The sequence below is a fragment of the Lemur catta genome, chromosome 17 (assembly GCF_020740605.2).
Source record: "Lemur catta isolate mLemCat1 chromosome 17, mLemCat1.pri, whole genome shotgun sequence".
Lineage (NCBI taxonomy): Eukaryota > Metazoa > Chordata > Mammalia > Primates > Lemuridae > Lemur > Lemur catta.
Window position 1 is genome coordinate 48,848,935 of NC_059144.1, and position 288,358 is coordinate 49,137,292.

Below are 288,358 nucleotides of genomic sequence, written 5' to 3' on the forward strand. Positions count from 1 at the left end.
GATCCAAGCAACAAGGACATTTATGATGCGATGTAACGAGAAGCACAGAAGCAGAGTGTGATCCGGGCATGAATGTCAGGCTCTGTAGCCTTTATCTGCATCTTTTCTGGGCTCCTGTCCCTCCAAGGGTTGGCTCCATCCTTTTGGGCATGGCAAGGTGGCCGAAGCTAATTCAGACATCATCAGACTCAACAGTGTCCAGAAGAAGAGCGATCTTTTCTTCCTCTGTCCTTTTCTTAGGAGCGTGGACACCTTTCACATAAGTACCACCAGTAGACATTTCCGTTCCAGCCAGCACTGGGTCTGTGCTCACCCCTCTGTCAGTCATCGGAAGGGGACGGGGACCTGATTGTCTGCTGACCAGAACTGGCTGTTGGGCAGTGAGCCGCAGGAACTACCTGATCATAAGCCCAAGCTTCAGGGCATCAATTGAAAGCACATTGATTTAAAGTACATGGCAGGTCAGGAAAATTGGTCCAGGGCATGGTATTAATAGATTGTCACTGTCTGCCCCCTCACTCCCACCCCATTTGTTCCTGCCTCTCTGCACTGACTCAGAGGTTGGCCATAGGATTTGTTTTGGCCAATGATAAAATAGCAAATGTGACACAGGGGCTTGTCCTCTGGTGGCTCCTGGGAACTCTTGTGGACTAACAGTACCCTCCTGAAATTCACAGGTTGAAGCCCTAACTCCCAAGGTGACTGTATTTGGAGACAGCGCCTTTACAGAAGTAATTAAGGTTAAATGAGGTCATAAGGGTGGGGCCCTAATCTGATAGGAGGGGTGTCCTCTTCACACCATCACAGAGAAAAGGCCATGTGAGGACACAGGGAGAAGGTGGCCGTCGCCAAGCCAGGAAGAGAGGCCTCACCAGAAACCAACCCTGGTGGCACCTTGATCTTGGATTTCCAGCCTCCAGGACTGTGAGAAAATAAGTTTCTGTTGTCTGAGCCACCCAGTCTGTGGTATTAATGTTCTGCCACGGCAGACCTAGTGAACCACTATGGGAAGTCCACACCCACTAGCACAAGAACAGGCCTGAGCAGGCCCTGCAAGATGAAGACATGGAGCCCCGTCACCTCCATGGCCTCAGCCGACAACCAGCCTTTGGGCTTATACGTTAGGCCACTGACCACCCGCTGGCCACAGACCCAGTGAGGCCAGTAGAACCTACTAGAGTCCAGCTCAACTTGCTGACCCATAGAATAAAAAGCCACAGAGTTTTGGGGGGGTTGTTATTCAGCTGTAGGTAACTGACACATGTCAGTTATGGGGGTTGTCAGCCATGTGCTTTTATGCTCCCTGGAAACACTTGAGTTGCACGTGCTTCTATTGGTCTGATGCAGAACAAAATCTGTCTACACCATGAGTCAGAGCATAGCTGCAGGGGTCATGCAGTCAGGTCAACAGGCAAGGCAGGCTTCATATAAAAACAGTCACAAAGCCCTTTTGGTTTGAATTTTATTTTCTGTCTTTGGAGAAAAACATAGGTACAGAAATACTCTCCCACCATGAGAAAGCAACTGTATAAGTGAGTGCTTGTTGACAACTGGCACACACAGTCCCAATGATGGGGCACAATAAGGAGTGGTGAGGACTGGGGACCTGGGTTTAGCTCGCCTGCTAACGCATGCCACTGCTATTCAGCTCCGGCCGGTGTGGCCACGTAGGCACGTGGCCCAGTGTTCTGTCACTAGAGTTTCCAATTTTTCAACAGAAACCAGAAATCTGGATTTTTATATAAAGTCTCCTAACTCTAAATCACTGATTCAACTGAACATAAAACACTACACAGGCTAAATAAAATTAATTTTAAGCTAAGCTGCCACTTTATAATGTCTGGTCAATGGGAACTGGCCAATAGGAAAGTTAGAAACCAGGAAATACACTGATGTCCAATGACCGGTTTGGCTGAGCTCTTGCTTCCTACGTGTTTGGGATTTGCATATTTATAGTACCCAGATGCAAACGGAGGACTTTGCAGGAAAGTGGGTCCTGAACCCAAAACATATAGACAGGAAATAAAAAAATGAAAAAATTACAGGCTTTAATTGCAGGTCTTTCTGCCTCGAAGCTCAGAGAAAACAAACAAATAAAACACAAAAACCAAATATGGGTAAACCCAGTACAAAAGTTCTTCACATTCAGAAAACAATTTCAAAATGATTCTCAGCTGGATGGTGAATTTCTTACAATAAGGAAGGGACCTGATTTTATTTATCTTTGTATCCCCAGCAGCTGGCAGCACCTCACCAAGGTTAAGTGAGTGAATGAATGAATATTTCGAATGGATTCACAGTCGACGAGCACATGGCTTGCGTGTTGGGAGGTGGCCTAGGATGCGCTTCCAGAAGCCCTTTGTGGATAGTGGACACGGCTTGTTTTCCAACAGCTCTTCCATTCTGGACGTGGTGGTTACCTGATTTCTGTGCCGCCATCCCTCATGCGTAAAATGAGGATAATCACAACAACCTGCCTGGTGTTGTGGAGACGCAATGAAAACACGCCCCTGATTGCGCCACACATCTGACGTGCTGCCCTTCCCTGGGTGCTGTCACGGAGGGGGTGGCCGGGTGGCTTTAAACAAATGGTTACCAGGGCAGTTGACAGGAGGGGGTGGAGCATGTTTGACTCCTCTCTTCAGGGGCGCAGCGTTTGAATCAGGCAGCATGAATTTGGACTAGATTCTAGGAAGCTTTCTTCCTGTGCATTCTGTGAGAGTCAGCTCAGGTCAGCTCTCGGGCAGAGGTCCGAGCCGTCCCGAAGGAAACCCAGCGCTGTTTCCAAAGCATTTTCAGCAGCAACGAGGCAGATGCGTCCCCTGGGCGTGATTCTCTGCTATAGAATTGGCCATTTTCAGCAACACGCAGTGATGTTGTGATGAGGAGATAAAACACGCGGTCCACAGCCAGCCATTACGGCGTCGTCCGAGTATCCTGGCTGTTCTTGAACAAGCAAAGAGAAATTGCGTCCTCTATGCCAGTAAATGCTGTGACTTTTCCTTTTCTGCCTCTTTTGCGGTATTGTTGCTTGCCTTTTCACTTTGCCCTAATAAGGAGTGTTGTCTCTAGAGCAAAATAAATGTCAATCTTAAGCATTTCTGAAGGAAGAGCTATCGCAGCTTGAAACTACTGAATAATTCTCAGGGTATTACTTTGTCATTATTCCTCTACTTTTGCTATTGTTTCTGATGCTGGCTGGGACCTCCTAGTCCCCTGAGATGTAGGCGTAGGCAAGGTCAACACCAGCTCCCAGCACAACCTGGGAAGGTGAAACCCCGCGCTGAGGTTCCTCCTCCACTCTAGGGGCAGGGTGGGGGGCACAGCCCGGGGTCGGGGGGCACAGCCCGGGGACGGGGGGCTCATTCTTCTGGCTCCTTTGCGTCCTGGAGGACAGCTGCCTTGCCTGTGGCTGTTTTGCCCCGTGTTGATGCAGATGGAAAAAACTTAATTCTTCATCAGTCATAGATTGATCCTATTCACACACTATGTATGTGAACATAGAACCCACACTTTTTTTTAAGACTAGAGATGAGAATGATGATAAAGCAGGAAAAACTTGCCTTGGAATAACAAGAAAATGAGAAAAAAATTTCACGTAGAATAGCAGGTAACACCATTTTAAAAATACCATTTGCCCACCTGCCCCTTCGCCAGGGAGTTTCTCTGATTCACTCCACGTTTCTTGCTCCTCCCTTAGGTTTTTCCTGGAAACCCAAACTCTGAGAGCATTTGCATTCTCCTTAAGGCTCACTTTGCAACCCAACCATGCGGCCATCAAGGGCCCAGCAGGCAGAAGGGCACCTGCAACCGGGCATGGGCACCTTAAAAGGCAGTTGAAATTACAAGAGGAATCTTTTATTTCTGTTATGTTTTCAATAATTGAATTTGCTGGTTTGTTAGTGAGGTGAGCACATGCCTGGTTTATACCTGGTGTTTGCGTGTAGTTACTCCAAGCGTCCTCTGTATGGTCAAGATCCTCCCAGTTGGGCTCACAAATCATGCAGTCTCCCTATATGCTGGCTTTCCTCATTGTTTATCTGAAGCAGCACTACACAATAGAAATATATCAGGAGCAGTGTACATAATTTAAATGTTTTGAATAGTCCAATCAAAACACAAAAAGAAAAAGTGAAATTACTTTTAATAATATATTTGTATTAACACAATAGATCCAAAATACTATCACTTTAACATGCAATCAATATAAAAAAATTTAAAGAGATATTTGCCTTTTTTGTATTAAATCTCTGAAATCCAGCAAAGTGTATATTTTAATGGCAGTACATAACAGTTTGCACTAACCACACATCAAGTGCTCAATAGCAAATTGTGACAGATGGCTACTGAATTAGACACTCTGATCCAGGTTTTTATCACACTACTTATTTTTTTTATAAATGTTGTAATGTTATAATGCCTCGAATAATCACAAAAGGTAGATTCTATAAAATTGTACTTTTAGAGTGGAGAGGGGTACAAAGGAACTCCTTTCCAAAAGCTAAATATTTTATGGAACATTAATATGTAAAACCAGTACAAATGGCATTTTATTAGAATAATTATTACTTACAAATTGAAAATTTCAATGTATACTTGAAACAATATGTATCTAATAAGATAATTTTCTAAAAAACCTATGCAAAATTGTAAAATAACCAGCCCCACGTGTCTGTCCGCTGCAACATTCCCCATCCTTTGACAACTTGTGCCATTCGTACCCCTGGCAACTCGCCCACTAAGATTTTTAAGTTTTACACGTATCTCTAAGAGATAAAGATTCTTATCTTTACACATAGCCACAATAGTGTTATCAAACCTTAAAAAATTAATAGTTCCTTAATTTTACCTAATGCCTCATCAGTGTTCAGGTTCCCCCAGTGACCTTATAGATTTAGTTTGCTCCTGTCAGAACCTACATAAGGTGCACACATTGCAATTAGCTGATACATTTCTTCTTATTTTTTTAATCTGTAATTTCCCCTCATGTTATAATTTACTGATTTATTTGTGCTGTAGATTTTTCCACAGTCTCGTTTTGCTGCCTGACTTCCTGGCATGTTATGTAACCTAAACACGTTTCTCTGTTCTCTGTGTCTTTGTGAACCGGCAGAACTTGAGGCTTGATAAAACTCAGGGTAGAAACTTTAGCAAGATTATTTCATAGATGCCACGGAGAGGTGCATAACATTCTTTTTGTGTGTACGTGACAGACAGAGAGAGAAAGAGAGAACAGAGAGGGAGATTAGACCAACGCCTGTTGATCATTCCTGGGAAGTTAGTTCAGCAAGTGTGACAGAATTAGAACGCACTTGTCCTGTGTTCCCTCCTTACGTGTCTACCCCCTCCGGCTCGAGTCTTCGGTTACTCTGAGGCACCGTTTGTACAGGAAGGTCAGGATGAAAGCCTAATCTTTCCCCTTCACCTCCTCATTTTCAAAATAAGTTAGTTTCTGGGCTTTCTTCAAAGGGGACCCGTGAGTTTTCCTCTTCTTCCTTTCCTTTTGTTTTCAAGGCAGAGGGGAGTGTCGTGACACACTCATGGATTTAGACGTCGCTGATGCATTTTGCTGGCTGTGATTGTCTTCGACCAGTGGAAGCAGCATCAGGTCGATGTCTGCGGCCATGTCTGCATCTGGTGTGACGAGATGTTAGGTTCGTCTTGTACATTTCTTGACTCACAACCTGGAATCAGCTATTTCCCAATGGCGCAATTGAACCGAAAAAGAACATAAACGTTAAAACTCAGGTTGCATTAGTTACAGCTCTTTTGTTTACAAGTGGCCAGAATTCCAACCCCAGCTGCATAAGCACGGGGATTCGCTGGCTCCATGGTGTGAGGGGTGAGGACTGGATTGGGGCCAGCTGATATGGGCTCAAACCCTCCAGGGAACTGGCGTCCCTCCCTCCATTTCCCTGCTACAGTCCTCTCTGTGGCTCCAGGTGAGGGTTCTAAACTATTTAAGAAGCATGTACCAAGGAATCAGAAGGATCACATGCCCAAGTGCGGGGTAGCTCCTGGAGGAGGCTGCTATGCCAGCACTGGCTCTCAGCTGCTGCATCCTGGGAAGATGCAGGAGGTCCTGGGAGGCCTGGGGCCACGAGCTGGTAGAGGAGGCACTTGGGGGGCCTGAGGGTATTGAGATGTTTCAGTAGTTCAACAACCAACTCAGTCTCACCAGGGCTCCCTGGACTAGTTGGTTCCATTCTGTGACCTGCTCTTGCTCATGGTGGCCAGGTGGCTACACTCCTCACACCCAGCCATAAAGCAAGGGCAAACCCAAGTCCTGAGAGTCTCTTGGAGGGGCTGAGCCAGATCACATGCCCGGGAATGAGATGCATCGATTGGCTTGTCCCACACCCCATCCCAGATCCGGGGCCAGGGCTGCCCATATCCCAGCCCTGAGAGTGGGAGGCCTGGACCACACAAACAAAAACTGGACTATGGCCGGGGGAAGGGGTACAAGATGTGGCAGGACAACACCCACCACCTGCCCACCACAAAAGCTGTAGAGGGCATTTGCATCTTATGTCAGCCTCAAGGTCAAATTTATTTTGCACTTTGCTTTGGTTGTAGAATATTAAGAATATTCTGATTCCCACAGGTACACAGGTGCAAATTGTAAACATTTTCAATAGCTCACCTTTTTATCTCTTTGATTAAACCAATCAATGAGATTGAAAGAGAATCAGTAGGAAATGTTTTCAAACGTGAATCACCAACAATCAGGATGGGTATGTAATTTGCAGGATGAAACGCAAAATGGCAAAATAAAAAGGTGAGTCCCTTGTTCAAAAGTGACTAAGAATGTCAAGACAGCAACAGCGGAGCCGTAAATTAACTGGGGGCCCGGCGTGACCGTGTGCAGGTTGCCCTGGGTGAAGCCAGCCTTGCCGACAATACCTAGTAACAGCTCACGTTTCTTTTCCAAAATAAAAAGGTCACACAAGAAGCACTCTAAAACGGCAAGTGCTAACCTATCTACGCAGAGGATGAAGCTCGATGTGGGGGCTGGTTTTGGGACGATTCAAGTGCATTACATTTATTGTGCACTTTATTTGTGTTAGTATTACATTGTAATATATAATGAAGTAATTCTACAACTCACCATAATGCAGAATCAGTGGGAGCCCCGAGCTTGTTTCTCTGCAACTAGAAGGTCCTATCTGGGGGCGATGGGAGACAGTGACTGATCTGTCAGGGCTGGTCTCACAGTCACGTATGGTCACTTACAGGGGCACATTTTCGTGTCAGGACAACACTTTCCTCCATGTACAACATTGTAGCTGGGGATGGGTTCCTGTATGCCCAGCTAACAAGGTCCTCTTGCATTCCGTTTGAAATCTTTTGCTGTGTAGAATCTGTAAACTTGCCACTTTGAGGCACATCTCCTGTCCGTTAGCCTGGGCTGCAGCCTTTGATTAGTGGTGCATGTGTGTGTGAAGGGGACAGTTGTCACTGGAATTACAGACAGCTGAATGGTGATTTGAATTTCATAAGCATTAAGGCCTTCTTTATGGGAGATATGCAAAAGTCACGGTTAGAATGATTTTATTCAAGTATCAGGGAATACCGTATTGGTAACTCTCCCTCGTATCCACACAGCAGGGGACATTCTAAGAACCTAATTTAATGAATATACATTTCGGCTTTTCAGCTGCAAGGGAATTAGGGCAGAAGATTTGTTTAGATCTTCCTAATTAATAGCCCAGGTTGACTATGCTTTTTAGTTTTATATATCTGATTTCATCTCAGTAAGAGGGAGGTGGAAATTGGTTTCGTTTTCCACTCCCTGGGAAGAATATTCTCTCATTATAAGCTGGGCATAAAAACGTCCTGGTGCCCTGGGTGGAGCCATGCTTCAGAGGGTGCTCCTCTGCAATGAAATGGGATGTCTTCTGTACTTAGTTCGTAATCTTTGGGCAGCGTTTGCTCATTTGGAGGGAGTCGCTCCGTTCATTATTGGGAGGTGTCCGCAGGGAATGCCGGGAGCAGGTTGGGCCTGTGGGAATCCTGTTGGCCCTGGAGCAGTCTTTGCCGGGTGGTGCAGGTGTCTCCACCAGGAGGAAGACTCCTGGATGTGGTCAAAGATCACTGGTCAATGGGGATCCCACCGAGCTCTCTGCTGACCAATGGGAGAGCATGTTTAGTACTTAAGAGATATTAGGTTGAACCTGATGAAATTGAGATTCTTATAGGTCAAAAAAGGGCTGGCTATTAACACTCCCATCAGATCCAGCTAGCACTTTGTAGGGCGCATGAGGTTCCCACATTTATTGCCAGTTACCCTCACTCTGTCCCTTGGCACTCTGTGTTGCAGCCTCAGCCACTCTGGGCTACGGCTTCCCTCTCTGCAGCACACGATCTCTCTCTCTCTCTCTCTCTCTCCCTCTCTCTCTCATTCTGTTGCTGCTGCTGTTGCCTTAGGGTGAGAGAGGATCTGAATCCACAAACTTAGGAATATGAGAAATGTCTTATTTCTTTATTTTTAAAAAGACAATTAAATATGACTCTGAGACAATATTCCTGCAGGCTGGTGGGAAACTCAATCTCAGACATTTTGCAGCTCGCTGTACCATCCTTTGGGGGTACAAACATTTTTGGAGGTGCCGGTGAATCAGAAGCAGCCGTGCTCCTCCTCCGTCTTGGGTGCTCACAGCCGATGCCTTGTGCCTGCCTGCACGGCACCTGTGGCAAATAACGTCAGACAGCCCAGGCTTCCGGCAGCTAATATTATCTCAAAAGATTATTTCATCACAAGTGTCTTGAATAAACGTTTCCCGCTGTGCTCCAAGAGCCTCCCAGGTAAGCTGATGAGTGATAATTTCCAGGTGTGAATCCTCACTGAGGTTTAAGCCCTTGAGAGCACAGGTCATGCTTGTCTTATTAATTGCTGCATCCACAGAGCCTAGAACAGTGCCTGGCTTGTGGTGGGTGTTCAGTAATTACTGGGTGAATGATTGAGATGGAAAAGCCTGCCCCAGAAAGTCTGGGGTTTCGGGAATAACCTGGATACAATTCCTCCGGGACTGGCTGGCGGCCAACGTTGGTGGAGAACGGATTGCTGAGACACACCCTTTTCAGCAGAAAGAGACCTCTGGGATAACAAAACACTAGAAAGAAATCCAATACAGAATCATCAGTGCACTTGCTTCAAGCAGTAAATTTGTATATTTTATTACTGAATATATAAGAATATGCTCTCTTTAAAAATGTATTTATTACCATGTAACATACACATATAAAAATGTACATAAATAATACCGTGCACAGTTAATGAGTCTTTATCTACCGAAAGTAAGAAAGAGAAGTTACCAGCATCTCAGAAGCAGCCTCCTGCCCCTCCAAGCTACTGCCTCCTCAGAAGGCATCCTCATCAGAAGTCCTTGCATTAGGGATTAATTCTGATTGTTGAACTTTATATACGATGGAATCACACAGTATGCTTTCTTTTGTGTCCAACTTCTTTCACTCATCCCCATGTTGGGGAGATGCACCATGTTGTATGTGGTTGTGTATTCTCTTTCATTGCAGCGTAATTGTTCTGTAAGGAAGAAATTGTGACTTGTGGGTGATATTGTTGATGGGCCCTCGGGATGCCTGTGATAAATACTGGTGCTACGACACCCTTGGTGGACACACGTAGACATTTATGTTGCGTGGAATTCCACTTAGGAGTGGCATTGCTGGGTGTCTCAGATCATATTCCCCGGAAACGGAGGCTGCGCTGGGTCTTACTGTGCCAGTGATTTACAGAAATGGTTTGTAGGAGGACCCTGTGGGGAAGCAACGGAAGGGGGAGGGGACAAGCCAGCGTGCGGGTGTCAGAGTCCACGGCAGCCGGGAACCAAGGGGAGCTCTGGAGGAGGAATGGTGCCCTTGACCCCAAGAGTTGACCCCTTGAAGGCTTTGGTACCTTCTAATCAGCCAGGCATCCGCTGTGAGTTATCCCCCCGAGGGTGGGCGTCATGCTGCGGGGCATTTCTGCATGAGACGGCTCCCATCAACAGAGACATTCTCTGGAAAAGCTGTGGGACTTCAGCAGCAAACACTCTTGCAAGCTGGGGAACTGGTGACACACCCCCAATGATCCAGGTGTGTCACCCAGAGCATCTATGGCCTTAGAACTTGGGGAAGTCCACGGTCAGCTTTAGCAGGCGTTGCCAAAGCGCCGGTACCGGTATGAACTCCATGCGCATCATGGGAGTGCTTCAGTTGTTCCAAATCCTTCCCAATGCTAGGTGTTGTCTGACTTTTCCATTTTAGGCATTTTCTTCCATTTGTATCTCATTTGGCTAATCAGATAGAGTGATGTCTCTTCGTGATTTTAGTTATCATTTCCCCAATGACTGAGGCTGAGCCCTGTTCCGTATGTTTATTGCCACCTGGTTATTTTCTTTTGAGAAGTGTCTCCAATCTTTTGCCAGTTTTTTTTTATTGGGTTTTCTGCCTTTTCCATATTGTGTGAATGAGTTAATTATCTATTCTGGACAGCAGTCCTTGTCAGATATTTGTATTAGAAATATCTTCTCTAATGTTGTGGTTTTCCTTTTTACTCTCGTAATGTGTCATTTGCTGAAAAGAAGTTCTTAATTTTGATAAATCCAATAACCTATTTTCCCCTTTATGGTGTGTGCTATTACGCATGCTATTTAAGGAATCTTTGTCTGCCCTGAGGCCATGAAGATATTCTCTTATATTGTCATCTAGAAACTTTGTTTGAATTTTTACCTTTCACATTTAGATCTACAAGACACTTGGAATTGATCTCTGCCTACAGCGTGAAGCTGTGGTACCTTTGTCATAAATCAGGGAACCATATACACAGTTGTTTCTCATTTACCATTTTATTGGCTCTCTTAGTCTATCCCAGTAGTTCTCAACCGGGAGTAATTTCTTCTCCATGAGGGGACATTTCGTAATTTCTGGAGACTTTTTTTTGTTGTCAGGGTGTGTGAGTAGGGGCTGTTCCTGGCATCTCGTGGGTAGAAACCAAGGATGCTACTAAACGACCCTCATGACACAGGACAGCTGCCTAATCAGGAATCATCCACCCCACATGTCACTGGTGCTGTGGTCTGTTGGGAAACCTTGTCTAGGCCGCCACCAATGCCACACTGTGTCAGCTGCTGTGACTTCACCATGCGCCTCTGCTTTTGGTCCTGTGACCTCCAACTTTGTGAGTCTTTCCAGATCTACCGGGACACTTCCTTTCCTTTCATTTTTCCATGTAAATTTTTGAATCATCTTGTCACTGTCTTTTAAAAAAAATCTGCCAATATTTTAATGGGATTGCATAGAATCTATATGTAGATAGATTCTTGGGGAAAATTGACACCTTTCCAATAACAAATCTTATAATCCATGAACATGATGTATCCTCCCATTTATCTAGCTCTTTAAATTTTATGTCTATGGTTTTTTGCATTTTTCTCTGTAGAAGTCTTGCATGTCTTTTGTTAGACTTAGATATTATGTATTTATTTCTACTGATATTGTAAATATCAGTTCTTTACATTTCAATTTCTAGTTGCTTGCTATTGGCATTAAAATGCAATTAACACTGTATATTGATATGTATGTAGCACAGTGATGCTGAATTTTCTCAGTACAAGTGGACTTCAAAAAGCTTGTGAAAAATGGAAATAAAAGGTGAAAATAGACCAGGCACAGTGGCTCACCCTTGTAATCCTAGCACTCTGGGAGGCCAACACGGGAGGATCGCTTGAGTTCAGGAATTGGAGACCCCGTCTCTAAAATAAATAAATAAATAAGATAAAAATAAAAAATGTAAACTTCATTTCTCAGCATAAGCTCCATTGAATTCAAGACACTCTTGTAAGCAGTCATACCAGCCAGTTGGTCCATCCCTAAAGAACGGAGGGCCCTGGGGATTTAACCCTGTCAATGCACCCTTTTCTGCATCATTAACTGAAGACAATGGGTGCCTTTTAAAGATTTTTTAAGATTAGGAAACCAAAAGAAGTCAGAAGGAGCCAAATCAGGACTGTAAGGTGGATGCCTAATGATTTTCCACAGAAACACTCACAAAATTGCCCTTGTCTGATGAGAGGCAGGAGAGGAGGACTGTCGTGGTGGGGAAGGGCTCTCTGGGGAAGGTTTCCCGGGTGTGTTTCTGCTGAAGCTTCGGCTGACTTTCTCAGAACACCCGTAAGAAGCAGATGCTATTGTTCTTCGTTCCTGCAGAAATTTAACAAGCAAAATGCCATGAGCATCCCACAAAACTGTTGCTGTGGCCTTCGCTCCTGACGGGGTCACTTTTGCTTCGCCAGGACCACATCTACCTCGCGGTGGCCATTGCTTTGATTGTGTTAGTCTTCAGGGTTACCCTGGCAAAGCCATGTTCCGTCTCCCGCGGTGCAAGGGTTTCAGCACCCACCGCGAGGGAAGTTTGCTCAGCTTTAATCTGTCAGTCAGAACTGTGTGAGGGGAACCAGCTGAGGTGTCTTGCTCTTGGCTGTTGTTTTGCTAGTAATTTTTACTCCTCTTCAATTAGAGCACGAACAAGGTGAATCTTTTTCTCACAAGTTGGTGTGGCTGCTCTGCTGCAGGCTTCATCTTCAACACTCTCTCGTCCCTTCTTCCAGCAAGTTATCCATTTGTAAATTGCTGATTTCTTTGGGCCATTGTCCCCATATACTTCGGTAAAGTATCAGTGATTTCACCATTCTTCCACCCAAGCTTCAGGATAAACTTGATGTTTGTTCTCGCTGCAATTTTAGCAGATTCACATTGCTCTGATAGGGGCTCTTTGCAAAGTGATGTCTTATCCCTTGTGGTGCCTCACGCTAGATCCTGTTCAGACGTGTTATCGTGAGTTACTAAGAGGTAATTTTGGTGCAATTTTTTTTTAAATCCATCTAAATTTTTTTCAAAATGCACATTTTCATGAACTTTTTGAAGACCACTTATAATTCTATTAGTGTGTAGATTATTTTCAATTTTCTACATACCAGTATTAGATGCAAGAGTTTTATTTTTTTCTTTGTTGTTATTATATTTTTTATTGCTTTTTGCCCTGGTTAGGACCTCCAGTACGATTTTGAATAATGACTGCCATCATCTTGTTCCCCGTCTTGGGTGAAAGCTTGGTGTAATGTGTGCAAGTTTTTTGTTTTTTGTAGATGGTACTTATCAGATTAAGTTTTCTTTTATTCCAATTGGCTAAGATTTCTTTTTAAAATAATGAATGTTTTTCAATTTTAGCAAGCATATATTGAGATGATTATGTAATTGTTCCCCTTCATTCTGCTACTGGGGTTGTGTAGTAAAGAATTAACTTTGCCCAAAGAGAGGTCTGGTCTGTGCCTTCAGCTACTGAAAGTGATCTCTTGGTCCCCGGAATATTGTGCCCCATAAGAATGTCCTTGTTTGCTGGGGCTTTTGGATGCTCTAACGATGTGATTTATGTTGAGGGCTTTTGGGACACGCCACATCTGTCCCTTCCTCTGGGGGAATCAGAGAATACAGGAGGGGCTGGAGACTCTGGGCCAGCCCATGGGCAGTGGTGACCGAGCCCCCACCAAAAGTCTGGGCACAAGACTCCAGTGAGCATCCCTGGTTGCAACACGCCGGAGCATCTTCATGCACCGTGGAAGGGAGGTAACACCGTCCAACTTCATGGATATTAAGATGACCTGACGTTTCCCAGCAGGACCCCTGCCGGACCTGCCCTATGCTTCCCTCCTTTCAGCTGATTCTAATTTATATCCTTTCACTAAAATAAAACTTTAGTTGTAAATATAGCACTTTACGGAGTCCCATGAGTCACTCCCGTGAATTATCAAAACTGAGAGGTTGAGAAAACCCCTGAATTTGTAGCCAGCTGGTTGGGAGTGAGGGCAGGCCTGGCACGCTGGCACACACAGCCTGCAGTGGGGGCAGTCTCATGGCAGACGCTGCTCTGGTGGCATTTGGCCCAACTCTGGGTAGCTGGTACCAGAAGTCATTGCAAGACGAAGCATGTTGAAATTTTCAAACATTAAACCAGCTTTTCGTTTCTAGGATAAATACACCTTGGCCACACTGTATGTTTTTAATTCCACTTATGCACCACTGAAAAGATCGGTAATACTGTGATAAGGGGTTTGCTCTGTGTTCATCAGGGAAATTGGTCTGCACTTTCCCTCTCGGATGTTCTTGTCAGGTCTGGGTGTTGAGGTTGTTCTGGCCTCATTAAAAAATGCTGGGAAATGCTCTTTTCCCATTCTCTGAAAAAGGTTATGTAAGATTGGCATTATTTCTTTCTTAACTGTTTGGAAGATTTTTACCAGTAAAACTTTCTGGACCTAAAAATTTCTTTAATAGATATATGGACTATTTGGATGTTTTATTTCTTGTTCTGTCAACTTTGGAAAGTCATGGTTTTTTGGAAAATTATCAATTCCATGTAAATTTTTATACCTAAAGGGTAATGTTATTTATAATACTCTATGAAAACTTTTTTTATAGCATCTGCAGGTTCTCTAACGATGTCATCTCTTACATTATTGATACTGGAAATTTGTTTCCTCTGTTTTTCTAGATCAACCTTGGTGAGAATTTACCAATTTTATTAGTCTCCTCAAGATGTCAACCTTTGGCTTTGTTGATATTATGTCTTGTACATTTGTTTTCTGTTTGATTATATTTAGCTTTTGCCTTTATATTCCTTTCCCTCTACTTGGAATTTTTTGGTTTTCCAAATATAATTTCTTGAAATTGATGATCATACCATTGGTTTTTCAGCTTTGTTCTTTGTTACGTGTACATTTAAGACCATAAATGTTCTGAGCGTGACTTAGCTGCACACCACACATCCTGATACGTTGATGCATCATCAATATGTTGCCATATATGTGTATGCATGTGTGTCAAATGTTTTACATATATTTTTAAAGTATAAAAATTCCTCAGTTGTTGAGTGCAGTGTTCTACACAGGTAAATTAGGGCAAGATTATTAACCAGGGCACACGACTCTTCTGTATCCTTCCTGGCATTTTGTCTGTTCACTTTATTATTTCCTCAGAGAGATGTTAAAACCTATCATAGTAATTGTAGATTTTTCTGTTTCCTCTTTTATTCCTATCAAGTTTTGCTTTATATATTTTAAATATATGTTAATGAGGTACATGCAAATTTAAATCATTGCATCTTCCTGATAGATTCTTTCACCACTGTGAGAAGTTCCTCTTTATTTCTAATAATGCCTCTTTCTTTGATTTTGCCTGTTACTGTGTAAACCATTATTCTTTTGATTACTGTGTGCATGTACATTTTTTCCGTGCTTGAATGCTCAACTTGTCTGTATATTTATGTAGAAAGTGTGTCTCTTTTACATCATAGATTTTTAAAAACTCTAATCAGGCATTCTTTGTTTTTTAATTGGACTGTTTAGTCCTTTCTATTTTATGCAAGTACTAATATATTGGAGTGTATATCTATGATTTTACTATTTGTTTTTTCCTTCTGTGTTTTACCCTTTTATGTCCCTTATTCTTACCTTTCTTGCTTTCTTTTATATGAATTGATATTTTTGTTATTTTATATTCTTCCCTTTCTAGCTTGTTATGCGTTCTTTTGCTATTATTTTAATAGCTCAATGAGAAATTATAGCATGTATCCTTGAGTCATTACAGTGTATCTAATATAATTAGCACTTTTACCATTTCCCAGATAACTCAGTGACCTTAGAACACTTCAACTCCATTTAACCTGTCTCATCTTTTGTGTAATTGGTATATTTTACTTTTATACATGTTTCGAACCCCACAAGACAGCATTATTGTTATTATTCAGTACTCTCAATAATTCTTGAGATTGACCGATGTATTTATACACTTTTTTGTTTCTCATTTTTGTGCTTCTATGTGGGATCATTTTTATCATACCTATAGATATATCTTTAATATTTTAGTTAGGTCTGCTGTTTGTTTTTTTGTTTTGTTTTTTGTCTGGAAATGTTTTTGTTTCGTCTTTACTTTTGAGATATTTTTGCTGGGCATAGAATTCTGGTTCTCAACCACTTTAATGATGTCATCTCTTTCTCTACTGGCTCCAGCATTTCTGAGGAGAAGTTGGCTGTCATTCTTACCTTTACATCCCTGGAAGCCTTTCTCCTTGTATTAGGAAACTAATAAGAGTGGCTTTATTTTTATTTATCCTGTTTGTCAGTCTTATTGTTACTTCTTTGTCATAATGTGTTTTATTTTTTTCTGGTTGCTTGTGTTTCTCTTTATCCCAGAGTCTCAGTGATTTAATCAAGAGGTCCCTAAGTATGGTTTTCTTTTTGTTTAACCCACTTAGGGTTCATAACACGTTTGAATGTGTGGTCTTATATTTTGTATTAGCTTTGTAATATTCTTGGCCATTCCCTCATCAAACAGGCCTGCTTCCCACATTCATTACTTCAGCTTTTTTGGGATTCTAGTTACATGTATGCTCAACCTTGCAACCATGTATGTATTTTCTATCCTTTCTTCACCTTTTGTACTTGGTCTGGGTATGTTCCATTCTATCATCCAGTCTACTAATCCTCTTCTCAGCTGTGTCTATCTGCTGTTCCACTCATGTATTGAGTATGCAAGTTCAGTTGTTGCATTTTGAGTTCTAGAACGTCCAATTTCAGTTTTATAGATTCTAATTCTCCACTAAAGTCCCCCATTTTGTTATTTATTTTCTTGAATATGTTAATCACAGTTATTTAAAAATCCATACCTTATGACTCTAATGTATGGATTATCTATGGATCTGTTTCTATTGTCTTTTTCTCTGTGTCTTATTTCATTGTATGCATGCTGATTTTTGAATTTTTTTGATTGAATGATGGTGTGGAGCTTCAATATGATATTATATTCCTTCAGGGAGGAATTTTACTTTATTTTAGCTTATATCAGGGAGCTATATTAGGAGAAGAGCACTTAAGCCAATCAGAATTTGTTTTATCACCTTAAGACTGGGTTTCTGCTATGTAAGACGGGTCTTTTTCCTCCTATCTGCCCCCGTGCCTAGGTGTACCGCCGACCTCCAGTTCTAACAGTTTAGCACTGTGAGACTGCGAAAAACAATGCTTAGTTTATCTGACATCTAGAACAGTTTTCTGCTTAGCCTTTCACTATTCCACATTTACAAATTAGCGAATATCTCTGGGGGAAAGCCTGGGCAGAAGGCTGGGCTCATGTCACTGTCCTTGTCTTCTGTCCAGAGTCTTGGGTCCACGTGTGCTGGTAGCCAGGCTGTCCTTAAATACGACTGTTATCCCCCAGCCCTCTAACTCCGCCACCAGCTCTGCTCGGCGCCCACTTCACACAGGCTTTCTGCTCAGGTTCTCAGCCTTTCCCCATATTACTCGCAAGCTAGATAAACCTCAAGGTGGAAGGCAGTGCAGAATACTGGCTTCATCTAGGTGTGTTTTCCTTTCCCCTGGGATCTTGTGCTCTCTGTCTTTGTTTGGTAGTCCTTTCCCTACCCTTGAACAAAACATACTCATGTAAAATTCAGCTTTTTTGTATATGTATTTTATCCAGTTTTTTCTGTGTTTTTAGTAAAAGATTAGTCCTGCTGCAAACGAGTCCCTTACATTGTTAGCCAGATGACAACGTATATCATCTTAGTCTGCTGATGTCCTATGATAAAATAATATCGTATGTATTAGTCACATTTTTTAAATTTATTGTTGTAAACAACAAAAACTGACTCTAATTAACTTAAACAAATCGAACTAAAGAAGATAAAGCTACCTTTTGGGATGGGCACTACAGTTACCCTCATGGTTTATCTGAGGGTCTGCAGCTCTGCACAGGTAACGGGCCCAGGGTCACAGAGGTGGCAGGCAGTGGTGTGCAAGTCCAAACCGATGCTCTCTGGCTCGTAGACACTACTGTGTGCTGCCCGCAACAAGGCTGATTCACATGCGGTTGTAAGAAATAACACAGAGAAATCCTGTGTACCCTTCATTCAACTTTTCCCAGTAGTAGCATCGTGCAAAACCACAGTACAACATCAAGACAAAGACATTGACATTGATACAGTCAACCAATTTTATTCATAAGCTACCAATGTAATGTGTACCCTGTTGTGGACTGAATGCTTGTGTCCCCTCCAAATTCGTCTCTTGAAATCCTAACCCCCAAGGTGATGGGATTAGGAAGTGGGGCATTTGGAGGTAATTAGTTCATAAGGGTGGAGCCCTCACGAATGGGATTAGTGCCCTTAATAAGGGACTCCAGGCCAGGAGTCGTGGCTCATGCCCGTAATCCTAGCACTCTGGGAGGCTGGGGCAGGAGGATCACTTGAGCCCAGAAGTTTGAGGCTGCAGTGAGTTGTGATGATACCACTGCACTCTAGCCAGGGTGACAGCAAGACTCTATCTGCAAAAAAGAAAAAAGAAAAAAAGAAAAAGAAATAAAAGGGACTCCAGAGAGCTCTCTTTCTCTCTTTCCTTCATGTGAGGGGCAGTCTGCAACCTGGAAGAAAGCCCTCACCAGAACCCGGCCATGCTGGCACCTTGATCGTGGACTTCCAGCCTCCAAAACTGGGAGAAATAAATGCCACCCAGCCTATGATATTTTGTGTAGCAGTCCTAACTCACTCAGATATGCCCATGTATATATATGTGAGGGTGTGTGTGTTCTGGGGCTCAGAATGTGATCCCCAAGTGTGACACCTTGGCGTGCTGAATATTTTTGAGCTAAAGGAGACAGGAGGGCCTCAGAGGCAAGAAAGTCTCTGATCTTGTCCTGTCCTTTTGTCTCCTGCCCCACCTTCCTCCCCTGAGGCAGCTCTTAGAACCTAGAATTCCTCTCCCCCAAAGCAAGACAGACAACTTAAAAAGTCGATCTCTGACCTCCTCCCTTCTCCCCTGAAGCTCCTCTGTGGCAGGTGTCCTGCCCGCTACCCAGGGGAAGGTATGATGTACCAGGTGTCCTGCCCACTACCCAGGGGAAGGTATGATGTACCAGGTATCCTGCCCCCTACCCAGGGGAAGGTATGATGTACCAGGTGTCCTGCCCGCTACCCAGGGGAAGGTATGATGTGGCAGGTGTCCTGCCCCCTACCCAGGGGAAGGTATGACATGGCAGGTGTCCTGCCCCCTACCCAGGGGAAGGTATGATGTACCAGGTGTCCTGCCCCCTCCCCAGGGGAAGGTATGATGTACCAGGTGTCCTGCCCGCTACCCAGGGGAAGGTATGACGTGGCAGGTGTCCTGCCCCCTACCCAGGGGAAGGTATGACGTGGCAGGTGTCCTGCCCCCTACCCAGGGGAAGGTATGACGTGGCAGGTGTCCTGCCCCCTACCCAGGGGAAGGTATGATGTACCAGGTGTCCTGCCCCCTACCCAGGGGAAGGGTTTTTTACAGAGACCCAGAGAAGAATCTGAACCAAGAGGCCTTTCGGACTCCACCCCCTACCCTGTTTATTGCTATTAGATCTGAAGCCTTCTTGTTCAATTATGTTTTTCCACAACTATCTACTTCCTTCTTCAGATTTAGCATAAAAATACACAGTTTTGATTGAGTCTTCGGATGTTCACTGCCGACGCCTCCCGTGGCGTGTAAAACCTAGGTCAAATAGATTTGTTGTGTCTTCCTCTTGGCAGCCTGTGTCTCACTGCAGGGGTGTCGGCCGCGGCCCTTGCAGGCGGGGAGGCGCTACTTTTCTCACGTGTGTGTCTGGTCCGTGCCTTCCTGTGAGCATCACCTCCGTCCAGACGGAGAGCAGATCTGTCACAGGGACCCCCGTGCCACTCTGTCACGCCACAGACGCCGCCCTGTCCCCCACCAACCCCTGACAACCACTATCTGCTTTTGTCCCTATGATTTTGTATTCCAAGGATTTTATATAAATAGAATCTACGCCATGCAACCTGCTGGAATTGGCTTTTTTCACTCAGATAATTCCCTTGAAATCCATCCAGGTTTTTGCAGCGTCCATAGTTTGCCGCTTTCTGTAGACGGGTAACATTCCACAGGGTTTACTCTCAGGGTCGAGTGACGTGTGCGGCGTGAAGCACTTGCGCGGGGACATTGTGTGCAGCTCCCACACATGGGGCCTCATACATGGGAGCCGGTGCTGTTCCTCTGCGCAGAAATGTGTATTTTTTAAAAACTGAGTTTGATTATACGTAATGCTTTAGAACACGAGGAGATGCAGGTTACCCGGCACTGAGCGTTCAGGCCCCAAGAGGACCCGGGGGCTGAGCTGCAGGGCCTCCCCTCCCGCACACGTAGTGACACGGGGACTGGCCTCCACCATGGGGCAGCGCTGGGTTCCCCAGAAGGCAAAGGCAGAGCTGGCTGGGGGGAGGCCGGAGTCTGGCTCTTCTGGGCCTCGTTGACCCTATTAGCATGACCAAGGTGCGGCTGTGCCATTTGAATAAGGTTTGCTCTGCTCGGGATGTTCAGCTGGGGAGAAATCTCTCTGGCAAATCCTGGAAGTTTCATTCAGAGCCTCTCCGAGGAGCAGAGAGAGCTTCCGCCAGTGGAGCATTCTGGCTGGAGGGGCAGAGCCCGCCAGGGGAGGCTGCTGCGAGCTCTGCTTAACCCGGTGACATTAAACATCCGGAACCTCCGACTCCTTCTGCGTCTGTGTGGCTCAGGCTATGTGCCGACTATTTGTGAAATCCTGTATTGCCCCGTCTACGGGGACCTATTGCAGGAATCATAGCAACTCCACGCGCTCTGTTCTCAGTATGAGTTATTTTTCTTTCTAAAACCAAACAAATCATATTCTGGATGCAAGTGGGCTTCTCAAGTCCGCGGTGACAGTATGGCTTGGTCACACTGGGCAAATTTTCCAATCACCATGATAATGGCAGGACATTTTGCTGCCACTTACTGAACACTCACTGTGTGCCAGGCTCCCTGTGGAGCCCTCCGCGTGTGTCATTTTGTGTTAATCCCCCACTTCAGCTCATTCAGGGAGGGGACGTCACTCACTTCCCTCCACGGCGTGCGAGTGGCAGGGCTGGGGTTCGAAACCAGCGCAGTTTGGCCCCAGAGTCTGGGCTCTTGACCTCAGAGCCCCAGAGCTGAGTCACCCTGAGTTGGGAGGTGGCATCTGGCTCTTCCCCTCCAGCTGCACACTCATGGCTTGTGTGAGTCTGTCGCTGACGAGGACGGGCTCTGGGTGGGGGCAGGTCAGCATCCCGTCTGCAGAGTCAGAGGCCACAGCCCAAAGCAGGGTGTTTGCAGGCTGAGGGACGGCAGGAGCAATGATGATGTTAAATAAGAACCCCCGCGGCCACTGTTTTCGGCAGAGTTCCTGCACTAGGCCCAGCAGAACAGACCAAACCAGAATGATTCTCTCTTGCTGGGGGCCGCATAGTCAAACTGAACTTTAAAACGGGCCACTTTTCCAAAAAAACAGGAGTTTTACAGCAGCTAATCAGAAGGGATGCAGTTTGCCTGAGCCATCGTGGTAAGGAAGTTTCCTTTGTTTTAATCTTATAAGGAAAGTAACTGTGTAACATCATTACACTTTTTGTTCATTTCTTCAGCCTTTTCTTGCCTGGAAAGCCCACCTCGCGTGCTCAGCCCACGGGAGCGCCTTGCTAAAGCTTTAAATGGGGTGTTGCTTGATTCATGACTTACCAACAGAAGTCAATTATGTCCTTAAACTATGCTGGTCGAAGTGTTATTTTTTAATAATAGTAATAACAATAGTAATAAACATAACAGTAAAATAGCTAACACTTCTTGAGGGAATGTTGGGGCCAAGTACTGTCCCATGCACTTTCCATGCGTAAACTCATCAATCTTCAAAACAAGCCCTGATGCTACAATCATAGCATTAGCTGCATGTCACAGAGGAGGAAGTTGAGGCCTGGCGTCAGGAGGTAACTCGCCCCAGGTCATCGTGGTGGGGAACACAGTTGGGATTCAAACTGGACAGCCTCGCTCTGGAGCGCACACCCTCACCTGGAGTTGTGCCGTCCTTCCCTGGCAAAGGGCCACCACTGGAGGACCTCTGGCCCACCCTGGGCTGGGGGCCGGCCTGAGCATCTCTCCAGGGGCACCAGCAGCCTCTTTGTACAGAGGAGGAAGACGAGATGCCCTACGTGTCTGGGAGGATGTCCAGCTGCCACTTCTCAGGTGGGAAGGGATCATTTGATCTGGTGAAATGAGTTTGGAGTTAATGAGGCCACAGACCCTGGTTAAGCAGGAGAGGATCCAGTTAGAGCGTGGTCCACAGGCTGGAATGCCTGGTGCGGAGGCTGGAGAACCAGGCCTGGGGATGGAGCTGGGCTCTGGGTGCCAGGTAGCAGGAGCTCACATCAGCTCAGTGATCCTGGTGTGAATCAGGTTAGCTCTTTTCCTCATCGTGTGTCATTTGGGTTAATAGTCAAAATATCTGTGGTGGGGAGAGAAAGGGAGAGAAAAGGAGAGAGAGGACCCACAGAGACTGTCCCAGCTTGAGTTCCTTCCCGGTGACCCACCCTCACCTGGCTAAGCAATGGCATCTTGACTTACAGCCAACCCCAGACTGTACACAGCAGAGAGGGGTAACACCCCCAGAGGAAGGTGGGCAGTGTGCAAAGACAGGGGGAGTAGGTGTTGGGGGACGCACAACCCAAACAACTCCCCTAAAGAAGCACGTGGTCCGCAGCCACCACATCGGATGAAAGAGAGTGGGGGAAGCGCTTCGGGAGTCGCTGCAGAAGACAAGAAACAGTCCACATGCTGCTGCCATGTTATCTGATGCAAGTCCCGTGTCTCTCGGTGAGTCCTCACAGTCCCTAGGAAAACTCAATTTTCCATAAGCGGTATTGAAACAATAAAAGAATTTTTATCAAACTTTGGGCATATTAAATTTGGCTGTCTTTATAAAGTAGGGGAAAAAATATAGAATCATCCATCTTCCCTTCCATTACTTTTAATTTCCATGCCATCATTTGTGTTCAGATCAAGTAAAATCCCTGAAAAGTCAACGAAAATGAATGAGTCTTTATTGGACGTGTCAGACAAAGTCCCTTTATGCAGAAATTGCCCAAGAATTTACCCCCCAAATTGGGATGTCTCTGAAAGTTTAAGAAAGTACCAGTTTGTCAAAAAGAAAGCTAAAAGGAGATGAAACAAGTTCAAAGACATTTCAAAAGCAAAGAACTTCAAATGAGAAGTTTCTAAATGATTCCTTTGGTCCTCAGGAAAAGACATTTGTGCGGAGCAGTCGGCTGGAGGTGCGTGTCCCTGACACCACGGTGTCAAGGTGAGGCATGTGAGAGCTTGAGGAGCGAGAATGCCGGGTGCATATTTATATCCAACAAAGACAGCAGCCCAGATATTTTACTGGGAGCAGCTGCCTTTAATTTTTGTAAGGCTTTGAAATTACCAAAAATAGGATGATTTTGCTCACCATAAAATACCCTAATCTGGGGGGAAGTTGTTCTCAAAGCAAAATTCCCACAGGGAATGAGAGGGGAGCAGCCCCTCCTGCCACAGACCCCACCCCTCCAGGAATTCCAGCCAGGCCTGGTGGGGACACGGGGACAGTGACTGCCTTCGAGCTGTGGCACAGACTTCAGGAGCAAATGCCATGTAAAAAGAACTTTTAGTACATTGGTCCCTGGAAAAGCACAGTCCTGCATAATATTCTATAGTTGGAAAAAGAATTTTTCCACGGTCAGATCGGAAACCCATCTGACCCCCTTAGAGTTGAACGCATTAGCATATCCAGTTCTCTTGGAAACCCCGCACAAAACCAACTTAGCAACACCCAGCGTTCCTCAAACCTATTGGACAATATGCCCTTTGTTCCAAGGAATATATTTTTTGGAAATGCTCTTTGTCTAGGGTTTTAGTTGCCAGTTGGGCCTTTTCCACACCATTAAGAAAAAGAACTGGGCGTTGATGCCAATAGAAGATTTTCTAGAGCAGATTTTCCTTCTATAACTTGCCGTTCTCAAGGCCAGGAAAGCTGGGACCTCGCTCCCTTGCAGAAAGGAACTGGGTCTCGGACACATCACCAGACTTGGCAGATGAAGGGATCGGTGAGTGCAAGGAGCTCCAAGCCAGAGGCTGCAACGTGGGCAGTGAGGGTCACTGCACCCTCAAACAGCACATTTACCAGGACTCCTTTGGTTAAAATAATCCAGCTCAAACTGGACTAGAAAAGGAAGAGGGGAAATAATTGGCTGCAGGAGCAGCAGATCCAGGGCTCCAGACGGCATGAGGCCACCCCCACCTGCCGTTCTGTCTCTCGCTGGCTGTGCTGGCTTCATTTCCGAGACACCTTACACTCAGCAGCCTCTCTCCAGGTAATGGCAAACAAAAGGTGGCTGCCGGTGGCTCCAGGCTCACGTCCTGGCAGCCTCAGCAGGAAAAGAGCACACACCTGGCGAACACTTAGAGGGTGGCATCGTCGGATCACATTGGGTTAAGTGTCCACCTCTGCACTCATTCCCATGGCGGGAGCTGGGACGTGGGACCTGCTCCCAGAACTGCCGTGTGGGTCAGCTCCATCCTGACCACGTGGTCAGAGAGTGGGGACTAGCTTGGGGTCCCAAAGCAAAATGAGGACGGCACATCCAGAGTGAACAGAGGGGCCAGCACATTAAGGCTGAGAATTCTTCCCACAGTCTACCAATGGGAATCCCTCTGAGGTTGATGCCCGATAAAACTTTGTTAATAAATACATTAAATGAAAAGATGACTCGAGAACACAGGGGATGGTAAACCTCATCTACGTGGCAAGATTGTGAACTCCTGGAGACAGGCGCCCCTGCTGACTGCCCTCCACCTCACCGGTTTGAAATCAAGTGTTTTGCTAGTTGTCTCCTTGGAGAGAGGAGGTGCCGCAGAGCCAGGGAAGAACTGGGTGAAGTTCCTGCAAGATCTGCGTGGTCCAAGCCTGAAAGCCCAGACGGACCCAGCCCTCCTGTCCTGCGTGTCTGTGCGCGCTGCTGGGCAGAGGGAGGGCTCCCGTGTTAGAGGCAGCTCCCCGGGGTCCCCTGGGTTGTCCTGACAAAGGTAGGGACAGGCTCACGCAAGCTGCTGCCGATGCTCATGGTTGTTCTGGGCAGATAAGCCCGTCCTGACAAGCCGGGCTGCCCCGGAGCCTCTGCAGAGCCAGGGCAGTGGCTGCAGCAAGGACACGGTTGCTCTGGACACGCTCAGGGCATTTCCTTAAGTGACCTGCAGACAAGAAGTTTCTGTCCTCTAAACTCCCTTACCTGTGGACCACTGTCCCCTGCCCGCAGGCTCCTCTTGCCACTGTGTTCCCCTTCGATGCGTCTGTAGACTGAAAGTCCCGCTGGGAGAGTTGCATCCCCCAGCTTGTCCTCTTCCGGCTTTGCTTGTCCTCTTCCGGCCTGTAGTTGTCTTAAATAATAGCGCCAGATGCAGCCCGGAATGGGTGGGCCACGGGCTCCAGGTCACCGAGCGGTGGGTCCAAACCACGGCTTCGTCGTATGCCAGCCGTGTGTCTTTGGGAGGGAGATTTTTTTTCCATCTCTTTTTGTTTTCTGATAAGCTCTTAATTTTAGAACAGTATACATTTACAGAAAAACTGCTAAGACAGGACAGAAACCTCCTATGCACCCCAAACCCAGTTTCCCCTGCTGTTAACAGCCTACATCAGTAGGATACATTTGCTACAATCAATAAATCAACAATGATACATCACCATTAACTAAAGTCCAAACTATATTCAGATTTCCTTATTTTCCCCCTAATTTCTCTGTTCCAGGACACTGTTAGTCATCCTGTCTCCTGAGGCTCCTCCAGGCTGTGACAGTTTCTTGGACTGTCCTTGTTGTTGGTGACCTTGAAAGTTTTGAGCAGAACCGGTCAGGGCTTTTGTAGAATGTCCTTCCGTTGAGATCCATGCGATCTCTTTCCCATGATCAGACAGGGGTTATGGGGAGATTTAAACGTTTAAACTCCAATTTCTTTTCTAATGGCTGATATTTAGTGAGCATTTGCCATGAGCCAACACAGTGCTAAATATTTCACCTGGATTGTCTCATTTAATCCTCACAAAAACAAACACGAGGTGACATCGTTATTAAACTCATTTTTCAGATGTGGAAAGTGAGGCACAGAAAGGACCCCGCAGCCCAGCTAAGGCCCAACGGCTGGGAAGGTGGGTGGCTGGGTGGTGTCCCTGGACCTGGAGCGAACCAGACACCAGGGATGCGAGTTCTCCTGCTGTCCTGGAGAAATTCCCCTCTACGTCTGGAAGGTTTGCGTTGTGTTAACGTCCAGTGGCTCGTGCAGGCTGGCTTACTCCAGGCCTGGGGCTTTGCTTGGTGGCTTGGCAACCTGGAGCAAGAAGAAGGCCCCCCCCAAGGCAAGGGAGCCCAGCGTTCTGTGGGCAAGATGGTGTGGACACAGCAAGCCCGGGGCAGGGAGGAACTAGCGGGCCCAGCTCCATGTACTAAAGGAGCCCACGGAAGAGCTGGAAGGACAGAGTGGGGATTTAGGTGGGAGTGAGGCTCTGGTGTGGGTAGGCCTGGCAGGGGGGAGAAGTGGGGCCATTGCATTCAGAGCAGGGTGTGCCCCTCCAGACAGTGTGCACGGTGTTCAGCTATGGTCTTTGCTCCCAGCCCACCCTTCTCCACGTGGATTTGCCGTGCGGTGGGGCCCTGCAAGCTACACTTCTCCTTCGGGTCCTGGCCACAAGTAGGGGACTGTCGGGCTGGAGGGAGAGGAGGGCCCTTCCTGTTTGGGTGCTGTTCCTGCCCAACCTCTAGGCCCTGAGTCTTTGCTCCAACCTCTCCTTCCAACCCGCCAGCACCAGCCTCACAGGGCCCGGTGCAGGTCCCACACCTGCAGGGCAGCACCCCCTTGCCTGTCCTCCCAGTGTCTAGGTGCTGATGGCAAATGAGGAACACTCTGTAGTTTAGTGTTGGCCACAGTTCAGCCATTTCTGTACCGCCCCGTGGACTATTTCTAAATCCTATTCTGCAGTCGATTATTTCTTTCTTTCCTTGAATATAAACATGTTTAACATTTAAATATATTTCTTTTTAAAGGACATTTTGTGTACTTATCATCTGTGGAAAATCAATGTCACTTGTCATAATTAATTTTTAAAAATGCACGACAATTAAACAAGTGTCCTTGTACCATCCAAAATCCCTCTCCCACCATCAGTGATGGGGGAATAGCCTTTGCAAAACCCTGGAGTATTCATTCAAATGGTATTTATTGAGAACCTGTTGATGCAAATGGTTTTGTAATTGCTCTGAGGAGGTTTTACAAAGGTGACCCAGACCCTGAGCCGCAGCAAATCAGGCTTTCAAGCCTTCCTCCCCCACCTCCTCTCTACGCAGAATGATCACTAAAACACACAGGTTTGGAATTCTTTGAAACATCCCTGGTGGAACTGGCTTCTGTCCCTAATGAGCAGCTGGTATCAAGAACTGGAGACACCCGGGGAGACCAGAGAGCTGAACGTGAATTACTCACATCACATGTTAGCTGAAAACCCCCCAGAAGTTAACAGGACATTATTTATTGTAATTTATGGAAATATATTAGAGAATTTCCCGATGTAACTGAAAAAGGTCTAAATTATATTCAAAGGAGAATATTTAATGACATGTTAGAAGGTACTATATTTGAGAGCTATTTGTTAAAGTGCTCCCAATTTTGACAAACATTTGTAGAAGTGATTTTTTTTTTTAATCTTGAGGGAACAGAAGTAATATACGGGTAAAAACTTTAAGTCATATTCACAAAGGAGATTGGGAAAAATAAGAATCCAGCATCTGACGTATGTTTTGTTGCTTGCATAATGAACCCGGCGTCGCTGGCTTATGCACATAATTATCAGAGCTCATTTTTGTAAAACCAATAAAGAATCTTAAATCAGGAATTTTGTTAGGATGTTAAGTTAAACAGATGGTAAAAGACTTACCCGCGCTGATTCATCTAATAAAAAAATCTCAGGACAAATTCACCTAATTTCATAAAATCAAGGCAAACAGAATAACTGATTTACCATTTCCTTTGGAGAATACATAAATATATATAAAATATATATTTCATTAAGTACATTCACAGTGTTGTGCAAGCAGAACCACTATCCATTTCCAGAATGTTTTCATTACCCCAAGCAGAACTTCTGCACCCACTAAACAATAACACCATTTCCTCCCTCCCCCCAGCCTCTGGTAACCCCTGTTCTAGTTTCTGTCCCTGTGACTGTCTGTTCTAGGTGCCGCACGTAAGAAGAATCATACAGTATTTGTCTTTTCGTGTCTGTCTTATTTCACTGGGCATAATGTCTTCAAGGTTCATCCCTGCTGCAGCATATATCTGAATTTCATTCACTTTTAGGGCTGAATAATATTCCACTACATAGATACAACTTTTGTTTATCCATTCACCTACTGACGGGCATTTGGGGTTTTTGCACCTTGGACCACTGTGCACAGCGCAGCTGTGAATATTCTGTGCAGGCGTCTGTTTGAATCCCTGCCCTCAATTCTTATGGTTACGTACCTGGGGAAGGAATTGTTGCATCATGTGCTAACTCCATGTCTAACTTTCTGAGGAATGCTTTTGCCATATTTTTATGCTAAATGGTTTATTTGGAAGTTACATTTGCCTAACAGTTAGGAGAGGGTCCCTTTTTTATTTTTCCTTAAAAATCACAGAAGGATGCGCATATTCACTGGTATTCATCGAGCCCCCGTCACTGCCAGCCTGGGTCCTAGACGCGGGGCCTGTAGGTGAGAACACAGCACAGGCCTGTTCTCAGGGAACTCACTTGCTAGTGGGAGACAACATGCGAAAACACGTCTGCAGTGTCAGAGAGTGGAGAGTCCCGTGAGGACACACACAGCAGGAAAGGTAGATGGAGTCCTTGGGCCTTCCTGTGACCTCGGGGTGGCTGGGGAGGGTCCCACAAGGGAGGCAGGGGCGTGCAGACCCTGGGAGTGGAGAAGCCGTGCTGTGTGAAGCTGGAGGAAAAGTATTCCAAGCCGAAGGCACAGTTCGCACAAAGGCTTGGCAGGGCTCACACGAGCGTGTCCAGGGCAGCAGAAGGCAGCCCAGAGTGGGGAACTGGGGGGAGCCGCCCAGGTCTCGGGGGGGCCTCCTCAGCCTGGGGTAACTTTGGATCTGAGGGTAAGGGCAAGGACGAGAAGCAGCCGTGGGTGTTGGGCCAGGCAGGAGGGGATCCAGTTCAGTTTGAGCGGGTCCCACTGCTTGTCGGTGAGCACAGCCCAGGGGACCCAGCGTGCAACCAGGGAGACAGGCTTGATTTGCTGTCGGTGTGGGACAGCACCCCGAGAAGGCGTCTCTCCCAGGCTCAGGTCCCAAGGGCATGAACAGCACCTTGGAACTGGCGTTTCAATTTGACATCCAGGTCTCTTTCAAGGAAATGATACACTTTCAGCATCTTCGCTAGAAGGGCGGTGTGGACCGTTCACCTTGTATTTTCAACGGCTCGTCAAGACGATTGTCCAGTGTCCTGCTGGGATTAGGCACAAACGACCAGATAAAGAGTAAACGGCATCAGCATCTTCGTTTCCATCTCAACAGCTGACGTCCGCCCCACGCACAGAGATGCTGAAGAAGAAGCCTAGGTCAGGACGACCCAGGAAAAACATTCTGTGAAATTAAAGGCTTGCTTCCTCTCTGTGAGCTTCCCTGTGCTATTTGAACGGCACTGAATGTGAAAGCAGATTAAATGAGCCGTCCGGAAGACCTCCCGCGCAGAGCTCTGTAGGACGGCAGCCAAAGCCAACTTTCAGCTTCAACACGGAAGATATTTTGGGTAGTAATAACAAAAAGGAAAACAAAACAAAACAAAAAAAACCCCTAGGTTTTTAAGTACTTTGTTTATTCAGGAAAGTTTTATAAACTTAGGAACCAGATGTTCCTAATTAAGATTTATTGGTGGAGAAGAGGAAGAGAAAAAATATAATAATTCATCCATTTGGAGTATATCTTTCTTTTGACAAGTGAAGAGTTATTGCTAAATTTGATATAAAACAAGGTGCTGGTGACCTGACATTTAACATTTCAATTTACTTAGGGTAATTTATTTCCTCAAATTCAATGATATCAAGAAGCATGATTTCGCTGAGTAACGCCACGGGAAGGGCCGTATTTGCCCTTTGTTGCATCCATCTGGGGGATGCTGACCCCCCACGCACACACTGCAGTCCATGCTGATGGCTTCATACGGGTCCTGGCCGTCCCTACATCGGGGAAGCTATTGGACCACCGGAATATTATTAATATTTATTTTTCTTACATGTTAAATCCCATCCCAATTCACATGGAAAGACCAAAATAGTTTTTAAAAAATAATCCAAACAAGATCAAGCAACAACAGAGGGCCAGAAAGTCTTGAAAGTTAGAAAGCAAATAGAATCGGCCCTTCAGAGAAATGAAACTAGAGCCAGCACAGGCGGAGGGAGCTGAGAAGGTAAAAAACGAGTCCAGAGTTTAAGGTCACAGAGCCAGGAGGGTGGAGGTGGAGGTTTTAGGGATCAATTAAGGGTCTTAATCAGGTGAGGAGAGTCTTCCCTGCTTTCCTGTTGTGTCAAAAAGGAATAGCATCTGCCTGGGGCCAAAGTGGTCAGTGGGAGCTCTGAGGCCACAAGCCCAGAGAGTTGGTGACCTCAGATGGACAATGGGCAGGGGCTCCCACACCCAGAAAACTAGATCTGTCACCCTCAGCAGCCAGCCCTGCCCATCTGTCAGTCACAGGAGGTGACCAGGCAGGAAACCAGGGTGTTTAACACATAAAGATCAGCAAATAATCACACGTCAGCAGACATTTGAGAAAATCAACCGCAGGCACATGTAACTCCAAATGCATCAAATTGAAGAACTAAAACTTGACGGAACAGGCACAAACCAGGAAACCAAAAAAAAAAAGAGCAACTATAACCAGGCACGCCAGAGAGGGTCGAGTAGAGACGGCAGATACAGCATCTAGGATATACACACATCAACCAGAGGGGTAATAAGTTAAAAATGGGATTTTGAAAATATTGTATTGAGCTCAACGCCTGGGCTGAGTAGCAGAATGGACATGGCTAAAGCTTAAGGAATTCTTTCAGAATGCAGCATAAATGTACAAGGTAGATAGGAGAAAAGTTAAGAGACATAGAGAATGAACTGTCAAGATTGACGTCTGGGTAAAGAATTCTGGGAGGGGAGAAAAGAGGGAAAGTAGAGAAGGGAATGAAAAAAAAGGAAATCTGAAAATTCCGCTGCATTGCAAAAACATGAGTCATCGTGTTGAAAGGACCCAGTGCACTGGAGCAGGAGAAATGAAGACAGACCCACCCTGGACACTTTGTGCTGAAATTTCAGAAAATCAAGGATGAGCAGGGTGTCCAAAAGCTCCCAGAAAGAGAAATGAGGTTTCGTAGGAAGGCGCAAACTTCAGGCTGGCTTTGGACTTCTCATTGCCAATGTCAGCTGCTAGGAGACAATAGAAGCTTCTCTGCGCCGTTCTGAGGGAAGCTGATTTGCACACAGAATCTTGCGCTCAGCCAAAATAGCGTTCAAGTGCAGGAGGAAAATGGAGACACTTTCAGACGTGCAACGACTCGAAAAATTCACCTTTCAGAGATACTCTGAGGATTACTTGAGTATGTCCTCAAGCAACACGTATGATAAATCCAGAATTAGTCCATGTGTACAAAACAATTCAAATAATACATACATGTGCAAAATAGAAAGTAAATTCCCTCATTTCCCCCCCAGCCCCAAGATCATCACTGTTTGGAATATATTATTCCAGAAGAAGAAGAATATATTCTTCCAGATATTGCGTGTGTGTGTGTGTGTGTGTGTGTGCTAACAGTGCAGTTTTAAGTGTTATACTTTATACAAACATATATCTTTACAAAAAGACAGCATTCTACATAACTACATAACGTTGGCAAAGTTGCTTTTGTAACTTAAAATTTTATTGTGGAATATTGTGTGGCTTCCTTCCTTGCTCAACTCCCTGGTTCTTGGTAAAGTCTGCTTGGGCTTCCCTGCCATGGAGGGCCCTGATTTATTTCAACAGTCCCTGCTGATACGTGTTTAGATTGCTCTTATCTTTCACTGCTAAATGAACACTGTAGTGAATACCTCTTGGACTTTTATTCCTGCATACGAGCTAATATTTACACAGGATAAACCCCTGGCATCGGAATAATCACTAGATTAAAGGGAATGGACAACAGAAAACCTGATAGATCTCGCTGAAACTTCCTCCAACGTAATCGTGACCATTTATTCTTCAGATGACTGCGTAGTGCATCTGATGCTTCCAGGGAGGGATGTGTGAGTGCTGGGGTGTCATCCCTGGGCCCCCGAACCCCAAATGTCCTGGACTGGGCTGAGCCGCAGGGTTGCCGGGTCCTGCCTGCGCTGCACAGTGTCTCCCACAGATGGCGCTGTTGCCTCGCTCTCCTGTCTCTCGCGCCTGGGGAAAGAGGAGTATTAATAATTATTAAAAAAAAAAAAAAAAGAAATTAAGCTGCACACACAAGCAGGTTGGGCATGTTTATGTTTATGCCGAGAACACCCAAACCTACATTTCCCCACCTTCCTGGCTGTAAAACTCAGATAACTTTGTGATCCACGATTCCTCGGAAGAAAGAAAAGATTATATTTGACCATCTTTTTTGAAATCTTTAGAAATCCACCCTTTGAAAATAAGTCTTTGAGAGCTTCCAACAATGTGCATCCAGTGAGTGTATTTCAGGAGACAAGAAAAGAAATAATTTAGGTTTTAGCTGAGTATTTTTTTTCTTTCATTCTCTTTTTCCTCCTGAGAAAGCAAAACCCAAAACCTCTTGATCCAGAGGGAGCACGTGGAGAAATGGAGACGTGTGTGACAATCGTGCCGATGGCATTTTGCCTCTGTGGTCCCGTGCACACCAGCGCTTGATTTCCAGGGTTGGTGCCCGGGGTGGCACGTGGGGACAGCCATGCGTGTCTCCTGGGAGGGACAGCTTCGTCCCTTAGGAACCCACTCTGGGGGCTTCTAGGTCGCATCCCTGAGTGTTTGGTGTGTTTGGTGACAGATCCATGTTGGTGAGGAACCAGGTGCCTCTCCACCCAGGCGGAAATCAGGGAATAAAGTGAGAGCTGTCGGCCGTTGGGCTGCCTGGACTTTGTCTTCCAGGATGGGAACAGTTCAGAGCATGCTTGGAGTCAGGGTTTAAACGTAAGCGGCAAACATAAGCAAAGGCAAGCGTAGCGCACAGTCGGCCACGTGTGCGGCCACCTCCTTCTTCCCTCCTCACACAAGAGCTCCAGGCCTGTTGCAGGTTCCTGACTCAGAGCGGGGAGGGCCCCCCCCCCCCGGCTCGCTCGGCAGGGGATGCCAGCACATGGCAGTCAGAGGTTTTGTCTCGTGCATCCTTTTGGGCGTGGAGGACACCTGCATGGTCCTCTCAGCACAAGAGGTGGCCGGTTGGGACGACCCCAATGAATCCCAGGCAGGATTATGAATAATTTAGGAGTAATAAAGCCCAGGCAAGAATGCTCCCCAGATAGGCCACCGCTTTTCCAGGTGTCTCTAAAAGAGAAGACTGCCGGGGGCACAGCGGTGGACGTGAATTACTGACGTTATTAAAAGTTCGCACGTTTCCTTGTGTGTGGCTTGGTCGCTGAGGCAGAGCCGGCAGCTGTTACTGCAGCTCTGGTGTGCGCGTACGCAAAGCAGCTCCTGGGACGGTAAAAACATGATGGTGGACATCTCTGTGTCTTTAACACAAATCGTAAGAGAATGGGACACATGTTAAAGGGTGGGGGAGGGAGTTGATGTGGCTGCAAGGTGCCGGGCAGGCATTGCCATGTGTCCCTGGGTGGGGCTGCGTCTCAGACCAGGTTCAGTGCCAAGTGGTGATGGTGATGCTGGGGGCTTGGAGACTTGACCTGGCTCCTCTTGTCCTGCTAGCAGCTGAGCGTCTGCCATCCTGGGCTCTGCAGGGGAGCTGGCTCTATTGGAGGTCCCTGGGCAGGGGTCAAAGAGCAAAGGCCTTAGGTCATTCCCCCTCCTGGCCAGAGCTCAAGAGCTAAGTGGCATTGGGAGCCAAGGGGTCAAGGCACAGGACCACTGGCCAGTGTTTAATCTCAGCCAGAAGGAAACTCACAGCTTGGGAGGCCAGTCAGCAAAGCAGGAAGCCTTGGGCCTGGTACCCAGGTCTCGACCTTGGAGGAAGCCTGGTGACAACGCAGGAGGAGTGGAAGGAGGGGAAATGACGCAGACCCTCCGCGGGGCCTCCCGTGGGTTTTCTCATCCACTGCTGGCAGCCATGGCCCCTCCTGTGCCCCACCCTGGGGACTATGGACAGCTTTGAGGGGGTCACAGAGCCAGAACAGTGTCTGAACCCAGGCGCTGACTTCAAGCCTGGGTGCACACACAGCCGATCCCACTCCTGCTTCCTGCACCCTGCATGTGGGTGCCAGGCTCCGGGCAGCGCAGATGGGAATCGGTGGGGCTGGGTCTGCACCCAGGCCTGTCAGACGCCCACAGCTGGGCTCCCAGACCGGCCCCACTGCTCGGCCTCCGACGCTGGGATCCAGGCCAGGAAACAGAGGTTCTAAGCCTGCTCCGGGTTCCCTGCCTTGGGTACAGGCTTTCCTGTCATCTGAGCCTCCTGCCTTCACCCACCCAGGTGGGATCCTTCCCTCTGCACCAGTGAAATGTCTCCTGGTCCAGCCTCCGCCCCTGTGGTGTCCCTTCCTTACAGCTGTCATGGGGTGTCCAGCTCCTAGGAACTGCTCTCTGCCTGCTCTCCCGGCTCCACCTTGCTCCATCACCCCCCTCCCCATCTGCTCTCCCCATTGGTACCAGAGAGGGTGTCCAAAGCAGCGAGGAAGCTGAGTGCTCCCGCCTAGACAGCAGCCGTGGCTCCTGGCGCCCTCATCCCCAGGCCTGGCTTTGCTTCCTCTCCTGGTCTCTTGGCCCTGCTCTGTGGTGGTGGCTGCCTGGAGCCCTGCCCCACTGCCCCCGGAGCAGGGTTCCGAGGTCCAAGGGCCATGATTGATCCATCAGTAATGCCTGCCAGGGGCCCAGGAGCAGTGATTGATCAGTAATGCCTGCCAGGGGCCCAGGAGCAGTGATTGATCAGTAATGCCTGCCAAGGGCCTAGGAGCGGTGACTGGGCGTGTTCACCTGTTTGTCTCTCTGGCCACCTGTGGTCGCTTGAGCATGCCATGTGGTTTGGGGAGTCTGGGTTCTGCAGATGCTCCTTTGATTTCATGGGATGTTTCCCTGTGTCGGGTCACTTGGCAAACTCCTAATTGCCCTTCAAGACTCTCCTCTGCGGCTTTACGGCACCCAGTTACGGCATCACCTGGGCATCTCTGCCCTTACGTTACTGCGCCGTGAGCCTCCGAGTGGGTCTCCGCTCCTTCACTGTCGTTTGCTGCGAGTCCCCGAGAGCACGGAGGGTTTTAGAGATTGCATATTCCCAGCACTGGGCACATAATCAATATTCAAAAATGAGCACTGAGTTTTGGAAATCTACAACTTTTATATCTGCCTTTAAAATCAGCAGAGGAGCGCACGATTAAATGGAGTTCTTATTTAACTATATAAATGGATTCTTTCACCTGCTCAACTTTCACGAATGAGTAAGAGGAAAGAATTTAAAATACCAAGATACCAGGATTCAGTTAGGGAAATGAAATTATCTTCCAGGTGGCTTCTGAAAGGAGCTTTGCTTCAGTTTGCGTGTGGCTGCCAAGCCCCTGGTATGCGCTGGACACGGTGGGTGATAGATTGTCTTGCGTATCTCAGCTCAGCGTCTTGGACGACAAGTGGCGCCTGCCTTCTCCTGGTCTCAGGGGCCAGTGGGAGCCGGTGTGAGCAGGGTGCTGCCAGGGGCAGGGATGGGCCAGACCTCAGCTGACGAAGGTTTGAGAGCTGGACAAATGCACACACAGGTGGAGGAACTTCGGCCCCCTTCAAGCCTCAGCTTGCTCGTGTGCGAAGTGCAGGAGACCAACACAGCCGCAGCTAATATTTGCTTAACACTCACTACTTCTCCCCTTCTGTTAAGCACTTGCTGTGGATTAGCCTAGTTAATCCTTACAGCAACCCCAGGAGGGAGGTGCTGAGATCATCCACCTTTCACAGACGCAGAGACGGCGGCGCAGGTTGTGGGCAGAGCTGTTGTGTCTACTTTGGGTAAGGCGGTCGGGAGATCTAGTGACACTCAGCACGTAAAGTCGCTTTGGCAACCGCCACCCAGTCATCGTCCTTCACGCACTGGGCATGTTGTCACCAGCCAGCTGTCCTCGGTCAGGGCTCAGGTGCTGGCCCCGGGACAGAGCAGTGAGAAGCATGGGCCAGCCCGGGCTTTGAGGGGACCCGAAGTCTCGTGGGTCCAGTGGGAGATGGATGCTCCTCAGACTCCTCCTGGTCCGTGCTGTCACGTGTCCCCTGCACGTCTGCTATGGTGCTTACCGCGTTCTGCCATCGCGTACTAAACGGCGTGCACATCCATCTCCCTCACGAGGGCCACATGCTCGTCATCTGCCCTGTGCCTGGTGTGGTGCTTTGCAGAGCAGACCAAATGCAGTTTAAGTCTATCATTGCAGCTGTGGTTTTGAGGTGCATTTGAAGGAATAATAACCTCTCTAGGAATTAAATCAGTATCAGTCCGTGAGTACCTACCCTGTACTGGACTCTAGGGCATACAGGGAGGTGAGTGTCACACCGTCTTTGCCCTGGAAGAGAAAACGAGTGCTGCCTTTTCATAGATTCAGAAGCATTGCTCTTTCTGAGCTGTTGGATGAATCTTCATCCTGGCATCCACGCAAAAGCCTCTGCTGACTTTGCACGTTAGCACACCGTCAGCTGGGCCCTGGTTGCCAACTTTTGTAGGGAGGTGGCGGATGGTGCAGGGAGAGAAGGGTGGAGCTGCACGCGGCTCTCCCCGGCCCCGTCACCCGCACGCCAGTTTCCTGGTACCTTATTCTCCACGGCACACTCAGATGCAGGTGCCTAGCTCCACGGCGAACCCTGGGACGGCCAGGCCAGGCGGCACACCACACTGAGCAATGTGAAGATGTGATTCCGAGTCCAAGCTCCTGGCGGGAATCCTTGTCTGCGACAATATTGCTGTGTGGCTTTGGGTAAGTGACTTAATCTCCTTGTGCCGCAGTGTCTCATCTGTAAAATGAGGTTGAAGAATAATCCCTCCTTCTGGGGTTATGGGGAGGGTCCCATGAGTGAATGTGTGTCGAAGGCTTGGTGCAGGGCTGGCATGTGTCCCCAGCTCACACAGACGGCTACCAGGGTCTGCCCGACCCACTGGCAGTGCCAGCCGCCCCGTCGGTCCCACCTGGCTGATCCTCAGTTACCTGGGGAGCGTTTACAAGAGACAGAGTCTCTACTATGCAGCCACAAAAAAGAAGGAAGTGAATCTCCGTGAGCTGATGTGGGATAATTTTCTAGATATGTAATTAAGTGCTGACGCCAAGTGCAGTGAGAGTACGTCAGCTTCCCTTCGTGTACCATATGGAGAGGTACACACCCACAGGCTTGTGCATGTGCAGACTGTTTCTAGAAGGATCCACAGGGAACTGGTTATAAAGGAGCCCACAGAAAGGAAATAAGGGTTTGGGGGACAACTTTCCATATTGTTTGAATTTTATCATATTTTACTTTATTTTTTAAAAAATATGACAGAAGAGTCCATCAAAGTACAGATGCCTGGGCCCTGTTTCCAGAGTTCGGATCTCATAGCTTCCAGCTGGGATCTGGGAACAGGTGTTTCTGCGAAGCTCCCTAAGTGAAGTGCAGGATCTGCTGGGGTCTGGAACCCCTGCTGCCTAGCGAGAAGGACAGCCCGCAGGGGTCCTGGGTCAGCACCACCCTAGCACGGAGCAGGCCATCGTTCTGTTTGCCCACCTGACTTGAGTTGTGGAAGGGGAACTGAGGCAGGTGGTTCAGGTTGGCTAATCTTACATCTATTCCTAACCTCGTTCTCCCTTTCTCTTTCCTCGTTGGAGGCCAGAAAGTGAAACACCTGCTTTCTGAGATCCCCAAACATGTAGGAGTGGCCATTTATAAGTACAAGTGCTCTGCGAGTTGCCGGGAAAGCCCTGGCTTTGGGGAGAGAGACATGGATTTGTCCTTTGGTCCCCACAGGGGGTGGTCCCAGGACCCCATAAAGATCTTCAAATCTGTGCAGGCTCAAGCCCCTGATGTAAAATGGTACAGTATTTGCATATAACCTGTGCACATCCTCCTGTGTACTTAAAATCATCTCTAGATTACTTTTAATACCTGATGCAATGTAAATGCTATATAAATGGTTCTTATATTGTGTTGTTTAGGTAATAATGACAAGAAAAAAAAATCTGTACCTGTTCATTACAGACACAATTCTTTTAAAAAATATTTTCTATATACAGTTGGTTGAATCCAGGGATGCAAAAGCCATGGATACAGAATGCCGAGGCTATTTAGATGCTTTCCTTTCTGTATCCTTCTCATCCTGAGCATCTATGGTATCTGGAGTTGTGGCAGCCACTTTGCGTTCATGAAGCCAAAACCACGGGAAATTGTGGAGACCTTGCCCTGATATCATTAGAGCTTTCAAGTGATTCCAGCAATCACTGTCCCAGAATTCTTGTCGTGTAGGTAAAAGGAATCCCTTTTTATTAAGGTTGGTTGGATTTTCTGGTATTTCTGGGCATAAGAGCCTAAGATATGGGCACTGCACTAGGGACACAAGACTTACAGAGGACAGTGTGATGTTCAGATACCTGTATACGAATAATTAAATCAGGGTATGTAGCATAACCGTCTCCTCATATGTTTTTCGTTTCGTTGTGGTGAGAACATTCACAGTCCTCTCTTCCAGCTGTTTTGAAACATACAACACGATATTGCTAACCATGGTCATCCCACCGTGCGACAGAGCACCAGAACTTACTCCTATTTCGTTGTAACTTTGTGTCCCTTGACCAATCTCACTCCCCCACCCCACCCCAGGCTCGTAACCACGATCCTACTCCCCACTTCCGTGACGTTGACTTCTTTATATTCCACGTTTACGTGAGGTCATCGGCATTTGTCTTTCTGTGCCCGGCTCGTTTCATCTATATCATGTCCTGCAGGTTCACCCGTGTTGCAGCAGATGATAGGAGTTCATTCTTTTTTGTGCCTGGATAGGATTCCATTGTGTATATTACCACGTTTTCTTTATCCGTTCGTCTGCTGTGAATAGTGCTTCAGTAAACGTGGGAGTGCAGACATCTTTCTGACATACTGATTTTTTTTAATCTTTTTTACATATAATTTATTTAATCATAAGTATATATGGTTTAATTTTTTTGCAATACAAATAATAATTTGTTTCCTCTCCAGCTTTATTGAGGTATAATTGACAAGTAAAATTATATAAATTTAAGGTATACCATGTGAGGATTTGATGTACGTATATATTGTGAAATGATTACCCATTTCAAGTTAGTTAACACATCCATGACCTCACATAGCTACTATTTCTTTGTGTGTAGTGAGAACATTTAAGGTCTATACTCTCAGCAAATTCCAAGTATACAATACAGTATTGTTCACTGTTGTTCTCATGCTGTACATTAGATCCCCAGAACTTGCTCATCTTATAACTGAAAGTTTGATTTAGTTCTTGATAATGACTGTTTAACAGCCTGACATACTGATTTTATTTCCTTTGGATTTATACCCCATAGTGGGATTGCTGGATCATATGATCTTTCCATTGTTTAGTATTTTGAGGAAACTCCATACTGTTTTCCACAGTGACTGCACTAATTTACCTTCCCACCAACAGTGTTCCAGGGTCCCCTTTCTCACATCCACGCCAGCATTTGTTACTTTTTGTCTTTTTGGCAATAGCCATTCTAACTGGGGTGAGGTGATATCTCATTGTGGTTTTGATTTGCATCTCCCTGATGATTCATTGAGCATTTCTTCATATAGCAGGTGGCCATTTGTATGTCTTCTTCTGAGAAATGTCTATTCAGATTTTTTTTCACCAATTCTTAAATTAGACTTTTTTTTTCCTGTTGATGCGTTTGAGTTTCTTGTGCATTCTGGGCGTTAATTCCTTGTCAGGTGCACAGTTTGCAAACATTTTCTCCTGTCCTTCAGGTTGTCTCTTCACTCTGCTGAGCGTGTTCTTTGCTGTGCAGAAGCTTCCGGTCTGATGTAATCCCATGTGCCTCTTTTTTTGTTTGTTGGTTTCCAGTGCTTTGACGTCTTATCCAAAAATTCCTTGCCCAGACGAGCGTCATGAAGCATTTATTCTATGTTTTTGTCCAGTAGTTTTATTGTTCTGGGTCTTACATTTAACGCTTTAATCCATTTGAGTTGATTTTCGTATATGGTGGGGGAGAGGGATCTAGCTTCATGGTTCTGCATGTGGATATCCAGTTTTTCCAGCACCGTGTATCACAGAGACTGTCCTTTCCACAGTGTGTGTTCTTGGTGCCTTTGTGGGAAAGCAGTTTGCTGCAAATGCATGTATTTATTTCTGTGTTCTCTATTCTGTTGCGTTGGTCCATGCATCTTAAAGGTTGCGAGGGCAGGGAGCCCAGGTGCACTTCTTTGTATCTCACTGCCTCGCCCCTGAGCCCAGCGCCCACACACTGCCTCCCACAAACGAGGAGCTGAGCCAGTAGTTTGGGTTTGGTGCATTTAGCATTGGGAGGATTCTGTATACATTTAAATGCTGATGTTTCAAGCTGGGAAGGCAGAAGTCTGGGGAAAACAATAGGTTGGAACTTCATTGCAACCCAGGACATGTCTGGCTGGCATATGAATCCATCTGCCGTGACTGCTTGGATAAAAATAGTCCATATTGGAAGCTTCGCTCCATTTGAATGTACAGATTAACCAATACTACAACTCCTATTTTCAGGGAGCTTCTTGCTGAAATTTTGTAATGATATGTTTAGGCTTCACAGCTACAAAACATGATCTTCCAGGTGAAAGAAGATAAATAGCTTTAAAGAAAGGTGTCCCCCCCCTCTGTGTCGCCCCTGGAAAACATAACCAGATGATGAAGAAAAATGACTCTGGACCCGTCTACACTGTCAGTGGAAACGTTCCACTTCCTGAGCATTTTATCCCACCCGTGTCAGCCTGGCATGGTGCGTTAACACCTCGAGCTTCCTGGGATGTTTTCTGGCTGGTCATGTTTTCCTCACAAGTTCTCTATAAAATCTAAAGCCATAACGACAAAACAGGGCATTTCTTTGCTCTTGAAAATGTGTCATTGTCTGATTTCTTAGTTGGGTGGGATTTCCTGACTTCACATGACCTCCCAGGGGAGAGGAGGGGCTGCAGCATTTTAAAGTTCATCATTTGGACATTTTGAATCTGAAAATCGGGTCCAGGTTCCGGGGCCATCCACGAGCCAAGGCAGCAGGAGGACCAGGGGCTGAGAGTCAGGGACCCTGGCTCGCGTGCAGTGGCCGCTCCTCGGCCGTGGGTCTCAGACGTTGATCTCTCGCCAGTTTCCCCATCAGTGAGATGAGATGCTTTCCCAGCCTCAGCACTGCCGACCACTGGGGGAGGATGACTTACGTGCAGAGGCTGTGCCGTGCAAATTAACATGCTTCCCCATAGCCCTGACCCCTACCGCCAGGTGCCAGCAGCACCCCCAGTGGCGACAGCCACAGACATCTTTAATATTGTCAAATGGCCCTGGGGGAGTGGGAGAAATTGCCCCCCCGCTGATGACCTTGCTGTGGTTGAGAAGCTTCGGTGACCTGTGTAGAGGAGATGGTTCAAAATGCATCACCCCGGTGGCTTTCTGTTTCTCACCGCTCCTAACTATTCCCTGTGGCACTGGCTCTTCCCCTCTCTGCATCTGCCTTCCGAAAGACAGCCCGGGACGAGCCTGTCTTCACTCAGCTTTACGGTTTTAAAGTTTTTATGAGTGTGTCACTCACATACAGAAAATGCACACGTCAGAAGTTCTCAGCTCAATGAATTTTCACAAAGTGAACAACCCATGTGTCACCAGCGCCCAAGTTAAACAGCAGAACAGGAGCAGCACCTTCCTCCTTCCTCTCCCCTCCGGCACCTGTGCCCTCTCCCTCACCCCGAATTAACCGCTATCCTGACTCGAAATCATGGGTTAGTTTTGCCTGGTTTGTTGCACTTTACACAGTGGAGTCCTACAGAATGTGCTATTTTATTGCCTGGCGTCTTTCGCCCTCACTATGTCTGTGAGATTGATCCATGTTATATGCACCTGTAGTTCATTCATTCTCATCACTGCACAGCACGTGGTTATGTGAGTATAGGCGGCTGGATTACCCGCACTGCTGGTGACGCGCCGTGGGGGGTGGGGGGGTCTCCAGGCTGGAGATCATCAGCTGCTGCTGAGAACATTTTTGCACCGTCTTTCGTGAATATGTGCATGCATTTCTGGTGGACATATGCCCAAGAGTGGGGTCTGTGGTCAGAGGGCATGCACACGTTCCGTTTTAGGAGGTGACGCTGAACAGAAACTCTTGCAAATTAATGAGAAAGAGATTAAGAATCCCATGGGAAAGTCAACAAAAGACTTGAACAGCCACATCATAGAAGAAGATGTTCGATTCTCAATCGAACGTAGAATGAAGGTGCTCAAGCACCCTAGTCATCTAGGAAACGCACGTCAAGACCACAGTGGCATCCTCCTGCGTCTCCACCAACAGCGACAACAAGGACAAACAAGCTGGACGAGCTGATGAGGATGCGGGGCAACTGCAACCTCCACATGTGGTGACGGGAGTGGAGATCAGTGTGACCGCCTTGGAATCTGCGTGGTGCTCTCTTTGAGGTTTGTGAGCCCATAGAAAAGCGACAGGCAGATGCGTTTTGTTTGTAAAAACTAGGTTTTATGTGAGTGAGGAAAACAAAGTAAAGGATCTGTGCTTTGCACAAAGCTCAGTGCACAGGCCCCGAGCAGAGAGTTAAGGTGAACTTGAGCGTTTCCCCCGGCTGGGGGGCAGGTGTGGAGAGAGGCGAAGGGAGGACACTAGGGTTAGGTACACGCTCAGGTGGGTGAAGGGGATTCTGGAGGGGGGGCTGGCTCCCTGCTTCTGGTGTGGAACTCCAGGACCTCAGGGGCTGGCTGGTCCCACAGAGAACTGAGGCTCCCAGGTCCCTGTGACCAGCACAAGGCTTAAGGGACCTTCCAGAGTTTCTCCAAGCCTTGAAGGTGGGGTGAGCAGTGAAAGGCTGAGAGGGCCAGGACCTCTTTGGGGCTGGTGAGGAGGGTGAAGGGCGGCTGTGGCAGGGACCACAGGCATCTGGAGCCAGTGCCACACCAGAGAGTGCCCAGCAGACAGAGATGGGGTCTGGCGCCTACAGACACTGGGGGGGCTTGAGGGGCAGATGGCCATGGACCATGACCTCCCGCTAGCCCATATACCCCTCCATGGAAGAGGGGACAGTGAAGCAACACAAGGCTCTTTGCCCAAATAGGACTAGTGGGTGACATAAAAATACCCACATTTGATTGAAGAATGGGTGGATTAAACTCAGTGGATCCACAGGCAATAGATCAAGTGTTATGTAAGGGATCAAACTGCCACATGTATCCACCACAGAACTGGGATGGGGATGAGTCATTGTGCTTTGAGCCACTGATGCTGGTGGAGCCGGAATCTCCCCCGGTCTGATGGGGCTGGGGAGAGGTCCTGTCCTGTCACGAGCCCGGAGGGTCACCCTCCTTAGCCTGGTGACTGCCCCTGCAAAGCTGGAACCCACTTGTGCTTCCCACTGCCTCTGCTATGAACTTGCCAATATTTCTATTGGTTTGAATGCACTTCTCTTATTATTTTATAGGACTATATATTCCAGAGATAAGATTTCCTTGCCAGTTATATGCACTGCAAAGACATATTTTCTTTTAGACTATAACTTACCATTCAATGGTGTCTTTTGTCAAAGAAAAATGTTAATGTTTAAAATAGTCAGATTTATCAATCTTTCTTTTCCGTGGTTTGTGCTGTGGGTGTTTTAGGAGCTCGCCTGTTGCAAAGCTGCGGAGTTACTCCCGTGTATCATAGCATAGCCATCTGTTGTGAACGGGAGGGCTGGTGGCCCTGTGACTTGGGAAGGGTCTCCCTGGATTGGGGTTTCTCGTTTATAAAATGGGGATAACAATTGTATCCGCTTGGTTGAATTGTTTTGAAGATTTAACAGAATTAAGCCATGTAATGTCCTCAAAAGAGAGCCTGGCAACTGGTGATCACTCAGGAAATGCTAGATTATTATTCTGGTCCTCAAAGTTCTAGTTCCCCTTCTAGTCTTTTCCCCTGAAATCCACTGGGGTCTGTTTGTGCAAGAGGTAGGAACGTAATTCAATGTCTCTCCCGGGCTGGCTTGGTGTCTCAGCTCATTACTGAACGATCCGTCTGGTCACTTGCAGTTTTCAGTTCTGTTAATACTTCCCTTCCTTCCCCGTCAGGGTCCCAGATACGTCCTGTGCTGCCCTGTTCCAAGGATCTATTTTTCCATCCCCAGGCCGAGAGTGTGTATTTAATTTAACGCAGACTCCCTCGCTGATGACTGAGGGGCCGGCGCCCCTGCATGTTCTTCCCGCACTTGAATCGGTTACCCTCACCTGTTCATCCGTGTGGATTGCAGGAGCAGCTCGTCAGCTCCCACGAAAACCCTGGGACCGCCAGACGACCACCAGACTCTCCTGGTGACACCACATGTCCCATCGGGACATTTATTTTCCTGGCATCTTGTTTGTTTGTTTCATAAGGTTTTATTTTTGCAAATGTTTGGCATGATTTATGCGTCTTCACCAGCAGCTGGGCTGGATCTCCCCTGTTTGGGGTGCAGGTAACTTGGGCTTTGTTTTGAAACCAGCTTGATTTGTCCTTTTTAAGCAGACCCTGGAGTTCACCAGGGACTTTCAAACTCAGCTTCTCAGAGAGTGTTGCTGGGAGTCTGAGCATGTCGGGACTCCCTTGCAGGACTGGCTGGCTGTGGCTTTGCTGACAAGACCAGGTTGTGGGGTCCTTCTGGCTCTGCCCCAATTTGTTTGCATCTTGGGTCAAATTTCTGGCATCTTTCTGCTTCTCATCTTCACCTTTTTTGTATTATTATAGCTCTTTTAGCCAGCATACAGGTGGATAAACCCTATCTCAACATTTCTGTCTTCTAACTGCGTATTTTACCCATTTATATTTACTGTGATTACTGATGAATTTGGGTTTAGTTCTACGATGTTGTTTTATGTTTTCATTTGTTGTCTCTTAAAAAATATTTTTTCTCTTCTTTTCAGTCTTCTATTGCAGACTGAATAATTGATCAAAGTTTATTCCCTTTACTTCCCTGCATTGGTGTGAAAGGTCCACATTCCATCACAATTCTTTTCATGACCAACCTCAGTTTCCAACATGCACACTTGATTAGATGAACTCTAAAGTTAATTCACATTTTTACTCTCCCCACCAAAAAACCATGAAGGCATTTGAATCATCAAATTTGATCACCCATCCTATTTTTTAAACTACATTGCTTTTAGTACTTCATTTTTACCTTATTTTTTAACCTCCCTAAAGTAGCAGTCATGACTATTATTTTTGTAATCAATGAATATTTAATTCACCACATCTTTGCTGATAGTTTGATTACAGCTGTCTCATAACTCTCAATCTCTGCTACTTGTGTCTTATTAGTCAAGAATTTCTTTTAATGATACTTTCACTCTGGATCTGTGAGTGGTAATTTTTTCAATCTTTATCTGAAAATGTCTTAATTTTGTCTTCACTCTTGAACAATAGTTTATTTTAATATAGAATTTTAGATTTTTTTCTCACAGCCTATAAAGGTGTATTCCATTCTTATGTGTTCTTAATTACTGCTGAGAAGTTGTTCACTATTCTCATTATTGTTCCTTTGAAGAGAATTACTTGTCCCCGTGGCTGCTTTTCAGGTTTTTTCTTTGTCATTTGTAATCTTCATTTCACTGTGATGCATGTAAGAATAGATATATCTCAGATGTTTCCAACTGAGAATTCTTTCTATCCTCAGTTTTGGAAGATTCCCAATGGTTTCACTGTATCGGGTCGCTGCTCTTCCACCTCTGCTGTCTTCTCTTCTACTTGTTTTGAACACACTGGACCTTCTTGTTCCATTGTCTATACCTCTTAATTTCTTGTCATATTTTCCATTTTCTAACTTTCTCTGTTGCACTGCTAGTGATTTACTCAGCTCCACCATCCAGTTATGTCTAATTTCTGTTGAGTTTTAGATATTATTGATTGTGTTTTTTTCATTTTTAGATGTTCTATTTGGTTCTTTTTATTAAGCCCACCATTCCTTTCTTTCATAGTATGTTGTTCTTTCATAATAGCTTATTTTAGTTCTTTAATTCCTATTGGATTCTTCCATTTCTCCAAGTTCTTGGAAAGATCACTTCTCCTTGTTGTGTATATCTGCTCTTTCTAATTGTGCCACTTTTCCTCATGTGGTTTATAATTTTTAATTTTGATTTTATCTTCAGCTGATGTGTCTGTGTACCGTGACCGTTTTGTATAACTTTGCTCATGAAAGTGTCCCTACAGACCAATTTTCCCAGGCCCAAATTTGAATGTTATATTCCTGTTAGTTTGGAATTCCCACCCTATAAGTAAAGTGCATATCGAACTCTGTATCTGGATGGTGCAGACATGGGTTAGCATTTCTAGCAAGGCTGGCTTCTGCATTCAAAGCCAAGCAGTGCCAAGATCCCTTGGGGTTTCCCTGGGCTAGTGGACGTTCAGTTGCTGGAGTGATATGTCTGAAGCAGTTCAAGGCTTTATTTCACAGTGCCCTTCAATTAACTTACCACTCCCACAAATAGCTCCTAAGTACAATTTTCCAGTTTTCTTGATAACCCTAGACTAGGATAACCCTAGTGATCCTGCTATAGTGCCTGTCCACTGTCTACAGTAGGGGCTATGAAGATTAATTGTATTGATTAAGAAAATACTCATTGATAAAACATTGGGCAAATAAAGACATTATTATCATTTTGTACTTCCAGGGCAGCCCCTGACCTTAGGAAAAGGGTGAAGGAGCTGTGTATAGGTTGCTCACTGTGCAAGAGGGGCAAGCAGAGCCTCCTGTCTCTGTTTACATCAGCTACTCAAGTGTGAAATCACAGCGGCTCTTGACACTTTCCCAAATACTTTCATATATGTATTTTCGTTCAGTCCTTACAATAACCCTGTAAGAAGAGGTGCTCAGAGGTGCTATTGTTGGCAGTGTGGATCTGAGCTGGTTGTGCCTCAGAGACACTGGCGATCTTAGAGGGTAAATGGGTTCTCATACCTGGACGCTGCATCTGTTCACCTGCCCTGGGGCTCTTCCCAGGCCTGGCATTAGAGGAGTCACCAATGGGACCTCTTCTGAATGAGCTTCCTTTTAGTACCCAGAGCTTAAGCTTGACATGGAATGACAGGATGGCATTTGTGAAAAGAGATGACTTTTATTCCCAAAGATGTCAAGTTCACAAAAACGTAAGCTGACCCTGGGAACTACCATGGCTCTCTCTTTGTCACGGTCTTCCACGAGGCACAGCCCAGCAAAGCAAGAGTTAACCACATGTGCACGGCTCCTGGCCCTTTGGGAGTGATGGCCCCTAAGGATCTGATGAAAACTGTGGACCAGGAAAATATACCTGATTTCAGGGACTTTAGGGTCCCTGGGATCTGTTCAGGACCCTCTGGGCTCCATGAATCCTTAGTTAAAAGCTCCAACCTTGTGCTAAATTGGGTTTTCATGTCATGTCAAGGGACACCGGAAATCGATATAAGATTACCCAGGTGGCCAGAGCGCCTGCTGATCCCAGGTTCTGTGCTCGTCCTCCTCTGCCTCTCTGCACATGCCGTGCCTTTCAAGGAAATGCGCCTGCCTCCTTGAACACTCCTCTCGACAGCTCAGATGTCACTGTCTCCTGCACGATCCCCCGGGGCAGGGCTGAGCGTTGCCTTCCACATCCCCACAGCCCCTCCTTCACGTCTTCTTCACTGTGCTCACAGAGTTCTAGTTATTTCCTTATACATTTGTTTTTCCAAGTAAACTGTGGGATGCCTAAGAGCGGGAATCATGTCTTAGTTTTCTTGACTTGTGTGTGTCAGTCTCTCCTGGTATAGTGCCTGGGATGTGGTCATGCAGTAGGGGTTCCAAAACGGCACAGTGCTTTGTTGATGGGATTTTCACGAATTAAAAAGCGTAGGAGATTCATGTGTGTGACTCTCTTATGTCTACCTATCGGAGCAAATTAACACGTACGTCCTGGGCAGGTGTCCAATGTCTAGTCTGCACAGATGATTTGTGACTCCAACTCCAGTTCGAGAAGCGCCAGGCGATCTGTTCGTCCATCGTGGGTGTAGCCTGAGCTTGGGGGATGTCGGCTTCTGTGGACCCCCACGAAGGACAAATTGCCTGTGTTAGGAGGAGTCCTCAGCATCTGTCGCTGCTCTGAAGATCCATCTCAATGTCCCTGAACTGCCAGGGAGGAAACAGCAATGGTGTAAGTTGTCTGGTATGAATTACTGCTACAAATAAATCTGACAAGCCAACAGCCACCCAGAAACGAATTGTCTCAGAAACACACCATCGGCCTGCTGGGTTGCCACTGTCATTAAGCTGGAAAAAAAGAAAGCAAAACCATCTCTAAGAAGAGAAGAAGGAATCCTTCACTTGAGGTTTCTGTTCGAGCACCAAGACTCAATGCTTCTGTCCTGATGCGGTCCGTTTCCCGTAAGAGAGGAAAAGGACTGAGCTCCACCTCTCCTCCCCGGCCAGCTCCTTCTCTTCCGTACCGGGGTCCTGCCCCTGCCTGGCAGTGTAGCCCTCTTTGCCATCTGTTTTCTTCCCATGCCATTAACTATTCTCTAAAAATACCTGTTCACACTGAGTAGCATTCTGTAGAATGGAGGGGCCCTATTTTGGATTACCTTCCCTTTGTTCTTGGGCACTTAAGTTTTTTCTCATCATATCTCACCATCATAACTGCCACATCTCTGACATCTCCTTCTTATTTTGTCCTCCTCTGATATTATTTCTTGGGATATTTTCCTGCAAGTGTGCTAGCACCAAACCACCCTCCACAGTGGTCTCAACTAATTCACACTCCCCAGCAGCCCTGCGTGTTTTCCATTTCACCCTTACTCGACCACCAGATGCCATCATAGCTCTTGAAATACTCCCCAAGCTTCTGCGTGAGTCGTGATGTGTTGCTATTGAATTCGCTTCGCTTCTGGTGACTTCGAACATTTGTATTTTCTTTGGTGACTTATGTAGTCACATCTTTTAACCATCTTTTTATTGGGGTGGTTCTCATTTTCTTATTTAGGAGTTTTTTAATGTGTTAAGAATATTATACATGTGTAATGCAAATATCATCTCTAACATGTTACTTCTCCTTTGACTCTGTGATCATTCGTGCATGTGGAATTGTTTTGGTGCAAGTCATGAGCAGACATCCAACTTTGTTTCATCTTAAATGATCTCACATCTATTGACTTATGTGTTTTTGTAGCATTGGTTTTTAAAATAATTTATTATTAATATTATTTTAATTGACAACTTACAATGATATACATTTGTGGAGTACAATGTGACGTTTTGATATGTGTATACAATGTGGAATGATTATATCAAGTTGATTGACATGTCTACACCCTGTACCATTGGATTTTAAATGTCACTTTTGTCACACACTCTACCTGGATCGGTTTTTAAGTTTCGATATCATCCTGGTGATCTTTCTGGGCAACAAGAGACGATCTTAGCTCAGTGCTCCAGTTTTGTCGAGAGCAGCCACCCCCACGCTCCCTCACTCTCCTTTCACCCTTCCTCCCTCCCTCTGTCTCGCTCCTGCTCTCTCTCTCTCTTTCGCTGGTCTTTTACATTTATTCTTCTTGAAAAACTTTAAAATCATATTTTTAAGATTCAGAGAACCTCATGGTTGGATTTTCATTGGAATTGTATTAAATTTACAGTCTAATTTAGAAAGGCTTGATATTTTTACTACCTTGTACCTTCTCATTTAAGAATACGATGCGTCTCTCTGTTTTTCCATCTTCTTTTGTATCTCAGTAAGGTTTTATAATATTTTTCCCGCACCCCTGTGCATTTCTTGTTGAGAGTGTCCTGAAGTATATTTTTGTGGCTGTTACCCATGGAATCTTTGTTATATTTTTCCAACTGATTACTATGGCTAAGGAAACTCATTGGTTTGTTTTTATTAACATGTCATTTGCTGAACTGTCTTCAGTCTCTCAAGAGCTTTTAGCTGATGCTCTTCTGTCTCCCAGGGAGAGATTTTTATTTTGACTTGAAAAACAATCACCTTTGTCTTTATTTTTCCAACACATCGTTTCAGAATGTTTAATTACTTTTGATCGAACGATGATAAATACAAAGTTTGTGGGGATTCTAACCTTTTTATAGACATTAATGAAATGCTTCCAGTGGTGTTACATGAAGATAGTTGTTCTTAACTGTGACAGAAAATGTTCTTTTAATTTGATTTTACTCAGAAATTAATATTGAATGCCATCAATGCCTTTCTATGCCTACATCCACGTAGAAGGTAGCGATAGGATAGGATTTTCCCATTTAACCTCTTATAAAATGCATTATTCTAGTTATGCAAGTGCTTTTGTCAATGGCTATTTTACCATGAACTTTTCTTTATCTCTTTATGCTGATGTGTCTTTCACAGACACATAGTTGATATGTGTGTACCAACAGGAGATATTTTGTCATTTAATAGAAAGTTTAACCCATTTACATCTTTGTCACAACGGACATGATCATCTTGTCATCCTGTTTTCTGTGTTCTGTATTTATGGTTAATTTTTTTTCTTTTATGTATGGATCATATTGTCTTTGATCATTTTTATAGTAATCTTGAAGGCATATGTCCTGATTGTAATTTCCATTAATAATTACCTTTAAGTGTGGAAAAAAACCGCTAAAATACTATTTCTCTAATTATCAATGTCAAGAAGAGTAAGTATCCATTGTTTCCCCTTCACGTAGCACAAGGGATGCACTGGGTAAGAATGTTTTTTGCTAAAACAAACAAACAAACAATAACAACAAAAATAACCCAAATATAGAATCTGCTCCATGTGGCTTAAATAATTATAGAGTTTCTTTTTCTAAAATGACAAGAAATCTGGATATAGGCAGCTCTCGGCATTGGTTTAGGAGATTGACAATATTAGAGCCAACATCTTTGCAGATGTCTTCCGCATGGTAATAAAATGGCTGCCTCAGCTCCAGGCATCATATTGACATTCGAGACAGTAAGAACAAGAGAAAGTCTGTGTCAGCTGTTTCTCTCTCAGGAGTATTAACACCTAGAAAACTTCAATGAACATCTCGTTGGCCAACACTCTAGCACGTGTCCCTCCCCCACAAACACAGAGAACGCTCAAAAAGTGGGCATCTCTCCTGTCCAGGTGGTAGAAGTGGAAAGGAAAAAGGAGACCTGGCCTCAGAGGAATTAGCACATTTTTGTTCCTCCTGCTGCAATGCCCTCTGCAGGTACTATGCTGCAAAATGAATACTTTCTTTTACAAATTATAGCATTGCATTATCAGTTAAAATGAAGTTAACATGAAAGATGATTTAGCAGTTTCCCACTACATAGTAGGTGGTTAAAAAGCATTAGTTGAACCATCTTTTTCAGCTTATTCGTGAATCACCTATGTTTGAGTAGCTCTGCTTAAATTGTCAAATTCCATATCCTTTATTATATGATCTCATTTTTTATCTGCATTTCATTCCAACATGATTGCCTTTTTTATTCCAAGTAATAACAAAATACATTTTCTTTCAAATAATTTGCATTGAGTTATCTATGAAAAAAGCTTCTTCAATAAAAAACACATAAATACTGTCGCAGCATCAGGAATAAACAAACAGATATCTGTCTTTATGGGCATTGCTCTCTGATGCTATAACGCCTTTGTATTTAGATACTCGGTCTGTCTTTTGGTTAACTCATTTATGGCTTTAGACATTTCTGATTTAACAGTGAGATTTCAAGGGAGCTGTAGTTCAGTGTGGACTGAGATAGTCTTTTTACTTTCCTCCGACCGCTGGCATTATGGCTACTTACATAATGAAATGAACTTTGTTTAAGGCCAGATGTTTCTCTGCAAAGTCTGGTGTGTTTAAATGTATTTATGTTGTGAAGCTTATGCACAGTTATATACACAGTTGCAACTTAAATAGACACTAATGCATTGAAAGTTAGTTAACAAAACTATCAGAAATTTATGCACCTCTGTGGTGCTTTCAAAAGAACTTGGAAGTCAGACTATCCGAGTTCAAATCCAGGGTCTTCCACCGTAAGCTCCATGGCTTAGGCTGCTTAGTCATTCTCCTTGTGCCTTAGTTTATAAATGTTTATAAATTCATTTATAAAATCAGGTTGGTCCATTATAGGGTCATTGTGAAGATTAGGAATTATATGAAAAGGCTCAAAATCCTAAGTGAAAATAGTCATTTTAGCCTTGGTAAGTGTCTTCTTTCTTGGCAATTCTTCAACTGAATTCTGGTTGAACAACAAAAGTAGAAACTTTCCCTATGGAGAAATTCCATCATGCTCAGCTCTGCTCATTCAAGGGCCGCGGCACGGACCCTGTGTCTTTTCAGTACGCTCTGTCCGGGTGCATTTGTACCACGCAGAATGGTCGCGGTGCCCCTTGTACTCATTGTCTTGTCGTTGAGAGAGCCCCTCCTGAGACAGGCTGCCTGGGGAGCAGTGCTGGGTATCTCGTGCGTGGGCAGGGACACCTGTAAGGTTCGGCATGGACGCCTGACTGAGGACAGTCAACGTGGGTGGTCTGGTGTGATGGGTTCTGCCCAACAGGGCGTGGAAACCCTAAATATCAGATGGGGTCACCATGCCTCTTGAGTTCTTGGTGAAATTATCTCAAGAAAAACTGAAAACTCTAATGCCCTCTCAATATCTCCACCGATTCCCAGGGGGCTGCCAGGTCTTGGCTCCAGCTTCCAGCTTCTGCCCTGGTCACTCAGTTTTTGAATTTGCGGCAGCATCCCTGCGTGTGCTGGTCAGGTTTTGTGCCCCTCGGCCCCAGGTGTGGAATCCAGTCTCTGTCCTCAGTTACCAATGCACAACTCACCCAATGCTGTCATGAATGTAACATCTTCACCTCCTAGCTATCTGTTGTTGAGTACGAATCACACAAAACTTAGGGGTTTAAAACATCAACAGTAATTTATTTTGCTCACAAATCTCTGAGCCGGTTCACTCATGGCTGGGAGGTCAGCCGGGGCCCTTGGCAGCTGGGCTCTGAGGATGAGGAGTCCAAGAAGCAGAGAGTGATAGCGCAAGTGTCTTCGGCCCCGGGTCTGGACCCAGAAACTGGCAGGGCAAGCCCCTCCCTGCTCTCTATTCTGCTGGTCACGCGGCCGTAGAGCCTGCACGGGTCCAGGGAGGACCCCAGCTCCCAGTGGATGAAGTGGGTGAGAAGCCATCTCTGGTTTACTGTGCCCAGCAAGTCAGGGGGAGATGTCATAGCAAGTCAGCAACAGCTGACAACTGAGCACGGAGCATTCCAGGGCTCAGGAGTCCCGCAGACCCCAGCCTCTTGGTGCGGCCATCCCTCACCCTCTGCCCTTTTGTCTTCAGCCTCATCTCTTCTCTGTCCCTCTCACCTCCGTGTTCTGTTTGCTTCTACTGCAGAGCCACTTGATGACCTTTGTCACTCCTTGATCCTGTTCACCAAATCTCAGGGTCCCAACTGCCCATGTGGCTTTTTAAGGTGTTTTTCTAAACAAAGACATATCCCTCCTTAAGTAAAGATGGTTACCATCTCTCAGAATAACTTTTTTTTACCACCCTGCTACCAAGAACATGCAATTCACTGAGTTAAACCAAATCTTGACCTGTCCCCTGTCCGCCAGGCCCTGAGCTATGGTCTGAATGTCTGTGTGCCCCTAAACACCTATGTGGACATCTAACCCTCAATATTATGGTATTTCGAGGTGGGGCCGTGGGAGGTGATTTAGGGATTAGTGTCCTTATAACCGATTAGTGTCCCAGAGAGCTCCCTTGTGCCTTCTGCCGTGTGCAGTGGCAGAGAGGAGGTGAGGACCATGAGTGGGAAAGGGGGGCTCACCAGGCACAGGGCCTGCTGGAGCCCTGATGCCGGACTGCAGCCTCCAGAGTCCTGAGAAATGAATTTCTGTCGTTTACAGACCCCCCCAGTCCATGGTGTTTTGTTGCAGTGGCCTGAACGGACTACAGCACTGTCCTCTGCTCTGCCCTCCTCGCCCCCGCCCCCACCCACTCTGCTCCGGACGCGCCTGCCCCCTCCCTTCTTTCTCCAAGCTCCTGCCACTTCCAGGCCTTTCCATCCCCTGCTCCTTGTGCTGGGAACACTCTGACTCCACATGTCCGTGAGGCTCCACCCGCCCTTTCTTCTCCTTTCTGTTTAAATGCAGCTCACTGGTGGTGCCTTCGCTGGCCATTTCAGGTCGTTTGTCCCTCCCCCACCCACCCAGTGTCATCTCAGCCCCGGCGTTTGTTACCATACAGCACACTCAGCATGGATCGACCTGTGGCCTGTTTTCTGTCTCCCGGATGAGCAGGGGCTTGTCTATTGCATCTGCACCTTCAGCACCTGGAACAGCGCCTGGCAGGGGCTCGCTGAATATCTGTGGACTGATTCTTAAAGGACCGAATACAAATATGGTGGGATTGGCCAATGAGGACTGTGGGGACAAATAGGGTGGCCAATGCCCCAGTTTTCCTGGGACTGTGGAGTTCCTAAGGATGCTGAAGCTGGGAATGTCCCAGGCAAGTCCAGATGAGTAGGCCAACCTAACGACAACCCCCTAAATGTCCTCAGAGAAACCAAGGTGCTGTGGGAAGGAGACCAAGAGGGTCCGGGGACAAGTTAGGGCAGTTGTCCCCAGTCTTCTGTTCATCGGGATGGATTCCAGGATTCAGTTCTCAGCCATCTGTGTCCTTGCTATAGATCTCCCATTGCTTGGGGCTGATCACATGGCCCAACATCACAGTCTAACAGTGGAGGATGTGGGAGGTTGCTGTCTTAGTGGAGGAAGAACATGGTTTCCAATTTATCTGAGCTGCCTGGAGCCCACACTGCTTTACAACATTGTTCAGAACTGCTGATGGGGGTGGTCTGTGAATTCTCCTTTTCCTCTCTTCACAAGCACCCTGCAGCAATGTCTTTGAGCTCGTGGCTTTGCAGGGTGCAGTGCACACCACAGATTCGTGACGAGATGCAAGAGGCAGAGCAAGTATGGTGGCAGCCCATGAGAAGCGCCTCCTTCAAGGAGTACCTGGCTCAGTCACAGGGTGATGGCACCATCCCTGCTCTTTGAACCTGTCAGCAGCAAGGAAACATGGCATGCTATTGGGGCTTACCTCTGATCCAGAGTGGGAGGGCTCTTGTTCTGTTTAGCAATGGCATGGGGAACAAGCCTAAGTGAACCTGCATGGAAATCGTGAAATCACAGAAGACACGTGCAAGGCAAGCCTCTTGAAGACTTTGAGCAGGGAAGGCACCTGGCACCTCTTTGAACTGTTTGGCTTGCAGAGATTTGCTTTGGCACCACTTCTGCCAGAGCACAGCCGACTCCCGTATCGCCTGCTGGACACGTGCATCCTGGCTGTGCAATTTGGCCCCACAACCCAGAAGCAGATTTTCAGACCGTGCAATAAAACAAAGCTGCAGCATCAATGCCAGCCCTGGGTCTGCCCCGAGCTATGGCAATGTTTCCTCTGAGTGAGCTGCCCTTCCAAGGCGCCTACATCTGCTGTCACCAGCCGGCTCAGGGTGATGACCAGTCATGCTCCAATGACTTCCTCCCATGTCCCCTGAAACATCTGCAGAGTGAAAGGAAGTCTCCAATTATGTGCTCTTTTTTTTTTTCATTTCCAAACCAAGACAATGTTCAGTAATTAATGGTATATTTAAATATGTCAGGGAGATTTGCATTTTTCTCCAAGGGAGGATGAAACTACAGCACATGCGTAATACAAGCCCAACCTGGGGCTCCTTCCACACTGGGAGCCGGTGGACTTGCTATGAAGGAGGGGGATTATTTGGCCCTGCTGAGAAAAATCCTCTTTGTTGAAGGGGTAAAACAAGTTTTCGACAGTGTGCGCTGCTGCAGAAGCATCTCAGCACGTGCTTTTTTAAAATTTATTTCTCGTCTTTTATTAATGAGATTTGGTTCTGGGAGACTCTGTTGTGGAAGAATTAAACCCCTGCCTTTGAAGACAGTTTTCAAGAGTAGGCTGGGACGTGGCGACAGGTGACTCAGCAGTTCACGTTGGGGAGTTCTGTGGCAGAGAATGGTGGCTACCTGGGGATGAGACCAGCTGGGCAGGGGGCCGTGCAAAGCGGACAGGGGGTGAACAAGGGACAAACATGGCACACTCATGCCAGAGCCCACGATCCCCTCCCAGGAGCTTAGTGCAGAGTCCCGGCTAAGAACATATTCTTTGGAGTCAGACAAGAATTTTAGTCTGATCTGCACCCTCCCTGCAGGCGTGGCCTTGGGCAAGCCTTAGTTTCTCCATCTGTAAAATGAGCACGTTTCTGTGGGGTCTTTGAGGAGATCAAATGCCATGATCCACACGGGGGCTGGCACATGGCAGCCTACGGCAGGGTGGGTCTCAGCGTACCCACCCCTCAGAGCTGCTGGGTTCCCAGGAACAGAGTCGCTCTGCGCCCAAGAAATCTGGAGTCTCCTCCTGGGGCCACAGCTTGTTCACGCCACCCTTCTACTGGGAATCGTCGTTTCCCTGCAGATCCATGTTCTTGCCATGTTTGGTGAACTTTAACTCATAGAATATTCAGTAACATTGTTCATAATAGCTCAAAAGTGGCAATAACCCAAATACCCGTTAGCTGGTGAATGGATGAACAAAATGTGGCATATCCACACAGTGGGATATTATTTGGTGATGAAAAGCAATGAAGTCCTGACACCTGTTACAACATGGATGAAGCCCAAACGTTATGCTAAGTGACAGAAGCCAGTCACAAAAGGTCACATACTGTAGGGTTCCACTCACATGAAATACCAGAACAGGCCAATTCATAAAGACAGAAAGTAGATTAGTGGTTGCCAGGGGATGGGGAAGGTGGAAACGGAGAACGACTGCTAATGGCTCTGAGATTTCTTGTTCAGGTGATGACAATGTCTCCAAATTATATTATGGTAATAGTTGCACAATTCTGTAAATACAACAAAAAACATTAAATTGTGTATGTTAGGGAAACCTTATGTTGTATAAATTGTATCTCGAAAAAGCCATTAATGTAATTGATAATGAAAACCTGACCTTTAGTGTCTATTTGTATACATAGTACGTCATGCATACATTTATATACAATGTATACATTTATGCAAATTGTATATAACATACATTTGTATACATTATATACATTTGTATACACTGACTTTTCATCTTCAGTTGCATGGACTATTGAGCCTGAGGACAGTGCCTGCATATGCTCAGAAACTCCTGATCGATATGTGGGTCCCACCGAGGTGGAGACCAGTTTTAATTTGTCAACTGCCCAGAAGCAAAACTGAAAGTTACGAAGTAGAGACTTGCACTATGACATTCTTATTCAGGGTGGATGAAGGCCGTGGTTCCCCACACTGATCTCTGGACTGGTGCCATCTAGTAATGAAATATTTAAAAATTATGATCGAGTAATTAATAATATTCTATCAATGTTAATTTCTTAGTTTTGACAAATGTACTATGATTTTGTAGGACACTGTCATTGCAGGAAGCTAGGGTATATGGGAACTCTTTTTGCAAGTTTTCTGTAAATACATAAAATTTTCCACAATAAAAGTATTTTAATCCATCCCTTCCCCCCACAAACGAACAAACTAACAACAAGGACAAAATAAGGACAAAGCTAATAACCTTGGCAGAAAATCAAAATAAAGAACTATTTTTTATCCTAAAATTATAATCTTCCGGTATTGTTGGTGTTAAATGTCCCTTTCATGAAGAAGCATCAGATACAATTTGTATTTATTGTTTCCCAACTTGACAACATAAAAGGTAACAATTCTATGCCAGTGCTCTGGAGTTGTCACAGGTGTCATCGGGTTCTGTCTGCTGTTCGCAGCCGGCCGGCCCCTGTGTGGTGGGGCTTCTAAGGGGTCTGTCTGTATGTGTCCTGGAGGTCCCAGGGAGCCTGAGCCTGTGGCCCCACACAGGTGACCTCCCTCTGCTGGGCACCGGACTCCTGCCTTCTTCGCCTCCCGTGCCAGCCCTGCTGGTGTCTGTGGGATGACCTCCCAGTATCTGGCCTGGGATTCCTGGTCTTGGTCTGCTACTGGGGCACCGAAATTAAGGTATCTGTGGTTTGTGAAGCCCAAAATATGGGACTATAGACTAAAGATAAGACTGGAATGCGGACTAACATGTAATTCCTGGGATAGCTGTTAGCACAGACCGGGCATGGTGCTAGACCCTGGGGATGAGTGTTAGATTCTTAGGGCTGTCATAACAAAGTACCAAAACCACAAGAGACTTAAAATAATGAAAAGTTATTCTCTCACAGTTCTGGAGGCCAGAAGGTCAAAACCGAGCTGCTGGCAGGCCGTGGTCTCTCGGAGGCTCTGGGAGGGGGTGGGATCCTTCCCTGCCTCTTCCAGCTTTTGGCATTTGGCGACAATCTGTGGCTTTCCCTGGCTTGCAGCTGTGTCACTTCAGTCTCTGCTTTGGTGGCTGCACAGTGTTCTGTCAGGGTCTCTCTGGACTTCTCTTCTTATAAGGACACCAGTTATGTTGGATTGAGGCCCACACAACTTGAGTAGGACCTCATCGTAGCTTAACTAATGACATCTGCAATAGCCCTAGTTCCAAATAAGGTCACGTTCTCAGGTTCCAGGAAGCACATGGATTTCTATCAAATCTGGTACGGGATGCAAAGAGGAAGATGAGGGCAGAAGACCCTGCCTCAGGAGCTTATGGACAGATAGGTGTGTGTCTATGTGCGTGTGCACCTGTGCACGTACAGATCTCAAGTAAACAAACACACCAGTCACCAGGTAATCACAGAGAGAAAGGCTTTTGGAAACAGGACACTCTGAGCTCACAGAAGGAATGCAGCTGGCCTGACCTGGGGAGGCGGAGGAGAGAAAGTTCGAGAACCCAGGTTGGGGGCAAGACTTGGTGGCCGGAGCAGGTGTTCCCTTCCTGGGTGAGGCTGGAGCTCTGTCCTCCTGGGCTGTGCATCGCAAGCATTCTAAAGACTCTGGGAGGCTGGGAGAGACAAGGAGACAAAAGAGGCAGGGGGAGGAGGGCACTCGGGCTTAGCAGCGTGGTGGGAAGAGGATGGAGAGAAACTCAGTTCAGTGACCTGCAGATGGCAAGATCAGCACGCTTTTGGAGGAGCTTCCGGGATCCATGTCCCCACCCCTCCCCTACTGCACCCGGTGGATGGACTTGGTTCTGTGAGCACAGGGAGGACCTACAGGCACCTGGGGCTGCTAACGAGGCTGGGTCCAGGGGGCCCTGCGGCTTCTGTTTTGGGTGAGTTCAGAGAGAAAAATGTCCAGAGTGGAGGTGGGGGGAGAGGGAGTGGGGAGAAAAGGGAGTGAGACAGGAGAGAGTGAGATGGAGTGGGAGAGAGGAGGAGAGATTAGGTGGGGACCAGCTGTCTATGACAGAGGATGGGGAAGAGTGAGGACAGAGGGAGGGGAACTGGCGGGAGGGGGAGAGAGAGAGATGAGAGAGATGGAGAGAAAGAGACAAGAGAGAGAAGAGAGATTTCTTTCAAGGAAGCAGAGTGCTCTCCCCACCTGCTTGCTCCCTCTCTGGAACATTCCCTGAGGTTCCCTAACGCACTTGACTTGCTTTGCTAACCAAGGCCCACACTTACTGCTTGGAAACCACATCAGTTGTTTCACCCAGGAAACCCACGTGCAGCGTTCAGCTTCCAGCGATAAGTGGCATAAGTAATAGCATCTGGAACCCCCTTTGCTGAAAGGGTTGTCTGACAATTCATTCCCCCAAAGATGCTGAGATCGATTGCCCGGGAAAGGCTGTGACACTGCACAGAAGCCCCATTACTGGGGCCAACTGTATGACTCACCGACGGCTCCGCAGCCACAGTGCACGGGGCATTGGGTTTGGGGCTCTCTGGGAAGCATTAGATATGAAATTACTTTGCATGATGCAGCTCAGACGTTAGAGTGCAATGCTGGGGACTACATGATTCAGTGAGAAAATATAAATGGAAAATTACTGGAGCTGAAATTTTATTGCAAAGTTATTTATCTTTGTTATTACTTTCTGAATCCTTTTGTGCTTTTTGTTCGCGGTGACGGATAGGGGCACTCTTACTTACACTTTAAGTAGAGATTAGGAGGGAAAAGTGTTCCTCGCTGCACCACAAAATACCAGATTAAGTCTCGGCCCAGGCCTGTGATTTCTCTCATTACAACAAAATGTCTAGAAATTGGAATAATAACAATAAAAAGAAGTTTTGCAGTCCTTTCCACAGACAGCTCACGTGGCTTCCTGTTGATGTCATTTAGCATTTCTTGTTGGGATAATCATGGTAAAAACAGAGCTCCGTGGAGATGTGCCCGGGATTTCATACATGTGAAGTCACTGGTGTGTGATGCGGGGCTTCTGGGAGAGACGTGTGCTGAGAGAAGATGGTGCTGGTGACTTAGGCGAATCAGACCAACAACGTGGCACCAAATTAATAATAGAATTAAACATCCTTTCCTCTTCCAAAGAGTACTATAATTTTTAGGATTGTTGCCTACATTCTCTTATTTGATTTTTTAAAAAAAATTGCATGTATTTTTATTTAATGAAAAACTAATTTTCATAAAATAAAAATAAATGTAAAAATATGTATATACATAAACATGCACATTTTAAAGTTTTAACAAAGGTTTATGTTTATTACATTCATTCATCATGGAAAAACAAATTGCTGCCTTATTCAGAAGAAAAAGAAGCAAGAGTTTTCCTTTTTAAATCCTCTTTTCTGGTTTTTATGGTAATACTCAAGGGTGATGGGAGTGTGTCACTGTTCTGCTAAGAGTTCAAGGCTCTTCAGGGTGAGGACTGTGGAGCAGGAGCACCCGACACGGGCCCTTAGGAGCCTGTGAGAAGAGCTCAAACATAAATTCTCAGCCCACCCTGGGCCTGTGTGGCAGGGCCCAGGAATCTGTGTTGTAACAAGGGGCGCAGTGGTTCAACACTAAATGCTAATTCCTCTTAGATGCAGAGGCCATTTCACATCGCTGTAGGGTGGACGTTAAGATGCTGTGTCTGGAGTCTGATTGCCCAGGTTCAAACCCATCCCTTGACACGGTGAGACCAGGCAGGCGGCTTCTCCAATCGCCTCCCGGACAGCAGTGATGAGCTCACAGTGAGGGCTGTGCAGGGGGGTGTAGTTTGGAGTGTGTCTGTCACACCTGCTCTTTCTCCATTGATCCCAAAGCTCCACTCCCACCACCCCGTCCAGCCAGACAGATCTGGTGTACCCTTGAGGAATAAGAAAACGTATTTTTCCCATATGGGCACATCTAGTCTGAGGATGCCTGACTGGAGAGTGAGTTCTAAAGCCTCAGAAATTAGATGAAATCTCGAGAGGGGCTGGGGCGAGGACAGACCACAGCGCCAGGCCAGGGACGTGGGGAGAAGCCGAGCGCTTTTGCGGGGGTGAGCGGTGGGGGGCGGGAGGACCTGGCTGCGGCGGCCTGCATGTTCCAGACGTGGCCGCAGTGAGACGTCTGTCCCACACGTTCTGACAAAACCTCAGAGTCAGTGTTGTACGTCCCCTCCCCTTGGATCTGGGTGGCTTTGGTGATGGCCTTGTTGGGTGGAAGTGCCGGGAGGGACGCTGTGAGCTTCCAGGGCAGGTTCCCCCCGTCTCTCTCCGAACCTGCTCCTTTGCAGCCCCAAGGAAATGAAGACATTGAACCATAAAATATTAGTTTTTGCACTAATTGTCCCAGATCATTTTTATAGGGAAGTAATCTCAATTTAAGATGTGTTGAGGAGTTTCACATGGTTTTTCTTTCAGAATCTTGATTCTTGGGATTGTATTATTATTATTATTATTATTATTATTATTTTGAGACAGAGTCTCTGTTGCCCTGGGTATAGTGTAGTGGCATCATCATAGCTCACAGCAACTTCAAACTCCTGGGCTCAAGCGATCCTCCTGCCTCAGCCTCCCGAGTAGCTGGACTACAGGCATGCGCCACCATGCCCGGCTAATTTTTTCCATGTATATATTTTAGTTGGCCAGATAATTTCTTTCTATTTTTAGTAGAGACAGGGTCTCGCTCTTGCTGAAGCTGGTCTTGAACTCCTGACCTCAAGCAATCCACCCGCCTCGGCCTCCCAGAGTGCTAGGATTACAAGCGTGAGCCACCATGCCCGGCCTGATTTATTATTGATTTTTAAAATGCCTAAAATTTAGTTGGGCCTTTGCCCTATCTTTTTGTGTAGGGCTAACCACAGTCTTTACTCTGCTAGAAAAGTCTCCTTGATTCTGTGGACGGTACGTGGCAAAAACTGTTGTCATGTTTTCATCTAGTTCTTTACAGTAGGCTCAAGTTTTTATTTATTAACACATCTTTATAAAGACTTTTGTCCTTCCATCCTGCCCCTGAAAGATATTTCTTTCTCTTGCAATTCATAAATTTCTGGTTCCTCTCAGTGATAATGGCAAGGATAGCCATGATTTGTAGTAATTGATCCACATGCTAAAAATTTACTATATGCCAAGACTTTTCTCCATCCATGTCTCCTCTCCCTAGTTCCTTTAGGGGGTCCCTCACTAGGTCCGGGACGAGGCTAACCATCCTCCTCCTCCCCACTGTGGGGGAGCTGTGTCTCGGACAGATCTGTCATGGGCAAGGGACGGGACCCAGCAGGTCCCGGGGCTGCCGAGTGGCTGAGCTGTGACTCAGAGCCAGCGTCATTCCCGGGAGAGCCTGTGTCCCTCACCTCTGCCGCAGCTTCTCCCAGTGCAGCACGGAGCCACCAGGAGCAATTGTTAAGACACACGTGTCGGGACCCATCCTGGATGTTCCTACTCAACAGGGCTGGGGTGGGGACTGAGATTAGCCTTCCTACCCGGGTCCCAGGTGATGCTGGCACTGTGGGCCCAGGGACCACCCCTGCTCTGCTGCCTTCCCGGGTGGGCCCTGGAGCTGAGCTCCCGGCTGTGGGCCCTGGGCAACAGCGAGCGTTTCCTCACGGTGATGTGTTAGCATCACAAGAGGGTGGGCGGTGAGGGGGCTGACTGTTTCTCTCTGTTGCTGAACAAAATATTGCTAAGCGATGGATTTTCTCAGCTGGAAATGACTGAAATCTGAGTAAACTTATCCTAGTAATCAATCAATCAACAGGTAAAAATATTGGTCCAATGTTCAGGAAGGACTGAAGGATCAACCTCTCTTTCCCACCCGTCCCAGCTCTGTCCTGTGTCCTCCCTCCCTCTGCCACCCTTTCTGGGCTCTCCACGTGCTCATCTTGTTCTATCCCTCCACAGAGGCTCCTAGCCTGGGACAGGGCGGCCAGCAGGCAGCTCCGGCATGGTGGGTCTGCCCTCCCTGGCTGGTCCGACAGATGCCTGTCAGGAGGTTCTGAAAGACCACCTGGGCTTGCTCGGGGATGCTGGTGTGGGCAGAGGGAGGGTCTGTTACCAGGAAAGAGGAAGGGGCTGGGGACACATGCTGGAAAGACAAAAAGCAAAAAGATCATGTCCTGGGTTAGCCTGGTCCAATGTAATCACCTGAGTCCTTAAAAGCAGAAGGAGAAGGTGGAAGAGTAGCCAGAGAGCTGAGACGGAGGAGGAAAGAGGAGAGAGTCCACCCAGCACCACTGCTGTGGAGACAGGAGGGAGCTCACGCCAAGGTGCACAGGTGGCTTTTGCAGCCTGGGGAGGGGCCTCGGCTGACAGCCAGCTGGGAGAGGAGACCTCAGTCCCACAGCAGCGAGGAGCTGCATTCTGCCAACAGCGTGAAGGAGCAAGGAAACAGATTCCCCCGTGGAGCCTCCAGAAAGGAACACAGCCCTGGGGATGCCTCCATATTAGCCCTGTGAGACCTGTGCCAGCCTTCTGACCTCCACCAGCGAGGACAGTGCTGCGGTCCCCAACCCCAGGGCCGCAGACCAGTACCTGTCCGTGGCCTGTTAGGAACCGGGCCGCACAGAGGATGTGAGGGGCGGGGCAGGGAGCGAGGCTTCCTCTGTATCCACAGCCGCTCCCCACCACTCAGGTCACCGCCCGAGCTCCGCCCCGTCTGATCAGCGGTGGCATTAGATGCTCATAGGTGCATGGACCCCACTGTAAACGGTGCGTGGGAGGGATCTAGGTTGTGGCTCGTTATGAGAATCTAATGCCTGATGATCTGAGGGGAAGCTGAGGTGGTGATTCCCATCCCTGCACTTCCATGGAAAAATTGTCTTCCCTGAAACCAGTCCCTTGTGCCCAAAATGTTGGGGACGGCTGGCATAGTGAATTGGTGTTGTTTCAGGCACTAATTTTGTGGTAGTTTGTTACAGTAGCAAGAGAAAACTAAGGTAGAACAAAAGACCCAATTTGTATCAAATCAAGAGCATGAGCTGTGTTGCAAATTCTGACTAATGGCCGCAATCGCCGGGTCAATTACTCTCCCCAGGTTCAGTTTCTTTGCCTTTAAATTAGAAACAGACCGGGAGGCTGAAGTGGGAGGCCAGGAGTTTGAGACCAGCCTGAGCAACAGAGAGACCTCATCTATACAAATAAGAACAAGAATAAAAAATTAGCCGGCGTGGTGGCGCATGCCTGTAGTCCCAGCTACTCAGGAGGAGGCTGAGGCAGGAGGATCAATTGAGCTCAGGAGTTTAAGGCTGCAGTGAATTGTGATTGTGCCAGTGCACTCCAGCCTGGGCGGCAGAGTGAGACCCCCGTCTCTTAAAAAGAAATAAACAAGAAAGAAACAAATAAAAGAAACAGAAGTAACAAGAAGTAACAACACAACCAACCACAACCAACCTCATGGGGTTCCGTTGGATACTAAGTGTCAAAAGTCGCTGGATAATGAAGAAGAACAGAGGGGGAAAAAGAGGCTTCTTTGATAGTTTTTAGACTTTTTAAAAAATAGATAAACTGGGTCAAAAAGAAATATAGCTTGAATATATGTTGCAGACTAATTCAGTTTTGAAGTCTTTTGAGGGCTTTTGTATTTTCATCTCTGTAAAAGTGTAGAGTGCTGAAAATACTCCCAGATACATTAAAATTTCATTAGAAGGTAATGTACAAGGCCACACCTTGTTTTTCTTGAAAGACAAGGAATGTGAGGGGGAGGAAAAAGAAACACATCATTTCAAACTTCCACTTAAATGCATCCATTTTCTGACATTTAAAATAGCAATCAGACCCATATGCCTCCATCATAGTGTCACAGAAAGCTGAGAACCAAGTACATTAACACCGCATTATTTCTGTATTAAAAAGGTTAACCTTGTAGGTGTCCACAGGTGCATGTTTTCCATTTCAGACGGCTGGATGCGCGCAGTTTCTTTCTCTTTCACACCAAACATCCTTTACCCAATTCTTCTATTCGAGCTCTATTTCCCTGGCTCTTAGGACAGAGAAGCTTGGCATCTCAGGGTTGGAGGCCCATCTCCAGCACTTGCCAGGCTTGGCCACGGGCTGGTCACAGCCCTGCGCACCTCCGTGCCTGCACCTGTAGCAGGAGAACAGCAGTGGGCAGTCCTGGCGCCTCGCGTCTGTCCCAGGCTGGCGGTTTTCAATTCTAGCATCTTGTGAGTTAACGGCAGCTCAGGGTCTCTGGATCTTACCAGACTGTTCCTTCCTTCTCAGCTCCCGGGTGCTCTGCCCGTCCATCTGTGGCTGCTGTCCTCGAAGCGTGTGCATTTCAAGCTCTTTCCCGTCCTGTCCTGCCCCCAACCCTCCCATGCCCCGAATGTGCAGGGATAAGTGTTTGCCCTCAGATTGTTCAGCAGGGCGAGACTCACACGTGCAGCTGTGGAATCCTTCTCTACTCATTGGTTTATCAACATAAAATCACTTTAACTCACGATTACAATAGCAATGATTATTGCAATTGAATTGCAACTCAAGGCATCTCACAGTGTTTCAATGGTTATTTTTTATCTCAGTGTTACAAATGTCGTTATTAATAATAACTTGTATGGGTTACATGTATCTCTCGCCAACGGCAGAAGCAGGAAGGCAGGAGCTCTGGGGGGACAGAGGGGCTTTACAGGTTCCGTCGTCTGTGCCCCATCCCGGGGCTGCACGTCCTTGATGACCTTCTTGTCAGCTTCTGTTTGACCCCTGAACTGTGCCCCCGCCTGTGCCCAGGCTCTGCGAAAGGCTCAGTGCAGAGGTACCACAGGCCTATCAGGCCTCCCATCCGCCGTGACTTCGGCCGGCCCTTCTGGTGGGCCGAGGTCTAGAAACGATTCTGAAACACACATATATGGAAACTCTGGCAAAAATGTTAAAAATGAGTGAATCTGGATAAAAGATATGTTGGAGCTATTTGTACCATTCTTGCAAACTCTCTTATAACTTTGAAAATAATTTCAAAATAAAACATTTTTGAAAAAAGAAATTTTGAACATGTTTTAGTCATAACTTAGGGAGGCCCAGAATAGCACACACACACGTGCACACACACAGCATGGTCTCCCTGAAGGTAAAGGACCCCCCCCCCCCAGCCTGCTTCTGCCACCCCCAGCTCAGTTCACTGATCGCCCACCCCAGACCACACCGGTGTTCTGGTATGTCCACTCTGGACTCTGATGTGGGACCCACGCTTGAAACAGCAGATTGTTATTTTTCTCTGTCTGCATCATCTTAACCCGCATGGCCTCCTTTGCTGTTAGCTACTCTAGCTGACCCTTGGCGAGTCCCCAGGGCCCCTCCAAATGAATCATGAATGTGCCACAGTGCCAATATTTTAAGCCGGATTCTCCCAAACATCCTCTCCAAGTTGGAAGAAAATTTGTCCAGTCCTTTTTGCATGAGGTCGTGACAGAAACTTAATTTTCCTGGTTGCATGAGCAGGACAGGCAAGGCCAGCGGGGGGCGCAGGGGAGGCGCGGCCGGCCCAGACCCTCCCCTGGGAAGCAGGTATCCAAGGGCCGAGGTGCAGGCCTGGGGCCCTTTCTTTAGAGAGGTGGGTGGACGTGAGGCTGACTCATCCTCAGACCGGGCGACGCTGCCCTGAGGCACCTTTATATTAGAAAATGACAGGAAATGGAAATGTACCAGGCAGGCAAAGTGCCCTGTCCGCTGTAATCAAGTCAGGTGCAAAGTATGAGCAATGAGCGGGCCCTGTGGTGTCCGGGGTCTTCCTTTCTCAGTGTGCCCTTGAAGCTGAGGTGGGGGAGGGGCTGGGCCCCTGTTGGACAAAGTCTTTGCATGAGGGGGAAATCTGCCCCCCGCCCCCAGCCAGGAGGAAAGGGTGCTCCTCGCAGGTTTGGAGTGGCCACAGCCGCAGGAAGTGGGGCGGGCAGTACAGGGTTGCTGCAGACTCAGAAAATGAAAACAGAACAAAGACGCTCGCAGGAATTCATAAATACGCTGACCGGGTGTTCTCTCTGCGGTCCATTCTCTGCAAGGAAGGGCTGCTCAGGAGAGCATCGTGCTCGAGCGGGTTAATGTAAACTTGTCCCCGGCAGCGCTGGGGAAAGGTGAGCAGGGCCTGGCCACCATATATTAGGTTCTTAAAATTTTAATAACGTTCCTTTTAATTTGTGAAGTCAATATTTTCTTCCCTCTGTGCTGGGAAAGGCCATGCCGTGGGGGCCACTTAGGGCCCTCCCCTTGCTGGGAGGGTCACAGCCTTTATGTCTTACTCACCTGCTCCCTGGCAGACTCATAATGAACCCGCTGTAGACTCTGCTCGTGTCTGGTGACCACTCTCCTTCCCCAGCCCCAGGGAGCTCCGGCCCGAGTCACTCGCCGCTCAGCAGCTGTTCTGGAGCAGCTGGGGCTGTGAGCAAGTGGCAAAGCCCTTCCTGGGGGGCTCACGTTCCAGCCCCAGGCAGACGTGCAACCCTGGAGCCCACAGGCACCTGGGGCGTGCGGTGGGTCCCAGCTATGACAAATGCTTTGGGTTCAACCCGAGTGACAGGAGAAGTGGGTTTGGAGCCAGGGGAGCTACATGGCCAGAGCTGTGTTTTTGTAAGGAACCTCTGGCCGTTGAGCAGAGCTGGAGTCTGGGGTCAAGGGCAGAAGTGGAGGGACTGGGCCATGGGGATCAGCCCATCCAAGGGACCAGAATGACCCTGCTGGGACTCTGCCTTGGCGTTCACTGGTGACCATCCAGACCGCTCTGCAAGGAGGTGTGCCCCCCCCTCCCCTGAGTGTCGCAGGACAGTGGGAGTGGGCAGTGTCGGCTCTGGGGGGTGCTGCTGACTGGCCAGGTCAGTGCTTCTGACTAGGGGTGAATTCTGCCCCATGGGAGCCAGTCAGTGATGTCTGGGGACATTTTAATTGGCACACTGTGGGGAAGGGTGCTACTGGCCTGGGATGCTGGTCACCCTCCTGCAGAGCACAGGATGGCCCACCGCTGAGAAGTGTCTGACCCCGAATAGCCATAGCGCTGAGGCTGAGAAACCCTGGGTTAGATGGGGGATAAATGCTGAGCGTGTCTGCTTCATTTAATCCTTGTGAGAGCCCCGTTCTGAATTATGGTTCTCATTTTACAGTTGTGGGAGCTGAGACCCAAGAGGCTGAGCTCTCTCTCAAGGGGCACAGCGGGTGAGTGGCTGAGCTGGGATTTGAACCCAGGTCTGTCTGACTCTGGAGTTTGTGCTTTTAACTGATGCAGAAATGTGGAACACTCCCTGCCAGGCACCTGGCACATAGTAGGCATTCAGCACACATCTGGGGGACAGTGAATAAAGAAACCACTCTTTATTTTGCAAGTTCTTCAAAATCTGCCAAATGCTGCTTCCCCTCTGCCCTCTGCTGCAACTGTCTGGCTGTCCCTGTGGTTGCTCAGTCTCTGCACAGTCCCTGCAAACATGCACACGAGTGGCAGCAAGCCCTGTTATTCATCAGAACAAACCCTCAGCACCCCCAAGCCAACCCAGGGTTAGAGTCTAGGAAAGTGAGATTTAGTAGCAGGTGAGCTGCTCAGTGAGCAAGGCCTGTACGTGGACGAGGTGGGATTCCAAACCTGACAAAGCTCTCTGGTTGGTGAACTGTCCTCCTTCTTGTGAGAACCCAGACAGCAGCCAGTGGTTTGCAGCATGGGGGCTTCTGGACCACATTGCATGGCAGGTAGCCCCTGATGACTCACTGTACCTCGAATCCTAGTGGATGGGTGTGTGTGCATGTGTGTCATGTCTGAGCTTATTACTATGAATGTAATTTGGCAGACGTGTGGCAGGCTCACGCAAGCGTGTACTTGCTTTTGCCCATGTACATGTGCTCACGCATCACCTTCATGTGAACCCAGGGTTGCCCCCACCGGGGGTATTGCAGGACCCAATGGTGAGGTCCTTGGGGGTGGTTCCCAATCCTGGCAAACCCAGGAGGCCACACCCGGGGGACTGGAGGGTCCAATGGTGGCAGCCGCATCCAGCAGACTCTGCAGAGAAGAGGTTGAGCACCCGGGCATCAGTGTCATCTGTAGCATAAGGCTCTCGGTCAAAAGATCTCCTATGAATATCGCGGCAGAAGCCTTCATTTGACATTGTGAACGGGGAAAGTGGGGAGCTGAGTGACTTCACTGAAACAAGGTGAGGCCCCACTGAGCAGCCGACATGTGGAAATCGAGGCCGCTGTTGTTAGACCCCCACTTCTTAGCTGTGTGTGCCCCTCTTCCTGTTCAGATGAGACACCCAAGAACGTTCCTCCCTCTTCAGGACCACCAGGACCTTGGCAAGGAGGTAGTGAGGATTTTCTGCAGCAACGAAACTGAAACCCCAACCGATCTATTTGTACCTCGTCAAGTGTGGGTTCAGCCGACCCATAATTGCAATGTTCCTGCTCATCTTGCCTCTACGCCCCCACCTATTGATTTGATTTGGGAGAAAAATATGCAGTGGCGTTATTTAGAGTCAACCTAACTCTGAGTGTGGGTTTGGGGAGCGGGGAGGGGAGAAGGTTTCTGAGCAGAATTTTAATCGGGGGGTTAGTAGTCTCTACCTGCTCAGTAATTCATCAATTACTCCTGTCCTGAGGGCAGAAGTTCACACAATGTATTTCCATTAAAAATTACTCTTTAATCAACTTCCTTTTACCTAGGGCCGTAAGAGGGGCAGGAGGACAGGACATTCTTGCCAAGGTCATTGTGATTCTGGAATCTTGCCGGGACGCAGCCTGATCTTTGGAGCAAGGTCTTTGTCGTACATGCTGAGACGTGCTCCCCTGTCTTTGCTACCCGGAGTCTATTCATGCATCTCATGCTTTCACTTGCTTAGGTGTAAAAGGCAAGACAGGAAAGGGCCAGGTGGTCCCTGAATGTTCTCCTCCTCCTCCCTCCTCCTCCACAACAGGGGTGCAGGCTTCCATCTGGACCTTTTAGCGGTCAGAGATGCCCGGGGGTGACAGCTACTTAGTCTGTTATTCCCACGTGAGTGGTGTGTGTGGGGGGATGGGTCTTCATATTTGAAAAAATATTTGCTTTAAATATCACAATGCTTGATTCCTACAAATTATATCCCTGTTGCTGGAAGAGCAGGCAACCTGTTAAGACAGAGCACCAGATCCACCATGTGATGTGCGAGCCAGTGCGGACCTTCCAGTGACCCTGAAATCTGAAGCTTAGATTACACTTAGTCTCTCTGCAAGACTCACCTGCTTTGATGCTAACATGCCCCAGTATGACCTGCAAAGGAAAAATAAAACCTCTGGGTTGCTGTTGCTAAGAATTTGTGTTACTGAGAAAATCCATGCATGCAATATAAGCTGCTGGTGTTTTAGAGGACAAAAACCAGGGTTAAGCCTGGGTTCTGACCTGCCTGCAAAAACATAAGGCAGTAACTAGGAAAGATGTGGTGCTTTGGTAAAAGAAAATGTGTACACAGGATCACAGGAATGGCCTAAAACTAGACTTCGGATGCCAGGGATTGTGGCAAGTTTGTCTCCTCTCTCTGTCTCTGTCTTCTTTGTCTCTGTTTCTCTTTCTCTTCTCTCTTTCTGTCCTCTCTCTCTTTTTCTGTCATCTCCATCTGCTTCTCTCTCTCTCTCTCTCTCTCTCTCTCTCTCTCTCTCTCTCTCTCTCTCTCTCTCTGTCTCTCACACCCCTGAATATCTGTCCATTTTCTTTATCCTTCTGAAATGTTTCCTTTGCTTTTCCACCTTGCTCGTGGTTCTCAGTTGCAGATAACAGGACCCATTCTAGCTACTGGCTGATTTCAATGTAAAGGGAATTCCTTGGGGAGCTCACAGACTCCCTAGGAAAGCCAGTGGAGTGGCAGTGGGTCTCCACTCCCCGGGACACAAGCCCTCACTGGGCTGTTTGCACAAGGCCTGCAGCTGCCCGTGTCCCCTGCTGTCTCTGAAGCCTCACACGGGGCAGGTTAGTGCTGTCGGTGGAGCCCTGGCCAGGTGTCCCTGCAGTTAGGACAGACACTTGACCTGGGCCTCCTGCACCGTGAGGACGTACGACTACGTGCCCTGTCCTCATTTGTGGCCAGGGCTGTGGAGCAAGGTGCAGAGACGTGGCAAGAAGGAGCTCAGGCAGCCTGTGGCAGAGAGCTGTCCCCCATCTTGTGACTTTTGCTGTGTGCAGTGAACTAGAGCATCAGGTCCCTTCCCTCCTTGGGGACAGTCCTGGGGGAAAGATGGGGCCAAACTGAGCCAACAGATGGAAGGAAAAACAGCAAGGGAACTGGTTGTCAGTGTGGGCAGCTCTTCCCCAGAGCCTGCAGGGGTGACATGGATTGGGGTGGGAGCCATGGGGAGGAGCCGGGGCAGGCACTGGAGGCCGGTGGGGGTCCATCTTGCCGGGCTGCGTGTGCCGGACCCTCCCGACGGCATCGCAGGGAGCGGGGCCCTCGGATGAAGCCTGGACATGCTGGTGGCCTGTGTGGTCACGGCAAAGCATTTGAGCCCTGCCACTCCAAAACCTGAGTTCAAGAGCTCGCCCACCACTCCTGAGCAGTGTGAACTTGGGCATGTTGGACTCTCTTATCCTCGGCTTTCTCCTCAGTAGTACTAACAGGTTGATGTTAAATCGGTTCACAGGATTGGAGGTGATGCACATATGGTGCCCAGCTCAGGGCCTGGTATACAGCAGGTACTCCGTAACTGCTTAGCTGTTATAATGGACTGACAGTGCTTAGCAGCAACATTGCTAAGAGAAAGCCAGATTGTCTCTTAGTGACTAGTCTGTACACGGGGCAAGGATAGAAAAGCATTTCACATTTGCTTTTTGGAGTCTCTTTGCTCATTTTATTTACATATATCTCACTTTTCTTTGTTAATCATGTTCGCTACAACTTGTTGCATGTTAACTATGTCCTAGCACTTTCCATAGAGCATCTATTTAATCCTGAGTTCTCTGTGAATCCCCCCACCTTTGGGAGTGTGTGTGTTCATGTGTGTGGAGATTATCACAGCGTTTAAGTGACTTGTTTAACACGACATGGCTCTGGAGTGGTGTTGCTGGGATTCGAACCCAAGTCTACCTGGCTCCGCATTCCCTCTCCTGCCTCATGGCAGGTTGTTTGGCATCACTGAGGTCGGGGCATCTAAAAAGCCCTGGGCTTTTGGTGCCTTCCTGGATCTCTTGGGGCATTTCTACAACTGACCGGGGGTAAGGGTGGTGGCTCCCGGCAGTCGCTTCCCGAGGGAGGCTCTGTTTATCCACTTCTGCTATCGGATAAAGGACGTGGGTGATGTCCGCCCAGAGCCTGCCTGGAAATAATGCCAGAAGGAAGCAATTTCTTGTACATCTGGCAGTCACCGAAAGCACAGAGAACTAAGTTTCTAGGATTGTCAAAAACTGCCCACCCAATCCATTTTTATTTGCGTTATGTTCATTTTTAAATTTTCTCCCATCTCCATAATCTTTTCCCCCCATGTGACAAGAGTCTCATCTACTTCTCTGTTTAACGTACTAATGCTTCTTGCAGAAGCCATTATCTATGGCTACTTATAGTGAGGGATCATTAGCCCTCGCCAGAGAGGGGCTGCGTACTGTCGTCTCTGCACCTGCCTCTGTGGGTTTTAGATTTAACCCTGCGGTGGGCATGTTCATTAGGACAATTTTATCAAGATTTCCTTTTTCTTGCGGTATTATTTGCTTTTTTGATTACTTTATTAAAATTTATAATATCTTATTAAAATCAGTTCTTTTCTTATGACAAAAGTGTCACTTTTCCAACTTTGTTTTAAAAACTTGTGGACCAAACTCCTAAAAGGTCCCCCTTGGGGGAGAGGGCAGGTGGGGCTGGGGGTGGGGGTTACTAAGGGACGGCTCTCACTTTATAGTCTAAATGTTTCTGCACAACTTTAATATTTATAACCATCAAATACTGCTTTAGTGAATTGTTTTAAGCAATAAAAGAAGACTTCGAGATCCGATCATGTTATTTTTTATAACCCTTTTTACAAACCAGGCAAAGCTTTTCAAGATGCAGAGATATAATAAGCCTTTTGTGAAATTTATTTTAAGAACTGCACGTTAAAAATGGCTAACGGTAATCTCTCCCATGAAAATAATGGGACTATGGAAGCTTCATGGAATCCAGGGATGTGGCTTAATAGATATTTTTAAGGCCACTTGGTCTAACTGTATTTCACAGCTCAAATGGGAGTTTTATTGGGTGCTGTGGGACTGTCCAAGGGTGCCAAGGTAGGGCTGCCAGCCCCGGCATTAGCACTGCTGAGTGACACTCGGTGTGAGCAGATGACTTCCAACTTCCCGTCACTGAAAACCACATGGAAGGACAATTTACAAAATCCCTGGGGGCTTTTTGGTGACTTAGGTGGTGACTGGCCTTTTGAAAATGGACTGACAGAGTAAACTGGGATATTCAGTGGTCAAAGCTCTTTTCAGCCTCACGGTTGGCTAAGTTCTCACCTGGGCAGGAGTCTGCCTCCTGCAGGTGGGCGGGGAAACCTGCAGGCTGGCCACGGAGGGAGGACGCCTCTGGGTAGAAAAGGAACCAGGCTTGGAGAGCATCCCCTGGTGGGCGGGGACCCTTCCTGCATGTCACAGACGTCCAGGGGACCCATTCTCCTCCTCCCTCCACCTGCCCCTCTCAGGGCTCCTCTCTGTTTCCCACCCATCTCAACTGAAGGGCCCCAGCGGCTGCAATAGTTGAAGCACTGCAAGTTCTCCCCGCCCCTCCTCACCCCCACCCCACTCCCCACGCTCACATATCAGATGCCAGGTTCTTAATCTAAAATTAATGCTTTCAAGCTTGGCTCCTCGGGGAAAAACTGGAATAATCAGCAAATGTCAAAATGTTTTCTCCAAATTTCTAAATGAGTGGGAAATAAAACAATGTGACCCCCCTAGGGAATTATCTGGCCACTCTCTTCTCCATAGACACGATAGTCTATTTGCCGTTCCCCAGAGTGCATACAGCAGGGAATGCTTAGGCTGAAGCTCTCCGGAGCTTAGAGGGAGACATTATCCGTTTAGTAAGAGAAAGTCCTGAACCTGAGGGTTCTAAAGGTGTCCCCCTCAGACTCTAGGCAAGTCACTTAGCCATGGTCTCATGAATATCTCAGTTTTCTGTAGGTCTAGGAGAGACCTGGCAGCACACCCAGAATAGGTCTCCTTCTCTGGGTAGCACCAGTTAACCTCCAGAATCCAGTATAACTCAAAATCTTTATTAGAATTATCCAAGCCATTACCCCGCTCACTATATTAGCTCTGCCCTCGAGCACTCTTGACTGCGTATCATGGGAATGGAGGAGAGCTTTGTCAATTGGAACCCAAGCCTCCCGATCTTAATTAGAGATGTGCCAAAGTACCTGAATTTAATGGAGGAGGTTGGCAGACAGCTCTCTCTCCACCCCTCTTGCATTTAATGACTTCATTACTGATTACTGTCCACAGCAATGCAGAAATTAAATATGCTCTGTGGAAAAGCAAAAAGGTTTGAAGTGCGGCTGCTTTTGCATGGCAAGTTCCACGCGTAGCTTTGCACTGCTTGCAAAATGGGGAGAGCCGAGATGTCAGCACGCCCGTCCCCCCACCCCACGCACTCGGCTCACCCTGCTGCAGCTCAGCACAGCCCAGCAGCCTGGCCTTGCAGGCCCGGGAAGGGCTCACACCTGAGGTGGGAGAATGAATTATTCATGTGCTCGTTCCCTTCCACAGATAATTCAATATTCTGCTCTCAATAATCTTTTCCAGTGCTATCTGTATTCATCCTCTCGTTTTGTAAAGAAGGCTGCTAAGTAATTGTTAAATATCTTTCCTGCTCCCTGAATAAATTGGAGATGCAGAAAAATAATAGGGATATGATTGCAACATAGTCACTGGGTCATGCTGGCCCTGATTTAGCCATGTGGGCACAGCGGAGAGCCCCAGCATCCCCGAAACATGGCCGTATGCTGAGAAGGGCCGAAGTCACACCTTTTTCCTATTGATTGTCCCTGGCATAGATGCTCCTTAGCTCTCCCTAATAATCCATCAACCCTGCCGTGGAGACACCACTCTTAGCACGGGGTGTCTTTTCCACTGAAGAGTCAGGTGACTATACATTCACGTGGAAATTCTGACAGCTTCATTCTCTTATTTAAGCTAAACATTTCCATTTGAGATGAGAACATTTTAGCTATTACATCTGTATGCTTTGCACAGTGAATTCGCAGGTTCAGAATTTCCCAATGCAAGCAAGGGCTTGTGCACACAGCAAATACAGCGGGAGGAAACTGTGTGCGGCAGTTAGTCGGAAGGAATAAATAGCACGGGGCACTGAGAAGAAAGGCGAAATGTACCCAGCGCTGCCACAGAGGACAGAGGAGGAAGGAGCAATGGACATGGTGACCCTGTTTCTTGGAAAATTCCCCTGGAAAATAAATAGTTGCTTTCGCTTTAACACGGGCAGAAAGCATTCAAGGAGTGTGTTTAGGCTCAGGAGTTTGGGTTTGGACTTTGTTCCTAAAGGAACCAAGCCCTGGCTGAGCTTCAAGGAGGGGCTGGCTCCAGGATGAGACACCTGTCAGCATCGTGTTCCCTTCATCTATGCGCTTGGGGTCCCAATAAGGAAGAAAGCTGGGTGATTGGGGAAGAGCTCTCTGGGTTGGGGTGCCTGCCGGGGTCTGCAGGTGGTGGGTCGGGGAAGATGTCCTCGGAGCTAGATGGGCCCTGGCAGCCCACTTCCTCCACCTTCTGTCTCCACTGACATCAAGGCTGTTTACTGAGCTCATGCTTGCACTTGGCCCTGTGCTGCAGTGAATAAGCTTAGACACGTAACACTTCTTTCCCGAGAGCTTTAGTCTGAGACAACAGGGTCACAGATATTTATAAGCACATGCATCTGTTCAGTGAAGACCTGCCGAGGCTGGCCTGTCTCACTGTCCTGGCTTTTGGTCATGTTCAAGTGATCCCGTGCACAAATCCTCTCCATTCCGCGAGGCCCTGGGCTATGCCGCTCTGCTTTCCCGCCCGGGCACTCGCCGTGGCTGAAGCACGTGGCACGCTGGCTTAAACAGTCCTTCTCGACCAGGGGGACTGTGCCCTCTGCCCCGCCCCCCACGGGACATTTGTCACTATCTGGAGACCTTTTGTTTGTCACAACGTGGGAGGGAGAGCTGCAGGCACACAGTGGGTGGTGCCCAGAGATCCCGCCGAGGACCACGCAGCCCCGTGTCGGTCGTGGTGCGGAGTGAGGTGTCCCGGTCCACAACGGGGCCGTCGCATCAGGCGATGCTGGTTTTGAGGCACGCCTGCCGCCTGTAATAACAGGCTTTTTAACTTCCATGTGACTCTTATGGTGTCTGAACACAGATACCTACAGCTGGCCCCGCCTGGTCCGTGAGGATGAAGGGAAACGAGGCTTGTGAAGTGCTCTGCAGAGCTACTCCCAGTCCCTGTAAACACGCAGGCCCGGTTGCCACCATTGCTGTTCTTATGTGGCTTCTACAAGTCCGAGCTGTGTGTGCTACAATGTAACCTTGCAAACGTCTGCCGCTGTCCCTCCTCTGCACAAAGCCCTTCCCTGCCCCTACCTGGCCCTGCTTCAGACGGGAGCTGCTCTCTGCTCACCCCGAGAGGCCCTGGTAGCCTGACCGCCACTGCCCTTGTCCGGCTTCTGTCTCTCAGTCTCGGGGTGCATGGGAGGCGGGGGTCGGGGGAGCTCTGGGGGTACAGAGAGCTCCACACCGTCCTTGCTGGGAGGCCGCCTGCCCGTCTCTCTCCTGTGTGTCCACAGAGCCCGACCTGGCGTCACAGCCAGCGTGTCTTTTCTCAGCTCTGTGCTCAGGTGTCCGGCAACAGGGTGGGGCGGGGTGGGGAGCACAGAGGACCCCTCCTCCCTGCCCCTGCATCCTTCCCTGATTCGGGCAGCCTCTTTTCTCCTCGTGCAAATACACCTCTGCAGGGATTTAAGGAACAACTTATTGAGTGACAGAAGTGACCTCAGGAGGTCTGATACTGCCGCATATTTGGAAATTAACTCCCAGGCAGGGAAAACAGCCTCTCTTATCTGATACTCAAATCTGCTTAAAAGGCGGAGTGTGCCGAAGGCTTTCCCGTTGTGCGGTGGGACATCCGCCTGCTGCGGCTGCCGCGGCTGTGAAGCCTCCGCCCCTCCCCGCTGGCCGGGCATGGGGGGCCCTGTCCCCGCCCACCACAGCCCTCTGCTCCCCCACCGCCCACCCCGTGACCTCCCGCAGGTCCTCAGGGCCCAGCCACCTGTCAGCTCCTTCCACAGGCCTTCCCTGAGCATCCTGCAGACTGGCTCCTTTTCCCAGTCACTGTACCTCATGTTACCTGGTTCGGGTTTCTCTATAATGTTGTCACCATCTGAGAGTATCTCACTGATTCGTCCCCTTATGTGTGCTGTGACCTCGGCATGGGAGCAGGTCTTTGTCCTGTTTATTCATCAGAGTGTCCACTGGGCTCAGCCAGGGACCCGGCGCGCGGTAGGTGCTCAGTAACTGTGCAATGATCGCATGGGGACAGATCGCAGCTCCCCTCCCGGCCCGTGCCCAGGGAAGGGACGGTGGCAGGTGAGAGCGAGTGGGGAAAGGCTGGGCTGCGTGACGCCCAGTGCCTTCCTACAGCCTCCCGTGATGGAGGCCGGGACCAGGGCGGGGCGCTCTGGGGTGTGGCCTGGGGACACTCGAGGTCGATGGCTTCTCCTCAGGCTCTGCAGTGCCACCGGCGTCTGCAAGGTGACACCAGGACCTGAGGGCCCACCAGTAACAAACATGTGGCAGGTCACCGGGAGTCACCCTCGACTCAGCAGGTGTGGTGGTCAGTCCAGGGCTGCAGTGATCATTGCTGCGTGCGAGAGTCTGGACCCCGGGTCCAAGTACTCGGCCGCTAGACGTGATAGGGAAATGGTAGCCACAGGTGACAATCCGTGGAAACTGGCAGGGGACATGGGCTGTGGCAGGAGAGGTTCCCGCAGGCCTGGGCTCTGTGTGGGCTCCCCCGTGTGCTGTGAGAAAGAATCCCCGTCCTTTCTACCACAAGGGTCCCCAGCAAGGAGCCTGTGGGGTCTCAGCACAGGTGGGTGTATCCAGGTCTGCTGTCCATCCCCTGCCTCTCGGCAACCTCAGCCCGTGGGCTGCCCAGGCATCCACCCACCTGCACCTTGCTCTTTGGTGCAAGCCATTCCCCACACCTGGGTGCTGTCTGACCAGAGCCCAGTGACCCTGCAGGTGCCAGTCCCTGGTGGCTGCTCTTACATCATCCAAAAGGTGTCTCATTCCTATTGACTGGGACAGGGTATTTTTAGAAGGAAATCTGTCCAAGTGGGATTGTAAATAGTCCTCCTACCATCATTGTCCCTGAAACACCACAGTATTTCTACTTTATTGTTTTATTTTTTTCTTTTTTGAGACAGGGTTGTGCTTTGTCACCAAGACTGGAATGTAGTGGCATGATTATGGTCCACTCCTGCTTCAGTCTCCTGAGTAGCTGAGACTACAGGCACATGCCACCATGCCCAGCTAATTGTTTTTATTTTTTGTAGAGAAGGGGTCTCACTATGTTGCCCAGGCTGATCTTGAACTCCTGGTCTCAAATGATCCTCCTGCCTTGACCTCCCAAAGGGCTGGGATTACAGGTGTGAGCCACTGCTCCTGGCCCCACAGTCATTCTTACAGGCCACCAACTCCAGAAACATCAAAGGACTCCTGCAAAGCCTCAGCTCTCAGCCTCTTGGTGGGGCACAGAGCTCCCATCCTTGGAACGGGCTCTGAATGAAATGCATTTCCGTAGTGCAACTGGGAGAGAAAGTTCCTTCTTGCCCAGTAATTTCCTGGCATCCAATAGAAGCTGAAGAAAATGTGCTTTCATTCCCAATTCATCACATAATTCATTTCTTCTCAGCAAACTGGAGCAGGGTATCATACCCGTGGATCGCAGGCAAAGAAAGCTTTGCCTTTCCTAAAAAGAGACTTCCACACTCACAGGCGTGTGGTTCAGTCTTGATGTAACTTGAGTCAACATTTTAGGGTCAGGGTGTCCTGAGTCCCTGCAGCCTCGGTCCTGGAGGCAGGAGCTGTCTTTCCGATGAGCTATACAAAAGGTAAGGTAGTTAAGGCCCTCGTTGAATAAGTGACAACTGGTAAACTCTCAGACTTTCAGGAGCCTAAGTAAATTCAGTGCGGCACACCAGGGCTCACATGGAGGCCTATTCACAGGGTTGACAGTCAAGCGTCACGTAAACAGGACTGACAGCACCAAGCCATGAATTATTCCTGCATAATGACATTCTTCCAGACTAAGACAAAAGCTGTCATTACTTCATTACCCGGCTGTGTCTTATTTATTCTGGGACTGCTCTGCAGAAACCATTAGAAAATATTTTCTTTTCCCCCGTAGAGGACTGCCTCGATCAGGCAAAAATGGCCTGCTTCCAACCAAAGCACTCACAAATCAATTATCCCCCGAGTGATGAAAATTCCTGGAGGTCACTGCAGACCGAGCCGGAGAAGGAAATCTGATTTGTCCGTCCTCGGTTCATTAGCTCAGCGTTTGCGGCTTTGCAGTATCCTTGCTGGAGGGTCTTCGACCTTTTCCTGAGGAGCGACTGCTTCTGATTTCCCCGAAGTCTTGTGACGGTTGATGAGAAAAGTCAGAGGCCGGGAGGCCGAGGACACCTCCTCTAGATCATTTCGGGCACCTTCAGAGAGGAGATGCTGGCAGTGACAAGCACCTTGAGACTCACCTGTAGGTGCCCCGGGCTCCGGACGTCTCTTTGCTCCTTTTTGCTTCTGTGGTCTCAGTGTGCGAAGGGAGTGGCAGGCATGTGCCCACCCTGGGCACTGTGTTGGTGAGGCAGACTGGGCACTTTTGGGGGACAGTTCCAGGAAGAGCAGTGGCGAGTGCTTAGGTTTCCAAGGAAGCAGAGCACAGGGCTTAGGAGGGCTGGGGCTGCACCCAGACTGGCGGGTCCCCCCTCTGCTTCACCCCAGCTGGCAGACAGAGCCTCTTTGTGTCTCAGTCTCATCTTTAAACGGGCTGTCGTGAGGATCAAATAATTTAACAAATGTAAGATGTTTAGCACAACACCTGGCACACAGAAAGGTCAGCCTTTATTTTTATAGGTCACTGGACTGAAATATTGAATTTAAATCTTAAGGGAGGAGAATAAGAGCATTGATATGTTAGGAACCCTATCATTGTTGACGGCACTAAACATGGAATATGCCTTGTGCCTCCAATGCAAATGCAAGTCCAGGGGAAATTGGTACTCGATGAACCCAAATTTTGCACTGCCCTCCTGTCTCCAGGAATAACCGTTTGTGTAAAGTGGGGTCTTCTTCATGCATGGCTGCCTGCCCCTGACAGAGGGAGAGGTACTGCTTAGCAATTCTGGATCCAACCTGGCCCAACCTCTCTCTCGTGGAGGGTAAACAAATCTTGCAGATATTTTGCAATCACATGTCTTTGTGATTTCAATGTGATCTAAAACACTTGGCTGTTTATTAGAATCATTGCAGCAGCCCCAGAATCTAGGATGCTGGATTTAATGGCAACCACAGCAGGGAAGAAGCATTGATTTCTCTTAGAGACAGGCTCCAGAATTCCCCTGGAGGACTGTGTGGTAATAACACACAGAATCGGTTTGTCTCTGTCGGGTGGGAGAAGACCACTGCACCATTAACTTTTAGAAAACACCACCTTCCTCCAGAAGCCAGACACCAGCCAGGCTGCCGCGGAGCACGGGAGAGTTCAGATGCCAGAGTCCAGGCTAATCATGATTACAAGTCTCCCCACTCTCAGTCCGGCTTGGTACAAACCGCACAAAGGTTAGCACCTTAAGAATTGCTGACACACTTATTCAGATTTCAAAGCTACAGCTCAAATCCCAGGAACACAGGATTTCAGTGACCTAGATAATTTGGGCTCAGACGCCTGCAAGGGTCCCTGAGAGACAGAGAAGCCAGCACCGGGGAGCACTGTGGTGCAGGTGGGTGCTGCCGTGTGGCACGAAAGCCTCTCTGGGGGGGAAGAAGACAGAGAGGAAGGGACTTGGGAGATTTATTCCGAGGCAAATGAGAGCTTAGTTCTGGAAAAGGGCAGAAGTCAAGATAGTGCTTCCCACATTTCCTGGTGATTTTATTTTTTGCAGAAGAAATGAAACAAACACAGTCCCTACTCAGGAATTTTGACTGAGGCTGGACCTGTCTGTTGAGGAATGGGTACAAGTTTGAAGGACGGGACGTAGGGAAGGAAAATATCTTTATTTCTTCCGGTGTTGTGGCTCTCATCAAGCCAGAGTTCCCCCCTGGAACTAGACTGTAGGCCCTTTCCTGAGCAGGTAAGAATGGCTCATAATTAACATATTAATTGTCAGGTGCTCCTGAAGTGCTGGAGGATGCTTGAGAAAGGGCTTGAGTAGTTCCAGCGTTGCTTTTCCGCAACCGTGTCTGCTGTAAATTGACTCAGCCAACCCGTTCTTTACACAAAGGTTAACTTCCCTTCCAGCAGGTGTGGGTTGTCGTGGCCTGAATGTGGCGGTTCTGTATAATATTTGCCTCCGGGTGCCCCTGTGAAAATAGCTAAAAATAGGGACTTTTGGAGAGTGAAATCTACCGGGAAAGCTAAGGACTGCAGGTGACCTTGAAGCCATGAGGATGAGTCCCTGCTTTCCCAGGGAGGCAGCCTGAGCCGGTGGGACTCCGCTGAAGCTTGGTGGCTTAGTTATCCTGGTATTTAACTGCTGGCCGCTAAGAAATGTTTTCTTACTAACAGATAACCATCGTCTGCAATAGCAATCTACAGTTTACTCCGCCGTTTTGCACATGTGATCCTCACACACCCCGGGAGGTAAAGAGGACAGATTTTGTTACCCCGAGAAAACAGAAAGCTTCAGTGAGCAGCGGAGGCCCCGGGCTGGTGTGGTGGAGCCAGGACTCAACTCCAGGTCTTCCACTCTGCCTGGTGCTGGGGTCCCTCTCCTGGGGCACAGTGGGTTACTATTTTTCAGTTACCAGGGACGCACCACATTCCGTGGACAATGGCCCGTACTGGAGAAACTCCCAACACCTAAATGGAGAAGAAACAGAAATTAAGAGAGATGGGTCACGTAACAGGAAGATTCTTCTCAGCCTTCTCAGAAGAATTTGCCAACGAGTTTCTTTAAAAGCAGAGAATATGTTGCAAATGCGATTAGATTTACAAGAACTTAGCGTCCCTTTCTGGAGCACGTGCATTTGGTGGATGGCGGCATGGCCAAGAAAGTAAAATGCACAGGACTCGGGGAGGTCCCTCGCCTCCGGCCCCCCTGCTTGGGCAGCCAGGGCGACGGCTCTGCCGCTTCACCTCTTCCTCTGCTGGGTTCCTGGTCCGTCCCCAAAGGCTGCCTGGGTTCCAGGCACACGCCCGTGGTCCCCAGGGCTTGTTAGTAAACTCGCTGTTGGCACACTCCAAGGTGGTCTTGTTGCTCCTTCCCGGCTGTCAGCAGCTTTCTTTCAAAAGACCAGACAGACGGAGGAGTTCCCGAACCTCTGGGTGTGAAGGAACTCTCCACCCCGAGCCGTGAGCCTCTCTGCCATCTCGGCAGCCCTTTCTTCCTGCACAAATGCACACTGTGTGCCTGCCTTGTGGTGAATCTTCCTGTCAACATCCACGTGCACCTTCTCGTCCTGCTTTCTGGACGGTGCCCCTAGGGGGATCCATCTTTGTTCAATCCATAGGGTGCTTTCCACCGGGGGCGGGCACTGATTTTATCCTTTTACCCTGGGGTTCTTGGCAGCGTCTGGAGACATTTCTGACTGTCACAACTGGGAGGGTTTGTGCCACTGCTGTCTAGTGGGTGAAAGCGCAGGTGCCACTAAGCATTCCCTGATACTCGAGCCAGCCCCCCACAGCAGAGAGGCATTCAGCCCAAATGTCAGGAGTGCTGGGGCTGAGAAACCCTGGTCTCCTAGCAGAGACTGCATAAAGTGAAATGACCAACAATTACTTTTTACAGGGGACTCTAGCCCAGAATTCGTGGATAGCACCGGGACTTCTCTCTGGGAAACTGGAAAAGGAGAGGCACGCCCACACTCACAGAATGACACCCATGCATTGCATAAACCTTGTCTTGTTAGGAACGACAATGCCAAAGATGGCGAAGGAAACTTTGCCCTTTAATTACAAAGTACAGCTAGTAAACCTGGCACCGTAACTTCTAAATTACAGGTCTCCAAGTGTCTCTTTCCCCCAGCAGCTGGACAGGTGAGGGACACCTGAGCTGATGATGTGCAAGCATCTTTGAGTTGTAGGCAAGGAGAATGATCTGGTTTTTCTGAAACACTTTTCATCCTGTTATTAAGATATTACATTGAAAAGAGACACTTGCTGTGTTTGGCGCTATTAATAATTCTCCACTTGTGACATCACCCACGTCCCCAGAGAAACACGGAGTTTCAATTACTGCATTACAACAAAACTCTTGCAGGACGGGGCTGATAGAGGGAGATGCTGAAACGGAGCAGTTGAAACTGTCTTGCCTGCGCCGGAGCAGTGAGGAGGGCGCTGCAATTTAACGTCAGGACGGTGTTTGAGTAGGAGAGCCAGAGTCATCAGCGCAGGAAGCAGAAGGCTTCTTTGGCTTGTGAAAGTATTAAATATAATTTGCCACTGAATGCACGGCTATATTTAGCTGGATATTGGAAAGGGTAGAAGAAGGATATGTTTAAATAAAGGTTTGGATGGCTTGACATAGACAAACTCATCACACGCGATGTGCACATAATATCGCTACGGGTCGGGGGGAAGAAAAGCTTCTATCTGACGGTTCCCTTAAATGGTGGTTTCCACCCGTTTCTGTCTCAGACGTCCTGCGCACTGCAGTTCTCATTAACACGGATTTTAATGGGAGATATTTGTCTGCAGTGTTCCGCCGTTTCTGCTTGCGTGAGGCTGCCATTTACAACAACAAGTGTAATAGCATCTTTGAGCTTTTTAATTAAAAATTAATTAGGAGATTTAAGAACAAACTCATTGGGGGTTACTGTACAATAACATGTTTACAAAATTAGGTCTGGGCTTTTTGTTCCAGCTAAGTGTTTCAATCAATTCTGTGTCTATTAAATGTAATTACGTACGATGCTTCCTCAAAATTATAATGTAGCATTTAAAAAGCAGCTGGGAAAAGTCTGTAATTTTAAGTTTGGAATTAGGGTAACTATTAAAATGCAAATAAAGGCAACCGTCGCTGGTTGATTGGGGAGTGGGGGGCCACACTCTTAAAAACAAAGTTTCAGCCGGAGAGAGTTCACCTGGAATGAGGAGCTGTGGTCTCCGCTTTCCTATTTGCTCAGTTTCCCCCGTGAGCAACGCCGCAGAGGCCAGATCGCAGTGATGCCGAACGATGAGAGCCGTGAGTGGAAAGGACTAATAGGCTTGCACGTTTCCTTGCTATGTCTTTAAGCACTTACTACTTTTTAATGAGAGGTATTAATTGATTAAATGTTTGCTTTGCATTTGGGTCTTTTCAATGCACGTTTCCCAAATACTCTTCATTTTCTGTGTTCAGAAATGGTACTTTTAGACACTTTGGAAGTAGGTTCTCTGTCTAATTCTTTTTCCTGTGTGCATTTCTTTAATGGGTAGTCATTTGATGAGAGATTTTAACGTGTGCGGAGGCAGAGATTGAGGCTCCAGAGCCCCTGAGTTCTCTCCCATCCCCTTCGTTAACGGAGGTCGCAGTTTGCACGGCATATGGAATCCCACCTACCCGATAACTTCTGTTAAATGAACAGAATTGTGTTCCATGAATAACTCAAAAATTGTATGAAGTAATTAAAAGATAGTGTTTTTCGGAGAAGAATGCCAGGGTCTGCTGCCACGGCCAACCCCCTCCTCCTCCCTACCGCAGGATGGGCTCGGAGAGGTTAGCTCACGTCCACCTGGAGCAGAAATTTAAGAAGCTCGCTGTGGTGGGGCTCCCCGTGGGTGGTGACATAATACCCAGACAAGCGTGATCTCTGAGCAAAGGCAATAGAGAGCCCCAGGCTGACCCCGAGCACACGGGCGTGAACTAGGTGTGTGGTGCTAGTGGAAGAACCATGGCAGGATGGTGCCTGCCCTGCCTGGTGGAGCCCACAGGCCCACAGCACCCTCTGCTCTCGCGTGGAGGGAGCGTGCCTTCTGCAGGGGTGTCCCCCGCCTGCGTCCTGCCAGGCGCTTGTCTGTCAGCAGAATACTGACTTTCGTGTGCTACCAGCCTTCCCTTTGCAGACGTGATCCCTAGGCAGATACGCTGTAGGTTGGGACACGCCACATCGGTCCCGACCTCTGGAGGAATCAGAGAATAAAGGTATTAGCCTGACCCTCTGGGAGGGGCTGCAGGTGCTGGCCCAGCCACGCGGGCAATAGTGACCGAGCCCCCAGCAAACTCTGGGCGTGAGGCTCCAGGGAGCGTCCCTGGCTGCAACACGCTGGAGCATCTTCATGCATTGTGGCAGGGAGGAGGTAACGCCGTCCAGGACTTTTTGGGGGTAAAGATAACCAGAAACTTCCCAACTGGACCCCTCCCAGGCCCGCCCTATGCACCTGCCTTTGGCTGGTTCTAATCTGCACCCTTTCACTGTTGTAAATACAGCGCCTTCCTGAGTTCCGCGTGTCCCTCACGGGATTACTGAGGCCGAAGGGGTTGTGGACACCACTGGTTTTGTAGCCAGGTGATCGGAAGAGAGGGAGGCCCTGGGACCCCGACCCTGTGTCTGGTGTCTGAAGTCTCGGCCGACGTGGCCATCTGGAGCACGGAGCCCCTGGCCCTGAGCTCGGCCCACTCCTCAGCGATGTTGCAGCCTGAATGAGTCACAGAAACGTAGGTTGAGAGAATAAGAGCAAGTTTCACAAAGTTGTCATACCATTTATGACAGTTTTATAAAGGAAAAAACAATACCATGTATTGTTTATTAACATATATGCATATAGTTCATGCTTTAATACCTGACATGTGCACACATGTAAAGTACAGAAAGCGTAAATGCGTGTATAGCTTATATATAAATCTCCGTATGTATTCATGTACATTTACATGCAAGGTGTTAAATACGGCACTAGAACGGCACATACCAAGTTCATGACAGTGGCTGCCTCTGGGGTCAGGACAAGAAAGTCCAAATGACAAGCTGTTAACGTTTGTTAATTATGGGTGGCAGTTATTGGATATTTGTACTATTACTAGCTCATGTGTTTTTCTCTATTTAAAATTAGTGCTTAAAATAAAGCAGGCAAGCGGGAGAGATTGTGGCATTTTCAGTGCACTGTGAGGAGGCCCCAGAGGCTGGAGCTTGGGCCGGGGCTGGCCAGGTGCCAGGGGAAAATGTGGGTGCTTTGCACGCCCGGCGATGGCTTCTCCAAGGGCACAATCACAGGAGGGATGCACAGAAGGAGGTGGCAGGGGCTGCCCATCCTTGGACTTGTCCTGGCAGCAGCTGCAAGACCCGGAACTCGGGGCAGCAGCAGCCGAGGAGGAGTCAGCAGGGGCGGTGAGAGCCTGGACGGGGCTTTGGGACAGAGGGCATCTCAGAGCCACCTGCCGAAGCTGCCACATGCACCTTCTCGTTCTCTTGAGTGTCCCCGCCCCAGGGCAGGCTGGACAGGGACAAGGTGAGGAACAGAGGCCTGTGGACTTGCCTGGGGTCTGAGGGTCCCACCCGCCCACCGAGCTCCTTCCTTCCAGCCCCACCAGCGCATTTCCTCGAGACTCTGTTGTTTCTTGCCTCGGTCTAATTATGCTCCATGGTGGCACAAGTCAATAAAAACCCCATCTGGCTCTCACAGCACAAAAGACTGTATATGCCTTGGAAATTCATTTGTGCTGAGCTGAGCGCACGCTTCTAAATCACGGGCCCCCAAAGAGTCAAGGTGACATGGCAGGAACAGGAAAAAACCAGCCGTTGGAACCATCGGCGCCATAGGGCCGTATTTCACCTTCAGCCACGAGGAGGGTGCCATGTGCTTTCTGGTTTGTTCTGACGGTCAGAGGACATGAGGGAGGTTTGGGGGCACACGTGGGGACCCGCCTGTGCCAGACACTGCAGGTACTTTGCCCAGAATGTAGTGTCACCCAGCAATTTACATTTAATTTCTCTTTGATCTAATTGGGGACCAGTGCAATAGGCCAGGATGCGCAAACGGACTGTGTCGGAACCTGCAGGTGGCCGAGCGCCCCTGACACACTGCCTGGGACAGTGGCAGGCACAGGTGAAGCTGCCCCGTCCCGTCCCCTCTCCAGAACATCCCTGCACCCTTCCTCATCCCATAAAAGATTTCCAGGGGGAAGAAAATCCCAGGCAGGATAACCAGGCTGGGAAAGTCTGAATTTCCAGAATAGAAATGGAGCTTAGGTCAAAAAACGTGTTTTAAATTTTGGGTGGGGGTGGCACGGCCGTGCCCCTTCGCTTCCTCGCTCTCCAGTAAGTTCCCTGAGCATCAGTGACGCCGAGTCCCGAGCCGGGCGCTGGGGCCGCAGCGCTGGTCTGGACGTGGGCCCTGCTCTCCTGGGTTTGAAATCCAGCAGGGGAGACAGATGGCAGCAAGTCGACAAGTCCTTCCCGATGGTGACAGCTGCCAGGATGGAAGCGTGTGTGTGTGTGTGTGTGTGTGTGTCTGTGTGTGTGTGTGTGTGTGTGTGTGTCGGGGCAGCCTGTGTCCCTCGGAGAGCAGCGAGTCTCCTGGGAAGGTGGAGGAGGGAGGCCAGCACCGCGGAGCACCGGAGGGGAGGGGTCCGGCCCGGGCCCTTGGCCACCCGGAGTGATGGTCCCAGGGAGGCTCTGCCCCATGGCAGTGTCCTTGCTTGCCAAGGCTCTGGACAGCCTGACGATGGGATTCTGGAGGAGGGCTTTGGGACACGCACCTCAGTCCCCACCTCTGGAGGAGTCGGAGAATACATGTTAGCCCAACACCGCGGAGGACCGGAGAGGCGTGTGGAGGGACAGACCCGGCCCTGGGGAGGGGGCTGGAGAGAGGCAGGGGAGGGAAGGAGGAAGGAGAAGAATAAAGGGATGAAAGGACAGGCCGCTGTCTCTGGGTGGTGGTACCGAGGTGGTGGCTCGCCCGTCTCCCTGTCACTGGACCCTAAGGCCGACCGCCAGGTTCCGGGGCCCAGGAGGGTGTGTGGGGCTCTGGCCCTGGAAACCCCCGACTCAAACCTGTCCCCCGTGTCCTCCCTGTGACCCCACCTCTGCCACCTCTGACCTCTTCTGCTCTGTGCCCCCCCCATCGGGTCCCTGCGTCTGGCCTGGGGCTTGACATTGAGGCTCTTTATGCAGTGACTGAACCTCAGCCTGTCCCAGCGGCTGGGGGCTTGGTGGCCCCCGAGGTCCTGTGCCCCTGTGGCTGCCAGCCGTGCCCGTACCCAGGGGGGCCCACTCAGGGGCCCTTTGCAGCCACACTGCGCTCTCAGGTCTCTGGAAACGGACATTGCAGTAGAGGCCAGGTGTGCAGACAGCACCTGCCCGTGCGCCACATGCAACAGCCATCCCCTTCCAGCACCTTCCAGCAACCTGACGCCAGTCAGTGCCAGCGAAAGGCTCATTTTGGTGACAAATGTGACCCTAATTCCATGCCTCATGCAGGATGAACAGGTGTTTCAAATTCCAATTATGAGTTCTGTCAATAATTCTAATAAAACCTTGGCAATAATTAAATTAGAATCAGAGTATAGTTTTTTAACATGAAAGGAGAAACAGTTTGCTGAAATAAGTCAATTTGGAAAAAAAATGTAACTGCCTGCATTATATATTTATGAAGGAGAAACTCATTTTCCCGTCCAATTTCAGGGGCTGTTTCATGCTGAGTAATGGGTCCTTCTGGTACGACCACCCCTTCGACGGAAACACAGGCCTTGTTGTACCGTCAAGTTCTCTTCCACACAGGTAGACGATTAAAGATGGTGCTTACGGTTCAACTGTCTCACTAGCCTTGACTCAGGCTAGTTACAGGGGGACTGATGGTTTGCCAGTGACTCCCCCGGTTCACCACCTTTCTGTGTCGTCCTTTTTATTTTTTATTATTCTCACCTAAATGGTGCCGACCCTTTGCCAGCAACTTGAAGCTCTCCTCCTCCAGGAAGCCTCCCATGATTGCCTTAGGGGAGAGGAGCTTGGTTGCTGTGCTCAGAGCCGGCCAGGGAGGAAGAGAAAACGTGGCCTGGGCCCCTCCCCAGCTCCAGACGTCTGGTCCTCTGCCCGTGTGGCCCCAGCTGGGGTCCGGCAATGAGGATAACGGGTAGAAAGGCCTGGAGAACCAGGAGGAACACAGGTGAGACCAAAGATGGACGAAGAGTGATCGCAGGAGTTTTGCTCCCCGGAGAACACAAGGAAAAGAGACAGGACAGGAAGGGGGCCAGGTCTGGGGAGGATCGCCTGGGATTGGGAGCCGGAGGGAGGGGAGGGAGAACTGGGGTGAGGGGGCAGCTACAGGGCATGGGACAGGCCAAGAGTGAGCTGAGAGGGGATTGAAAAATATAAGTGTTGCTCTGGGCTGCGAATTGCATCTCTCTGATGTTCTTTGAGAAACTCTGATAAAAAATGAAAGGATCTAAATTCCTCTCGACCCCTCAAAGGCGTGATCGTGTGCGAGATCCTGTTTCCCCGTGGCTCCGTGCAGAGATGGGCCCCGTGGCAACCCCGTTCGTCTCTGGGGTACAAGCTGTTGGTTTCCCAGGCCCTGTGTGCGTAGGGCCTGGGGTCAGACACCAGGTTGGAACTCCGGCCCTGCCACGTGAAAGCTACATGTGACTTCTCACGAGTTGCTTCACTTCTCTAAGCCTCAGTTTCCTTAGCTGTACAATGGACACAGTAATGGCAGCTTTCTAATAGAGTTGTTTCAAGATCAAAGTGAGATAAAGAGATTTGAACATGCAGGATAAGCTTATTACGCTGTAAGCAATTAACTATTAAAAAATCTTTAATTCTTTGCTTTCTCTCTCGTCCTTCTCACCCACCTCTCCCTTGCCGTGTTATGTTGTCCAACCCCAGCTGCCCCACGAGATCTTTGTAGAAAGGACTGTATCTTGTGCCTTAAGATGACTGCATCTCGTGAGCCCACCCAGGCGGGGGACACTGGGACCTCTGAGGCCAGCTGGTTGGCAGCCCACCCCGCAGCCCCAGGGGTCTCTTTCTCCTGCTGCCCCTTGCAGGAGGGCCGGGCAGGACCTAGGCACAGCGGGGTGTGCCCCCCTGCCATCCCCCACATTCACGGGACTCCTCCTGGCTCTGCCTGGCCCTCCGCGGAGCCTCCTGGCTCTGGTGACAAGAGTCTCAGGAGGTCAGGAGGGAGGAATGCAGGCTGGGCCCATCTGCTCACCCCCTAGAAGCAGCTCATGTCCACGCGGGCTCTTGCCACATGTCCCCGAGAGGAATCATTCGTTCATAATCACATTTAGTTCCTCAACAACAAGAGACACACATTTGTCCAAGGCTAAGTACTGCAAGATGCATAGAGCAGGGAGAACATCACCCACAGAAGTTTAACTTTACGCCTGTGACTGATGCTGTATTTCAGGTGTTCTGGCTTGCCTACAGCTCGCCGTGTTTGAAAACACCCAGATCGTGTGGCAGGCAGAGCAGGGGGCAGCCGTGGGTCTGTCCGGGCTGCGCTGATGGCCGAGGGCCCACGTGCCTGAGCCGAGTGGGTCACCTGGCGGCTCCTTCTCCGTGTGGGAGGAGACGAGACGCTGCACGCAGAGTGACGAGCACCCAGCTCCTGGCAGGAACTCAGGAGGATTAACACCGTTTGCTCCTCTTGAAACACAGCCAGATCTTAATTCCTTTCTTTGTACTCCGAAATGACAAAGGCAATACGTGGACCTGGGTTTGCATCCTTTAGAAAGGGAAGCTTAAGGGGCGGCAGGACATCAAAGGGAGCGGTGTTTACTGAAAATGGAGACTGTGCTGAGTACGGCAGGAAGACTTGTGACGTGAGCTGTTTCTCTGGACTTTGGAGAGCCCCACTCTTCACTGCTGCTCTCCAGCGAGCCACCCTGCCACTGTCCCCAGCACGTCGTAGGTCAAAGCCCACCGCACCCAGGCCTTTCGTTGTCACTCCTTTCACACAGGTGACATGGACGTTGACGGGAAGAGGAGCCACACGGCTGTGCCCAGGTGAGGAGGAACACGTGCCCATGGGGACGGGGGCCACTACACACACGGTCCCTAGGCAGCTGCCCCCACCCCGTGACCAGCATGTCACAGGCTGAATTTGGAGTCTAAAGGCTTCCTGCTTGAGGCGGGACACAGGGAGTCCCAGGCCAGCCTTTCAAGGGCATAACATCATCAATTTCTCAACCTTGTTTGCCACATTCATATGGATGCCATAATTAGTTATTTAATTATGATGTGTAAAACCAAAAGTTAATGAGGATACAAATGATGAAATTTAATTATTGTGCCACCCCAAGGTAATGAACTTCCATCCTGGCCTCGTACATTGTGGCTGGAAATCAGATTCCTGCAAAACGAGTCTCAGTGGGCAGAATTCAAAATGCTGGGAGCGTCGTGATGTGTGGCCTGTGTCCCCTTGCCAGGGCTGCTGGGAGACCACGTTGGGAAGAAGACACAGCCGTCACCACAGCCAAATGTCTGCATGGGGTGGGGGGCTGGGCCCACTCTGTGCCCGGCGCGGCTGAGTCCTGACGCCCACCCTGAGAAGTCAGGTCTGCGATGGGGCCGCCTGGGCAGGAAGCCAGAGGCCGAGATGCCCCAGAGCTTGTCAGAAATCACCCAACCTGGAAGTGGCGGAGGCGGGTCTGCCCCCAAACCTGCACGGTGACCCCACCCCAGGCTGCGTGGAGAAAAAAGATGGTGGGAACACCTGGTATCGGGACGCTGATGGCAAAACAGCAAAAACTCGCGCCTTCCATCAGCACCCGTGAGACAGCACGGGCCACAGCAGCAGCTCTTAATTGTTCTCTGTGAATTATTTACACATTGCAATTACTCCATTGTAAACACACTTTAAAACTCCTGTTCTTTCAAGGTGCTCAGTCCTCATACTTTAAGAGACTTAAGCTTCACTAGTGATCAAATTTTGAGAAAGCGACATTTAGGTGCCGGGACTAAACGGTGTGATTGGAAGATGTTCGGCAGATGCCGTTTCCCACTGACGTCCGTGGACACAGCTAAATGGGATTGTGATCGTTTGCTGTGTCTGCTGTAATGAATTACTACTAACTTGCTGACGGGGAACAGCGGAAGCCAATTCTTCCATGTTCTGAAGGCCGGGAGACCAAAATCAAGGGTCAGTAGTGCCACGCCCCTCCAGTGGCTCCAGGGGAGGGTCCTTCCTGCGTCTTCCAGCCCTGGTGGCGCCAGGTGTTCCCGGCTTGTGGCTGCGTCACTCCCGTCTCTGCCTCCGTCTTCACATCACCTTCTCTGAGTCCATGTCCGCTCCTTTCTGATCTTTTATAAGGACACTCATCATTGGCTGCAGGGGCGCCTGGGTAACTCCCAACGCTCTCCTCCCAGACCCTTAACTTCATCCACCAAGACCCTGACTCTCTCAAACCAGGCGGCATTCACGAGTTCTGGATGGGGACATAGCTTTTCTCGGTGGGGCACCCCCAACCCCCTGCAGAAGTCATTTACTCAAAGCACTTACAACAGGGCTTGGCATCAGTATGTGCTCGAGGAATGTTAGTTGTTCTAATACTAGTGACTATTTCCTAGGGGAGGGGCCCTTTGGTTGAAACTGACCTGATTAGACAGGAGAGTCAGCTACACAGGGAAGAAAGGGCTGCGGGGGCCTGGTGGCCCCACTCCTACCCGGCAAGGCTGCCTGGCCGAGGGGAGCTGTGTCCCCGGCTAGCATGGTGAGAACTCCTCTCTTGGTGGGGATGGCAGCGTCTGCCTTTGGGGTTTCTTGGAGCAGGTGTGTTGAGAGTTCACCTTTTCCCTGCTGATAAGCTCAGGGCTCCTGGCCCTGGCACACGCTCCTGCGATTCCTAAATGCGGCGCTGATGGGCACCTGCCCTCGTCCTCCTGCTGTTTATCAAACACGCTGCTGGCCTCTTTCATCTTCCACCTCCAGTTCCCATCCGGGGTCTCAGGCAGAGCTGCTCTGGGGGTGGGGTGGGGGCCTCGTTCCCCGAGGCTGTTTGTACTCGCACTGGTCCTCCTCATTTCCAAGTCCTGCGAGCGGTTCATGCCCTGACCACGAGTGTGCCTGGCTGCCAGGACCGGGTGGGGGGCCAGGCTCCTGGCTTCTGTGCATCTTACATCTGCTCCCCCCTCCCCGGCTCTGTGCTTTCTCCAGCTTTCAAGGAACACAGGGTGAGGGTCTCTCCTGTGCCCAGCACCCTGGACAGGACCCAGCCCTGTTTGTGGGGGAGTGACATCTCGGGATGGGAGGCTGTGGGGCCCAGCGCAGCGGCTCTCGCCATGGGTTGTGGGGTCTGAGGATGCCGCGGTCAAAGAGTGAGTGCCCGTTGGAGACAGGAGGGGGTTTCTAGCAGCACATTAGCCTGGGTAATTCCTTGCTGTGGGGGCTGCCAGGGGTTTGCAGGACGCTGAGCTTAGACAAAGCCCTGGAGGCGACAGGGAGAAGTGCGTTTGTGATAGAGGAACTTAGAGAGGCTGGAGCCCAGCAGGCAGTGGGGGACAGGTGGCACCGTGAAGGGCCTTGCAGGCACCACAGAGCCTGGGCTTGCTTCAGAGCAGAAGTGGTTTGAGCAGGAAGGTGAGGCCCGTCCGCTGCGGGGGACCTCTGGCACCAGGCTGCACGGGGATGACACCAGTGATAACCGTGCCAGCTCTGCAGCTGTGTCCCCTCGCCAGGCACAGACTCCAGAGGGACGGGCTCCGTTCCCCAGTCACAGAACTCAGCTTCTCTCCGGCCACCCCCCGACTCAGCACCGCGGGCTCACCTTATACCCCAGCACCCAGTGCTCAAGGTCGTCCCCAAACTGGGGGGCTGTGTGCTTACCAAGGGGCAGCTATATTCGTTCCCAACCTGTTTATGCCAGTTGTACTTGCTAGTGTAATTATATCCTGTAATTAAACATCACATAAAACAATGACATCTGAGTGCAAAAAGGAAGAAGGCTGTTGTTTCTATAAAAACAGTCGAATTTTTGGAAAGATTCAAAAAAAGGCAAGGTACTAAATATTTTCCTTCGAATTTTTTTTCTGCGAGACAGCAATAAAGAATTAGAGGGAAAAATAAGTCAGAATTCTAGCTGATGGCTGTGCCCACCGTTGCTTCCCGTTGTCTGTAGGTTCTCACACCGGGACAGACAAGGTAGCACAGGCAGCGTGGGTGGGGGGCACCCAGAACCCCCCACGGGGGGCAAGAGCACTTTTGCTCGAAGGTGGTAAACGCACAGCTGAAAGCACGTTTGGACGCTTCGTGTGGGGATGCGGAAGATGCTCATCACCTGTAGTGATGCTCACTGTCGTGTCGGATGAGAACGTGTCAGCTGTGCAAGGTTTGGAGGAAGACTATGGTGCCCCTAAGAGTTCATGGGGGGCTCGGATCACTCTGAGCTCCATCCGTGTCCTTGGTCTGCAGACTGCAGGTGCCAGGGATAGTGCCAACCTCATGGCACTGTCTCAGGCCTGAGTGAGACAGCCACGTGGAGAGGTCTTAGCAGTGCCTGGCACATACGAGATCTCCAATGTTAATTAAGAGAAGCAAGAAGTATCTAAGAGCTGTGATCATTTATTCCTTTAAGAAATAAAAAATCTAATATGTATATATCCCCCCCCACATTCCTTAGAGCTTAACCTCACAGATGACTTTCTCTTTGGTCAATTTTAAAAAATAATCTTGAAAAAAAATGGGAACTCGCTTTCCCAGGGAGAAACCGAAGCACAGGCAGAAGGTGCGGCAGGAGTTAGCCGCCCCACCAGGTACCCTGAGAGTCCCCAGGATGGCGGTCGACTGGCCTCCTGGAATCAAAGTGCGTGTCCTGCCACCTGGACGCTCAGGCACGCGAGCACCGGCGTGTTTTGCTTGCAAAGCTTGTCCTACCTGATGTCTGGTTAGAAGGCAATATCTTTTAAAAGGTAAAATATAGCTCATGTAGATTATTTAACTTTTTTTTTTAGTTCCTTCTATAATAAAAAAGAAACATATAGCATTGAAATGAGCGATTTATGGAAGCACATAAAGGAACACATTTTCCTAGCAAGTCATTGGAATTTAATTTAGAGATGTAGCAGGCATTTTAAAGTTGCTGGTTTGCCCTCTTTTGGATGACTTTGTCTTGCCTTTGCAAGAGCAGCTGGGTTCGGGAAAGCAGCTCCGGGGTCTCCAGATCGGCTGGCCGCCCCCTGAGTGTTAAGGGACACTGTCCCAGCTGAGTCCAGGCTGCTGACCATTACTCTGCTTGTGGCTTGGGAGGCAGGACTCAAGCGCCCATCGCCCAGTGGGTCGGACCCTCGGTCCAGTCAGACTGCCCCGAGCTCTGCGTCTCCGTCGACCCTCAGAGCCAGCGGGGAGGGGGGCTGCAGCGAGACTGTTCGAGCCATTTCTCCGCTGGAGGGAAATGTGGTTCCGCGAGTGCATCTGGGGTTCAGGCGACATTTTATGCACAGCTGTGGTGACACCATTTCTTGCCATACTGAGAAAGGACTTACAAACACCGGCTCTGCCCTGCAGTGGGCATACGGTATACAGGCGTCAACCTGGCAACGATTTGGTTCCTGGTGAACCTCCATGTCTTGTTGCACAAGAGGCCCCGCCGAGACACTGGAACACACGGGCGACAATGTCCGGGTTTCCTCGTGTTTAGTCTGAGCAGACTTAAGCGTGACCTTCAAGGCCATCTGAGATTCCCTTTGCATCTAGCATCAAGCCAGATTATTTTATTGATTATTTCATCCATTGCCACATGTTATTATCATTGGGCGCCTCTGCTATGCAGGGCACTGGGCTAGCTGTCGGGGGCTGTGAGCCAGACAGACTCCCGGAGTATAATGAATTCAGTGTGCCGAGTGTCCCAGTGCCAAGTCTCTGGAATAATCCTCCTGATGCAGCTCTCCGAAGTCTGTCACATGATCCCTGCAGGGCACAGCTCTGCAGCCACCCTCGCCTCTGCCGTGTGTTGTCGACACGAGGGGGGCAAAGGTTTGTGACAGGCGTCAAGAGCATTGGGGATGTCCACCCAGAGCATTAGAAATGCATAGACAGTTCTCCAGCATTGATATTTTCACTGCTCCATTTTTATTGCAACAAACACGAACAACAATTAAATCCATTTTCCCCGTGCCGTTTAAAACCGTCACATTATCGGAGAAAGCGGAAGGAAGAGTCAAGGCGTGGACACGTCCATTCCTAGACTGTCCAGACTTTTGTATCTGTGATTAAGCCCTTCAGAAGTGCACGGCTTCTCTGGAGAGAAAATATATTTACATGGTTCTCTGTCGTTCTACCAGAGCAGCAGTCGCCTCGAGATAAACCTCCCAGTGCCGGGGAAGAGGGTGTTACACAACCCAGCCCAATCATACTGCAAACTAACAGCGGATTTCTCTGCCCCTGCCATTCCCAGAGTGTGAAGAGAGCAGGAACAAATGAGAAAACAACACCGCGGAGCCTTAATGATGGGCTTGTGAGAAGCTTCCTCTCTCACCGTCCGTCTCCCCGTGTGCGGTCCCTGAGGAGGGTCGGGGAGACCTGGCTGTCCTCACCCCTCCCCGCGCCCTCCTTCCCCTGTTGCAAAGCACCGTTGGTGCCCCGACCCGCCCCAGCTCTGTTCCACTTGCCTTGAAATGCGTTTTGGGAGGCAGGGCCTGGACGGTCGCCAGGCGTCCTCATTTTCTTTCTTTTCAGTAATTGACTTTGTATTGAGTTTCCCACCAAAATGAACAGTCAGGCCTTCGTTCGAGATAGAAATTGCAGCAAGAAACAAATGGGAGTTGAAATAAATAACATCGTGTTGCTTGATAAATGCATTTGCAGGGGCAGTGGAGACTCCCACCTAAGGAGTCATAATTACGGATCTGACTTGGGGGAGCCGACTCGGCGGCCGCTACGGGAAACGAACAGGCCAGGCAGAGCCCAGGGTAGGTTAGCTCCATATATTTGTCCTGAGAAAGTTAATCAAAGCAAAGCAGAGACAAGAGCGAGCCAGGGTTATTCTGATAGTGTTAAAAAATTAAGTTCCCTTTAGCCCTTTGTAATCTAGTCATAGCTTTCTCTCTCTCTCTCTGTGCCTACATGGGCACACTGTGCCTACATGGGTATTTTCTTTCTGAAACACCATTTCACCCTTTAACCTATAAAAGGGGTTTTAAAATTTCTTGGAGGAAGTGGTAAAGGCTACAAAAGTCATTGTAAAAGAAGATCCAATGTCTTCCACGACACCTTCAGCTCATACCCTCAGGGGCGGCAGGAGACACACGTTGATCCTTTTTAGCTGGACAGGTGTACAGGTGAGGACATGGCTGCTGGTGGCTTTAATTGGCCTGCATTTGCCTGGTGGACGTCGCCGGGAAGGTTAAGAGACTCTGCACAGGGATCTCCTGCGGGTGATAAAAGAATGGGTCAGCTGTCGTCAGTTATCACACACTCCTGACCCCGTTGGCAGTTCCGTCCCTTCCTCTGCCTGCCAAGCAGAGGGTCAGGGTGATGTCAGGGCTCACTGAGGACACAGAGCCCCTCTGCTGGGTTGGCCAGGACCGGATTCAGGGCTGGGGACACAGATGCTTCCAAGTCATGCTTGAAAGTGCTGAGGGGGCTCTGGCTGGGCCTGGACTCCCGGAAGCACTGCACGGTGTGCCTGCCAGGGCAGCAAGAGCCGCCACAGGCAGGAAGGCGCGAGATCGGGAGGCCGCCCCTGGACGTTGCCGCCTGCAGAAACATCCCCCTTTACCTGCGATCAGGGGAGAAGCAGCTGCTGCTCCTGTGGCCACCAGCCCAGCCACCTCCCCTAGCCCCAGACTGGCCATGGAGGTCGGATGCAGTGGCATGGCAACCTGGTGTCCCCCAACCTGCTGTCAGTGGGAAAATTAACACAGCCGAAGCAGCAGGGGTGACTCTGCCTGCCTTGCCCGTCCAGCGGGGCCAGCCAGAGGCGAACGTGCATCCAGACCCCCGTCCACTCTCTCCCTGCACACGCGAGCCACCCTGGGTCCCCTGCGTCAGCCACTGCACCCCACGATGGCCAAAGTCAGTGTTTTCCACCTCAGCCATTTACTTGCCCCAGGGTTTGGGCCATATCCACGCGGTAGCACGTTCCATCTTCACAATTTTGCCATAGCTAAGTTTCGCTTCTATTATTATTTACTTACTGTCCCCTCTTAGTTGACTTTTTAAGCTAAAGTAAATTTATTTCAAAAGAAACCAGTACCATAGATGGAAAGCTAGTGTCATTTGTATCAATAAGAGATAGCAGAAATGATGAATACTTGAATACAATAAAAAGTGGATACATTTAAGCTAAATGTCATTAATTATCAAAGGTTCTGAGCCCAAGGTCTGCTCTCTCTTTATTGAAAAGATAAGTGAGTAAACGTGAGGGATCAAAGACAAGCTGTCTGGAAACTGAGGCTTCTGTCTCTAGCAGATGGACTGAAACTCAATTACAGCTGACCCATCCACAACGCGGGCTCGAACTACGCGTCCCTGACACCCAGATTCTCTCCCACCTCTGCCACCCCAGGACAGGGAGACCAGCTTCCCCCCTCCCCCTCCCCCTCCTCCCCCCTCCTCCCCCTCCTCCCCCCCTCCTCGCCGCCGCCACCTCAATGTGAAGACGACACAGATGGAGACCTTTATGATGATCAACTTCCATTTAATAAATAGTAAATATATTTTCTCATTCTTATGATTGCCTTAACATTGTCTCTATTTTATTGTAAAAATACAGTGTATAATACATATAACATAAAAAATATGTGTTAATGGACTGGTTTTGTTATTGGTCAGCCTTCTGGTCAACAGTAGGCTATTCGTAGTTAACTTTTGGGGGAGTCAAAAGTTACATGTGGATGTCTGACTGTGTGGGGTGCCGGTGCCCCAACCCCTGCATTACTTGGGGTCAAAGCCGTCTAAGCAATAACACGCCTGTGTGTATCAGCCGGGACGCTGCGGTGCAGCAGTGATCACGAGCTCATTACTTTTAGCCATTTTCTCATTTAATTTCTCAGGTTACTCTGGAACACACCCTCTTACTCCCAGTTTAAGCTGAGGAAGCTGAGACTCAGGTCGAACAGTGCAGAGGGAGAATGTCGGCACTGGGTCCGAACTCGGCTTCAGGTCCTGATCTAGGCTCCCTGTGAATCCAAAACGGGCAAAGGTGTGTCGAGGCTCTCGGCTCCTGGCACTAGACTCACGCCTGGGCAGCTTTCACCCTCTTTGAGCAAGAGAGAGGTTTTCTTTTCTAACGTTGCCTCGGTTCGGGAGCTCTCAGAGCAGTCCACCCCAGGGCATGGCGGTCACTCTTCCCCACCTCGGGGTTGGCGCTCTGGCACTGCAGGCTTCCGGAACTCTGTCTGAGCAGAGCCCACGCTGCACGGATCAGTTGGATCTTGCCGGGCTGGTCCTTTGCCTTTGTAACATGACAAGTGTCATGGACAGGGACCAGAGAGTGGCATATGGTGACCTTTCTGCATAAAACTGAGCTTCCCAGCTCCGGGGACACCTGTCTGCGAGAACGCACGGTGCCTGGGAAGATTAGGACCAAACCAGGAGGAAGTTTCTTAGAGCAGCTCTCTGGCAGCCCCGCGGCTCCTCTTCACTCGCTCAGCGGTAAAAAATATGAAGCGGACTAGAATGCCTGCCCTGGCAGTTGGGCATTTTTTTATCAGTAACCTGGGGATGTGACCTGGTGTGCTCTTTCGAAAGAGGTGAGCTGTAAGTCTGTCACCTGTGAGCATCTGCCAGGAGTTATTATGCATGCAAATTTTATGCATGAAATTCAAACAAGGAAGCAGACACCCTCCTCCCCAAACTTTTATGACCTGTGGAAAAGTTATGAGTGGTTATGCGTCTGCATAATGGAGGGGCAGGCCCGAGAGCGCCCATCTGGGTTTTACGGGTTAGCCGTTCTGCCTCCTTCCCTTTCTACCCTCTTCCCTCCCTCCCTTCTTCTTTCACTCAACAAATATTGATCATGCAGCTACTATACACTGGGCACCGTCCCATATATGCGCATACAGCAACCCACGAGAGAGCCTGGTTTCTGCTTCCAGCAGGCAATGCAGCAGGGCAGGTGGGAACTAGACCTCCAGTCCAGGGTCTGGGTCCCAGTTCTGCCCGCACCGTGGCTCACTGTGCAAACCTGGCGGCTTCCTGACTCCATGCTGACCTCTTGGGAAACAGAGATAGGAAACAGTTGTGCTTCCCTCCCAGGCTGCGTGCAATGACTGGGTGTGCACACGCTAAGGGAAACGTGATCGTTACAGGGGGATTGGAAGGGTGGCGTGTTGTGATGACTGGGTGTGCACACGCTAAGGGAAACGTGCATTATTACAGGGGGATTGCAAGGGTGACATGTTGGGGTGTTTTTCCTCCCCCATTTTGGGGCTGTGAGGGAGGGGAAGGTGGAAGGGGACCCACCTACTTCGTCTTAGCTCCATGTGGAGAACTGGGTGATTGAGGGCAAAGTGTATAAATGGACATGCCCAAAGGGGCCTGGCTCTCTGATCTGAGAAGGTTCTGGAGGCAATGGAAGTGAGACTGAAGTCAAATGGGTCCCGTCATGGTCCTCTGATTGGTGTGTTTATCTCTGGTCTGTGGCCAGTGGTGGAACGTAGGGGAGCAGGGCCCACCACCTGAGGAGGCAGCTGGCAAGGGCCTGGCAGGTGGCAGTGCCCCGTGCGGGTGGCTGACCTGCAGGCGAGGTCCTAGTGCCCGTGGAAACAGCTGCCCGGAGATGCCACAGTCATCCAGGTGGGTAGCATAGCAGGCGGCAGGGGAGAGCTGGCTGGAACCAAAGCTCAGGGGCCACAAACACACCGGGCACCGCGTCTGTACCTGGCAGAGCAGTGACAGCGCTCAGCCCTACCACTGGCTGGTAGCACTGAGGCTTCTGATTTGACCTCTGCCCTCTCTTCCTTCAGGTCCAATGTCGTCTTCTCAGTGAGGACTTTTGTAGGCCCCTTCCAGCAGCTGCACCCCTGTGCCCACTCTCTTCTCCCTGCTGCCGTCTCTGCTTTCGCCGGGATTGCCGTCGAACATACTGTAAACATTAACTCTTCCATTCAATCTCCCTTCTCCCCGAGTCTCCATCAGCTGTAGGTGCGATTACCCCATTAAATCATTGCGAGTTTGATGAGTGTAAAGGAATAGCTCATTGCAACTTTGATTTGCATTTCCCTGATGACTAGCGTGTTTGCGGTGTTTTTTCCTATGCTTCTCGGCCGTTCCGAATCACAGTTCCCTTGTGAATTACCTAGTCACATCCTTTTGTTCCTTTTCTGTTGGGTTGTTTCTTCTCTTTGTCACTCTCATAAGAGGTCTGTGTATATAATAGCTATTAATCCATTGTGATTAACTGTGCTGAAATTTTTAAAAGGAATTCTTTACCTATTGACATTATTTATGAAGGCCTTTGCCGTATAAAAGTTCTCAATTTTTAGGTAGCCGGGTATGATTCTTTTCCCTCTTTTCTACAGTGTCTGAGTTCCCAGTATTTAGAGACGTTTTCCCTGCCACTAGATTTTTCTGTGAAATTTCCTAGGTTTCTGCCAAGACAGCACCTGGCCCCAACCCTGCTGACACACACACAGCACAGCCTTGCATTTCCTTTAATTAAATTTGAAATGGGAAAAATATGGACAGATATAAACTTATTGCTTCAATATTATTTGATAATTGCATATCAGGACCCAGTGAGAATTGTTGGAAAATGAGAGTTTTGACAGGACTTTTTGGCAAGAAGAATTGGTTTGGCACGATTTCAACAGTGGGTACTCAGTCGTTTCTGTTTTCTGCACCAATCTCCTCTGCTTTGGGCAACAACACCCTCAGTTTCTTCGAAAATATTTAGGCCTCTTCACCCTTTGCCACTGAGGGCTGTCTGGGCTGTTTGGGTGGGACAGTCGGTCCCCCGACCCCCAGAGCTGGTGAGGAGGCAGGCCACGCCCCTAAGCCTTGCTCTCTTGACCTGAGTGGGTTCATCGGGGAAGGAAAAGTGGCCAAGGCTCATTCACTGCAGGAGAAGTCGTCTGCTGAGATGATTAAGAGGTTCCTGCTGCTCTGACCTCCAGAGCTGTTCTGGTTCTCAGACTTCTGTTCCCATCATGCCCCGCTTCTGCTCAGGTTCACCCGGGTCTGTTTCTGCCACTTGCGGCGGAAGAGCCTGAACTCCCGTCCTCCCTTCCAATGTGACCGCAGTGTGATGCGTGTCTGTGAAGTGTGGTCACAGCACCGTTTCCTCTGACCCGCCCACACCATGAAGACACATGTACTCACTGCTGTCCCCACACGAGGACACGAGTGTCCACAGGGTCTGTGAGGGAAGGGACCACGTCTGTTCCGCGGGCGGCCCCACCCACAGCACCCAGCACAGTGCGCAGAGCACACACGGGTGACCTTTCCTGAGGTCACCCAGATGACAGGCAGAAGGACAGACCTTGCCCAGCCTCTGGACCGTAAACCCTAAGAGTCTCACATGAAGGCAGCACTCACGCGTGCATTCCGCACACAGACCCGTGTTGTCTGCCGTGTTCGCCGAGGGCTGGTCTGGACGGGAGCTGTGCACACGGCAGGAACAAGAAAGGGGAACCTGCACCCACACTGCCAGCCGGGAGACACCATGAACAGCAGCAGGTTGAGGGACAGCGCAACAGCAGGGAGCCCGTGAACCGTGACGAAAAGTTAACTGAGCGCGCACTGGGTGGGCGAGCATTTTAGGTGTCCTGGTCAGGAGAGGTCTCTCTGAGCAGGTGACACTCGTGAGCAGAGGGAAGAGGAAGAGGAAGACACTGGGCCACGAGCAGTCTGAAGGGGGGCTTTACTGTGCCTTTCTCTGTGTTAGAGAACCCTGATCATTAGACGGTCTATGGTAGAAATTATTCCACTGGAGTGGTTAAGGTTGGCTTGCAGTTCACTTTCAGCTGACTGATCCAGAGAGGACAGGCCAAAGTTTTGCTGGAAGCTGAAGAGCCATTTATCCTCCCTCTCCCCCTCCCTTAATCCTTTCTTCCCCCTCTTCTACCCATCCATCCGTCCATCCTCCCATCTATCCATTCTCCCATCCATCCTCCCTTCATCAGTCCTCCCATCCTCTACCCATCCCTCTATCCATCCATCCTCCCATTATCTCATACATCCATCCCTCCATCCATCCTTCCATTATCTCATACATCCATTTATCCCTTCATCCTCCTATCCATCCATCCATCCATCCTCCCATCGCTCCATTCTCCCATCCTCCCATCCATCCATCCTTCCATCCATCCATGTATCTGTCTTTGTCCATTTGTCATTCATCTACGCATTCATTCGTACATAATTCTTTGGTTTAACTCTTTAATCGTCAATGGGCATTCAGCTTTGGCCTGACATACGCAGCCCTGACAACTGAAGGAGGGAGGTTTAGACTGGCAGTAGGAAGGAGGGGAGGTGGGTATAAACGGGAGGTCCATTTGGGAAGGTCCTGGGGCTGGTTAATAAAGAAAAATTGTGGATATTTTTTCTCCTGTGGCCCCCTCGCCCTGTCTGAGCCCTCTTTTTCTCTTTTCAGCATTCTCCTCGCGGCCCGGTCCTCACAACCATCAAGACTTCCAGGCCCTGAAAACGTTCACGAGAAAGGCCTTTGTCCCGTGCCTGGCCCCGCTCTGCCCTGAGTGATGGTGAGTACCAAGGACAGGGTGTCACCCGTCCCTCCGCAGTGGACCTCTCATCAACAGGGCTGGCTTCATGCACACTGGTAGGAAGGCCACGGTGAGCACAGACCGAAACGGAGTACCAACCATCCAAGCTGTGTGGACACTCATGTCCCTTTCCTTTCTGCCTCCAGTAGTGTATGTTTTCCAGAAGTATCTTGGGAACCACCACTGGCTAGAGCGTCCTCCGTTCACACTTTCAGACATTTTCCAGCAGATCCCACTGTAGAAAGTTCCGTTCCTCCATGAGGCACCGACAGCTCTGAGGATGTATTGGCATGTAACATGGGACACACATGTGGTGGGCTTTGGCGTGGCGGCAGAGCCATTTGCCCTGAACTTTGGAGAGCCCAGGTGCTCCCGGCTTGCAGCAGACCTGGACAGGTCACCTGGTTCCTGGGGTCCCATCCTGCTGTGCCCCCAGAGGCAACTGGAGGGAGCAGGGGCTGGACGCCTGCGAAGAGCCCTTCCCCGCAGGTGCCCCTCTGTGTGGTCAGACGTGTGTCCTGGTGGTGTGGGTGGGATAGGGACAGCTGGGCAGTGGTGATGCTGCTCTGCAGCTTGAGTCACACGTCCCAGCCAGGTGCCGCCGGAAGAAACTTGCCCAGAATGGGGTCAGTGAGTGCTCGGAGCCAGGAGGCCACAGCCTCTGTGTTGTGATGCCGATTTTTACATTCAAAGCTATTTGCAAAGGTGAGCTCCGTCCAAGTCCCGCATCACATGATGGTTTGTGGGTAAAATGCCCAACTGTTTGACTTAGTTTCCCAGATTCAGTGAAGTTTTTTAGTCTATGTGACAGGAGGAAGAGGTCAGTCAAGGCCTGAATTCCTAAAATCTGAGATTTCGGTGATTTTCTTAGGCTGATTATACCGCCTTCCCCGTCTCCCACCTACCCCACCGCAGGGCCTGGCTACCTTCATCTCCTGAGGTCTCAGTCCTACATTCACTTGTTTCTATATTTGTTCATTAAATAATGTTGATTTCACGACTGTTACATAGATGCCATGTTGAGCAAAACTAGATGGGGTCCCTGCCTGTCTTTAAGGAGCCTAAATCTGATAGGAAAGACAGATGATATTTTTTTCAAAATATATCAATACATGTAAAATTTCCACAGGAATGAGCCCAGGAGGGTGTGGTGCCTGGGGCCATAAGAGCGGCTCATAGGAGGGTTTGAGCTAGTCCTGGGGAAGGAGAGGGCAGGGAAGCCTTCCTGGAGGAGGTGATGCTTGCCTGAGAGTGGAGAGAAATCAGATGTGTTCCGAGAAAGGGGACTCACACCCCTCTTGCTGGTGCGTCAGATGGGCCTTTGGGCTTCCTGACCTCAGATCTCTGCCGCCCCTTCCCCACCTCTTTGCTCCCCTTGCCCTTGTTCCCAGCACACACTGCCCCGAAAGCCACCTTGTGCCAGACCCCCTGCTGCCTTCTGAAATGAAATGAGTCCGAGGGCCACCTGGGATGGTGGCATCATCACCGTGGTGATTGTGAGCGCCCCTGTCCAGTGTCCATGTGTCCATCACATGGAGCTGCAAGAGGATGGGCCCCGCCTGGCTCCTTGCCCGGTGAGCCCGGTGCCCAGCCCTAAGCCCCTGCGTGGAACAGGCACCGTAAACAGGGGTCAAATAATGACCCCTCTCGCTCCCGGGACCATCCCACGGAGCCCGGCCCACACCGCCCGAGACTCGGGAGCCTGCTGCTCCCAGACGGAGACAGACAGACTGACGGGTCGGCTGGCGGACCCGGGGCTGGTGGGAAACGGGTTCCAGAGCTTTCTGGCTGCCAGCATTTAACACGCAGAGCTATTTTCAGATGCTAGTCACAGACATTTTGAACCGCATTAGAATAAACAGAATTCTGAATTATCTTCTCAGCAGTACATGAAAGAACTGTCTGTCACCCAAAAGGGAACGAAGGGAATGAGGAATTTCTAAGGTACAAACTCTAGAAGGGGAAAAAATGTCCAATCCATGGGCTGTTCTGGAATCTTCTCACACAACAGGTGGTCCCCCGACCCTCCAGCCCCAGCTCTGGAGATTTGGGGACCGGGGAAAGCCACAGCTGGGCTGAGCCGGGCTGGTGACCTGGCCCTGGGAACGCGCATGTGTTTGCTCCTGCCGGCGCACGCCAGCGGGGCAGCAGGGAGGGTGGGTGGTGCCTGGGCTCGGGGCAGAGCCCTGCGAGTGATGCAGAAGGGACCCGGGCCCGGCACCGAGGGCTCAGCTGGGCCCTGAGGAGGCCACGTGGAATATTCCGGAGCCGCCAGACTCCGGCCTCCTTGCACGGGTACTGCGCCCAACCAAATCTCACAGCAAGACCCCTGAAGATGTGATTTATGGGGAAAGCGTTACAAGCACCTCTAATGCCTTCTCCTTTCATTCCCAAGTCTCCTATCCAAGCTAGCTCCTGCCAGAGGGTGTCTCTGTGCACGGCCTCTTGGCACTTGGTCATGACAGGTCCCTGCTCCCCCCATGCCCCTGTGCTGCTGCCCCTTCAGGCCCTATAGTGGGCCATGATCTGCCTGCACCACGGGGCCTTTGCACGTGCCACCCCCACTGCTGGGAGGCCATGTCCGGCTCCCCTTGCTGCTGCTCCTCCTCTCTGGGTCTCAGCTCTGCTGCTTTCTCCCCAGAGAGGCCTTTCTGCCCCACCCTCCCACCCCCCTTGGCCTCTTGGCCTCTGCAGTTGTCCAGCTCTGTCCTGTGTCCTTCATGGCCCTGTCACAGCTGCAGTGATCATTGTATGTGCCTGTGGTCACTAGCTCTTTGTTGGTCCCCTTCACCAGAATTAATCTGCATGATAAACGCGGCCTGCAGGGCTCCTCTTGCCGGCACACAGTGGGAACTCAGCACCAGGAGTCCCCCGCAGACAGGGGCTGAGGAGAGGGCTCCTGCCTGGACCTTGGTCTCTAGGGAATATTCTGGTCCTCAGATCCGATCCTCAGGTTCTGTATCCATGAAGCCTGCATGACCAGCAACCCGGGCAGTGACTTGCAAATGGGAATATTCAGGCTTTGTTCCTGACCAATCCTGGCTGCAGTGTAGGCGATGTGCTTGGCAGGACTGATGGACGGTGACGGATTCCTTCCCCATCCGAGAGGGGGAGCATCACCCGGCTTCCCCCGATACGAGCGGCCTCTGGCTCTGTGCGGACTCCATGCAGGGGCAGCTGCCTGCCTTCCATGGCGCCCGCTCCACTCCCAGGGGCAGCCCAGGCTGCTCCAGCCCACGTGCACGTCTGTGTCCTGTGTCCAGGGGACTTTCTGCCTCGAGAATCTCGGTTGCTCTCCCCAGATGTTGGATTTCTCGTGGAGCTTTGCCTGGATAAGGCTGGCCATTTGCCTGTGTACTGATGCTGTTAATGTATACCTCAGAGCTAAGGGGCCCTGGCCCACTGCTCCGTCTGATATGTCCTTGGGGAAATCCACCCAGGCGCGTGGTCAGCAGGTGCTCTGGGAGTGACAGACACCATGCCCTTATTGTTGGTCCATGGCCCCGTGTATGCGTCCCTGTGTCTTGCAGGAAGGGCACTGACCCATTGCATTCAGTGAACGGGCTCTGAGTTCCTACCACACGCTGGGAACCGCGTGTACGTGGAGGAAAAGGGTTACTTTAAACCATGCAGAGTCAAACAACACATGGCTCCCTCCTCCTCATGGTTTAAGGTCTGTGGGAGGGACAGCCATGGAGGCTGGGGACTTACACACTGTGTACTGTGTAGACATGCCAAGCGTGCCCTTCGGGGGGGAAGGTGCTGGCACCCACTGTAGGTCCAGCCTGTGGTCACCCAGTGGTCACAACGCCTTATGGAGAAGGACCAGGCTCTCTGCTGCTGTTCTCCCCGCGGCCGGGCCTGTGCTGACCCCACTGCACCACTCACGGCCACTGCCATCATGCCTGCGGCCCCCGGACGCTCAGGGAGGGGCCGCACGAGTGTTCTGCTTTGATCTTCAAGCAGCAGGGAACCAAGATAACATGCGACCCCCCACCCTCCCCCCAGTGATCACTTTGTGCAGTGAGAACAGTCACTCCTCCCGTCCTTTGAGGACAAGACCAGAAAAAGACTTGAGTCACCATTTCAAGGGAAACAAGAATGCAAATTCCTTGGCTTAAAAATGTATACAAAGGGACTGATTCTATAATATTCTCTGTAGGAGGAAAATTGTGATTCTCATTGGCTGGTGGTGTTTAGAGCAGGAGCGCAGTGCTGAAGTTGAAAAAGAATCTATTCAGCTTTGATATGTGGAGACAGTGTCCCAGCCATCGTGTATCTCTGCCTGGTGTCCTTTCAGGCTGCAGCAGCCGCGGTCGGCATGAAAGGGCCACTGCCCGGTTGCCGTGGAGCGTGTGTGGCTGAGAGGCTCTTCCCCGCCCCGTCTGGCAGGCCCCGTTCCCGCGTGTCAGGGTTGCACGGAGTGCTGGGGGCCTGGTCAGGGAGAGTCTGTGCAAGTAGGGCAGACTGAGGACGAGCTGGACGTTTGCTGGCAGAAACACGGAAGTCTGTGTCACCTCTAGTCACTCTGTGTCATGTTCATATGCATCTGTCATTGTGGCCACAGGAACAGCGTGCTGACACACGCCAGCTCCCTGCAGGGCCCCTCAATCTGTCTCCACTCACCACCCCTTTCCAATCATAGAACTCCCCCCACCAAGTGCAGGACATTTGCACGTGCCATGCCCTCTGCCTGGAGCACTCTTGCCTCTTGCTTGGCCCGCTTGGTCACTTCCCGTCACTCTTAGCAGTTCTGTCCATTCCCTCCACCTTGTTAGCAGGTCCGTCGGTGTCCTGTGTATTTATCTGTTCACACGCTGACCCTCTGTGACCTCCACTGGACTCTCGCTCCTCAAGGGCCAGGACTGGCTGGTCTTGCTGCTGGGGCTGCCCGAGGGCTCCGTATCCGACTCACAAACGTGCAGATGAATGAATCCTTTTAGATCCTGGTTGTGTGCGGCTCTAAGTTAAAAATACACAATTACGCAAACAAAATGAGTTAGGAAAGGAGGTAATTTAAATTCTTAAAAGCTGACAAACTTCAAAACATCACAAAATCTATAAATTATTGAATAGTTTTAGTCATTAGTTACCTGATTCTATAATATTTCTTTCCTACGTTTTTTTTGCTGCAGACGTTTTGCCTCTTCACGGGACAAAGGTTTCTGGAATTGTTTTCGGCAGAGACACTAGAGGGACAATTCCTTCTTTCCTCTAGTATGGCTAGCGCGAACTTTTCTTTTTTTTTTTTTTAATTATGGGTATTTGGTAGCACGCAACATGCCGACTGACAGACACACTCTAGCATTGTAGAAGTTTTTGTCCTATAGACACAAAAATTCCGACGAATTCTTTCTCATCCCATCCAAAGGAAACAAATGGTGCATTTCCATTTGTGCATATGTGTTATAAATTATTCCTCACAGGGGAGAACACTTATTTTGACTAGGTGATAATGAGAACTGAAGCTTCTCCTTATAACGACATGTCTGATGGTGAGAATTTCCCACAGACTGGCTTCCGGCTCTGTACATTGCACACCTTGCTCCTCCTCCTCCTCCGTGTGCCCTGGCCCTGGACGGGACACCAGGAGAGCCGCTGCTATGGGTGGCAGATTGTTCCTCAAAGAGTTGCTATGCCAGGACGCCCAGCATAATCGCACTCTGTGCAGAAGTGATTTTGTACACATCTGCCACCTAACCCTAAATGTGTACCAGAAGTGCCATAGCCCCTTTAATGCCACCCAGGGCGAGGAAAACCTATGGATGGGAAGTCAGAGCAGAACGAGCTGGTGGTCTAAAGCCAACTGCAGTGGAAATATCTTCCCCCGTGCCAGCTGGGAGAGTGTGTGGGATGCCGACTGCAGCCCCGCCCGGAGAGTCTGAGTCGCAGCGTCTGCGGAGGGCCGAGACCCCGCAGTTCCACAGAGCGCCCGGGTGAGGATGCCGAGTTGCAGACCACGGTCTGCAGGTTGATAATGTAGGTGTCTCAGGGCTCTGCCTCAGTATCCCTTGCTGAGTAGAGAAACGTGCTGTGGGGCCTTACGCTTTTCACGGGCTCGGGAAGTAGAATGCAGCACGTGGAGGTTTGCGGGGTGGCTTCTCTCCACGACTGAGCGGGACACTCAACCCAAGTGCCCCAGGTGGACCCTGACACCCACAATGCCTTGGTGGGCTGGGCCTCCAGGTGGCAGGACCCACGTGGGGCTGAATTATTTGCCCGGACTCCCAGGGAGAACAACACCCTGCAAAATCACACCCCGCCATGCTGGGCGATTCATGGCCAGCCTTGCAACTGGCCAGTGTCTGGTGGCCTGGACCCTGCCCTCCAGCCACAGCAGCTTGGAGGAGCAATTAGTGAATCAGTTGACATCTTCCCCGAGAGTTCTTGGGTCACAAAAGCTAATTAACCTTCCTCTTGCCTTCCAAACTGAGTAACAACCGCCTGGAACAAAACAGGGAGGAAGAAAGAAAGAAAAAGAAGAGTCGTCTCTGTTGTTTTTTTTTTTTAAGGTTGGCAGAGACTTGAAGATAAAATAAACTCCATGGAATATGAGGTCATGAGGAAACCAAGGTCCTGGGGGCAGCTCCAGGCAGCGGGTAGGATTTCGGTGGTGGCTCTGCGCATCTCTGAGGTCCGCTTTGTCCCCCACTGACTCCTGTGGGCTGAAACACGGGGACTTGTTTTCTGGGAAGTTCGGGATGGGAACTTGAAGTGGGAAGCCCTGAGGCACCCTGAACTTGGACGGGGGCCCATCTGTGCCACGTGGACTTGACCGGGCAATGCAAGGCCGTGTGGACATCCTGGATGCCTGAGGGAGGAGTCCAGGCCTCCATCGTGGAGTCACCTTGGCTGTCAGTGCGCAAGGCAAGGCTGGCGGGATTAGCAGCTCTTCCTTTACGTTTCTCTCTGAGAAGCCACGTCGTCAAACAGTCAGGGCCCTGGGCTCTGGAGTAGGGTACGTCTAGGCTCAGATTCCCATTCTGACTCTTACCAGACGGGGGATCCACCACTGTTTCCCCAGCGTCGCCGCAGCTGCACACTGTCCTCGTTCCCTGGGCTGCCGTCACCAACTGCCATGAAGTGAGTGACTTAAAACAAGAGACTTTGGTTCTCTCACAGTCCTGGAGGTCTGACGTCTGAAATCGAGGTGCCAGCAGGGCCACGCTCTCCCTGAAGGCTGCAGGGAAACATCTCTCCTTGCTCCCCACCCCCCCGGGGCTTCCGTTGGCTGCAGCAATCCTAGGTGTTCCTGGCTTGTAGGCACGTCACTCCTCGCTGCCTCTGTCTTCACGTGACCTTCCCACCTGTCTGTCTTTGTAAATCCTCCCACTGGGTGTCTACATGTGCAAACTTTCCTCTTCTTATAAGGACACCAGTCACTGGATCAGGGACCACCTTAATCCAGTATGACCTCATCTTAACTAAATTACATCTGCAAAGACCTCCTCTCCAGATAGGGTCACATGCTGAGGTTCTGGATGGACACAACGTCTTGGGGGAGACATTCAACACAGGACATCCACCTTCATGACTTTTTGCATGGCTTGAGAGAGCTGTTGGTGACATCTCTTCCCCAGGCCACGTTCAGTGACGTCGTGCTGGTAGCTTGCAAGTGGCTGTGGTAGGAGCACTTACACCTGGGAAATCCGCATTTACCGGCACAACCCTGGATACCCAAGTATTCCTGAGCTACTATATCCTCAATATTTTCTTTTAAAAATTCACATTTTTAATGAAAATGAATTTATTTTGCAAGGATTCTTTAGACCAGGGATCAGCAAACTGCAGCCCACAGAACAAAGCCACCTGTCACTTATCTGTATACGTAAAGTTTTATAGGAACACAGCAATGTTCGTTTACTAATATTTACCTATTGTCCGTAGCTGCTTTCCTGCTATAGCCACAGAGTTTGGTAGCTGTGGCAGGAGCCACACGGCCAGCAAAAGCTACATCTTTTCTCTCTAACTCTTTACAGAGAGTTTGCCAACTCCTGCTTTAGCCGGATGTGTTGATGCGCCAGACAACCACAGGACCGCCTGCACCTGGTCCCAGGCCACAGCCTTAAACCACAACGCAGTGGAAGTTGGCTGCACTTGCCTTGCATGGCAGGTCCTGTGCACAGGAAAGCAAGGCAAATAAGAAAATACTGCAAAATTTGTTCTAAACACATATTAGCAGGTGTCCAAGAGGCATTAAAGACATGTTAGCAGCAAAATGAGGCATTGTCTTTCCTGTAAAAAGGATTAAAAGATCATTGAAAATGGAAGAACATTCACACCATACGATTCAAGGGTGCTCAGTGTCATATTTATGTCACATCTCCAATCTGCCTGCTGTCACCAGTGAGACGGCCTGAACACAGGGGACCATGGCAATGAGGTGATATTTATTAAGGTGGTGAAGCTGTCAGGCCGGCAAATGTTTGCTTTTATCCCCGACATTTCCCCCCAAAGGACAACCTTCTTTTCCCTGTGGCTTGACCCTCTGCCGAGGACCCAGCACGGCCGTGTCAGGAAAGAGGAAACACGACTGAAGTGATGTTTATCATGTTTTACTAAGTTACACCACTTTAAGCTTTAACTCCACAGCTCTTGCATTATTTTAAAACCGCCTGGCATATCTCTAAAACTAATGGTGCGAGCCCCTGTGTGATAAATTAAAGTGCATTCCACTCTGTCATCCTGCAAACAAGTAGCTACTCCCAAGTCTTTGAAAAAGTACTTTCAAGATAAAATATGTACTCGTGGGTTCTGCAGGTTTTTAAGAAGTCCTGAATCTTCACAGATGTACTGGGGGTGGGGGGGGATGCTTCAGGTGAAATATGCTTTTCCTTGACATTCAGAGGTCTTGCAAAGTGGTTTATTATAGATCTTGTGGACATCTTGGTATTTAATTAAATTTCAGAAATATATTCTCTGCACTCATAAGAAAGAGTATGAAGAATGTATTTGTTCACTGTCTGTTTGTTATTCTTTTTCTGTTTCTAACATGAAATTATCGGTTGGAAGTAAGTCATCAGAGGCACTTAAAATTTTTCAGGGTCGGAAATCTAATTAACCTCAGCAACTGTGCTTAAAATGTTGAATAATATAAGACAAGTCCTTACAGGAATCTTTGGTAACATTCAGTCTTGGTGATATATTTACAACTATTTTTTTTTTAACTGACCTTTAATGTCTATTTTCAAGAGACACGAGGGAATGGAAAGCAGATTGGGAAACAAGTCATCTGCGAGATCTCATCCAATACACCTCGGGAAATTATTTCGGAATGTAGCAGCTCAATTTGTAAACCATTTCATTACTTTACATTTTTATAGACGGAATAAAAGTAAGTTCACAGTAAATGGACCACTTGTCTGAAAATAGCTCTTTCTCCCCATTTAAACCTGAAATCAGAAGGATAAAACTCAAATGTGTTCAACCCACAGATTTGGGGATAAATATGTTTCACAACTGTCTTATTGGCGGATTTGCTTAATACAATTTAGGTCTTTGCTCTCCCCTGACAAACTAAGCTGTTGTAGCATGTTCTTAGGTGCTGTGCTTTCTTTTTCATTAGGGATTCTTGTTTGCATTAGAATAATTTCCTCCTACAGTCCCATTCAACAGTAGCATCAGGATTCAACCTGTTTCTCTCCCCTAAGACTGTTTTGCCCCTAATTTATCAGAATAAATGCTTGTGAGATCAGCAACTTATAGGAATGGTCAGAGCAGGAGCTGCCGGAACCCAGAAAAAAAACACAGAAAATAGGATCAGTTGGTGCGTAAGGGTCGTGGGCATGGTGATGTGCCCAGAGTTGACAACAGTGAGGAGGCCATGCCAGGCAAGTAACATGGGTAGCTTGGTGACAGGTCCGAGGACCTGGCGCAGTGGGAGGGTGGGCGGTCAGTGCCTGGTGCAGTCAGAGCTGGAAACCTTGAGGGGAGGCAGGACCTAGAGTGGGGAACCCAGGGCAGGCGTTGGCGTCCGGTGGGCAGAACGGCCCGAGGTGAGGAAGTAGAGGCCAGACCCCAGGGAAAGAGGGGAGGGAGAGGGTTCATCTTGGGGCAACTCAGGCATTGGGCTGGCCTTAGCTCAGTGGCTATAAAAACACAAATTTGGTATCCTACAGTTCTAGAGATCAGAAGTCTGACATGAGTATTCCCAGGCTAAAATCGGGGTGTTGCCAGGGCCGTGACCTTCCTGGAGGCCCTGGAGGAGACCCTGCTTCCAGCTCCTGGGCGCTGCCCACACTCCTTGGCTGGCAGCCCCGTCCTCCGTCCCCAGAGCCAGCAGCCCTGGCCGGGTCCTCACGCTACCGTCTCTCCGGGGCCTTCCCTTCTGCTCCCGTCTTCCACGTATAAGGACCCTGCGGTCACACTTGGCCGACAGAGATGATCCAGGGTAATCGCCTCATTGCAAAGTCAGCTCAACAAACAAACCCACCTGGAACCCAAACCCTCACGTTCCACGTATGGGGACACATTCACAGGATCGGGGCTCAGGCCCTGGGCCCTTTCCGGGGCCACCATCTGTCTACTACAGGCCAGGTCAGAGCAAAGGCTTTTCTTTCACCCACGGAAAAGCAACCAGAACCGGTACCAGGCTGGGTGTGGCCGGAGGCACAATTGAGCCACTTGGTTCTGCTGTGTAACACACGTCCCCCAAACTCAGTGTTAGGAAACAACGGTTTGGTTACATTCAAAGACTCCATGGGTCAGGAATTCAGCTGGAACATGGCAGGGACAGTGCGCCTCTGCTCCATGATGTCTGGGACCGCAGCTGGAAACACTCAAACACCGGGGAGACTGGATGACTGGGGCTGGAGCCCTCCGAAGGCATCTTCCCCTTGAAGCTGGCCGTGGGTGCCGGCCATTGCCCGGGACCACGACGGGAACGTCCAGCTCCAGCTGTCACGGCTACCGCTGGCCTCCCCATGTGGCCTCGGCTTCCTCACAACATGGCCGCCTTGGGCTGCTGAGCTTCCGGATGGCGGCCGAGTTTCACAGGCAGCGTCCCCGCTGCAGGGTGGCATCCGCACTGCTCAGGGGTCACACCACGCACATCTGCTGTACTCCGCTGGTCACAGGAACGTTGCAGCCCCAAACCCCCGACTCACAGGAAGGAACATTAGAGTCTGTCTCTTAACGGAGGCCTGGCACAGATCAAGAGGGGCATGCAGCATGAGACAGACCGAGGCATCCGTCTTTGGGAAAACAGTCTGGCACATTCTTTCCGGATCCGGCCTGACTGGTCCTCAGCAGGAACACTCTGGTGGTTTCTAGCTGACCTCCATGCTAGGGTTGCCAAATTTAGAAAATAAAAATATAGGACATCCAGTTAAATTTGAATTTTGGATAAACAATGAATTTTTAAAGCATAATTATATCTATGTACTATTTGGGCTCTACTGATCCTTAAAAAATTATTTGTTTGTCTACAGTTCAATTATCTCTGAGCTTCCTGCGTTCTGTCTGGCGACCCTACCCCATGCTGCATGTCCACTTTGAAATGTTCTGAACATCCCCTCGGGGCACCAAGAAGGAGGAGTAGCGGGGCCAGCTTCTCAGGGGAAACTCTGGCAGAGGGAGGGCAAATGTCTACACGGCAAGACCCAGACCCGAGGCGGTTAAACTGCCGCCTGCAGCTGGCGTCACCCAGCTCAGCTCGCCTCAGTCTGTGGAAATACCTCGCAGCCTCCGTGATTAATGGCAAGTGTGCAGCCCATTCTTCTGATGAGCTTTCAATTAGCCTGTGTCTAATTTTCAAATGCTCATGAATAAATGATTAACTCGGATCAGAAACAAAATCAAAGACCTCACCCGCTCATAAACAGAACTGTTTGAGAAATGACCTCATTCTCATCCACACAGACCTGTCCTCGTGGCCGTGCCCGTGACCGGGACGCAGGGAGAGCAGCGAGCACGTTACTGAGCATGTTCCCCGGTAGACACCACCCTGTGGTCCTTAATCTCTGGACCACTTATGGGCTAATTTCTATTATCAGCCCAACTGTGCAAACCAAGATGAGGGTCCGTGAGCAGCCGGAGGTCCCGCGGCTGGGGAGCCGCAGAACTGGGGATTGGGCCTGGATCTGAGCCTTAGTCTTTCGGGGCCACCCACTCTTCTCACATTTCTCCGTGAGCACCGTCCCCTTGCCTTGTGAGACAGGACGTGGGCTTGTGCAAACTGCCACTGGGGTTAATGTATCCCTCGGCTGCTGTGGTAGGTTAAAGATTGTCCCCCACACAAGTCTAAGTCCCAGCCATGGAAACTGTGAATGTGACCTTGATTGGAAACAGGGCCTTGGAAGAGGTCATCGAGGGTCTGGAGCTGAGATCACCTGGGTTTGGGATGGGCCAGTGGCTGCTGTCCTTGCAAGAGGGAGACGACGTCAGGCCCAGACACAGGGAAGGCAGCCTGCGGACGCGGAGGCAGACGCCGGCCCGGTGCAGCCGCAGGTCAAGGGATGCCGAGGATCGCGGCAGCCGCCAGCAGCAGGGGTGAGGCTTGCGGCGGATTTTCCTTCTGAGGCTCCAGAGGGGCCCAATCGCGATTTCAGCCTCTGGCGTCCAGAACTGTGAGGCCACACGTCTCTGTTGTAGGAAGCCACCCAGTTGTGGGACTTTGTTACGGTGGCCACAAGAATGCTGAGGGTGTTTATTTCTCAGGCCTGTAAAGTAGCTCAGCGGCCCTGTCCCTGGGACCCCCAACCCAAAGCCGCCATGCTGCTTCCACCGCAGAAAGCACACGGCACTGGCCTCCCTCTACGTGTGTGACATGCGTGTGGCGATTTGTGTTTCCAGGCGTGCTGCGGCCTGCCTGCTGGCCTGGCACTGGGGAAGACAAATCACATTGGCAACCCCCCTGCTGGAGTCTTCAGAAGGAAATTTAGAGCAATGTGGAGGCTTTGCGCCTTTCTTAGTCCAAGAATAAAAATTACGGTTTTTATATCTTAGACGACCAAAGCACTTAAATCAGCTCCGTGAGCGAGCCGGCCAGCCGCTTGTCTGTGTGGCTCCGGAGACAAAGCAGAAAGTGCGTGTGTTTTGGAGAATGAGAAATCATTGGCTAAGAAAGAGGCTTACTGAGTTTAAATCAAAACCCAGCGCCTCTGGTTTTAGGCAAACTTTTACAGGTACTACAGCTCCTGTTTTCCTACCTGCAAAGAGCCCGAGGAAACGGCAGCCGCAGAACTGAATTTTGCTGGTTTGATGATCTCTAAGGGCAGATTCCTGAGTGTCACCTCCGGCCCTCAGCATTGCTCACATGCAATGAGAATAAACACTGTTATGTATCAACCAACCATTTCCCAGCGATTCTGCCCTGTTTGCTGGTGAGAGGCAGGTCTCCGCTGCAGGCTGCCTTAACTACCTGTAAAGTGGCTTCTTGCCGAGCAGTTGAACTCTCATTTTCCCCTGAACTTCAAAAAGTGCCGGAATCACCCCAGAGCACCCGAGCAGTTGCCCTGTGAAGAGTTCCTGTCGCCTCACATCCCCGCCCGCATGTGATGCTGTCCGTGCTCGGGATTCGGGTTATTCTAATAGATGTGTAGCCTCCTTGTATCTCTTTATCCTAAATGTGGAATAAGTCTCTCCCCCAATTTCTCAAAATAGGATTAAAGTTTATGCTATTTTGATATTTATCAAAACTTCATTGAAGGATTAGAGAAACAAACAAACAAAGACAAAAGAAGGCTCTGATTTTAAACCAAGTTCCACCGGAGGAGGGGTCTCTACTCGACGTGCTTCTCCTTAACCCTCAACCTGGCACTGGGTTTCCACACCAGCCCGCCAGGACTGTGCCCCAGCCCCCACCTGCCACCAACAGAAGTGTCTTGCATCTTAACATGGCACCATGAGTCTGACCACCTCAACTCTCCTGGCATCAACAGAATCATCCCCCCACCCCGGCCCAGTAAGCACACACTCAAACCCCAGGCCCCTCTCCCAGGATGCAGCCTCCACTGGAAGGGGAATTCTGTCCATGGTGCTGAAAACCGCTCGCAGCCCGACCGCACACAGCCCAACCGCACTGCTTGTGGTTCAGAACCTCTCCATTCCTGAATAGAGTTTTGGCTTCCCCTTTGCAAACTCAAAAGGCTCATTGAGGTGCTTTTGTTGTTGTTGTGAAATAAAAGAGCAGTCTCCTTCCTGGAGATGGATCCAAGAATTGCTGGCAGCCTGAAAATACCAGCATGCCCCTTCTCCTACACATCAAGTATTCAAAAACACGGTGTCCAGTCTCAGAATGTCCAGTTTACCCAAGGAAAAATTGAAATCAAAATGCATTACTGTGAAATCTTTTTCCTGCTGGGAGGAGCTGGCCCGCGATGTGGCATGGTGTCTTCGGGAAAGACATGCTCATGTTCCCCATTCACAAGGAGTCAGAGCCAGACCTCAGAGGCCCACGGGTCGGGAGCTCTGTTGGTTTGGCAAAATGCATTCTCTCTTCTCCCGTCTGTGTCTAGAGCTACATTATAATTAATCCCTCCTGGGTCTTGTTGTCTATTTTTGTATATTTTTAAAGAGGTTTTTTTAATAGATGAACTCTCGCTGCCACCCCCAGCCCAGTCTTTGCAGTTTCCATAATCACCGAGGTAGGAGAGCAAAACAGCAGAGGAGATTTTGTTCTGAGCTTCTGCTCACATCCTTAGCAGTGGGGGACATTTTGCCAAACAGATTTAATTGGTACCTTTGCATTCTGAAGATAATGCTTCTCCATTATCTGCTATTGTTATAAACATTTTATGATTTCAGAGAAAACCCCTTATTTTTATTTATTTATTTTTTTTGGTGTGCCTCTGCAGATTGCTTCATTGTCTTCTTTCTTTGGGGATGTTTACTGCTGCTTCTGGAACTGCTGGCTTTCAGTCGGGAAACCAATTGCGATCAATATGGGCATTAAGTATCGATCCTAGAGTCAGGGCAGAGCATGGTGAGGATGAGGCACCAGCTCGGTGGCAGCTGCCAACTCCGTGCAGGAGTCACACCTGAGCTGGACTCCAGAGTCACACCCTGGCCCAGCAGGACCCCTCCTGTACCCCCTGGTGGCCACAGAGCCTCAGATCCCCTTGGATCTACTGAACACGAGCAGGGGCCACTGATGTTTTCACTTTCCCCAGGGATGTGCCTGCCTTGAACCGTTTGCCTGGAACATCTCTCCTGTGGGCCCCTGCACACCGTCTGCAGAGTGGAGGCGCCAGGAGTCAGCTGGCTGGGCCCACCTGCAGGGAATGGTATGAAAACGATGGCTCTCTGTCAGAGACCTGTTGACTGTTGCCGTGCACATGACTGTGTCAAGTGTTCACGGAGCCGCCAAGTGCAAGGTGGGGACGGATTCCAAGGTCATTGCTATCCAAGCAAAACTGGCCCCGGCGGAGTGTTCACTGCAGGCAGCTGCTCTTGGAGCACAATAGTTTGAAGGGACTGAGAAGGAAAGATCTGCAGATGTACAAAATTTTCTACGTGATTTCAGAGAGGTTCTAGCTTCCCCGAGGCCTCACCGTGGGGCCCAGGTTCAGAATTCTGAGTGTGTCACATCTGCTCTGAGAACAAAGGTGTTCATTTACTCACGCTTTCATTCAACCAACATTGATTGACAGCCTATTAGGTACCAGGCTCCAGTGATACCTGGGTGAATAAAATAGGTGAGTTCCTGTCCTCTGGGGCTTACAGCTGGTTCAGGGAGACCACGCCCTAAGCAAATAAATGAGCAAGTGCTAGAAATAAACCCAGAGCATCAGCAATAGACAGGAACTGGCAGGGATGGAAGGCATAGGTTGTGTACTTGTTCCCTCCAAATCGCATGTGGAAACTCCATCCCCCGTGTTGCAGGTGGGGCCCCGCGGGAGGTGTTCGGTCACCAGGCGGATCCCTCATACATGGCCTGGTGCCGTCCCGAGTAATGCCTGAGTTCTGACATTACTAGCTCACACGAGAGCTGGTTGTTTAACCAGCGTGTGCACCACCTCCTCCCTTTCCTGCTCCTTCTCTCGCCAGGTGACACCTGGTCCGACTTCGCCCCCTGTCTGATTGGAAGCTCCCCGAAGCCCTCACCAGAAGCAGATGCTGGTGAGATGCTTCTTGTACAGTCTATAGAACCGTGAGCCAAATAAGCCTCTTTTCTTTTTAAATTTCCTAGCCTCAGGGATTTTCTTTATAGCAACACAAAACGGACTGTCACCTGAGAGGTGGTCATCTATGCAGAAAGCTTGTCCAGAAAGACCACTGTGAGGAGGCGGCATTTAAACCAGGCAGAGGGAGGACACGTGCAAAGGTCCTGAGGTCAGGAGGAACTCAGCGTGGCCCCACAGGGAGCACAGCCAGTGTGGTTCGAGTGAAGCCAACCAAGGCCAGTAGGGGAGAAGACGAATGGGCCTGGATCGTGCAGAGTCCCGCAGGACTGGCAGGGGTTTGGATTTTCCTTCTAAGTTTAATAGGAAGCTAAGCATAGGCATAATGGCCCAATTGTGGCTTAAACTGCTCTTAAGCCACAGTACAGAGAGTGAGCTGGAAGGGGCAGGGGTGGGGTGGGTGGGGCAAGGCCACCTGGTGCAGCTGTCAGTGAGGGATTGTGGCCGCTTAGACTCAGGGGTTGTGCTGGGGATGGAGAGGTAACGGGATTTGGGGTACAGAAGTGGTGTGCAGCTAAGCCTGCTCTCTGGGGGAAAGAAAAACAACTGAGTGTTAGGGTTTGCCAATTTCCATGGTGTAAATGCTCCCACCGGGAGCTGACTCCAAGCCACCAGTGGGAGCCGTGGAGGTGGGAAGCCACGTGCACGATCCGACTGGCGGGAGGAGAAACCCCAGGCCATGGGCCTGGATTGCATGAGGGGTGCGGTACACGGTCTCCACAGTCTGCTCTGAGTGTTTGAGAGGGCAGCAGGCGCACAGAGTGAGGGAGAGTGTGGATGGGGCAGGGGCGCTTGCAGACAAAGCCTTCCCGAAACTCCTTTTCCTCCACGCATCTCAGCCCAGAGGCCTCTCCCCTTCCGCGTCCTCACGCCTACGTGTGGGTCCCGCATAATCGGTCTCTTATCACAAACACACTGCCCTGCCCCTGGTGCCTGCTCACTCGGTCACGCAGGGTCTGCACTGTACGTCACAGTGGCAACAGTGCTGCGCTGGGAATCAGAGATCAGCAAACTGGGGCTCGAGGATGTCAAATGTGGGTGGCAGGACTGGGAACAGCTCGAACAGACCTCCCGACCCAAAAGGGCCAGTTCTTCCACTCTAGGTCAGGTTGCTGAATTTGCTGGTTATTAAAAATCTATTAAAAATAAGACATAAAAACTAAGCAGATTTTTTTCTCATTTTTTTTTTTTGGTCTGGCTGCATCTTCCCACGAAATTATTATGCACAAGGAGAAGTAGCCTGTGCTACAAAATGGATAGTTAAATATTCCCTCTATAGTCAGGGGAAGCAGTAATGATCCTCAGCACAAACCCCGCAACATACAGAGACAGCATCAGACATGTTCATTTGGAAGTGACGCAGGTAGTGTGCTTTGAGCTTTTGTTCTGTGTTAATCCTTCAGGCGCTGCTTAAACCAAGGCGTTGTGCGCGTGGTGGACCTTGATCTAAGCCCCGCCGAGATCAAAGGCTCAATCCTGAAAGCTTTCTGCTGATTTTCCTGGGTGTCTCCCACCATCTCCGGGCACTCTGGGGGCAATTTCAGAGCCACTGTCAAAGCCGGCAGATGATATTTATATCAGGATGTTGTTTGCACTTATTTATTTAACATCTGATGATGGCAGCGGCCTGCCCATTAGCCGGTATTAATAAAATGCACACCGTTAACGAGCTATTCGGCGGACTGTTTTCTCTCATCTGCTTAGCCCAGGGCAGAGCTCTTGATCCAGGTTAAGAAGGCGCAAGAACTCTGGGTCAGACGGATCCGGGTTTGAATCCCAGCTCAGGTTCTATTCACTGTGTGATTGGGGCGAGTTTCTTAAACTCTCATGTCCCACTTTGTAAATTGAGAGTCATCTTAGCCACCCCACGGAGCTGCTCGGAAGACAACAAGTCCACGCTCAGTCATGCCACCCATGGCCATTCTCGTGACTGTTGTCTTCATATTCCTAATCTGAGCCCAGAAGATGTGGTCCCACCTTTTACTCGGCGCGGCCCTCTCACATCCACAGCAGTCCACATGGGGCACCTTTGTCCAAGCACACGCCACGGGTGTCTGAGTCACCCTGGCGTCATCTCCAGCCCTGGCTCACGTCTGCTCCGGCATTTCCGCACATCCTGGGGATTCACTTCCTCATGGTCTGGGTCAGGGTTGGGCGCCTCTTTTTGGAGTCTCACTTGCTCTTGTCTCTCTCTTCTGACTCATGTGTGGAGTCAGCCCTTTTTGTCTGGTTCACTGGCACACACACTCACCCCACTCACGAGGCGTCCGTGTCTGTCATAGATGTCACTGACGCCCGAGAGGCCAGGGAGTTTCCCATCAGGGGACCCGGAGATCTGACCACTCAACCTCACACACCACCCTGGGGTCTTTCCACTCCCTGGGCACCTGCGTGTCCTCTCTTTGTCCTCAGCTCCTCGTCAGTCTCCCCCTGCTCTCTGCAGTCCCAGGGGATGTTCCCACGTGGAACTCCGGGACACGTGTTGACTCAGAGGCAAGAGCAGGAAGGTTCTGCTCCAGCCCCTTCACCCCTTAGTCTTCGACACAATGTCCCCAAAAAATCAGCCTGAAAAATCCCCTCGCCCCCCTCACCCCCTCGCTAACCTCACCTACCCCTGATGGCACTAGTAGGTCCCACCGATGATCTGAAATGTTGGAAGGACGGAGACCAGGGATGTTGGGGGTCCACCTGAAGGTCCTGCTTTAGAGGGGGGTGCTGGCCCCACATCACTGTGGTGTCCCGGCGAGCAAGGGCTCCTGTCCCCGACGCCAAATCCACACAACCACAGTCAAACCCTTTTCTAAAAGGACCTCGTTGGAATGCAGAAGTAAGAATGGATTACCACGTTAAGAGTTAAAAGAGAAAGGTACTATTAATTTTCCATTCTTAGCCATGAAATGTGCAGCAGTATGCTTATGAGAAGTATTATTTTAACCTTTATATTTCTCTTTACATTACTTTCTGGAGACGAAATTAAAAGTAAAAAATTGATACCTGACATCAAAAGCTCAGCACGCTAAAGGGGACAAGCGATTGGGAAAAAAAGCAGCAGCAGCGGTGGTCTTTGAAGACGCGGGGACAGAAACACAGAGGCGCTTGGGCTGTCGGTAGAGATCTATGTCAGGGAAACAGCCCAGAAGACACATGGCAGGGAACGGGAAATAAGACGGGAGTACTTTGGAATGAGTCCCTACGATTAAAATAACATGAAACATCTGAAGACTTTCCAGAAACCAATCGAGACAGCACACAATGCTGTGTACCCGTCAGCGGACCCGTATTTCTTGTCCACTTACAAATGGCAGGGTGTGGCCCCTGCACCTCCAACACTAATGAGACGTCCCACCTTAGCTTGTCGTCCCGGCTTCAGTCACAGCCTCTGGGGTGCTGTGACCTGCCTGGCCGGAGTGCACAGGGGATCGGGGTCGGTCTCCTGTGCGTATGAGGACAGGAAGTTCCCGTTCAGATCTCAGTGTGACTGCGTTTCCAAGAAGCCCCGAGAACAGAGAGAGAGAAACTCATCCTGGGGATCCTGCGTCTCTCTTTTCTGACTGTAAGAAAAGTGTCTGTGAATGAACCACTAGTATAAAAATATACACAGGCTAAGTACCGTGTAGAAGGGAAATATATCCATCAAATCAAAAGACATTTGATCAAATGGGAAATAATAATAATGATAACTAGCATTTATTTATTCATTCTTATGATGTGTCAGGCACTTTACTTAAAGGATTTCTTGTATTCTGTCCAGCAGCCTCTTTGAGTCACGCTATTCCTGTTCTCATTTCACACAGAAGGATGCTGAGCCCTGGAGGTCTCCGTGGTGGCTCAAGGGCTGGCGGGGCGGAGTCCCCGAGCCAGGCAGAGGCTCAGAGGCTGCCCCGTCACCGTGGTGCAGCCGGGCCTGGCAGGTGGTGTGTTCACGGAAGACAGACCCTCCTCTCCTCCCCGACCAGTCACCAGGTTAACCTTTGAGAATCGTTCCCTTGTGTATTTTCACCTGTCACTTTCCAAAGTGGATTTGACGTCTGTTGAACAAGCAAGCCACGTGGCCAGGGGCTCCCCGGACCTCCTGCACTTAGTCAAGACCAGAATTAAGAGGCTTCACTTCTCCCAGCCTTCTCTTTATCCATCTAAATAATAAATACTTGTGTCTCTTAAATTTGATAAATCTGCCTTCTGTGACAGAGCATCTTGGTGCTGCTCGAGTGATGGATTCTTCAAAGGCACCTGAAACGCTGCTTCTGTTGCTCAGTTTGACTGCCACCACCCCCCGCACAGCGACAGCAGCCCAGCTGGCCACCAGCACCAGGCGGCTCCCGGCTCCCGGAGCTGCCGCAGCCTGGCTGGCCCCGGGGCTGGTCCCCAGCTAACCCAAGGCTGCCCAGGCCGGGCCACACCCCTGTGCTTTCTCTTCCTCAGGATCTGGACACCAGCTTTTTTAACATTTAATTTTTACTGGACGTTGACAAATTATAATTGTATATATTTTTGGGATACAAAGTAATGTTATGATACAATGTGGAGTGATTGGATCAAGCTAATTAACATATCCATCATCTCAAAGGCGTATTCCTCCTGCCTGACTGAAACACTGTATCCTTGACCCAAATCTCCCCACCCCCCAGCTCCCAGCCCTGCTCACCGCTGTTGTGTTCTCCGCTTCTGTGTGTCCGATTGTTTTAGATTCCACACATAAATCATGCGGTATTTGTCTTTTTGTACCTGGCTTATTTCACGTGGTATAATGTCCTCGAGGTTCACCCATATTGTTGTAAATGACAATATATCCTCCTTTATGAAGGCTGAATAGCATTCATTTGTGTACATGTGCCGTATTTTCTTATCCATCCACCTACTTACTGATGGACCCTCAGGTTGATTCCTTAGCTCGGCTACCGTGCACAGTGCTGCAATAAGCATGGGACTGCGGACACAGCTTTGGCACACTGAGTTCAAACCCTTTGGATATATACCCAGAAGTGGATCATATGGTAACCGGATTTTTGGTTTTCTGAGGAACCTCCACACTGTTTTCCACAATGTACGAATTTACATTCCCACCAAAGTGTGCAATGGTTCTCTTTTTTCCACACCTTCACCCACACTTGTGATCTGTCATCTTTTTGGTAAGCACCACTCTGCCAGGCGTGAGGTGATAACTCGTCCAGCTTTGATCCAGCCGTGACGCTCGTCTGTCGTGTTCCAGATGCCCCCTCCCCTCTCAGCCCAGCTCTTGCTCACGCAGGTGGGCCGGCACTTGTGTTCATGAGGGAACTCCTTGCCCGGTACCTGAGACCTTTGAACTCTCAGAGCAGGGTGGGTACAGTCAGAAAATATGGCTCAGAATTCAGGGAACTTTCTACATCAGAGCAAAAAGTAGACAGGCAAGAAGGTGCCTTCGCTTTGACAAAGAACCTGCTGGGTCCTTCAAAGTGCCCATGTTTACAAACAGACCTGGGTCCGAAATAGAAATGAGAATCGGCTTAAGGAGAGAATCTCTTCCCACCACCTCCCAGGATGAAGACCTGAACACTCGGGTTTTGCTCCAAACACACCTTTGAAAATGCAAAACAAACATGCACCTCTCTGTGCATTGTATTTTGGCTGGGAACACAGAGGAAAGGCATTCTGCAGGTGCACAGTTCTTTAGAATCATCTGAGCAGTTCTGTTGCAATGAGATTGTGAGAAGCTTCAGTCCTTTTACTTGTGGACCACTCGGGGTCTATCTTCCTTTTTTCCATGAGAAAAGGAGCAAAGAGCCGCCTGCTCTGGCCAGCATGGACTGACTCTGCCTGCTGTGTGCACCCGGGAACACCGCCTGAGGATACGACCAACGTATACAAACGTGCACACGCACCTGCGCACGCACAGAGGTATGGATGTGCATTAAGATGTCTAACTCAGTTTTAACACTGAAAGTCCCACGTCCTGGGAAACCCCACAGTGCCAGACAAACCAGGACAGATGGTCACCTGGACATATGCATATACAGGACGGGCAGGCTTCTTTACCCCTCCTCTGTCCGGGCAGCCGGGACCTACTGAAGCTAAAAGGAGATGTTGTAGTTAAGAGATCTGCACTGAGAGGGGACGGCCATTGCGTGGGCACAGTACCCTTCCCGCTCTCTGCCTACTTCTCATACCCGACAGGGTCTTTGCTACCCAGGACCTCTGTGTTTTCTATTCCTTGTTCCCTCCCTGCTCTTTCCTGGATTTTCCACGGCTCCTAATTTTGGCTTCATCTCAGTTGTCATCTTCACAGAGGGGCCTTCCACAGTCACACAGTCTCAGTGGCCCTCATCCTTCCTCACTCGCTACCATGCACCCTGCCTGCCTTCCTTTGCCACCGACATTTCGTCTCATGACTTTATGTCCATATGTGTATCCCATGTCCCTCCCAGCAGAAGGTAAGCACACAAGGGTGGCCACTTGTTCTGTCTTATTCACCACTGAATCCCCAGTGACCCTCCCCGTCTCTGGCATATAGTAGGTGCTCAGTAAATACCTGTCGAAGGGGGATGACTGATGGACCCTGGCAGTCCAGCTCCTCCCCTACCAAGGGCAGCTCACGTAGGATTCCCAACTCCCAACTCCGAAGAGTCCCTGTGCCTGGAGTCAACTGACTGGAGAGATAGGCTGTTTTAGTTCATTTCTGGATCTCATAGAATACATCTATTTCTATCTTAATTAAAAAATAAGAGACAATAAAATGTGCTGTTACAGATTGGATGGGTAAAACAATTGGCTTGACAGTAATCTAGGAATTTAATTATAGCAAAACATGCCCATGTAATACACATACTCGGGAAGGAAGAGTTGAAGAGGTCCAATAAATCATTGTTTTTAGAAACAGAAGAAGCCTCTGCAATCGTCCGGTTACTGTGACGAGGCCATAAGGAAGCTCTAAGCAGCCTCGGTGCCACACGTCGCGGGCTTTAATGTGCAGGCGTCTCCTGGAAATGGACAGCTGCCCGGGAAGGGCCAAACGGCGTGGTTATTTGTCTCAAGGGGAAGCCACCGCTCAGGGGTGCAGGGCAGACTGTTAGCGACGCTCCTCTATGGCCGAACGCAGGGTCCTGTATGTCCCTGGCCAGGGTCCACAGGAGCCGGGGGGGGCGTCAGAGTGGGTGGGAAGTGGTTGCAGCCCCAGTTGGGCAGAGTTACCGGGCAGACAGGTGCCAGGAGTCCAGCAGACCTGGCTGCCCTTCCTGCAGGTTAGGGACAGCTGAGGGCATCCTTCTGGGGCCCAGTGCCCTGGGGACGGCTGAGGGCATCCTTCTGGGGCCCAGTGCCCTGGGGACGGCTGAGGGCATCCTTCTGGGGCCCAGTGCCCTGGGGACGGCTGAGGGCATCCTTCTGGGGCCCAGTGCCCTGGGGACGGCTGAGGGCATCCTTCTGGGGCCCAGTGCCCTGGGGACGGGACCAGGTACAGAGGCTCTGCAGGCCTTGCTGTCCTGGCGCCTCCTTCACACGCCAGCTCCCCAGAGCAGCCTCCTGCCTGTCTACCCAAAGAACGTTCTGCCACCACCCTCCCCTCACTGCCTACCACATTACCTCGTTTAATCTCGTTCAGAGCATTTGTCCCCATTGGAACTGTCATATGTAATGGTTTATTCAGACCCTGTGGGGCTCTGCAGTCGAGCGCGAGCTCCGGGAGTCCGGGCCGACTCTGACTGGCTGTGCCTCCCCATCAGCACCGCGGACACTGTCCGCGCTGTGAGTTGAGTAAATGGATGTGGGCAAGGGTGCAACCCTCCACCTGACCCCGGAACAGACTGTTCACCCATGCCAGGCTGCTCCTTAAGGGCCGGGGTGCTCACGGGACTGATGTGTTTTCCGTGGAGGCTTCTGACCCTGCCCTGAATCTGCAGAGGGTCCATGGATGGAGATCATTATTTTGTTTCAAATCTTTTAAAGCATTTATTGAGTGCCCCACTCTGTGGGATAGTTTTTACTATGTGCACACACACACAGGCATGCACATGACACACACATATACAGACATATGTGTACATATAGCACACATTATTAAAAGGTGTAGTAATCATCAGTGTGGATTGCTACGTAAGTCCAGCTGTCTGGCTGCTATATGGCGGGATTCCACTTCCTGCAAGCCCCCGCCCCCACCCTATGGTTAGATGGGCTCGTGTGGCTGGTCCTGATCAATGAGTTTGGAGTGGATTGACACAGGCCGCTTTCATGCCCGAGTATGTCCTTGCTGGTGTGAGACCTGAAAGCTCTTCCCTTCTTTGCTGCCCGGAGCAGCAGGTCACCAGACCGGAGCTGCCCGGCCAGCCTGGGTCCTGCCTGTGTGACGGCCTCGGGGAGCAGCCCTCCCCCTCGCTGGTGAATTCGCTGCTCACAGGAGAAGTGAACCTGTGCTGTGTAAGCCACTGTGATTAGGAGGCTGTTTGTTACGACAGCACAGCCTGGCACATCCTTGACTGATTTTTTAATAAAGTTTTATTGTTTTCTTCTTTATGTAAAAATAAAGTGCAACATAAAAATTTCCATATCACAGAAATGAGTGGAACTCACCCAAGTTCTTACTGCTAAGGGATTTGCTAATGTTTCTGAGCACAGCCTTATATTCTCCCAGGGTTTGCACCTGTGTGTGTGCATGTGTATGTGCAGAGAAAGGTAGGTTTATTTAGATGTTTGTATATAAATGCATAAGAAACAGAGAGAGAGGCCTACATATCTATATACCTGACTCAGATTTTACAATTGTGGCCAGTCCTTAGATTTTCCAAGTTTTCTAACATTTCAGGTAAGCAAATTTGAGCCCAAGGCAGAATCTCGATATGCCCAAGATCTTGGAGTTTTAGAGTAGAGCTGCCTGGGACAAACCCTGCCTTTGGACTCCCCATGAGGGCTGTTTCCACTGCCTTTACTTCTTCATTTCTTCTGATGATAGAAGACTTTTTAAAAATTTACTTTAGAGCAGGGCATGGGCAGGTATCTCAAATAACATAATGTCTTTTGAGCCACTGGGTCATTCTGTACATTGCTTCCCACCACTCCTCCCCGCTGGTTCTTTGGATTACTATATCCTCGGGCTATTTTGTTCTTCTCAGAATGTGAAATAATTTCCCAGGCCGCAGTTACTTCTCCATGCGTTAGATCAGGATTTTTCAAAGTGCCGTTCTGGACGACAGGCGCGCGTGTTACCTGGGCTACTTGCTACCTGCGCGGTGCCCGAGCCACTCTCCAGCCCTCCTGCCATGCACACACCGGGCAACGGCCCAGGACAGCACGCTCAACGGTCACGTCCAGGGGGAGTTTCTTGCCACCTGAAATTGAATGGGCAGGAGCATAATATTAGTAACAATCACCCGGGAGTGGGCTGGACCTTGATGACTTGTAAGGTAACGCTGTAATTTGGCGATTAGGGGGTTTAGGCCAAGCTGGAACTTAAGAGTTTAGAGAACCAAGTGTATTTGGAATTAAAAAGCTGTAGCAGTTTGTTCTCTCCTCCATTCGTTATCTTAGGTGGGACGGGCAGGAGTAAGCCCCTCCCCTGCGGTGGTCCTGCTTGCCCTGCACCCGTGTCTGGGGGACGGCACTTGTATTTCCCTCTCGGGGACCGACCCCTCCTGCTTCTGGTCTGTGAGGTTTGAGTGGAGGCCGACTCCACCCCCAGCCAGAAGAGCTTCCCTGGACCCGGCCTGGCCAGTCGGTTTCTTCCATATCTTTGACGAAGGCTCTTTGTTGGGGGTTGGCGCGACACATCAGTGGATGGAGTGAGCCTTGGGACGTGTGCCTGGGGGACTCTTCTCGGGAAAGAGCTCCCTTTGCCGGGACCTCAAGCTGTTTGGAGGTGAACCCAGACCTGCTGCTGGTGTCTTTGCCACCACATAGGGGAAACTGGCCCAGAATAAAGTCAATGGAAATGACCATAAATCTGACTGTGACATTTGAGCACCCGTATCTGGCCTGGCCCTAGCTCGTCAGGTTATTGGAGTCAATAGTTTTCTCATTTTTAATAAGCCAATTCGTACCAGGTATCTATCACTTACAACCCAGAGGCCCCTGACTGATACATCTGCCTCTCACTGCCCCATCTTGGTTTCCGAAACTGCTCGTGGTGCTGGGCCCGGGGCTCCGGGCTGACAGTGGTGTTTGTGAGAGGTGACTGGCATTCCTGCAGGTTCTGGTCCAGTGACAGTTGGGCCAAGTGACTCATGTGCCAAATGCCAGCACTGGGGACCATCACACATAGGTGGCTGGTTTGCCTCAGCAGATGGTGGCACCAGCCTCACCCTGAGGCAAACTCAGAACGGTTGGTCTGCCCTGTCCCCCGTTTCTCCCGGAGGACGCGGGGAACCGCACCTGGAGGTGTGTCGCGGTCTGCTCAGAGGTTCTGCCATCCTTTCTGCCAACCGTGCTGGCCCCAGCTCCAGCAACTGGCTGGCGGCACCTCCCCTCTCAGCCGCTGGCTTGGAAGTAGGACCAGAGACTGCCAACTTCGGTTTTACTTTTGTCTTTAAGTATAGAGCAAATCCAGTATATGCAACGAATTCTGGTATATGAATGACAACACAGAAAACCCTTCCTCCCAAAGTTACAGAGTTCTGTGGTTCACACAGGTTGGGGAGACTCCAGTTTGAACAGAGTTGACCAGATTTGCCGTGGGCACCGTGCTGTTGCAAACGCACTGTGCTGTGACTCTCCTGCAGGCGGTGGGGGGGGGGGGGGCAGCTTTGGCCAAGCCCACCTTCCCGTAGGACCCTTGTTTGGAGAGCCTTTCTTGGGATTACACATTGTGCAGAATACTCCTGGGGAATGTTTTAAGGACAAAGAGGCAAAGGGATCTTCTCCCCTGGGCCGGAAACTCCCTGGGTGAATTCGTAGCACTGGAGACTGCAGCATGAGCATGGGGGTGTTGTCGTCTGCCTGGCTCATTTACGAGTTCACGAGGCAGACGCTTACCTGTCTTACCTGCCACTCTGTCCCCGGTGCCTGGCGCAGTGCCGACACGTGGCTGGCACTGACGGACGCCTGTTGAAGGAGGGAATGGGTAGCGTGCAGATGAGGCTGCACATGCTCAGCATGGAAAGGTGAGCTGACGGCGCAGGGAAGCTTTCTGCAGCCACTGAACAGCTGTGATGAGAAGGGAGGGGTTAGTTGTGGCTTTAGAAGCCAGACTGGGGGCAATAGGTGGGCTTGTCCTGGATGAAGACATCAGCTCAGGGGAAAACAGGCTTTCCTAGCAGTTGATAGCAGCTCAACATGCCCTGGGCTGCCTCTGGCAGTAGGAACATACGTGCATTGTTTTAGAAGGGTTTGTGCCTGAGGTTGGGCTAGCCCGCTGTGATTCCTGTCGGCGAGTGTCTGAGTCTGCTGTCACACCAAGATAGCCACGTGCTCTTTCTCTGTGACTTCTTAATCCACCGTCTAAGCTGTTTCCAAAAGCTGTTGCATTGAACTCCATGTTTATTGAGCTGACTTCAAATATTTGAAGGTGCTGGTAATGTTTACTGTTTGCCCTGAGAAGCCCTGAATCCATATTACTGGGTACAGCTTGGCTTTCCTTCATAAATTCCACATATATAACAATAAAATAATGCAATGGAGTGGCTGAAAGAAAAGCGTGCTTCTAATCGCGGGGATTCGTTTGTGGAGTGATGGCCTTCTTGAGGCTGCTCCGTCGCAGATTGGGTTGCCCAGAATCTGAATCTGACAAGAGGCTTTGTGTGCCGGGGCTGCTCCGTCGCAGACTGGGTTGCCCAGAATCTGAATCTGACAAGAGGCTTTGTGTGCCGGGGCTTCGCTCAGAAACTGATCCTCGCGGAGAAGGGCAGGGGAGGGAGGGCGGGACAGGGACCGGGGAAGTAAGGACAGGCAGCGCCACGTGGGAGGCAGTGCCCCGGGTCCCACAGGGGGTTCTGGAGTCTAAGCCACGGGGCAGACTTGTCATCAGGGACCAGGCAGCAGCACACGCCTAAGTATCCAGGGTGAAGTGTCGCGGAGTCTGGGACTCCCGCTCAAGTGCTACCACAAGGAGGGAGGGAGGGAGGAAGGAGACAAAGTGTATTTACGTACACACACACAAATGATTCTTTGCAAAAATATCTATATTAATATCCGCATTTCTATACAGAGACATAAAACCCACATGCATGTGGCACATGAGTGTTCAAACAAACGAAAGTTCATTCTTCCAACTTTTCTATAGGTTTGAAATTTTCAAAGCAAAAAGTTAAGGGAAAACTGAGTTGTGATCCCGCCCTCCAGCCACAGGCACTGCGAGCCCCGTCGATGTCCTGGCCTGTGGCATGTCCTCCTGGCCGTGCCGTGTGTGCGGCTGTGTGCGTGGGAGATGCGGAAGTTGCTGTGAGAACCACAGGAATAATTACAATGACGTACTGCATAAGAGTTATGTGAACGTGATCTCTCTCCCTCCGCAAATGCCTCCTTGTGCTGCACTCCCCCCCTCCCTGGTGCCGTGGGGTGGTGCGGTGCCTGCATGACCAGGTGGAGGGGGGTGAGCGACGCAGGTGCTGGGGGTCGTGTGGCTGCTACTAACCTCCTGATGCTCCGTCGGGAGGAGGGTCATCCGCTTAGGGTGACCCTGGATCATGGAGCCACAGCCGTGTCTCATGGGCAGCTGGGTGTGAGGAACACAGGATGTACACGGTGGGGCGGGGAAAGCCCCTCTACCCCAGAGGGGTCACTGAAAGATCATCTCATAGTAAGGCAGAGCAATCAGAGAAAGAGATGACAAATTATTTACCATTTACCGTGCGGATGGGGGAAAATCACAGAGTGACTGCCCAATATCCAATGGAGTCCAGAAGTCTATATATCCCCATTTTAGCGGGAGCGGGAGGTGAGGAGTATGGGCACTTCTGTTTCGGGGCAATAAATGGTTACTAAAGAGGATGAATAGATACTTGGGAGAATGAATGGATCGGGGGAGACAGATTGACTTGTAAATGATTCTCTGTGGAAATTAAATTAACCTGAGAGACAGGTGTGATCCTTCACTTTCTCTCCTGCAATGTATTGAGACAACAGCGAGGGGAAAGAAAGGCAGTTGGTCTTGTTGATGGGTCTGGTTTTTAGGAAGATGGAGGGAAATTCCCTCCCAAGGCCTGTTGATTTCTAAGGGCCCTTAATTCAAAATATTCTTTATACCAAGAGTCATATTTTGGGGTGAAATTCCCTGAGCTCCTTCAGTGACTGATGGCTGGGAGTGTATATGGCAGGGATACGCTGGACAGAGGGTGATTCTCCTTGTGGGGGGACGACAGAGCAGGATGGCACCAAATTCCATCATGTTATTCAGAATTGTGTGCAATTTAAAACTTACAGATTGTTTATTTCTAGAATTTTCCATTTAATATTTTTAGACCTCAGTTGACCACTGGTAACTAAAACCATAGAAAACAAAACTGTGGGTAAGGGGCTGCTGTGGTTGGTTGGTGGAGAACGCTGTAATGCCTCCCCAGGGCTTGTCGCCCTTGTTAAAGGGCGTTCGTTCCCTTGATAGGGCTCATTCCCTGTTCAACAGAGCAAAATACTCACTTTGCGTTGCCCGAGCAGGTTATTGTGACCACACAAGTCTGAACAAGAGCCTTGTTTTTAAAAAGTATGAAAATAAAACTCTGCTGTTCGGGCAAACTGTGTTCTAATTTATATTCTTGTCCACATGCAAACAGGCACAGGGCCACAACAGCGCCGTGGAGCCCACGCCGTGATTGCAGCAGACAGCTAGTGAGCGAAGGACAAACCCACCCTTGCAGTGGGGACTTAGGGAACAGTAGCACGCACAGCCTGGCACCTCGTGAAGCTGCAATGAGCAGGCATGAGACTGTGGGGCGCGGGGGATGTTCGCAGTCGGCACCTCTCTCCACGTCTGCAGCCCGGGGGCCCTGGGACCCTGTAAACTAAGATGGAAACCATGTGGCCGGAGCCTCTGGGGTGGTTTTATCCCCATGTGATGCCCCACACCAGGAATCAAACAACGTCCTACCAAGTCTGAGTCAGAACATGAAACCTTGACAAAGGTTTTATAAATTCCCAAATTATATAAATTCCCAAATTATATAAATTCCCATGGCCCCTTCTGTCAGTTGACTCCGAGGTCAACACTACCCACCCCAAAGAACACCTGGGATGGGTGGGAAAGGAACTGTTTGTAGGGGGAGAGTACCAACCGGCTCAGCATGTCCTCAGTGCTCTAGGTGTGTTCTTTCATTATTATTATTATTTACATATATATATATATCTTTTTATTTCAGAATATTACAGGGGTACAAACGTTTAGGTGACATATATTGCATTTGCCCCACCCGAGTCCGAGCTTCCAGTGTGTCCATCCCCCAGGTGGTACACACCACACCCATTAGGTGTGAATATACCCATCCCCTCCTCCCCCTTCACCTGCTGGACACCCAATGAATGTTACTACCATATGTGCACATAAGTGTTGATCAGTTAATACCAATTTGATGGTGAGTCCACGTGGTGCTTGTTTTTCCATCCTTGTGATACTTCACTTAGTAGAACGGGCTCCAGCTCCATCCAGGTAATACAGGAGGTGCTAGTTCAGCAAGTGAGCTGTGTCCAAACTCCCTGGGACTCCAAGTTGGACCCCAAATCCTTACTTCTGCTTGGTACAGACGGGCGATTCTCCAGGTCCAATTGCTGGGCCAGCAGCAGAAGGTCCACTGGGAAGGTTACTGGGATGCACATCCTTGGTTCCCCCAGGCCTCCTGAATTGGGAACTGGGGTGGGGAGTGCAACTGGGCTTTGGCCGTCCCCAGGTGATCCTGACCAAGCAGAAGTTTGAGAACCAGTGGGATACACATCCCCTATTACCCTCATCCTTCATCTTGTTTACAGGATTCTAAATGTCCTGGTTAACTGAACCGCTGGATTGGAAGAGGAAGGGATGCTATCATGCAAGTGGAAGGCCATTCTCACCTCCAGGCCTGGAGGAACTAACTCCTCTGGCACTGGGGTCGGGAGCTGATGGAGCAGGGGCTCAGGCCAGACCTCCCGGCTCCAAGGCAGGCCCAGCTGTGTCCAGTGCCTGATGGGGCTGAATTCCTCCATCTCTGTGTGCCTCGGTTTCTTCTTCCATGAAATGGCTGCAGATCGTACCTACTGCGTGGAGCTGCAGGGGGGCAAATGAAGTTCCTGAGCATTCAGAAGCTTGCCTGGCAAAGACCCAGTGCTGGCAGCGCTTGTCATTAGTGTTATTTATCTGAGTTACTTTCCAATTCTTCTCCCTATTTTGAATCCTTCTCCACAGTGTCCTTACCGTCTTCCATAGCAACAGATCAAAAACAAGCGCATCACCATCCTTGCTGTCGCAGTGAGGAATGTGACCTGATTGAAGGGACAGACACTCAGTTTAAACACACAGTACGTTAGTTTTCTCACACAGGACTCTGGGCGGCAGTGGCCGCTGAGTTCTGGTGACTCACTGAGGCCGCTGCCTTTCGGGTCTGTGGAGCCAGGACTGGATCCCTCCTGGTTCAGGGGCCTGGGCGGGGGTGAGGATTTGCAGATCCCACAAGTCTGCAGGTGACGCTGCTGCCATTGGTCTGAAGGCCACACTTCAGAACCGGCGACTGGAACCTGCCAGGACTTTTCACCTGCGATTGGGACCCTGAGCCCTGAAGGAGGCAGGACTGTGTTGGCAAGAACAAGGGGCGGTAGCCGCCTCATCTCCTTCCCAGCAGGCTGCCTCCTGACTTTGCTGGTTCCAACACAGCCACTGTCTGTCTCTATGATCCCCCGGAATTCATGGCACAGGCTTGGGGACGACAGCGATGATCCAACCATGACCAGAGGGATGTCTGAGGATGTGTGTTTGTGGAGGAATATCTCATACAGTGCTGGAAATGAAAGGAGGTTTCTTCTGCCTGGAAACAGGCGTCGTAGTGGAAACGAGCCCTGGGTTCCCCGCACCTGGCACGGTTGGTGCAGAGGTTGCCCCACGCCCTGTGTTGCAGGAATGGATTAGGTAATGAGCACGGTGTCCCCTGCAGCACCCTGTACCCAGATGTTCAGTCACCTCCCGGGTCTACTGCACCAGGGCACGGTGATGCGGAACTGTTTGTTCAAAATATCAGCACCTGGTGTAACACACCTGGGATAGTCTTGGATATGTGATCGGCGAGTGCCTCTCATCCTCTGCAGCAGCCTCACTCCGGTCATTGCTTACTCCTGTTGTTATGCAAACCCAGATTTCATCTGATTGTTTTTTTTGCATTATAAAGGGATTTTATTTTGTGTGTACATAGGTAGAAAGATAAACAGACAGGCAGGTGGATAACTGGATACGTAACACAAGAGCAAAATAACCAGTTATGAGCACAGAGGCATCCTTGTGACTAGCGAGGAACAATCAGCAATGACGCACCCTGATTCTTAATGTGGTGTCCCCAGTGGAGCAGGGGACATGTTTCCCTGCATGTGGCGTAACGTCAGTAGCCTCCTTGAATGTCCTCAGCCTGGTAGAGCCCAGACGTGTGCCCTCCTGAAGGGGCAAGAGCCTGGGGACAAGGTGTGAGCAAGACGTGGCCCCCGCGCTCATGGGTTTTATGTTTTAACTGGGAAGATGGAGCGTTTACGGCCAAGTGCATAAATGTGGAACCGCCGTTGTGGTAGTTCCCATGAAAGGGGCGCGGGCAGGATTGGAGCAGACCCCGGTCGCCCTGGGGCTTTTCTTCCCCGGGAAGAGCGTGCGAGCTGATCTCTGAAAGACGGACAGGGACGTGCCAGTCAAGGGTGGGAGAAGTCATTCCAGGGAGACGGAACCACATATGCAGAGAGTGTGAAGTGTCCAAAGAACTGAAGAAGGTTTAGTTGTCATTTGTCACACGTCGGGCTGTCCAGAAGTGAAACACTTTTTGTGAGTCTTTTGGGCCAGGGGGGAGGGGATGGGGGTCTTATCTCCGATAAACAGCCAGGCAAGGCCAGGCCCCAGCCCCCCTTCCTCCTGGGGTCTGTAACAGGGTGTTCTCCACTTTGAGGCTGGGGTAGGGGTGTCAGCTCAGTGCATCGCAGAGTTTAGGGATCATCCAAGTTGTGGGGAAGGCCAAGGACCCAGTGGCCCTGGCCCGACTTCCCCCAGCACCTTCCCGCTCCTAAGCCTGGTCTTGCGGCAGCCGGTCCTCCCCGCCAGTCCCCCAGGGGTCTCGAGCCTGCAGCGATTCCCCACGCCCCTTTTGGCTGACGTTGACCAGGGGCAGATTCCCTTGTTGGCAGCGCTGAACCCCAGTGGGGACAGAGGAGCAGTGCGGCCGCAGCCCGGTGAAGAGGGAGGACGCGCTGGGCAGGGAGCAGCACCCGCCCCCCCACGCAGGCCCTTGCAGGCTATTAAGGGGTCACGCACACACGAGCAAGGGGCTCCGTTAATGCCACGTGAAAGTCTGAGCACTTCCCCAGGAGCACAGGGCTGGAGCAAGGACTCAAGGATTCCATGTTCTGTTTCTTTTGAGCATCTGGCACTCTGAAGAGTGTTAATTTTTAAGTTGCTGTTAGGATTGGTGAAAGAAACTGGTGACTTATTCAGAGGACGATGACCAAGTTGCAGTCCTCATGGAGCCAATTTCTACAGCCTGCCTCCAACCCCCGAGAGGCAGAGTCTGTAATGACGGTTTGGGTGGTGCTTTGAGGGCGGCGGAGCCATAAAGAAATCTAAGTGGAAAGTGCTTCTCACTCCTGGCTAAGTCCTTCTCTCAGCAAAATTTCACTTCAAGTGTCTTTTCATAACAAAATAATTCTGCATTCCCACTGAGAACTCCACGCATTCACTCACTAGTCGTGTGGCAATAGCCTGTTTTTTCACTGCTGGGCAGGATTTTGCTAATGGGCACTTTATTGCTAAATTTGTCGTCCCTTTGGGAAAAAAATAATTTTATCCTAGCACATGTCTATCTCCAAGTCTACTGATCAGTGGTGTTATTATGCTTGCAAGAGTCATTTGTAAGCTTTTCACGTGATATGCCAATGTCTCCCCCTCCCTAGGTAAAAGAGAAAAAACACTAAAAGCAAAAACCTAGATCTCCCAGGGGTGGAGGGGGAGGCGTCATCGCCAGCGAATCGGTGTTTGTCTTACGAGTGTTATATATCATGATATGCCCCGCTCGTTGCTTTTTTGTGCATATTCCAAAAATTAGCCTTGGCATTAAATAAGAGGGGGAGGAGGACTCAGAGAAATTCAAGTACCCGCCTCACCCCTCAGCTGTGAGACTGAGGAAAAATTGCTCAAAATCTGAGCCTTTGTCTTCTGATCTGTGAAAAGGAAATGGTAATGACATTAGTTCCTAAGACGACTGTGACGATGAAATGATATAATAAAGTATGAAGAGCACGGAGCACCATCTTGAATACATAAGAAATGCCTTTTCTGTCGTCTCGCTTTTGCTTTCTGTAGTAAGTGCGATTTCTGCAAATGCCTCAAGAGTCAACGGATACTCTGTGCCCGAGACTGTTCCTTCTCCCCTTTACGGTTAATCACAAACCAGTCTGGGGGCAAAGATACATCCATACCTTCCTTTTTTTCTCAGAACATCGATGAATTTGTTAGAAACCAAACTTGCCTCGAATTTACGTGGTAGGTGCACAGAACTAGCACACAGTATCTGGGTCACTCCCGAGGGTGACGATCCCCGAGAGGCTGTGTGGGGGGCGGGGCTGCCTTATATGAGCATTTTTGCAGGTGAAGGAGCTGACAGCCAAGAGCCTGCGCAGCCAGTGGAGTGCGAGTGGAAGGACGGCCATGGTAGGCCACGCCTTCCTCTTCCTCCTTAGAGATCCTGCCATCTGCTCTGCCATTCTTTGGAGCTCTTGTTCCTGAAAGATGATCTTGGAACCCGTAGGTTAGCATGTCAGGTGGTCTGGAAACTTGTTCTCAGAATACTGCTCGTGGAACTCAATACCAGCGAGACCCAAAGCCGTCGGTGTGACCATCACAAAGCTCTTCTGACCACGGCGTGGGTCCCAGCTGCAGCCAGCATGGGCTTCCAGGTCTGCTTCTCTTGCCCCCACGAAGTGAGCCTGAGCCTTCTTGTTGGGGGCTGGGGATGGAGAGACCAGATGAGGCAATGAGCTGCTGTAATTGTTGCCAAGCAACTCATGTCACCTCCCAAAAGCCACCAAGGGAGTGGCCCTCCCACAGGCGAGCTGGCGTGGGTCCCAGAGCTTGACTCGTTTATGTGGCTGCCACCAGACCAGAGGGGGAACTAAGTATAAACCATTGTGCGTCCACCAACCCACCAACCAGACATAATATACAAGTGTCTTTTTCTTTTATAAAACCTCTTTCCCAATGTTTTAATGAATTTAATTCTTAACAGTTGTAAATCCTAGCACAGTTGGATTTGCTCCTGACCAAGGTTTGCAGTTACCTTACGAGCCACCACTGTGCTCTCAAGTTGGGAGGGAGGGGTCTGAAGGAGGGAATGTGGGTGGCTCAAGTTCATTCCCCACCAACTGAGTTGGGAGCGGGGTGGGCTTCCCCACTCCACGTGGAAAGGTGAGAAGGTCTCATGTCCCTGACCTGGTTCCTCTAACCTCAGCCAGCGATCCTCAGCTCAGGAGCCAGGAGAGGTTTGGCAACACCTGGAGACAGTTTTAGTTGTCACAAGTGGGGAAGGAGGACACTTCTGGCACCCAGTGGGTGGAGGACAGGGATGCTGCTAGACATCCTACAGCCCACAGGACAGCCCCGCAGCAGAGAATTACCTGCCCCAAATGTCAATAGCACAAAGGCTGAGAAACCTTGCTCTAAGTTTAAAAAAAAAAACTGGAACATCAAAAACGTTAGAGCAGCGGACCGAAAAATTCAATTTTGTTACATACAATTTAAAAATAGAAAAGGAAAGCACTATCACACAGACCTCCAGATTTATTAATAATTACCAATTTATAAGAAATGCAGGACAATAGGACACGTTAAGTGGGACCATGAAGATGCAATTTGCAAAATCTAGACTTCGGAAAAAGCCTAGAGAACATGTGATCTTACCAAACATTGTAATAAGACTTAAGATATATATCTATTCATTGCAATGCGTAGACCTTATTTGTGAAAAATGAAATACAATCGTCCCTCGGTGCCCTCAGTGGGTTCCAGGACAAAGCCACTTTGCGGATACCAAAATCTGAAGATGCTCAAGTCCCTGGTATAAAATGGGGCAGTATTTGAACATGACTTATGCATGTTCTCCCCTACACCTAACATCATATCTGGATTTACTTGTAACACCTAATACGATGTGATGCTATGTAAATAGTTCATACACTTGTTGATTTTTTATTTGTATTTTCTATTGTTATATTGTTATTTTTTACTGTTTTTTTTTTTTTCAAATATTTTCAATTCCTGGTTGGTTGCATCCCTGGATGCAGAACCCATGGATACAAAGTGCCAACTGCATACAAAATGATTAAGGAGACGAACACCAATTGGATATTTTATGGCTTTAAGAAATTATTATTTTTAGTGCAAAATATAAACATATGGTTAGGTATCAAGGAGCCTCTTTCTTTTATAGATACATTTTGATATATCTACAGACGAAATGATGTTTGAATTCTGCTTCCAAGTAATCGGAGGGAGGGGTTTCTGTGCTCTAGGGGGAGCTAGATTGGCCCGAGGTGATACCAGTTGATGGATCACAGGGTTCGTTATTCTGTTCTCTCCACTTTTGTCTGTGTTTGGAATTCTCCATACTGACATGTTTAAAAAAAAAAAAAACAACAGGGCCCCAACCCATAGAGTTACACCTGCCAAATTCACGTAATGATATCAAACACATACCGGTGCCTCATGGATGTTCTCCTTACGTTACCCGACAAGACCACTGGTGGCTTCTTTGGCTTCCACTGAGGGCACTGGGGCTCAGAGCTTGCGCAGGTGCCTGTGGGCAGCTTAGGGTAGGGGTGGAGAGGGGGGTGAAGCTCGGATCCATCCGACCCCAAATCCTGGCTCTTTCTGTTCTGCTGCCAACCTCCCTGCAGAAGGCAGGTGTGCAGCGCAGGTGGGTGGGGGCAGGTGCGTATGCTAATCTGCTCCCTTCCAAACCTGCGCACAAGCTCTCCTTGTCAGCTGGTATTTGGACAACTGAACCTTCAAGGAATCACAACATAATGCCTGATTTCTACGCCGGGAATTGTAAACTAATTCCAGGTCGGAAATGTAAACATTTTCCCCATGGGGATGAACTAATTTTAGCTGATTATAAATGGGGAGGGCTGGCAGCTGTTAATATTGATGGTTACTCCTTGAAAAATGACTTCCAGGTACTACTAATCAATTGTCAGAATAAAGAATGGAACATTCTGTCCCCCCAGACCCCAACACATATTTATACATGGATGCTTTACAGGGCGGAAGGAAAAATGAGCCAGATATTTGGCAAGATGATCAGCTATTCAGAGTGAATAAAGCAATTATTAGCATCCATATTGGACTGTGAATTTACAGAATTCTTTAAAAAAAAAAAAACTGGCCGTTGCAGCTGTTTTGTGTTTCATTTATTTTATGTTCTGATTGGTACACTAAAGTGTGCGACTTGGCACTGCATTGAAAGTTAACAAGGGCTGGGACTGTTTTTTCTCACTTGGTAAGTAAGTAGCTTTGCACTTGGCTAGAAACATCTGGACGATGTAGGCACTGGCTTACGACAACATTTGCTTGGCTCTGCCTTGCTAGAATTGGCGTTTACGTGAGAGGCCCGCGGTGCTGAGCTGTTACTCGGCCTGACTTAATGCGAGATATTTGGGGCAGCTGGGGGCTCTCCCTCTTCAAAGCGCTCATTGGGAACTAGGGTCTGGGAAGGTGCAAATAGACTCTAAGGTGACCTCTGGGTGTGCTACCTGTGTGGGGTCCCCTGCCCTTGAGCTCACATGTGGCCTGTGGTTGGTAGAAATCGTGATACAGGAAAGTGGACCCCCAAACTGAGGTCCAGCCTGAACTGGCTTCACGCAGGAAAGAACTCAAGAGTGAGCTGACAGAGTGAAGCAAAAGCAAGTTTATTGAAGTGAGACAAAAAGCAACAGGGCGGCTGCCCCATGCACAGGGCAACAGCTCTTGCTCAGAGCGATGGAGAGTAGCCCTTTGTGAGTTTCCAGGGTTTTATTTTATATGTTCTTTTCAATTTTACGTTAAGTGGAGGGAGGATTATTCATAAGCTTTCTGGGAAATGGGTGGGGACTTCCTGGAACCAAGGGTTCACTAACATGTGGGGCTAAAAAAGTGGGTTTCATGAAGACAGAGAGTAGATTTGTGGTTACCAGAGGCCGGGAAGTAAAGAGAGGTTGATTAATGGAAACAAATGTACAGTTTGATAGAAGAAATAAACCTAGTGTTTGATAGATCAGTAGGGTGACCATAGTTTACAATAATCTGTTGTATATTTCAAAATAGCTAGAAGAGCACAATTCTAATGTGTCTCACATAAACAAAAGACAGATATTTAATGTGATGGATATTCCAATTACACAGATTTGACTTTCACAAATTATATGAATGTATTGAATTATCACATGTATTAAATGCACCCCTAAAATACATGCATTTATTATATATCAATAAAAATTAAAATTAGAAAAATAAGGAAGCCTCTAAGGTCTTCCCCAGAAAGGTATTGCAAGACCTAGAAACATAAGGTTAATTAAGAAGCAGAAAGGAATTTCCCAAAGAGATACACACACACACACTAAATGCTCCGAGTTAATCCACCACATGTATGTCAGAGACCTGAGAAGCTTTGGAGCAACCTTTGGGGTGAAATGTTTTTACCTGTAACAAGTCAGAGTGGGGACAGCATCCTGTGAGGCATCCTCTCCAACATGATCGGTTTACATCCCTCATTTATTCTTTCAATTGACAATGTATTGAGTGTTAACTACATGCCGTATGTGGTTCAGGTGCTGAGGATGATGCAGGGGACAGTCGGTTCCTACCTTTATGGGGCTTACATGCTAATGATGAGGACAGCCATCCGATTGTGTCCTGCTCCAGGATCCCAAAGGGCTTTCATTTTGCACATATTCTTGATACTTCTTGGTACTCACCCACTTGATGTCTTTACCACAAATAGCTATGTGGGCCAATCCTTTTTTGAAACATCCTTCTCTTTTGGAAAAAGAAGAAGGGAATGGTGTGAGATAGCTCTGGAGAGGTGGGCAGGATCCAGCCCATGTGGGACTTTATTGGCCACAATGGAGACTTTTGGTTTTATTAAAGATCAGTGGACCAGCAAGCTGAAAGGGAGCCCAGAGCCTGCATGGGATGGTAGATCAATCCAAATCATGTGTCAACATTTTTGGGAATTCTGCACTTACTGGGAACTCCCTGACTTTTCTTTTTTAACCAGGGCTTGAGTCCTGTTGTGATTATTTTGCAAGCCTATTGAATCTGAAGTTCCCGTGTGGTGTTCCAGAGGATGGGTCAAGGAGGCAGTGGGATGGGCCAGCTGGAAATTGGAGAAGGGATCTGATGTAAAGGGATCGGGCATAAGGATATGCGTGTGAGAATCATTCAGGTCTCAGTGACATTGAGGCCAGAGGCTGGGGAGATCGCCTGGCCTGAAAGTACAGACTCAGCTGTGAGTGGGACTCCAGCCTCCCCTTCTCTCTCCCTCTTTCTCTGATGAATGCGACACTTCCTATCTGGGTAGAGGAGGAAGTGCCCTAAAAGGAGGATGAGAAGGAACACCCAGAGGGAGAGTGAAGATGTGGAGAATACAGACTGCAGCCAAGAGAGGGGAACGTTTCTAGCAGGAGGTTAGCACCGAGAGGTCAAGTACGGGGCTGGAGGGTTATCAGAGGACTTGGGCAGGTAGGGCCAGGTGAAGGGCTCAGGGGCAGATTAGAGTAGAATGAGGAGTAAATGGAGGTGAGACAATGGATAGGGGAAACCAGTGTAATATTTCAAGAGATGAAAGCTAGACTGGTCACTCAAGAGAAGTAGGAATTTATAAAACAGAAAATATTAAATACTTGAGCTGTATTACAGTCGATGAAAATGATCCAGTTAAAATATACAAGGAAGGAGAAATGAAAATTGCAGAGTAAAGGCCTCTGAAAATCACTCCTCCATGAAAAAAAAAAAGGAAACTTACAGAAATGATCAGAATAAGCTTTTGTAGAACTTCAGAAATGAACCAAAGGCTTCCAGCAATTCAGGGAAGGTTCCCCCGACCCTGAGAAAAACGGCTGAATCTTGGTAAGAACAATGAGCTTTGTGCAGTTCCAACCTTCCCCTGTCTCATCCTCTGCTCTCCAGCTCCATAGGGCTCTTGAAAAATCGCAGCCGCATCCCAGTGCAGACTGAAAGTCAGCAGAGAAAGCAGAAGGGACGTGGAACTCTTCAAAGCCTCCTTCTCAAAGAACTGCCATTCTTTGACATGGCAAGTGGTTCCCTGGAAAACCCCACTTCCAAAGCTCTCTGCATGGGATGTGATTTGGAACTCACCAGTGGGAAAGCCTTCTCTCTGGGGTGTTTGTTTAAAACAATTACCGGCAGTTCTTTTAACTTTGTAGCTCCCTAAGGTGGTAGATAAGCATTTGTGTAACAGACAGACTAACCAAAAAGCTTAAAAGGAAATGCTAAAAATTCTAAATTTTAACAATGAGAAAGCAAACCATACAGTTAAAAAGGGGTCAGAAGATTTGCACCAACACTTCACCAAAGATGCACAGATGGCAAATAAGCATATGAAAATACGTTCAACATCATATGTCATTAAGAAACTGAAAATGAAAACAATGAGATGCCATTACACATGTATTAGAATGATGAAAATCCAAAATAGTGACAACACCAAATGCTGGCAAGGATGTGGAGTGACAGAGACTCTCCTTTATTTTTCATGGGAATGAAAAATCATATGGCCACTTTGGAAGTCAGTTTGACAGTTTCCTATGAGGCTAAACATAGTTGTGCACACAACCTAGCATTTGTGCTCTTAGGTAGTTACCCAATTGATTTGAAAACCTGTGTCCAAACAAAAACATGCATACAAACATTTATAGCAACTTTATTCATAATTGCCAAAAATTGAAAGAAAGCAAAGTTGTCAGCTGGTAACTTGACAAAAATTGTGTTGCATCCATGCAGTGGAGCATGTGCACAGCTCTGTGCACATAAAAAAGAAATGAGCTATCAACACAGCAAAAAGACATGGAGGGATCTTAACTGCATATATCTGTAGGATATTCCACCCCAAAATAAGAGAATATAAATTCTTTTCAGGTGCACATGGAATGTTCTTCAGTATAGATCATATATTAGGCCACAAAACAAGGCTAAAAATGTTAAAAAGAATTAAAATCATAATAAGCATCTCCTTCAGTCACAAAGAATGAAATTAGAAATGTAAACGACACACTCCCAACTATCCAGTAGGTCAAAGAAGTAGTCACAGTGAAATTATATAATACTTTGAAAGGAAAACACTACTTACCAAAACTTAGGGGATGTAGCTAAAGTAGTTCTTAGAGAAAAATTGTGGAAATAAATAATGGGCCTACATTAGAAAAGAGCAAAGTTCTCAAATCAATAACCAAACATTACACCTTAAAAAAATCTAGGAAAATAAGAGCAAGCTATTAATAAACACAAATCAAGCAAAAGGAAGGAAATAATAAAGACTAGTATATAATTAAATAAAATCATAATAGGACATTATGGGACGATAGTTAGCAATATACTGTATTCTTGAAAAATGCTAAGAGGGGTGTAGAGTGTTCTCACCATAAAAATGGTAACCTTGTGAGGTAATATATAGCTTGATTAGCTAGATTTAGTCGTTCCACAGTGAATATTATATATCCTTCAAAATATCATATTGTACATAATAAATATATACAACTTCACCTTTCAATTTTAAAAATAAAAAATTATAAAAAGAAAAAAGGAAAAAATATGGAATAACAAAATCAAAAGTGGTTCTTTGAAAAACAATTACAAATGTTAAGTGTCTAGCTAAACTATCCAAGACAGAGAGAAGATTCAACCTTACAGATATATTAACAAAAAAGATTATAAGAAAATATCATGAACCATCATATGCTAGTAAATTAGGTAATAGATGAAATTAACAAATTTCTAGAAAGACACAAACTATCAATAGTGACTCAAGAAGAAACAGACATCTAAATAGATATACAAGTGAAGATATTAAATCAGTAATCAACAAACTACACATAAAGAAAGGTCTAGAATTCTCTGAATTATACTAAGCATTTAAAGAATAATTAATAGAAATTTCTCTTACAAACTCTTCCAAAAATATAGAAAAAAATAGAAGAGGAAACACTTACCACTCATCCTATGAGGTCATTATTACACCAATACTAAACAGAAAAAACCATCATACAAGGACTATAGAATGCTATGTCTTATAAACATGGATACAAAATTCCTTAATAACATATTGATATATTGAATTTAGCAACATTAAAATGTATTATACTCCATGACCAAGTGGTATTTATTCCAGGATGCAAGGTTTGGTTCAACATATGAAAATTAATCAATGTAATGTGCTGGATCGCATTAAATTTTTAAAAACTCACAGGATCATCTCAATAAATGCAGAAAAAGTATTTGACAAAATCTAATACCCTTTCATAAAAAAACACTCAACTAACTAGGTGAAGAAGGGATCTGCCTCAACCTGATAGAGCATATTTATGAAAAACCCCCAACTAACATTATACTCACTGGTGATAGACTGGATATTTCCCTCTAAGACCAGGAAAAAACACAAGGATGCATGATCTCACCACTTCTATTCAACATCATGCTGGACATTCCAGAGAGGAAATTAGGCCAGAAAATGAAATAAAAGACATCCAGATTAGAAAGGAATAATTAAAATTATGTCTATTTGTAGATGACTTGGTTTTGTATATAGAAAATCCCAAAGAGTCTATTAAAAACCTAATGAATAAACTAGTTTGGTAAGGTTTCAGGATACAAGATCAATATACAAAAATCAGTTATAGTTTTGTATACATTCATTGAACAACATAAAAGTGAAATTTAAGAAAATTATTCTATTTACAATAGCATCAACAACTTACAGAATGGAAGAAAATATTCTCAAGCTACATGTCTGATAAAGGGCTAATAACCAGAATTTACAAAGAACTCAAGCAAATCTGCAAGAAAAAAACCAAAAAGCCCTATTAAAAATTGGGCAAAAGACATGGACAGAAGCTTCTCAAAAGAAGAAATGCAAATGACCAATAAACATAGGAAAAAATGTTCAATGTCACCAATCATCAGGGAAATGAAAATTAAAACTACAATGAGATATCACCTTACCCAAGTCAGAGTGGCTTTTACTAAAATGCCCTGAAACAATGGATGCTGGCGTGGATGCAGAGAGAAAGGAGCACTTATACACTCTTGGTGGAACTGCAAATTAGTAAAATCTCTATAGAAAACAGTATGGAGATTCCTCAAAGAACTAAAAGTAGACCTACCATTTGATCCAGCAATCCCACTACTCAGTATTTTCCGAAAGGAAAAGAAGACTTTACATCAAAAAGACATCTGAACTCAAATGTTTATTGTAGCACAATTCACAATTGCAAAGATGTGGAATCAACCCAAGTGCCCATCAATTCATGAGTGGATTAATAAAATGTGGTATATGGATACCATGGAGTACTACTCAGCCATAAAAAATGAATTAATACCTTTTGCAACAATCTGGATGGAACTGGAGACCATTCTCCTAAGTGAAGTATCTCAAGAATGGAAAAACAAGCACCACATGTATTCACTGTTAAATTGGAACTAACCAATGAGCACACATGTGTACAGAAGGAAGTAAACCTCAGTGGAAATCAACCGGGGCGGCGGGGGAGGAGAGGAGGGAATAAAACCTACCTAATGGATACTGTGAATGCTATTTGTGTGATGCGCACACCTATAGCCAGAATTTAAGCATTACAAAAGCAATCCATGTAACCTAAAACATTTCTACCCCTTTAATATTTTGAAATAAAAAAAAAGAAAAAGTGATAAGGCAATAAACAGTATGGAAGAAAATATTTGCAAATAATATATCTGACAAAGGACTTATATCCAGAATGCATAAAACACTTAAAAATCAAGAATGTGAAGGTAAATAACCCAATTAAAAAATAATCAAAGTATCTAAATGCACATTTCTACAAAGAAGATATAAAAATGTCCAATACTGACATGAAAGGATACTTGACATCATTAGTAATCAAGGAAATGCTAATCAAAACCACAATGAGATACCACTTCACACTCACTAGGAGGACTATAATCAAGAATCAGATAATAACAAGTGTTGTTGAGGATGCAGAGAAATAGGAACCCTCAAATACTGCTGGTGTAGTGCAGGCTCTTGGAAAACACTCTGGAAGTTCCTCAAAAAATTAAACATAGAGTTATGTTATGGCACAGCAATCCTACTATACATACATATAAACACACACACACACACACACACACACACACATACACACACACACCCCACATGGGAAATTACACCATGTTTTCACACAAAAACTTGTACACAAATGTTTAACATGGCATTATTCATAGTAGCAAAAAGGAGAGAACAGCTCAGTGTCTATGGACTGAAAAGTGGATAAGTGTGGCATATCCATACAATAGAATATTATTTAGCAATAAAAAGGAATGAAGTACTGATACATCCTTAAACATGGATGAAGCTTGAAAGCATTGTGCTCAGTGAAAGAAGCCAGTCAGAAAATATCACATTGTATATGATGCATTCATTTGAAGCATTCAGAATAGAGAAATCTATAGATATGTAAAACATAGTGGTTGCTCAGAGATTGGGGGCATGAAGGTTATGGGGGTGATAGCTAAAGGTTATGGGATTTCTTTTCGAGGTGAGGAAATGTTCTAAATTGAGTATGGTGATGATTGTGCATATCTGTAAAAATACTAAAAACATTGAATGGAGCACTTTAAATGGATGAATTCTATGGCAAGTGAATTATATTGCAATAAAGCTGTTAATACAAGAAGATGCCAAAAATCTGAATAGACTTATAAAAAGTAAAGAGGTTGAATTAGTGATAATGAAAAGAAATCACAAAGAAAAGCTCAAGATCAGATGGCTTTACTGGTAATTCTCCCAAATGTTTAAAGAAGTATTGACTAGACTGCACCAACATTTCCAAATAGAGAGGACAGAGGAACACTTCCCATGTCATTCTATGAGATCTGTATTATCCTGATTCTAAACCAGGCAACGAAATCACAAGAAAGAAAACAATAGATCAGTATTCTACATGACCATACACACACACTAGCATGCTGAATCCAGGAACATATTAAAATATTATGTAATATGACTAAGCGTGATTTATTCCAGGATAGTAGGTTGGTTCAACATGTGAAAATTTATCAATGTAATGCACCATTTACTAGAATAAAGAACAAAAATCACACTGTCATCTCAACAAATGTATAAAAGCATTTGGCAAAATCCAACACCCTTTCATGATAACAACACTCAACAAACTAGGCATAGAATAGAACTTTCTCAATGATACGGGACATTTATGAAAAACCCACAGCTAATATTGGCCTCAGTGGTGAAAGACTGCAAACTTTCTCCCCTGAGATCATATGTAATACAAAAATGTCCACTCTCACCACTTGTATTTGACATTGAATTAGAGTTTCTAGAGAGTATTTAGGCAAGAAAATGAAATAAAAAACATCCAGATTGGAAAAGAAGAAGTAAAACTATCTCCATTTGTAGATGACATGATCTTGTTACAGAAAACCTTAAGGAACACACACACACACACACACACAAAATTGGAACTAATAAATTACTTCAACAATGTTGCAGGATACTTATATCAATATTAAAAATAGATGTATTTCTAAACACTTACAATAAACAATTAGAAAGTGAAATCAAGAAAATTCCATTTATAATATCATCAAGAATAATGAAATATTTAAGAATAAATTTAACAGAAGTGCAAGAGTTATATTGTGAAAACTACCTAAGAGTGTTGAAAGAATTTAAAGATCTAAATAAATGGATAAATATTCCCTGTTTATGGATTGGTAGAATTAATATTGTTCAGACAGAAATACTTCCCAAGTTGATCTTCAGATCCAGTGTAACCCCTGTCCAAATTTCAACTGCCATTTTCACAAAAATTGAGAGACTAATCCTAAAATTCATATGGAAAGTCAAGGGACCTAGAATAACCAAAACAATCTTGAAAAAGAATAACAAAGTAGAAGAATTCATACTTCCCAATTCTGAAATTTATTACAAAGCTATAGTAATCAAAACAGTGTGGCACAAGGATCAATATACAGATCAACAGAACAGAGCTGATAATCTGGAGGTACCCCATACATCTATATTCAGTTGGTTTTGGACAAGAATAATCTTTTCAACTAATGATGCTGGGAAAACTGGATAGCCACATGCCAAAGAATGAAGTTGGACCATTATCTCACAAACCATATATGAAAATTAACTCAAAATGGCTTAACGATCTTTATTATTTCTTTCCTTCTCCTAATTTTGGCTTTGATTTGCTCTGTTTTTCTAGTTCCTTGAGGTACATGGTTAGGTTATTTATTTGAAACATTTCTATATTTTTGATGTAGGCATTTACTGCTATAAATTTGCCTATTGATACTGCTTTGTCTCTGTCTCATAGGTTTTGGTGTGTTGTGTTTCTATTTTCATTTGTTTCAAGGGACTTTAAAATTTTATTCTTAATTTCTTCCTACATCCATAAGTCATTCAGGATCATGTTTAGTTGCATATTCTCACTGATATATGAAAGCTAAGAAAGTTGATGTTATAGAAGTAAAATGTAGAACAGAGGATACTAGAGATGGGGAAGGGTAGGGGGAAGGGAGGGATAGGGAGAGATTTGTTAAAGGATACAAAATACAGCTAGCTAGGAGGAATGAGTTCTAGTGTCCCATACCACTGCAGGATGACTATAGTTAACAATAATATATTACATAATTTCAAATAGCTAGAAGGATATTTAGTGTTCCCAACACAAAGAAATGATAAATGTTTGAGATTATGGATATGCTAATTACCCTGGTCTGATCACTATATGTATGAAAAATCACTGTTTACTTCATGAATATGTACAAATATTATTTGTCCATTAAAAAACAAAAAAATTAAAAGATTAAAGTACTAAGATTAAAAATAGCTTAATGAGTTTTGCACAGCTAAAACTATAAAATTCTTAAAAACAATACATGTAAATTTTTGTGAACTTATATTAAGCAATGGTATCTTAGGTATAACACTTAAACCATAAAAAAGTAATAAAAAATTGATAAGTTGGACTGCATCAAATTTAAAAACCTTTTGTGTCAAAAGACACTATTAAGAAAGTGACAAGACAAGCCATTTTGGGGAGAAAATATGAATACTGTATCTGAGAAGAACATAGTATCCAGAATATGTAAAAAAAAAACTTCTTACAGCTCAACAATAAAAAGACAAATGACCCAATAAAAATTGGGCAAAGTATCTAAATAGACATGTCTCCAAAGAAGATATACAAAGGGCAAATAAACACATGAAAAGATGCTCAACATCATGAGTCATTTAGGAAATGCAAATCAACACCACTATGAGATTCTATTTCATGCCCGCTGGGTAGGCATAAGAAAGAACAAATGGAAACTAACAAGTATTGGTGAGGACATGAAGAAATTGGAACCTTATACGATGCTGATGGGATTGTAAAACGGTTCAGCCACTTTGAAAAACAGTCTGGCAGTTCCTCAAAAGGTTACATGTAGAGTTACTACATAACCTGGCAATTCCATTCCTAGGGCCACACATGAGAGAAATGAAAACACGCTCACAAAAAGCCTGCACAGGCATGTTCATGTCAGCATTGTTTACAGTAGCCAAAAATAGAAACTATCCCATTATTCCAAACGTCTATCAACAGGAATGGATGAATAAACGTGGGATATCTGTACAATGAAATGTTGTTTCACCATAAATAAAAGAATAATGTCCTGCTACATGTTGCGCCATGGAGAATCTTGGAAACATGATGCTAAGTGAAAGAATCCAGACACAAAAAGCCAAATATTATATAATTTATAGGAAATGTCCAGAATAGGCAAAATACGTAGAGACAGAAAATAGATTATTTGTTGCCAGGGATTGTGGGGAGGCAGAGGGTGGGAGTGACTGCTAATGCACACAGGTTTCTTTTAGGGGTGATGAAAATATCTTAGATAGTGGTGGTGGCACAACCATGTGAATACACTAAAAGCCACCGAATTGCACACTTTAATGGAGTGATTTTATAGTATGTGAATTATAGCTCAATAAAAGTAAACCTAGAAAGACAGAAAGAAAACATTGTCAGTGGTGTGAGGTTTCTGAATGAGCAGGATGCGACAGCAGCCACGGTAGAAAGTCCGGTACAGGACACACAGTCTGCCCTCCGTGTCTGTGTTCCCAGGTGTGGAGGGCCGACTGGGAAACTTGAGCAGCTGCAGACTTCGGCATCCCAGGGTGGCCTGGACCCGATCCCCTGCGGTTACAGAGAGACAAATGTGCTCAGAGAAACATCTCCATGTTAGCAAATAGGGAGAAAGGAAGAATGAGGATGGATACTTTTACAGAAGTGATGGGAAAGATAGCTTTTCCTCTAGTCTTTGAGGAGATGACGTTATCCTTGAAGAAGAGAGAGAAAAGAAGAGAATGCATGGAAGTTTCCCTGCCCCGAAGAGAGGGGTGGAGAACGTTAGAAATAGCTACCGTGGAGACGGCGCGTGAGCCAGCCAGGATGCGGGGTGAGAAAGCAACCGCGCTGGTGACTGTGAACTCACCCTGGTACCAGCCTTCTCCCCCCTGTGACTTTCCATGATGAGGCTTGGCTTTTGGGGTATTGTCATAGACAAATGAGATGGTTCAGCCCATCCAGGATCCAGGTTATCCAGCCAGGTGAGACCATAAACGTAGGATCCGGCACGTGGACCCTAGAACTGTGAATAAAAGAAACAGAAAGCCAAGGGCTGTGAGGCTGGAGGTGATGGAGGAGCGATTAAGCAAACATGCTGGACAGAGAGGTCAGGGAGTGGGCGGTGAGCTCAAAGGACTCATTTGAGAGCTGAAGCAGCTACAGACGCCAGCCTGAGGCTGCGAGTGCGAACTGAGAAGGGCAAACAGAGCAAGGAGGGCGGGGCTGGAGCTTCCGGGCTTCGGATGCATCTCCTAGGCGGGTGCTGGAGGCACCAGCTTCATTCACCTGTTCCTGCGTCTTCCTTCTTCCAGATCTGAGCATAGATCATGGGTCACTCGTTTTTATCGTTCAAGATTTGGCATGAATATCACTTCCTCTGAGAGTAGGCTCCCTGGACTCGCCAGCTGTTCTCAGTTGCTCTCAAAGCACCTGAGTAACTTCATCCACGTTTTGCATTTAGGAATTATATAGCTATTTAAGTCCCTTCCTCCTTCCTTCCCTCTTTCCTTCCTTTGTTCCTTCCTCTCTCCCTTCTTATTGAGCACCCTTCATGTGCCAGGCACACTTTTAAGCACTGGCAATAGACAGTGCTTAAAATACAGGACAGATAGACAGAATCCTTTCTTTCATGGAGCTTAGAATAGTAAAGAGGTTGTTAAATAAACACAATAAACACTAAACAGTTCTTTAAGATGGAGAAAGACGTTATAAAGGAAATAGAGCAGAGTAAGGTGATTCAGTGAGTCAGCCCTACAGTGAAGGGGGAAAAAGTCATCTTAGGCAGAGGGAATAGCCAGTGCAAAGGCCCTGAGGTTTAAGTGAGTTTGGTGCTGGGAGCCAGAGAAAGATCAGCATGATGGTGGGGAGATTGCTAGAGAGAGTGGATAAGGTGAGGATAGAGAGGGAGGTTGGGAAAATGTGGGTTTTATTAGAAGTGCAGTATGGAGCTGTTGGTGGGTTTTAAGCAGGAGATTTGAAAATGTCACTGTGCAGTGGTATGTTACTTTGTTTATGACGGTGGGCCACAGGGTAGCAGGGGCTGCATCATGGTCTGTTCCAGATCCTGGCACATTCCCCGTTACTTGGGAGAATGAATGAATGACAGACTGTGGCCAGTGCTCAGACAGCTGCCCCTCCACTGTTAGCATGCTGCGGCTGGGCTTTGATGTGGGCTTTGGCGGTTTTCCTGACTGTTTAGCTTTGTTTTTGCATTTGCTGTGTTTGACATTCCTCTAAATTTGATACTCTTTGCTCCCTGTATTTTATGGCGAAATTCCTTACCTTGTGAATTTTGGGTCTTTCCATCTTGGAAAAAAGGGCATGTTTTTGATGTTCTGAAACAAAATTTACTAAGAAGTAAACAGATTTTTTTTTTTGCTCATTATTTATTTGTCTTTTCAATATTGCATTTCTTTTATTGATTTTTATTGATGTTTCTTTCAGCATTTTAAATTAGAATCAGTCTGTATCACAGGCATCTTGGAGTTGGGATGCAGTATAAGTTATTTGCAATGAGTGAAGCTTGCCAGCATGTACCTGCCCCAGCATTTAGTCACACACACAAATTCTCAAAAAAGCTGAATATGCTCATATAGCTGGCCAGGACAGTCCTCCATGGCCTTGTCATTTCTTGACCCCAAAGTGACTGCATTCACCTTGTGATGACAGAGTCACTGCGTCTGTTAAATAATGCAATCACTTTTATTAATTCTCAATCCATCTATGTAGGTGAAAATATCATCTGCATGGCCATATGGTTGACTTTTTAATGAATGCAAAATACCTGCACATCATGTGAGAGATTCTGGATGGGCACACAAATTAGACATCATGAATTTCTGCTAAATACCAAACCCTGATAAAATCCTGTCCTCAGAGACCATTACTGTGTGGTTGTATATTTAAAAAAGGGAATGGTTCCCAGAGAAAGCACAACGCAGCAATGCAGACTTAATGGCTTGTTCCAAGGAGTAAATTAAGCCCGGAACTGTCTCGGTATTAAACTTAGCAGAGCGGGTCCTGAGTATTAGAGAGAGAAATTTCTGAGAGAGAGAGAGTTCATTCTTTTACATTGACTCAATAGTAAAATAAAGTGAACTCTGACAATATGATTCAGCAAGGACTCTAAAACATAACGTTTTGGAATGCCTGTGTATCAAAAGTTATTTTTCTGTCCTATTACCTTTAATGAATAGCTTAGATCACTGAATGTATTCACTAAGCTATGGCTCAGTGCATTTTTGATAAGGAGGAAAAAAGTTCTATAGGTTTCAGTGTAATTTTATTTATAACAATGCATGTTCCATGTCACATACATGCACATACATGTATCAGGCATAGAATATACATGTTTGTTAACACACATGCTCACGTGAACATTTTACCTGTAGGGATCCTATTGAGTTAGAATAGATTTGATAATAAAAAATTTTATTGACTGATACTTTAGATCTTAGAGAAATAGAAGTGTGCAGAATCCTTTACTGGGAATTCACTGAAGGGAGACGCGTTATCAAATTAGCATCCAAAAGCCCAGCTACTGATGCACGATGGTGAATCTCTCTCAAATTACTCGCCGCTCTGTGGAAAACGTTCCAATAATTTAGCTTGTGGCCTTGGAAACACTAAATATCTCCCACCCCGAGGTTCCCAGCAGAGTTCAAACCAGCCCTCATGTTCAGGGTTAACACGTGACGTTGCAGAGAGCCTCTGGCCGAGCTTCCTCTTGCGCAGTGCTGTCCTTGGGTGCAGGGAAGGCCTGTCCTGCCTTCTCTCAGGTGTCCCTGGCCGTCCCATCGTGGCACCTCATCCGTCCCCGAGATCCCGCGTCCCCTGTGTGGAATTGTGCCCATGAAGTCTCTCCGTGGGGTCGTGCGGAGCCCCCAGCAGGCTTCTGCCTGGGTTTGGGATAACGCGCCTCAGGTAGACCGAAGCTTTGCGGGTCCCAGATCCACCGCCCACCCACCTCGCCAGCCTTTTCTCAACCCGCTCACAGTGCAGGGCTTCTTCCCTTGCTGTGTCCTCTGTCTAGACGCCCATGCTGACATGAAAGAGTCCAAACCTGGCCAACTCGTCTATAGCCCGCTGCCTTCTGCGTCCACACACATCCATTCGTTTCACAAGTTTTACTTATAGCCTCTTGGTGCACGGCACTGCCCTGGTGCCGGGAGCTGGTAACACTCTGTGGGAGACCAACGAGGTCCCAGCACTAAGGACCTTCCGTTCTCGCGGGGCAGACGGCACGGAGCGGCGCTGCATTCCGTGGTTGGGGCGAGCCACGGGCCTCGCAGGGCGCGGGGCCCTCGTTCCAGCCTCCTCGGGACAGCACATTCTACGTCGTACGAAAAGGCCTTTCCACTAACGTGTGGGCTCTCAAGGATGGGGCATGCTGTTCTGATCTTTTTTCTTCATAGCGTGGTGACTTCTAGGTGGTTTCTAGAACATAAATCCAGTAATCCATTCCACAAATATTTACTGAGCTCTTGCCACGCGGCTTGCCTTGCTCTGGGCACTGCAGAGCAAGTGAGGACAAGAGCCCCGAGGCCCGAGCCCTCCTGGAGGTCCCCACATGCTCCCGGGCAGGAGAGGAGCCCAGGAAACAAGGAAGAGAGCTGGTGAGGACAGTGGCCCTGGGACAGTGAGCAGCGTTATGATTCCTGGACTTGAGTGAGCTGAGGAATCACCTGGGGTCACCCCAGCGTTTCTGACTCAGCAGGTCTCACGTGGGGCCCAAGAATCGGCATGAAACACCCCCCCCAGGTGCTGCTGCTGCTGCGGGTACACTGGACACCCTGAGAAGTATCTCCACAGAGACCCGAGGCCACAGACACCTGGTCCAGGGACACAAGCAGCCTGGGAGCCCAGGGTGGGACGAGCGAGGAGGAAGGACGTGCAGGGATGGGTTTGGAGTCAGGAGGGCCCGGCCCACGCGGGTGCTAAGCATGGTGAGGAGCTTCGACGCTCAGCCGAGAGCGAAGGGAAGTGTTGGGGGCATTTCAAGCAGCAGAGTGACTTCCTCTGGTGAATTAATTTCCTATTGCTATTTTAACAAATTGCCACCAATTTAGTGGCTTAAAACAATACCCATTTATTCTCTAGTAGCTCTGAAGGTCAGAAGTCCACCGCGGTCTCACCAGGCTGGAGTCAAGGTGTCAGCGGGACGGGGCTCCTTCCCAAGGCTCTGGGGGAGAGTCGCGTCCTGCCCTTCCCAGCTCCCAGAGGCCGCCCACCTCCCCCGGCCCCGGCCCCTTCCTCCGTCTCCAAATCTGGCAACGGTGGCCCGTCCTTCCAACTCTGCCATCATCCTAGCTTTTCTGCTTTAGGGGTCCTTGCGATCACTCTGGACCCACTTGGATAATCCAGGGTAAGCCCCCCTATTGCAAAGCCAGCTGATTAGCAACCTTAATCCCATCTGCAACCTCAAACGTCAAAACCCCTTTGCCATGGAACCTCACGCAGTCACAGGTTCCAGGAAGCAGGACATGGACATCTCTGCGGGGATGTTGATCTGCCCACTGCAGCTGGTATATGTTCACGTGAACAGCGTCATTCTGCCCAGAAAGGGCAGGCGCAGGAGTGGCCTGGGGAGGCAGGTGACAAGGACGTAGTTTGGTGCAGGTGTGATGAGGCACGGATACCTGGCGCAGGGCTGCAGCGGGAGCCCCTGGGCTGCAGAGGCCTGGGGAGGGGAGCTGAGAGAGACACGAGAGGGACTGCTGGCTTTGAGCAACAGAACTGGTGGTGACGCCATTAGCCGAGGAGGAGGAGGAGGAGGAGGAGGAGGAGGAGGGTCAGCAAAAGTGAGGAGTGAGGCTGATGCTGTTGAACTGAGTTGGCCATTACCCACTGGGCTTGGGATCAACATTGATTTTCTTTATTTTTTGAACCAGAGAGGAGAGCTAGGGCCATAGGTATCCTAAGGAATCTGTCGTTCTGTGGGTTGGCACTTACCAGCCTTACAGGGCAAAAGGAATCTGCGCCGATTCCGGAATGTTGCATGAAGGAGAACAAGGTGCTTGGAGGTCACGCTCGCTGAACAGGCAGCGCGGACTTCGAGTGGGTGCAGGGGGCCTGGATGTGCATGCAGGTAGGCGCGCACGGCTCGAGCTATCCCAGGACTCGGTTAGCGCCCTGAGCCTCTCTTCCTCATCATCTGCAACATGGGCCTGAGAAACCGACTTTGCAGGGCTGTTGGGAAGACGGGACAAGCTGTATGCAAATCCCTAGCGCTGCTCCTGAGGGCTTGTTCCTGTCGTCTGGTCTGTGTTGAGTTACAGTGGGCTGAAAATCGTCTGTTCTTCCACGAGTGCTTGGAGGCAGTGACTCAGGCTGCTGTGGAATTAGTGACCCGAGTAACATGGCCCCATGCAAAGGGCCTTCGGAGCAGCTGAGAATTGTGAAAATAAAAGTGTTTTTTTTTTTTTAATTTCAGTGTCCTTAAAAATTCTCTATTATTCACACTTCTGGTTGGGCCAGTGAACATTTGGAAAAGTTGTCCTACTTAAGTATTAGAGAGTCTCTGTAGAAGTTAAGCAGCTCTCTCTGAGAGGTTGAAACATTAAATATTAAAACAATATGTTATCTGATGTTTCTGGACTGATTTATTCTCTCTTCCACCCATATTCGCCATTCTCTGTGTACATCCCATCTGGGCACACAAACGAGAGCCTTGTAAACAAGTCAAAGCCACATTAATATGTTTGTTTTCACAAAGGGTTGGCAGCAAGTGAGTAATTAGCAGGTGTCGTGATTTTGGTTTTAAATCCAGTTCTGCTTCCTTGTTCACCAAGCGTGGTAGGATTCACAACCCGGGGACATTTGGAATTTATTTTCCTATTTGTATTCATGACACCCCATGATCTGAAATGACCATTCTAATGTCTCCCCACCCCCTTTGAAACTAATTAGTGGAGTCAATTGCTTCTGGCCCCAGGTCTCACTCCGAGTGCCAAATGTGACCGGGACGCCAACTTCCATCCCAGCAGCGGGTTTTACGGCATCCCAGCTGGGAAGAGACCCGACGGCCCTCATCCCCAGCCTGGCTGGGGGCCGGCAGTGCAGCACCAGGAGCAGCTGCCGGCTCTGTTTCCTGAGAGGTTACATCCCAGGGACGGAAACGGCTGCAAGGGTCCCTTCCACGGGGGAAGGAGAGACAGTAGAGGGGCGAGCCCCACGGGGCCCTACCCCAACTCGGGGCTGATTTGTAAGGTTGTCATTATTATCAGTGTGTGGTCAAAGAATTTCAAACTCTTTTACTTTTGCTGTGATTATTTATGCAGAGTATAAGTTTGTTGTATATGAATCTTTATTAAAACCACTATTTAATAATGTCATAAAAGTAACAGACACATATATGATTTTTACAAAGTAGGTTATAAGAAACAGAAAGTAGAATATAGAGGTGTGTGCACACCTGTGGTGTCTGCAGAGCAGACCAGGAATCCGGAAATAAGAGAAGCGCCGGGAGGGAAGGAGACCGTCATTTATGCTTTTGTAAATTGCCTGAATCTCTTTTGAAGGGTAAATCTGGGTTTTCTTTACTTGCTCCAATTCCATTTCTACTCCTTAGGGGTAATATTTTTAGCTTTTGGCTATTTTGGTTTCTCACATATCCTTATAGAAATACATATTTATTGCAGCATCATTTACATAACATTAATACTTCTACAAGATAACTATAAGCTGTCTCCATCACATGTGTGCACTCGAGCAGTCGGGGTTAGATGAATACTTCCCACTCTAACTGCCTGTTATTCCTTAGAACACTAGGAAATACCTCACACGTATGCACAGGATTCCGTACCCTTTGCAAGCTTGAAAGAACAACAGCGGACGGATCCTCCGCCCGCACAGAGATCATCAGACCAGCCTCCCTGAGGCCGTGAGCACCCTCCCTCCGTCCAGTCCCTCTTCTTTCCCCCGTCCCCAAACCTGTATTTATTGTTTCTTTGCTTTTCTTTATAGTTTATCACGTACATATGTATCCCTCAGCAATCAGTGTTTCTGTTTATATGAATGGAATTATACCATCGATGTTGTTCTGTCGTTTTCTTTTTTAGAACATGTTTGTGAAATTAATCTAGATTAATGCATGTCAATGTCATTAATTCCTTTATGCCACTGTGCCCATGAGAGACAGGCAGCAGGGTAGGGTGGCCCCAAAGTATTTGGTGTGAGTAATTGAACAGAGTTAACACTTGCTGAGAGGAGAAATGGGGGTGGAGGGGGGGCAGATCAGGAATTCAGACTGCGACAGTTTGAAGTGGAAATTCTGTTCAACATCCACAACCAAGAGTCCACAGTTAATCTGGAATGTCACCCCCTCGCCACCTCTAGCCCTGCCACCTTGGCTAGGGCTGCCGCCACCACCCCTGGACTGGGTGATGGCAACCGGGGGACTGGGCCACCGTCTCGCATGTCCACTCCCCACAGCCACCTCCATCACACAAAATATTAAAATGATGTGTGGTTAAATTTTGAGATAAAATAAAATTAATAAGTTCACTAATTAATTTTTTACCACTTTATCAATAACATTTTTATTTTTTTTTATTTTTATAGATTTAGGGGGAACAAGTGCAGTTTTGTTACACAGATACAGGGTGCAGTGGTGGAGCCTGGGTTTTCTCTGTCACCATCACCTGAACTGTGTACAGTTTACCTGTTAAGTGACCTTTCACCCCACACCCCCCTTCCACCCTCCCAACTCCCTCATCTCCAACGTTACCATCCTTCACTCTCTACGTGTGTGCATCACTCAGCTCCCATCGAACAGTGAGCCCGTGCGGTGCTTGACATCCTGTTTCTGAGTCATTTCACTGAAGGTGACGGCCCCAGCTCCACTCATGTTGCAAAAAAGACATGACTTCATTCTTTTTTATGGCTGAGTAATTGTCCACGGTACACACACACACACACACACACACACACACACACACACACACACGCGCACGCATTTTCTTTATTCAATCATCAACCGATGGACATTTCAGTTGATTCTGTATCTTTGCGATTCTGAACTGTGCTGGGATAAATGTTCACCTGCAGGTGTCTTTTTGATATAATGACTTCTTCTCCTTTGGGTAGATACCCAGTAGTAGGATTGCTGGATCCAATGGTAGTTCTATTTTTAGTTCTTTGAGAAATCTCCGTACTGTTTTTTGTAGAGGTTGTACTAATTTACATTCCCACCCATAGCACATAAGTGCCCCCTTTTCTCTGCATCCTCAATAACATCTGTTAATTTGTTACTTTTTAATAATAGCCATTCTAACTAGTATAAGATGGTATCTCACTGTGGTTTTATTTTGCATTTGTCTGATGATTGGTGATGTTGGGTGTTTTTTCATATGGTTGCTGGACATTTGTATGTCTACTTTTGAAAAATGTCTATTTATGTCCTTTGCCCACTTTTTAATGGGGTTATTTGGGTTTTGTTGTTGAGTTGTGTGAGTTCCCTGTATATTCTGGATATTAGTCCTTTGTCAGTTGCATAGTTTGTGAATGTTTCTCCCATTCCGCAGGTTGTCTATTCGGTCTGTCAATTATTTCTTTTGCAGTGTAGAAGCTTTTCAGTTTAGTTGCATCCTATGTGTCTATATTTGCTTTTGTTGTTTGTGCTTTTGAGGTCTTAGTCATAAATTCTTTGTCTAGGGCAATGTCCAGAAGAGTTTTTCCTAGTTTTTTTTCTAGAATTTTTATAGTTTCAGGTCTTACATTTAAGTCTTTAATCCATCTTGAGTTACTTTTTGTATATGGCGAGAGATAGGGGTCCAGTTTTGTTCTTCTGTGGAACTGGCTTTGGCCTTGTCATTTGACTGTGAGAGTGTGACCGTGAGGAACGCAGTGACTACTGGCAGTGCTATGGCCAGTGCCTTGGTCCACGCTAACGGCTCCCTAAGTCTTGCCCACCATTGCTTTTTCCACATCAGTGCAAATGACGATAGAGAGAAAAAGGCAACGAAAATAGCTTTGCCCTTTTGGATCACCTTGTGGACTCCCCTAGGGTGAGAAGTCTGTGGGCCTGAATGTGAGAAGCTTTGAATTAAGAGCTCACATCAGTAATCCAGTCTCCAGAAATCCAACACTTCTATGATCTTGAACCCTGTCTCTGCCCCAATTTACTCTCTTAAGTATAGTTTCAAATATAATCTTAGCATAGTACAGTGCTACAAGTGAGAAGAAGTCAAACTTGTCAGGAAGACCAATCTGAGCACAGAGAAGAATCTAAGCGGTTTTTAAGGAGCAAATATTCTGTAAGTCCTAGGCAATCAGCAGCAAGGTGGAAACCAATTTGCACACGCTGAAGACAAGCTGAGCTGGGAGTTTGCACACAGCCTGGGAGGTGGGTGCTTATGCGTCCCCAGGGCCAGCGTGCAGGGTGCTCTGCAGTGACAAACTACCACAGGGACAAGCCTCGTATATCTGAGTTCATCGGGGCTGAATTACCCCAGCTCCGCTCCTTGATATTGACTCCCCATGAGTAAGAAAAGCCTAAATGCGGGAAGCTTGGCTGTGAAGAGCGACGGCAAGGCAGAGTGGTGTTGCAGGAAGAGCTCTGGTGTTAGAGACAGCGAGAGAACTGGGTTCTGATCTCAGCCATGTGGATTAGGAGTTGGTGACCTTGGGTAGGATATTTCTTTTCTCAAAGCCTCAGCTTCCTCATTTGCATACAGGGATGTAAATACCTTGCACAACATTTGTGAAGGTTAGAAATGATAAAGTATGTCAAATATCCACCATAATATCAGATTCATATTAAACATTCAAAAATGATTGTTGTTCTTGTTGGCTTAATATTAGGATATTAATCAGGAGCCTTGACATTGGAGCCAGATAGTCAGGAGTGGAATCAAAACCCCCTTCACCATCTTTATCAGCATCACTTAGGGTGACCAATAGTCCTGGTTTGCCTTAGACCCTCCCTGTTTTAGCACCAAAGGTCTTGGGTCCTGGGAAACTCCTAAGTTCTGGAAAAACATCACAGAGTTGAGCCCTCCACTGGACATTGGGTCAACGGTCTGCGAGCTTTGGGGTTAGCATCCTGGGAGCACAACCACACTATGTCATTACAGAGTTTATGCGACCAAACCAGTGCACACTCCATATGCACCCCTGACACATTGCAAGGTAAAGTTTTCACTTTTCACTCTGTGACTTCCAAGGAACTGGTCATTGGAGGCAACTGGAAGGAAAACATCTCCACACAGCAGAAAGATTTTCACGTGAAAACTCCTTTGAGTCTCAGTTTCCATTCTGCTTTGGAAGCATCATCCTTTGGAAGAGGCCAAACAGCTGTTGGTTTCACTCTCGCGAACCAATCATTTCTAAATAGAGCAATACCACAATCTTAATTTTCCACTCAATGGTGAAAGCAGTCACATTATTCAAAATTATTCATCAGCACTTAGTAATTCACATTCTAGAGCAATCTCAGAGTGCTTTAACGTATATATTACGGGAGAGATTTATGGTGGGAATTACAGTACAGCAAATCATTCTGTAAAATGGTGCTTAAATCACACAAGTTTAAAATACTAATTATGTAGACTAGATTCTGAATTTTTAATTTCTACCTTTGTTTAACAAATACTCTCATTACCAACTTCAGAAACCGGATAGCAGTATCTTCCGAAACCCTCACTCTGAATCCGTCCGAGACGGAAACAACCGCGTGTTTTCATGGTGCCTCGCTCTCCCCAGCACCCCACGGAAAAAGAGTGAATAATGATCATCCGAAAGTCACAATCATCACAACATAATGAAGCATGAAATTCCTCTCTGAGACAAAATCCATCTCTAAGAAGTGCTTGAGAAGCTCTGGATGGCCATGAAATAACTATTTAAGTTAAAAGATAAAATTTAAGAAATATTTCTGCTAATGATGCAGCCGGGGATAAAAACATTATCATCATTTGGTTCCTCAAGTGTATCCATCAACAGAAAACCTCTGGAAGAATTTTGCAGCCACTTCACCTTTTTGTTTTTTTTTTTTAAGCCATTTAAGAAAACCTGATGTGTTTCTCAGAACCCAGGAAGCGCATCACTGTTCCTTGGCTGGAGTCTGTGCAGGGTCCGTGGAGATGGGGGAGGAGGTGCCCTGTTTGCACACTCTTTGCTCCTGAGAAACCCTCTCCGGACACAGTAACGACTAGACTTTGTTCATCACTCCCACCGCAGCCCCGCACCAGGCTGTCCTGTCCTGCAGAGAAGGAGGCTGCACGTTTGTGGGTGGCCCATCTGGAAATCGAGTCCCTCTGGCGTCTCTGTCAGCATCGGCATCCAGGCAGCAGTTCTGCCAGTGGAGGGAGGTGACAGGGCCACCAGACCCGCCGCTCTGCTCCTCTGTGCTCAGCCAGAGAAGCAGGCTCTTCCACCCAGTGACAGCAGCGGTCAGGGGACAGCCCACATGAAGAATGAACATTTAAGGCATTTTCAGTAACAAGGAGCAGTTTATTGCAAGGACTTCAGCCGCCCCCTGCACACCTTCCTGCTGAGCCGAACTGGACGAGGCACCTTGTCTGTCTCTGTGCCCCGCGGCCCGGAGCTGGCGCTCTGCACGTGGGCACCTTAGCAGCCCAGGAACACAGGCTTGCTCCAGTGCACTCAGCTGCAACTGGACTCCTCGGTGGGGGGTCTTCTTCCGCACATCTTCAAGAGTGGAAACTGTGCATGTTCCAGAACTTTCTGCCACTGTAGGTTTCACTGTATAGTTGTTCTTTCATAGCATCTTGGAATCCCTGATGCCATCTGTTTAAAAATGAGCCAAAACCCAGAACATGCCCAGAAAACAGTTCCTGTTCAGCTCCAAGGCCCCATTTCCACAGGGGGAGGACTGGTCTACCCTGGCTCCTGGGTGGCAGGCCTGGGTTACCTTTCCTCCTTCCCCGTGGCTGTCTGCATTTTCTTTTGTTTATTTTCTTTTTTATTTCAAAGTGTTACAGCGGTACAAACACTTTGGTTACATAAATTGCCTCTGCATTGCCCGGCAAGCGTGACCATCCCCCAGACAGCGCACACGGCACCTGTCGGGTGTGGATTTACCTGTCCCTCCTTTTCCGTCCAGCCTTTCTTTGGGATCACGGTCGCGTCGGCCTTTGGAAGGACAGGTGCAGGTGCGGGGCGTGCCGGGATGCCGCAGCCACCGTTTCCGGCACCGCGGGCGGCAGTGCTGACCTTTTTTTCAGGAGTAGCTGATTCAGATTAATCAGTTAGCAGCTGGCACTTTACGCTGACTCCAGACGAGTTTCGTACATTCAGGTTTGCATTGGAGAAGGGGGAGGGAGAAGGGCTGAGTGGCAGAGGAGGGGGCGGGCGGGGAGAAAGCTGCTCTTTCATGACTGTTGCTGTGACCGGACAGAGGTTACTTCTTAAAATCTACGACCGTGCTCCATTCTGCAGACAGAAGATTATCCTGTGACGTGTCTGCACCTGAACTCGGCACACGTCCCTGGGTGGAGGGCAGCCTCCTGGGACTCACGCCCTTGTGCAATCACCAAGCCTGGAGGTGGACAGGACCTGGTGACGTGCCTCTGCCCAGTGGGACACAGCAAGGGCAATGGGAGGTGACTTCCAGGATTAGGTTGCAAAAGGGCTTTGGCGTCCTTCTTGCTCAGTCTCTCGCGCTCTCTTTGGCTCTGTCTCTCTCTCTCCCTCTCTGTTCCTGTCCCCGTCTCTCCAGTAACCAGCTGCTGTGTCCTGAGGACTCAGGTGGTGATGGAGGGGCCCACATGGGGAGAAGCTGATGTGAGCGACGTTGGGGGTGAATTTCCTGAGACGCACGGGTAGACACGTGAGGGAGCTGGGACTGGGGTCCCAACCCCAGGCGAGCTTGGAGATGACTATTCCCCAGCCGACAACTTAACTGCAATGTCCAGAAAGACCCCGAGTCAGGACCCCCAGCTAAATGGCATTCAGACACCTGAGCCCAGAAACTGTTTGCTGTTTGGGGGCCGCTCAGTGTTGGGGAGATTTGTTATACAGTGAGAGAGGACTGGAGCATCCTCCGTCCTGCTCCTCCCAGCGCCTGCTCCCTGAGGCCGTGAGCTTGGTCCTTCCTGTCCTCTGCCTGACACCTGCCCCACCTCAGGTTTGCCATTTGGAGCATCTTGTATAAGTGGAATCATCTAGTTTGTGACCTTTGAGATTGGCTTTTTCCCCACTCTGCTCAGTGCTCTTGAGATCCATCCAAGTGGCTGTGTGGATTGACAGCTTGCCCCTTTTCATTGCTATGTAGTATTCCACGGTGTGGACACGCCACCGTTAGTCTAACCGTTGCCTACTCAAGGACCTGAGCTCATATCAACACACACCAAGTCCCCGTGACTCCATTCCTCAGTATTTTGGAAATCTGTCCTGTGTCTTCACCCCCAGCTGTGACACTGAATCAGACCACGTGGCCTCTGTACTGCGGTGTGGCCGCAGTGTCTAGCCAGTCTGCAGCTAGAGGCCCAAGGTGCATGGATTTTAAATGGATAGTGCAGCATATTTTAGGAAACAAACATAAAAACACACTTCTTTGTAAATAAAAGGTGAATATTTTGAAAAACTAAAATTTGATGGAAGCTGTGTAATTTAAAGTTAATATTGTCAGGCAACATCAGTTGTGCCCACCCTAGCTCTCTGCCCCGGCCCTGCACCCCTCCCACTGCTCACCCCTACAGCAGCCAGGGTGACGTGCTAAAGGTGTCACTCCTCTGCTCAAATCCCTGCATGCCAGTCTGTTGTCCCCAGGGTGAGGTACAGGCTGTTCCATGCGGCACACCTGTCCTGTCCTGGCTGGGCTTCTGCTTGGCTAGTGCTTGGCCTGGTCCCTCCCCAGTCTCTGCGTTCCCCATCCAGACCTGGGCTTGCTCGCGCAGATCAGAGTGCAGGTTCCCCATCTCCACCTTCTCAGCTCACTCCTATCTATCCCTCAAGGGTTAGTACAGGCATCACCTCCTCTGGGAAGCCTTCCCTGCTTGCCATACCCCAGAGCTAAATGCTTCTTCTTGGGCTCTTCTAGAAGCCTGCGTGCCTTCTGCCACAGCAGCACTTATGGTTTCTTTATTTGAGTTAACCCTCAGACAAGCACTCAGTAATTGCCAACCACCATTGCTTCTCCTACCGTTATGATGATGATGGTGATGATGATGATCTTTCTGCACAAGCCCCAGACCCCCTAGAAAGCAAGGACTCCCTTCCTCACAGCCACGTCCCCAGTGCCCAGCGTACTTGGTGGCGAGAACTCTGTACATATTCGTGACGTGAAAAACAAGCTTCCTACCATTCAGAAGTAGGAATGGAAAAATCCATCGTATCGGGTGTCCAGACCAGAAGTTAAGGAGACTGAGTCAATGCCAGGGTGGGCCACTCCGTGCCCACCCCGTTCAGTTCGCTACGTAAGGCAGGCGGCTGTGCTTGCGTTTCACCAGTTTGCTCCTCTGTGAGAAAGAGCTGGAAACACAGCCCTGCGAGGTGCCTTCGGGATTGTAAAGCGCCGCTGCGTGTCGAGGCTCTGGTTTGGCCAAGTCCCCATCTCTGCCCACTCTGCGTAGGGACACGGGCAGTGCAGGACAGGGCACCAGGGCAGGGGACCTGGCAGTGTTAGCTCAGGTGCAGTGCCCAGAAGCAGGTGGCAGCCACCAGCCCACCGCATGTGCCGATGACAGGACGGGAGAGTGGGCATCACCCTGTCCCTGCCTGTCAGCCCTGCCGCTGCTTGGCAAGGGAGTGACCGTCTTGCTCTGCTTCTCTCTGGCAGAATTGGATGTGTCAGGGATTGCTCTGAGTAGGTCGGCGTCAATTCCTTGGGTCACTGAAGAAACGCTGTGTAGGAGAAGAAAGGATTAACAGCTCCCCGTCCTGTCTGTGGGGTGCCCGTGCGGAGCTTTCAAATCAGAACCCCGTTTCCTGCGGTATCCACACCTACTGCTTAGTCGACGCTCCGTCTGGTTTTGTTAATCCCGCCGTTTTCACGTACTCTGGGGCTCCCGTGTTGCGGGGAGGGCGAGCTCCGCCTCGCGCGGCCTGACTGCAGGTGGAGAGCTGCCCCTCACACCGACGGCCCGTGAGCAGCTCGGGCAGCAGGGCGTGCATATTCTACATACAGACATGGGGGTGCCGCGGCTGCTGGTGATGGGTCTGGACGGACGCAGAGGGTGACTAGGGGGTCAGTCGCTGACGCTGGGGAGCCAGAGGTCCTTTGACGGCTGAGGCCCACGGTGGCTTCCCCTTGAGGGCCCCGCCGGAGCCCCATCACCCTACCCGCTGCCATCCTGGGAGCCAGGAAAAGGCTTTCTCCGCGGTACGGAAACCGCCAAGTTTGCACCACAGCGAGCTGGGGAGGAAGGGAGCGGAGTCCTGGCACCGTGTGTTTTTACATTCTCGGCGAGGTGGCCTCATTCCCACATTCATTCTGTGGAATCTTGAGTGACGTGACAGAGGAGCAGGGCTTGCATTGTTCCAGCCTGCGAGGCCCGGGCTGCAGGGACCTGCCCTGACAGGGGATGATGATCTCCGTTCCGAGAGCGGGAAGGAGCATCACACCTTTCGCTCAGGTCAGGTGTGCGCAAGCACGCCAGGTAAATTGAGCCCGTGACATGTCTCTAATGCGGCTGGCTGTCATTACTGTGGGCAATTTCCCTGATGATTACTGAGTTCTGTTCCCTGTACCCAGGTTTGTAGTGGGTCACATGTTTTGGCCATAGCCTTCATCCATGCAGCCTTCATCTGGTGATTTTAAAAAATGTGCTTCTTTTCTAAATTGCTTGAAATGGATAAAGAAGTGGTGTTCTGATTGAAACTGAATTTGGCCTAATTAAGATGAATCTCCATGTAGCTCCACAGTCCCCTCGGGTAGTGAGAATCGGATTCCCTTTTGACCTGCCCTGGCTGTGCTCCTCAGGGTGGGGGTGGAAGCTGAGTCCAGAAGCCAGAGAGCCCCTCCCGAAGCCGCCTCCTCATTAACGCAGGGGACAGAATTCCTGGCACCTTGTGAAACCGTTTGGGAAAACTTCTGTTACAGGATGTCACTGAGAAACAATACTGTCTGGCTTTTTTTTTTGCCCATTTGGTGTTATTATAGTGACCAAAATAGACCCTGAAAAGGTGTGTATGTGAGAGGGGCGTGGGGAGAATACAACATGTGCGTGTGTGGATACGTGTATATGCACACATATGTGTCACATATATTAATACGTGTCTACTTGCAGAGAGGCTACATAACAGCTACAACAGTGACAGCAGCAACAACTCGCCTCAGGTGTGTTTGCCGTGTGCCGGGCGTGTGCTCGGAGCTCTATGTGCATTAATCCTGTTATCCTCATTAACAGCCTCACAAGGGAGGGACACTCATCACGTCCCTTTACCTGAAAAGAAACTGAAAAAGAGTTTTATCAACTTGCCTAAGGTCTTGCAGCCTGTAAGTGCTGGTCTGGGCCCGGAGTCTGTAGTCAGAGCGTGTGTATGTGTGTGCGTGAACCATTTGTTGAAACAAAGCATACGTGCACCAAAGTACATTAAACAAATGTGAGTGTGCAGCTCCACAAATTCTCACACATTGAACACACCACATAACCTGCTCTAATCAAGAAAAAATTATCCCAGAACAGTCACGTAAGAGCCCCAGGCTCTACTCCTGCTCATGGTGGCCCCTTGTGTCAGTCCTTCAGGCGGCCACAGCAAAGTACCATCGACTGGGTGGCATTTATTTCTGAGTTCTGGAGGCTGGCAAGTCCAAGATCAGGGTGCCAGCATGGTTGGGTTCTGATTCTGGTCAAATCCCTCTTCTTAGCTTGCAGATGCCCCCTTCTCTCTGTGTCCTCACACGGGTGGGGGGAGAGAGAGAGAGAAGGGAGAGAGCACAGTGTCTGTCTCCTCTCAACAAGGGCACTGATCCCAGCACAAGGGCCCCACCTCATGGCCCCGTCTAACCCTAACCACCTCCCAGTAGCCCCATCTCCAAACACCATCACAGTGGAAGTGCAGCTCCAACACGTGAATTCTGGGGGGACGCAGTTCAGCCCACAGCATCCGCTTCCTGACTTCTAAACCATGGACTGTTCATGAACACGCATGCACACGTGGTTTCGGGTCTGCCTTCTTTCACCCAGCACTGTTTGTGACATCCAAACGTGCTGCTCCACGTAGTGACAGCTGTGTGTTCTCACAGCACTATAGTCCTGCAGTGTGTGAACACGCAGCCATTGACGGGCTCTGGGGCTGTTTCCTGTCTGAGGTTACTTCAGACAGTGCTGCTTGAGGCACCTGTCTTGTAATTTTGGTAAACGCGGCCTTGTATTTCTGTTGGGAACCTCCCCTGCTGTGGACTCTCTTGGTCACAGGGTCCGGGGAGGTCCCTCTGGAAGACAGTGCCAAACAGTTTTCCCAAGTGGAAAGGTAGCAGCGTACCTTCCAACCGCGGTGTGTGAGAGTTTCACACCCCCGCAGCACTGGAGTTACCAGCCCTCCTCGTGTGGGCGCCTGGCGTGGGTGTGCGTGTTCCGGCGTGCACTTCCTGGATGCCTGATGAAGCTGCTCCCTTTCCATGTTTCCCGGCCACGTGGGCCCCGTTAGGCCCCTACTCAAGTCTCCCTACGGGACCTCTGCCTTTTGCCCTGTGCCAGTGGCTGTTTTTGTTTGTGCTTGGTGCTCCTTGTGCTCCACTTAAGACATCCGTGACAAACTCAGCACCATGAAGACATTCTCCTACGTATTCCTCTAAGAGCTTTATGAGTCTCCCTCTCGCAGTTAGACCTACAGGCTCCGGGAATAGTTTTGCACGTGGTGAGGGTGGAACGCAGGTGCGGTTTGCATTCACGTGTGTGTCCTGTTGACCAACACGACCTCCCTAAGTTCTCCGCAGCCAGCCTGATGCTTTAGGGGAATTGCAAAACCAAAGTGAATCCGATCTTCTTCTGCAAACTGCTGACAGTTTCTGCTCTTTCTCTCTGATAGCCTAGTTGCCTACTTTTTTGTACACAAACATGCATATACACACACTTGTGTAAACAGGAGCATACATATTTGAAGACACACACAAAAACACATGCACACATGCAATCTCTCCTAATATTTATACTGTTACATATTTAGCAATGTAATCCCTTCTTAGAATATTTAGGAAATTATTCACACAAAAAACCCTGCAGCTTTTTAAAAGATGTATTTCATTTTTTTCTGCATGTCAGACAGAATTAATCAAGGTTCTAATGATTGTTGTGCAGGTGTTATTTCAAAAACAACCAGTACCCCTCAAATCATTAAATTTACGGGGAAACTCTTGATTACAGGAGCTGATGACTATTATTTCTAAAATAGAAGAGATGCAAAGTAACAAAAATCAATGACATGGCCATTAGATTAGAGCTAAACGTATCCAAGTTTTGCCTTGACGAGGTTCTCACCCCACTTTCTCTGCCAATATTCACTATATAGTGACTCTTGAATATAGATACCTAGATATTTATAATTGTTACCCTGATTATTTTTGAAAGATTTTATAAGGATTAATGCACAAAATTCAACATTTACTGAGGAGCTAACAAGCTCAAGGCACCAGGTGCACAAAGATGAGTCAGACAGACATGCTCCTGCCTTCATGGACTTTGATTTTACAGAAGACCTGGGCACTAAACTCATAATTATTTGCATGCATTGCTGATGAGAAATGCACGTGAGTACTTATGCATGGAAATCATGTTGGAAGAAGCCCCGAGGAACAGTTCAAGTAGGTAGGGTGCCTTGTTACATTCAATTCTTCAAAGCTTGAAGGATTCCCTAGGAATTTGGTCCTAGATATAGAAGGATTATCCTCCCCTTTTTATAGCTCTCTCTTTACCCAAAATCACATTTCCTCACTTCAATTTCCAGCCAAGATGTGGAAATCTCGAATTTCGGTGTTGTTAAAATTTGTACCATCCCAAGTTCAAAACAGCTGTATCAAGAAGATTACGGCGGTGCTTGCTTTTGTAGAAAACCCCAGAAGTTTGTCTCTACTCACGACTCCTCCATCCCAGGGGCTCTCAGCTGGGTGTGATTTTGCACATCCCTCGCTCTCCTCTGTCAGGGGACTTTGACAATGTCTGGAGACGTTTTTGATTGTCAGAAATGGAGGGAAAGGTGGTGCCGGCATCGACCGGGCAGAGAGCAGGGACGCTGCTCATACCCTCCAGTGCCCAGCGCGTTGCTGCTGCCCCTCCCAGCAGAGGGCTGCCTGGCCAGAAGTGTCAGTGTCCCTGCTTTCTCCTCCCCCTCCCTGGACTGCAAGATCCTTACATGGTCACACGGGCAGCGAGCACACAGCTCTGTCCTGCAGTCCAGGGAAGGCTGCGTCCCTGTCGGGCCACCTGCCAGCTGCAGCCGGAGGGGTTTGCAGATTCTCCAAGCCTTAGTTCTCTCCTCCAGGCAACAGCAATCCCAACCTCAACAGCCGGATTTGAGGCCCTTATCAACCCTGGGGGAAGTTCACAGCTTCCAAAATTTGTATCCTACTTTGTATTATTTCCCCTTTCAAAAACTGAAACAAAAGAAACACATTCTCCAAATTCCAGTTTAAATGAGACGATAAAACTTGTTGGCCTTCGACATGGCCCCGGTGCTGAACAGTGACCTGGGCTGGACAGTCAAGAGTCTCTCTGTCTCCTGCCTGGGACTGGCCTCTATCTAGTGTCTGCCTCTGTCACTGCTGCAGCCAAGCGCAGCAAACCGGCACGGGATTTAGATTCTTTATCAAGCACTTTACTGTAAGCCGGCACTAAGATTACACCATTTCATTAATGACAGGGTGCTCTTCTGCCACTCTCTGTCCTTAGTGCCCGGGGTGGCACCTCCCACCTGGGCACACAGAGTGGCCCCCCTCCAGCCAGAGCTGGACGCGGCTGTGGAGAGAGAGAAGGGCCAAGGGTCCTTGTGCAGAAGCCCCTTGGCCCCAATGCTGCAGACCACGTGTGGGTACTTCAGGGCCGCAATGCTAAACAATGACCCTCCACGACATTCTAGAATGCAAGCCTGGTCACCTGACCCGTGTCCGGTTCGCTGGGCAACATCTAGTATCTGACAGTTAATTGGGAGTGCCTCAGCTGGTGACTCCGGTTCAGGCCTGCTCAGGGCTGCAGGCTCTGAGGGCTCAGCCCCAGCAAGGCTTCCTCCTGTGGCTGTGGGCAGGGGCTCAGCTCCTGCCACCCTGGGCTCCTCCACAGGGCTGCTGGGGCGTCCTTGCAATGTGGCAGCTGGCAGCTTCCCCAAGGCAGGGGGAGGGGAGAGATTTAGGCACTAGAGCAGCCATGGTGCCCTGACATTCTGGTCTGGACATCACACGCCACCACTTCTACCATGTTATCCTAGAAGCAAAGCACTAAGTGCATTTCATGCTTAAGAGGAGAGGAATTAGCCTCCACCTTTTAAAGTGAGAATTATCAAAGGACTTGTGGACACCATGAAAGGAACAAAGGACTCGAACAGGGAGAGCCTTCCTGTGTGTGTCCGTGTCCCGGGCTTCTGTGCTCTGCAGGCTCTGAGCTCTCACGAGAGTCAAAAATAAACGCCACCATCCTAGCATTCGTGAATTACGGAAATGGAGTGCCGCGGCCGTCCTCAGTCTGCCCGGTGTTGCTGAGCGCTGAACTTGCCCTTCCCTGGCCATTTGCACTGCGGGACCATTCGATGCATCAAGGCGTGGTTGCATGCCTCACCTACACAGGGTTTAGTCGCTGACATTTAGACAACCGCGCCCAGGGACTTCGGCTCTGACATTAAGGTGTGTGCTTTAGCCTAGTCAGAGGGGAGCAGGAGGATTTCCCGTCAAACCGAGAGGTCAGCCCTCCAGGGCACCCCCAGAGCCACAGTCAAGCTTGACATTTTGCTGGTCTGTGTAGCCAAGGCCTGCATGTTCTCTCAGCCCCCACAGAAAGCACCGTGTTCCCGGGAACTCGCACCGTGGATTCCGTCGATGGCTGCGGCTTTTCTGCCTTGGTGAAGCTGTGTGATTGTGTAATAGCAGCTGGGTCTGCCCCCACCCCTGCAACTGAACTGTGAGCTCCAAGGTGGGGAAGGCCACCCCCTCTGTCCTGTCAGCCACTATCCCTCTCTTAACAAGTGGTTAAACGGAGCTGTGTGTGCTGGAGCTTGGTTTTAAGGAGCCAGTTCTGGGCACCAGTCCCTGCTGCCTTATGCTGGTCTCTCCCAAAATAGAACTGAGCATCAGCTAAATGGCCAGCAGTTTGTCATGTGCAAAATCAGCAAGGTAAGCCAGCAGGCGGGTCCAGACGGAATTTAGGAAACAAATGCACGCTGCCGACTCTGCCCGTTTCCAACCGTGCAGCCCATGCCGCCTTTCCCGCCCCCTCCCTGAGCAGAATGTTATTCCGGACTCACCGCCTGGCCGCAGCCTGCAGAGGGGGCGCAGAGATGAACGGGACGCGCTTGCTCCCTTGGGCGCTCCCTGTCCACACCGGCAGGTATTCAATAATCAGACGTCCCCACGAACACCACGGAGCAGGAACCAGATGCCGCCCAGCTCACCCCGCATCCGTTCTCAACACAGCAGCCCGTCGGTCCTTTCACACCTAGGTCAGGTAGACCCCTCCCTCACCTGCCTGTCACCGCAGGGTGGCATGTGCCTTCTCACAGTGGCCTGTGCCCTCTCTCCCTGTACTCTCTGCCTTCCTGGTTTGCTCCCCTCGCTCACCCCTGCACAGTCACACTCTCCTCCAGCCACACGCGCCTTCGCCCAGTTCCCGAAGCAAACGCAGACGCGGGGCTTCCCCTAGCCCCAGGGCCTTTGCATTTGCTGTTCTCTTCCTGGGATGCTTTCCCCAGGGGGTCTCCTCGGTGGTTCTCCCGGCCCGAGTTCTCAGTAGTCCCTTCTCACGGAAGCCTTCCCTGTTGGTGCTTTTCAGAGTGACCCTCCCGCCCACCCCTCTGTGCCCGTCAGCCTTTTTCTGCACCCACCCCTGCAGGCGCCAGCCTTGACGGCTCTTGCGTGTGTCGTCACCTGAAGGCCGTGCAAGGGGGATGGGCGGGCTCGCCGCTGGGGTCCTCTCTGCTCACCTGGCACTGAGCTGCTGCCAGGGGGCACCTGCCAGATGGGTGAAAAGACACCCCGGTCTTTGTGAGCCCAAACCCCTCCTGCTTCCCACTACCCTGCTCTCCTGCCGGGGTTATAAACCAACGGCTACTTACCCCATTCTATGAAGCGTAGCCAGAATGCCCCACATTTATGAAGGTTCAAAGTATAATGGCTACCACAGAAGAATAGTAGGCGCTCCATAGATATCTGCAGAATGAATGAGCGAATGAATGAATGAATGAATGAACGAACAAAGTTTAACCAGAGCTGCTAACTCCAGCCCGGCGAGAAGAGGCAGGGGGAGCACTGTCCCGAGGGAAACTGACATCAGCCTGGGAGCCGAGGCTCCGGCAGCAGGGCGTGTCCCCAGCTCCTGTGCCCGGGCCCCCCAGTGCCCTGCCTCCTCCCGCCTCCCCTCCGCTTTGGGCTTGAATAGGTTCAGGCTCCCCGGCTTGAAAAATACCTAATCCCTGGCCCCGCTGTGCCTTTTAGCTGGTCTGCTTTCTGCCCCTTTCCTGCCAGCCTTCTCAAAGGGTGTGCCACGTCCTCTCCTTTCTTCTCCACCCGCTGCCTCCTGAAACTTTTATAGCGTTTCTCACGCGGAGATATTGTTCTCCTTTGGAAATTGAACTCTATTGAGTAGAAGTGGGCAAGCCGGCTGAAGATCAAGAAGTCCTGTGAAGAATGAGAGTGATTTTTGAAGACATTAAGGCGGTGCTGGAGGGTGATATTGAGAGGAAGGATGGCGGGGCCACTCGGGGAGGTGGAGATGGGGCCACTCAGGGAGGTGGAGATGGGTCCCGAGAGCACCGGGGGAGGAGCTGCATCCCCGTGGCTGAGAGAGAAGGATGCATTATTAGTGTGCTGATAGCAAACGCCTCAGTGCCAACACCTTCGAGGAAAAGAAAAATGAGTCGTGTCTATAGACGTTAATATGGATGTATGTGCACTCACACACATGCGACCTAACTATGTACATCCAACCAGTGGTTTATGGTTGCAGATTTTGTCTACTGTTGCATCATTTAAAGCTGTGTGCACAATTAGACCCAGAAATTCTGCTTCTATTCATCTACCCTAAAGAGACACTCACATATGTATGCAAAGATGGATATTTAACAATATTTGTTGCAGCATGGTCTATAACAGCCTTCTGCAAGTCCGCAAATAGGAGACTGGACAAATAAATTCAAGTAGAATGAGTTGAATAAATATAAGTAAATAAGTTCAACAGAATGAGGTAAATACATATTATCATTTTATGATAATGTAAGAATGTCCAGTTTTATTCAATAATTTAAAATTGCTTCTCCAATGGCAAAGACAGTGGAGACGGCGGTGTCTAAGGTAAAGCCAGGTGAGCGCTCTCAGGGGTCTAAACTGAGGCACTTTGTGTGATGGTTTTTGCAAGCAGGAGGTGTGCAGGCTCTGGACGCAGAGTGAAATAAATTCCCGCCTGACAGGGGAAGTGGCTCTAGCTTGAGGGGCCCCCTCCATGGCATCCCCCAGCCTTTGAGTCTAAATGAAGAGGATGACATAATTGTTTTGAGATAATTCTCCTTAGCTGCAAGGATCAATAAAGTGGTGATGCCAGTCTGAGGCTGGACAGGCAGTTGCTGGGCAGTGTCCTCGCAGAAGTATTTTTTACATAAGGTTTTGATGGATTTTGTGCAAGGTTGTGGTTTTTGCAGTTTTTTGTGATAGTTTCTGTTATCAGGAATTTATGCATGAGAACACGAGAACCTTCTCTTTATGGCCTTTCCCGGCGTTATGGTTTTTTAAAAACATGACTCTAATTTAATTCTGATAAGACAACTTTTACACTTTAAATGGGACAAAAGCACAGATGACTCAGAAGGGGCCTTACTGGGCCTCAAAGGGAGACCCCTCGCTCCTGCCCTCTCCCGGCAGGAGCCAAGCGAACCTCCCCGCCTGCCCATAAAGCCCACCGTCTTGCTCTCGCGGGATTTCTAGCCAACTCCTTTCTTTCTTGTTTTAAAGCGCCCTCTGAGCTTGACTTGTGTGTATTGCTGGAATAAAAAGAGAGACATCCTCAGTTTATCCTTAGGTAAGTAGCCACGGGTGCCAACAACACCTGGGTGCAGGCCGGGTGTGGTGGCTCAGGCCTGTAATCCTAGCACTCTGGGAGGCTGAGGCAGGCAGATTGCTTGAGGTCAGGAGTTTGAGACCAGCCTGAGCAAGAGCGAGACCCCCGTCTATACTACAAAAATAGAAAAAATTAGCCATGCAACTAAAAATAGAAATAAAATTTAGCCAGGCATGGTGGCACATGCCTGTAGTCCTAGCTGCTCGGGAGGCTGAGGCAGGAGGATTGCTTGAGCCCAGGAGTTTGAGGTTGCTGTGAGCTAGGCTGACTCCACTGCACACTACCCAGAGTGACTGAGCAAGACTCTGTCTCAAAAAAAAAAAAGCCAGCTGGGTGCAGATGTCAGCCTGGTGTCACCTGGGATTGAATGCAGGTGGCCATGTGAGCTGGCCTGGAGACGGGTGTTCCCATTACACTAGGAGGAAACGCCTAGTGTCAAAGCTACAAGGACTTTAGGGCCATCAGCCAGCGACTTTTCCAGGGCTGGAGTCTGCAGAAATGCCTCCAGGGAACGCTGGGAGGAGGGAGAGGCAGAGCAGGCTTTGCAGTTTCTGCTTAATCATAGCTGCTCTAATTTCTCTCTTCTCCATGATGGGGCCCCCTGGGCTGTTATTTTCAGTATCACTGCACACACGACTCCGCAAAGGTTTGAAGACTGCTGATGGAATCCAACTCCCTGGTTTTATGCCTATAAGGAAACTGAGGAACAGGGAAATTGATAATCTCGGTAGCTCAGGTAACCAGTGGCAGGTCCTGGCTGGGCTCTCGGGCTGTTCATTCCCAGCCTCGTGTTCTGTCGCCTGCGGTGGGGGAGGTTGTATACAGCTGAGTTCTGAACGCTGCCTGCGAATTACTATCACCTGGGAAATTTCCAAAAAGACCACACCTGAGCCCATCCCCATCGATGACATCAGCCTCCAGGCCACAGTAGCTCTGAAAGCTTCCCAGGGGATTTGAATGTGCAGAGTTCCGAGAAAACTGCTGAATAGAAACTTTCTATGGGATGAAAAAATAAAACTGCAGTCCTTGTACAAGATATAAACTTCTCCATGTTGCTCTTCATCATTGCTGTAGCTGGAGAAAACGAACCAGGTGGGCAACCACACTTTCACATTTTGTGCAATGTTGCCCAGACCATGGGTCTACACGGTCTCAAAGGGGCTCAGGATCTCAGGGCTGGTTTTATGCACATATAATTACATGCATGTAATTACAGATAATTACATGCATATAATCACACACTTAAGATCTGTGCATTTCACTGTATGTAAATTTACTTTGGAAAGAAGTGCTAAGGTACTATTTTGTTACCTCCCCTGAGTAACCTGGTACTAATGTCATTCTTTTCCAAGTGAATTTTAGGGCACTTGAACCTGTTTCTGAAGCTTGGCACTGACCCTGTGGCCATAAATCCCGGGGTTGCTGACTGTGGACTCAGCTGCCCTGACGTCTTTCGTTGGGCTATTGGCAAACTGAAAACAACTGTAGAGGGAATGTGTATGGCAGACATGTGGGATTGTGCAGAGACATGTTCAGATGCTCTGATGTTACAGAGGAATATGTTTCATATTATAATTCATACTGCATGAAGCTTGTTAGGCTGAATGCGTCCAGGTGTGCCTGGTTACATGGCTAAGTGTCATCTGTGCATCACACCCAGCAGGGATATAAGATGTGGAATCTCAGGCAGGTGGAGGCCCCCTCGGGGCATTTCCTCCTGTCTGCAGGCAGCTGGGTGTCTCTGTCTCCCAATGCCCTGTTCATACCTTCTACACCTCCTTAGCCAGATGCCTGAAGCTGGATGCCTAAGGACCCGTTTGTGAGTGCGAAGGCCCATGTGAACTTGGTCCTTTGCAAGAATCGCAATCATTGAGAAGGGACAGGATCTTCCCACCCCCACTCTCCTGCGGAAGCCTATTATTAATATCTATATGGTAGAGAGTTTGCTCTTCATTCACTTGTCTACTGCATCCCCCAGCAAACTATTCTTTTGATTGAAAAATGTTGAACTGTTACAGTTCCAGAACTCCATATGTCACACGTTTGCTGAAATCTTCCACATCCCTGGGTCCTGGACAAGTCCCTGGGCCTTTCTTTTGTATCTCATGGCCTGATGCTAATAGTGAGTGTTACAATTTATTCACTCATAGAGCTGATACAATGTTAGGTGTTTTGCCTCCACTATAGTTTATTTTTAAAAAGTTGAGGTAAGATTGACATACAGTGAAATTTATAGATCTTGAGTGTGTAATTATATGAGTTTTGATAAATGTATAATAACCCAATGAGATACAGAATGCGTTCATCACCCTAGGTAGAGAATAGTTCGCATTTTATTTCTTTCTTATTCCCCCAGTTCTCTTTTTTTAAGTTTTATTGTATTTTTAATTGATAAATAATAATTATATATATTTATGGGGTGTAATGTGATGTTTCAATACTTGTACACATTGTGGAATGATCAAATCAGGCTAATTAGCATGAGACCTCAAATATCCAATACACGTACATAGTGTGGAATGATCATACGACCGCAAATATTTATCATGTTTTTGTGGTAAGATTTTCTGTTTCCTCTTGCATCAGTTTTGCTAAGTTGTGTATTCCATTTCATATAAATTGTAGGATTTATTGGTGTCAGCTGTTTATAAGCATTTCTTTTCCTTTAAATGTCTGTGGACTCTGTAGGGATATAAGTCTTTTTATTCCTTATGTTGGTAATTTATGTTTTCTGTTTTTCTTCTTGTTTAGTATTATTAGAGATCTAAAAATTTTATTACTGTTTCCAAAGATACAACTTTTGGATGTGTTAACTTTTTTCTACTTTTGTCTACTTCCTATTTCACTAATTACTGCCCTTCTTTATAATTTCCTTAAGTTATAAAATCAATTTCCTTAATTACTCCTCACCCCTCCCTCCCTCCAGCCACTAATCAATTTACTTTGTTTCTGCAGATTTTCTTATTCCAGATGTCTTATATGATAGTCATACAACTGTGGCCTTTTATTTTATTCAATATAATGTTTTCAGAGTTCATTAAGTTGTAGCATATATTAATACTTCATTCCTTTTTATTGCCAAATTATATTTCACTGTATGGATAAAACACATTTGATCTTGTCATTCATCAATTGATGGAAACTTGGATGTTTTCCACTAGGACTATTTGTGAACAGTTTTTAAGAGTAGAATTGCTGAATCATACATAGCTCTATTTTGAGAAAATGTCAAAAGGTTTTTCAGAGTGGCTGCACCATTTTATAATCACACCAGCTAAGTAGATGGTCCAATGTCTCCGCATCCTTGGCAATGTTTGTTACACGTGCTAATGGGCATGGACTGGTAGCTCATTCCAAATTATTTATTTCCTTTGTGATTTCTTTTCTGACCTATGGCTTTTTGAGGAGCATTTAATTTTTAAATCTTTTGGTTTTTCTAGGGTTATTGATATTAATTGATATTAATTTCTAATTTAGTTCCATTATGGTCAGAGAACATTGTAAGATCTAATTCTTTTAAAATTGACATATCTTTTAAAAATTCATATGAATGGAATAATTCAGTATGCAGCATTTTGAAACTGGTTTCTTTCACTTAGCATCACACATTTGAAATTCTTCCATGTTTTGCTTATATCAGTAGTTCCTTGTGATTGCAGAGTAGCTTTTGTAGCATAGATGTGCTGCGATTTGCTTATCCATTTGGGTGACTACAGATTGGCCATTAGTAATAAAGCATTTGTGTTCAAGTCTTTCTGTGGATGTATAGTTTTATTTCTCTTAAATACCTAGAAATGAAATGGCTAATGATCATTGAGTGTATATTTACAAGGATTTCCAAGGAATTTTCTAGAGTAGCTGAAATATTTTCTCTTTCACTGGCAATGTAAGAGTTCTGTTTGCTCCACCTCCTCCCAAACTTGGTATGCTCAGTGATTTTATTTTAATCTATGTGTTAGCTGTGCAATGGTGTAAACTGTAGTTTTAATTTTCATTCCCCTAATGACTAATTATATGGAACACTCCTGTACATGCTTCTTGGGTAAATATGTTAATATATTAGGTTGGTGCAAAAGCAATTGCGGTTTTGGACTGAATTTTAAATCACTAGAACTAGGCTCAAACACATCTTTATTAATCAAAATAGGGACCATTACAATCAACACATTTTTGCCAACAAGAAATAAGTCTATTTATTCCTGCAGCATAAAAATCCATGCTTTGGGATTCCATGAACTCTTGGAAAGCATTTTCTGCATCCTGCTGGATGTGGAAGCGTTTTCCTTACAAAAAGTTGTCGAGATGCTTGAAGAAATGGTAGTCGGTTGGCAAGAGGTCAGGTGAACATGTCGGATGAGGCAAAACTTCGTAGCCCGATTTGTTCAACTTTTGAAGCATTGGTTGTGCGACGTGTGGTCAGGTGTTGTCGTGGAGAAGAATTGGGCCCTTTCTGTTGACCAATGCCAGCTGCAGGTGTTGCAGTTTTCGCTGCATCTCACTGATTTGCTGAGCACACTTCTCAGATGTAACGGTTTTGCCGGATTCAGAAAGCTGTCGTGGATCAGAGCAGCAGCAGACCAGCAAACAGTGACCATGACCTTTTTTGGTGTAAGTTTGGCTTTGGGAAGTGCTTTGGAGCTTCTTCTCGGTCCAACCACTGAGCTGGTTGTTGCTGGTTGCCGTATATTAATATCTTCTTTGGTGAAAGGCCTGTTTTTGTCTTATATTTCTTTTTAAAATCTTAGTACTCAGTTGTAAGTATTCTTTATGTATTCTGGACACAAGTCCTTTGTTAGATGCATGTTTTGAAAATACCTCCTCTCAGGCTGTGGCTTCCTTTCTTGTATTCCTAATAGTATCTTACAAAGAACAGATGTTCTTAAATTTGATAAAGCCCAATATATCTATTTTTTCTTTTTTAAATTAAACTTTATGTTTTGAGGTGAACGTAGATCCACATGCAGTTGTAGGAAATAGTGCAGAGTGATCCCACGTAGGCATTACCGAGTTCCATCAGTGGTGATGGTTCCGCATCTGAGCCGGGACATTGACGTTGCCGTAACCAGGACACTGAATGTCTCCATCACCACGAGCATCCTTTGAGGGCTTTTGCAGCCTCACCCACTTACCACCTGTTCTCATCACCTCCTTAAACCCCGGAAACCACAGTTTTGGCCTCTATTTCTATAATTTTGTTATTTCTAGAATATTATATAAACGGAATCATATAGTATGTAACCATCTGAGATGGACTTTTCTCACTCAGCATGAATCCCTTGAGGTTAATCCAAGCTGTGGCATGGCTGATTTCTCTTTATTTCTGAATAGTGTTGATATTTCATGGTAGGGATGTGCCACAGTTAGTTTAACCATTCACCCACTGAGAACATTTGTGTAGCTTCTAGGTTTTTGGCTCTTTCAGATAAAGCTGCTATGAAATTCCTGTACAAGTTTCTGCATAAACATGAGTTTCCATTTCTCTGATATAATTGCCCAAGAGTATAATTGGTGGGTCTGTGGTAATTCCATTTTTAGTTTTAAATGAAATTTTCAAGCTATTGTTTTGTAGTAACTCTACAGTTTAATATTCTCACGAGCAATGGAGGAGCAATTTAGATTCTCTGTATCTTCACAGCATTTGGTGTAATCATTATTTTAAACATTTATGCCATGTTGATAGGTGTGTAGTGTATCTCAGTGTGGTTTTAATTTGCATGTTCCTAATGGCTAATGATGTTGAACATCTGTCTATGTGTTTATTTGGCATCTATGTTTCCTCTCCCCTGAAATGTCTGTTCATGATTTTTGCCCAATTTTTAATTGGATTTTTTAAAATGTTGAGTTTTACAGATTCTTCATATATTTTAAAAATGAGCCTTTTGTTGGAAATATAATTTGCAAATACGTTACCTGTTCTCTAATTTGTCTTTATATTAATATTTTCTTGACAGGGTCTTTTCCATAGCAAAATGATTCATTTTGATGAAGTTCACCAAATGCTTTTAGCGTGAAGTCTAAAAATGCTTTGCCTAACCCTGGATCACCAAGATTTTCACCCATGTATATTTCTAAAAATTTTTATAGTTTTATGTTTTGTATTTATTTCCTTTATCCATTTTGAGTTACTTTTTTAAATAACATTTTAAACTTAGGTTGAGGTTCAGATTTTCAATTATGGATGTCCAATTATCCCACCACCATTTTTTGAAAACACTATCATTCACTCATTGAATTACTTTCACATGTTTGTCAAAAATCATTTGAGCTTAATTGTGTCATTGTGTTTCTGGGTTCTCAATCAGTGCCATTGACATCTGTGTTTGCTCCTACACCAGGGCCACGCCGCAGTTCCCGCTGCAGCTGCGGAGCACGAGTTAGCATGGGGAAGACTGGTTCCCTCCACTCCTTTCCTCTTCTTTTTCAAGATGATTTTAGCTATTCTAGAGCCTTTCTCTTTCTATATGACGTTAATCATAAGCTTCTCTATCTCTGCAACAACCTGGTTGGGTTTTAACAGAGGCTATATTAAGCCTTCGTATCAATATGGGGAGAAATGACATCTAGACTGCATTGAGTCTTCCAATCTAGGAACACGCATGTCTCTGTAATTATTTAGATCTTTGCTTTTATCACATTTTGTAATTTTCAGCATACAGATCATGGAAATGCTTTGTTAGAATTTATACCTAAGTATTTCATTTTCTTTGAAGCATTTGTACATGGCACCGTGTTTTTTTTTTATTTAGGTTTTGACTTTGTTGTTAGTATGTGTATGAAAATGAAATTAATTTTTCTTGTTGATTTTGTATCCTACAACCCTGCTGAACTCATATACTAGTTCTGGGAGATTTTTGCAGATTCCTTGGAATTTTCAACATAGTAATAACAGTAGTAAGAGCACGTATCCTTGCCTTTTTCCTAACTGTAGGAGGAATGCATATATTTTTTCACCATTAGATACGTTAGCTATAAAGTTTCATCATTACCTTTTATAAATTGGAAGCCCCTTGTATTACTGCTTTGCTTAGATTGTCGTCAGGAATGGATGTTAGATATGTCAAGTGTTGCTTCTTCACCTATTGAGACGATCATATGGATTTTCATTTTTAGACTTTTAATTTGATTTATACTTAAATATTAAATCTTTGTTGTTTTCTTGGGATAAAACTGACTTAGCCATGATGCATTACCCTTTGCATATAATGTAGCATTTGATTTGCTAAAATAGTAAAAATTTATATTTCTATGTTTATGACAGATATTGGTCTATAGCTTTGTCTTCTTATAATGTCTTTTTCTGGTTTTGTTATAGTATATTGCTACCCTTAGAGAATGAGGTCCTCTTGTATTTTCCAGATGATTTTATGTAGAATTGATAATAAGTGTTCTGTGCTATGCACCAGTGAAGACCTCTGGGCCTAGAGTTTCTTTGTTGGAAGGTTTTAAAATACAAATTCAATTTCTTTTAAAGATATCGTGGCTATTTAGATTATCTGTTTTCTCCTGAGCAAGATTTTATAGTTTGATTCTTTTTTAAAATTTGTCCATTTCACCTAATTTGTCAAATTTATCGATGTAAAGTTGTCCGTAGTATTGCTTATTATTATATATGTAGGGTTTGTAGTGAGGACACATCAATTTTGATATTGGTATTAATACTTTGTGTCTTTACTCTTCTTGCTCTGTCTGGCTATGGCTTTATCATTTTATTGATCTCAAAGAAGCAGATTTTGGTTTCATTGATTTTTTTTACTTTCTAGTTTTTAAATTCATTTCTGTTCTGAGTTTATTATTTTCCTTTTATGTTTACTTTGGGTCTGCATAGTTCTTTTTATACTTTCTTAAGGTGGGTGCTGCTGTAGTCATATTAATCTTCTCTAATATAAACATTCAGTGCTATAAATTTGTCTCTAAATCCTGATTCAGCATGATCCTACCAATTTTGTTAGGTTGTGTTTTAATTTTCATTTAGATAAAAATACCTTGTGATTACCCTTTTGTGGATTTTTAAAACACATATATTATTCAGAAGTACTTTGTTTCATTTCTAAATATGTGAAGATGTTCCAGATATCTTTTTGTAATTGATTTTTAGTTTAATTCTATTATGGTCAAAGAATATACTTTGTATTACTTGATTCTTTTAAAATATATACATATATTTTTTATGCCTCAGACTGTGGTCTAACTTGGTAAATTTTTTGTGTGAATTTAAAAGGAATATGTACCCGACTATTGTTGGGTAAAATGCTCTATAAAGGCCAATTAGGTCATATTGGTTGGGTTATTACTGTTTCTTTATCTTTATTGATCTTCTGTGCACTTTCTCTTTCAATTATTGAGCGATAGGTATTGAAATCTCTGAATATAATTGTGGGCTTGTCTGTTTACTCTTTACACTACTTTTAGTTTTTGCTTTATGTATTCTGAAGGTCTATAATTTTAAGGCACAAAGTTTTAGAATGATGACTTTTTAATGAATTAAACCCTTTGTCATTATTAAATGATCTTTGTTCTTGGTAATATTCTTGCTTGGAAATCTATTTTTTTGATATTAATATAGACACTCCAATTTTCTTTTGATTATATTGGCATGACATATCTTCTCCATTTTTTCTTTAAACTTAGTTGTATCTGTAGATTTAAAGTAGGTTTTTTCCCTAGGCAACATACTGTTGGATATTACTTTTCTAAAAAATAATTTTTATTTCAAAATATTAGGTGGTACAAGTGTTCTCATTACATGGATGAATTGTATCATGCTGAAATCAAATATGACATCTCTGCCTTTTACTTTTGTTTATAGACCATTTATATTTACTGTGATTATTGATAAGGTAAAGCTTAAACTTACTATCCTCTTTTTCTTTCTATTTGTCCCATCTTTTATCTCATTTTTTTCTTCCTTCCCTGTCTTCTTTTGGATTGAATATATTCTGATGATACAATTTACTTCCTTTGAAGGCTATTACATATAAATCTTTGCTTTGTATTTCTTTTTGCATTTATATTATACAAAATTAACTTATCAAGTCTACCTTTAAGTGAGATGATACATCTTCACAGAAAGCATATAATAACAGAGTATTTCCATTTCTCTTCTGTGGGCCTTTGTGTTAATGTCTTACTTTTTTTTCAGCGTAAGTTGTAAACACCATTCTACATTGTTGTTACTTTTGTTTAAGTAGCTAATTATCTTTTTAAAAGATTCAACTAATAAGGAAATATTGTATATTTGCTCACATATTTATCATTTCTTGTGCTCTTCATTCCTTTGTATAAATCCATATTTCTATCTATTGTTTTTTTTTTCTGTCTAAAGAACTTCCTTTCACATTTCTTGTATCAAGTCTTCTCATGATGAATTCTTTCAGCCTTTTTATACATAAAAGTGTCTCTATTTCCCCTTCATTTTTGAAAGTCAGTTTTGTTCAGGAAGGAACTCTGTTGACAGGCTTGTTTGGCTTGTGTTTTCCCTCGGTGGCATGGCCACCCCACTGTCTTCTCACCTGTCATCCTTTGGTGAGAAAACTGCAGCCACCCTTACCTTTGTTTCTGTGCGCGTATTTCTTTGTTATTTTTCTTCTCTGGAAGGTCTATTTGGATCTCTTTATATATGTCACTTTTCTCATCATCAAGTACATGTTTCACTGTGCATCTTTAGCATATCGATAAGAGTTGAAATAGTTTTCTCATGGTCCTGACAATTAGATTCATTGTATTTGTCATTTGTAGGTCTCTTTCGATTAATTGTTGTTTTTATTATTTTGGGTAATATTTTTATGATTCTATACCTCCCTAGCAATTTTTCATTGTACATCAAACCTTGTAAATTTTTTCATTATTGGTGGTTGAATTTTGTTTTGGCAGCTGGCAAGTAAATGGTGGGTTAGGTTAACTCTTCTCTGGCTTTCATTGAAGTTTTGTCATGGTGGGTCTTTGACAACCTATATTCTGGAACTAGTTTAGTCCCACTGCTAAGATGTGACACTTTGAAGACTCTACTCCACACCCTACATACTAGGAGGTGTCTCTTTGGCTGGCGTCGGTGTGACATGCCCTTCTATGCAGCGCCAGGATTTTCCCACTTCACTGCGTCCTGGTACTTCTTTCTCTGGCCACAGCAGTTTGATCTCGCAGCGGGGCAGGTCAGCAGTCGGCCACACACTGAGGATTAGCTCTGCAGGTCCCGGTGGCTCTCTGTGTGGCCCTGTCCTTTCCCGCGTGCTACCGTACAATTCCAGCTGCCCCAGCCTCCCTGGACACTCGCCTTTGTCTCCTCATCTCGAGAGACAGCCAGCTCTGTTTCTGCTCCCTCTCCTTTGCCGTCCTTGAACCTGCCTCCAGGCAGTGAGCTGGTGCAATCGCAGGGCTCACATCATCTGTTTTCCTTGTTTTAGGGATTTCAGTTCTGCGCTGTGTGCTGTTCCAGGTCTGAAAACCACTATGTCACAAGCCCTTCCCGTTTTCTAGCTTTTTAGGTTGAAAAGGCATTTAACTTTTGCAGTTAAATTTTTATTCAATTTTATTATTTTTCTGAACCTCAAAACAATCGTGTGAGGAAGACTGTGTTTATTCTATTTTACAGGTGACACAACTGGGAACCAGAGAGTTGAGGTCACTCTCCCAGGATACTGCTGGCAGGTGGAAGAAGATTTCCAGCCCTGCTCTTCCAGCTCTGCCATCTGCCCTCTCAGCCTCTGTGCTCGCTCCGGTTTCCGTGTCTGAGGCTCTGCGCTGGATGTCAGAGGTACGTGGAGGTGTCACATGCAGGTCCTGTGCTCATGAAACTCCTAGTCTGGTGAGGAACCCAGGTCCCTGCCCGCTTTGGGTGGGCACCTGCTTCCTTTCTTCCCCTCCAGCCTTCCAGCTCCCCCTTTCAGGCTGGAAGCTGGTGCCCCTGTTGATGAACCAGCCAGCTGAGTCCTGTATGAAGGGAGTGGGCTTCTCGGTGGCACGTTAGTGACAAACCTGGTGAAGGCATCGTTGCTTCTGGATCGAAGTGGCTTCCTTTCCACCACAGTAATTGTTGTCTGCGGTGTAAAGGTGTTTTTAAAATACCCAGGGCACTAATTTGCAGAACGAAAGGAATTAGGCAGTTTTATGGATCTACAGAGTTAGAACTGAAAGTAAGTTTTTGCTGGACTGGGTAGTGAGGAGGCATGATCGCCAACCACGCCGTTTTTCTTCCTGTGTTGACCACCTAAGGATCTGAGGGTCTGAGGGGCTCACCTGGGATCATGGGCTCAACCCCTGAGTAGGGGCGACTTGGCGCCTGGACTGGAAATCCGATCGATGCTGCCCACAGCAGTGCATGTGGTTCCTAGCACAAGGTGGGAGTGTGTTCTCCGAAGGAGAAGGGATGGGTGATCGCCAGGCAAAACACAGAAACCCACCGTATTACAAACGTTAGGACCAGTGAGAGGGAACAATGTGAGGCTTCTTCCCTGTCCCTCCTAAGTACTGGGCAAAGTGTGGATAAAACACGTATCTCATTTAACCTTATATCAAAGGGGTCGGTTTTCACAACTTCTTGTTTCAGCAAATGTATTTGCAAAAAGTTGTTTCAAAGTAAAAAAGAATGTTGTTATTCTTGATATTTCTAATTCTTTGTGGCTTTACCTGGTTAATTTCTTCATACAAACAGGATCCATCTTAAAACCTTAATTAATTAAACAAGGTAGGTGCAAGGCATGCAGTATTCCCTGTGCTGGGAGAGGGAGATGAATCTCAGAAGTACGTGTAGTGAAGCGCCACTATGCGTTACAAAGTGTGTGCTAATGTGTTTGCTATTAAATATTAGGCCCTATTCTATTCTATTACTCTGCCATGAAGTGTCCCAGATTTTGTGAATGTTTTGTACGGTACATAATTTGAACTGTAAGAAAACAATCATTTTGGGGGGATTTACTGTTTAGAATCATCTTTGTGACATTCTAATATCACCACATATGAAGGTCACTAAAGCAGTTTTCCTAAAAAATGCATTTTAATATTAATAAAGATTCCCAAGAAATATATAGTACCTCATGTTAGTCTTTGGGTTCTTATAACATTTGGCCTTTGTTTTATTGAGTTTTGGATTCCAGTTACTCTGACATTACCGGACATGAACCATGAGTACTGGTGACACTCCACACAGAGCCCCCCACGTCCGTCTCCTGCTCCCCCACTGCAGACAACCCGAACACGCACAAGTCTGTGTTCTAAAGGCAGAGAAAATGTGGAGTATCTTTTCTTTTCCAATTGCATTTATTTCATATAAAGTACATTTTTCTACAATTTAAGGTCTTTGGTGTCAAAAGTCCTCTTCTCTTCCCCGTTCTGTCCCAGTACCTAAAACAGTTTGTGACATACAGTAGATGTTTTGATATGTTGTTTAAAAATGCGTGCTTACGGCAACCAATGCACCACATCTTACCCCAAATTAATTATCTTACGATCCCAGAACGGGAGCATAGCAAGGGACCTCAACAATGTCTGTCAGCCTCGTCTCATTAACAGAACATAATGAGCAACGTGTGCAAGGACTTGGGTGGTTTGTTGTGCCTGAGGTTGCACGTTGAGTTACTGATGGGGTGAGGAATTCAATCCAGTTCGGATGATTCCAGGTCTACTAAAAAGATATATTTTGGTTTTACCATTCAGGAAATCTACCTTGGCAAACACATGACAATCCAAATTATCCCAAGACAACTAGAGATGATTATTTGCTTTGCAAAGTACTATAAGCTTCCTTTAATAGGGACGTGCCATTGTCTGGTCCAGCGTTAGCTCCCAGGTGTGTACGAGGACGGGCTGCAAGGTGGCTGAAGCCCCAGACACTGTGCAGACATGCGAGGAACCCCGAATGGGAACCACCTCGCTTAGCCAGGTCACCCTCGAGAGCGGGAAAGAGAGTGTCACAGCACATGACTGCCATCGTTTCATTTCGCCAAACGTGTGGTTGCTTGTTACGCATCAAGAGGTACCTAGGACAGAACTGGTGACAGAGAGGAGGGGGTGCTGCCATAGGAAAACCACACAGGGGCAGCGCTGGCTTCAGAACTCGGTGGCAGGTGGGACCTGAGAGGGGGTGGAGCTACTAGCAGAAGACCAAAGGTCTCGAGAGCCTGGCGCCTTTCTTGTTGTAAATAAAACGTGGCCATGGTGAGTTTTGAGGCTACCTTGGGGAGGTTTGCATAGCTTGCTTGGCTTGAACTCAGGACACCAGCCTTACAGCCCCAGGCTTGTGCAGCTTCCCAGGGTGGATGCTCCAGCAAAGAGGCTTTGCCAGGGTTTCAGCTGGGGACAAGTGTCTGTCATGTGTAAGACAGGAAGCTTTGAGATTCCTTCATCCCCAGCCACTGTGTGGCTCAAGCAAGGAACAGCCAGCTGGCTCCTGCCACCCCCAGGTCGGTGAGAAATAATAATAATAACAACAATAACAATAATAAATGAGCGGTGCTGTTTCACCTGCTGAGTTGGGGTTGGTTATCGTGCAAACAAGTGGCAACTCTGTGCAGCAAGCCAGGCGTGGGAGTTGTCCAAGGATTGTGGGGATTGCAGGAGACCACAGCTGTGCACTTTTCTGCTCCATGTGGCAAAAGATTCCATTGTCCCAAAAGAAACTGGAAATCCATATATCTCTGTAAAATTTCCTAATTTTGAAAATACTGAGAGAGATGGGCCAAACAAAATTCCTGTGTGCTGGGCCCCCGTGGCGTGGGTAGCTCTGCCCGCGTGCAGCTCCCGGGATGAGAATTAGTTATCCTGACTGACACCAAATTACCAGAATGCTAAGGACAAAGGACGAGCTGTCTCGCCAAAACCTGCTTCTCCCTGGGTGCTCTTGCTTCTCCTTCTGTCTGGTGACTTCAGAAAAGAACGTTTCCCTCCGTCAGCTGCATGCAAATCTGTGAAGCAGAGCCAGGCTGACCTTGTCCTTGTGGGTCAGCGGGGAGTGAGTCTTGCTTTCAGGAATTAGGAATTGCTGAGCAGAAAGCCCAGAGACTATAAATGCTAAACACTGATAATGCCTGGAGGTTTCCGGGGTCCGACTCGGAGCTGCAAAGGCAATGCTTATTTATTCATTCTGTTTAATACAGTTCAGCAACCTTTGGAAATATTTTGAAATTTGAAATATGCGACACCCGCCACTGGTGGCAGTGTCTGGACAGCTTTGCTTAGTGGGGTCGGCAGCATTAATCAAGTCTCTGAAACGAAGGGCTTTTATCTCCACTCAGTTTTTCAGGGAGTTGTCAGAAAATTAAACATTTTGGTAAAGTAATTTTTTGAAGAAGCATTTTTGACGTATGTCATTACATCGGGGCAAGTGCTTTGCTAGAAGAGTCCCAGTGTCAGGCACGGGGTTTCTCAGCCCCCTGCCCCACACGGCCTGCCCCTTCCCCTCAGCCCCAGGAGACATTAGACGGCTTCTCCACGCCTCCAACCCCTGACCTCCCTTTTCCCACAGAGCATCTACTCTAGAGGACTTGCAATTGTAAATTCTTCCTCTGCCCCACTGAGATGTAAATCTTTTTAAAAGGCTCTTGCTGGCTTTATGGCCCAGGGATGTCTTTCTCAAGGACCTGACACCATCCCTTGGAAATGTTATCAGGAAAGATGGCATCTACCTCTCCTCTCCCTCTCAGCAGGGGTGGGAGAGTAGGAGCCTAACACCTGACTTCCGTGGGCTCCAGCTAGCGGGCACAGACGGTCTAACCATAGAGAACAGCATTTGCAAACTCAGGAATAACTGCCCATGTTCCATTAGTCCGCACGGCCCCTGCGACATCCTTAGTACTTTCCCACTCACACACCCCGGTGTGGAAGACCCTCCTGCCTCTGGTTTCGGTTGGGTTGAGCCCAGACTGAGTTCTGGCCTCCCTCGCCCATTGCAATAGCCTTGAATAACGCCCCCCTTGCCTGTTTAACTTCATCTGGTACAATTTTTGCTTTGAAACATACCAGTTTATTTACATTTGTCTTTATTTAAGATTTTCTTGGTTTATATTTTGTACAATATGGTAAGAGAACACATTCACTGCCTGCAGGAATTAGGACTTGTGCGGGTCTTCACAGGTGATTCCATGCAGTATGTTGTGATGAAAGGCAGCTACTCGGCTTCCGGAGCACAGCAAGTTCCCATTGCTTAGTGTGTCCTGTAGGGGTTGGGTGGCCACAGGCCGGATCCATGTGGGTCCACGGCTCAGAACCCCGGGGCTCCCAGAAAGCCTTGCTGTCGTCTCTGACATGGGCCCTGCCCCTGCTCCAGATCCCTCACGTTTGAAAAATTACTGCACCTCTGATGGTGTCTTCTTGCTTACTGCAGCCAAAGCAGAGCCGCGCTGGGTGACTGTGCCCAGATGGCTGCCTGTGGCTGTGCTGAGCCTGCCTTGGCCAAGTCTGAGCTTGTTCAGCTGTTGCCAGAATCTGGGATCTGAGCCGCCGGCGCCTTCTCCTCTCCTGGCTATTTGTCCCTCTGCATCTTCAGCGCGTGTCACTCTGCAGGCAGCAGCCAGAGCTCCTGCTCTCCTCAGTCCCCGCCGTGGGGCTGGGCAGCGCGTGGATGCTTAGTGCATGTTTTCGTTGGATTGACTTGAAAGGTGTTTGTGTCTGTAACTCACTGGCCTCATTTCCCGTGTGCCAGTACTGTGCATTTGTCTGAGAGCCAATAGGTCTTGGAGAATGTTCCTTTGAAGCGTATCAGGTCTAAGAGCCCTTCCCTCTTAACCCCGTCTTTCCCTTCCCCTCCCTGCACACTCCCACGTCGGCCACCTGGCATGTGCCAATCGCTGTGCCGACAGACACTGGGCTGAAAATGCTTGTTTAAAAGGTAAGGAAGCTACACGTTGAACTGGGAGTAGATTTCCTTTGTTAATAGGTTTTGTCCACCGAAGAATTCATTTACTTAGTGAATATAAAATGTGATTTGATTCCCTCAAAGTCAATTTACACGAGCAACTCAGGCACACATCCACCGTGGACAGCGGAGTTCCCAGTGTGTACATGCGGAGACAGAAATTAATCCCCCATGGCTGGGAGGGGAAGAAACACTTAGAACTGTCTTATGTATCCCGATTGCGTGTTAGGCAGTTTGGCAACCTTTATGTATGTGTCTTCCTATGTCGTTGTCACAGCTCTCAGTGGGGAGAATCATTTTGCTTCCTTGATTGGCAGGGATACTGCGGCTCATAGCAGTTAAACACCGTAAGAGAGCGCACACAGTAGGGGCTAACACCTGATCCCGGGGCTGCCTGATGCAGAACCTGCGTCCCATGGGAGGAGCAAGACTTCTATGGACTCCTGGGTCAGTATTCTTTCTGTGTGGCCCCATGGCCTCTCGTTCACTCTTAGGAAAGCAGATTGAGTGGAATATTATTTGGCCATAAAAGGAGCGAAGTCCTAATACCTGCTACACTGTTGTCGATGAACCTTGAAAACATTGTGCTGAGTACAAGAAGCCAGACACAGCAGGCCACTGTGCCAGTCCACCGACACGAAATATCAAGAACAGGCAAATCCACAGAGCCGGAATGCGTGGGGCCGCGTGCAGGTGGGACGGGGGTGATTGCTGGTGGATATGGGAGTCCTTTCAAGGGGATGAAGATGTTTAGGAGCCAGAGAGGTGATGGCTGCACAAGATCGTAGTGTGCGAAATGCCACTGCACTAAGTACGCCGCAAATGGTTAATTTTACATTATGTGAATCTTACCTCAACAATAAAAACAGAAAAGAACACAAGCAGCCCCCCCCCGCCACACACGCAGTGGCCATCAGAAGAAAGGGCTGTGCTCCCTGCGCTTCCACGTGCTGTGACAGCACCTCAGCCCTGTGACGCTCCCCGGGACGTTCCAACAGCCCTAGTGGCACTGCTGCTAAGTGAGCCACTTGTCAGCCGAGTGGCTCCTTCAGAGATGAGTGCAAGGATCCCACCGAGCTCATCACCCCAAGAACAGCACAGCGACTGAGAGCTCCGGCTCTGGCTTGGATCCTGCCCGAGACCTCCCAAGCCTCAGTTTCCTCACTTGTGATGCGGTTTCATCCTCGTGCTGCTGTGGGGTTAGGGAAGAAGGTTCTTAAAGCCCCCGGCACCGTGCCCGACACGTTCACAGTGAGCGATTGGGCAGTGGGACCGCACAGGAACCCATGCTCTCTGAGGGTACAGTGACACTCTTGGTTAAGGTGTCACCACACGCTGGGAACACATGGGAGTCCATGCTCTCTGATGGCACAGTGACACTCTTGGTAAAGGTAGGGTTGGCGCATGCTCCGTGCAGCCCCAGAGCCCTCGGGGTACTCAGCAGGGCAGAAGGAAGAAGGACCTTCCCAAGCCACCTCCCCCACGGTTTCCCCAGCAAAGGCCCCGTGGGACGTGACAGGCCCCACCACGGCGGGCGGGCTGTGTTCAGTTGACTCACACGGGCCCCACACACGGGCTGCAGGAGCACAGGAGCTGAGTTCACGCACACGTCGAGTCCTTGGGGAAGCTCCACCCGCCCACGGGCCGTGAGACTGGCAGGTGCCTTTGAGCTGGTCACACACACAGCAACCTGTAGGAGCCATGGCAGTGACAATCCTTTCCCTGAAGGACAAAAGTGCCCGGTGTGAGTTCCCTTGACCTGGAGAACAAAGCAGCCCCCTCCCAGTGCAGTGTGCTTGCTCGCAGTCTGGTGTGTCTTTCAGAATCGCTTGGACCCATGGCTCTTACAGGGCTGCTTGACATTCAGGCGGCAGCGGGGGCCGTGAGCTCCGCCTCAGGGATGCTAAGCTCCAGCCCTTGAGGATGCTTTTTGTATCCTTTTGCTGGGTGGGGAAGGGGGAAAGCGAAACTTTGTCTTTCCCTCTTGAATGTAAACACGAAAGGGGCTAATTCACCAAGAAACAACCAGCCCGTAATCGTATGCAGGAGGATTGAGAGAGTTTGTTTGCCGGCTTAGGGACAGCTGCAGTGAGCTTTGTCGTGAGCAATTTGAAGCCAGAAGAAAAAGTCACTCTCAAGCTCCCCAGCTTTGTGCAGCTGAGCGGGACTGAATTCCCAGCTTCCTCCTCTCCACTTGACAGGCTCAACCTAGCGTACCTGCCTTTGGGGCCAGAGCATCGAAATGAAGGGGAGGATGCCACCAAGGCCAGGTTCAGGGGCGGGGCAGAGGCTCCCCTTAGATCCCAGCGGGCCCAGCGTCTCAGCCGTGGAGGAGCCCTGCTGCGGTCCTGGGAGCAGGGCACCCTGGGCGTCTGCAGGTGTCACCCTGGGTCCTCCCTGAACTGGGACAGGCCACCTGCATGACTAGAACGCAGCGTGGGGGGTGAGGGGAGCTTTTGGGGGTGCTGGTGATGTGCTGTTTCTTGGTCTGGGTGCTGCTGGTCGTGTGAGTGTGATCCATTCGAGAAAGTTCATCACGTGTCCGTGATTTCAGTAAACAGCCGTTTAAACACGGACCCCTGCTCTGACCGGGACAGCTACATTGACTCCTCACCCCGTCCGCTCACACTCGGGCGGGTCAGACGCCCTCGGGTAACTCCCCGAGCTCGTGCGGCCACAGGGAAAGGTCGTGCCTGGGTGTCACAGAACGCTGGGGTGATGGGGAGAAGCCAGATGAGGAAGCTGTCACCTGGACCCTGCAGGCCCTTCCCATGTTCCACCTGGCTGGCCTTGGGATCCCACCTGCCCCCTCCTGTGTGGACCAGCTGTCGGGACCCAGCCCCTGCCCGAGCGCTCACCTTCGTCCAGGGCTCTGCACTCCTGACCCCGTCCTTGCCCCCGTCCTGCACGACAGGTGCCCCAGTCCCACGTGTCTTGTGGGACTTCTGGGCCACCTGCTGGCCACCGTCCCATCCCCACCAGCACCTCCGCCACCAGAGCCGCCTGTCCTCTCTGCCCAGCCGTCAGCGGAAAGCTTCACTTTAGAAAACTTTTTCTTTTAAAGAAGAAATCCAGCCTGTAAAAATGAAGCCCTTCGCTTTCTGCTCCGTTTTCCCTGAAACCAAAGGACAGATGGTCACCGTCCTCCACACTGAGAAAAAAAAATCTCACCAACAATTAAAACTGAAATGGCCGGTGTGTGAAAATATCATCTCACCAGAATTCTAAAGTACAAAATAAATAGCGACATTTCTGGTTGCAGGAAAGCTCAGTGTTAGAGTTCTCTTTTTTAGAGCAGGCTACATAATACCATAAGACCACAAAAGTTGAAGTTAAAAGAAGATAAATGATTTCTTTTATTGTTTAAGCAAGGGTTTTAAGGGACTAATTTACATGACCCTCCCTCTTTCTTCGTGGCGGGAGGCTTTTGTGTGGGCGTGTTCAGAAGACAGTCTTCGGGGGAAGCGGCCACTCCGAGCCTCGTGCGATTTTCGTGCGACAGGCGGGGGTGAGAACAAAGCCAGCCCTCACCACGGTGTGCAGGGAGTTCCTGTCCAGGAGGCGCTCGGGGAGGAGCCGCGGCGTCCAGAGAACCTGAACAAGACGCCTTCCAATCTCAGAAACAAGTGCACATGAAAGCTCATCTTTCTTTGGGGAACATACATTAACGTATCCTCTTTTTAAAAACATAGCCAGGGAACGATGACCTTTCCAACGCCTTCACCAGCTGTGGTTTTAGGAGGACGTAATAAATGTCCCTAGATACCGTGGAACAGGAAACACAAGGATTCAGCAAATTAAACTGCCGAACACCCGCCAAAGACCCCCCAGAATGGATCTGTGCATGCAGCCACCGCTATTGTATTATTTTTTCCCATCAAAAAGTTGACATTCAGAATATTCAAGAAATATGACTGCCCTTTCGGACTTCAACTCTGGATTCATTTCCTGGTGATGCTGTGTTTATTTAGCCTTGTATTGAAGTCATGCATCAGAAATGGGTTTTCACGAAAATAAAATTTCTTACTTGACTTTTTGCTATCCAAATTCAGCAAGAAATCCCATTAAAAGAATGAAATGTTAGGTCAGGTTTGATGCACTAATAGCTCTTCATGTGTAGAATGTTAACCACTAAAATCTTTTCTGGTGTGATTTTCCTTCCATCATTTTGTTTCTGTGCATGAATGAGTTAATAAGCTATAATGAGCTAGAAATTAAATTAGGTTTAAAATTCAAGGAAATAAGAGGAGAATAGGCTTACATATGTATTGGGAAAATGCTCGAATTTTGATGGTTTGAAGAGCTAAGGAGAAAAGCCAGTTTCCTATGCTAGTGTTTATCCTTTTTGTTGCTCATACGGGGCGTACATAGGTCTGGGTGAGCTTTCCTGAGGGTTTATTTATGAGCAAGGGTTCATCACCACCACAGGGCTATTTTCAAACCAAGTATGATTATTGTTACTTTTAAATTCTCTTGTATCCATGTCCTACACCCACTTTCTTAGGTTTCGAGACTCAGAAGGGGTGAATGACATCCCTGCATAAGCCCACCCCAGGGCTCAGATGTCTTAGGGGACTTTGGATATATTACACTGAGGGAAAAGGCAGCTCTGTTTCCAGGTGACATAACAATGCCTGTCTCCTTGACCTTGATATTCAGAGATATTTTAGCTCAAAATATCAAGTAAAGTAAACCACTTAATCTTTCTGGGGAATGAACTGTTTTGTTGGCCAATAATGAACATGAAAATGATGCCTCTGAAATGATGCTCATCTTGCGAATCTATTTTCTTACCCTTAATGAGCACAAAGAGCTTTTTTTTTTAGTTTATGATCCTGCAAAACAGAAAGATTTTGGCATAGAATTAGCTCACTGTCAAAAATTACATTTTGATGGGAAATGAAGTATACATCCTCGAATATTTAGCTTTTCTTTTAATTAATCTCTTTTTAGTTTTCATTTAAGCTCATTCCCCAGTTTTAGAATGTTCAGAAGTTATGGTACACGGCTAAGTGCTTACCGAGGAGCCGCAGGTGGGGAGACGCCGGCCAGGTGTGGCTCCTGCCGGAGGTGTGCTCCTGGTGGTGAGGGGCAGCGAGCCAAAGCGGCCCAGAGGGGTGTTTGTCGCTCTGGGAAGACCAGGTCAGGGAAGGGTCCCAGGGTGCAGCGGAGCCCAGGAAAGCCTTGATGGGCAGGCACTTCAGAGCCTTGACAGAGGTGGTTGCCCAAGGCAGAGGCTCTCCTCTGCCTCTGCTTCACCCCATTCCAACTCATCTGCTAACTTTTTAGCTCTCAAGCACCTCTCGACCACACCCACTGGTCAGCAGTCCTGTCCTGAGTCATGGCCAGCCCCACTGCACAGCTGGGCACCCTCCTGTCCGGCCCCTTCCTGCACACCTGCTGCCCTCCAGCCCCCTCTCCACGAGGCCATCGGAGACGTCAGACTCCTCCTGCCCTCCCCATCTCCAGCCTCCACCCGCTTCCCACTGTCGCCAGGGCTGAGTCCAAACGTTCTAACCTGATGCCCTCGGCCCGTCACAGGCCAGCCGCTGCGTGCTGTGCCGCTGGCTGCGTCTCGCACTACCCGCCTCCACTCCCCTCTCAATCTGTTTCGCCCCTTAAGAACAAACACCATGCTTTTCTCTCTCGGTTTGTCTCGTTCTGTCCCTGTCTGTCTCTCTCTCTGTCTCTCTGTCTGTCTCTCGATCTCTGTCTCTTGCTTTCTCGTCCATCTCCTGGCCCTCCACAGGCTACGCCCTCTGCCTGGAGTCCTGTTCTACCCCTTCCCTGGCTGCCGCCTACTCATCTGCTGGTTATTGGATTAGATATCACTTCCCCTGGGAGCCTTCCCTGGCCCTCACGGAGACTGTCACAGTATTTCTCATACTTTATAATAATCATTCAACTAGTATTCAACTTTCTTATTAGACTACATACTGGAAGTCTTTAAATTATGGACTTCAGGCCAAATCTAGCCCAATGCCTACTTTGGAAATCAAGTCGTATCGGCCATGCCCAGTCATGTCTGTATCGTATCAATGCCTTTGCCCAACAATGGCAGAGCAGTTGTGACAGGCGTATGGCCCACACATCCTGAAACATTTAGCATCTGCCCAGGAAGACAGTAAGTTTGCTGACCCCTGCTCTAAACAATTAGGTCAGATATCCTGGCACTATGCCATCGTCAGGACTTGGGACAGTGCCCAGTAGTAGCCACTCACTGGACGTTGGTTGAATGGATGGATGAATGGATGAGTGTTGAGTACACAGGCAGAGAAGCACAGCGCTGAAGGCAGGGCGTGGAGACACTGGGTCACCTCTGCAGAAGGTCTGATACAGAGACAAACACTGAGCTCTCCCTGCTACTGTCGCTGGCTCTGTGTCTACAGGTTACCATGCACTGAGGGCTCACCGCCTGCCTCAGACAGCGCCAACTGATTTATCAGCTTCTCTCATGTAATCTCTCAGCAACCCATATGCTAGATCCTATGGTCATGTCCATTTCGTGGAAAAATAAACCGTGTCTGGACAAACTCAAGTGACTTAGCTGTGATTCTCCTGATAGAAAGTGGTCGTGGGCAGCCCCCACTTTGGTCTCTGTGCTTCCAAATGCATCATCTCATCTGCCTGTTGGAGAATCGTGTCTTCAGTTGCATTTTGCGTTGATGGAAAACATCGTGTTTTTGAGCAATTGGCTAGGTGGCTAGGTGGATGGTTGTTTTTGTAGGAAGTTAGCCCTCTGTATTGAAATTGGATTTCTCACAAATTTCATTGCAGCCACAGGTATATGATACATTTTCAAAATAGTTCTATTTGAGCTGAAAAAAATTGGTTCAGAAAGAATTCTAAAATCAGGAACTGCATGAGAGGGACTGATAAACACCACCATAAGCAAACAATTTCAGTGGCGAAAGAGCAGCAGCAGCAGCAGCAATGCTGAGGTGTGATTTGCCGTGCGCACAGGATCTGATGGGTGGGATTGGCTCAACATGCCCGGGGCCCGGCACCTGTACCTGGGTTATGAACATCACAGGTACTTCAGCAAAGTGCCTGTGTTTCTCAGCAGAATAAACGATTATATCCCATACTGACATGCAGAATGGAGCAATGTTTAGAGTGTGATTTGGCTTCCTTGTATTAATAGTTACTAATTTCTCAAAGTTAGAATAGCATTTTTATTCAAGGATTCCAACATAATTCAATGGAATAGAATAATCTTTTCAACAAATAGTGGGGGGACAACCAGAATGTAAAAGAATGCCCTTTGACCCCACTCATGTCATGTACAAAAACTAATTCAAGTTGTGTCAAAGACAGAAATGTAAGAGCTAAAAAACAGCTGAAAGAAAGTAAAAAATACTGAAATAAAAATACATCCAGCACTCATGGGTTAAAAGACATAATATCAGTAAGATAGATTGTTCAACTCTTAGAAGAGGCCAGGTGTGGTGGCTCACACCTGTCATCCCAGCACTTTGGGAGGCTGAGGTGGGAGGATCGCTTGAGGCCAGGAGTTCTAGACCAGCCTGAGCAACATAGTGGGACCCCATCTCTACAAAAAATTTTAAAAAAATTAGCTAGGTATGGTGGTATGTGCCTATAGTCCCAGCTACTCAGGAGGCTGAGGCAGGAGGACCACAGGAGCCCAGGAATTTGAGGTTACAGTGAGATATAATTGGGCCACTGTACCAGCCTGGGTGACAGAGTAAGATCCTGTCTCCATAAAAACACAAGCAAACAAACAAACAAACAAATCTCCTAGAAGAAAACATACGGGTATACCTGCCATGGTGTGGTATATTCATAAAATGGAATATTATTGAACCTTGAAAGCTTTATGGTAAGTAAAAGATGCCAGACACAGAGGCCACTTATTGATCCCATTTATATGAAATCTACAGACCAGGCAAATCAAGAGAGACAGAAAGTAGATCAGTGGTTCCCAGGAACCAGGGTAAGAGGGTGGTGGTGTGACTACTTCACAGGTATAAGATTTCCTTTTAGGGCCATGAAAACATTCCTGAATAGAGAGTGGTAATGGTTGCACACGTGGACATACTTAATACCACTGAACTGAACACTTACTTCCATTGAATTATATTTTTCTGATCACAAAACAATATTTGTTTACTTTTGAAGGTTTCAAACACACAAAAACTCTAAGAGAAAAATAAAATTTACCTGTATTACTACTACTAAAAAGTAACTACAGTGATTTTTTTTAATGTTGCTCCTTCCAGGCTGTTTTATCATGTGTACACAGGTGCACACACAAAAACATACTTGTTGTTTACATTTTTAACAAAACTGTTGTTATACAGTACATCATGTTTTATAATGCTTTCCCCTCACTGTAGTTTAAGCATTTTCCCGTTGTTATTCCACATTCTCCCACATCACATGAAATGCCTAGATAGTATTTGATCTTGTGGATGTAACATAGTCTATTCAGCTAATTTCTATTGTTGGGTGGATCCTAACATTTCAGAGTTGGAATACACTACAGACATTGTTGCGTCCAACGAATTTCTTCCCCGAGCTTTATAGCTGCAAGCCTTAAACACACGGCACACAAAAACTATTCAACGTTTTGAAAACAGAGTTCATTCTTCACTTTCCAGCTGGATTTGGGTGTTGTATGGGCTTCGGATTCACCATTCAGGAACCTAAAAGATGGAAATAGTGGCGGCGGGTGCAGGAGGAGGGGGAAGGAGCCAGGTGGGAAATAGTGCCCACACATCAAAATTCTACCCTGGGTGGCTTTGTCGCCATATCCTGAATAGATACGGAAGTGCACAAAACAGGTCGCATTCAATCTGCGGATGACAGTTCCATCCTGCCAGAGATAAGCCCTGGCCAGAGGAGGGACCGAGCCGCGGAGTGACTGCAGGGAGCGCGTCTCCTGCGCCCGGGCGCAATTGGCCTCACCAAAGCCTGCATGTGCGCACACCCGGCCCCCTGGGCGCACAGCCAAGCTTCCCTTCTCCCTTCTGGAGCCCTGCGAGGCCGCATGGGCAGTGACTCTTCACTCCGTTTCAGTTGCCGCCGGAATCAGGACTTTATCTCACAATATCTTTAGACCCAGGTGACTCACATGGGGGTAAAAGCTGAATATGCTTGTTGCTCGAGGTTTATGAGAAACATGGCACGTATTCTGGACGTTCGACATTAGTGAAGCCTACGTGTGTGTGTGTGTGTGTGTGTGTGTGTGTGTGTGTGTGTGTGTCCTAAGACGGTCCTCAGGGTGGGTGAGGCTTTCTAGCTGGAGCTATTAACCCTTGCTGGTCACCGAGTTGTTTCTCTTGGCAGGGGGAGTTCTCATTGCCCACCTCTGTTGGTTGGGTTGGGTGTAGGAGAGCGCAGATGAGGCCACATTCCATGGTTAGGTTGACGTTTAGGTGTTAAGTCCAAGTTAGATTGGTTTCAAGAGGCTCCTTCCTTGACCATTTCTCCCCCGTTGGGTTAAGTAGATTTTTCTTACTGAGTTACAGGAGCATCATGTGTATCTCAGGCACCAGTCTTTCCCTACCATACACGTTGCAAATTATCCCTGTATCTTTTGATTAGCATTAGACAATGTTCGTGGTACACAGAATTTTTTTTTTTAATTTCAGAATATTATGGGGGTACAAATGTTTAGGCTACATATATTGCCTTTGCCCCGCCTGAATCAGAGCTACAAGCATGTCCATCCCCTAGACGGTGCACACTGCACCCATTAGGTGTGTATATACCCATCCCCTCTCCCCCGTTCCCACCTGCCGGACACCTGATAAATGTTATTATATGTGCACATAAGTGTTTATCAATTAATACCAGCTTGATAGTGAGTACATGTGGTGCTTGTTTTTCCATTCTTGTGATACTTCACTTGATAGAATGGGCTCCAGCTCCATCCAGGAGAATACAAGAGGTGCTAGATCACTGTTGTTTTTTGTGGCTGAGGAGAACTCCATGGTATACATATACCACATTTTATCAATCCACTCATGTATTGATGGGCACTTGGGTTGTTTCCACATCTTGCAATTGTGAATTGTGCCGCCATAAACATTCAAGTATGGATGTCTTTTATATAAAATGTATTTTTTCCTTTGGGTAGATGCCCAATAATGGGATTGCTGGATCAAATGGTAGTTGTACTTTTTAAATTTTATGTGACTGAATGAAAGATTGAATATGTCTTTCTTTCCTCTATTGTTTTCGGACTTTATGTTTTAATTAGTAATGACTTTCCCCTCTAAGATTAGTATTAGTTTTTAATATTTCTTTCTATTTTATTCCTAAGCTTATGTAGATAATGCCCTCACTTCTGTTTAGTTCTCTGAGCCACTTGGATTTAGTTTTTGTTGTGTGGTGTGAGGCAGGGGGGTGAGAAATACTATTTGGAGACCACCACTTATGAAATCTTGTGTTCACCAATAACAAGTAAGTCCTGTGAATGGATTCTCTGCTTGGAAATGAAACATAAAAGAAGTCCTGCCTGTTGATGGTGGTAGAAGCTTAATTTTTTTTTTTTTTTTGAGACAGAGTCTCACTCTGTTGCTGGGGCTAGAATGCTGTGGTATCATCACAGCTCACAGCAACCTCAAACTCCTGGGCTCAAGCAATCCTTTTGTCTCAGCCTCCTGAGTAGCTGGGACTACAGGCATGCACCACCATGCCCTGCTAACTTTTTCTATATATTTTTAGTTGTCCAATTTTCCTTCTTTCTATTTCTTTCTATTTCTTTCTATTTTTTTAGTAGAGATAGAGTCTCACTCTTGCTCAGGCTGGGCTTGAACTCCTGAGCTCAAACAATCTTCCTGCCTTAGCCTCCCAGAGTGCTGGGATTACACTGGCCACCGTGCCCAGCCCAGAAGCTTAATTTTGTATGAGCACTTAATCATCAAATGCCTACAGGTCTATCATCAAATTCCTACAGGTCTTACTCCTAATCAAAGCCACCACAAAGCTTGGATACTTGTTTCAGTGCCCCTTGGGCTCCTTTCTAAGGGAAGACATTGTAAGGTCATACATAGGTTTATGAAACGCTTTCTCCTGACTTGTGCTGGTTACAGAAGAATTTCTATATGGCCCAGATTATCCTGACAAACTTGGTGAGTTCTACAGAATAAATAGGTAAGTATACAAAGTCAAAACCCCTAAGTCAAGACAGTTCTCCTAAGAAAGACTTCCATGTGCCAGGCCAATGATTTGCTTTCTATGCAAGTGGCAATGAGAAAAACAGGAGAACCACTGCTGGGTCAGAGGCTGCCACGGGGTAGGGCTTAGAAGCCCGTCGTGGTGCTTGTCCTGTGCAGGGAGTCTGTGACCTGGCATCTCAGGGATCAAGCTTCACTCTTACACTTTTTGATACTTTCCTTGATGAGAGGGGGGGTTTCCTTTGCCAGCAAAAGGGTCACAGTTCAAACTTGCATCTGCTGCCTGGGACACCATGTTCCCTCTTTCTTTACCGGACCATAGATAATGGCAGAGAACATCTTATAAACGTTCCAGAGCCAGGCTAAGTGAAACAGAAGGAAGGAAAAAGGCACTGAGTGATCAGGGACCCAGTGGCAACTGAGCTATTCCAAAAGGACACAACGTCGTCACAGCTTGAGTCACATAGCCTTTCCCTCCCTGGAATGTCTCCCGCAGCACGTGTTGACCTTCGGGTGGAGGCTCCGCAACCCACAGAAACTTCCCGCCTGTGTTGCCAGAGCCCTTCTTCCCAGAGCAGAAGCACCGGCCGTGTTAGCAGAAGACTAGCAGAGACTCAGCCAGGAGAAGTGGCCCCGTCCAGCCCCGCGTCAAGAGCTGAATTGAGCAAACAGCAAAGTCCAAGGGTGATCTTGGGTGTAGCTGGAAGCTGTGTTTGCATTTATCTCTGATGCAATTAACAGATTCATAGGGAACATATTCCACATGGCTTTGTGTCTTGAAAGCACCACCAACCTCCCTGAAAGCTTTTGGGAGCTACGTGTGAGTTTTCCAGGGACCTGGTAAAATTCAGGGAAGACCAAGTGTTTGTGGAACCCCAGTCTCTCCTGGAGCACAGCCTGGGTCCTTCTAACCACCCTGAGACACGGTCCTGGTCAGCTTCATGAGTGTGAGGCACAGGTGAGAGCCAAGAGACAGAGACAGAGAGAGAGAGAGAGAGAGAGAGAGAGAGAGAGAGAGAATCTGTTCCCATCAGAATTCCTCCTTTATCCTTCTCCTTTTGGGTCAGTGTCTGGCCAGTTGGAAAATGTCAAATTCTGTTGCACCAGAAGCTCTGAGACTATTCGGGGTCCTGAATTATGGGTCTTGCCAAGGTAGAGATGGGACCATACTCAGGTTTGGAGGCTCCCAATAGGGATGAAATTCCAGGATTCCAGAGAGTTCTTCTTGTGTTACAAAAAGAAGAGATTGTTCAGGCACCAGTCCATTCATGTCTTTGAGTGTTCTGGAAAAAGTACAAAAACTTCTCAGAATTAGAATCAGTATCTTCCCCCTCCCAGAACCTGGATGCCCACTTGATATCATGAAACCCAGCCATAGATCTTACTCTCTTCCAAGTTTACGAACTTTCAGGAGTCCAAATGCATAATTAGGCACCAAGGAAACCGCACCTGCTAACGGTGTTTTCATCACAATGAAAGTCAGGAGAAGAGGCGGGACTGGCTGGGGACACACGCTGGCTTTGGGCCGACACCTCCACCCTGGAGCTGCTGGCATCTCACCTGCAGGTGGGCCCCTCACCACAGAGCAGCAGATGGCCTGGGTAGGGGCGCCAAGACCCTAGTTCTGCCTGCAGAGCATCTGTGGACCCGTGAGTCTCTGATTTGCAGCCTCAGATGAGTTCGCCTTGCCCGGCCTCCAGCCCTGCGAAGGAGACGCTTCAGAATGGACTGAATGGAGCCTCTGGCCGAGAACCCCACTCAGGAGCCCCTTCCTGAGCGCCGAGTGGATGCTCCACAAAGTGTGCGCACGGGAGGCCGCTCTGCCGGGATTCTGGGGACATCCCTTTGGCCAAAGTGGCAGGAGGTGGCTCTGGGAGACAGCGGCATTTCCTCTGACAGGCCTACGTCACAGCGGGTGCCCATGGCCTGGGCTCCACACCAAATGCTTCCCCAGGGCCAGGCCGTGCTGTTCAGACTCGGAACAAGAGCCACGCCCGGGGGGAGGGAGATCGTGGGAAGGGCACTGGTGACGACACGGGCATCACTCAGCACTGCCATCTGCCAGGCCACGCACTGCCGCGGCTGCACCAGGCTGGGGCTGTAACAGTTCGCTGCCCTTTTGATAGGTGAGACTGAGGCTCACAGAGGCCCGGTCACTTCCTCGGAGCCACACAGCAAAGTGGCAAGAGCCCAGCCAAGCCTGGCTCGGCTGTAGCACGGAAATCCCTCAGACCTGTGCTGTGGGTAGAGATGACATTTAACACATTCCTTCAAAAATTAACTGAAGACAGTGAGAAAACAGAAAGATGCTCCTACCCCACCTGCACTCTGGCAGCCTGAGCTCCCCACCCATCTCCTGCCCCTTCCCGCCAGCAGCCTCGGCCAGGTGACAGCACAACCAGATCTGCCTTAGCCGACGTCTCCCGGCCTGCCGCAAGGACCTGGGGAGCAGTTTGCTTTTATTCCCTGTAAGTGTTTCTGGTACGAAGTCTGAGAAGACGAGGCTTATCCTGATTCACTTATCCTCCAAATAGCTGGTTTTCTTCTCCCCTGGGGTCTGACCCACACCTTCTCTTCTTTCCCTACACAGCGCTGGCTGTCACAGACTGGAAATCTAAACGTGTCCTATAATTTCCCCGACAATGTCCAATTGGCGAGTGGGGTGGCTGAATAGGCACTGTGACCGTATTGAGAAACCACAGGCAGGAGAAAATGACAGCCTCTTCTTTACAAATGTGGCAGGAACTCCCCTCTCCCCCGACCCGCAAACCTCACCAGGGCGGCTTACTGTTTTCACAATAGCTAGTTAGATAGAAAGCAGGTGTGTGTGTGTGTGTGTGTGTGTGTGTGTGTGTGTGTGTGTACATGTGTGTGCAGCTTCCTGGTTGCTCAGATACAAAAGATGAAAATGTTCTGTTTGTCGTTTTAAAATCTTTTCTAATAAAGTGATCTAGGTTTCTTGCCTTTACTTCCCAGCCTACAGCCCACAGGTGCAGAAAACCCCAGCCGAGAGCCCCGCTCAGCCCCTGTGGAAAGGGTGCTGGCATTTCCTGCAGAAAGGTTAGGTGCTGATTTGCATGTGGCTCACATGTACTTAGCATATTGATTGCTCATTTCCAGCCCAAATGCTCAACACTGAGCCTCCTGCGCTGCCCCTCCGCTTCTGTCACCCACCTTGAGTCTCTCGACAGGTGACTTTTTAACTCCAAAACCAACATGTATATTTGGAGGCTCAACCTTGAGGTGGGCTGCTCCTTCAGAGTGACAGTGGGGACCAAGGACAGAAGAAACCTTCTTCCGTGTTTTGGAAGACATAGAAATTAAGTTTCAGGAAAGCCCATGTTGCTATAATGTTTCTGTTTTAATATAACTTAAAAGCCAAGGTGATGCTCTTGAATGTGTTGATTTCAATGAGTTTCTTTTTTGTTTGTTACTTTTTCTTACTCTGGCGGGATGAATGAGTTGTACACGGACCCAGGCTCAGATCACAAGGGGTAAAGATGGGACGTGCCCTGCGGTCCCTTCCTAAGCTCTCACTCTCTCCTCTGGTTGCTCTGAAGGACGCCGGCTGATGATGTCTGTGAAGGTGACCGCCACTGCCTGCGCCGTCATCTTAGGGAGGTCTGCCTCCACCTTCCTCCTGGCTGCTGTGTCTGGATCAGGGCCATGGGTCTGTTCACGCTTCCCCCAGGTGCATGGAGACCGCGAGGCTGCCTCCTTGGCTTGCTGGTCTTGGCACAGAACCACTCCAACCTTCCTCAGGATTCCCTGCTTGCTGTGTAAGAAATGGGAGAAAAAGTTTGGTGCATTGCAGTAAACTTGCAGTTAGTCTTATGAAATCATTTAAGTATTTAGTTTAGGATGGTAAAGTTCAGTCTCTTTATATAAAGATTCAGACTTTCAGATTTCTGTCGCCTTCCTCTGTCCCTTTCCAAGTTAAAAGATTGGGGGGGGGGAGGTGCAGCTTGTGTGTTTGTGGCAGAAGACCCTCTGCTCCTGTGTCTGCAGTGACCCCATTGTCACCCTGGTTGCTGTGTGTCAGATAGTGCCACCAAGATGGTGTTCTCATTTCCATTGCTGAGTAAGAAATTCTCCCCACACTGAGAGGCTTAAAACTGGTTTTCTCACAATGTTGTGGGTCAGGAATTTGGGAAGGAGTCAACTGGGCAGTTCCTACTTGGAATCTTCCATGCTGTTAACACAAGATGTCAGCTGGAGCTGCCATCGTTTGAAAGCTCAGCTGGCCAGATGTGCAAAATGCCTCATTCAGATGGCCGGTCGTGTGTGCTGGCCATTGGCTTGGAGCCAATGAGCTTCTGTGAGTGAGGCCACACCATCGTGGTGGTTTCAGGACAGTCGAGCTTTGTGCATGGCCACTAAGGGGTCTGAAAACAAGTGTCTCAGCCAGCAGGGCAGGGCCGAGTTGCCTCCTCTGGCCTGGTCTGGAGGGTAACGCGGCATCTCCCACCACCTTCTGTGGTCACAGGTGGCCTCGAACCTGCCCATCTTCAAGGGGAGAAAGTAACGATGTTCTTGAAGAGCGTGGGTGGCACATGTCATTGTGGTCACATTTGGAAAATACAATCTGCCTCAACAGACTAGGTCTTATTTTAGATCTTTTGGTGCTAATGCCCCTTTGATTAATTACTACATCCTCCATCTAACCGCCAGCTTTGAATGTGGGCTCACCTTGTTCCTTGCCATGGTTCACCCTAACATAGAAGGTCCTGTGGATTTTAACTAGCTAGCTCCCTCATTTCCCCCGTTGGGGCCCAGCACTGCAGCTGTCTGAGGGTCTGCGTTCCGTTCACCTGAGTTCTGAAGGACTTAGGAATGTGGGAAAGCCACACTCAGTGACTTCTGAGACAAGTGACGAAAGGTGATTGAGCTTGGGGTGTTGCCGCTTAGAACCCAGCCTCCCTCCTGTGATGAGGCTGCAGAGGCCACGTGGAAAGGCCACCTGGGCGTTCTTGCTGGCAGCTCTGTCACTGTTCCCCCTGACAACCAGCACCGGCTGCCAGGCACACGAGCTAGGACGTCCCCAGTGTCTCCAGCAGCTGCTCTCGAGTTACCCTCATCTTAACACCTTCCCCGTCCAGGCCGTGCGGGTCACTGAGCAGGGACAACCTGCTCCTGCTGTGCCCGTCCTATTTCCTACCCAAACAAACCACGCGGGATGTGCAAATGGTTGCTACTGCTCGAGCCACGCAATTCTGGGATGGTTCATTACACGACAGGAGTAACTGGGGAGCATCTGCTCACCCGAGTTCGGATCAATGTGGAGAAAACAGCACACACGAGTACATCATAATTAAACTGCTGGAAACCAAAGTCACAGAGAAAATCTTGAAAGGAGCCAGAGAAATTAGCAAGTGACATACAGGAAACAAGGGCTCAGACAGCTGATGATTTCGTCTCAGAAAAACATGGAGGCTAGAAAACAGTGGAAAAATTATCCTTATTCTACTGAAAAACAAAACAAAAACTAACAAAATCTTTCAACTTGAAATTCTACATCCATTGTGGGGTCAAATGCCCTGGGTTTGGAGAGAGGAAGATCTAATTAGAAACCCAGTTTTGTTGCCTTATTTCCAGTCCTAAGGTGTGACGTTAATGTCACACCAGCATCAATGAAGGTGGTCCCCACAGTGGTGAAAACTGACAGTCTAGGTCAGGTGCACAGGGGTCAGACCTCGTTCTGTGCCAGCCACTAACTGTGAGGACACACATGGAACCATCATCCATCCTCTCCAGACCCCATTTTCCTCAATAATCCCATTACTTCCAAAAGCCGTTGCAAAGATTAAATGAGAAACTTACGCCAAGATACTTCACTGTGCTTGGTATACAGTAGGCACTCACCAAAGAGGAGGTAGTTTCTCTACTTTAAGAAAGTCACTATGAGATGTGAAATGTGAAAGTCTGACAATGAGACAATAAATAGGGTCATTCCGGTGTCACACACTGGGTAGGTTGTGTTACCCTCCTAAGCCTCAGTTTCTCCTGTGGTGGAAATAAGCGTGAAGAGCCTACACGGGGTGAATTAAGGATTTGTGACATGTCCAGCGCTAACATGTGCTCAGACAAAAGAAAGCACGGGTGAGTTCTGTTTCGAACGATCCCTGCCCTGTGTGTTTGCTCAGTGCGCAAAGCATGTCGTGATTACTGTCAATACGATGTCGTGACGGTGCTGTTGTGTGGCTGGGGTGGGACTTTCTTCTTTGCAAGGAGGACATGTAAAAACCGGAGCTCAGAGGTGTAAATTCTCGCCCTGGTCCTATTTTATGGAAGCACCCAGACCGTGCCTCCCCCGCATGCTCTTCCTCCTCCCTGAGTCTCCCTCCCTTCCCTGCCCTCAGGTGATTTCCGGTTGCTGGGAGTGGGTCCCTTTATGTTTACATGCCAGGATCCAAATTTGCAAATCTGGAGAACGGTGACATCAGGAGATGTTGGGGTAACACACTCTGAGAGCACACGGCTGGGTTCAACTCCCAGGTCCAGGGCTCGGGGGCCTTGGGCAAGCTACTTAACCTCACCTTCCACTGTTCCCCATTTGCAAACAAGGATAATGGTGCAGTCTAGCGCCTAGTCTTGTGCGGAGGAGTAATGAGTTAATATACTGAAAAGTGCCCAGGATAGTAGCTGGCAGGGTTTCAGTGCACGTGGCTGCTATAATTTATCTCCACGAGATTGTAAGCTCTATAAAGGCAGGGGCTTTTGTTCATTTTGTTCATTGCTTTGTATAATGTGGTGTTAAAAGTGGCTGAATAAATTTTGTCTTTAGTGCCTTTCAGTATGGCTGATAATGACAACAACAATGATTTTCAAAGTGCCGTGATCAATAATGTGTGGCATGTCCTCCTGTCCTCTGCCCTGAGCTCAGTGCCCCGCCGGTCCCAGCACCGCAGATGTGCACACTGCACGACGCCAAGAATATTCACTGTATTCTGTTTCCTCGCGGGGGAGATTCCTATCTCAGGGTGTCTCCACTCCAAGGCTGCCTGTGCTCCTAGGAGCTTCCCCTTCAGGACGCCCATTTCCTTCTCCAAGTCTCTCGGCGAAGCCCCAAGAGCGTGCTAGTTATGAATCTTTCCAGAGTGGGGCGATGCTTTAGGGACACGGGACCTTCCCCCAGCCCTTCACACCGTACTGGTAGTGTCCCTCCTGGAGTTAGGAGCTTGACTGGTGGCCTCTGTGACAGGGGGCTAATGCGTCCCACTGCAGCAGGGAAAACTCAACTCCAAGTCTGAAATATTTGAGAGCTTCCCTGGACGCACAGGCCTCCCTTCCACTCACAGCCTTTTGAAGTAGCTCTGCTGACTTGAACCAGAGAGATTAAAAGCTGAATTCCCACTGCCGTTCGTTCCTTCTTGGAGATTAGGAAGGGTAGAACAGAGTACATGTGAGAACCCTCGGAGCGTCCTCCCCTGCTCAGGGAGGACGGCTCGGGAGACTCGCGGCTCCGTCTTGTCCCTCTGGGGTGAGAGACTAACAGGGACAGCCGCTGTCTCCTGCCCTCTCCCCAGCATGCATTCGGGCACGGGCCACAAGTCTGCAGCATCTCACTGCAAATTTGGCACAGAGGAGGTGATCACACAATGATGGAAAAAAAAAAGAAAGATTAAAAAGAGACAGGGAGAGAAATCAGCTGCTAGAACAAAAGCCAAACAGGAATTTGTTCCCGGAATGATTAGTAGTGCATTAGAGATGATTTAGCACTCGCATACTCACTCCCACCACTGCGGAGACCCCACCGTATCCCACCCCCTCTGTGGTGCACACAGCGCTGGGTTTGCTCTCAGCTTCTGGGCTTATGAGCAGATATATTTAATGTGGATGTAATACAGCCAGGAGCGCGATTTCTCCAGCTGACAATTTAAGCAACCAGATCAAGAGATGAGTTAAGCACTTCACTCCTTCAGATTCTAGGAAATCTGCCGTTTGTAGGGATCCTGCCTCCAGCTTGGGTCCGGGGCAAATTCTCCCAAGACAGAGCCTCTTCTTGGCTGCGTGGAGTCCAGCCTCCTCCATTTACATGGTAATTATCCAATTAGTCCCTGCTCCCTTCCTGAGTTGTGTTAGCTCCTGGTGAAAAAAAATAGTGGGTGGAATCTTAAGGCTATAATAACGGTATTCTGTTCCTTGAGTAGACACATTTGATGGGCGTTTTTCTGCAGAACTTAATTCAGTTTTGAATATGAATCAGGATGAAAACAAAACAAATCTAATAGCAATCAATAGAATTTCTCCATGGTGGATCTGAGGGTAATTTAGGATTAATTAGCACACAGCAAACGAAATCAAACCAACCGAGGTTTAGTGTCTTTGTGAGCAAGGTCTCACGGGGGTCTGTCAGGGTGGTCCTTAGCTGCAGGCTCAAAGACGAGCATTAGGGGGTCTGTGTGGTCCTGGAAGTGGGATTTCAAGGCCAGCTGGAGTGAACATTTTTTGGGGAAAAGAACCCTTATTTTTCCATCAGATTCTTTACAGAAGGGTCCAGTGACCCCTACCATCTTAGGGACACAAAAAGCTTAAAAGATAATCTGGGGACAGATTAAAGACCACAGGAGGAGAAATGACACCAGCCAGACCTGGGTCTTGGAGATGCAAGCTGCTGTCACATGGGAGAGGAGGGGGTGCTCGTCCACCTGCAGCAGATCTGCTGGGCATACCAGAGGAGAGAGGAGAGCACTGGCCCCAGAGCCAGTACCTGCCTCTGAACCCTGAGTTTGCCACTAGCTGTGTGGCTTTAGGCAAGTTTCTCAACCTCTCTGTGCCTTAGCTTCCTTCTCTGCAAAACAGGGACAATGCCTAGCACAAAACAAAGACTGAAACAGTGGCCACTGCTGCTTTCGGCCTGGCTGAAGGAGTTGTTTCTGTTTGTATTCTAGATTCTGCATGCTGAACATTCCTAATCATTTCTGCATTACTTAACAGGGGATACCTGTGTGGCTGAGTTCTTGGCCAAAGTGAGCATGGTAGATATTCAAGAAATGTTAGTTCAGGTCCATTTTTCTTTCCGTCAAACAGCCTCCTGGTGAAAGAGCCATTCAGGATGCCTGGAGGAGCCCAGCTTTCAAATCTGATGAAGGCTGCAGTTCTATAAATTCCCTCCCTCTTTTGTGCTGATGGCAACGACTTTTATATGTATTTTCATGTCTTTCTCTTGAGAGATAAATTTTGTGGCCTGCCACTGAATCTGCTTCCTAAAATGTAGCTTGGAGATTTTATTTGAGATAAACTATCATGTGAATAAAGATAGATCCTATATTTTAATCTGGGAACATTCCATTCAGAACCTTTTTTTTTACGTCAACATTAGTGGTGCCATCATTCAGAGGATATGGACGTTTGGGGGAAATTTACATCCAACTGCGGCTGTGAACCTCCGCCAGCCCCGGACGATATTATCTGTTTCTCTGAACATGACGATGGCTCTGGATGTAAAACATGATCTCAGAGCACAGTCCCCAGAGCAGGGAGCTCCGTTTCCACACGGCCGCAGGCCCTCTGTGGCAGGCCATGGCGCTGACACCCCTCCACGGCAGCGCCTGGCGGATAGCGCGCGTCTCCCTGAGAATGATAAAGCAGGCTCATCTGTGTGTGTGGTGGTGGCGGCAGACTTCACAGAGGGAGAGAGAGGAGCTGGCAACTGAGTCATCTAAGAGCCCTCTGCGTCACCTTGCCCCAGTCCAAAGACAATGGGAGAGGAGAGTGAATATGGGGCACAGAGCGTGCGAGCGGGTGGTTGAGGAAACACAAAACTGTGGTCGCTTTGGATGTTTCCCAAATTTAAACAAATATGTCTTTTTCCTAACAATACAGATGCAAAATGTTGAGCCATGTTATTTCTGGTCCAGATAGATCTTGGTGCATCTATCTGATAAATATCATATCATAGAATCAGCTCATCAGCTTTGGGTTGGGGCCCCACCAACCCCCTGAGAATCTCAGCACACTCCCCTGTCTGTGAGTCCCATGGCGGGCACCCTGGCACCCCTGCAGAGTTGTGGGGCTGATAGATTTCAAAACTTTTAGGCAGAAAATGCTCCTGAACTACACTCTTCTCACACACTCATGTGGTGTGTAATAAGTTTACTGCCCACAAATTGAAATGTGAACAACAGCTTTAGAATTGCAGAACAGCCCACAATGCATCTAAAAAGATGCTTTTCCAGCAAAGTAACAAAAATGCATGGTGTGGAAGCATCAACCCCTTTTCCTGGACTTTCAGTTCTCCATGGTAATGGGGGGTACACGAGGTGTGGGTCAGACCCCGCCAGAGACTGTGACTTATCCCAGGACCCTCACTGTGCTCGTCCATCTGGTGAGTTGCTCAAACCCACATTGTTTTTTCAATGTGTCAACCCCCAGAATGGCTGAAGCTGACCCAGGATTCAAATTTGCTGGAAGTCAATCTATAAAATGGATTCAGTTGCACTTTGTTAGAATATAAAAGCAAGTTCAAGTTCCCACAGGGAGGGGGAGGAGGGCAGGGGATTACTAACAGGAAAAAAAAGACTTGGGCTGAAAAAATACTTTGAAAACAAGGTGCTAGGTTCCTAGATGTGGCATGTAGCAAACGTGGATTCCACAAGCATGTGTCGCCAGCTCTATTCCAGCACACTGGCCAGCGCTGGGCCTGGTAAGAAACAGATACAACCTGCGCCTTCGAGGTCCTTGTGATTAGTGGGGGAGCAGATGTGCAAGTGACCCCAGGTAGGGGGGCTGCAGTTCCCCGAGGAAGAGGAGGAGGCTGCAGGTGCACACCTCTGAAGCCTGAGCACAGACGGCAGAGAGCCTCGCTGCTGGGGGAAGCAGGGACGGAATCCCGGAAGACTGGCTTTGAGTAGAGCCCTGGGGCATGGATGAGATGGGGCCGGGCTGTCTCCAGGGAAGCCCCAAGAGAAGGCACAGGTGTGGAAGCCAAGGGCAGAGGGAATTTGAAGAGGGCGTGGCGGTCAACAATAGGGAACGCAACTGAGGCACTGAGAGGGCCTGGGGCTTGTCCAGAGACGGGCTTTGAGGGCGGAGGGTCTACACCACATTCTGCAGGCTACCTTCAACAGCAAGTGGTACCTGCTTTCTCCAAGAACGTGGCCAGATCCCTAATGGTATTTCTTCAAGGTATGTGCAGTGTTGGGATGATTCAGGACTCAACTTTGCTGGGTACAGGATCAGGCTACAAAGTCTGGTCATTTAATGCCACCAGGTGACATAGAAAGAGGCTCCCTTGTACGGTAGAGCTCAGTGTTTCTCATTTCTCCTCTGAAATAGTTCTCTGCACTTGCTCTGAAACACCAGTACTTCTCTAAAGTAAAGTAGGGGAGCTCCATGAGAAGGGTTCTAGAAAAACACACCGTTGTCCCAGCCCATCCTGTGTGCACCTCTCCCCCTCCCGCCCCCCTGCGGCTCTCTGGAACATGGAGGCACGTCTGGGAGGCGCAGGGGAGAGGCTGGGAATTAACAGTGAAGTGAGAAATGCATTTGTTTGTTGGGTGACCAATTTGGAGTGTCTCTGCAGCGCAGTGTAGCACTTAATTGTAACTGTTCGCAATATTGTGACTACAGTCGCGGCCACGAGAACCGGCTGTCTCCCTTTGACGTGCCGGGAGGATGCTGCGGTTGTTTTTGCCAGGGCTGCGAGTCCTGTGTGTCGAAATGTTCTGTTTCTCTTGGAAGAAGGCTCTTACGGGGCCAGTACAAAGAGAATTTTTTATGCTTCTGTGAGGGGATGCCAAGAAATATATAAGAACAACAACAAAAAATAAAAACCCGCCATCAAATTTACTCCTTAAGTTCACTGACAGCCTGTCACAATGGAATAAAACATTGATACTTACTTTGTGGACTTAATTTAAAATGACTTAGTGGAAGAAGCAGGCACTTGCTCCAAGCCACCTGCAGCCCAGCCACGAGCACGCTGCACGCGTCTGCCTGCCTCCCCGCCTCTTTCCTCGCAGGGCTCCGTGCTGCGTTCACCCCTCAGCCTGCAGGTCCTCGCGTCTCCAGGGAAGTTGATGACATGGTGTTCCCGAGGTGGCTTGGTTTGGGGAAGCAAAGCAACGGCCGACAAGGCAGGGTTAGCAGGGGCATTCTGGAAATGAAATTCCTCCCGAGCTTTGGCGCAAGGAGAGCACATTCACTTTCTTCCCGTGCGTCGTGCTGTGTGTGGGGATTTGAGGCACCGCGGCCGCTGTCTTGCAGGTGGAGGCCACGCGGGTGGCATGGCAGGAACCAGGCCCAGCCTGGACACACGCAGTCGGGCAAGTCCCTGAGTGTTCCAGCCACTCGGAGTTGGGGGTTCTGTTGTTTACATCCCAGAGAACCCCATGGGTGCCGAGAGCTTTAGAGCATGTTCTGATTCCTCACGCTGGCCTTGGGATCCAAGCGATTCAAAGGAGGCCAGGGTCAGCTGTTCTTGGCATCTGAGGCCCGTGATTGCATCTTTTCCAGAAGGCAGAAGCGGCCCCGGGCACGCGTGGGCATTCCCCCCGTCCTGCCCAGGGCACAGGCCGCTCCTCGGTGGGGTCCAGGTGCAATCTTGGGCGATTGTCTGGTGCGCACATCTCCTGTGCTCCGTGGTTTCCTCAGCCAGTGTTGGGAGTGATTCTAAATAACATTTCTGTATTTTTACTGCCAGCAGGGCATAGGGCCCCCGGAAAGCCCCTGCTGCTTTGGGAGAAATCTGGTTTGGCGACTACTAGGAGAGCAACAATAGGGGCCTTTCACTCAGTTTTTTGCAAGGGCTGTCAAAGCACCCAGCACCTTCCTCCATCATCGCACTTGTGCCTTTCGCCACCCCGTAAAGCAGGTGTTAGCGTCTCCATGTCACCATGGAAAGCACAGAAGGTCAGAGGGGACAATAATCGTCCAGGTCTCACAGCTGGAGTGTTGTAGGCTCAAGATTTGAACCCAGATCTGTCACGATGTCGGACCAGCCTGACTCTTCACCGTTACTCTTGTATTTAAATTGGCAAATACAAATTGCATATATTGATGGCATATAAAACCATGTTTTGATCTATGTAAACACTTTGGGATGACTAAATCAAGCCCATTAATATAACCATTACCTCACACACTTATTTTTCGTTGTTGTAAGAACATTTAAAATCTACTTTCTTAGCAATTTTCAAGTATCCAATACGTTGTTGTTAACTATAATCACTATGTAGTACAATAGATCTCCTAAACTTGTTCCTCCTCCTGTGTAAATGAAACTTTGTATCTTTTGACCCACATCTCCCTAAACCACATTCCTCGTCACTCTTTCCTGCTCCTACACCCAGGATACTTTTCACAGTTTATTGTGTATGTGCAGTGAAAGGGCCTAAAGGATGGAATTTCCCCGGCAGATTAGGACCACGCGTGTTCAAGGAAGGGCCCTGTCCCTCCAAGGCCTGCCACTCTGCCCGCTGACGGGAGAGATGTGCGCCTTGCTGAGGTTGGCCAAGCTCTGTGACTCTTCTCTGGAAAACAGTAGCCTTGGAACATGGGACAGTCCCACACTCGCAAGACGGTATCACAGCTTAAGACAACCAAAGCAAAGGAGGCTCCTGCAGCTCAGAAGACTGCAGAGAGAGCAAGGACCTTCCGCGTCAGGGGGTGAAAACACGGAGCTTCTGGTCACTGCTTTGTCACCGTGCACTCATGTTTATTGGTCACAACATGTTAGTAAAACACATTTGAATTCCAGTCATTTCAAGTTACACACCTGACAAAGTAAACAAAGTGTTACTCCTGCTCCATGAAAGATACAGAGTAATTCCTCCTAAAATCTCCTTAAGCTTAACCCTGACCTCTCCCGCTTTAATTATGCATGACAGTCAGTCAAACGCCTTTGCAACAAGCAGGCATTCATTACCTGTAATTCCTATTTTATAACTTTTTTGTTTGATCTGTCCCAGAATTCATCCCTAAGAAATTCAACAGAATAAATGATCATCCTCCCCGACCACTTGCCTGCTGCTTTGAATATGTAATGTGGCTACACATGTATATTATTTATGAAAAATTGATTGCTGTAACGTCTCAATATTCCTTTCATGCTCTGCGAATGTGGACTTAATACATTTCCTCTGGAGCCCACAGACGGCCCAGAGTACGTGACACAGCCTCGCGGAGGCTAATGGATTGACGGGCTTGGGCAGCATGTCCGCAGCAAGGGGCTCGGGAGCTCCCGTGCACGGTCTGCTCTGGCCGGCCTCTCAGGAGGCTGCTCTGGGGCATGAGGACGGCGCTGGCCCCTAGGGAAGACCTGGGAGACTCGGAGGACAACATAAACCAGAGTCCCAGCCCACCTTTCTCCAGGGCCCGGGCCCCATGGAGGAGACCCGCCTCTGACGAGAGCCCTGGAGGGAATGCCACTGGATTCCCACGGATGCAGACCTTGGGACCACTGGGACCCCTGCCCGTGACTGACAGGAGGTGATTCCAGCAGGAGGGGTGGGCTGTTATGATGGCAGGTACCGGGCCAGCCGCGGGTACATCCCACAGGTGCTCTGGAACCAGAGCCCCCCCCCAGGGGTGAAGGACCAGGGTGTACACCTTACGCCTCCCGTGGGGCTCCCAGGCCCCTCCTTTGCCCAGCACTTCCCGCCCTGCTGGTGGGGTGGGGGGAAGCCCCCAGGCATGAGGGTCTTGGGGACCTACGGGAGCCGGATGGGCGTGACCTGCACCAGACAGTGCTGTGGGCACCTCCCTGATCCCCTCGCTGCAGACACCAGGCAGGGGGCATTCCTGGGAGTGAACCAGTCCCCGGTGGCCCACGCCCCTCGCTGTATACCCAGAACACCAGGAGTGGCACCAGAGTGGCCATGCAGAGCCACGTCTGCAGTCACCGTGGCTGCTTCTTTGGGTTCCAGATGGAAACGCCCTACACGCAGGCTGAGTGGGAGCAAGAGAGCGGCCTGAGGACGGGGGCTCTGGTGTCTTGGGGGCACTGAGCCCTGAGCCGGCTGTTTGGCCAAGAAGCTCTGGAGAGCAGCGCTGGTGCCGGGAGTGAGAGGCTGGCGCATGACGGGCGGCAGCAGGAGAGACAGCAGGGGGGCGCCGTCCACAGAACGGCAGGTGCCGCGGCAGCAGATGAACTGAGTGCCCCGGCCCGCAGCGGAGCGATGGTGCTCGGTGCTCGGCAGGTCAGGGTGGCCTCTGTCTGAAGGCCTGGCTCCTGGAGTGACCCTGGGAGGGTCTGGGGGGTCCCGGGCCCAGGCACTCTGCTGCTTATGCCTCTTTAGCCTGGAAAGAGAGCGACTTGGGGCTGTTCACACCCCTGCTGCCCCCAGCACCTGCCTCCCCTGGGAGCTGTGAGAGCCGAGACCCTCTGCTCCAGCCCCAGACCTGCTGACTTGAAACCCGCATTGCACTGAGGTACCCAGGTGCACATGGCACAGTCTGAGAGCCACCGCCCTGGCTCCAGCTCCCTGCTAGCAAATCGCCTGGTCCTTCTCTGGGTCTTTGGGGACTGGGTTAAGAGGAGCCACCAGGTACTCAGCATTTCCCGTGGGCCACTCCATTCTCCAAGTGGCCACCTGCGGCACGAGCATCATCATCCTCGCTCTGCAGAGCAGGGGCCACAGTTGCCCTGGGACACCCCCGACGCTTCTGCAGACATCGGTGTGGACACAGGTCAGCTCCCCAGGACCTCGTAGGATGTCCAGACGGCCCCGTCCAAAGAGCCCCCCATTCAGTCTGATCTGGGTGATTCTAGGGAGATATCCGGGCAAGAGAAAATGTTTTGTTTTGAGCCCAAACTGCAGGAAATGGCAAAAGATACACAGAGTAATGAAGTTGGAGCCAAAATGGTTTTTTTTCCTACTGAATATTTTTCATGAAGCATCAGATGCTCTTTAAAGGTCAAATGTTACTATTGTTCATTTCCTCATCAGTTCGCTAATCAAGTATTGTGCGTTTGCTTAAGGTCACAAGTCTCAGTTACTGATGAAAATCAAAGCCTGCTGTTGGTTTTGCAAGGCCGAGACATGATTGGGCACACTCCTGTGGAAACAGCTTCACGCTGGGGCAAGCGTGTTCTGCACGCATTTGAATTTGGGGACACGATGTATTCTCGGGTCTTGAATCCTGAGGACAGTCTCTGGCCACCGTGTGTAAAGGCCACTCTCACCAGGCCCAGGAGAAGGGGCTGTTACTGCATGTGACCCAGACAGACTCTGGGTTCTGCAAAGGGATCCAGGAGCCTCAGTTTCCCCTCCTGTACAACTGTAACTACCTGCAGCGCTGCGGGAAGGTTAGGTGAAATAGGAGGGTGTAACGTGTCTGGCCACGTGTGCCCAGACTGGGTTCAATAAAATAGTAGATTAAAGACAATAAGGAAGACTGGAATAGCCTCTGGTAATTGCAGGCCTACTTCATGCTCGGGGCATCGCTGAGCTGCCCCTGTGAAACCCTCACGGCACCAGTGAGGAGGCCGCGTCCCCCACTTAACGGGGGAGAAACCGCGTGATCACAGGGGTTAAGAGACTTGCACAGGATCACAGCCCCTCCTGGCCTGACTGAGCCCTGGGGTGGAGGGGAGTCTCCCCAAAGTCTGACACAGTGACAGCCTCAGCCCAGCCCTCCCGTGGCGCCTGTAGGAGGAGGAGAACCAGCCTCTTACGTCAGCTCCTGTCCCAGAGGGCAGGGTGCTGTGTGGGGCTGAGCAGGAGGCCTGGAGACTCCGGGCATGGCCAGCAGGGTCTGCTGGGCACAGGGACGGGGACGGGGCGCTCCCGGCACAGGGTCTGCTGCCCGAGCGTCACCACCTCCCACTTCCACTCACCATCCTGGGATCTGCCTGGATGTTAAGGGGGAACCATCCCAGGTGGTCTGAACAAAAGGGGAGGAGGAGGTCAGGGAGCAGAGCTGTGCCCTCCCTCGGGAGCTGGGAGCGATGAGGGTGACTCTTCTGTCACTGCCCCTCCCAACGTGGCCTCTCCTCTCTCCCCCACACCTGCCCACCTTTCTGTCTCTCCCATTCCACCAAAGGTCAACAAATGCGGGAACTGTGTGTGTGGGGGGCACGTTTCACATGCGGCAGGGGGGGAGAAAGGAGGAAAGGGGGGGGATTCTGCGAGGGTACAGAGGTTTAATGATTAAATTCCAAAATGAGACATTCCAGGATTAACCGCGCTCTTGGCCTCCTGCACCCCTGAGTGGAGGCTCAGGTGGCTCTGACCTCATCTCCCCGCCCACCCATGGGGCCACAGCCACTGCCTCCTGGCTGTTTCCTGGATGTGCCCCGCGAGCTCTGCCCCAGGACATTTGCAGTTGCTGTTTAAGTCATATGATTGTCTTTCTTTCTGCAAAAACAGGGAGTTGTCACAATAAACAGAGAGGCAGGCCGATTTCCGCTTCGTGCTACAGAAGATCCAGGGTGGAAGCTGGGGGCGGGGCAGGGGTGGGAGGGAGGAGGGGACAGCAGGACCCATCTCACACCTGGGTCTGGACGGCCTCGCAGATGATTGGCGACTCTGGCCCAGGAATCAAGCACATGGAAAACCCCCTGTGCCCCTTGGTGTTTATTTTTATTGAAACAATTGGAATCCCGCTAGTTTCCATGAGAAGTTATCTCCCGGGCCATGCCTCTGACTTGTTAAATCAGAGGACTGCTCCATGTAGCGGGAGCTCTTTTAAGCTGTCTGCATGTGGGGGCCGGCTCGGGATGAGATAATGACCACTCGTAATGACCCCCGTCTGGGACGATTACGGATTGTCTTCCACTTGATAAGCGGGTTGTCAGCACATGCATCCCTTATGGGGGCCAACATCCTCACCGGGAAGCCCCACCTTGGCCAAGAACCACTGTGGACATCCCGGAAGGGAGGCGATGGGGGCTTATGTCTTGAAGGAAGAGGCGAAGCTGATTTTAAATCAGCACTTATTTTGTGCTGTGGCTCCGTCTCTCTTCTGTCCTCTGTCACGGCTGCTCCCCAGGCCTGGGAGCCCACAGGAGTGGCCGCAGGAGCCACCCTCCTTCTCCGGAACCTTCTCACATCACTCACCCCTGGTCCAGTCGCACTGAGCGCTGCCGGTTCCTGCAGCAAACCCCCACCTTTCTCCTGGAAGGGCCCCCAGGTGTGGCATCCCCCGGCTCACCTGCTCCTCCCCCTCCCTCCCTGGCCGCACCTGGCCTCACTGACCTCCCTCGGGCCAGCTCTCGTTCTGCGGCCCAAGCGTTCCCCTGCCACTCTCTGCCACCACGCCTTGTCTGTTTCCTTCAAAGCACCGACCACAGTGATTACGGAGACGCTGCACACCTGTCCGACAGCCCTGGGGGGCCACCTCCAGATGGCAGAGGCAGGGCTGGCCGGTTCTTCAGCACATACCCAGCGACCACCCGGGTGGTGCCTGGTGGGTCCTCGGTCAGTATTGCAGGCGGAGGGATGAGCAGACCTGCAGAGACAGGCACACACGTCCTCCTTTTGCACAAGCATCTGGGAGGCTGAATGTACCCCTGATGGGGGGAACAGTCTAGATGCCGACCCAGGTCTATCTGGCTCTGGAATCTGCACTCTCGGAACAAAGCCCCGGAGCTTCCCAACCAGCCGTGAAAGTCATCACTCAACAGAGTGAGCAAGGGACGGGGCGGGTGTTGTGGGGACTGGAATGTCCCGTTCCTCACCTGGTGGCTGTCCTACGAGTGTGTCCCACTTGTGAAGATTCATCCAGCTGGACACCGATGATGTCTGCACTTTTCTGCATGGCTCTTCCACTTCAAAAGAGTGACAGTTAATTACCTGTACCCACTAAGTGTCAGATACGACCTCAGACACTGGGGTGGGGTGGAGAGGAGATACAGAAGGAGAGAGCCGCCCCCTCTCTCTGGGCTGACGGTCTGGAAGGAAAAACACTCAGGGGACCAGCTCTCGCCAGCCAGGGTGGCAGGTGCAGTGACGATGGGGGCAGTGGAGGAGCTCCAGGCTCAGCGCAGGACACCCGTGCCAGCCCCTGGGGACAGAAGGGCTCCCGGCCTGGCCACTTCAGCTGCACCAGTCAAGGCGGTGGAACTGGAGGGAAGGAAGATGCCCGGGGGGTTAGATCCTGCAGATTCAGGTAATTTGTATCCAGCTACCTGACCGGATGTCACATGAGGGGAACAAAAGGACTCTGTCTGATACACAGATCAGCTGGTGGCCAAGGGTAGCAAGGCTAAGCCTGACCCTTGGTGACATGCAGAGGGCTGTGCCATCCCCTCCCCGTTCCAGGAGCTGACACCCAGGCTCTGAGAAGTGGGCGGACACAGCGGCAGTGCACACAGGCGTGGGCACCTTTGTTTGGTGGTGGAGACTGAGGCTTCGGAGACAGCGCCTGCATTGGCTCAGAGCCTCGGCCTCCTTATCTGCAAAACGGGCCCTTGCAGGAGCCGCTGTGAGCCCTAAATGTGAAACAGACGGCACATAGTAGGTGCTCAGTGGACACAGCCATCGCTGCCAGGGTAACCAGTGAACGGCACCAGGAGCTGCTGCCCCGATGGCAGGTTAGGAAGATGGGCGGGGAGACAGCACAGCTCCCAGCTGCACCCCGGGGGTGAGGCCCGCCGTGTGGTCAGGGATGGCTTCCCGGGGAGGGCCCTGCACGATCTGCAGGGTTCCAGGAGGGAGCACAGGGCAGAGGCAGGGGCTGGAGGTTTTATTATGGGAACGCATCTAAATGGCTGGCTCTGAGAGTTTGCGGCAAGGAGTAACGCAGCAAAAGGTTGGAACGCCGGGGCCGGTGTCGGGCCAGCCCAGCCACCGCCTTGGCGCTCCCGCAGCGGCAGGTGGTGGATGCAAAGCACTGTCGGGATGGAAGCAGGTTTTGGAAATATCCTTCTGGCAGCTGGGGGTGGAGATCGAAGTCCTAAACCAGGAGCCTGGGCCCATCCCTGGAGTTGCCTTCAGTGGCTCCTGGTCTCTCAGAAGAGCCCGTCTCCGAGCTCAGAGCCCTTTGGCAACAGGGCCACGTGTCACCGAATCAGCAAAGCCGACGTCCGCCACCCCAGTTTATCCCTCACCTTGGGGTGATGCTTCCACTTGCTGCCCTTCATTCACTTGGATGCGGTCCTCATTCAAGGGGACACCTGAGCCCTGGGTGCCCATCCCCTAGGTTTCTGGATTTATTTTATTGTGTTGATTTTGGCCTTTGTTATGGTAATAGATTCTGCTGTTATAGCTATTTGAGGTAAGACTGATTTTTTGAGTTTTTCCATTTGTTTGTTTCAGTGGCTTTGCATTTGCAAATATGGACGTGTTCCCAAGGCTGTCCAACGTCGAATATGTTTTATGGCCCTAGCGGGGGGGGGGGCGGCCTTTCCTCTGCATGCATCATAAATGTATGCACCGCACATTAATCTGTGCACAGATGGTATCCCAGCCCCCACCCCAGCGCCCCCAGCGCTTATTAGGACTATATGATCCTCTGTATGCCTACGCTTCCCCTATCGCTTTAAACCAGTCTAAGCCACTCTGCGAATTAGCGCCCAGACTGCCCTGCTCACAGAGCACAGACACACTCACCCTTCTCTGGGTCTGGAGGGTCGGGGAGATGTTGCAATTTATTAGTTATCAATACCGCGTTCAATCGACTTCTCAGGAAATGTGACAGGCACCCTTCTTCCCCTCGAGCTGCGCCAGCACGGGGGCTTGGGCTGGGCCCCGAGCTGTCTGCTCCCCTTGGAAATCACAGGCCGTAATGACTGGTTAACATATCGACTGCCCCAAGAAGCCCTCGAGTCATCTCTTGTAAAAGGCCAGCCTGAAGCCAGTGTATAATGACTGCTGCTCCCAGATAATTAGTTACTTTCCTTCAATTAAAATTGGGAAATGCACAGAGCAGAACATTTGTCTCAGTTAACATCGGTGAGATGCATCTTCAGAGCAATAATTACTCCCCAGTGTGGGCGGGCTGACGCGGGACCTTCGACAAGTCCAGTCTGATGTGGCCGTTTCTCTGCAAATCAAGAAGGCGGAGTCGTCCTCACCCTGAGTGAGCTACTTTCGGCACCGAGAGGTTGCGGGAACTGGGAGACCTGGGGGCGATGTGTGCAGCCTCCCAGATGCTAATCAACACCTCACACTGTCTGCGGGGCCCGAGCCGGGGTCCTCCGTGTCCCCATTTGATCAGCAGCTGACTCTTGCCTTCTGAACATGCCCGACAAACAGCTCATTATTCAAACAGATGTTTCTGCTGGTTTCAGATTGCTATTCCAGAGGGCCAGCAATCTCGCTCTCTCGTTTGCAAGATGAAAACTGCACTTCAGCTTTTGCAAGATGTGAGATCCTCCAAATACTCGGATCACTGTTGGCTGATGGCTCAGGGGAAGGGTTAGGAAGGAGATGATCATTCTCCAGGCCCTGAGCCCTTCTGCAGGGGACTGCTGGGCCTCCATTGTCTCTCAAATACTCAGAATCTTAGTGGCTTCGTGCTGGGGGATTCACCCCACACAGGAAGCTGGTCGGTAACCTGCGGTTCCAGCCGGGGGAGGCGGGGGGGCAGGAGCCCTCAGTCCACAACCTAATTTCTATCCTATTGTTTCCATACACACTTTGCTCACTCCTGCAACACTCAGTATTTTTTCCTCTGATTATATAAATAATTCATGTTCATTCATTAAAAAATCAAACAACATATAAAAATAAAATGAGGGAACAAAAAATCTCCTGCGTCTCCCCCACCCTAATACAACCCCCTGCTAACCTTCTTGGTGACTATATTTTTTCACGTGAATCTTCCCCACACCACACACCCTTCCCTCCATGTTTTGGAGGGTGGGGAGAATGTTGTATTTAACGGTGTATTCACTGGGCAATCCCTCTGTGTCAATCAAGTATAGATAAGAATTTCAAAAATAGTGGCATACTACTTTTTGTGTGGATATACTCTAGTAACTTTTGCCCCTTCGATGGACACTCCATTTCTGGTCTTTTCTTTCTTTCTGGCCATGCAACCATGCTACAATATACTTTTGTGTATATGCATCCTTATGTAGCAGTTCATTAAATACCCAAAGACTACTAGCTCCTATGCACTGACAAGAGAGGTAAATGCTTCTTTGCAGAGCTCATTTTTTGATGGATACAGCATCAAGGGAAAAAATGCTATTTGCAATTCGATTGTCATCTTGTCCTGCCAAGGATTATTCCCCAAATGCACCAAGGAGCCTTTTCTGGTTTCCAGAGCTCAGCATGTTCTTGCAGATACTAGAGACTGCAGATCATTCTTGTGGCTGTGAGAGGCTGTAGGTACATCCCATATTGCCTTCCCATCAATATCCACCACACATCCAGCCATTTGCCTGGAACCCCAGGAATGGGTAGCCGATGGCTCTGCTGGAGAACGGGCAGTAGAAGTCTCTCCAGACTCCTCCAGGATGCTGGGCAGCAGACCACAAGTAGGGTCATGACTCGCAAGCGGTTAGACATCTATGGAAAACACATTCTAGGCTAAGGAGCGGCGGGGTTCCTGTTTCCAGACATTTGCAAAGCCAGCAGATGGAAGCAGGTAGAAATTGTGTGCTCTTGTGGCAGATGGCAGAACTAAGAGTCCGGTGGAGATTAGAGGAAGTAGATTTCAGTTGGTTAGAATGGGCACACGCTGGTCTCTACTGCATTAGGAAGAATTTTAAGTAGAGGATTCTGATTTCAGAGCAAAGGCAGAGGGCTAAGTTCTTTGGTGGCGGTGTTTAGGGGCAGGTGAAATTTAGGTGTAAGTTTAACACAGCCAGACAAGTCTTAGGTGCAGCAGAATGGAATCCTTGGATATAACCTGCATAACAAAAGTCAGGAAGGTGAGAACTAGATTTTACATGGGGATCCGGGTAGAATCCAGGTGCCTCGTAGGCAGGAGGTTAGGTGCCGAGCCAGGGCTGTGGGAAGCTCCAAGGTCATTTTATGTTCAAGCAAGTCTAGACATCCCATGACTTCTGCTGCCTCTGATGCGAGAGACTCTTGTCTTTGCATCACTTCCAGTAGATTATTCCTCCCCTGTGGTTTAATGCATTTCAAACTGGGGAGGAATGCTTTAGAGACGTCAGGGGGAGGGGACAGTCCAGGCGTTGACGAGCGTGTCCATTCACATTGGACAATGGACGACTTCAAGTTTGGGTAGGAAATGCTGAAAATGACAAAGTTTTGTCAGGAATGTTGTTTTCCACTTTAAGATGCCTGAAAGGCATTTTAACACTAAACTCCCATGTCGCTTTCCTGTGGATGATATATAACTCCATTTACAGCTGTAATCTGGGTAACAAAATGAATACTCCATCACTGTGCTATGAATAGTAAATTAACCCAGATAAAAGTGTTCTACATCCAATCAAAACCATTAAGTAACTAGGAGACTAAGATTGGTGAGGACATTTTGGAGGCAATTATAACTAATGAATACATTAACTTCAAGAGGGCGGATGGTTTCTGTGGCTTTCTGGTCTCTCCAAATAAAATTAGGGTAGGTGGGAACAAAGCTGAAATAATTTTGTAAAAAGGACAGATTTATTGATCTGCACAGAGCCATTTAGAAAGGGAAATGGCTTCTTAGGAGAGAGACTTGGGCATATTAGACTTCGGAATAATAATTAAAAAGCATGAAAAGAACTTCCCTCTCTTACCACCTTTACAATCAGCCTGGATCAGACCAGCAGGGCTCATGCTTTGTTCCCTGTTCACAGAGTTCAGTGTGGAAATTGTTCATTTTCTTTTAAGATACATTGTTTAATGTGTTTTAAATGTGAAATTAATGCATACCAATTGTGGACAGTATGGAAAATAGAAAAAAATACCAAAAAAACAATACAATCTATAATCCTATCACCCAGAGATGATCATTATTAACATTTTGTGGTAACCAGTCTTTTTTATTTTTCTGTACACATATATGTTTGGGGGGTAGTTGTGGATTTCTTTACCTAAGAATAATGGCTTTAATATTTTTGAAAAAGTGATACAACTATTATATAAAATTCAAGTCATACAGCAAAATTCAAAGAGAGATATTAAAAATCTTCACCTAAACTCCCACCACGGTAGTTCATCATGTCCGGTCCCAGCATCTCTCTCTAGCACATGTGCAGATAAGAGAGAAATAGATCAATTGCCTTCTACCAAAGGGGATGATTCTGTGCATGCTATTGCAATGTAAAAAAAAAAAAAAAGAAGTATTTTGCTTTTTAATTTAGTGCCAGAAAATAAGCACAAATGGAACTGTAGGGGCTGCTGTGCTGCCGGAGTGTCCACAGGCAGCAGCCATGGCGGCATCCAGAGCTTCCGGCTGTTCCTGGGCTTTGCTTTCTCCTTTGTCTTGACACGTCTCAAAGTTCTGGCATTGGAGACAGCAGTGCGACTCCTGGTGATGCTCTGAAGTCACGGCTGGCTGCTCTCACGGCGCTGACTTACTTTTCCTCCCCAGGAGCAGATTCTCAGCCTGGAGGCTCAGCCGCCATGGCCAACACTGCAAGTCTGCACCCGCGGCTGCACGATCCTCCCCCAAGTCCCAGGTCGCTGAAGGGGCATTCTTACCTTCCCTGACACCGACTCACCGGGCAGAGCCACAGGAGAGGTGTGCAAACACAAACAAATGCAAAACTAAACTTCCAAGAGCGAAGCGGTAATGCAAGTGGATTGAAAGTGTCGCGTATACTAAAAACAAGCAATTAAACTTGAGCATGAACAGTCCTTTCAAAGGAGACAGGCAAAGCTCCCAGCCTGTTCCTGCCATATGGGCTTGGGGTCCAGTGTGGGCACGTCGTCACATTTTCCAAGAGCAGCCAGAGACCTATATTTTTAAGCAAAGTCTTCTTACTTACGTATGTTGGCAGTCAAAGAAACAACCAAAAACACTGTAAAACAAGGCCCATCTGTGGATTAGATTCTTCCTTTGCTATAAACACAATTTAATAAAATGCAGGGGCTTGTTAAATCTGAATGTCAAATGAGCAATAAATAATTTTTAGTGTAAGTATATCTATCCCATGCAACATTGGGATATATTAATATTTATTCAAAAAATATTTATTGTTTATCTGAAATTCAAATTTAATGGGGCATCTTGCATTTTCTCTGGCCACCCTAGTTGACGACTTGTACTCGCCATTCTCAGGAAAACCAGGGGCTTGGAAGAGGCGGGCATGGGTTTCCTGTCCTCCCTGTTTCTGTCCAGATTTTAAAGTATTTAGCACGTGTCAGATTTGTGTTTTGGTTCATTGTTTTTTCCCATTGATGATGTAGCTTTTTGCCTCCTTGCTATTCTTTCTTCTTTTCTTTTTTTTTTTTTCCTTCAGTAGGTTTTCAGGACATACTGGGATAAAAAGGCAGTTTCTTGCTATCCTCGCCAGGTAGTCTCCAAAGTCCGCTTCTGCATTTAACATTATATCATACACATTTCGTCATCATTACGTATTTTAGAAATATGTTTCTCCTGCTGCCTGCATGCCCTTTTGCAAATTTACCAAACTGTCTTAGCTGAAACTCAATTATACTTACTGCTTAGAAATCCTGTGTACAGATATTTGATCTAGAAACAAAGTTCGACTGATGAAATAATCCACTCTCCTCTTTGGGCAGTGCCTGGGTGGGAGAGATGAGGAAGGAGCTGCCCACAGCAGGCTCCTCTTCGACGGTTCTTAGGAAACACCCCAGGCAGCTCCCCCCAGAGCCCTGGCCCTCGTCTTCTCAGGATGTCAATGGGCTCCGTCATGTTTACCCAAAACGTATTGGTGAAGGATTTGTCTCCCTGCCCCTCATCACCTGGGAATCCCTTCCTACTAGCTGGTTCTCTGTTGGCTTCTAATAAGCTTGGTAATTACTCATTTTATCTCAAGGCAAACACTATTAGCCAGGTTTGGTGTGATTAAGGAAAGTGCTTCTTCAAGCTACTATTTTTTCTGGTGGGGATGATTCTTATGTAATTAAGCCACATTGTGAGGAAACAACTTGATACATTGGCTTATTTTGGTTTTGACAATATGATTAAAAGTTCTAAGCTTTCCGTAACAATCTGCTGCAAAGTATGTTGACATTCCATTTGATATCCTTTGGAATCTAAAGTTCTGGAAGACAGACAAAAGCAAATCCATGACAAGCGAAGGAAGGTGCTCGGCGTCTGAACCACACCTAGGAAGTGGCCTGTGACAACTCCGGCTGGTTCAGATTCTGAGGTCACCACTGAGCCCAGATGCCACTTCCCATGACAACTAGATGCCATGAAGAAGGTGGAGGACGTGCGTACATTTTAATAGAACAAAGCACTGTGGTGACGTCATTGTATTCCCTACAGTATTTTTTCCAGATTTGGTAAAACAAGTGTTGCATAGCTTGCCGGGTGTGTTTTATTTTTATTGCTGTTTTTTTTTTTTTTTAATTTTGCAGGTTGCTTTAACTGCCATTTTTCTGAACTTAGAAGAATCCCGTTACGTAAGAAACGTGAGGCAATTTGTTTAGCATTTTGGACACATATAAGCCAGCTTTCCTATTCTTCAGGAAGAGGTTCAAAGTGGCCTTTTGGCCTTTATCGGGCGTGAGAGGCATCCGCTGGGCAGAGCTGTTCCCCCGGGCCCCTGGGTGCTTGCTGGCTGGGTTATAGGAGTTCTCTCTGTTTTAGCCTTCAGTCCCGCGTTCCATCAGTCCGGCTAGGATATTAAAAAAGGAAATAGAAGAGAGAGAAAGAGAGAGAGAGAGAAGAGAGAGAGAAGGATGGAAGGAAGTTAGGAAGGAAGGAGAGAGGGAGGGAGGAAGGAAGGAGAGGACGGGGAAAAGTCGCTGCGATGGCTATACTCGCAGAATCGCTACTTTACGACAGTTACATGCACAGAAGGACAACCTTATTCAACAGAGGGTTGAGGACGTGGCAGGTACTCAGAACATCACTGAAGCTTTAAAGTTTCATTCCCAAGAGAAATCAAATATGCAGTGGTTCTAAAACGCTAATCTATCCAATTACGATCTGCACCTAAGATACCTCTCGATATCTCGAGGCATCAGGACAAAAAGACAGCCACATTCCTAGTGTCTCGCAGGGAGAAACGCGAGATAAAGAAGAAGAAAAAAAAGGAAAAGCAAGCATAGTCTCCTCTCTCCTGTGCATTACAAGCCCAGTGCCAGAAAGAATGTGACCCTGCGGTCCGTATCGCCAGCTCGAGCAGGGCTTGATTTTCGGATGTGATTGAGTTAGCGTGGCGGTTGTCAAAATCTTGTTTTGACTTGTAAGCAGGACGAGCTTGGGGTGGAACTCAGTGGTAGAGGAGAAAGACGGAATGCTCGCTACCATTTTTACAATCACACTTCAGAACCTGCAGCTGCTGCTGCTGGTGGTGTTTTGTTTTGTTTCTTTAGATTCTTTTGCCGGCGTGTTTCCTATTATTTTTGCCAACCTCTTGTTTCCAAACCACGTTCCCAGCATGCCGGCTCTGCTCGGGTAATTGCAGGACTCGCGGTTGGAAAGTGGAAGATTGTTTCGGCCCCTACGGATACCTATCCCACGAGATTTAAGATCGACTTTCCTTTTCTTATTCTTTCATTCCTGGAGTCAGATGTTGCAACATTCTCAGTGACAGCAAACTGCAGGGTGCACAAGTAAAAAAATATATGTAACTAAAACTGTGTAAGAAAGATATTTATTTTATGTAAATTAATATTTATGCCTCATTCCACTTACAAATGAATCTTTTGTAGTGTCACAACAACATTTTCTCTTTTGAGCGAGACCCCTTTCTCCTACTTCAGCTACTAAGTCATCGAGGTCTAAATCTACATTGATTGCACCCGTTTGAAATGTCTGGTGGGATTAAGGCACCAGACCATCAGGAGACTTCAGAGCAGGGTCCCAGGCTAAACTGGTCCACTTCCGGAGAACATCCTAAATCTTTATTAAGTTGAAAAGGGGGAACAGAGCCATTCATCTTCCTGAATGATATCATTTTTATTATCAAGAATGCTATTTGGATTGTTTTCTACATGGTTACCATCGAACACTTTGCAGTGCCATTTATGCCGGGAACTCTCAAATTCGTCTTTAGCATTTCTAAGATTGATTCCCCCTCTATTAAAAACAAACAATTGGAAAATGTCCCATAGAAAAGGAGGAAATTGATTCCATCTCTTGAGTCACACTGAGTGTACTTCGATCCCTGTGATAGGAATGCTCTAGGGACATTTATAAACTGTCGAATTTCACACACAGAAAAATTGCATAAAGCATGTTCTTGGTAGTTTTCATGGCAACAGCTTTCTGAGGTCTCGATTGCGTCTCTCTCTCCTTGACCCTCCTTGTTTTATCTTCCCGCCACCTGCATCAGATTACCTCAGAGTCTGGGAAGTCGCAGAAAATCAGAAGTTGGGGGAGGGCGCCTGCACACCCCTGGGATATTGCCAGGTGATTTAGGCATAAGCTGCCTAATGCCCATTTTATGAGTGGCTTAAGCCACGTTCAAATATAGGTCAGAAAATTATTGAGGCTTTATTTATTCTCTCTTTTTGGGGCAGCTGACTGACGTGCAGCCCCTTCTGCCAAAAGACGCTAAAGAAACACACCGGGACAGCAGTAGCCCTCGGTACACACTCGCTGGCTTGGTGGTAGTAAGAAACTTGACCAAGGAAAATTTGAGGCCTGAAAATGTGTATATAGCGCGAGTTGTTGTTCTGCAGAGCAATTGTGAGAGGAGGGCGGAATGCTGTCAGCATTAACCACACGAGATCAATTCATCAATCATGACTGTGTGCAACATTTTCATGGCTTTCTCGGGCCTCTGCATACATGCTTCGTGCAATATGCATGAAACTCTGTGCGTTGTCCTCTCTGTCCGCATTCAATCATCCGTCCAACAAACGTGGACTGAGCATCTGCTGAGCACCTGTCCTGTGAGCCGAGCACTGAGAGAGTCCACCTGACCGTGGCCACGTGGAGCACATACTTCAGCTCACCAGGCAGCAAACCGTGGCCCAAGCCAACGCCAGCTTGCTGGCTGTCAGTTTTTATATGGTCTGCAAGCTAAGAATGGTTTCTTTACATTTTTTTAATGGTTGAAGAAAGATTAAAAAAAATCCTATTGGGTGATGTATGGAAATTATGTGAAATTTAAGTTTCAGTGTCCATAAATAAAGTTTTATTGGTACGGAGCCAAGCACATTTGCTTACAGCTGCTTTTGCGCTACAAGGACAGCTGAAGTGTGTGACAGGGGCCCCATGGTCCTGACGCCTTACGGAAAAATGATGCTGACTTCAGTGTTAGTGGATGAGGAAAAAAGGTGACGTGACTTTTTTTAGATGCCATCTGATCTGAACCCATTCTCTTGATAACCGACACAGAATCACCTTTGCTCTCCGCTGTGAGAGCCCGAGTGTTCATGTGCTTTTCACCCGACCACGTGGATCAGAAAACTAGGCTGTCTGGGGGGAGGTTGCCCCATAACCGGGGAAGCACCTTCCCAGACTGAAACTGAGGAAATTCTGTCAAATTCCCACGAGGGATGGAAGAGGATGGATGGGATGTGCTGAGGTCATGGGGTGGGATGCGCTGAGGTCATGGGATGGATGTGCTGAGGTCATGGGGTGGGATGCGCTGAGGTCATGGAGATCCCTGTGTGCTCAGGCAGGAGGGACGGGACGTACCGAGGGTGCGTGGAGGTTCCTGAAACCAAGGTCTGTGCTTTTCGCACCCGCAGGGGCTAAGTGTTCCGTGCGTGAGCGGGTAGCGCTGCAGCCCCCACGTTCCACCCTCCTTGTCGTTTTCCTGCTAAGCAGTGTCTCTCACCTGACGTGAAACCGCGTCACGATGGTCGTGTTCTTCTGCTCTATTTATCGCTTACCGGTTTCCTTAAAAAATTTAAGAAATTTTCAACCAAAAGATAAGTATTTTCTTAAGTTGTTAAAATATAGAATTGTTTAAATTCCCAAATCTCAATATGCCAACTATTTAGTTTATTTTTAACCACAATGGAACAATTTCTGATGTTTTCCCTAGTTTGAAGTAATCTTTCTGCAACAACGTGTATCATATAGATTTTTAGCCGATATTCTGTCCTTAGAGGAACACTGAGTATTATTCTCAGGATGAAGTTAGTGTTCGTACTCCTTTTCCGTCCTTACTAACCCTGCTCTGACCTAGGAGACCCCGTGGTTGGGTGTGACAAGTCTTCCCTGGGTAATGCGGACTAGCATCCCGTCATAAGGACTTTGCCTAAACTATGGAAGTAGTTTCTTATTTTGCTCTTCTAAAGAATTAAACGCCCCCTTTATTTAGGCTCAAATTGAGCTCTGTCTTGCTAAAACGCAACACTACCCCACTGGCATCATTTCTAATTGCTTTCTGTTTATCAGAATCACTGAATTATGACATGGAGAGTTGACTGTTTTGACGCACGCTGTGGATTCATCCCTGCACGTCCTCACCCCACGTCCTCACGTCTGTCTACAATCTCTGTCCATGGAGTTCTGTGCACTGAAGCCATTACTACTGTTCGAGTCGGGTGTCCTTGCCACCTGTGCCCAGGACTGTGGGCCACAGAAGCCTCTTCAGAGGCTGTTGATTTTCCCTTTGGGGACCTGCAGGTGGAGGGGTCTCTTCTGGGTATCAGATCATAATGATTACTGCGTGACCCCCGAGTGAGCTGGCCTGAGTTAAAGCCCAGGCTTTGATCTTTAGTAACCCGGAGCAAGTGCATCACCTTTTTACGCTTCGTTTGAAAACCATAATGACAATAAAACATAATATTGGCACCATAACAACATCTGAGGGTTCCCTGTTGCCGGGACCATCACCGTTACATTAGTAAGCTGTTAAGGGCAGGAGAAATGTGTTTTAATACGCCGTCCTCGTGACTCCAGTGCACCTGCGGGACCACTGCTCCGGGTGGGCGAGACAAGCAACTCTCTGCACGCACACCTGCCCTCCTCACGGCAGCCACAGCCCACCTGCTCACACCCTGGTTTTAAGCTTTTCCTCGTTTTTCTGCACCTGTGTGTTCATTTTTTCCCCACTCTCTTGGCTATGGCTATAAAATAATGTTTATTATGTTTTATCGGCATTTAAGATAGTGATAATAGCAGGGGCACTTCTGGTTATTTCCTCTGCCTTATTGCTAGAACCAGAGGTCCATAATTACAACCTTTGTTTGCGAGTTTATTGTCATCCTAACCCACAGGCTGTCAGCTCTGTGGAGACGGGAACAATCCTGTTTTCGCCCTTGACTAAATGTGCAGCTCCTACTTGGTGGGGGAAGCATCGCAGCCAGCCGACACGTATGTGTAGCATGAATGAACAGATGAAAAGCGAGGACATGGGGCTCCTATGTCTATATAAGAACATTCAACTTCGGTTAGATTGTTCAGAATCTTAAAACGTCCTGTATTCTTACTTTCAGGGGAGAATCCCTCCCCAGTGTGGACATTTTGCTGTCTTCTTTCGGCCAGTCCATGAATCTTAAAAGCCAGGAAGCCTCCACCAGCCATTCCTTCCAGAGACTTCTTTCCTTTTGCAATCTCACCACCCTGCCCTGCGGAATCCCTTCCACTCCTGTAAAGTGCTATGTTTATTTATCATTTCTGTGGCCTGGTGGTAAAGAGCCTCTAAAGCCAAATCGCCTGCTTTTACTTCTTAGCTTCATCTCTTAACTAGATGTGCGCCCTCACCCTCTCCCCTCCATTTCCTCATCAGCGGGAGTGATAGCGGCCGCCTCGCGCTGCACCCTGAGGGCTCCATGCCACCCTGCGGAGCACGGTGCACGATGGTGCTCGACAAGGACTCAGCAAAGCCAGCTATTATTTTTGTTTCCTGTGTGTTTCTTTTCTCTACAAGTGGCCTGGAAATTTTGTATTTCTTAAGCACCCATCGTATTGCCTGGCACAAAAACTGTTGCAGAAGGAATGAGCACGTGAACGGGTGCCATCCCAGAGAGTGGTAGGTGAAAGCCTCCTCTGGGTGGGAGGATCCAATCAGAGCTGTGGCCCCGCCGACAAGATGTCCTACTGTGCACTGGCTAATGCCTTCCTGTTTGAATCCCACCAAGCAATTCGCAAAGTGGTCTCATAGCAATCATTTCCCTATTTTTTCACTTAAAAAATATAAGATTACATGAATGTGTTTTTTTTGTTAAAAATATCAACTATCAGGAATAAGAATAAAGTTCCCCTTGGCCATCCCAGCCAGACCCGGCTCCGACTGCGTGCTCGTGACTGACCAAGTGGGTGTCCCTCTGGGCCTTTCTCTGTGCATTCGTAAAATAGGCACACGCTTGTACAAGTGGAGTCTCCGTGCCCATATGTCAAACATAAATGGGGTTATGCTATTAATGTAGGTCTGCAGCTCAGTGATTACACTTGCAGAACTGGCTTATTCTGGATGGCAACTGCTTTGTATCCACAGGGTGGAAACACAGTTGCAAGTGCAGTTGTTTCTTGGTCAACTCCCTGTAAGGCTGTTGCAAAATATACATATGTATACATACATATATTTATATATATATATATATATTATTTTTTGAGACAGAGTCTTGCTCTGTTGCCCAGGCTGGAGTGCCGTGGTGTCATCATAGCTCACGGAAACCTCAAACTCCTGGGCTCAAGCGATCCTCCTGCCTCAGCCTCCCAAAGAGCTGGGACTACAGGCGCCACCACACCTGGCTAATTTCTTCTATTTTTAGTAGAGACAGGGTCTCACTCTTGCTCAGGCTGGTCTCGAACTCCTGAGCTCAAGTGATCCTCCTGCCTCAGCCTCCCAGAGTGCTGGGATTATAAGCACGAGCCACCTCGCCCAGCCAGCAATATATTTTTATGATAAACAATGCAGCAAAGAATATCCTTAAAACAAAGAAGTGGACTTTCTCTGATTTTATATATTAACACACACATATATAATATCACACATACACTCATACATACAAATATATATATATAACATTATACATTATATACTATACAAGGTATATATAATGTATAGTACACTATGTACATTGCATGTACATATATAAATTATACACCACACAGAAATCACACACATGTACTTTCTCTGTATCTGCGATGACTGTGACTGCATCTCATATTTAACCCTCTTGTAATATGAATGCATCACTCCACCCGGGGACACCAGGGCCGGCCCATGGCACTCGCTGTGCCTTCTCGCCACACCCTTTCTAGTCCCGCTCTTGGTCCACATTATGCTGCAATTTATTCCGTTTACTTCCAGCTTAATGTCATTTTTGGAAAATAGATTAAAATCATAATCTACATATGTAGTGTCTTTGCTTCAGGTTTTCCAACCTAATTACTGACTTGGCTTCAGGCAAAACTCTTCCTTGCTGAGGCCCCTCCTCTTCATTCCAGCCATTGAATTTATTTCCCACTGAAGAGTGGGGTCTGCTTTAGAAAGGACCCCTCAGACTGAACACACACACACACACACACATACACGCGCGCACCTGCCCCTGCGAACACAGGAACATGAGCGGGCCCTATTGATCCCTGCAGTGCTTTAAATAACTGGCTGGATAGCTAATCCATAAGTGACTAGTTACTTCCCTGTCTATTCACTGCCCCCGGCTAGGCTCCCTCCTCCCCAGGAAGGGGGTGGGGACCTCCTTGTTCTGCCATCCTCTCCAGCTCCGTGGTGACACCCGGTGCTACACAGAGGCTTCTGCAGCTCTGCAGTTGCTCCAGATAAACAGCAGGATGTCGCCCATGTTTAATGCCCATGAATTAATTTAAAACATGAGAAATGCCTTGGAGTCATCAGAGCAAAAGGAAAAGGAGCGATGTAATCACAGATTGCTCACAGTCACTTCCATTCCTATTGTGCTTTTCTGCATTAGATCTTCTCTTTTTAATGCAGGGTGGGGTGGGGCCTAGGAACAACGCATGCCCATGAGTTTTAAAAATGTCAGAGAGAACAAAGGGTCTGAAGGGGTGCGTCTCTGCTGGCTCAGGCCAGAGTCCTCGTCTCTCCATCCTTGGGCAGCTGTGACAACAGCTTAGTGTCATCCCTCAGCTACACGCAGGTTCTCTCCCTGGCTGCTGTGTTAGCAACTGTGGGAGAACGCAGTGCTCCCTGCGTGGCAACTGGCTTTTTACAGTGAATCCATATCTGGAGATTGTTTTACACTGGCCCAGGTAGAGTTACCACATTTTTTCTGCAGTTGTACAATATTGCATTTTATAGATGCACCTTAATTTATTGAAACTTAAACAACAATTTAAGGCATTTCAGTTGTTGATGATAATAAATGATGCTATAAAACAAAACTATCAAGAAAACCCACCTTCTGTGCGCATCTTTACTCCATATGAGCATAGCTATAGGATAGATTCTAGAAAAAGGAAATCTGGCTAATGCGATATGTACATTTTTAAAGTAAGATTTTATCTGAAGTATAACAGCCGTACAGAAAATGTGTACATCATAAGTGTACAGATTAATGAGTTTTCGCAAAAAGCACACCCAGGTAACCGTCACCCAGATCAAAAAAAGATGATAGAACGCCAGGAGTTCCCTGGTGCCCCACGCAGATCTGCTCCCGCTCACTCAGGAGTAAGCCCCGTCCTGTCTCCACCACAGCTGAGTTTCCCTTGCTTGGGAACTTTGTCTCGTGGAAGCATAGCGTGTATCCTCTTTGTGACAGTGACCATGTTACTTCATGTGGGTTACACATTTGTTCATTAAGAAATCCTTATAAACAGCGTGGCCGGTTTACTCCTTCTACTGTTAATGGACATTGGGGCTGCCGCCATGTTCTGTCTATTGCCAGTAGGACTGCTGCAAACATTCCTGACATATCTCTAAGGCACAGAAGTGTGCATTCCTGTTAAGTGTATCCCTAAGAGTAGAATTGCCTGGTCATAGATTATCTGCACATGCCACTGCAGCAGACACTCCCACAGAGACTTCCAGAGTGGCACAACATCTAATCTCCCACTAGCAGTTCAGAGAGTTCAAGTGACTTCACATACTCATCAATATTTGGTATTTTCTGTCTGTTTCATTTTAGCCATTCTGGTGAGTGTGTAGTGACCTCACATTTTGGGTTGAATTTGCATTTCCATGATGAGTAATGTGGCCAGTTACCTGCCCACACGATGGCCGTTTGGCCTCCTCCTTGGTGACATGCCTGTTCAAGTCTCTTACTTCCTGCTGGGACATCTTTCTCTTATTGATTTGTAAGACTTTGTCATATACTAGATAAAGGCTTTTGCTGGATACACGCATTGCAAATGTCTTGTCCTACACTGTCTTGCCTTCGCACTCATGTAGGATGTCTTCTGTCAATTTTAAGTGTGACTAATTCATTGCTCTTCCCCTTGTGCTTAGTGTTATTTGGGTCCTGTTTAGGAATATTTGCTGCCCCAAGGTAATGAAGAAAGTCTATGCTTTCTCCTAAAAGGTTTATTGCTTTGCGTTTCACGTTTAGATTGACAAGGCATCCGGTATTGGTTTTGCTCCTGGTGGCTGTTGGGAGTCAAGAGACATTGCTCCTTCCATGTGGATGCTTGAGTGACCCCGCGTCACTTCCTGCAAGACCGTCTTCCCCTCTCTGCGCAGCTGTCTCACCTTCGTCCACTCCTGTGATTGTGTCTGTGGGGCCAGATTCCATCCCATTGGTCTATTTGTTCACATCTGCTTTCCTGCACCCCAAGAATACCCACTGGGGTCCCCATTGGGAGCTGGGGTGTTTGCTAGAGACCCTTCTCCTTGGCAGACTCTGAGCTCATATAATTTTTGTCTTCTTATCCCTAGAGATGGCCGGGAGCCCTGCCCTGCCTCTGCTTTCCTTGTGGCTTCTTGGCCTGTTGCCCTGCACAGTTCAAGGGCGAAACTACAGTGAGTTGGGGTCACCTCTTGATCTCCCCTATTCCAAAGGGATCTTTGCCCCTCATTTCCTTGCAGCCCACAACTCAGGTTTCATCTCCCCAGTTCGCTGAGATGGCAGAAAGGTTCCCTGGCATCTGCCCCATGGCAGATTCGCTGCCCAGCCTCTGCCCCACCCCTCACCGCAGCCCTGCGCCGAGAGCCTGTGACACGGCTAGGACCCTTGGGGTCCCCTGGGGGCAGTGGCCACACTTGACACTTCTAGACAGATGTTTCATGGATTGTTTGATCCATTCTTCTTTCTCGTTCTCAGTGGTAGTATTGTCTGTTGAAAGCTATGTTCTTATAACCCAGATCAGAAACCCAGTTATGAGTATTTTAAATTTTGATAAATATAACAATATTGCTAATTGCCTTTCAAAGTGGTTGCCTAACTTACACAGTATACACACCTTACCTTAAACCGTAAGAAGCTGACATCTAATTGGAAATACAGTTGATCTCAAGATGAGGAATTGGTACTTTTCCAGCCATGCCTTTTGGGTCCATTTATAACATTTAATCCACCATCATTCACAGGAAATACACTTACAACCTACATCAAAGGAACACAAATAAGCCTTTGATGGTTTAACAGGAGCTGGCAGGATAAAGACAGGTGGCCTGACCATCCTCTCGGTTTCACATACGCCGCAGACCCTGTGGTGACACTTTCCTCCCGGCTCCCTTTGAAGCGCGACTCCTGGCCTTAGCCGGGAGATGGAACCCAAGGGCTCACACACGGGGGCAGCTGGGCAAGGCCTGGCCTCGCAGGGAAGCTGCAGCCACTTGAGCAAATTCAGGTCAGGCAGAAAAGCTCTCTGTTCCAGTCTTTTCGGGGATGGGGTGGGGATCGTGGGGGGTGGGACAGGGTTAATCAATTGAAACTCAAGGAGTCTGCTGATGTGTAAGTAGCAACCTGCCGGCCGAAGTCAGCAGGTGGACAGTAGTTTCAGAGGTGGACACCTGACTGCAGCATGGTCACCGGCCCTGCCCCTCCACATCAAAAGACAGGTGAACACGCCCACTGCCAACTGCCCCTGGAGGTTCTGTGCTGCGAACCTGGGCCGGCTGCTTGTTTCTGAGCTTGCCCTCAGCACAGAAGTTCGCAAGGAGAGAATAAAGCAGCACCTCTGGAGTTGGGGACAGATTCTCTGTGATGAAACAGAAATGACAGATTCTCCAAGGCAACTCATTTTAACCCAGCTGGCTCCTTCCCTCCTACTTCTTCCTAAAGGATACGTCCTCCTGGCTTCCAGTCCTATGACAATGTTCCTCCCGACCTGCGGGGCCTTGTTTGGGCTCGACAGAGCAGCGCTTAGAAGTACGTTTCAGAACCTTAGTCTCTGTGGGAGGAATCTGACCCAAGGCATCAGCTGGCTCAGGTGTGTCTGTCCGCACAGAAACCTTCGTTCTGTTGTAAACCTTTTACAAGATTCAGAAAGGCTGGAAGGAAAGAATTTCTAGACAGGACAAATGTTGTAGGAGGTGAATTTTAAATTTTATTTTTACTCCATCCTGTTTGGATAAGATTTTTTTTAAAGGGTTTGAAAACAAAGGTGGCTCATGTGTTTGACTTTACCCTACTGTTTTCCCTTCCTTCAAGGATGATTTTTTGCACGTTTACCACACTAGGGACAGAGGAGGCCTGGGGTAAATGTTCAAATTATCGCCCATTCAAAAGCCAAAATTACCCATTTTAACACGCAGTCGGAGAAGAGAACTCCAGATCTACCCTCATTTCTCCCGGTCTTCCCCATTGCTTTCCCTGCAGTTGTGTCTTTTCTGTCTCAGGGCCTTTGCACATGCTGTTCCTTCAGTGTAGGATAATTTTCCTCCCTGATTTCACCTGACCAACTTCAAATGACCCTTCAGGTCTCATCTTAAATGTTCCGCACTCCTGGAAGCCTTCACTGTCACTCACTTCTCCATAGCTCTTAACATCGTTGAAATTGTAAATATTACCGGGAGGATTATCTGTGAATAGCTGGTTTCCTGTGCGAGTCATCTTCATGAATGTGTGATTGTCTCGTTTTCCACCGTATCCTGAAAGCCCAGCCCAGTGGCCAGCCCCCAGCAGACACTGGGGACCGTGGAGTGTTTACCAATGTCCTGCCACTGCCCCCTCCCTGCCCGCCTTGCGTCACTCTGTGCAGGGAGAGCACCACCAGGATGTGCCACTCACCTCTCCCAGTGTCATTAAGGCCATTTCCAACTATTCTTTTCTGCTCGCTGAGAGCAGGGATTAGTGGGCTGATGCTGCTTAAGTGTTCAAAAGGTCATGAAGCTTCTAGGTTCCTCATCACTTTGCCTCTGTTAAAACTAAGACAATCAGGATTTCAGTTCATTTTTTTCATTATCGTTACTTTATCACCTTCTGCTTCCTCCAAGATTTTTCTTTGTTTCAGTCAGCATTATACAATTATTAGTTACATAAAATAAAAGTCTCCAAATTTAAGCTATAATTTGATGAGTTCTAACAAGTGAATACAGCCCAGTGACCGTCACCATGATCGTGATATAGAGCATTTCCATCACCCAAGAAGTTCCCTCAACCCCCTGGCCCCTGGAAGCCACAGATCTACTCTGATCACTGTCATTTTGCCTGTTTCTAGAATTTTATATAAATGGAATGAAGCAGTATGTAGTTTTTTACACCAACCTTCTTTCACTCAATATGATGTTTTTCAGATCCATTCATGATGTTGTATCAGTAGTTCAGTTTCCTTTTGTTGCTAAGTATTAACAGTATTCAATCGTACAACTATACCACAGTTCCTTGATGCAGTCCCTGGAGATGGGTATTCAGGCTATTTCCAATTTTCAGTTATAAGGTTACTAAAAACATTTGTATAAAGTTGCTTTGTGCATATCTGTTTTCATTTTTCTTGGATAAGTAACTAGGAGTAGAATTGCTGGGTCTTATGATAGATGATTGTTTATAAGAAACAGTCAAAATGTTTTCCAAAGTAGTTATACCATTTCCACCAGCACTATATGAAAATTCTAACTTCTTCATATCCTTGCCAACACTTTTCATGTTAGCCACTCTGGTGGGTGTGTAGTGACATCTAACTGTGATTTTAATTTGCATTTCCTTAGTGACTAATGATGTTGCATTTTGTCCATGTGCATATGTGCCACCTATATATTTTCTTTGGTGAACCATATGGTCAAGTCTTGGCTCATTTTTAAAACATTGAGTTGTCCTATTAATGAATTTTAAGTATTCTTTTTATGTTCTGGACATAAATCCTTTATTAGATATATATTCTTCAATTTTTTTCTGGTTTCTGACTTGCTTTTTGATTTTCTTTACAATGCCTTTTCAAGTGCAAACGTTTTAAATTTTGTTTAGGTCCCAATTGTAAAATATTTCTTTTGTAAAGTGTGCTTTTTAGTGTCCAATTGAAGAAACCTTTGCATAATCCAGGGTAAGTACAATTTTCTTCTGTGTTTTCATCTAAAAGTTATATGGTTTTGGCTCATGTAGTTGGTCTGTAATCTATTTTGAGTTCATTTTTATATATAGTATGAGTCAGGATAACCCCATGGATATTCAATTCTTCCAGGACTATTTGTGGGAAAAATTCCATCAATTTTACATTTCATTTTCCTTCTTTGCCTTCCTTCTTTTGTACTGATGATTTTTTTGTGATTCAATTTTATCTTCTAATTGTCTTAGTATGTACTATACCATTTTTTAGTGTTTTCTCTACAGTGTATAGTACATATTTATTAACTTCACACAGTCCATATTTAAATAATATGATGCCAGTTTACATATATTACAATGACATTACAGTGGTAGACTTCCACACCTACCCTCCCACTCTTCCTGCTATTGTTGTCCCTTATTTCCCTTCCACACATGTTATAAATCCTAGATTACATTGTTTTATCTTTGTGTTAAATACTTACCTGTCAAAGACATAAAATGACAAGAAAAAAATTCATTACATTTGTTCACATATTTACCAACTGGGGTGCTCTTCGTGCCTTTGTGTAGATTGAAATTTCCATCTGGTATCATTTTACTACTGTCTGAGGATTTTCTTTAACATTTCTTGAGATGCTGTGTCTTTACATTTCATTCTCCTCACTTTTGGTTGGAAATGTCTGTTTTGACTTCATTTTTAATGCTATTTTTGGTGGAACAGAATTCAAGGTGGAAAGGATCCCTTCTTCCTTTTATACTGAATGACATAGTTTCTGATGGACAGTCTGCTGTCGTTCTTATTTTTATTCCTGTGCATGTGTCTTGGCATGACTTTTTTCATGTTTCTTCATGTTTCTTATGATCAGGGCTTTTTTGTTGTTGTTTGTTTGTTTGTTTGTTTTTTAGCTTCTGGGATCTGTGACTTTACTGTTTTTATCAAATTTAGAAATATTTTGGCCACTATTTCTCTAAATATATATCCACAGTGTTTTCCGTTCCTGCTTTTCCAGACCTCAGTTGTACATATGCGAGCCTGCTTTGTACTTCCGTAGATCCCTGCTGCTCTGTTCCTGTTGTGTTTCATCTTCTTACTTTTTGTGTTTAATTTTGCATAGTAGCTATTGCTGTGACTTCTAGTTAATTAATCTTTTCTTCTGCACTCTATGTGGTGAAAACACCAAGTATTCTGGCCATGAATGAGCTCCAGGCATTGTTTCTTCTACTGCTTTCTGGGGGTTCTTTCCCTTGCCTGGAGGTTTCCTCTTGTCTATGCTCAAGTTAGTTCTCAGATAAAGCCTTGAGGGGACCCCTTTGAAAAATTCCAGGGTGCTCTCTTCTCTCTCTCTTTCTCACTCTTTTTCTCCTTCTTCAATGCTCCATCTCCTTACTTCCCAGAACTCTGCCCCACAAATTATAGCCCCTTGGACATCTGAAAACTATTTTCCCTGGACTAGACAGTCCCTCCATGCGATGATATGGGGCATTTGTAGGGACGACCTTGTTTGTTTCCTTTTTCTGGGAGCCCCTGTCCTGCACTGCCTGATGTATGACATCTGACAACTGTTGGTTCATGTATCCTGTTTTGCTCCTAGTTGTTTGAGAAAGAAAGTTAAATCTAGTTTCTTTTATTCCATCATGACTATAACAGGAAGTCCTTCTTTCCTTTTTGGTTATTAAAATTAGGAAAGATTTTCTTTTGCCTCTTGTTCTTGTTATCTACTTTTCCCTTGATTTTCCAGAAATGTAGTGTTATGTTTTGGCTATTAGCAAAGGGTGATAGTGTCCATAGAGAAAACAATAATTGGCAAGTTATTGAATGAGGTTCTAGTTATATATTTTGGCTTCAATAATCATTTTTTTCTTTTATTTATCATTTTCAAAAAGCCTTTAATTGAAAGCAGGATCTGTGTCTTCAAAAATAAGTTGTCTTTCCACAAATATGTTGACTGAGCAACCTGAGTTAAGTTGAATACCTGGATCTATCTATCTGTGTATATATATATGCACATTTGTACCCATGCGCACACACAGGTGTGTGTGCATTATTACTGACTTGTACTCTGCTTTACTAGGCATCACTTACAAAATAATTTATCGATGTGTATAATGCATCATCTGTACACAGATTAAATTTTCCCTAAAGCACACAAAAATGTATTAAAATATTAAAATAAAATTTTCTTTAAAAAAGAATGTTTTAATTGCTCAAAAAAAGAACCTTTTTGAAAAATCATTGTATTTTATGGCACTTTAAAGCATAATTATTTATATGGATTATATCAACTATATTTTACTTCAATGTTTATTTATTTTTCTGTGACTAGAATTATGGAGACAGCCTGGGGCTTTCCTTGGCAAAGTTTTACAATGAACTATGCCTTTCCTCATCTACCTGACACATCTGGCTTCCAGATGCCCAACTTTTTATTCCTACAAATTACCTGGTCATTAACCAAAAGATAAAATTGATCAACAGTGTCAAAGTCAATACAATGTTATTTATTTTTGTTAGACATGGCATAATATTTGAAAGGCTAATGCACTAGTAAAATAAACAAATTAGAATTTTGACTGTTAAATTAATAGAGCATGGTAATCTCTAACTTTTCCATTTCTTTCAGTTATCCAGAAATAAGCTATGGGGGGGAAAGTATCTTTAATTTGGAATTACAATTCTCAGGGCAAAAGCAATTCCCCAGAAAAGTAAGGAAAACATTGCTCAGAATCTGCCTTCTGTAAATAGTCCAGGACTAGGTGGAGGAATGAGCCAGTTGTATTAAAGTTTTTCCATTTGAAGCAGGTGGCCTTTATCAGGCATTTTAAATCCATAGAATAAATGGAGTTGGGTCTGCCAACGCATTTTCTGTCCTGGAAGCAACTGTCACATCCAGTGGCTCCTGGTTCTGAGTAGCAATGCATGTTAAATGTAGTGATTAACTAACATATTTTTAAATAGTTGTACACGCTCACTGTCTCAGAAAATTTTCCTAAAAATTCCTGATGTCACACTGAAGAATGCAAAAACTGTCATTAGAATAGCCAAGACCACTCCTAGACAGACATGTTCTCATCGGCTTTGAGTGATACCAGAAGTGTTCGCCTGTCCAGGTACACCGCACGTCTGTGTGATCACAGGAACAAGGCATGCATCCCCTGCCCCCCAGACTCTCCCGCCCACACTTGCGCTTTGGTAGGGCTGGGTGTGAATCTGAGAACCTGAATGCTTAACAGATATCCGAGATATCCTCATGAGCAGTTTGGAATTGGTGTTTTGGGGACCCACTCTTACCTGGGCAGGGGCCTCGTCAAGATTCCGTGTGTCCTGAAATGTGCAAATGAGTAATCCCAAGAAAGGGTCTTTGCTATTCAGTCAGCAGTCAGTAAAACCTCAACTCCTGGGTCAGGGATTTTCTGGATTAGAAGGTATTTCTCACTGGACCAAAGACTGCATATATTGGACAGAATAATTTTTATTTTAGCTCTTGTCCCGAAGGCCCTGGTCCAAGTCGCTCTACTTGGAGATACTTTGATTCTCTGGAAGTAACTCATTCTCCCTGGCCAACCCAATGCCTGTGAAAGTCCACATCTCCATGGTGGCCAGTCCCTTTTGTGTCATAGGATAAGCAGATCTGGAAAGACAATAGTGGTGATTAAGGGCTTGCAAGATGTCCCTAGACATATGGTATCCGCTCACTGGAAATGTCTTCATTAAGAGAGAGAGAGAGAGAAATGCTGCCATGCAGTTACTTTGATGATAATGCATGGTTTTCTCCCATTTTGTAGTAGTAGAATATTTTGATGGCTTTGAAGTTTATCCACCTTCTTTAGAGAAACACACAATGCAGAACAGACTAAGAAACATTTTCATGCATTGCCAGGTATTGCAAGAAACAGACTATCAAAGTTCAGTCTGTATTCAGAAAGAGGAGTAAAAATTTGCAAAGATTAATTGGTGGAGACAAGATACACTGTTAATAAAAGTACTGCAAAAGAAAATTATCCCAGTATCAATTTCCTACTTTGCTTTAGAACTCAGCCCAAGGACACAAGCACACCCCTAAAAATGAGTTTTAATAACTTTCTTTTTTGCTTGTGTTAGTCTGTAGGCAAAACTGTGTAGTTTTAATAATAATCTCTGACAGTAATAAGTTCCCCTAGTGTTTATACCTCCCTAACAATGCACGGCTATAATTACTGTGGCAAGGAATTTAATAAGTCACAAAAAAGTAGAATAAATGTGACATTGTGTTTTCTGAAAAATATGAACCCATCTGTCTCTGTGTTTTTGTTACTTGCATTTTTGATCAGGCCTGTTTTCTCCAGTGTCCTTCGCCTGCCCGGGACCGAGGCATGCGGGCAGAGGGATGTGGTGGCTCCTCCTCACCGCTGGGGACACTTCTGTCTGTGTTCCTCCCTCCTCCAGTGCAGAATTCCCACTAGTCCAAACCATCGGGTGTCCCCCAGAGATTACCCGACAGTTCAGTCAATCCACAATGTGTCTTCCAATATTTTACTCCATTCCTTCCTTTATAATAAACATGCTTCTATTTTACTCCTCTCTTGTCCTTTCCTCCTCCAGTTCGTACTGGAGCTCCCTCTTTCCACTCTGGGGTTGCTTTTTCAAAGGGTCGTGTACACCCTGCCGTCTGGGATTAGCTAGGTCCTTCCTAACTTATTCCACTTTCTTACTGCTCTTACCTAGGCTGGCTCTCGTGGACATTATGTCGATTCCTCTGCACACTTGTTGGTCGTTCTATTTTATGAAGCACAGCCAGTGCACCTTGTCACCCTCCTCAACCTGCCCCTGCTCAGTGCTCCAGCCCGGGGACGGATCTACAGGTCCGCCTTGCCTTGGCCTCCCGTTGGGTTTAGGCCATGGGGGGTGGTCACCAGCAGATGGGAGCGTTGGGGAGGGTGAGGTTGGAGTGTCGAGTCTTCTGGTTCTGTCCACCCCAGGCCCCGGAAGTGCCCATCATCCTTTGTCAAAGACCAAAGCCCTGGTTGGGCAGCTTTTGCCTACATCACATTTCCCTTCAGGTCCCCTCTTGGCCCCTCAGAACGACGATGGAAACGCTTCTCTGTGGGCGCTTTCCCGCCCCTCGAGGCGGCTTCCCCGACCTCACCCAGGTCTTTGCAAACGGCTCCTTCTCAGCTGCGCCTGACTGTGCGTGTTTGTGTGTTCCTCTAGGCTCCTGGCATCCACGCATGCCCCAGGAGACCCTCCAGGGCTGGATTTTCTCCATGTTTCTTCCACCCTTCACATTCCACAGGGTCTCAAGTATTGTTTGTGATTCTTTGTCTTCCAAAGTTATGATTATTATGGACAAACTGATGATTTTCAAAATTTTATTCTCATTTCCACACTCCCTTCTGCCACTGAGTCCTATATATGGTCGCCAGTTGGACACGGGCATTTCTCTCACGCGTCCTGAGCAGGGAGGGGAAGACAGACATTTCCACAAAGGGAGGGAGGGATTTCTAATAAATATATCTAACCTGCGTTCCATCTCAGGAGACGATAGGTTCCATATTAAAGGAATTATTCAGAATAAGAAATATACCAGACGCAAGAGCTGAGATGAGCTCAAGGACTCCTTTCCGATCCTACCTTCAGTGAGTCAGAAACATGTCGTCGATACCATCTCTGGTAGCACAGATGTCACCAACCGAGGAGTCGGTGGGGCTGGGGAATTTATTTGTGTGTGTATAGGGGTGTATTTGTGGGTATGTATTTATATGTAGCTGGAAGTGTGCATGTGTATAAATAGAGGGAGATATTAATATATACATATCTGATATCTTTTTTAATGCCTGCGACCCAAATAAAAATAAGCCCCGTGAAGAATGGATGAGCTGACAGCACACTATCCAATTCTGCATCTGGAGCATGCTCAGGAATTTATTACGAGCAGCAACCAGACTTTTTTTGGACATGTGATAATCTTTTATTCTGTTTTATGTGAAAGTTAAAAGCTAAAGAATGCCATTTGCAGACCTTCAGCAACTTCTAGCTTGGCTTTAGAAATTCATTGCAGAAGATGGAGAACTTTGATACAGGGGCCAGCACAATGACATCCAGCGCCCAGATCTTAATTTCTGAATTGATTCTTCATCTCAGTCCCTGCTCCATTTGCAGGAGTGACAGAAGAAACATCCAAGAGTAGATGTCAACTCACAGAAGCAGCTGAGAGAAGCCAGCTGTGAAAAAGGGTGCATGAACCCCACATCCTAGCACATCATTTATTACAAAGACACCTCCATCATTTTTATCATGAATCTTCTACTCAGACAAAAGATTTAACATCAAAGAAGAGCCTTGCTTGGGCTTCAAATTAATATGACTGTTGAGAAATCCTACAGTGGGTTGAATTGATGCTGGCGAGGTAAATTCATGCAGATCCCAGCGGATCGGTCTAACATTTGTTCACTTGTCAGAAGGAGGTCAGGCAGGAAACGCCAAATGAGAGATTCTCCCGAATCGGGTCACCTGGCGCATCGGCCGGTCTGCAAGCAAGCGCTGATGGAGCACGCGGGGGAGAGGGGCCAGGAGAAGATCCCGCCCTGACTAGAGAGGAGACAAGGCCTTTGCTCCCGACCCAGCTCAGGTGCAGTCGTGGCAGGACCACCAAAGGTGGCAGACACTGGGATGGAGGGATAGGGGAGAGGACAGTGGCGGAGCCCCGCTGCTGTTGGGCCGTGCAGCCCTGTGTCTCCAGGATGACTCAGCCCCAGCTCCTGCGCCCCCTCCGCCCGTGAGCAGGAGCCTGTCTCTGACGGGCTGGGCCTTGGCTGGGGGAAGCCAGAGGGGCCAAAACAGCCCCGAAGGGAGTTGGTACTTTGGCCAAAGGGGAGAGAGAAGGGCACGACTCGCTTTTGTTCTAGGTCTCCGCACTACTCTGCTCATTCTTATACACAGTAGCTGCCCGGCACCCTCAGAGTCAAGTCCCAGCTCTTTGTCAGAGCACTGGGGACCCGCCACGCTCCCTGAGCCCCTCCCCAGGCTTTGAGTAACTGTACTGCTTCTCGTTTGAGAGACAATAAACTAAACTTTTGATTCAAAATCGGACCTTTCATATTTAATGACCTAATAGCAACATGGATGTCGGAGGAGCTGGTGAGGTGTCGGAGGTCAGTGAGGACCAGGGTGTTGGAAGTGGGAGAGGAAGGGGCCGAGGGGATGTCGGAGAGACTGGGAGGCAGATGGCTCCTCATGTCCTCACCAGCGTGAGGGTGCAGGGACACGCGGAAAGCAGGAGAAGGCTCCGGGCTCTGCAGAAACCTGACAGGGCGTGGGGGGCTCCTCTCCAGAGCTGGGGAGCCCAGCCCAGCTGGCACCTTGGTTGCCATCCTGGGAGAGTCTGAGCCGACAGCAAACTGAGCCCCCCGTGCCTGGACCGTGGACCCGCAGAAACAGTGGGGGAAAGTCACGGGTCCTGTTCTATTCTGCTAACACTGTGATGGTCTCTTACCACAGCCATAGAAAATGCACACAGGTTTCCGTGAAGTTAGACAGGGGAGCACTGGGACCTCCCACACGGAGCTCAGTTCCTGGCTGTGCCTCCCTCCCGCCCCCTGTCCTCACCTCCGGGGGCTTCCTCCCTCCTCTCTGAATGGGACAGTGAGGACCCCACAGAGCTGTCAGGAAGCAAGAGATGTCACAGGCACAGCACCAGAATGGTGCATCGCACAAGTGAAGCCCACGGTTCACGTTAGCTGTTATGCGCCTAAGCGAATGCAATTCATTCTTTTTTCCTTTCCCTGTGGAGGATAAACCGTGATAGAGTCTAACCGTTTGCTGGTTCAATAGAATCGCGTGGTCACACTTGTTCTGGAGAAGCGGTCCCGGGTCCTCCAGCTGCCCAGTGGGGCCCGCATCTACCCTGTGCTCTAGCAGAAGCTGTCCTGGCTCTGGGTGGTCTCAGCCTTGGCCAACGCTGGTCAAGTCAGGACTTGACTCTGACCCAAGCTCGCCTTCTGATTCTCTGCCCTCAGACCCCACCGAGGGGACGCTGAGAGGCTGCTTCCCCAGCTGTGGGGTGTGGGGGTTCACAGCGGGTCCCACACCAGTGTCAGAGCAAGGACAGCGAGCCAGTCCAAAGACGAGCACAGTGCAAAGCGGAAACTCAGAGCTCTGCAGAGGGACGGGGGAGCCCAAGCGCCCAGGAGCCCAGGACCTGTCTTCTCGGGCCCTGAACGAGCTTCCCACGCTGGCATCCCTGGGGAGCCCCTGCGTCTGTAAAAAGCTTCTTAACATGCATTAAGATCCTCTTCAGAAATATTGGCGCTGTAAACGTACAAGCCACACTCACGACGTCCCTCCCACTCCATATCCGTCATTCCTGACCCTGGGAGCAAACCCTGGGTTCACAGCCTGGGCTGTTTCCTTCCACATCCTTCTTGTGCTCATGGAATTTATTTTCTTTGCTTTGCTTTTTTTAAAAATGTATACTGTTCAGCTCTATTCTTACCTCGATTTCCTCGCTTGCTATTACGGTATGGACAGCCCAAGTCAACAGGTGTGGCCAGAGCCCGTTGTCGTTAACACCTGCATGCTCTGTTGTAAGAGGAACCGCACCTTTTCACTCAACCAAAAAGCATGAGCATTCGAGTCCAGCATTTTCCCACCATAATAACACAAACGAGCAATTCCTTCTCCACACATTTCCGTATATGCCGTTTGTGTGTTAAGGGGGCAGGGAAGAGGCTAGAAGGGCAGAAGCTGGAGCCAGAATACGTGAGTGAGTTCAACTCCCCGCCCTGCTGTTTGCTAAATGCGTGACCTGGGCCGAGTTACTTACCCTCCTTGGGGCTCAAGTTCCTCACCTGGAAAAGAGAAAGTGCTGGAAACACTTCCTAGGATTGTTGTGAGGAACTGGCGTTAATCATTTCCAACTCTCAGGGCAGTGCCCGGCACACAGTGGGTACTTGGTCGGCGCTAGTTATCTTCATTATCAAATGATTATCATCATTATCACAGTGATTTAGAGTCACTGCACAGATTCTCCCATGAAGAATATTTTGTATAAATTCATCTTATTCTCTCCTTGCTCCAATTTCATGAGGTTTCTGTAACTTTTAATCATAACACCCTGAGGTATTTCTGAAATACTGACATAGTAAATTCAAGTATGAACTATCACTAGACATTATAAATCCAGTCTTCCCTAATAATCCTCCTTTGTCATGTTGACTTTTCTGGGAGTAAGCCTCACTGCATGTGGAAGCTCCGGGGCCATCTTGGAAAGGAGAGCTTCCTCAGAGTTCCTTGTCTGTTTCTTGCACTTCCGTTAAACAGGATTGCTTCTGGGTAAAATCATCTTCCTACCTCCATGGTCCAAGCTCTCAGCAATTTTTCATCATAATCGTCTTCTTCTTCCACCTGGCAGATACTTAACGCGAGTCACCCTGTCCACAAGAAAACACACATCGTGAACGGGAGATATGTGTTCTCTGTTTAATTTTTATGAGCACTCAGCAGGTGATCCCTTAAAGGTTTTGATTCCACCCCCTCCGAAGTCAAATTGCTCCATATGTCTTTTCATAGTTTGTCTAATCTGCAATTGTATTTCTCATTATCTTTCTGTGGGTCGTGATGCTATTTCCTCCAGTTTCATTCTCCCTCTTTTATGTCTCTCTTGTACAAAATTAATTACATTGTACCTTCAAGCATAATTTTAACACTGTCTCCATTGCACTGTGTCTGTTTTTAATTAATGTTCTTCTAATGTAGATTTTAGAGCCAAATGGTGCAATATTCTGAGCTTCAAAGAAACAAAGAATCTAACAAAACTGAAATGAATGAGCAAGACAAAGCAGCTGACAATATGTTCTCATTTGAAAATGTCACTTTGGCTGTACATTGGGTAATAGAATGGGTTACGTGGGGCTTTCTCTTTTCAAAGAAAAGACAAGAGATGTTGACTCCAGAGTTCTGGTGCTTTTGCTTGGGCTCACACTGATCACGCATCTCCAGGGGAATTAACTGAACACAGCATTCTCACCACTTGCGGAAGGGGCGGGGGGATCCCACAGATACATTTCTCCAAATGTGTTCTGTAGCGCAGAGCTGGCAAATCACTCATGCTGAACTCCAGTCTGTGTTTTCACATCTCAAAGACACTTAGGATGCTGGGACCTTTTGGTGTCCCACTCAGCCCCGCTCCAAAGGAGAAGCTGTCTCTTGGGTTACTATAAAAAAGTTTCATAGAAAATAAAATCAAACACAGTAGAGCTACATATACAGTGTGAAACGTCCAAATAACAGAATATAGACAAACAAATGTCTTCTTATTACTCTTTCATTAACAGATCAGCTTGAACTTCCCCTCAACAAGCAGGACTGCTTTAAAAATGTGTGTGTGCGTGGGGGAGCACCGTGCGCCCTGCCCCCGCTCCCTTCTTTTTTTAAAAATGAAGCTGGCTGACTTTTGAGCTGCTTATCCCTGGTGGAAGTTGGGCGTATCGGAGGACTTAGAGTTGTTCATTTTGTATGCTGCCGAAATGCCAGGGGAGTTTTGCTTCTAAAGCTGAGGGCTCTGTGAGCTGGGCCTTCAGAGGAGCAGAGCGAACTTTGATTTCAGCTAGAAATAAAATGGAATGTGTGAAATAAGAGAGTTGTCAGCAGCCTTATTTTCCTTTGCATATATCGCAATGGAAAGGTAACCTCTTTGCAGTACTTAACACGGAGGAGACCAGCATTTCCAAGGGTTGTGCCCGCACAAGGCAGCGTGGAAAGGTTGAGTCTCTCCGGGGCCCCCAAATGCTATAAGTTGTCCCTGAAACAGATTAATAGGAGTTGATAGAACAGGCATAGTGCGGAGGAAACAAGTCCGAAGTCACATATTTGCTTCCATCACTTGGAAATGAACAGACCCAGAGAAAATGAAGTTCAGCTTATATACTTAGTACCTATCTCAGCTTTGCATTCAAACTGGGCTTTATTTTCTACTAATATTTGTTCTTTTGACAAGGAATATTTCCTTGTAATATGCAGTGTATATCACTCAAAGTCCAGCAAACGTTTCCTTGATTTTAATGTGTCCATAATGAACACGTTCACATAAATGAATTTCATGGGTGGATAGGTTTTATTGTTTATAGAACAGCCATTAATAGAGTCTACAGTCCACAGGAAGAATAATGTTATTTGAATAATATCATATTCCTATGTACATACTGCGTTTGTTTCCAAATAGATCTCAGGTAGAATTTTTTATGCTTTTTTTTCTTCTTTCTGAGTAATAGGAAAAGCATGGTGCATTCTTATGTTGAAAAATACCTGCGTGTGTGTGTGTGTGTATGTGTGTGTGTGTGTGTGTGTGTGTGTGTGTGTTAATCTGGAAAATAAGAGAATTAAACAAGTGAAGGCAAGACAAACGTGCACAATGTTGGTTATGTTACATATCTTTCCTTCTCTTTTATTTATTATTTGTTAATAGAAGCTTTGACATTTCTGGGTTGAGATCCATTGCTAAAGCCAGAAGCAGAGTATCTGTATTATATAACCTGCAAATATTAAAAAAAGATAAAAACAACAGAAGCACAGGGACACACATCCACATGACGTGGTGTATTGGTGCTGGTTAGATTTCATTTTAAAGAAGTCCAGCCACTTCTAATTGGTGGATGGCTTTGGTTGGTCTTCCAAGTATTGGCTATGAGATATTTTAAAGAAAAAAATGGGAATTTGATGCTAAGTATACATAAATATATTTCATGTAAAAATTCAGGTTTCTGAATTCTCTTAACAACCAGTACTTCTGTCAAAAGTGTGTTTGGATTTCCATGGAGCGTCTGTTGGCAAGAGGTGGGTTGTGGCTGTGCCTTTGGAAGAGACGTCTACTCCCGATTCACCGCAGTCCTCACCACTCCCTATCGCCCACCAGTGCAGAGCCCTCCGCTGGCCCCCACTTCCGACTTCTTGGCACGGCCTTTCTTTCCTTACTGGTAGACAACTCTCTTCTGTTTTCCCTCTGGTGCTTCAAATAGACTCCAGGGGGCCAGTTTCCCCCCATCATTTGGACAAAAAGTACGGCAGGCCCTGTGACCTTCCTGCACAGTCCTGGAGGTGAAAGTCCTCCCATCCCTCCAAGTTAGAAGACGGCCTCATTTTAGAGGTTAGGGCAGCCCCCTGTAGGTCATACTGAACTCCTGACCTTCCTGGGGGCTGGAGCTCCCCTGCCCACCAAGGGTTCCTTTGCCTTCGCCCTGGCTGCCCTTCCCACCACCCCCTTGCACACACCTTTCCCGTGGCCACAGCCCTGGGCTGGAGGGTGGCGGGGAGAGCAGGAAGGGGCAGGGAACTGACTTCCTGGTGACTCTTGAGAGCTGGCCTGGGTTCCCTGGCTAGGGGCTGGCATGGCTTGCCCAGAGTCCCTGCCTGCCCGAGCACGGATCTTAGTGTAGTAACGGCCTCTGTGCTGGCAGGTCCACGAGGCTGTCCTTTGGGCCCCTGGCCTCCCGCTGCTTTTTCCTGTGTCCTCGCTCCCCAAGTGGCCCTCGTGGCATCATGTGAAGATGGCCCAGGTTCTCTCTCTTTATCTCTCTGTCTCTGTCTCTGTGTGTGTCTCTCTCTGCCCGGATCAGGTCCACGGGGACACACTCCTCTTCCTGTGGCCGTGTGCCCCGCAGCCCCATCCAGCTTTCGGCTCCCCTTCAGCTTCCTCAGGCTGGAGACCCCGTGTCCCTTGGGCTCCAGGGAGCACCTCCTTGCAGCCTCTCCTACCTGAGCAGGGCGAGGCCCCTCAGGCCACTGGCTCTTCTTGCCAGGGGCTTGGGACCCACGGCCATGGCCAGCTTTCTCCAACACACGCTTTCTGCAGACCCCAGCCCCTTGTATGTCTGCTAGTCAGCTAACGTGGCAGGTCCTCTCCTGCCTGCTCTCCCAGCAGTCTCGGCTTGGTGGCTGGGATCAGGCTCCAGCAAGCATTTTCCTTGAAAGGCCAGACAGTGACTATTTTGGGCTCTGCCTGCCAGATGGTCTCTGTTGCAACTCAGCTCAGCCACAGCCGCAGGAAAGTGACCAGAGGCAATGCGTGCATAAAAGGGTGTGACGGTCCCAATGAAACTTCACTTTCAAAAGCAGGTCCCCACTCCAGAGAGCACAGTTCCCCACCCTTGGTCCAGACTCCACAAGACCCTGCAGAATGCGGGTGGAGTTGTCACCTGCCGTTCTCGGGCCTGGGTCCCCGTGAGCACCTGCCTCCCATGGGAACAGAAAACTGCAACAGCGTCATCGTAGACGACGTTCCCCACCTCGGGATGAGCCTGGCGCCTACAGAGCCGGTGTTCTCGCAGTTTCCTTCTGGAAGGGCGCGGGGGGGTAAGAGTCAGAGACTCTGCTCATGTGACTCAACTTAATTTCAAAGTAACTCAAGCCCTTTCTCCTGTACCTTAAATTCTTCAAAAGTAATTCTAGATTTCCCTTTCACCCCCCATTCTGTACCCCTCCCATATCAAGGGTCCATCATGCTGCTGTCCTTGCCCATAAAAGCTCCTCCAGCCTCTGACCCTGCCCCAAGGAGCTCACGGATCCATCTTCTCTCCCGCGGGCGATGCTTTTGCCGCTCTCTCCTGCAGAGCCTGGAGGTCGGTTTCCTTTTTCTCAGTCTGGGGCAGAGGGTGGGAAGCAGACAGCTCTACATGGATCAATTTCTGAGATCATTGCTGGGCATAATATCTAGTTTGACAATCAGCTGCAGGGCTAACGGTGTCTCGAAATGCCTGGGCTCAAGAGTCCAACTCCTGGTTAGAAGCCTACCTTCATCACACACTGGCTGTGCAACCTCAGGCAACCGGCTCACCCACTCTGTGCATCATTGCCCTCATCTGCAAAATGGGCGAAGCAATTCCGTGTGCTTCACAGCGCTACTGTGATGGATTAAATGACACAACGCCCACAAACGCCTAGAGAGGGCAAGTGCATAACACAATAACCACTTCTATCATCTCGTGCAATCCTATAACAGCCCCGAGAAGTAAGGGCTCTTTTTATTCCCATTTTAAAAGCAGATGTTTAACAGTACGGGGCATGGGGTCTGGGGATTCACATACCAACCAGACCACAGGGCCTTCGTCCTTGTGTAGTTTTCATTCTAGACTGCGAGTTTATTCTGTGAGTGGTGAGAAGTCGCCGGAGGGTTTGAACCATGGCAGGGGAGTGTCATTGGGATCGAGGGCCTGAGTGGTGGCCTGGAGGGGAAGGTGACTCTGTACCGAAGACACATTTTGGCTGCAGAACTGAAAGGGCCTGAGCCCCATGGGTGCGGATGAGGAAAGGGGGGGCTCCAGAGTCCTCCCAGGTTTCTGTCTCCAGCAGCAAGACGTCCCCCATCTCCTCCCCGACGGGCTTTGCTCGTGCTGGCGTTTGTAAAAGAGTTTTCGTATGTATAACAAAACAGTTTGCAATTCTCCTCCATCCTGAAATGAAATCCGTAGGTAATCCACACTACCTATTACATATAATTTCGAAAAAATCAATATAAAGCCTTAACCTTGATGTAAGGGAGAAATAAAAGGAACATGATGTTAATAAAATAATAGGTATTCAATATTTAAATGCTCAGTGTGAGAGCACTGGAATTCAAAAATGCCCCCACAGATTTCAAAATCATCTCCTGGGGGTGGGATTGGGAACCTTTGATGCCAATTAAGGATAAAGCGCCAAGCGGGAGCCCAGCAGGTGGGCAGGTGGGCTGGTGGGCCGGTGGGCTGGTGGGCCGGTGGGCTGGTGGGCCGGTGGGCCGGTGGGCAGGTGGGCCGGTGGGCAGGTGGGCCGGTGGGCAGGTGGGCCGGTGGGCCGGTGGGCAGGTGGGCCGGTGGGCAGGTGGGCCGGTGGGCAGGTGGGCTGGTGGGTGGGCTCCTGAGCACTGGGAAGGTGAAAACCATTGCAGCTGAGGCTTCCGGGGCCCTGGGCGCCCTGCCCACTCGCTTTAATGCAGGAACAGCTGCTGTGACCCAGGAGTGCTGTGAACTTGTCCTGTGCCCCTGGAGACGTGCAGATGACAGGAGTGGCCGGGGCTGGGGACATTCAGAGTTGTTTATTTGTTCTGTACTCGCCTGTCAGCCCTGGAGATGGGGAGTCCCCGTCCTTGCAAGATGGGAACGCGCAGTCCTCATGTGCAGGCGTCCCCACGTCCCGTCGACGGGGTCACAGAGAGATTCCATCCTTAGGACTCTGTCCAGACACCCACCGGGGTCTCTGCCTGCTCAGGAATAGCATCTCCTCGGATTTTCTCACTCAACTTGCAAGTTTTTGAGTCTCTTTTTTCTTAAAACCTTACACAGAATATCCTTTCTGTTCTCAGTCAACTCACACGTGTTTATTCAGGCTCCGGTGTTGTCCTGTTGATTATGTTCTGCTTAGCAAATGTTTGCTGAGCGCTTATTCGGGAAGAATAAGGCAACGGAGGACCCCGCAGCAAATAAGGATGTGTCTTCTCACTCAGGGGACTCACAGGTCCCAGGGAAATGCTGGCTGGTGCGTGTTACGAGTAAGAGCAGCTGGGACCTGAGTACAGGGTGGCTGTCTAGGTGCCAGGTCCCCAATGAGACGTGCCTTTTCATCAGGGAGGTGTGCCCCCCCTCGTCTGGGCACCGGACGGCAAATCCCCCTGGCCTGGGATCGAGGAAGCAGGTTTGAAGGAAGTGGCCTTTCTCTTTACTCTTCTTTTCATCCCCTTCCTTCATCTATCCATCCTCCCCCCTCCCTTCCTTCTTCATTCCCTTCTTCAATTTTTTCCTTAGAAGCAGAGTTGAGTTTATCAGACTCTTCATAATGCATCATCTTTATCCATTCCTAAAAGCCCTTTTTAAAAACTTTTACATTCCCAGTCATCCCAGACCCCTGCCTCTGTCCCCTCCCTCTCAGCACCTGCTCTAACATGTGTGACGCACCCACGAAGGATGCATGTGTCCTTATCACACACATGGCATTGCTGGGCTCTAAATCTCATTCTGTTTCTGATATTTTTCAATCAACATCACATCTTAACGCCGTCTAACCATGCTGCCGCATGCACATCTATTCAGTTTCATCTACCCGCTGTGTAGCACCTCATGGCGTGCGTCCTCCACGTTACGCAGCCCAAAAACAGATACCTAGTTTGCCTCCAATCCCCCAGAACCCCAAACAATGTGCACTGAGCATTTTGGAACATGGCTTTTTAAGAACCCTTCTGGGACTCTCTTGGAACAGTCACTTTGAACTCTGTCCCGGGACATGGTGCGGGTAAGCAAATCCTATTCCACCTGGAACAGGTAACTGGAAGGCTTGTGTGTCACTGCATCCTAATCCAGAAGTCTGTTGCTGGGTGTATAGGAGCGAGCGTCACCTCCCTCCTCTGTTGACAGGAAAGCAAACATCTCAGCGAGGGGAAATCTGCACACACTGGATACGCAGGGGTGCGGTGTGCGGCATGGCCAGGGAAGAAGCTAAGATAAATCAGAAAGTGCCCGTATGCAGGGCCTGGACCCCAGAACCTGTCTTTGGAGAAGTGAACGAAGAATGAGTGGGGGGCTCCGAGTGGCACTCCTGGAGGAGGTGCGGCCCGGGGGAGTCGGCCTCACTCCGGAATTCACCTCTTGGGAGGCCCCAGAGGAACTGAAATCTCTCTCCTTCCCCGGCGCCATGCACCCCTGCAGTGGGTAGCACACCTTTCCCCTGCCCACCAGCTCCTCGCCTGACACAGTTCTTACGACTTTATCCTACGAGCAGTTTTCATAATCTCCAGACAACCCCAAAGCATCGGGACTTTGGGCCAATTAGTGCTAAATTTCACTAAGGGGTTTGTAACAGAGCTGTTTGCATTTGTTTCCCAGCTTGTCAAAAGCAAAGGTACTGAGGCCCCAAAGGGACCACCAGATGATGACAGTACCTGCCGGGTGTCAGGGCAAAGAGGGGACTTGGGCCGCGGGGCTGGCCAGGCCTGCAGGACACAGAGGGCCTCCCACCTCCAGGTTCAACCTTCCCCTTGCCTGGCTCTTCCTCCCTCACCCCCAGGTTGTCCCTGACAACACCCCTGAACCTGCTCCCAGGAGCTACCGAACCCCCCTCCCAGTCTGGGTTCTGGGAACCTGACTCAGCTGCGACCACCTTCTCGGTGGCTGGAATGCAGAGAGGCCCCTTCACTTATGTCTTCTAACGGGATATTTTGGTGGGGAGAAGACGGGAGATTCGTGTTTCAGACAGCAGGATCTAAACAAAGAGGAAAAGCATCCGTAGCTATCAGTAGAAGCAGCACCTAAAGATGAGTTTACAATGTGACGCAGCCCCAGGGAAGAACGAGCTATAGAACTTTCTAGAAGATGACGAAACAGGGGCCAGTAAATAGGGCGCCTTGTAACAGAGCCATCCTGGAGTCCATATATTTGGCCACCATTTCTGAGCCATGAAAATTTTAAATGTGGCCAAATGTGTCTGTCCCTTTTCCTTGCTCCCAGGACCCCTTTCTTGTTCATTTTATAGTATGGATAGCCCTCATCCCCCCCAAAAAAACAGTATTACCAAGCACGATGCGATCTCAGCAGAGATCTGGGTCTGGGCATGGTCATTGTCCTGTGGGTGAGCTGGGGAAGCTCTTGGGGGACCGAATGTGCCCAGGGAATGAGAACCCCACCCTGGCGGGAGCCTGCTCACAGTGACAGGGACAGCCCAAAGACTGCTCACAGAGACATTATTTTCAATAAGAGGGGGCAGGGTGACAGGTCAGCTGAGCACCAGTCAGTGACAGGGGCTGGGAGACCACACGGAGGACCCAGGTATCGGGGAGAACCACAGGTGTGCGGGTGAAATAGTAGCGCTCGGAGATGCCTGCGGCTCCCATCAGAGCAGGTTAACGTCACCACCTTGGTTCTCTAATCAGCCAGGGGCGCAGGAGCCAGAGCCACTTGACTGTGGGTTGTCCAGGGGAAGGTGTTGCTATTGGCTTTCGGGGAGACCCTGAGTGTCCCTTGGAAGGCTGGGGGTTCAGGCTCTATGGCTGGGAGGATGGGCCATGTCTGATTATGGCCGTGAAAATGACACCTACCGCCGTGGGGAGTAGCAAGAGGGACCAGCGGTGTGTCCGTGGAGCGAGTCACAGCCCTGGGTGTCCTGAGAGAAAGGATGTGGCAGCCAAGAACGTGGCGGCAGCGTCAGTCTGCTCTGTGCTACCCGGGCCCCGTCCAGAAGATGCACTGTTAATAAGCTCCAGGATGATGCCGGCGCTGCATGGGAACAGCCGATGCAAGGCCTGTCCCCTGCGGCAGCTCCCCTCTGCCCAGGAAAGCGGCTGGCTTTATTCTGTCCCTGCGCTCCCTGGTGTGTGCGCCTCCAACCACGGATTGTTGCCATAGTTCAGATACAAGTTACACAACCCGGCAGAGAATGTAGCCAACCAATGAAACCCCCAAATTCCATTTCAGATACTTTTTATTTATTTGCTCTAGCAAAGGAGGCCCTACTTAGCCATTAAGAAGTGTGGTGCCATCAGTCCGTGAGTCCCTTGGATTTATCCAGCCGGCTCCCGAGTTAAATGGAACGAGAGGCTTTCACTCAACGTCACAGCCCATTGAACTGACAGTTCGTTCCTTCCCACACCTAGAGAAACTAACGTATTTATTAAAGCATTTTGATCCTTTGGAGACAGGTTAATAAGAAGCCTCTGTCAGTGTTGTATGATAAAATGAGTCAATAAACAGAAATTGCGCTGACATCATATATACTGAGCCACAAGTGGTACCATGTATATTTGTGTTGTCACAGAGAAAAATTAGCTAGGAAAGAAAACCCGAGGTCTGGCATTTCCATTATGAAATGGTTACTCTGAATCTCCGTCTCCAAGGTGTGCGTGTAGGTGGGTGTGCGCTGGCTTGTGTGTATTTGTTTTGGAGCAAATCTACATATTTTTTTAAGACTAAGGTTAGTACATGAATTCCAATGTGGACTTTGGAGCTAGAACTAACGATGTGATGAGATTCTGTGTAGCTTCACCACGGCTTTGCGGGTCGGGGTCTGTTATGGCACCAGGGTAGCCCCAGACAACACGGAAACACAGGGGCGTGCTGCTGTCCAGCAAAACTTTGTCGCGTTGGAAATGACAAGCAGCAGGTGCCCTGTCTCCTGGTCTAGAGAAATGGAACCGAGAAAAGCCCCGTATCCATCCCTCTCTGAAGAGACGATCTGTTTCGTATCTCATTATCAAAGCTGTGTACATTTTTGCCAATCTGTTCTGACCTTGTATTGGGGGTACTTCAGCTTTCAGGAACTAATTCAGGAAGTAGTCGTGTGTGCTACACTTCTCATAATTAGAGACTCTTCTGGGCAGATGCTTCATTCTCACTTCAACAAGAGTTCTCCTTCGGAAGGAAAGGTTAACGTGGAAATAATATAGATTGTACTTTACAGCTTTACAGCCAACATCTTCATATTGAAAACAGTCATCTGCTTGAAAGGCTAGTCAGTCCCCGAAATTTTTTTTTTCACTTTTTAAAAAAATTAAACTATTTGAGTAAAATTTAATTGTATTGAAATGGAGATTAGCATCATGATTTAATATAACTAGAGACAGGTCTTTCATTTTGACTAAGGAACTCTGAAATTCAATAAGTGACAAAGTTAATTAGATAACAAGAAGTGTCTGTTTTGTTAATCTTGCAACCGAAATGAGATTTGATGGCAACACTAACAAGATGGCATTTTGAACTTCCAGAAAGCGCTCCATGCCTGTTCTTGACTCACAGAGAAACGGATTCAGACCTAGCGTTACTGCAGAGAGCCCGATCTCTCTTTTGTTGTCTAACAATGGATTCTTACTCATGCCTCAAAGCCAAAATTATTAGCCTCTTAAATTATGTGCATAACAAGGAATGACTGTCTAAAACCAGTGGCAAAAGCAGATTTGGGTGATGGTGCCTGTGGTTGTCTAATTATGGCCTGTCCCCATCCTGATTTGATCCTCCCACCCCCAGGGACAGGGGTCTCCAGGGAGGTTCTTGGGCCAGTCTGGGGACGGCCCCTGTGGTGCCCGCTGTGGCACTGGCGGGCCCGTGTGGGACCCGCATGTGCAGGTTTCCCACGAGGCCATGGACCTGCCGCTTCTGCCTCGGACCCCAGATGACAGACTCAGGCCCCTCCGCTGAGCTCCTGCCCCGCCGGTCCAAGCTCGTGTTGCTGGAAAAGAGAGCACGTGACAGTCCCTTTTTACCCGTCAGCTGTGCTGGGCCTCAGCACCCAAAGATGCGTCAAATACTTTTCTGGATGTTCCTGTGAGGGTGTTTGTGGGCGGGACCAACATTTAAACTGGCAGACTGTGAGTGAAACAGGTGACCCTCCGCAATGGGGTGGGCCTTGTCCCGTCGGCAGGGCCCTGATGGCCGAAGCCGGTCTCCCCCCGCGAGAAGGGATTCCGCTGCCGACCGCGCTGGGACCCGGCCCGCACGTCTCCCTGGGGTTTCCGGCCTCCACCACTGCATGAGCCAGTTCCTTAAAATAAATCTCTCTCTCCCCCCCTGCACCCCTTCCCCCCCCCACAAGGCACAGTGAGGTGTGAAGGAAGGAGTTTTCCGCACTGGAAAGTCAGAGAAGTCTTACAAAAGAGGTGACCTTTGACCCAGTTTGGAAAGAGGGGTGCGATGTGCTTACTAGACTGGGGAGGAAGGTGTTGCACAGCTGGGGGGCTCGGGGGCAGACGGTGGTTGATCTGTGGGGGGAAGGTGGAAGAAACGGTGGAATTTGAGTAAAAATTAGCAGAAGTTAGACCTTGAAGAGCCTTGTGTGTAGGAGACAAAACCACCCAGTTCGCCCTGGACTTTTCTGCTGTCAGCACCCCAAACCCACATTCAGAAAGCCCCTTGCAGTCTGCCCGGAGCCATCCTGGTTTGAAAGCAGAGGGTTCCGGGTCCAGGGCAGCCCCCGCCTCGGTCCCTGGGGCGGTCGGCCACGTCCCGTGCCCCAGGGACCCCTGGCCCCACACGAAGCTCCCTTCAGAAACTGCCTCCCAGCTTCTACCTCAAGGGCAAAGGTTGGAGGGACAAGAACCCCCCTGTCCTCTGCATCTTCCTTTTGCCTCCATGGACTCTCATGAGGGCTTTTCTTTAAAGAATGCTGGGATTAAACGCACGTGTCCAGACACAAACTGGCCCGTGGATGTTCAGGGCAGCGCCGTTCACAGTCGCCCAGAGGTGGAAACAGCTCCAGCGTCCACCAGCCCACGAAGGGACGCAGGGTGGTGTGGCCGCACGACAGCGCGCGGCTCAGGCGAGAAAAGGAAGGAGGTACTGGTAGGTGTGCCCCGTGGACAGCCTTGACACGCTAGGGAGCCGGGGAGACAGGCCACCATCGCGGGATTCCGTGTGTAGGAAACGTCCGGAGCAGGCGAGTCTGTAGGGACAGAGGAGAGACGAGCAGCTGCCCACCGCTCAGATGCGTGGAGGATTAGGGAGCGATGGCTCATGGGTGCAGGGTTTCCTTTCAGGGGGATGCAGATGTTCTGGAACTGGACAGAGGGGATGATTGCACAATAATGGGAATGTGCTAAATGACTAATGGAAATGTTATATCGTGTGTATTTTACCACCATGAAAAATAACCAAAAATAAATGAGTTTGGCCCAAGGTCCAGGGCAACTCTGAACATCCAAGGCCATTTTACATCCCTATAGACTGGGCTGCTGAGTAATTTAATTTTTAATTTCATTATTTTTTTTTACATTGAAAACCCATCTGTGAACCTCAGGCTTATTTTCCTTTGAAAATGACTAATTTCATATTTTGTATGTGCACAATGAATGCTGACAAGTCTTCATTTGTCACCAGGTGCCCGTGCCTGTGACAATTGTTCCCCTAATATGCCTTGCACAGGAGCCAGTAGGATCACTCATCACGGGGCACATGCGGGGGGGCACTCGGCCATTCATGCCGCGTCCATCTGGCTCCCTGACCTCGCCGTGCTGCAGGTGTGCCCAGTGGTCTATGTGCATGTCATCTTGTTCTCTGCCGGTCTAACTGCCTGGTCATTACAGAGGATGGGAGAGTTGTGTAGACATCGGACGCATTCCTCTCAGGATATATGGCCTCTCGGCTGCCAGTGGCTAAAATAATACAGACGTCTCATCCCATGTTGAATATTAATATCCACCCCAGACTCTCCACAACATTATAATTTGGCAGAGCTCAGTGGTGCTTCTGCCTTTCCAGCCAAATGACATTTGTCACACTCAAGTAGGAACAATTATTAATAATTTTCATTTCATTAGAAGCACTACAATGAAATGTCAACAGCCTTAAAAGTGCATCAGAAGTGTACAAATTAATTTTGATTTTCTGAAGTGTAATTACTTTTGTAAGTACTAGACTGTGTAATCACTTTGGGCGTTATTACTTGTGCAATCAATTATACTTAAATGCACTTATCTGTTTTCAAACATGATTTTCAGAGGTCACCTGTTGGGGTTTTTTTGAGACTGTAATAGGAAGTTGCTGTAATTCACACTGAAAGGGCAGCGGCCCAAAGCTGGGCAGGGTGGTGATGAGACAAATTGAAGGATAACAGCGAACGTTGGTTTAGCGGGAGAAAAACTTCCTCTTTCATGTGAATTTGGGGCTTCATTAGCTCTCTTTAATTCTGGCTGGGGTACTACACACAGCGACTAAAACAAGTTTTGCCGGAGAAGACTAAAGGAGGTTCATGTCTACTTTAGAGCATGTGTGTTCTAAACGCGGGTTCTGACGTCTGACTTTGCAACTTGCCTGCCGGGTGCCGCCGAGTCAATCACTCCACACCTCTAAGCTGACGTGTATCGTGCTTAACCCGGGGGCGATGCGGTATCTGCTTCCACGGGGCCGTGGCCTTGTTTTCATCTCGGGCTGTCTCATCTTTACTCCAGAGCCTGGTGCAGAGTAGATGCTTAATAAATATTTAGTGAATGAGTAAATAAATAAGTGTTGTCATAAAAATCCAATGATAAAATGTAGAAGTGCTCACTAACTGTTAGCAAGTGTTATTCCTGTTATAAATCATCCTACTCAATCTAGTATTAATAACGATCACTTAAATCTCAGAAAAGTCTATTGATTCTCCTTATTTTGGCCAGGAAACAGAGCCAAACTCAATACACCCATGGGGAGATTCTATATATTGCTTATAATTAAATAAACACAAAATAAAACATCAAATGAATACCTTTACTGCCCATAGGATAGGGAGACAGAAAAGCAACACATTTTGGAGGTGGGAGGTGGTGGAGACGGGCAATTTCCTGCACCGCTGGCAGCAGTGTAGACTGGCTCAACCTTTCTCAGGAGCGACTTGGCCAAATGTATGAAAATTAAAAATGTACACAACTCTATGCCCGAGGAATTCTACTTTTGGTGTCTAAGTTACAGACATAACGATTGAGCAAAGATGCACACACAAAGGATTGTTTTCAGTGTTATTTATGTGCATAACAGGAAACACCATAAAAGTCTATGAATAGAAAACAGCCAGACAAGTTATGGTGCACCCATGAACCAATCTTTTGTAGCCACCAAGAAGGTGAGTTTTTATGGATTGACATGTAAAATTTTCTAAGATGTAGTCTTAAGGGACAAAAGCAAGCTGCAATCCAACATATGCAACATGTTTGTCTAGAATCCAGCATGTTTGTATAGAATTTTTTTCTTTAAATAGTAGACTAGATTGCATAAAACCTAAGAAGAAGAAATCTGGAAAGTAAGTTATGGATCAAACATAAACTAAGTGATAGAACAACATAAGTGGATACCTCTTGGAGGATAGGATTGAATGGATATGGTTGTTACTTCTTATTTTACATATTTTAAGTGCTGGCATTATATGTGGTTTTAATTATTTTGCCTTTGTGAGAAATTTAAAATAAGTGCACCAACTGATTTAAAAATAGTTTTAAATGTGTGAAAATTTCTTGGCAAGTAACCAATCAAATCAATAAATGAAGGAAACCCGAATCCGTGCGACTGCGTCCTTGTTCATCGGGGCTGCGTTCCCAGGCTTGCGGCTTGACCGGCTATGGCCGGAATTGATTAGCCAGTGAACCCGCATAAAGGGAAGCTCCCAAAAGGAGATTGGTGGATTCATATAATTTATAGGAAGTATCTTTTCCTTAAACTTCAACATTCTCAGGAGCTTCCAGTGATATGACTTATAACTCTGATAAACAGGACTGACTTTCCAAAAATATGAACAAACTCAGAAAATTATGTCCTTGTCCTCAAAACGATCTCTGTGGCTGGAAGCTAAATGGCTGCCAAAAAGTTATTATACTAAAACGTTGAAGGCCTGCCTCGGTGGAGATGAAAATAATGACTCCAGCTCTCTGGAAATCAGAACTGAAGTAGCGGTTTGTTTTACTTGGTAGAATCAGTTCCATTTGGTGCCCATGAGTGAGGTGCTCAGCTCACTTTGACTCTGTTGACTTTTAAGAATCACATCATATTAGTAAGTAAAATTATAATTATAAGAAAAATGATGAAATCATAAAATAAAAAAGTAAGCCCCATTTTAAAAACATTAATCTACTGCTTTAAATAAAACCTTGCATTGACCTGAGAACTTGGTTAATGAGCCATTTGCCAAATTGTTTAGTTTTTATGGCTTGCCAAGTGTGTAATTACTTTGCTTGGCACTTTTAAAAAATGTTATTATGAACTCTTCTTCCAAAGAAAATTATGCAACATAATTATTAACTCTAAAATTACACACACATTTATCTGCTAGTATTTGCTTTCATGCTTCAGCTGTCGTTCAGACACCGGCCGCTTGAATTATGCACCTGTTCACAATGATGTTTTCAATGTGTTTCCACTAATTTCCCATTATATGGTAGAAAGCCAAACACTGGGAAAGATAAAGTAACAAAAACTGGGCTTTAACAGAAAATCGCTTCCCATGCAATTAGAGACCCCGTCCTGTCCACACGGAGGGACTGCTGAGTCCCGGCCCGTCGCCGTGGTGCCGTCCACAGCGTGGGTCAGTCGAGTGTCTCAACCAGAACCAGCACTGGAAACCTAGAGGCACAGGGGCCAGCTGGCCTGGGCCGGGTCGGATTTTGTTCTTGTTTCTCTTAGATGTTGCCTCTGAAAAGAGGACAAGAATACCCTTCCCTATTTTTTAATAGACACAAGGAAAATGGCCAAGGGAAAAAGCTTCATGAAAATGAAAACCCTTGTTTAAATGTGGTCTTGACTCAAGTTTCATCTTCCCATTTCCTTTGTCGCGGACACCTTCTGTCTGCGCAGCCGTGAGCTCCCAGGGCTGGGTCTTACGACGTCCCAGCTCCGACCTCGGCGACTCTCAGGCCTTTGAAGACGCTCAGCAATTATTAACGAATCGGCCGAATGACCACGTTCTCTGTTCACTTCAGTTCTCCGGTGAATCAGGATGTGGAGACTGTTGTGGACCGAACTGTGTCCCGCCTTCCCGGATATGTATGCGGAAGTCCTCACAGTGCGGCCGCATCTGGACAGAGAGCCTGTAAAGGGGTGACGAAGGTTAAATGGGGTCATTCGCGTGGGCTCTAATCCAATATGACTAGTGTCCTTACAAGAAGAGGAGATCAGGACAGAAACTCACCCAGAGGGACGACCGTGATGCGGGGACAGGGCCGCCGTCTGCAAGCCCAGGAGAGAGGCCTCAGGGGAAGCCGACGCTGCTGACACCCCCGTCTTGGATTCCCAGCCTCCAGAGAGGTGAGAAAATAAATTTCTGTCATTTAAGCCACCCAGTCTGTGGTTCTTTGTCACGGCAGCCCTAGCAAATGAATACTTGGCTCTACTTTGTAGAGAACTCTGTACGAGCAACTGTGGAATAAGTCAAGCTAATTCCATTGAACCATCATCCCACATTCCAGGACAGAGAGAAGTGAATTCAGTGTGCCGTCATGGTGGGCACCATAGCATGGAAGTGCCGTCTCCCAGGATCCTGGAGATTCTGGCCCCTCGGGGGACCGTGTCCAGGGAGAATGGGAAGTGCAGAGCTGATGGGTCAATCGCCACTTTCTTTGCTCCACTGGACAACGTAGACAGATGGATCAAACCTCCCAGAATGTCAAACTTCCCAAGACGTCAGATGAAAGATCCCCTAGGAATTTCTGGAAATTTTCTAATTATTGTGCATTGGAGAATTCTAGAAATCTAGGCACGAATCTATGCACATTGACATTGGCCTCCCAAGACTGGAGAAGCAGCTGTTATTATTTTTTTTCTTTTTTATTTCAGCATATTACGGGGGTACAAATGTTTAGGTTACTTATATTGCCCTTGCCCCACCCGAGTCAGAGCTTCAAGCCTGTCCATCCCCCAGACAGTGTGTACCCATCATGTGTGTATATCTTCTTCTCGTGACGTGTCAAGTTGCAGGTGTCAGGTTGGCTGCCCTCCACCTGCAGAAATGCAGCAGTGGATGAAACTCCACCATGGCCAGCAGCGCACCTTGGCGAATGGAGATCTGAAGTTGAACAGGAAGCTATTTGCACAGAAACAGGTTTTATTGCATCTTTAGATGTTGAACTAGGATGTATATCACTCAAATAAATTAAAATAAGAAAGAAAATAGTGTTTAGAATTCTTGAGGCACAGTGCTGAGTTATTTTCACTTTTACTGACCCTACACTTTCTAAATCAATTGCTGCTTTTGCTTCTAATTTAGCAATAGAGTCTCATATTTATTTCTCTGGAGGGAGAAGACACAAATAGACAAGCGTTGCAAACATAACCTTTTCTTTCCTACGAGCAGTGAGAGTTTATCGATACAGACCCACTGTGACCAGGCCCTCGAGCGTTTTCTAAGATATTCATTTGCTTTTTTGCTGCACACCTCCTTAGATAATCCAAGAGAAATCACATGGAAATATGCACAGTGCATTCTTAGAAAACATTTTTAGGTCCCATTTGAAGGAAAGAGTGAGACATATTTTCACTCTTACACCTTCTGTTCCCAAATGAAAACATTGCCTTGAAAGCCAGGCTTGCAAACAGCTTTCCACTTAAACAATAAAACTGCACTGAAATCCTTCCAGCAGTACAGCAGTCATGCACCCAACACAGAAATCAGGTGTTTGTAACCACATAGGATCTAGGGACATACACCAAACAAAATCAAAGGAGTGTATTGCTTTTCATACTCAAGATGGTATGGTAAAGAAGAATATCAACAATTTCTGTGAGAATGTTCACTTAGCACTTACGGAAATACCAAAAAAACAAGGAAAAAAAGACAGTTCTGCTTATTATCCATTGGGCAATGAAGGCAGATTGATATGAGAAAAGGATACAACCCTCTAAGTTTTACTCATAGGGGAATCTGCATTTCTCCAGGAAGAAGTTACCCTCCTAACTGCAGGCAAAGTTTAACGCTGGCGATGCTGGTTCCCGGTGGAACATTCAGACGAAGACTCGTCCGGTTCTCACTGGAGATCTGACAGTGAGCGCCAGCTGTAAACCAGCCGCGTGCATTTCGCTTTGCCAAATGTATTATTTTTTCCAAGAGATTAACTGGAGAAAAAAAGACAAAGTCAGGCACATATTAATTTCTGAATTCAAATAAAGTGGTGTGACACTGTACCTGGCACAACCTCATTTTAATTTCCACTTGGTAAGACAGCATTCTCTGAGACGTGTACCTTCTTTATCGCGTCGCGAAAGCTCGCCGCATGGAACGAGATCATGCTGCTATCAGATAGAGCTGCGCTAATGTAATCCTCGCTCTGCAAATGGAAATGTCTTGCATTAGCACTTCATAAAACTCATCAACTTTTACTAATTCAATTCAGGAACAAAAAGATGTACCATTTCCTTTGGTCCATATTTACCTTAAAACCTACTGTCTAAATTAAAACAGTGCATTAGTTATATCGTTTGCTTATAATTCTTGGAAAACTTTTTTTTTTTTTTTAAATAGAGACAGGGTCTTGCTTTGCCACCCAGGCTGGAATGCAGTGGCCTGATCATAGTTCACTCACTGCAGCCTCCAACTCCTGGGCTCAAGTGATCCTCCTTCCTCAGCTTCCCAAGTAGCTGAGACTATAGGCACACCACCATACCCTTCTCATTTTTTAATTTTTTGTAGAGACAAGGTCTTTCTCTGTTGCCCAAGCTAGTCTTGAACTCTTGGCCTCAAGTGATCCTCCCACCCCGGCCTCCCAAAGTGCTAGGATTACAGCCATGAGCCACTGTGTCCTGCCCAAGAAAACTTTTTTAATCAGCATAATATACTTCAAATTATATATGAAGCATAAATGGAATTCAGGTTGCACAAGGAGCATTTGCAATTGCTTTTTTCTCAAAAGCCACACTTCCTGAAATTTTCCTGATTTCCTGAATTGTATTGCAATCACACAATTTTCAAGTAAGATGACAAATCTTTATTTTAATGAACTGTTCCTTTAGGAGGCACAATTCTGGGGATTAAAAATCCAATGAGAAATTGAAGTTTGACCACTGCCAAAGGGAGTTTATGTGGTATCACAAAGGAGTAAGAAAAACAAATACTCTTCAGGGTGGAGTCTCTGTGCCAGGGCTGGAGAGACGTACTTTAGCCCAGAGACAGAGGGAAAGGACGCGGGAGGGACGACCGGCGGGGTGTGGGATGCTGAGTGTCCCCGGGTCCCCAGTGGGCATCAGAGCAATCGCCACCACGCTGTCCCGGAGAAGGGTCTGCTTGACCTCACCCTCTGCTGCTGAACCCCGAGTGAGGGAGTGGGGGCTGTCCCGCCTCCAGCGGGGCTGTGCTTTCCGTCCCTTAGCTCTGTGCTCCTCCCCTTTCGAGGTACCTGCCGTTGGCACCGCGGCAGAGCTCGCGGGGCGGGGTCTCCAGCCAGACCCGGATGGACGCAGAGGTGCAGCTTTCACACCTGCACACAAGGCGTGTCACCTCGCCCACCCCGCGTGGCAGGAAATGGGCTTTCCAGCTGACACTCACTGCACTTGGCAGTTTAAGGAGCTGCCCTTCAGTCCCTTTCGGGAGGATCCTCCTTTGTCAAAGATCAGCGTTTTCCCTCTCCCTGTCCCCAGACCGGGTCTGGCGCCGGGTGGCTGGGGAGCGCGTGGCCGCAGGGAGAGGATGTTGCCGAGTGGCCGTGGTCCTGCGTCCCATCGTCTCTTGTGCTTGGCCGGGTCACTGTTCCGCCCCTGCCGGCCTCTGTGACGGCCGATGGCACAGCCAGGAATGCAGGGCCGGCTTCTCCCAGCCCGCCAGGATCCCGGAGATCGTCCCCTGCGTCCTGCCGTCCCCACGGCCCCTGTGGGCCCGGCTTGAGCATGCTCAGTCCTCAGCCGGGTGGGTCTCTTTGCGTCTCTGCCATAGGGTCGCTGCCCAAGCGCTGCCACCTCTCCTGGGACCGGCGCAAACCCTCCTCCGCCGCCCCTTGCTCTCGATGACGTACTGCGGATGCGGTCACTTCTGTTGGGCCGAGGGACACTCACAAAGTGTTGTTCTTGCAGATTGCCCAGCGGGAGTCGCACCCTACACCGAGGCAGCCTGGTTTGGGGGTAAAGATCGTGGCTCCAGGTTTCTAACCGCCTGTGTTGGAATCTGGGCCACGTATGATCTCTGAGAACTTGGCCTAACTGCTGAAATTTCTAATGCCTCAGTTTCCTGCCCTGCAAATTGAGAATGATGAAAATAGGTAACTTCTACCTCGTGGGTTAATACTCTTGCAGCACTAAGAATGGTAAATACCATGTTAAGCCTCAAAAATTACTGGCCATCAGGATAATAATAATAATAATAATTTGATGCTGAGTCTATCGCAGTAGACGGGAAGCTACTTGGAAAGTATGCGCCTCACTGCTGAGCCCGTACAGTTCTAAAGAGACTTCTAAGACGTGGCACTACCACCAGCAAACCCACAACTCCTTGCCGCGTGCCAGATACGGCGATAAGCAAATTATAATGCCTGGAGACTGGTCTGATTTAGACCAATTTTATAGCTGGGGGAAAGGAATAGATCAGAGAACTTACGTTACCTGCCCTGGGTAGAGAAATCTCTCAATTTTAATTTGTAGTTTGACTCATTATTTCAAAGTAAGTTTGAAATAATGCACTCAATGCACATTTATGTATTCATATTAAATATACACATATATTCAAATATATATATTAAATTGGCATTCTGCATTGACAAGACTGATGTATAGAATACAGATGGAAGTTTTTAAAATAAATGTATTTCCAAAAATAATAAATTCAATGTCATCATAAAGGGACCGTGTTGACACCTGTACTAGTTACCTCTTGCTGTATAATAAACTTGGAAGGTTTGAACAACACGCATTTATTATCTTACCTGGCTTGGGAGGTCAGGGACCAGGAGCAGTTCAGTGAGTTGATGCTGAGGACCTCGAGCAGTGGCATTCCAGATGTGAGCCACGCCGCCCTCTCCTGACAGTCTCACTGGAGGATCCACTTACAAGGTTCTCACTCTCCTGGGTAAGGACAGGAGGCCTCAGTTTCTCCCCACAGGCCTCTCCACAGGTGCCCTGAGTTCCCCAGGGGATGGGAGCTGGCCTGTCCTACACAGTGACCTGAGAGAGACAGAGCAAGGAAGGGGCAGCGGTTTGTGGTCTGGTCCCTGAAGCCGCACCATCCCGTTGGGCTTGTTCTGCCCATTAGAAGTGAGTTGGCAAGTCCGGCTCAGGCTGAAGGGGAGAAAGTCAGGCTCCACCTCTTGAAGAGGGAGTTTGGATGAGCTTGTGGGTGTCTGAGAACCACTGTACCATCTCACACTCCAGACCCTGGCAGCCCCTCTGCACCGAAGGGCGCGGTGGCTTGCAGGTCCGCTTCTCTGGGTCACTCCGGCTGTGGCTTCGGCAGTGTGCACTGTCCCTGCACGTTACCGCCGGTAGCCACCACCAAAGGGACACAGGCCTGGAGGGTTGCTGCAGTAGAGGCACCTGGCTTTCCCCGAGCTAGCCAATGACCCAAAACATTCATATTTTGAAATGGCTGAAAACATTAAAGGGCATAGTTTATGGCGGGGCGTGCAATTATTATAGAAAAGCCACATGATCCTTTGGCAGCAGAAGCCAACGCCTGTGGCTTTCAACCCACGCGGGTAGACTCCAGTCCTGCTTCCTAAGTGCCTCTTCAAAGGGCTTTCCCTAAATATCTAACACTGGGTTTGGCTTTAGGTCTTTTTCCATCATCATGGTCTTCATCCTTGCAATCACCTGCATTGGGATATTGTCTCCTCTCCTTATCTTACAGTGCCGGTGTAAACAACACCTCTCGGACCAGCCTACCCACAAAGAACCTGCAGTCTGTCACAGTGTGGGCTACGCTTCGGTTTTATTTTCCTTGACAGAACTTAACACACTTTGTAATTATATGCTCGTGTGCATGTTTGCTGGTCTGTTGTCTCTCCACCTCCCTAGATTAGAAGTGCCGTGAAGGCAGTTTTGTTCCAAATATTCCATTTTGGATGGTTTTAGTTCCCATCGATGCATGCACGTGTGTGTGCACACACACACACATATGCACACGTATACACATACACATGTGTGTGTGCAGGCATCTCTACAGAGTATAGATGAGAAAATGGGGAGTAGGGAGAAGTCTGCGCAGACCTTGTTAGCTCTAATTACATTTCCCAGAACTTGTAGCTAAAAGATAATAAAATTCAGCATCTCTGTTAGCATTTAGAATTGTTAATTTATGGGCAAGCAGTTTAGATGAATTTTAGATGAGAAATTGAATTTTCGGCAGCACAGCAGGAAAATCATCGCATAATGTAGTGGAGAATAGTTATCAGTGATTAGTGTCCCCGCGTTTGATGTGGTTTCATGCCGCACGGGGTGAAGTCGCCGGTTCCACAGACGAGACTTGTAACGCAGTGAAACGAGGCCACGGGTGAAAGGGCCAGCATGAATGGCATCAAGGCAGGCACAAGACGCCTCTTCAACTGTGACAAAGAGAAGTGTGCTCCCCCCTGCCAAGCCTGGAAGCCATGGTCTGACACGTCCATCGGGAAACTCAGTGGTCGTGGGCAGGGGACCACAGACGTGGCACCTCCCATACCCAGGCTGAGCTGCGTGGCTGTGGACAAATGGCCGGCTGGGTCGTCTCCCCAGCTGTCTCATGTTCCCTGTATAAAGCCAAAGTGCACAGTTGAAAAGTAAGAATTTTGACCTATCAACATGAAAATAACTGTCCATGTATTGAAAACACGTATCATTGGCATTTGCTGAGCAACTGACTGGCGGCCCGGAGTTCTCCAGTGCACGTGAGCCTGCTACACGCCAGCTGGGTGGCCCTAGACACTCAGCAGGGACATCAGCTCTGTGACTGTGGGGTTTTCTCTGGAAACGCACCGTGGCCAGTGCTTCTATGCTGTCCACAATCTAAGCAATGCGACCTGTTCCGTATACCCGAGTGCCTCATAGGTTCTGTGGCGTAGTGTGTGGGCACGTGGATCTTCATGTAGCACCCCAGCCTTTCAGAGCCTGTGTTAATCCCTCTGTGGGATTCAGGGCCTTTGGGCAAGACACGATTCTCTGCTCTCAGAGAACGGCTGTGGGAAAACCATTCCTTAGGGAAAACTCAGTGGGCTCCTTCGGAACGGATTATTGAAGAGGAGCGTGGGCATCGATGACTCATTGACAGCTGGGGGCGTGCATTGCAACTGAGCTTTGCTCAGCGCTGCTGGAGGCATTTGGATCTATTAGAAAATAAGCCCACATGGCTTCTGCAGTGCTTCATAATCATCCATAAATGGCCATAAATCACTCAGTTTTATAAGTGCAGGAAACTTGGTGACTTTAAAAGATTCATCTACCACAGAAATTTATTTGGACAATTGACAGCATCTCTGTCTTATTCAATTCTGATATTTACTGTGGGATGTGACCAGGATATAAATAATTATATTTCCTATAAATTTATTTGCCTCAGTAAAATACAAGATGTAGTTTAAATATCCCAAATCTGTGATTGCTCTTAGAATATAAATATTCTCTCTGCTATGAAATAGGTATGAATCATCAGGTTTTAGTGAAAAATATTACACGGTCCTCATGCAGCCTCCGAAGGTGACTGATGACTTCTTATCACGATTTCCACTGAGAGTTATCAGGCATCCGATGATTCATCCGTTATATTTCAGGGCCTGTTTGACTAACGGGTAGAAACGTGTAAACCTTACAGCAAAGACTGCATGTCAAATACACCTCGCACACTTCTTCCGCCTTAAGACTATTTAGGAACCAACCGTGACACAGAATGTGGGAGCTCATGTCATTGTTTGTGCATATTTTCGCATTGACACAGCTCCCGTAAAAACCTCTGCTGTCCCTTCTGCACGCGTGTAATGAAGTCTGCCATCCTGCCGGCCTGCGGTGTTCGACATGCTCAGCTGAGAGCAAATAACAAAACTGCTAAACGACATTTCCACTTTCTTATTTAAAAGATTTATTATTCAGCCCTATCTGTGTGTGGCATTTCTTCACTCTCTTATAAATATTTCAGCAATGTTGAGAGCTTCAAATTTAAAATACTGATTAACTAAATTAACAGTCCAAATAATTGAAGAACAGTGTACTTAAATGTCTGGTTATTTAACTTTTATTTTGGATAGTCATTAGATTTTAATATCCTAAAATGAAACACTGTATGCAAATCTATCTCCACAGGGGATACAGAGCCACTTTGCTTCTTGAGAGTGGCCCAAACTTGGTTGCCCGAAAAGTATCTGAAGAAATTAATTATTGAGAACTCACCACTCAATCTGAATAGCAAAAACATTTTTGAAGCTGTCTTTCTCTTTTTTGTTCACCCCCCTTCATTTCCAAGATCACTAGCTACTCCCCCTGCTGGGAACACTCTTCCCACATGTAACCACATAACTCACTTCCAACCTTTCTCAAATATTTGCACGAATTTTCACCTTCTCCGTGTGTGCTATGGAGATTGCGGTATTGGAAATGGTAATGGCCTCCTCCCCTCCCCTGGCCCAGACCCCCTGCTTTCCCTTGCCCTGCTCTGTCCTTTCCTGGCCTCTCACTCTCTGACACACGGCGTGATGAGTTTCCTTCCAGTACATCATGATTTACGGGTGTCCACCCCTCCAGGCAGGGGAGCTCCGTGAGGGCACGTGCTTTGTTCTTCGCCAAGCCCACAACCACCAGGAGGGTGCTTGTCACCAAGTAGGCATTCGGTTAATACCTTTACACGAATCCAAGCACCTGGAGAATTTGCTAGAATATCCAACTTTATTGATGTTCCATTCTTTGAACTGTTCGAATGTCTTACAAACATTTTTGCAATGAGAACTTGAGCATTTGGTTAGGAATAATCCACTTCTGCGATCTCCACCCCTCCGAGAGTTGTACAGCCACCTCAAAAATGTTGCTACTAACCTTTTGGTCAATAAACTCCTACCCAACACCGAAAGCTATTTAGTTACGCTAAAACGCTACATGCGAATCAAATCAGTTTTTATATTTTAGGTTATAAAATGGAATTCTGGCACTATACTCAGACCTTTTACAAAAGGGGACATTTTCTTTCCCTCTTGTTATTGTAGGCAGATCTGGAACGAAAACTAATCATTTTCAAATTGTTCTCGTGGCACTGAAATGCAATTCTGCCTTCCAGGGCTGCCGCTCCTGCCTGCGTCCAGCGGAAAACACTGGCCCTTACTCCCCGTCCTCTCTCCACAGTTTGACCCGTGGTCCAGCCTCTTAAAATGCATGAATTAACCTTGAGATGCATGCATAACGTAAAGCCAAGACAAATTCCATATAAAATGACTACCTTTAGAAATATTTAAATATGTTATTATAGAACATTCCACTTTAAGAGATTTTTCAATTTATAGATAAATGGGTCCACTTGAGGAACTTAAAATTATGGCTTTGCTTTCCCACAAAATTCTCTTTAATCCTGTTGCTACCCGGCTGACCTATAAAGATAGTATCCTAAATCTACCTCAAACTTCTTCCATTTCTGTTTAATTCTGATTCCTTTTTCTGCAACCCAGCACTTGCAGTCTCTAGGGGGAAATAAAAGTCAATTAGTTTTTTAAACGGCCAAGCAGGCCAGAGGTGACCTGTCAGTGCTCCTCCACCAGCCGCCTCCCCTGGAGCCGCCTCGGGGTGCAGGGGCTGCTGGATCCTGGCGTCCGGTCTCAGTGGTGACAGGCAGCCCACCCAGGGCACACGTGTCTGACCTGCCTTCACTGCCCCTCCTTCCAGCTGCCTCTGAGTGGCTTCTGGTCTTGCTGGCCTGACACTTTGGCCACACTTTCTCCCTCGTCATCTCTGACACGTCGGTGGGCATTATTTTGACTCATAAATGGTGTTAATTTTGTGTCATGCACAGCTCTAAGCACTTCACATGATAACCTCATTGAAGACCCAGTAAAACACCCCTTTAAGGTCAGCGCTGCAGGGAAGCCCACCACACAGAGATGTAAACAGAGGCGAGACAGGGCGAGTGGCTGGCCAGCCTCCCCAGCGGATCGTGGGGCCAGAGTCGAAGCCGCACAGATGGTCATTTTCCTGACCCTCTTGGGGACAACTCTGGGAGAAAGGCCCCGAGACTCCTTCTTTGGAAAATTGCCCCAGACGAATGTGGCCCAATAATTCTGGTGGATGACAGCAAAGCCAGAGAGACAGCAACTGGGAGGGGTTTGCAATGCGCTGTTGACGTGGGACGGGCAGCAGGGCAGAGAGGCTCGCGGGCGACTCACAAGCACTGCCCGTTTGTCCTTTCATTTATTCTGCCAGCCCTCTCGACAGGGAGGTGGCGTCATCACTATTCCCTCTTACATACACAAAATCAGAAGCTCGAAAGAAGTTAAGAAGTTATGCTCGGTTATATGGCTAATGCAGGGCTTCTCAGTCCCGGCATCAGTGACGGTTGAGAACAGATGATGCTTTGTGCCGTGGACTGTCCCGGGTGGCATCTCTGGCTCCACCCAGTCTACAGGTGACAGTAGCATCCCTAGTTGTCAGAAACAAATCTCCAGACATTGACTGATATCCTCTGGGGGGCAGGATTGTCCCCAGTTGAGGGCCCTCAAGGTGCCCTACCTCCACAGTGTGGGCTCCTAGCCATAGTGCCACCCACATAACCCTGGGGATGACCCTGTGACTCTGGCCTTAGTGACAGAGGCTTGAACCACCTTGGGGCCCTCCCTGCCTTTGTTCAGGAAGCATACAGCCTTGTAGGAGAGACGGGGTGAACACAAAGGTAGCCATGAGCATCTTCTCACTTGTTTCGATGCCTGTCCTCGCCCACCTGCATGCCCCGGTGGGAACTGAGAATGTTAAAGGTGCAGCTTCCGTAGAGTTTCTCTGTCCTGGAGAACCAGGCACCATTTCTTCCCTTTGCCTTGGTTGGCATGTAGTAACTGCACGTGCTCATGGGACACAGAGTGGTGCTTGGTGTGTGCACGCGATGCACAATGTTTGCAGGGGCCATTGCCTCCAGCCTTCACAAATACAGCCCCCTCCATGCCCACCCACCCAGGGCAGCCTCTTCCTCTCCTAGGCAGGAAGGCCTTCTGCAAACCACAGGCCTGTTCTGGATGCATCTCTGAGTGCATCTCAGAGACACCCATGCGTTTCCAACAACGCGGTCGCCTGCTGGCTCCGACTGACGGGAGGTGTTCTGACACCAACTACATATTCAAAAGATGAAACTAAATACGTGAGGATTAAGTCCTTCAGTGAAACAGAAATTACAATTATAATGTATTTTTTAACAGAAGTGAACAGGTGGTGTTTTAAATCTATCCAAGATTAACCCGTATTCAACACTCTAAGCACCCAGGCTGCTGTAATAAACATTGTCTAATTAGGTATTCTTGGGATTGCATTTTATGTTGGGTTTTCAAATTGGAATTTGGATCCAACTGAAGTTATCTACACAGTGCAGTTTTTGGGTATAACAAAGTAGGGATTCAAAATATTAGGTATTTTTGAGTAACTTCACTTTGAGGTCTCTGTGTGTCAGTTCTCCGGAAAGCCTGGTAGCCAGGACAGGGGGCTACAAGAGCTTAGAGAAGGTTTTCTGCGTTTTGAAGTTCTAGTTGCATCCAAGTACACTGCTGGTGGTTCAGGGAAGCAGTGGGATTTGTAATGCTGCATTTTCCTCCAATTCAGCCTGTTCTTCGCGTTTGGTGACGTTATTGAACTTTCACTCTCACACTGTTGGATTCTTCCAGTTTTGATTTTATGTGCAAAAGACCATCCACATCCCTAAAGTAGAGGGCTCAGACCCTCCTCGGTTTTTGCTTCACAGCAAAGCCACACGGTGGCACGTGGGCCCCAGATGAGAACAGTAGAAGGGACTCCCCTTTGGTGGAGGCGGCAGGACAATGTGACGTTTCACTGGTTCCTGCTGTCTTAGGAGACTCCGCTAGCTGCAGCTCAGGCTGGGCCATGCAACCATTTGAGACCCCCTCATAAGAAGAATACATTTTTCAAAGCTTTTCTATGGCATCATTTTGACAATCCGTTCCCTTCCCATCTTCCTAACAGTGCATTTCCTACCATGAGCGAAACAGGGCAAAATAGGAGAGGGAGGTGCTTGAGATCAAGTCCAAGGTCTGATCCGGTGACTGCCCCACTCGGCCACCCCTGCTCTTGACATGTAGAGACTTGGGCTCTTGGAGTTCACTACGGACCTCGGAAGTGCAGTTCCTCCTGGGATTTCTACAAGGGGGCTGACATCCTCATGGCTGATCCGACTCAGGACCATCACTTCCTTGGCACCACGGACCATCTCACTGTCCTGCACACGGGCTGGTCTAAATTTCCCCACTGATCCAGAGCCCAAAACCAGCTCCTCCCCCAAGGAAATTATTAATACTTGAGGCACTTTGTATATACAGCAGATTCTCGCCATATTCAGAGGGACTGAGAAAGGAATCCAGTTGCAGGAATTCACACTCCAGCCTCTGCCCCCAAATTCAGATCAAGGCTTCTCTTGGCACAGCCAAGCCCACCCGAGAGCTCAGAGCTGAAGAGTAGTGCTCTTGCCACACGAAAGGGACGCTACTCAGAGGGCAGTGGAAGCAATTGTCACCTTGTTTTGGACATAAATCTCTTGTTCTGTGCGTTGCTGGCCCGCGAGGCCCACCGCACCCTTGCATGAGCATCGGAGCTATTTCAAATGTCGAAGGAGCTGTTCAGAATATGGCCTTGCCGGACTCAGCACCAAGGACAGCGTCACGACCTTCCGGGTATTTGGCATCAGGAGTAAAGCAGTTTCAACACTACGTTCGGTTTGCATGGCAAAGGAAGGACCGGCAGAGGCAAATACGCTCTAAGGCCAAAGGTAACTGTGTTTGCTTCATCTATAAGGAATTTCAAGGTGTTAAAGAACTATAATGGTCTCTAATTTGATGAACAAAAGCAGAGAAATGTTACTACTTTCAGCTGTCCCCTTGGGCGAGGGGCACCTTCCCTCCCACTGCACTGGGGACATTTCCGTGCCCCTGACCCGCAGGCTGGCGGAGCTCCGATGCCACTGACCGACCCCTCACAAATGGTACAGTCTTTCCCGGAGGGGGACCTCCGGATTGGTGTCTGGGGTTTATTTTTAAAAATATGAACAATTACATTTGGTAAACTATGTGTGAAGTTAAATCCATTTTTTTTTTGTAGCAGGATTGCTCAGAGTCTTTAGCATAACAATTGCATCTGGATTCTTCAAGGAAAGAATAGAATATGCAGCATTTCTCATACTGTTTTTTTAACACAAAAGCTTTGTGGGGGGTGCACCACTGAAGACTGGAGTCGTGAGGACCCCCTGGTGAAAGTGCCTCCTCGGAAAGAAGCAGCCGTTCCTGGAGGCAAGAGTGTGCCCCCTCCCCAAGAGGGCAGAGAACATGGCTCCCCCACGTCGGTCCTGCTACCGTACAGGCCACCAGGTCACAGCCACAGGCGCAGCGTCTGTGACGGCCCCAGGGTCCCCTGACGTGTCCCACCTGCTCTTGTTTCTGCCCCACTCCAGGTCCTCGCTCCTGCGTCTCTCCTTCATCTGCCCCTTTGGACTCAGCCGTAGGACTCCCCCCCAGTCTCGCTTTGGTTTCCTCAGCTGCTTCTCGAGGCCGCAGCCCGGACCCCCCAGGAATCTTCTCCTCCGCTCCAGCCAGCACGTGTCCGCGGCGTGGGGCGGCGAAGTCCCTGCCCTGAGACCAGAAGTGCTCAACAAGTGAAGCAACTCAACCTGCTCCTGGCTTCCTACAAGTGAAGGCTCAGCAGAAGAAGATGGGTGGAAGAACCTCAGGCCTTGGGCAGGGCTCCTGCGGTCCGTCTGTGACCCTTCTTAGTGGTTAAGAGCGTGGATTTGGTGCCTGATGGGTCTGTGTTCACTCGAGTTCAGCCCTGCTTCTTACCGTCCTTGGAGTCTTGGGTAAGTCACGTAACCTCTCTGAGCTTCAGCACCTCTTCTGGAAATCAGTGATGATGACAGTAATAATTCCGTCATTGCTTATATATTGCTGTGAGTTTTTCATGAGATGGTGTGTGTAATATCCTTAGTCTCAGGGTCTGGCCCATAGGAAATGGGGAATATATTAACGTATGCTCGGATCATGTTATTATTATGAATGTCACCATTGTTGTTATGGCTATTATTGCCCCAGCTGACTCCAGCTGCACAGTCCAGAGAGTGAGAACCCTCCAGAAACTGCCGGCTCCCCTCTCGGCCCTCCCTCCCTGGACAGGCAGCAGCAGGAGTGCTCTCCTTCCCCGAACCCAGAGTCTGCTTCTCCCCGGGAGGCTCGTGCAGGGAGCTGTGCCTCTCCGGATTAAATGCCGTGGCTGGCATCGAAGCACACAGATTTATTTAGTCGTCGTATGTGCTGGGTTGCTGTGCTGAAAAATGATTACTCCTAATTAACATGCCAGCACATCAATCACTTCTGGAGTGCCAGCCGCACACACTGCTCAGCTGCTGGTCATGTCTTCCCGAAGACAATCAGGGAGATGTGACACACCTGCCGTTCTCCGCCTCCACCCCTGTCCACCCCGCTGTCCCCTGTGAAGGCGGCAGGCACCGCGGGGCGGGGAAGGTGCCAGCGGGGAGCAGTCTGGGGGCTGCAGGGGATGACTCAGTCTTTCTGATGACAATGTTCTCACCCAGATTATAGGACTCTAATGGGGGCAGGACTGTGATTTCCTGAGACGTTCTGTCTTGAGCACAGAATTGAGTCTTTTATTACTGAGGAGCAGTTTCAAGGTCTCTAAATCATAGACTTGGCTCAAGTCTCTCTGTCTTCCCAAGCTCTCAACCAAGTCCTCGGGGTGGCTGAGCAGTGCTGTCTCAGCAGCCATCGGGCCAGCCGGCAACGCAGGAGCCGGCGAGACGGAAGTAGCCACCCTGAGTCGGAAGGCGCATGGCCGGGTGGCGGGACAGGGCGGTTCACCTGAGCAAGGCTGTGCTTCTACGCACGTCTCATAATGTGCGTCCCCACATTTGACGGCAACTAGAAAGTAAAATGTGTTTGAATTCTCGTTCTTACATTTAAATCCCTCAAGTCCTCCAGTCCCCATGGGGGGCACACGTCAGGCACACACTTGCATTTAGTCTCTCTGCAATCCAAGCACACACTCCTAGTTTCATCATCAACCGCTTACATTGGTGGGGAAACTCGCAAGCTGTGCAGTGCGATTGTTCGTTCCGGCTCAGACTCGACCCAGGGCTTAGCCCTGTGCTGAACTGTTCACACCCGCGTTTCCGCCTCTGGGTTCTGCAGTGGGTTGTGACTCATTTTCAGTCCGTAGGGTCTATAGTGTCCAACCCATTCAGGGATCGTCAGCCTCATCAAAGTCCTTGAAGACACAATCCCGGATGCCATGATTCCAAAGGTTGAAATCCCCCAAAATTAAAATCTCCAAGGTCAAAATCCCTAAAGTCCAAAATTCCTTATGTCTAAAATCCCCAAAATCACAATCCCTAAAGATTAAAATCACAAACGCTGAACTCCTGACAGCCAACTTCCAGGGAAGGGAACGGTGCGTTTTCCGCTGTACACAGCAGGGGAGTTGCGTCATGTTAGGCGGAACTGTCTCCTTGTTGTCTTTGTTTGTAAATTAAGTATGGTTTGGGGAGATGGGTAGGGGCGCCACGTTGGCAAGGGGTGGACTCGTGGACTTAATGTCAGGTGCCAGCGTGACTGGAGTAAGGAGTACCTAGGAACGGGCAAAGCATTCATAATCTGGGTGTCTCCAGAGATGAGTGTGTCAGGCTGAGGGACTCCGGGAGGCAGACCCGCCCTCAGTGTTGGTGGCATCATCCAATCCGCTGGGGGCCCAGAGAGAACAGATGCAGAAGGAGCACTGGTCTCTCTCTGAGATCTGGGGCAGACTCTTCTACTGCGCTGGACATCACAACTCCAGGCTCAACGGCCTTTGGACTCTGGGACTTAGACCAGAGGCCTTTGGCCTTGGACTGAGACTTACACCAGGGACTTCCCTGACTCTGAGACCCTTAGGTTAGACTGAGCCACGAAGCTACCAGCACCCGAGGGTCTCCAGCCTACAGACACTGTGTCATGGGACTTCTCAGCCACCGTAAGCATGTGAGCCAATTCCCCTAATAAATTCCCTCTCATATACCTATCTGCACATCCTGTTGGTCCTGGCTCTCTGGGGAACCCTGACTCGTGCAGATTTGGAACTGGGGAAGCCCAGTGTTCCTTCGTACTGTGCTCCTTCCAACACAGTGAAAGCTATCTGTGGAATTACTTCCTCGCAAAAGGACTGTGATAAGTATTTGATGAGGCTACTTAATACTGAAAGATAGAGTTTTAAAAGCTGATTATTATTGGTTCTGTGAAAGCAGAAACCTCTTACCTGCACCAGCCGGTAACCAGACTTTCAAATGGGCGGTGCACGCTTAGCAAAGTCAGACCAGAGCGCTCTTTGCACACGGGGCGGCCAGTGTCCTGGGACTCCGTGACCAGCCAATTTCTGCAGACACCTGGAGCCCTGGACCCCCCACAGAGACGACTGATTATTCCATCTGTATAGCCCTGGCTACCCAGGGACCCACCTCCAATGCCACATACTGTCAACTACGCCTTAACTCTCCTGTTCCCAAACCTGACCAGACAGCATACAAAACAGGGAGATTTTATAGACAATACCTCCTGTTGGCTCACCTGCCAACCTACGGAGTCGCTATTCCTACACTGAGGCCTGGAGATCTGAATTTGTAAAGATGCCATAGAGTCTGATTTCTCTGCCCAATACTCATGGGGCCACATTAATAGATTGTGATAAACTCAGGGGTCCAAGACCCCCAGGAAACAGCAGATAGTACCATAAAGCTCCTGCACATTAAATCTGAGGGAATCATCGTACTCAAAGTCACAAGGCTATTAAAACAAACACCAGTTCACACAGTGAGGGAGGGCTGTGTTGCTGTGAGACCAGCCGGGGAGCGAGGGCAGCCTCTGCTGCTTCCTGGCTGGCCGGCCGTGGGCGGGGCCTGGTCTCCAAGGCACTGCCCTGTCTCCACTCCCCGGGCTGTGGACGGGGCCCTCCCTAGGCTGAGGTCTGCTTTCCTCGCTTTGCTCTGAGCCCCATGCGCTCGTGGGAAACTTGCATTCTCAGTTATACTTTCTTCTCTTCCATAACCTCAACCTCTCAGCGCCACCAGCTCTTAAACACACTTCTTGCCCATCTTAACAACAAATAAGCAAAAACCCCAGGACTCTGTCTCCCGGCCAGCCGTGCCCTCACTCCTGCCTCCGTTGTGCACTGACACTTGCGTTGCCGTCACTAGCTGAAGTTGTGTGTGACCAACACGCCCGTGCTTCTCATGCCGTCCACGTGAACACAGTCCCCGGCACGGACCCCACCTCTCCACCCGCCGTCCCAGTCCCTGCCCGCCTGGCTTTCCAATTGGGCGTTCTCCAGGCTCTGTCCTTCCTCTCCGTTCCTTAAGTGTCTTAGCCATTGCTTTTATTTGTCTTACTCTGACTTTTTCCTTCCCTGGAGGTTCTCATCCGCTCGGTAACCTGAGGGCCCCCGGAAGACAGCTCTCCAGCTGATCTATTCAACGAAGTATCCAACAGGTCTACCTTTCAGATGCTTCTCAAATTCAATACACCCCAGACTGACCTCAAACCTTCCCTGCCAGATCTCTGCCTGTGGTCCCCACCGCGGTGGCTAGCGCCACTCATCGTCCTGCAGGTTGGCGCAAACCCCCGCCATTGCCATTGGCCTTGCCCCTCTTCTTCCTCCTTGATCCCTGCTCCCCATATCCGAAAGGCCTTCTCGCCCCAGTATTTCTCAAATGTCTTCGGTGCTCCTCATCTCTACAATCTCACGCTATCCCAAATTGTCCATCTCAAGCGCAAGTGTCATCACCTCCTTCTCTTAAAGAAAACTCATGAACAATCCTCCACGGATCACGGGAAGAAACCCGAAATTCCCAGCAGCCTTGCTGAAGCCGTGGACAGCTCGCCTCCCCCCCTCCCAGCACTGGTCAGGATGCGTCTTCCGCTTCCTCCGTCCCCAGCCGCACCAGCCTGCGCCCTCCACGGGGGAAGAACATTGTCGGTTCTTTTCTGACACCGTTTTCTCCGTGCTCAGCACAGACGCTGCCACGTTGTGGGCGCTGGAAAAACATGTCGGCCAAATAAACACTGAATGCCCTGAGCCTCGGTTTGCCCACAGATGAGCTGGAGCTGATGACAGTGGCCGACACGTGAGGTGACCTCAGGAAGACGATGCGTGACGCCACGGATGCTCAGCCAGCGTCCAGCTGTCGTTAGGGCTCTGGCCATAGACTGTGAACGTGACGGTGACGCCCAAGAACATAAACTGATCAGGTGTGTCCTGTGCCCAGGACAAAACCCAGAGATGGTCGGTGAAGGTTATTGTGAGCAGAAGCAGAATCTTACGGGGTTTGTGGCTGGAACGTACATGTTTGGATGGGAGAAAAACGAGGCCAGTTTTGATATGGAAAAGAACACTTCTGGCACTTAAGGGGCATCTCAGCTCTGATTCAAACTGTCTTTGTGACCCTTGGCTGTGGTTGGGTCTGTAATTAGAGCCGTGGTTGCGGCCATGGTTGGGGGCCGGGGTGGGGGCCATGGTTAGGGCCGTGGTTAGGGCCCTGGTTAGGGCCATGGTTGGGGCCGTGGTTGCAGCGTGGTTGGGGGTCGTGGTTAGGGCCATGGTTATGGCCATGGTTAGGGCCGTGGTTGCGGCTGTGGTTGGGGGCCATGGTTAGGGTGGTGGTTGGGGGCCATCAGCCCTGCTGGACTCAGAGCAGCTCCCATGTTACGTTTCTATATTAAACTCCGGAGCGAAGGGCTCTGTGTCTACAGATTGTTTCAGTCACGATTCTCTGTGCTGCAAACAAAAGAAAGCCCAACCCAAACAGGACTCAACAGGAGGAAAATATTGACTTATTTGACTTGTGCCGGCTCAGGTCGGTTTCTCCGGGGCTGTCTGTGCTCTGCCTGCTCCTGGGTGTCGCTGCCCCCGGCCTGTCTCCCCCAGGAGGCTGCAGAGCCCACTGACGCCTGACGTGCCGACATCCCACCAGGGAAGGCTGAGCGTCTGTGGAGGGGACAGCCTCG